The 222,022-nt window shown below is 45.3% G+C and overlaps 1 protein-coding gene across 4 annotated transcripts; it reads left to right on the forward strand.

The window, feature by feature from the left end:
* The first annotated feature begins 55,189 nt into the window (after positions 1-55,189).
* Positions 55,190-214,240, forward strand: PSPC1 (paraspeckle component 1). 4 transcript variants are annotated; one of them, XR_012233690.1, is made up of 9 exons: positions 55,190-55,656; positions 64,953-65,254; positions 68,835-68,930; positions 75,763-75,959; positions 109,286-109,370; positions 111,922-112,024; positions 198,018-198,127; positions 207,093-207,156; positions 213,979-214,240. XR_012233690.1 is itself a non-coding variant. In XM_073583067.1 (9 exons), the coding sequence occupies exons 1-9, from the start codon at positions 55,279-55,281 to the stop codon at positions 143,386-143,388; spliced, it is 1,587 nt and encodes a 528-aa protein (XP_073439168.1). In that variant the 5' UTR covers positions 55,192-55,278; the 3' UTR covers positions 143,389-143,698. The 4 variants fall into 4 exon arrangements, 2 of the variants coding, with proteins under 2 accessions (XP_073439169.1, XP_073439168.1); XM_073583067.1 differs by lacking the exons at positions 198,018-198,127; positions 207,093-207,156; positions 213,979-214,240 and adding exons at positions 133,389-133,446; positions 139,935-140,116; positions 143,203-143,698 and having other exon boundaries at positions 55,192-55,656; XR_012233691.1 differs by lacking the exon at positions 207,093-207,156.
* Positions 214,241-222,022: the final 7,782 nt, after the last annotated feature.

Here is a 222,022-nt window from a genome sequence, read left to right on the forward strand (position 1 = left end):
CAGTCAAGGAGATGCCAGCTTGGGACAGCACCAGATTTGTCAAGTCTCTCCATGTGGTCACTGGTCAGCTCTGCAAAATATGTTTTCTACAGATATCTGATATTATCACCCCTAGAATGATACATTGAATTATGACAACAGAGGGGCTGAGTCTCTATAGCTATCAATATATTAACAGCTCGTTCACTGACAAGTTCCTATAGAAGACCATTTTTTAATTCATATATTAGGTTGTTTTTCTATTAAATCTATTTCACGAATGCTCGGAGAACTTACTGTCAGAGGAGGTGACCTCATCCTCATCTGGGCTGTTATCGATTATTACATCAGGGGTTCCAGGCACTAAGATCTTGTTGCCTGTGAGAACGTCTCTCTGTTCATTCCCGGGTCCATGAAGCAAATCACTAATGGTAATTGGTATGTAGTCCTCACGTTTTCCTGTAACACAGAACATAGAAATCAACGTTTCTAAAATAAAAGCTTCCATCATGCTTCTCGTGAATGCCCTGAGAACTTACTGTCAGAGGAGGTGACCTCATCCTCATCTGGGCTCATATCGATTATTACATCAGGGGGTCCAGGCACTGAGATCTTGTTGCCTGTGAGGACGTCTCTCTGTTCATTCCCGGGTCCATGAAGCAAATCACTAATGGTAATTGGTTTGTAGTCCTCATGTTTTCCTGTAAAACAGAACATAGGAATCAACATTTCTAAAATAAAAGCTTCCATCATGTTTCTCGTGAATGCCCTGAGAACTTACTGTCAGAGGAGGTGACCTCATCTTCTTCTGCGCTCATATCGATTATTACATCAGGGGGTCCAGGCACTGAGATCTTGTTGCCTGTGAGGACGTCTCTCTGTTCATTCCCGGGTCCATGAGGCGAATCACCAATGGTAATTGTGATGTAGTCCTCATGTTTTCCTGTAACAGAACATAGAAATCAACATTTCTAAAATAAAAGCTTCCATCATGTTTCTACTCTATGTCTAGGACTATCACAATGTCTTTCTTATGTGTGGACTAGAAGTTGCTTTCTCATTATAAGTATATGGAACCTCACACTGAGTCCATAAAAAAACAACTACCACAACTACACATAAGACATTTTGTGAGCCGACAAATCTGAATTGCGGTCATATGGTTCAGAAGACGACTAGAATGGCGCTGGTGCTATTTTGAATATTGCGCTTAGATCCTGCATTGCGCTGTCCCCTTTATAGTCCCAATCCTCAGGGTATTACATGAAGATGTAAACTATCTAGTAATATCAGCCGTGTTCATCTATATATCGCTATAACAGTAAGGATTCTAACACCATCTTTTGGGATTATGACCCTTTAGTATTTTTATCTATTTGAGATAACTTGGTCCTCTTTTGTAACCGTGACCAAATGCAAATTTTTTGTGCTGATTCTCAAAAACCATCTTATTAATGGCCTCTTTTTTTGTGACGTGAAAATGACATTGTTACTGTTTTCATTATTACTGTCACCTCATCACACTTTTCTGGTGCATAATAGGGTCTGGGAGGGAGAGCCGACAAGGAGCGGGGGCGCCATATTGCAATATTAGGGTGTGAACCTCCGCAGAAAGGTAGGGGCATTTTTTTAGGCTGCTTTAGGGCCAGGCCCACTTCCCTCCTGTGACTCTATTATATCTACAAGTCCCCCCTTTTTATGATAATTTTGTATAAAAATGTTATATATAGTAAGAGGGTCTTTTTTAGTGTAAGTTGTTGTAATTTTTTTGGCCCTCTCTCCCTCGGATTCAGTTTTGCAGATTCATCCGGCTGTAGTTACCATTTAGATTGGTGTTGTTCTCTCTAAAGTCGTTGGCACAATTTTGACTTTCAACGTCTTTCACTGGTTTCTTCTTTTTCAGACAACTATAAAAATGGAAAAATAAAAATCACATTGTAAATTACAAAGTAAAACATGTCTGTATTCTGCAGAATGTAAGAATGAAATATGTTATCTAGTCCTATCTGTAGAGAGATCACCAGTCAGTCATTTTGGTGTCTAGTACAATCAACAAGTTATTTTAATAAAGTATATACAAGTTGTAGATGAGCCAGGTAGGCAGGGTTAAGTCCGAGCTTTGCAGGATTTGATTAGATGCACCCACTTAGCTTTTTTTTTTTTTACTACAGCCAGGACCTCTGTTCACTATTTGTGTCTGCTAGATGAAGCAGAGTCGAGTGTACTGGAGCTAGTGAGTGTTCAGCCAACATTTGAGCTATAGCTGAGAGGAAGATGTGCCGGGATCTCTCTGTGAATGGAGACAGCATGGGTCAGCTAGGAAAGCTGAGCAGTCTGTGTGCAGGAGCGGCAGAGAACCGTTCGTCAGCTGCAGCCTGTATAGTATGAACCGTGCCCAGGAGTTGAACACTTCTGTTTGGCACTGGAGGCTGCTGGAACTCGTACTGAAGGGGATACCAAGACTGGTGGGATCGTGCCTCTTCTATGTATGAAGTTTGCTTTTGGAGAAAGGACTGTAATCTGTTCAGGTGAGCTCACACTGACATATGGGCCCTGCTAAATGAATTATTTGCTGTGACACCTTTGTGGCTAGAAGAGGATGTTTTTGGTTTGGAATCCCTTGGAATTTTCTGAAAGCAATAAAACTGCACCGGTTTGACCCAAACAGCATTGACTATGTGAATGGTACCTAATGCCTATCTGAGAGCGTGAATCCCTACAAAGTATAATATATGCCCATCAGTTACCCGCAGGACACAGCTCCAGGGTGACATGTGTGTGAGCCACAAGAGGCCTACACTAAAGTATTCCCATTACTGGAGTAACCTGAAGATGTGACATTTCCTCTACAGACTCCTGTGTAGCCCATAAATCATGACTTCCCATACTTACCCATAGATGATAGCAATGGGACGCATGAATACTGCGAGGATGAAGAGAATGGCGGCAGGTATAACAATCCTATAGACTGTATCCTCAGATGGTTTTGGAGGCACGGTGACATTCTCTAAAAAGAGAAAGAACATAAGTGATCAGGTAACCAGAGCTGGAATGTGTTCAGAAGTGGAAATCAAATCCCTGGACCAGGCGGCCTGAGGAACCAAGTATGACTATTAACAGAGGGGAATTTAGTGTGGAAAATTATGGATTATTTTTATGTCATATCAATATATAATGGACAAAACAGAGATCTGCTCCTTTATATTTCTGGAATAGGGAACAAACACATGATGGGAGATGACACCTGTAATTAGAAGTAACACATGAAGAATCCTCCATTCCATGTATGATGTGACGTCATCTAAATCTCCAGTCACAGAAGAGAAGTGACAGAACCCTAATGACCCGGAGCCTGACGCTCATACACCGGGCCCTAATCATGGATCCTAATAGTTTCTGGGGCCGGAGGTGAAATGTTCCATGTGAGGGACAGATCTGATTTCTGAGCTGCTGATCGCCTGTCTCTTGTGGCCGCCTTCTGCTACATGTAGTAGTCGGTGCCTCCAGCCCGGAGAGAACAGTATTAATGCTCGGCGCCTCCTCTATGTGTTATTAGACTGGACCCTGGAAGCCAAACGGCATCTTTCCCCAATTTCACATTACATGGTAAAATGAATAATGTAATTAACAACTACAACTCGTTCAGCAAAAAGATAAACAAGTCCTCATACGGCCATATGAAGGGAAAAAAGTTATGGCTCTTGGAAGAAGGAGAGGAGAAAAAAAAGCCCAAAAACGAAAATTGGCTGCAGAAGGGAAGGGGTTAACCCCGTAGTCAGAGTATATCTGGTAATGCACTTACCTTCGTTAATCCTGATCTGCTCTAGTGATCGAGGGTTGCGGATAAAGATGGGAGCACCTTCCGCGGGTGCTAATAGCACGCTGAGAACTAGAAGTAGTCTAAACAGCATTGGAGCCTGGAGGAATATCGCTTACTGTGTACGGCACAATCAGCTTCTCCAGACAAAGGGTCTCACTGCAAAATCGCTGGTTAGAACCAAGCATTCCGTGACATCACAGCTGGAACCCAATAGTGACATCATGGTGGGCGGGGCTACACATGAGTGACATCATGGGGCAGGGCTACACATGAGTGATGTCACAATTGGGGCTCATCCACTAAACGTTCCCAATGTATATAATAAGAATATACAAAAGAAAGAAAAGGAAAGAACACTTTTTTTTCACATACTCACATTTATTATCTTTTATGTACTTTTATACAACAGAAATGTGTTCCCATTTGGGAGAATAATCATTCTCACTTTCAGTCATTGACTTTTTTCAATATTCTTTACACATTTTTTCTTTTCACTATTTTGTTTTCCACTTTAATTGCATTTTTATTCATTTGCACATACGGTTCATATTCACATAGAACCTTTTCTCCTTTCTACCTTTTTACTAGGTTTTTTCACTATCATTATCACTTACAGTCACATTTTTCTTTTTTCCACAATATCTTTCTCCCAATTCCCCTTCCCATTAAATATCACTATGCCCCTTTGTTCATAGTCATCAACAGCCATATTATCACAAAATATCTTCACCAACTCTTTTTCCAATGGCAAAGATGGCGGCCATGATTGTTGTGCACTGTCCTGACTGGCTAGCTGGTCCCACATCATGAACCGTGATATTGTTGCACTTCATTGATGCGCTTCTTGCTGCCGGCCGGCAGCAGATGTCATGCCCATGCGCACGCGGCAGCGCTCAATAAGGTGACGTTTTCCCTGATGACCCATTTGCAGCAGCTGTATTCGCACTTTATTAGCCAGCCGATACCCCTCCACCACACTTCCTGTCAAAGCGGAAGCGAAACACGTGCTGGATTTGTGGCATACTCACTTGGTCTGGATTATGCATATACTCTATCACGTCATTAATTATCAATACAGGATAAGTGAGGGCCCTGCTCGCAAGCTTACAATCTACAAGGAATTGGGAGGGGCACAATAGGTGAGAAGCACTTGTTATTTCAGGTCCAGCCATTATAATAAATAGGGGTTTTCATATAAAGCTGCACGATCCGGTCATCAACCAGTATGTTTAAATGCAGATACCAAGTGCGGTTTTCATGTGCATGGAGCCTGTGGAGTCAGATGAATAGGAGGGAGCATTTATTATCCTGGGTTGCTTTATGCATGGCATCATATAATAATGTAGGTTAATATTAAGATGAGCAGGACTCATGGGAGTTCGGGTTTGTCGGGTTCGGACAAACTTTAGTCCAAAGTTTGGTTGGAGTACCAGAACCTGACCAAAGCTTGACCCCGGACCTGAACCTCATATTAGTCAATGGGGACCTGAACTTTGATGCTGTAAAATGGTTTTAGCAAGGGCTATGGGTTCACTTAAGTAGGCAAAATGGGGGTAAGAGCACGACAATTGCCCTGCAAACAAATGTAGATGGAGAAATTACTTAAAATAACAAAATAGTTTTTAAAAAAATCTTAAACCAAAAGGCGGAAGTCCAAGTTGAGAAGTAGAGCAGTTCCTTGTGAGTGTATTTTACTGTATTTGTTAATAAATAAATGAAAAAAAACAATGTGGATTCCCCTATTTTTAATAACCAGCAAATGGAAAGCAGACAGTTGTGAGCTGTTCTTATTATTTAGAGTCCCACCTTATTTGTAATAAGTAGAAAAGGCAAAGCAGACAACTGTGAGCTGAAATTAATAGGATGTGAAGCACCATAGTTATTGGGCCCTTCCCAGCATAATAAGACCAGCTCACTTGCAGTATAAGCCAGTGTAGGCCTGAACTTTTTTGCTGTAAAATGATGGTTGAAAGTGGTTGGGAGTTGCAAAAGGAAGTAAAATTGGGTTAGGAGCAGGACAGCTGCTCTGCAAACAAATGTGGATAGCAATTTCACTTAAAATTACATAGAATAAAAAAAATATAATAATTATCTTGAACCAGGAGGCAGATGCCAAAGTGAAGAGGTGTAGATGGATGTGGCAGTGTAAGTGGAAGATGCACGGGAGGAGGTATCCAACACTGCTTTTGTGGAGTTTTTGTTTTTTAGGGAAATTGCTTTAAAGTTTTGTTACGGTAATTGATGGGTTCTGTAGGTGTACTATATAGTGGGTACGGAAATTATTCAGACCACTTTATATTTTTCACGCTTTGTTTCTTTGCAGCCATTTGGCAAATTCAAAAAAGTTCATTTTTTTTCTCATTAATGTACACTCTGCACTAGAGTTGAGCGAAACGGGACGAAAAAATTGAAAAATCGCCGACTTTCGCCAAAGTCGGGTTTCATGAAACAAAACCCGACTTTAGCGTGAGGTCGGCCACGAGGTCAGCGACTTTAGCACCAAAGTCGCGTTTCAAAAGATGCTTGAGCGCCCTTTTTGCAGCCAATCAGGAAAAACGGACACTGTGGGCAACGTGATGACATAGGCAGCGGACACCACCATCTTGGAGAAGGGCATGCAAGTGATTGGCTTGCTTTGTGGGGCGTCACAGGGGGTATAAAAGGGTGGGGACGCCGACCGCCATGTTACTCATGCTGATCTCAGAATAGGGAGAGCTGCTGCTGCTGGTGATTCTGTAGGGAGAGCGTTAGGCAGGGAAGAAGATACCAAAAACTGATTCTGCTGCTAGCGATTTTGCCTGTCCAGACACCAGTCACAGTGCAGTGCAAGGGGAGGCTATATTTTGGTGCATCAGCTCTGTTGGTTATTAGGCTGCCTTTTAAGGCTACCTGGTAGCTGCATTGCTGTGTGCACACTGCTGAGCAAACTGCTTTTTCAAAGCAATCGAGATTTTATTGTTTTGTCCTTGTGAGTTACTGAGCGTTCATTTTTCACACACAGTACAGCAGTGTACGCTCCTCACACAATACCGTGTAACGGCTGTTATCACGGCCACAGTGAAGCTATCTGTGTGTGACTCTGTAAGGATAAGTCAAGGAGTTGTTCCGTTCTTACAGACCTCCACCTTATAGTTTTGTCTGGTTTTCAAACAGTTCAGTATATTTGCTGTCTGATTACATTCAAAACTATAGAGAGACAGCGTGTGTCAGTCCGTATCCAAAAAAATGGAGCTTGACAATTTTACATACACCGGACAGCGGTATACGTGCACGCTCTTCTCTCAGTAACGTGTAACGGCTGTTATCATGGCCAAATTGAAGCTAAGTGTGTGACTCTGTAAGGAAAAGTCGAGGAGTTGTTCCGTTCTTACAGACCTACTGTAACAACCCTGCTGGCATCACTACATGGCCTCCCATCCCCCGCACACCAACTTACTTTCTGCTTCAAGCCATGCTGTGAATTCTGTCTGTTGCCAGCTCTGTGCCTCTGCTCTCCATGTTTCCAGACTGTGTGTATAGGGGGGCGGCACCTGAACTCTCTGGTTCTTATGCAGTCAGGGTGCACCTGGGTAATCTGTCCCTGACCAATCACCTGGAGCCCTTGACTATTTAGTTTCACCACTCCCACTGAAACATTGCCTGTGCAATGTCTATACTCAGTTAGTGTCTTGCAGCTGAGGAAGCCAGGCCCTGTTCTGTGTATCTCCTTCTCTGGAGGAATACTTCTTGTCTTGCCTTGTACCTTGTCCGCCTGCCAGGAGGCAGAATATCCTGGTCCTTGTGTCTTTGTCCCTGTGTCTCTGTCTGAACTCAGTCTTACCTCTGTCTGTCAGTATCCTTGTTTGTGGTTCCTTCTCTGCCGTGTCTTTCCTTGTGTCCTCCGTGTCTGTGCATCTGCACCCTAGCCGCTTTATCTGTGCATCTGCACCCTCGCAGCTTTATCTGTGCATCTGCACCCTCGCAGCTTTATCTGTGCATCTGCACCCTTGCAGCTTTATCTGTGCATCTGCACCCTTGCAGCTTTATCTGTGCATCTGCACCCTTGCAGCTTTATCTGTGCATCTGCACCCTCGCAGCTTTATCTGTGCATCTGCACCCTCACAGCTCTGCCTGCTCTGCACTCCTGCGGCTCTGCCTGCTCCGCACTCCTGCGGCCCTGCCTATATCCATACCTGCACCTCCTGTGTGAACAGGTCCAAACCTGTTCTCTCATATACCACTCCTTCCTGCCTATATCCATACCTGCACATCCTGTGTGAACAGGTCCAAACCTGTTCTCTCATATACCACTCCTGCTTGCCCTGTGTCTCAAGCCGTCACCTACCTGTCCAGTGTCTCCAAGCCGTGCCCGCTTGCCCAGTGTCTCCAAGCCGTGCCCGCTTGCCCAGTGTCTCCAAGCCTTGCCCGGTTGCCCAGAGTCTCCAAGCCGTGTCTCCAAGCCGTGCCTGCCAGTGTACCAAGCCGTGCCTGCTTGCCCAGTGTCTCAGCCTGCTTGTCACTCGCACCTGTCCAGGTGTCCTGTTCCCGAGTGGGATCAGCAGCCACAGCCAGACACCACCCTGGAGTGGCACCCGGCAGCTACCTGCTGCACAAGCCTGACCTCACTGTTATGATTGAGTCACCGTAGGAGGCAAAAACAGAAATGCTAGCTAAGTCCAGAAAACCAGAGAAGTTGGCAGCTATCGGATTGCAGACCCCTGAACCTATCAACACAACTAGCAGTAGCCGTGGGGGTTCCTAGGATGCCCTAGACCCCTCGATCACAGCCGGAGAATTAAATAGGCCTAAAGAAAGAAAGGGGAAATCTAAACTGCCCCAGAGCAGACCCCAAAGCAATAGGCAGCCCCCAACATATAATGACGGTGAAGCAAGATGAAAATACTAACACAGACAGAAAGATAGACTGAGCAAAGACGGGGCCCAAGCTAACTAGATAGAAAAGGACAGGAAGGCTGCTGTCTGCAATCCGTGATAAACCCTATGAAAATAAGAGCCAACAGACTGACAGTGAAAAAGGCCCTGAAGACGCTAGGCTTCAAAAAAGCTATGTCAGTACTCAGGAATATTCTGAAGACAGAGCTACAGGCAAAAGGAGATTCAGCTCACCCCAGCAGGGAATGGCAGAATACAGAAAAGCAAGGAAAGCAAAAAACAAAACAAAAATGCTAACAGGCAAAACAGAAAACTTAGCTTTAGAGGAGCAGGAATCAGACTGGTGTCCTAGAAGTCCACAGAGAAATCACCCGCAGGGCAGAAGGGCGTCGGCAGCCTTATATCCAGTCCGTGACTCCACTCAGCCAGTCATCCTCAATAGGCTCAGGTGCCTGATAATCAGGCTCATTACCTTCCTTTACCAGAATAGGGAGTTCACCAGACCTCAGTGACGAAGGGGAAAATGAACTCACAACAGTACCTCCCCCTTGAGGAGGGGTCACCGAACCCTCAACCACACCACCAGGGCGATCAGGGTGAGCTCGATGAAATGCACGCACCAATCTTTTGGCATGAATATCAGAGGCAGAGACCCAGGAATTATCCTCCTGACCATAACCCTTCCACTTAACCAAATACTGGAGTCTCCGTCTAGCCAGACGGGAATCCAGTATTTTCTCTACCTCATATTCCATGTTACCTTCAACCAATACAGGGTCTGGAGGTGCCACCCCAGGAACAACTGGTTCAACAAACCTCTTCAACAAGGACTTATGGAACACATTATGGATTTTAAATGTGACAGGAAGAGCCAAACGAAAAGAGACCGGATTAATAATCTCCAAAATCTTGTAAGGTCCAATAAATCTAGGCTTAAACTTAGGAGAAGCCATCTTCATAGCAATATTTTTTGATGATAACCACACCATATCACCAATCTTAAACTGGGGACCAATGGTCCTATGTCGATTGGAAAACCACTGGGCCTTTTCCTGGGAGAGAGATAACTTATCCACCACTTGGTCCCAGATCTGGTGCATTCTCTCCACCACAGTGTCAACACCTGGGCAGGCAGAAGGCTCCACCTGCCCTGAAGAAAATCGAGGATGAAACCCAAAGTTACAAAAAAAAGGTGACATCAAAGTGGCAGAACTAGCTCTATTATTTAAAGCAAATTCGTCCAAGGGCAAAAATGAAACCCAATCATCCTGATCAGCGGAAATAAAACATCTCAAATACGACTCCAAGGTCTGGTTTGTTCTCTCTGTCTGCCCATTGGTCTGAGGGTGAAAAGCAGAGGAGAAGGACAACTGAATTCCCAGCTTGGAACAGAAAGTCCTCCAAAATCTAGACACAAACTGAACTCCTCTGTCAGATACAATGTTCTCAGGAATCCCGTGTAAGCGAACCACCTGTTGCAAAAACAGGGGCACCAACTCAGAGGAAGATGGCAACTTAGGGAGTGGTACAAGATGAACCATCTTAGAGAACCTATCACAAATCACCCAAATAACAGTCATTCTTTGAGAGACCGGCATATCAGAGATGAAATCCATTGAAATATGGGTCCATGGCCTCCTGGGGACCGGCAAAGGCATCAACAACCCACTAGAGCGAGAACAAGATTTAGACCGGGAGCAAGTCCCACAGGACTGCACAAAATTCCTGACATCATGAGACAAGGTGGGCCACCAAAAAGAGCGACTCACCAGATCTCTAGTACCAAAAATACCTGGATGACCAGCCAATGCAGAGCAATGAACTTCAGACATCACTCTCTTCTTCCACTGGTCAGGAACATACAACTTTCCACTGGGACAACGCTCAGGCTTGTCCTCCTGGAACTCTTGCAGAGCAAGTCTCAAATCGGGCGAGATGGCAGAAAGAACTACCCCTTCGCCTAAGATGGTAGCAGGCTTGGTCACCACAGGAGAATCAGCAAAGAAACTCCTAGAGAGGGCATCTGCCTTGACATTCTTAGTTCCAGGAAGAAAAGAGACCACAAAATCAAAACGTGTAAAAAACAAGGCCCACCTAGCCTGTCTAGGGTTCAAGCGTTTAGCCGACTCTAGGTAAATCAAATTCTTGTGGTCAGTGAGGACCACAACTTGATGTTTAGCTCCCTCCAACCAATGTCTCCACTCCTCAAATGCCCATTTCATGGCCAACAGTTCCCGATTCCCCACATCATAGTTACGTTCAGATGGAGAGAACTTTCGGGAAATGAAAGCACAGGGATTCATTTTAGATGTTACAGGATCCTTTTGGGACAAAACAGCTTCTGCACCAATCTCGGAAGCATCCACCTCTACCTGGAACGGGAGTGAGACATCTGGTTGCTGCAAAACCGGGGCGGAGGTAAATCTTCGCTTCAGCTCCTGAAAGGAAGCAACAGCCTCAGGAGACCAATTCAACACATCAGCACCCTTCTTAGTCAGATCAGTCAATGGCTTGGCAATACTAGAAAATTTTGCTATAAATTTCCGATAAAAATTAGCAAACCCCAAAAACTTCTGGAGGGCCTTCAAAGAAGTGGGCTGAACCCAATCATAAATGGCCTGTACCTTTGCCGGGTCCATTTCAATAGTTGACGGAGACAAAATAAATCCCAAAAATGAAATCCTCTGTACTCCAAAAAGGCATTTCGATCCTTTGACATACAGGGAATTCTCCCTCAAGATCCGGAACACAGTCCGAATATGTTCCACATGAGAATCCCAATCCTTGGAGAAGATCAAAATATCATCCAGATAGATAATCAAAAATTTATCGACAAAGTCTCGGAAAATATCGTTCATGAAGCACTGGAAGACAGAAGGGGCATTAGTGAGCCAAAAAGGCATCACCAGGTACTCAAAATGTCCCTCCGGAGTATTAAACGCCGTCTTCCATTCATCCCCCTGCTTAATGCGGATAAGATTATACGCCCCCTGAGGTCAAGCTTGGTAAACCAGCAAGCACCTCTAACTCTAGAGAATAGATCCGAAATCAGGGGTAATGGATACTGATATTTAATAGTAATTTTATTGAGGGCACGATAATCAATACAAGGCCTTAAAGAACCACAAAAAAAAAACCGGCACCTAAGGGTGAAGAGGATGGTCTAATATGACCCTTCTCCAACGCCTCCTTAATAAAGGACCGCATAGCCTCGTGCTCGGGTACAGATAAATTGAAGAGCCGACCCTTGGGAAACTTACATCCCGGGTTTAGTTCAATTGCACAGTCATAACTCCTATGAGGAGGCAAGGACGCAGACTCATTCTCACTAAATACATCATAAAAGTCCGCCAAATAGTCAGGAACATCATGCGACTGAGGAGAGGTGGAAAAAACCGGAGCCTCACTAAAGGCACACCGACAACCCCAACTCACCACAGACACAGATTTCCAATCCAAAACTGGATTATGAATTTGCAACCAGGGAAACCCCAGAACAATGGCATCATGCAGACCATGCAATACCAAAAATCTGCAATTTTCTTGATGGTCTGGGGCGACCCGCATGACCACCTGGGTCCAAAACTGAAGTTTATTTTTAGCCAAAGGAGTAGCATCAATCCCCCTCAAAGGGATAGGCGTCTGCAGAGGTGTCATCGGAAATCCACAACGTTTAGCAAAATCCAAGTCCATTAGGTTTAGCGCTGCTCCCGAATCCACAAAAGCCTTGGCGGAAAATGTGGACAGGGAGCAGATCAGAGTAATTGCCAGAAGAAACTTAGGTTGAACACCACCAACAGAAAACGTGTGTGCAAAGCGTTTCTCTCGTTTAGGACAAACAGAAATAATATGCGAGGCATCTCCACAGAAAAAACACAGCTTATTACGCCTTCTGAACTCCTGACGTTGCGCCTTAGACAAAACTCTATCACATTGCATAGGTTCAGACGTCTGTTCAACTGGTGGCAACACCTCTCGTGCAATCCTGCGTTCACGTAAACGCCGATCAACCTGAATGGCTAATGACATAGAATCGTCCAGACCAGAGGGAACAGGAAATCCCACCATAGTATCTTTTACGGCTTCTGACAAACCCTTCCGAAAGAGAGCAGCCAAGGCATTATCATTCCAGGTAGTAAAGACCTCCCACTTTCGGAACTTGCAGAATCTCGACCCTGGTTCAATGTCAACAGGGTCTTTTCAGCCTGATCAATAGCATTAGGTTCGTCATACAACAACCCCAAAGCTTGAAAGAATGCGTTCACATTAGTCAGAATAGGATCATCTGGTTTCAAAGAAAATGCCCAATCCTGGGGATCGCCACGCAGCAAAGAGATGACAATTTTAACCTGCTGCGCGGAGCTCCCTGACGAGTTAGGCTTCAAGGCAAAAAATAATTTACAATTATTTTTGAAACTCAAAAATTTAGATCGATCCCCAAAAAATACATCAGGTGTAGGGATCTTTGGTTCAACCGCATGCGAACGAGCAAGGTAGGTGGAAATTCCCCGCACTTCCGCAGCGAGCTGCTCCACACGATCAGACAATTGCTTTATCTCCATTGAGAGAGAAAAAAAAAATTCCCCCTACGGCCTCAGAGATATAGAGGAAAGAATATACACACACCTTTTTTTTTTTTTTTTTTTTTAAACACAATTCTTTCCTGCTATTGAGTACCCTAGGATCTGCGGTATGGCGGGTGATTCTGTTATGATTGAGTCACCGTAGGAGGCAAAAACAGAAATGCTAGCTAAGTCCAGAAAACCAGAGAAGTTGGCAGCTATCGGATTGCAGACCCCTGAACCTATCAACACAACTAGCAGTAGCCGTGGGGGGTTCCTAGGATGCCCTAGACCCCTCGATCACAGCCGGAGAATTAAATAGGCCTAAAGAAAGAAAGGGGAACTCTAAACTGCCCCAGAGAAGACCCCAAAGCAATAGGCAGCCCCCAACATATTATGACGGTGAAGCAAGATGAAAATACTAACACAGACAGAAAGATAGACTGAGCAAAGACGGGGCCCAAGCTAACTAGATAGAAAAGGACAGGAAGGCTGCTGTCTGCAATCCGTGAAAAACCCTATGAAAATAAGAGCCAACAGACTGACAGTGAAAAAGGCCCTGAAGACGCTAGGCTTCAAAAAAGCTATGTCAGTACTCAGGAATATTCTGAAGACAGAGCTACAGGCAAAAGGAGATTCAGCTCACCCCAGCAGGGAATGGCAGAATACAGAAAAGCAAGGAAAACAAAAAACAAAACAAAAATGCTAACAGGCAAAACAGAAAACTTAGCTTTAGAGGAGCAGGAATCAGACTGGTGTCCTAGAAGTCCACAGAGAAATCACCCGCAGGGCAGAAGGGCGTCGGCAGCCTTATATCCAGTCCGTGACTCCACTCAGCCAGTCATCCTCAATAGGCTCAGGTGCCTGATAATCAGGCTCATTACCTTCCTTTACCAGAATAGGGCGTTCACAAGACCTCAGTGATGAAGGGGAAAATGAACTCACAACACCTCACCATCAGAGGCTCCAGTGAAGACCAAGGTAGCTGCAGTAGTTATGCCCCTTCCAGGGTAGTCTGGTTTGTGGCACAGTGGGGCCACAACCCCCTGGCTCGCGCCATTCAGCCAAGGCGCGAGCGTGACAGTTTGCACAGGCCATGGTCCCCGCTGAGTCCCATGTCTTTCCGCTTGCTGAGCATGATGAACTTTCTCCCTGCCAGTATGAGCAACCAGAGGAATTTGTTCCGTCCTGCGTGGTACCGATTGTGGAGACCTCTGAACCAATCATCATCTCCAATGCTCTCTACAATCAGCTCCTGGCCTATGAAGAGCACAACCCAGCAGACCCGCCTAGGTTCTATGGGGACCCTAAAGAGTGCCAAGGGTTCCTGAAGAAATGCCTGCACTACATCCTGCAGAATGCAGCTTGTTTCCCCTCTGATCGGGTCAAGGTGGGATACATCATGTCCTACCTAGCTGGTGATGCCTTGATGTGGATCTGTCCCCTTTGGGAAGCAGGGGACCCTGTCGTCATGAGCCTGGGGGCCTTCCTGGTGGCCTTCCGAAAAGTGTTCGACATGCCTCGTCCAGCTGCTTTTGAAAAGTCTTCCCCTCCAAGCTTCCAGAGACAAGAGGAACCTATGGGTGAATCGTCTCAACCACCTATGACTGTCCAGCCATCACCCGTTCCACAGTCTGCCGATGCGGCCTCCCATGCAAGATCCAAGAGGTCTAAGAAGAAGAAGCGGGCCAAGTTGCAGCCGGAATCTGGCCTCTGCCCTGTGAAGCTCGTACTCCAGAACCCTGGGCCAGTAGGAGAGGCAGCCCCTGGTGAGAGTCCTCCCTCTCCATTAAAGCCTATGACTGTTTTGTTGCCTTCTGGGAGCTTTGGGGTGTTCGAGCCACCAGCCACACAGAGTCGGTGTGTGGTCTCCATTCTTCAGCTCCAGAACCCGGCGTGGGCATCGTCTAAAGGTGGCCGAGCCCTCTTTGAGAACAGTCTAGTCCTGCAAGGACAACTACAGCTCCAGGTCGGAGCTTTATACATGAAGAAGTTCATCTTCCACCTGCTGACTGGTATGCCCATGGGTCATTCTGATCCAGAGATTCTAGCACCCATTTATGTCTGGAAACCTAGCAGGGCACCGCGCTTGAAACAATCAAGTGACAAGAGGTGTCTGGTTCCCTTGCGTCGCATTCAGTCAAGGTCGTCTTCTTCGCCTGGTTTGCTGGTCGCCGAGTCAAGGTGTGAGGGTGCCTCTGAAGAGGGGGAGGCGGTCTCAGTCTCCTCACACATCCCCAGCGACTATACCAGTGTTCTGCTCCCAAGAGCACCCCTGCCTCTTGATTGTCTTCCCCAGGATAAAGGGCTGAAGATGGATCCAGAGTGTATGCCTTCAGCTCCCCTGTGGCCTAGGGGTGAAGGTCCCAAGACAGAGCTTCACTCATCCTCTAACCAGGAGGATGTGGTCCAGTTTTTTCAGGGTAACAGGCTGAAGTGGCTCCCTGTATGTATGCCTTCAGCTTCCATTTGGCAGGTGGGTGAAGAGGATGGAACAGTGACCTACGTATCTCTGTTTCTCACCAATCGGGAGGAGGAGGTCCAATTTTTCTGGCATGTTGGGCTGAAGTTGGACTCAGTGAAGGTGTCTGCTGTTTCTAGTTGGCCGGCTGATGTAGGGGTCAAGTCTGAAGCTTCCAGGTCCCTGCCTTCTGCCAATCAGGAGGAAGAAGTCCTTGTACCCTCTGTGTTGGAGGCTGTTGGGCACCAAGAAACTTGGCACTCGGTGATTCCGGATGGCACACCTACTTCGTCTCACCAGAAGGTTGCCCTGTCAGCCTGGACTGTGTGTGGTTCCATACTCCTTCTTCAGGTCATTCTGGCAGGCTTGAGGAAGAGGGGCCGTAAAGGGGGGGGTACTGTAACAACCCTGCTGGCATCACTACATGGCCTCCCATCCCCCGCACACCAACTTACTTTCTGCTTCAAGCCATGCTGTGAATTCTGTCTGTTGCCAGCTCTGTGCCTCTGCTCTCCATGTTTCCAGACTGTGTGTATAGGGGGGCGGCACCTGAACTCTCTGGTTCTTATGCAGTCAGGGTGCACCTGGGTAATCTGTCCCTGACCAATCACCTGGAGCCCTTGACTATTTAGTTTCACCACTCCCACTGAAACATTGCCTGTGCAATGTCTATACTCAGTTAGTGTCTTGCAGCTGAGGAAGCCAGGCCCTGTTCTGTGTATCTCCTTCTCTGGAGGAATACTTCTTGTCTTGCCTTGTACCTTGTCCGCCTGCCAGGAGGCAGAATATCCTGGTCCTTGTGTCTTTGTCCCTGTGTCTCTGTCTGAACTCAGTCTTACCTCTGTCTGTCAGTCTCCTTGTTTGTGGTTCCTTCTCTGCCGTGTCTTTCCTTGTGTCCTCCCTGTCTGTGCATCTGCACCCTAGCCGCTTTATCTGTGCATCTGCACCCTAGCCGCTTTATCTGTGCATCTGCACCCTCGCAGCTTTATCTGTGCATCTGCACCCTCGCAGCTTTATCTGTGCATCTGCACCCTCGCAGCTTTATCTGTGCATCTGCACCCTTGCAGCTTTATCTGTGCATCTGCACCCTTGCAGCTTTATCTGTGCATCTGCACCCTTGCAGCTTTATCTGTGCATCTGCACCCTTGCAGCTTTATCTGTGCATCTGCACCCTTGCAGCTTTATCTGTGCATCTGCACCCTCGCAGCTTTATCTGTGCATCTGCACCCTCACAGCTCTGCCTGCTCTGCACTCCTGCTGCTCTGCCTGCTCCGCACTCCTGCGGCTCTGCCTGCTCCGCACTCCTGCGGCTCTGCCTGCTCCGCACTCCTGCGGCTCTGCCTGCTCTGCACTCCTGCGGCCCTGCCTATATCCATACCTGCACCTCCTGTGTGAACAGGTCCAAACCTGTTCTCTCATATACCACTCCTTCCTGCCTATATCCATACCTGCACCTCCTGTGTGAACAGGTCCAAACCTGTTCTCTCATATACCACTCCTTCCTGCCTATATCCATAGCTGCATCTCTGGTGTGAACAGGTCCAAACGTGTTCTCTCATATACCACTCCTGCTTGCCCTGTGTCTCAAGCCGTCACCTACCTGTCCAGTGTCTCCAAGCCGTGCCCGCTTGCCCAGTGTCTCCAAGCCGTGCCCGCTTGCCCAGTGTCTCCAAGCCGTGCCCGCTTGCCCAGTGTCTCCAAGCCGTGCCCGCTTGCCCAGTGTCTCCAAGCCGTGTCTCCAAGCCGTGCCTGCCTGCCAGTGTACCAAGCCGTGCATGCTTGCCCAGTGTCTCAGCCTGCTTGTCACTCGCACCTGTCCAGGTGTCCTGTTCCCGAGTGGGATCAGCAGCCACAGCCAGACACCACCCTGGAGTGGCACCCGGAAGCTACCTGCCGCACAAGCCTGACCTCACCATCAGAGGCTCCAGTGAAGACCAAGGTAGCTGCCGTAGTTACGCCCCTTCCAGGGTAGTCTGGTTTGTGGCACAGTGGGGCCACAACCCCCTGACTCGCGCCATTCAGCCAAGGCGCGAGCGTGACACCTACACTCTAGGGAGATTCCAGTTCTGCCCAATTCTATATACACCTTGTAGTTTGTCATACACTAGGCAATTTCTGCCGGTCACATTGCGGTGGTAAATAAACAGGGCCTGACTGAATCCAACAGTGTCCTGAAGTGTAGAGACATTCCAATTCTCCACAGTCCTCTATACACCTTTCTAACAGCATAGAGAATCTGCCTGTCATATTGCGGTGTTAAATAAACAGGGCCTGACTGAATCCAACAGTGTCCTGAAGTGTAGAGACATTCCAATTCTCCACAGTCCTCTATACACCTTGTACCTTGTTTTAAAGTACCAGAGAGTTGGTGGAAATTTGGGTACATTTTTCCAAAAAATGAGGAAGTGTGGTGGAAGAGTCCATGGAAGTGGGCGGGGGTTGGCAGCTGGTAATGATGGTGTTGGTGGTGGATCTGCTGGTAGTGGCAAAAGCAAAATAGCACCTAATGCAGGAGGTGTTGAGGCTGCGTCATCGTCTGGCTCCACAAGGCCTCGAAGGCTCCCTTTTCTTGGAGTAGGTAAGCCGCTTCTAAAGCGGGAGCTTCAAGAACAAGTTTTGGCTTACATTGCTGACTCAGCCTCCAGCTCTATCGCCTCCTCTTCTGAAGTTTTAAAAAATATAAGCACTGAGTCGTCATTGGAGGCTTATGGTCATGAAGCACATCTTTCCTTGTGTCCTTCACCCCTACCAAAATTGAAGGATGCGGCAGGCCACACTACAGATTATTCCATTGAGCTGTTTTCACATACCATGCCTGGGTTATCAAGCCAAATCGTGAATTACCCAGGCAAAGATGAATCTGACATGGAGTGCACTGATGCACAGCCACTGATAGATGATTCTGCTGGTACATTCACTCAGAACACTACATTGTCCTCGCTGTGTACTGAGCCAGAATCTGATCCAGAAGAAACTCAGGTGCCCCTTCCCGCATACTATACCACCATACACGGTGACACAGAGGAAGGTGAACATGACATTGAAGAGGAGGTGATGGATGACCCAGTTGTTGAACCAGATTGGCATCCATTGGGGCTAGAATGTTCCACTGCCAATAGCTCAGAAGAGGAGGAGGAGCATCCGCAGCGGGCATCGACATCGCAACAGTTGTTATCTGGCAGGCCCGGAGCAGTCCAAAAACGGGTTACAAAAACCCAAAAAATTGCAGGACAACTTGGCCAGACGGTCAAAATAGCACAGCATGCAAGGCCTCAAACTGTTTTCCCTAGTAGGAAGAGTGCAGTGTGGCACTTTTTTGAACAAAATCCTAATGATCAGGCAAAGGTAAGGCCTCTTTCACACTTCAGTTTTTTGTGTCAGTTAAAATCCGCCAAAAAGGCGGAATAGTGGATCCGTTCCTAACTGATGTGAACGGATGCCACAGGATCCGTTTTTTGACCGATCCGCAGAATGAAGAATTTTAAAGGAACCGCTGCTGGCTGGGAAGGAGAGAGAGAGAGAGAGAGAGAGAGAGAGAATTTTTTTTCGTCCGCATGCGCACTGGAAAATGCGGATCCCAGAACAAAAAAAAGTTGCAGGGTCCGTCCAGGCATGCTGGCGGACGCAAAACAATTTGGCAGATCCGCAAAAAAACGGATCCATTGGATGGCCATCCGTCATGATCCGCCAGTAATGCAACTCAATGGGGAAAAAAACGGATTCGCCAAAAAAAATGACGGATCCGTTTTTTTCAAAAACTGGCGGATTTTGACTGATGGTCAAAAATGGAAGTGTGAAAGAGGCCTTTTCTGTAAGAAGTGCGCAAAGACCTTTAGCCGAGGGAAAAATCTGAGAAATTTGAATACCAGTTGCATGCTGAGACATTTAACCACCATGCACTTGCAAGCGTGGACGGACTACCAAAACTCACGTACCACATGTGCTACTGCTCCCAAAGAAGGTAGTCAGCAACGCAACATTGTTTCCCCCACTGATAGTCCACCGGTTAGCGCATCACCAGCAGCAAATATTGAGTTGTCATCACAAGGGCAAATCAGTCAGGGAATCACACTGTTATTGCAATGAAAGACTGAATCTAGGCCATCAGAAAGAACACCAACTCCATCACCATCATCAACCCTCTCTCAGTCCGCCATGACCACCGCTAGTTCCACCATATGCAGCTCTCAAGTACAGCTCACCCTACCAGAGACTATGAGTAGGACAAAAAAGTACTCATCCTCTCATCCATGTACACTGTGTTTGAACACCCACATTGCCAAACTAATCTCGTTAGAGATGATGCCCTATCGGTTGGTTGAAAGCGCAGCTTTCCGCGAACTAATGGCCTACTTAGTACCACGCTATGAACTACCCAGTCGCCACTTCTTTTCTCGCAAAGAAATCCCAGCCCTCCACCTTCATGTGAAAGACCGCATTGTCCATGCAATCAAGCTGTCAGTGAGTGGAAAGGTGCACCTCACAACTGATGCATGGTCCAGTAGGCATGGCCAGGGCCGTTGCGTGCCCATCACTGCGCACTGGGTTATTCTGGTGGATGCAGTGTCCACAGAGGACAGCGGTGGTGGCACAGTGATGCCTAGCCCACGGTATACGAAACAGTTGGCTGTAGGCGTTCGGCCCTCCTCCTCCTCCTCCAGAAGTGAAAGCTGGTCCACAGAGCGCAGTCGCACGAGCACTGCATCCGCAGCTGACAGTGTTGCAAACGAGGTGTCCCCCTATCGATCAGCTAGTGGGAAGCGTCAGCAGGCTGTGTTGCAGATGATGTGTTTGGGCGACAGACACACCGCATAGGTACTGGCCGACTACTTTCAGCGACAAACTGAGTCATGGCTGGGCAGTCTACATCTTGAGACAGGCAAGGTAGTTAGTGATAACAGCCGGAATTTTGTGGCAGCCATAGCCCTTTCAAAACTCAGACACATACCTTGCTTGGCTCACACCTTGAAACTGGTGGTGCAGTGCTTCCTCACTAATTATTCGGCGTTAACAGGTCTGCTCCAGAAGGTTCGAAGACTGTGCTCGCACATCTGCCGGTCGCTGGTACACTCCAGTCGTATGCAGAAGCTGCAGCGATTGCTCCACCTTCCCAAGCACCGCCTAATTATCGACGTTGCAACAAGTTGGAACTCCACCCTGCACATGGTTGAGCGGCTGTGCAAACAAAGGCAGGCCGTAATGCATTTGTGGGAGGATACACGGGAAGGCACTTTGAGGGCAGACATGGAGTTGACAGGTGTGCAGTGGTCGAAGCTGAAAGACCTCTGTAAAGTCCTTCAGTGTTTTGAGGAATGCACACGGTTGGTAAGCGCAGACAACGCCATCATGAGTATGAGCATCCCACTTATGCGTCTGCTCATGCAAACTTTGACGCACATTAAGGAGCAGGCGTCTGCAGCCGAGGTTGAGGAGGAGGGAAGCCTTGATGACAGTCAGCCATTGTCTGGTCAGGGAACTGTCGTGGATGAGGTGGAGGAAGAAGAGGAAGAGGAGGAGGATGATGATGAGGATGATTATTTAGGGGAGGAGGATGCTTCTCGTGGGGCAAGAGAAAATATTGGCTTTGCAAGGTCTGGTACTGGGTTTGAGCGTGACTGGAGGGATGTGGATTTGCCTGAAAGTGCTCCTTCACCCAGCACTCGCAGTGCATCATTGACACCGGGAACATTGGCCCACATGTCACATTATGCCTTGCAGATCCTAAAAAGGGACCCCCGCATTGCCAAAATGATGAACGATGATGACTACTGGTTGGCCAGCATCCTGGATCCACGCTACAAAGGCAAATTCCAAAACATCATGCCACAGGAGAACCTTGACCTAATATTGGCTAACAAACAAGCTACTCTCGTAAACCGGTTGGTTGAGGCATTCCCAGCACACAGCAGCAGTGATGGTTCTCACACGAGCCATAGGGGCTGGGGGCAGCTTGGAAGAGGTGTTTGTGGTGCACACATCAGAAGTGGTGTTGGAGACAGGGGTTTCATGACCATGTTGTGGACTGATTTTTCAAGTCCCGCTCACGCGACTGGTAATACTGCATCGATGGAAAGTGACAGGAGACATCACTTGTCAACTATGGTTACAAACTACTTTTCCTCCCATGTCGATGTTCACCCTCACAGGTCATTCCCCTTTGACTATTGGGCCGCTAAACTGGACACCTGGCCTGAATTGGCACAATATGCCTTACAGGAGCTCGCTTGTCCAGCTGCAAGTGTGCTATCGGAAAGAGTATTCAGTGCAGCTGGATCAATCCTGACAGAAATAAGGACCTGTCTGTCGACCCAAAATGTGGATGATCTAACCTTCATTAAAATGAACCATGCATGGGTTTCCAAGGATTTTGTCCCACCTTCCCCTGATGACACATAGGTTGACAGAAAAATGGCTTGCTTTGGTCCTCCTCTTCCTGGGACTTGACCAATTTCGCCATTTGCATCAGCTGAATGTCCAACATCAACATATGCCACTTTGTAAACCTCCATAACTGGGCTGCCTCCCCTCCCCCATGGCCGGGGTCACCACCTAGCGCACGCAACCGTGCGAGTGCTGTTGCCCTAGACAGGTGGGTAGGCCGACTCTTGGGCACGGGCATTGGCACAGGGTCCCTCATAGCGCAATCAAGTGTCTCTGACGGTGGTGGTGCACACCTGCCGTCAGACACACCGCCATACTATGAGGGGCCCAGTGCCAGTACCGACGCCCACGAGTGGGCCCCCCTTGCTCAGGCAGGGCCCCAGCATTTGCAATCTTTACCTCTCCCTGCTCCTCCGCTGTGTAGCCAGGGCTGTCAAATCCATACTGAGCCTGACAGCATCTGAGCCTGCCTCCTGATCTATAGACATATATTTTGAATGTGTAAACTATGCTATCCATACATGTTATCCGGTGCTCCGGTACCCTTTCTCACCTTTGTGCAATCACGTGTAATCCATACTGGGCCTGACACCGTCTGAGCCTGCCTCCTGATCTATAGACATATATTTTTAATGTGTAAACTATGCTATCCATACATGTTATCTGGTGATACGGTACCCTTTCTCACCTTTGTGCAATCACGTGTAATCCATACTGGGCCTGAGAACGGTTGGTGAGCTGTTAAGCAAGCTATAGCACCTGTGGTTTGCACACGTAAGTTTTTCATTTTTTCAGGAATGACAGTTAGGCCTAATTCCGGAACTGCGGTTGACCTGCACTTAGTGGGAAATCATCGTTTGCGGGTAATAATTGTAATCCCAGATCCCCATCACAAACGGTGTTCAGCGGGTTATCTGCACCTGTAAGCGACACACGCTGGCCCTTTCAGTGTAGCGCGCATGCAGCCACGGACATGTAACGGCATGACACACCAGTTATTGGCCAATCTCGCGTGCCAGAGCCTCGCGTGTCCCTCTAGTAAGCTGGACGCGGACCACGGGGGCATGACGGAGTCTCGTTCGTTAACGGAATTAAGCTTGCAATGTGTGCATCTTTTCGGTCGCTGGATGGTTGAGGTTGCCCGTGTTGAGTCAAATTACGCTGCAGGCTCCACTGCTGGTGGTGCCCTTCTGTAGATTCCTTTAAGGTTCAGCTTTGCAACCATACTGCCCACGTAAAACAAACACTTTGCCTGTTTGGAGGGTCGTGACTCGTGGGAATAACGCCGCCCAATCAGTTAACCTGCTAGAGAGATCCTTCGTTGCTCCCAAGCGTGACATCACACTCCCTAGGAGGAAGGTAATGCCACTGTGGCGACCGTACTCTTGGGGGCGCCACAAGTGCACTGATGCCCAGCCGCTGCTCGATGATTCTGCTGGTACATTGACCCAGACCACTACATTCCCCTCGCACTCTACACAGCCTGAATCTGACCCTGATGAAACTCAGGTTACCCTTCCCATATACTGTTCCACCTTACACGGTGAAAAAGAGGAAGCTGCAGATGAAAGTACAGGTTCGGTCCACCCGCCGTCAGACACACCGCCGTACTATCAGGGGCCCTGTGCCAGTGCCGTCGCCAACGAGTGGGCCCCCCCTGCTTGCTCAGGATCGCAGCACTTGCAAGGTTGAAATACTTACCTCTCCCTGCTCCACCGCCATGAAGTCTTCCGCGTTTCCTGACAGTGATACTCTGATCAGAGAGCGCAATGACATCACGTCTGTACGCCCTCTGCCTAAACAGCCAAGTGCAGTGATATGGAAGATGGGGATGACGAGGAGTCCAAACTAGTACAGGGATTCCATAGCGAGGAGACTTATTTCATTGTTTTCAATGTTGGGACAGCAATTTTTGGGGAGCACTATACTCTGGAGAATGATAGATGGGGCCCACCATACACTGGAACATTCCAAGGTGGACATCAGACACTGGAGCAGCATTTACAGGGCCCATTATACACTAGAGCATTAGAAATGGGGCCCATTATGTATGGAGCATTATTTGGGCCCATAAGACAGTGGAGCTTCATCCATGGGGACCAACATATACTGTAGCATTATGTGGAGCTCATCATATACTGTATCATACAATATATGGGACCAATGATTCTGTATGGAGAAATAGATGGGCCTCATTACTCTGTATAGCGCACTATGTGGTGGCCATAATATTGTATGGCGTAATATATGGTCCGTTTTTGGAGCTATTGGAGAATTTAAAATGGATATCAGTCATGACATGTAAAAAGTGAAGTATTTTTAATTGTAGTATACCACTATTTCTCTGCCATATCGGAGCATCATGAGTTGTGCTATGTGTTAAAGGGGCACTCTTTGGCCCAGGGCACATAAAAACCTGGAGCCAGCCCTACCCCCCACAACTTTAGCCAAATAACCCCCATTTTTCAGTGCATAACTAGTATTATGAAGTAAATAAAGGGTGACAAGCTTCAGTAATAAGAATTTATGCTTTTGGCATTCAAATGGGCACTGTAAGTGTGTTTCCTGTCCTCTCACTGCCAACTTTTCTTCCCCATTGACTTATATTGGGTTTCGTGTTTCAGTCGGACCCCCGACTTTTCCCTATAGTCGGCCGATTTCATTCAACCCGACTTTTGCGAAAGTCGGGTTTCGCGAAACCCAACTCGACCCGAAAAAAGGCAAAGTCGCTCATCTCTACTCTGCACCCCATATTGACTAAAAAAACCAGCAATGTAGAAATTTCTGAAAATTTTTAAAACAGAAAAACTTAAATATCACATGGTCATAAGTAGAAATGAGCGAAACAGGTCGGCCAGATTCATAAGTCGCCGACTTATGCCAAAGACGGGTTTCGCCAACCGAACCCGACCATAGCGTGAAGTCGGTCATGCGGTAGGCAAAACGATCGCCAAAGTTGGATTTCCCAGAATGCATGCAGGTGCCTTTTTTTCAGCCAATGAGCAAGGACGTACACTGTGGGCAATGAGATGACATGTGCAGCGTCCGCTACCATCGTAGAGAAGGGCATTGCAGTGATTGGCTTGCTTTTGGGGGCGTCATAGTGTCTATAAAAGCCCTGACTGACGACCTTCATTTTACTTCTGCCGATCTAAACAGTAGGGAGAGGTTGCTGTTTATCAGTAGGGAGAGAGATAGTGCTGTAAAGATATAAGAAGTTCTTACGTGGTTGTGCTGATAGCAATTGTGCTGTACAGTTAGTCTGCAGTGACAGGGGAGGATTTTCTTGTGTGCAGCAGTCCTGGTTATTAGGCTGCCTGATAGCTGTATTGCTGTGTGTACACTGCTGTGCAGACTGCTTTTTACACAGCACTAATACTTTTATTCTTTTTTTCTGCACAGTTACCGACCGTTCATTTTTCCCACACCGTATAGAGCTGTACGCTCCTCACACACTACCGTGTATCGGCTGGTATCACGGACAAATACATGCTGACTATCTGTGTGTGTGACTCCGGAAATAAATACGGAGATTTAAATTTTCCCCTACACCATACCCAGCTGTACGCTCCTCATACAGTACCGTATATCTGCTGTTTGTATGACGGTCAAATACATACTGAGCGAGTGTCTGTGTGTGACTCCGGAAATATATACGGAGATTTAAATTTTTCACTACACCATATACAGCTGTACGCTTCTGATACAGTACCGTATATCTACTGTTTGTATTACGGTGAAATCCATACTGAGAAAGCATCTGTGTGTGACTCTGGAAATAAATATGGAGATTTAAATTTTCCCCTACATCGTATACAGCTGCACGCTTTTGATACAGTACCGTATATCTGCTGTTTGTATTACGGTGAAATCCATACTGAGAAAACGTCTGTGTGTGACTCCGGAAATATATATGGAGATTTAAAATTTCCCCTACACCGTATACAGCTGTACGCTCCTCGTACAGTACCGTATATCTGCTGTTTGCATTATGATCAAATTCATACTGAGTGAGCATCTGTGTGTGACTCTGGAAATAAATACGGAGTGTGGTACAGTAAAGGGTGTTTAACTGGATGGGAGATACACTTCTCCCAGCAGATTAATGTTTGGCCGGGTTTTTCCCTAAAGACAGGACCTGCGATGATATCATGCTCACGTGATCAGCCCATGTGATGTCTACCTCACCGGTGGGAGGGATTATGGGCTATGTAATGGAGGTTGGTATTTGGCACATGGTGAGTGTGTGTCTGGAAGTTACAGGAACTTGGCTGGACATAGCCTGAACTTGTATACAGGATCCCCGTGCTGCAGGACTATAGCAGCAAGACTCTCAACAACCCTGGGAATGACACCTGGCAGATGCCGCAGGACCTGACAGCCGCTTAGTTAAGCCCGTCCCGTGCAAGGGGTGAGTCTGGGATCAGTGGTTCTCCAAGCTGGAGTATATTTATGTTTTTCCTTATTTTCTGTTAACCTGCTGTTTGCAAAGTGACATTAAACCTCTGAAATTAGACTTTAAGCCTGTGTGTTGCCTCGTTACTGCAGCCCTGCCATTACCTACCAAAGCGGATCGCTACAATTGGTGGAGAACGCAGTGAGGCCAGGCTGTTTTTGTTTATTTTTGATCTGTACCCCAGCCTATGTCCTGAGTGAAACAAGTGGCACAGACCCAGGCGGGGAACTTTCCAGAAATGGAGACCACGGTCAAAACGCTCATAGAGGCCATGCGACAGCAGACTATGCAGCAGCAGGAAACCAATCAGCTGTCAATACAGCATATCACAACAGCAGAGACAAAAGGAACTAACCGGGGAATCCATGATGTCCAGAAAGCGGTTCATACAGCGGTTCCAAAAATGGAAGGCAGACGATGTGGAGGAATACCTGGAGATGTTCGAAGGAGTCACTGACAGAGAGAAGCTACCCTGGGACCAGTGGGCAGAAATCATCGTTCCATTTCTGGCCCCAGGACCTTTGAAAGTGTATCAGGACCTATCCACTGAGCAAAGGGCGGACTACATGGTCGCCAAGGGTGAGATACTGGCACGTCTTGGGGTAAATGTGTTAGTTCGGGCCCAGCGGGTACACCAGTGGGAGTTTACCCCCTCCAAGTCGGCTCGGTCCCAGTATTACGACCTGATGCACCTGTTACGAAAATGGTTGCAGCCTGAGGTGTTGTCCCCCAGGGCCATGCTGGACCGCATAGTGACTGATAAGTTTTGGAGGGCTTTGCCCCCTCCCTCCAGACATGAGTCGGACAGGCATCCCCTACTAATGCCATGCAGATGATAGACCTCATAGAAAGGTATGGTGCCACCAAAGAGCTACAGGGAGGGACTCCTCGGAAGGTAACAGGAAGGTTCCCTAAGTCTCCACCCCTGGTTCGGCGAGCAGAGCCCTGGAAGGCCGCTCAGGACTTATCTGGGGAAGTAAGGAGCCCCATAATCTGCTGGCAGTGCCAGGAACCAGGGCGTATGAAAGCTGATTGCCCCCACCTGGCTGAGCCCATGGACACCAACTTTGGGTACCACCAGTCTCACTATGCCGAACCGATGTGTGCAATGGGCACCCTGAAAGGTCCCAATATGGAACATTTGTGTCAGGTTGAAGTGGTGGGCACCCCGGCTGTGGCCCTATTGGACTCAGGGAGTCTTGTAACCCTGGTACGAGCCAGCTGGATACAAACCAGCAAGTATACGGGTCGGAAAATTGGGGTGTTGTGTATACATGGGGACTTAAAAGACTATCCCACCGCGCTTGTGGTGATCAGCGCGCCAGCGGGGAGGCAGTGCCACGAGGTGGGTGTTTTGACTAATTTGCATTATGAGGTAATAATTGGAAGAGACTTTCCTTTATTTTCTATGCTGTGGCCATTTGTTTTCTCACCCACGGAGCAACTGCCGGCACCAGAGGCAACCAGGTTACATTATCCAGAAGTAGGGCATGAACGTGGTGGCCCATAGGAAGAAGTGCTGGCGGTAGAGGTAACCTTCCCTTCGGTGGACGAGGGGAAGAATTCTCCCATGGAAATATTGGCTGGAGAGTTGGAAGACTTGCCGCCGGGATCCGAGTTGTCAGACTTGAATGTGTCAGGTGACAATTTTGGTACGGCGCAACTCCGAGACCCTACTTTGGCCCGGCCAGAGAAAATGTATTGTTTGTCAATGGGAACCCCAACAACCTGGGGCATCTACAGTGCTGCCACGCTTTGAGCTCCATCAAGATTTGTTGTACCGAGTGGAGAAAATATGTGGGGAACTGGTAGAACAGATACTCGTACCTCAGATATATCGTAGGCTAGTAATGGACTTAGCGCATGTGCATGTACTTGGTGGGCATTTGGGCCAAAAGAAAACCCTAGACCGAATTCTGCAGCAGTTCTACTGGCTAGGAGTCCATGAAGAAGTTAAACGGTACTGTAATTCCTGTCCAGTGTGCCAGGTAACCATTCCCCAGCCTCACTTTCGGAGTCCTTTGGTGCCTTTGCCAATTATAGAGGTACCCTTCGAGAGAGTGGCAATGGATCTGGTGGGGCCTCTCAATAAGTCAGCAAGGGGACACCAACACATCCTGGTAGTTCTAGATTATTCTACCCAATATCCTGAGGCCATTCCTCTGCACCACACATCAGCTAAGCTTATAGCAAAGGAACTCATGGGTATGTTTTCGCAGGTGGGAATTCCTCAAGAGATTTTAATAGACCAGTGAACACCCTTTATGTAAAAAATTATGAAGGAACTCTGCCGTTTGCTAAATGTTAAGCAGTTGCGCACATCGGTCTATCATCCCCAAACAGACGGTCTGGTAGAAAGGTTCAATAAGACGCTGAAAAGCATGTTTAAAAAGACAGTTTCCAAAGATGGGAAGGACTGGTATCTCTTATTGCCATATTTGTTGCTTGCAGTGCGGGAGGTGCCTCAGGCATCTACGGGGTTCTCGCCCTTTGAACTATTGTACGGCAAACATCCACGGGGCTTACTCGATATAACCAAAGAGGCCTGGGAGAACCAACCTACCCCCACAAAAGTGTGATAGAACATGTTGCAAAAATGCAAGAAAGAATGGAGACAGTCTTATCCTTAGGGTCCCGTCACACACAGTGATCTCGCTAGCGAGATCGCTGATTTTGTGACACATCAGCGATCTCGCCAGTGAAATCGCTGTGTGTGACGGGGATCAGCGACTGGCCACCCTGCCGGTTATCGCTGATCGTGCTCGAGCGGCCTGGGCCGTTTTTCGATCGCTCGTCTCCCACTGCCAAGCACGCATCGCTGCATGTGGCAGCGAGAGACCAGCGATCAGCGACTCTGGACGTTGGTTTCCAAAGTAAACAGCGGGTATCCAGGAGTCGCGCTGCTCCTGGATGCCCGACGTTTACATAGAAACCAGCATTCAGCGTCACTGTTCCTGATCGCTGGGGCTGTCTAACGATGTCCCAGCGATCCCATCATGTCGAATCGCTGGTGGGATCGCTGGGACATCGTTTAGTGTAACGGGGGCTTTAGTCCGGGAACATATGGAGGCAGCACAACAGTCAGAGACGGGTCTATAACCGGGGGGCTCGGGTAAGAACCTTTAGCCCTGGGGATCGGGAGTTGGTACTTGTGCCTACCGTAGATAGCAAATTACTTGCAAGGTGGCAGGGACCCTGCGAGATCATGGAAAAGGTGGGGCCAGTAGACTACAAGGTACATCAGCCAGGATGGAGAAAGCCAGAACAGGTTCACCATGTTAATTTGCTTAAACCATGGAAAGATAGAGAAAACCTTGATGGGGATAGTCCGCTGCCTGCATTTCAGATGGAGAAGGCTCCATTACCTTGGGGCAAGGCAGGAGAAGCCCAACCACCAGTCAAAATTGCAGATACTTTGTCTCCTAGACAGGTTCAGGAGGTACGGGAGTTCATTAGCCAAAATACAGATTTTTTTGGAGCTGCCCGGATGTACCTCCCTAATCCAACATGACATTGTCACGGAGCCACAGGCCAAAGTCCGACTAAAGCCATATCGTGTGCCTGAGGCCCGGCGACAAGCCATCTCGGAAGAGGTGAAAATTATGCTAGAGTTAGGGGTCATGGAAGAGTCCCAAAGTGAGTGGGTCAGGCCAATAGTCCTAATACCCAAGCCTGATGGGTCTCTAAGATTCTGTAATAATTTTAGAAAGCTTAATGACATTTCAAAGTTTGACGCCTACCACATGCCCCGGGTTGATGAGTTGATAGAGCAATTTGGGCAGGCACGGTATTTTACAACTCTGGACCTCACAAAAGGTTATTGGCAGGTACCCCTAACAGAGGCGACGAAGGAAAAAATGGCTTTTGGCACTGTGTGGGGCTTGTCTTTGGCACTGTGTGGGGCTTGTCTTTGGTGCTTTGTGGGGCTTGTCTTTGGTGCTATGTGGGGCTTGTCTTTGGTGCTGTGTGGGGCTTGTGTTATGAATGAGTCACCGAGGAGGAAAAACAAAAAGCAAGCTAAGCCCAGAAAACCGGAGAGGTTGGTAACTAGCAGATTGCAGACCCCTGATCTTATCCACAACAACTAGCAGTAGCCGTGGAGCATGCCTACAGTGGTCCTAGATGCCTTGTCACGGCCGGAGAACTAAATGAGCCTAAAGAAAGAAAGGGAAAATCTAAACTGTCCCAGAGCAGACCCCAAAGCAATAGACAGCCCCCAACATGTATTGTCGGTGAAACAATTTGAAAACACAAACACAGATAGAAAGATAGGCTGAGCAAACGGTGGGGCCCACACTAACTAGAAAGGATAGGAACGGAAAGCTGCTGTCTGCAATCCGAAAAAACCCTGCCAAAAAGATGTCCAACACGTCTGCTAGGAAAAAGCCCTGAAGTCGCTAGACTTCAAATCCCTATATCAGCACTCAGGTATATTCTGAAGACAGAGCAAAAGAGATCAAGTGATCAGGGACAAAAACAAACTGAAATAATCAGAGACAAAAATGGGAATTCAGCACAGCCCCAGCCGGGACTGACTGAACACAAAAAACTAAGTAACCAGACTAAAACTCATATGAACAATAGCAGAGCAAACTTAGCTTTGAGAAGGCAGGAACCGAACTGGAAACCAGAAGCCACAGGCAGGAGAAATCACCAGCAAGAAAATAGGGAGTCGGCTGCCTTAAATCCAATCAGAGACTCCTGATGTCCAATCGCAGTCCTCCTCCACAGGTGGCAGGTCTCTGCCATTTAGATCAGCTTCATTACCTCCTTTCACCAACAGAGGGAGTCCAGATAGAGAACTCACTACTCCTCTGTCAGCACAGCCAGCTCCATCACCCTCACCAGAAGCCAGAGGTGAACCAGAAAATGCATTCACAACAGTACTCCCCCCTTGAGGAGGGGTCACCGAACCCTCATCCACGCCGCCAGGCCGATCAGGATGGACCCAGTGAAAAGCACGAACCAATCTATCGGCATGAATGTCAGAGGCAGAGACCCAAGAATTGTCCTCCTGGCCATAACCCTTCCACTTGACCAAATACTGGAGTCTCCGTCTAGCCAGACGAGAATCCAGTATTTTCTCTACCTCAAATTCCACATTACCTTTAACCAATACAGGGTCAGGAGGTGCCGCCATAGGAACTACTGGCTCAACAAACCTCTTCCACAGCGACTTATGAAACATGTTATGGATCTTAAACGTAACAGGAAGAGCCAATCGAAAAGAAACCGGATTAAGAATCTCCAAAATCTTGTAAGGTCCAATAAATCTTGGCTTGAACTTTGGAGAAGCCACCTTCATAGAGATATTCTTTGATGATAACTAGAGTTGAGCGAAACGGGTCGAAAAAATTGAAAAGTCGCCTACTTTCGCCAATGTCGGGTTTCTTGAAACGAAACCCGACCTTAGCGTGAGGTCGGCCACGAGGTCGGCGACTTTAGCGCCAAAGTCGCGTTTCAAAAGATGCTTTAGCACCCTTTTTGCAGCGAATCAGGAAGAACGGACACTGTGAGCAACGTGATGACATAGGCAGCGGTCACCACCATCTTGGAGAAGGGCATGCAAGTGATTGGCTTGCTTTGTGGGGCGTCACAGGGGGTATAAAAGGGCAGGGACGCCGACCGCCATGTTACTCATGCTGATCTCAGAATAGGGAGAGCTGCTGCTGCTGGTGATTCTGTAGGGAGAGTGTTAGGCAGGGAAGAAGATACCAAAAACTGATTCTGCTACCAGCGATTTTGCCTGTACAACACACCAGTCACTGTGCAGTGCAAGGGGAGGCTATATTTTGGTGCATCAGCTCTGTTGGTTATTAGGCTGCCTTTTAAGGCTACCTGGTAGCTGTATTGCTGTGTGCACACTGCTGAGCAAACTGCTTTTTTCAAAGCAATCCAGATTTTATTGTTTTGTCCTTGTGAGTTACTGAGCGTTCATTTTTCACACACCGTACAGTGGTGTACGCTCCTCACACAGTACCGTGTAACGGCTGTTATCACGGCCTCAGTGAAGCTATCTGTGTGTGACTCTGTAAGGATAAGTCGAGGAGTTGTTCCGTTCTTACAGACCTCCACCTTATAGTTTTGTCTGGTTTTCAAGCAGTTTAGTATATTTGCTGTTTGATTACATTCAAAACTATAGAGAGACAGCGTGTGTCAGTCCGTATCCAAAAACACGGAGCTTGCCAATTTTACATACACTGGACAGCAGTGTACGTGCACGCTCCTCTCTCAGTACCGTGTAACGGCTATTATCACGGCCAAATTGAAGCTAAGTGTGTGACTCTGTAAGGAAAAGTCGAGGAGTTGTTCCGTTCTTACAGACCTACACTCTAGGGAGATTCCAGTTCTGCCCAATTCTATATACACCTTGTAGTTTGTCATACACTACGCAATTTCTGCCGGTCACATTGAGGTGTTAAATAAACAGGGCCTGACTGAATACCACAGTGTCCTGAAGTGTAGAGACATTCCAATTCTACACAGTCCTCTATACACCCTTCTAACAGCATAGAGAATCTGTCTGTCATATTGCGGTGTTAAATAAATAGGGCCTGACTGAATCCCACAGTGTCCTGAAGTGTAGAGACATTCCAATTCTCCACAGTCCTCTATACACCTTTCTAACAGCATAGAGAATCTGCCTGTCATATTGCGGTGTTAAATAAACAGGGCCTGACTGAATCCCACAGTGTCCTGAGGTGTAGAAACATTCCAATTCTCCACAGTCCTCTATACACCTTTCTAACAGCATAGAGAATCTGCCTGTCATACTGTGGTGTTAAATAAACAGGGCATGACTGAATCCCACAGTGTCCTGAAGTGTAGAGACATTCCAATTCTCCCCAGTACTACATACACCTTGTACCATGTTTTACAGTACCAGAGAGTTGGTGGAAATTTGGGTACATATTTCCAAAAAATGAGGAAGTGTGGTGGAAGAGTCCGTGGAAGTGGGCGGGGGTTGGCAGCTGGTAGTGATGGTGTTGGTGGTGGATCTGCTGGTAGTGGCAAAAGCAAAATAGCACCTAATATAGGAGGTGTTGAGGGTGCGTCATCGTCTGGCTCCACAAGTCCTCGAAGGCTCCCTTTTCTGGGAGTAGGTAAACCGCTTCTAAAGCCGGAGCTTCAAGAACAAGTTTTGGCTTACATTGCTGACTCAGCCTCCAGCTCTATCGACTCCTCTTCTGAAGTTTTAAAAAATAAAAGCAATGAGTCGTCATTGGAGGCTCATGGTCATGAACCATACCTTTCCTTGTGTCCTTCATCCCTACCAAAATTGAAGGATGCGGTAGGCCACACTACAGATTACTCCATGGAGCTGTTTTCACATACCATGCCTGGGTTATCAAGTCAAATTGTGAATTACCCAGGCAAAGATGAATCTGACATGGAGTGCACTGATGCACAGCCACAGATAGATGATTCTGCTGGTACATTCACTCAGAGCACTACATTGTCCTCGCTGTGTACTGAGCCAGAATCTGATCCAGATGAAACTCAGTTGCCCCTTCCCGCATACTATACCACCATACACGGTGACACAGAGGAAGGTGCACATGACATTGAAGAGAAGGTGATGGATGACCCAGTTGTTGACCCAGATTGGCATCCATTGGGGGTAGAGTGTGCCGCTGCCAATAGCTCAGAAGAGGAGGAGGAGAATCTGCAGCGGGCATCGACATCGCAACAGTTGTTATCTGGCAGGCCCGGAGCAGTCCAAAAACGGGTTACAAAAAACAAAAAAATTGCAGGACAGCTTGGCCAGACGGTCAAAATAGCACAGCGTGCAAGGCCTCAAACTGTCTTCCCTAGTAGGAAGAGTGCAGTGTGGCACTTTTTTGAACAAAATCCTAATGGTCAGGCAAAGGTAATCTGTAAGAAGTGCGCAAAGACCTTTAGCCGAGGGAAAAATGTGAGAAATTTGAATACCAGTAGCATGCTAAGTATTGTTGAGCATTCTGATACCGCAAGTATCGGGTATCGGACGATATTCGCTGTATCGGAATTCCGATACTTAGTTCCGATACTTTTTTCATATCGAATACCGGAATCGGAAGTTCCCATAATGCTAGGAGCCCGCTCGATTTGATTCAGCCAATGGGGATCCTCAGAAGTGTGGGCACATCTTGTTAGGCATGTAGGCATGTTAACTACTGGCATGGCTGTGATTGGCTGCTGAAATGATGTCATGATGCACTATAAAAACCGCTGCAGCCGCCATTTCTGGTCACTCTGCTGTGAATTCAGTTAGGGACAGGCTGCTGTTGAAGACTGTGAGGGACAGTTAGAAATAGCGATCATCAAAAATATCTATTGCTCTACCCAGGCTACATAATCCACCACTGTAGCATTTTTGTAGCCCAGCAGCGCTGTTTTAATAGCTGTCTGCAAGGGCTGTGTGAGTGCAGACCCACGCTGTGTAGTGTGTCCTGCAGGCACGTCTGCTTGTAGGCCGCCCAGCGTGTGTCTCTGCCTCATACACATTTTTCTTTTATTGCTGCTTTTTTTTTCTCCTCTATAGTGTGCTTCCATACGTATCCATATACGTTGGTTGCAAACACTAAAGGAGTGGACAGCGGAGCCTTTCAGCAGCCTTTCAGTGCTATAGCCCATTTCTCTGCACTGTTTTTGGCTGTCTGATAGGTCTCTCAGTGTGTGAGTGCAGCTCACGTTGCAGTGTGTTCTACAGCCACCGCTAGCTGTAGTCCGCTCAGCGTGCGTCACTGCCTCATACATAGTCCTTTTTTTGCAGCTCATTTAGCCAGATTTTTGCTCCTATATTAGTGTGCTTCCAACCGCATCCATTGTCATTGGTTGGTTGCAAACACTATATAGGATTAGATAGAGGAGCCTTTTTGCTGGCTTGTGCCCTTCAGGGCCAGCCAGACTAGTATTACCCTATTTTTTGGAGCCTCATCAATTGCATTGTAGGTTAGCTTCCTGCATTGTAATCGCTCCAAAAAGTTTGTGATACTATAGCTTTCAAACTTTGGTCACATCCTTTTCTTTCCCCCCCCAAAAAAAAAGGAAATAAAGTTCACCAAACACTCCACTTTACAGTTGTGTAGGCCACATTAGATCATATTAAAGTGTAGTACACACACTCTTAGCCAAATTAGTGTTTCTTATACTGGTTAGCAGGTGTTCAGGAATAAGAACACTAAGCCACCCCTTTTTTACTTTTCTGCCTATCTTTATCAGTCTACCAAGATGAAGAAGGCAGGGAGTAAGGCACGTGGTCGTGGCCATGGAGTTTCAGCAGGGAGAGGACGGGGGGATTCAGCAGGGAGAGGACGTGGGGATTCGGTGTCTGCTGCGGCCACCAGTGACCCGGCATCCCCCACTTTTACCAGGCAACAGTCCTTCATGCGCAGCTTTGTAGGACCTCGCCGTACCCCACTGCTGCGTGACGAACAAATTGAAGCCGTTGTCGGATGGATGGCAGCTAACGCATCCACTTCAATGACTTCCCAAGGCCAGAGCACTGAAGAGCAACCATCTGTCTCTTCACCACCTGCCAAATTGCCCAGGCAGTCTGAGAGCCCTGGACAGGAGCCATCTCAATCTTTACTTCTGTTCTCAGAATCTGTTGGCTTGGAAAGAGGTGGCCAGCCAAGCAGCATTCTAGAGCGTGAAGAAGAGGGAGTATGCAGTGATGCGCAACTGCTTTGTCCCTCTGAATCTGAAGAGGCGGGTGGGCCAGTGCCTATTGTCAGCACACCTCAGTGCTCATCTGATGATGATGAGACTCAGTTGCCAATTTCTGGTGCATACGGTGCTGGCGAGACAACCCAGGACCAGCCGATGCTTGAAGAGGGGAGTGGAGATGATGAGGTCCTTGACCCATCATGGCGTCAGCCACAGGAAGGTGGTGGGAGCAGCTCTGAGGAAGAGATTCCCCGAACGGCCAAAAGAGGAGGGAGAGGGCGGGGGCAGACTTGGTTGCCTGTAGCCTCCACTTCGGCACCCGTGAGCAGCAATCCTCTTCCAAAACACAAAACGGGCGCTCCCAGGACTTGCAGTGCGTGGTCTTTTTTTGACACAGTTGCAGATGACATTTGCTTTGTCAAATGCAAGCTGTGTCATCAGAAAGTGAAAAGAGGGAAAAATGTGAGCAACCTCAATACCACAAATATGTGGAAACATGTGCGTACCAAGCACGAGGTGGAGTTACACAGACACACTGAAGATGTAGGCCAACCTTCAGCAGCACCTATCACCTCTTCAGCTCGTGTTGGGGCCTCTTCCTCCAGCTCACACACAGCTGGTTCGGCTTCCTCACTGGAACGCCATGGAAGAACCACTGCCACTGTTGTCCAGAGACCCAGTGAAATTCCACCCACTGAATCACGTTCGCAGTCATCAGCACACTCCCAGGCCACTCACCAGCAATCGGTAGCACAGGCATGGGAGAAAAAGCGGCCATCCCCGAGCACTGGCTCTGAATGCCGGCATTGCCAAACTACTGGCCCTTGAGATGCTGTCATTCAGGCTGGTGGAGACTGACACCTTCCGGAACTTTATGTCATTGGCAGTTCCACAATACAATGTGCCCAGCCACTTTTATTTCAGCAGGCAAGCCGTCCCTGCCCTGCAAAAGCATGTGGAGGGAAAAATTAAAAATGCGCTACTAAACGCCGTCAGTAGCAAGGTCCACCTGACCACCGATGCGTGGACCAGTAGCCATGGACAGGGACGATACCTTTCCCTCACTGCCCATTGGGTCAATGTTGTGGAGCCGGGTACAGATCTGGAGAGTGGCTCTGTACATATTCTGCCAACTCCAAGGATTGCAGGAATGCAGTCTGTGCATATTGAGTCCTCCTCCTACTCTAGTTCCTCGGAATCAGCACTGCATGTGCCTGTTAGGCCAGATATGAGCACAGGTGTGGCCAAACGTCAACAGGCCGTCCTTAAATTAATTTCTTAGGGGAATCGGAGCCACACAGCACAGGAGCTCTGGAATGCCATCAAGCAGGAGAGCGATGTGTGGTTTGTGCCAGCGAATCTCCAGCCAGGTTTGGTAGTGAGTGACAATGGCTGAAATCTAGTGGCAACTCTGGGCCTAGGCAACCTCACTCACATACCATGTCTGGCACACGTGCTCAATTTGGTCGTGCAGAGCTTTCTGAGGGACTATCTGGATCTTGATGCACTGCTGCACAAGGTTCGCCTAGAGTGTGCTCACTTGCGGCGTTCCAGCATGGCAAGATCGCGCATTGCATCTCTGCAACGCCGATTCCGCCTGCCAGAACATCGCATCATATGTGACCTCCCCACCAGGTGGAATTCAGCGTTACATATGTTGGAGCGGTTGTGTGAGCAGCAGGCAGCAGTAATGGAGTACCAGCTGCATCAGGCGCAAACAAGTTGCACTGTGCGCCGGACACACTTCACCACCACTGAGTGGGCCACTATGAGGGACATCTGCCAAGTTTTGCGTGCCTTCGATGACTCCACGCGGATGGCCAGTGCAGATGATGCACTAATCAGCATGACTGTCCCCCTCATCTGTCTGCTTCAAAAAACCTTACAAGCACTAAGTGAGGAGGTTTTTGAAGAGGTCGAGGATGAGCAGTCAGAAATGCCATCTGCTTCTGGCAAGTCTGCGCAACGAGCTTCCACACAAAGGCCCAGGCAGGGGACACTTAGTGAGGAGGATGACGAGGAGTCAGTGGAGGAGGAGGAACACATCTCTCCAGAGGAGGGAGGTACACAAGGCTCTAGTAGTCAGTGTGCACAGCGAGGGTGGGCTGATGCTGAGCAGGCAGAGATGCTGCCTCAAGCTGGGGACAGCGTTTCCGGTCCAGTTGGCAGTCTGCAGCACATGGTTGATTTCATGCTGCAGTGCTTGTTAAATGACCGCCGCATCGCCAACATTCTCCACACGGCTGATTATTGGGTGTACACCCTCCTAGATCCTCGCTACCGGGACAACTTACAAAGCCTCATACCACAGTTGAACCGGGAGCGAAAAATGCGGGAATACCAAGAAACACTTGTGCAGGTCATCATGTTCTCCATTCCCCCCCGCAAGTGTTGCTGGTAGTGCTTTTCAAAGCAGCCATGTGGGTAGAGGCAGTGGAGGAAGCTCTGAACAAAGAGGTAGCAGAGGCAGTGCTGCAGGACAAGGCAAGGCCAGTATGGCCCAAATGTGGAAAAGTTTTGTGGGACCGCCACAAACGGCTACACCATCACAGACGGCTCCAGTCAGCAGGAGGCAACGTTTCCGTCAGATGGTGACAGACTACTTGTCTTGCCCTGTTAGTGTACTCCCAGACGGCTCTTCCCCGTTCAAGTATTGGGTCTCTAAGCTGGATACATGGCCAGAGCTTAGCCAGTATGCATTGGAGGTGCTGGCTTGCCCTGCTGCCAGTGTATTATCGGAACGTGTCTTTAGTGCTGCAGGTGGTGTGGTAACAGACCGTCACACGCGACTATCAGCCGATAATGTTGACCGACTTACTTTTCTGAAAATGAACAAGGCCTGGATCTCACCTGAATTTGCCAGTCCTCTTCCAGAATAAATAATTGGCTGGCAACAGGATCCAGGTCTCCTGTCGTGTTCATGTTTCTATGACCTGAACTTTATTTCCTGGGCTACAGCAACGCCCGTTGTTGCTCAGAAGTGCTGTCCACACAAACAAAACACTCGCTCATGTGTAAGTGGGGTTCGGTAACGTCAGCTGATCCCCTGCTGTGTGTATGGCAAAGTGTCCTGCTCCCTCCACAGTCAAACAACCTCAGATTTACACCTGGCTCCAAGTAGGCCTCGGCCTACTACCCGGTTTTCGCTGGGCTCCGACACCGCCAGTTGTTGCTCAAAAGTGCTGTCCGCACAGACAAAACACTCGCTCATGTGTAAGTGGGGTTCGGTAACGTCAGCGGATCCCCTGCTGTGCGTATGGCAAAGTGACCTGCTCCCTCCAAAGTCAAAATACCTCAGCTTTACAACTGGCTCCCAGTAGGCCTCGGCCTGCACCCTGATTGTCCCTGGGCTCCAACAACGCTAGTTGGTGCTCGGAAGTGCTGTCCACACAGAAAAAAAGACTTGTTCATGTGAAAGTGGGGGTCAGTAACGTCAGCTGATCCCCTGCTGTGTGGAGGGCAAAGTGCTGCTGCCTCCAAATTGTAACTACTTCAGATTTAAACATTCTCTGATTTGGCCTCTGTCTCCACTCTGTCTCTAGTATTTCCCCTGACCTCCAGCACCGCCAGTTCCTGCTCACAGTTGCCGTCCACGCATTAAACACGTGTTCCTGTGTTACTGGGGTTTTGTAACGTCAGCAGATCCCCCAATGTGTGTCCGGCACTGTCTCCTGCGCTGTCCACCTTCCCACTGCAAGCGGTGGGAATGTGGACAGAGCAGGAGACAGTGGCAGACACACATCAGGGGATCTGCTGACATTACAGAACCCCAGTAACCCAGGAACACGTGTGGATTGGGCAGACGGCTGCTGTACGCATAAACTGGCGGTGTTGGTGGTCACGTGAAATCCTGGAAACAGAGTGGAGACAGATGCCTAATTGGAGCACGTTGACAGTCTGTTGTAGCCTACAAACAATCTAAAACTGCCACCAAGTAGGCCTCGGCCTGCACCATGATTGTCTCTGGGCTCCAACAACGTCAGTTGGTGCTCGGAAGTGCTGTCCACACAGAAAAACACACTCGTTCATGCGAAAGTGGGGTTCGGTAACGTCGGCTGATCCCCTGCTGTGTGTACGGCAAACTCTCCTGCTGCCTCCAAAGTCAAAATAACTCCGATTTACACCTGGCTCCTAGTAGGCCTCAGCCTGCACCATGATTGTCCTGGGCTCCAACAACGCCAGTTGGTGCTCGGAAGTGCTGTCAACACAGAAAAACACACTCGTTCATGTGAAAGTGGGGTTCGGTAACGTCGGCTGATCCCCTGTTGTGTGTACGGCAAACTCTCCTGCTGCCTCCAAAGTCAAAATAACTCCGATTTACACCTGGCTCCTAGTAGGCCTCGGCCTGCACCATGATTGTCCCTGGGCTCCAACAACGCCAGTTGGTGCTCGGAAGTGCTGTCCACACAGAAAAACACACTCGTTCATGTGAAAGTGGGGTTCGGTAACGTCGGCTGATCCCCTGCTGTGTGTACGTTAAACTCTCCTGCTGCCTCCAAAGTCAAAATAACTCCGATTTACACCTGGCTCCTAGTAGGCCTCGGCCTGCACCATGATTGTCCCTGGGCTCCAACAGCGCCAGTTGGTGCTCGGAAGTGCTGTCCACACAGAAAAACACACTCGTTCATGTGAAAGTGGGGTTCGGTAACGTCGGATGATCCCCTGCTGTGTGTACGGCAAACTCTCCTGCTTCCTCCAAAGTCAAAATAACTCCGATTTACACCTGGCTCCTAGAAGGCCTCGGCCTGCACCATGATTGTCCCTGGGCTCCAACAACGCCAGTTGGTGCTCGGAAGTGCTGTCCACACAGAAAAACACACTCATTCATGTGAAAGTGGAGTTCGGTAACGTCAGCTGATCCCTTGCTGTGTGGAGGGCAAAGTGCTGCTGCCTCCAAATTGTAACTACTTCAGATTTAAACATTCTCTGATTTGGCCTCTGTCTCCACTCTGTCTCTAGTATTTCCCCTGACCTCCAACACCGCCAGTTCCTGCTCACAGTTGCCGTCCACGCATTCCACATGTGTTCCTGTGTTCCTGGTGTTCTGTTACGTGAGCAGATCCCCCAATGTGTGTCCGGCACTGTCTCCTGCGCTGTCCACCTTCCCACTGCAAGCGGTGGGAATGTGGACAGAGCAGGAGACAGTGGCAGACACACATCAGGGGATCTGCTGACATTACAGAACCCCAGTAACACAGGAACACGTGTGGATTGGGGAGATGGCTGCTGTACGCATAAACTGGCGGTGTTGGTGGTCACGTGAAATCCGGGAAACAGAGTGGAGACAGATGCCTAATTAGAGCACGTTGACAGTCTGTTGTAGCCTACAAACAATCTAAAACTACCACGAAGTAGGCCTCGGCCTGCACCATGATTGTCCCTGGGCTCCAACAACGCTAGTTGGTGCTCGGCAGTGTCTTTGGCACGGGTACTCCCTGTTGCCCAGCCTGGTTCCAGCACGCCAGCTGTTTCCGGGTAGTGTCAAGGTCACTATGCCACCAATCCGTTGTCCTGTCGTCTTGCGGCCGGGTTAGCCGACTCTGCGGTGCCTGCAGTTTAGGTGACTCCTATGTGGGCTGCGGGAACTGGCACTGAAGGCTGGATCCGTAGTGCCAATGGGACATGGACCCCCTGTAGGACTGTGGGTTTCGGTAACTGCGGCCGGCTTGCGGCCTGGCTACTTTGCTTTGAATGGGTACCTTCTGCTACCCACCCGGGTTCCAGCATTGTCAGCTGGTTCTCGCCAGAGCCTTTGGCCTAGGTGCCTCCATCTTGGTATCCGAAGGTCCAGCACCGTCAGCTGGTCCTTGGTAGTGCTTTCTAGCACAGGTACCTCCTGCCTAGTAACCGTGGTCCAGCACCGTCAGCTGTTCCTCGGTAGTGCCATTGGCTCTTGTAGCTTTTGCTACCCATCTGGGTTCCAGCACCGTCAGCTGGTTCTCGGCAGTGTCTTTGGCACGGGTACTCCCTGTTGCCCAGCCTGTTTTCAGCACGCCTGCTGTTTCCGGGTAGTGTCAGGGTCACTATGCCACCAATCCGTTGTCCTGTCGTCTTGCGGCCGGGTTAGCCGACTCTACGGTGCCTGCAGTTTAGGTGACTCCTATGTGGGCTGCGGGAACTGGCACTGAAGGCTGGATCCGTAGTGCCAATGGGACATGGACCCCCTGTAGGACTGTGGGTTTCGGTAACTGCGGCCGGCTTGCGGCCTGGCTACTTCGCTTTGAATGGGTACCTTCTGCTACCCACCCGGGTTCCAGCACTGTCAGCTGGTTCTCGCCAGAGCCTTTGGCCTAGGTGCCTCCATCTCGGTATCCGAAGTCCAGCACCGTCAGCTGGTCCTTGGTAGTGCTTTTTAGCACAGGTACCTTCTGCTTAGTAACCGTGGTCCAGCACCATCAGTTGGTCCTTGGTAGTGCCATTGGCTCTTGTTCCTTCTGCTACCCATTCGGGTTCCAGCACTGTCTGCTGGTTCTCGCCAGAGCCTTTGGCCTAGGTGCCTCCATCTCGGTATCCGAAGTCCAGCACCGTCAGCTGGTCCTTGGTAGTGCTTTTTAGCACAGGTACCTTCTGCTTAGTAACCGTGGTCCAGCACCATCAGTTGGTCCTCGGTAGTGCCATTGGCTCTTGTTCCTTCTGCTACCCATCCGGGTTCCAGCACTGTCTGCTGGTTCTTGCCAGAGCCTTTGGCCTAGGTGCCTCCATCTCGGTATCCGAAGTCCAGCACTGTCAGCTGGTCCTTGGTAGTGCTTTTTAGCAAAGGTACCTTCTGCTTAGTAACCGTGGTCCAGCACCATCAGTTGGTCCTCGGTAGTGCCATTGGCTCTTGTTCCTTCTGCTACCCATCCGGGTTCCAGCACTGTCTGCTGGTTCTCGCCAGAGCCTTTGGCCTAGGTGCCTCCATCTCGGTATCCAAAGTCCAGCACTGTCAGCTGGTCCTTGGTAGTGCTTTTTAGCACAGGTACCTTCTGCTTAGTAACCGTGGTCCAGCACCATCAGTTGGTCCTCGGTAGTGCCATTGGCTCTTGTTCCTTCTGCTACCCATCCGGGTTCCAGCACTGTCTGCAGGTTCTCGCCAGAGCCTTTGGCCTAGGTGCCTCTATCTCGGTATCCGAAGTCCAGCACCGTCAGCTGGTCCTTGGTAGTGCTTTTTAGCACAGGTACCTTCTGCTTAGTAACCGTGGTCCAGCACCGTCAGTTGGTCCTCGGTAGTGCCATTGGCTCTTGTTCCTTCTGCTACCCATCCGGGTGCCAGCACTGTCTGCTGGTTCTCGCCAGAGCCTTTGGCCTAGGTGCCTCCATCTCGGTATCCGAGGTCCAGCACCGTCAGCTGGTCCTTGGTAGTGCTTGTTAGCACAGGTACCTTCTGCTTAGTAACCGTGGTCCAGCACCGTCAGTTGGTCCTCGGTGTGCCATTGGCTCTTGTTCATTCTGCTACCCATCCGGGTGCCAGCACTGTCTGCTAGTTCTCGCCAGTTTCTAAGCCTTCTTGTACCTTCTGCTACATTTCCAAGATCAAGCTTTTTGAAATTGTCTTTGGTAATCCTTATTGATCTCCATGACGATGACCCTGATGACGACGACCCTGAAGACCACACCAAAGAAGACCAGAAATATGACCCTAAATAATAAGACCAAGAGGACAAAGAACATGAAGACAACCATCAAGATACAGAACAAAAGACAGAAGAACAAGAAGCAGAAGAAGCAAAAGCAGAAGAACAGAAAGCAGAAGAACATTAAGCATAAGACTTAAAATCAGCATAGAAGAAATCAAAATTATAAGCAGAAGACTAAGCAGTAAATGGGGGTGAGTCCGTTCCTCCTCGTGGTGCCCCTGGAAAATGTCTGCTGCTGCAGGCCAAACTGAACGCAGACAAATCCTGTTGTAAATCTTTAGTGACAGGCAGAACGTAAGGTGTAATCTTATAACTTTTATAGATAAGTACTACAGGAATGCCTGTCACCATAAGAAAATGAAGACAAAGAAGAATAGGAAGAAGATGAAGAAATAGCATATTAAAATTAATAATAGCTGAATAAGAACATGAAGAATGGAAAAAAAAAAATTAATGGGAAGAAGATGGAAGATGAAGAAGAAGAAGATGAATAAGGTGAAGAAAAAGTTGATGAAAAAAATGCTACTGCTGCGGATCATGAAAGTGTGGGAGAAGTACAAAAGAAGGTGAAGAGCATGGAAGTTGTGAAACATACATATCTGGCAAAATATAAAAAAGGTTAACATAGTCAATATCTTTTTAACTCCGAACGTCTTGAAAAAAAAAATTGGAATTAATGCTATGCCATGTGATTTGAATAAACCACTATGCCTTTAATGTCTCCTCCACCTCCCACAATACATTCTACATGATTCTTATTTGTTTTCAAGTATGTAGAATTAGCCAACAAGGAAATAAAGGGCTTTTTTAAATTCCGATACCGGAAGTCCCATTGACTTGAATGGGACTTCCGGTATCGGAATCGGCGACACCCGATATTTTTTTCGTATAGGGCGATACCATCCGATACGATATTTTTGGGTATCGAACGGTATCGCTCAACACTAATGCTAAGACATTTAACCACCATGCACTTGCAAGCGTGGATGGACTACCAAAACTCACATACCACATGTGCTACAGCTCCCAAAGAAGGTAGTCAGCAACGCAACATTGTTTCCCCCACTGATAGTCCACCGGTTAGCACACCACCAGCAGCAACGTTTGAGTTTTAGTCGCAAGGGCAAATCAGTCAGGGAAACACACTGTTATTGCAACGAATGACTGAATCTAGGCCATCAGAAAGAACACCAACTCCATCACCATTATCAACCCTCTCTCAGTCCGCCATGTCCACCGCTAGTTCCATCATATCCAGCTCTCAAGTCCAGCTCACCCTACCAGAGATTATGAGTAGGACAAAAAAGTACTCATCCTCTCATCCGCGTACACTGGGTTTGAACGCCCACATTGCCAAACTAATCTCGTTAGAGATGATGCCCTATCGGTTGGTTGAAAGCGCAGCTTTCCGCGAACAAATGGCCTACGCAGTACCACGCTATGACCCAGTCACCACTTCTTTTCTCGCAAAGCCATCCCAGCCCTCCACCTTCATGTGAAAGACCGCATTGTCCATGCAATCAAGCTGTCAGTGAGTGGAAAGGTGCACCTCACAACTGATGCATGGTCCAGTAGGCATGGCCAGGGCCGTTACATGTCCATCACTGCGCACTGGGTTAATGTGGTGGATGCAGTGTCCACAGGGGACAGCGGTGGTGGCACAGTGCTGCCTAGCCCACGGTATAGGAAACAGTTGGCTGTAGGCATTCAACCCTCCTCCTTCAGAAGTGAAAGCTGGTCCACAGAACGCAGTCGCACGAGCACTGCATCCGCAGTTGACAGTGTTGCAAACGAGGTGTCCCCCTATCGATCAGCTAGTGGAAAGCGTCAGCAGGCTGTGCTGCAGATGATGTGTTTGGGCGACAGACACACCGCAGAGGTACTGGCCGACTACTTTCAGCGACAAACTGAGTCATGGCTGGGCAGTCTACATCTTGAGGCAGGCAAGGTAGTTAGTGATAACGGCCGGAATTGAATTTTGTGGCAGCAATAGCCCTTTCAAAACTCAGACACATACCTTGCTTGGCTCACACCTTGAACCTGGTGGTGCAGTGCTTCCTCACTAATTATACGGATTTAACAGGCCTGCTCCTGAAGGTTCGAAGACTGTGCTCGTACATCCGCCGGTCGTCGGTACACTCCAGTCGTATGCAGAAGCTGCAGCGATTGCTCCACCTTCCCAAGCACCGCCTAATTATCGACGTTGCAACAAGGTGGAACTCCACCCTGCACATGGTTGAGCGGCTGTGCGAACAAAGGCAGGCCGTAATGCATTTGTGGGAGGATACACGGGCAGGCACTTTGAGGGCAGACATGGAGTTGACAGGTGTGCAGTGGTCGAAGCAGTGTTTTGAGGAATGCACACGGCTGGTAAGCGCAGACGACGCCATCATAAGCATGAGCATCCCACTTATGCGTCTGCTCATGCAAACTTTGATGCACAATAAGGAGCAGGCGTCTGCAGCCGAGGTTGATGAGGAGGAAGAGGAGGAGGGAAGCCTTGATGACAGTCAGCCATTGTCTGGTCAGGGAACTGTCGTGGACGAGGTGGAGGAAGAAGATGAAGAGGAGGAGGATGATGATGGGGATGATTATTTAGGGGAGAAGGATGCTTCTTGTGGGGAAAGAAAAAATGTTGGCTATGCAAGGTCTGGTACTGGGTTTGTGAGTGACTGGGGGGATGTGGATTTGCCTGAAAGTGCTCCTCCACCCAGCACTCGCAGTGCATCATTGACACCGGGAACATTGGCCCACATGTCAGATTATGCCTTGCAGATCCTAAAAAGGGACCCCCGCATTGCCAAAATGATGAACGATGATGACTAGTGTTGAGCGACTTTTGGTTTTTTAGGGTTGAGTTTCGTTTCATGAAACCCGACTTTCCCAAAAGTCGGGTCGAGCAAAATCGGCCGACTATAGGGAAAAGTCGGGGTCGTCCCGAAACACGAAACCCAATGTAAGTCAATGGAGAATTAAAGTCGGCAGTGAGAGGAGGACAGGAAACACACCAACAGTGCCCATTTGAATGCCAAAAGCATAAATTCTTGTTACTGAAGCTTGTCAACCTTAATTAACTTCATAATACTAGTTATGCAATGAAAAATGGGGGTTATTTGGCTACAGTTGGTGGGGGGGGAGGGCTGGCTCCAGGTTTTCGTGGGCCCAGGGCCAAAGAGCGCCCCTTTAACACATACCACAACTCATGATGCTCCGATACGGCAGAGAAATAGCAGTATAGTACAATGAAAAATACTTCACTTCTTACATCTCATGACTGATATCCATTTTAAATTCTCCAATACCTCCAAAAACGGACAGTATATAACTCCATACAGTATTATGGCCAGCGCTTAGTGCGCTATACAGAGTAATGAGGCCCATATATTTCTCCATACGGAATCATTATTCCCATATAATGTTTCAAACCGTATATGATGAGCTCCACATAATGCTACAGTATATGTTGGTCCCAATGGATGAAGCTCCACTGTCTTATGGGCCCAAATAATGCTCCATATATAATGGGCCCCATTTCTACTGCTCTAGTGTATAATGGGCCCTGTAAATGCTGCTCCAGTTTCTGATGTCCACCTTTGGTATATCATTCACCAGAGTATAGTGCTCCCCAAAAATTGCTGTCCCAACATTGAAAACAATTACATAAGTCTCCTTGCTAGGGAATCCCTGCACTACTCTGAACTCCTTGTCGTCCCCATCTTCCATCTCACTGCACTTGGCTGTTTAGGCCCTCCCACCAGCAGAGACACTTTTGCGTACTATGCGGTGCCCTGTGCCAGTGCCATCGCCCATGAGTATGCCCCCCCACCTGCTCAAGGAACCTGCACTTTCATCTGCCCCTTCCTCTTTGTCACCGTGTAAGGTGGTATAGTATGCGGGAAGGGGAACCTGAGTTTCCTCCTGGTCAGATTCTGGCTGTGTAGAGTGCGAGGGGAATGTAGTGGTCTGGGTCAATGTACCAGCAGCATCATCCAGCAGTGGCTGGGCCTCAGTGCACTTGTGGCGTCCCCAAGAGTACGGTCGCCACTGTGGCATTGCCTTTCTCCTAGGGAGTGTGTTGTGAAGCTTGGGAGCAACGAAGGATCTCTCTAGCAGTGGACAGATTGCAAGCTTTGTCGATTCTGTGTGTGGTGTGGTATGTCCGTTTGTAGTTGTGCTAGCGATTTCTCAGCTTTATTTCGTTAACGACCAAGACTCCTGCATGGCACCGCGGTACGCGTCAAGCTTACTAGAGGGATACGCGAGGCTGTGGCATGTGAGATCGAGCAATAACAGGTCTAGCATTCCAGTACATGTCCGGGGCTGCATGCACGCTAAACTGAAAGGACCAGTTTTTGTCGCTTACAGGTGTAGATAACCTGCTGAACTCCGTTAGTGATGGCGATCTGGGATTCAGATTATTCCCCGCGAACGATGATTTCCCAGTAAGTTCAGGTCAACCGCAATTCCGGAGTTAGGCCTAACCGTCATTCCTGAAAAAATTACGTGTCCAAACCACAGGTGCTGTAGCTTGCTTAACAGCTCGGCAGCCGTTCTCAGGCCCAGTATGGATTCAACAACATTGTAGAAAGTTGATAAAGGGTACAGTTTCACCGGATAACACGTATATATGTAGCCTAGTTTACACATTAAAAATATATGTCTATAGATCAGGAGGCAGACTCAGATGTTCTCAGGCCCAGTATGGATTTGACCAGATTGTACAAAGTTGAGAAAGGGTACTTTATCACTGGATAGCAGGTATACAGTATATAGCATAGTTTAAACATGTAAAATCTCCATGTTCTCAGTATGGATTACACACCAATCTAAAAAGTGGAAAAAAGGAAATGCATTTGAGGCGTACACAACTATATACTTTTGGTGTTATTTTTAAATCTTCATATATATTTCTGTCTCAGTAATACAGTCCAGCCTCTCCGCAATAGGAAATGAGATGCATACAATTAGTGACATAAAGGCTATTGATTGCAGAAATCTAGGAATTATTATTCACGGGAAATACTTCCGTCACAATTCTCATAGGCGATGCTGACCCTCAATTAATTTGTGTGTTGAGACAGTGAAAACATTTTTTTGTGAATAAAGTCTTGCTGTATCGCACTTCCGTGGATTCCATCACTGTTAGAAATAGCGATTCTACTAAACATATTGTGCTTTAACCAGGCTACATAAACCACCACTGTAGCTTTCTTTTCCCTAGCAGCAGTGTTCATAGCTGTCTGCAAGGGCTGTGTGAGTGCAGCTCACGCTGTGGAGTGGGTCCTGCAGCCACGTCTGGTTGTAGGCCGCCCAGCATGCATCACTGCTGCCTCATACATATTTTTCTTTTTGAGCTGCTTATTTTTCAAAAATTCTATCTAGTGTGCTTCCATCCGTATCCATATACGTTGGTTGCAAACACTAGTAGTAGACAGCGGAGCCTTTCTGCAGCCTTTCAGTGCTAGTGCCCACTTAGCTGCACTGTTCACGGCTGTCTGAGAGGTCTCTGACTGTGTGTGAGTGCAGCTCACGCTGAGTAGTGTGTCCTGCAGCTACGTCTGGTTGTAGGCCGATCAGCGTGCGTCACTGCCTCACATATATTTTTCTTTAATTGCAGCTCATTTTTTCTTCTCCTATTAGTGTGCATCCATCCGTATCCATCTACATTGGTTGGTTGCAAACACTATATAGGAGTAGATAGAGGAGCCTTTTTCTGGCTTGTGCCCTTCATCTGCAGCCAGATTAGTATTACCCAATTTTTTTGGAGCCTCATCTTTTGCATTGTAGGTTACCTGCCTGCATTGTAATAGCTCCAGAAAGTTGGTGATACTTTCAAATCTTTGGTCACATCCTTTTAGTTTTTTTTCACAAAAAAAACAATAAAGTTCACCAAACACTACATTTGAAAGTTGTGTAGGCCACATTAGCTCCTATTAAAGTGTAGTCGACACACACACTTCATAAAATTAGTGTTTCTTCTACCTGTAACCAGCTGTTCAGAAATAAGCACACTAAGGACCCCCTTTGTACTTTTCTGCCTATCTTTCTCAGTCTAGCAAGATGAAGAAGGCAGGGAGTAAGGCACGTGGGTGTGAGCATGGAGTTTCAGCAGGGAGAGGACGTGGGGATTCTGCAGGGAGAGGACGTGGGGATTCTGTGCCTGCTGTGGGCACCAGTGAGTCAGCATCCCCCAGTTTTAGCAGGCAACAGTCCTTTATGTGCAGCTTTGTAGGACCTCACCGTACCCCACTGCTGCGGGAGGAACAAATTAAAGCCATTGTCGGATGGATGGCAGCTAACGCATCGACTTCAATTACTTCCACATCCTCTCAGGGCCAGAGCACCGAAGAGCAGCCATCTGTCTCTTCACCACCTGCCAAAGTGCCCAGGCAGTCAGAGAGCCCTGGACAGGAGCCATCACAGTCTATACTTCTGTTCTCTGAATCTGTTGGTTTGGAAAGAGGGGGCCAGCCAAGCAGCATTCCAGAATGTGAAGAAGAGGGAGTATGCAATGATGCGCAACTTCTTTGTCCCTCTGAATCTGAAGAGGCGTGTGGGCCAGTGCCTATGGTCAGCACACCTCAGTACGCATCAGATGATGAAGAGACTCAGTTACCACTTTCTGGTGCGTACGGTGCTGGCGAGACAACCCAGGAGAAGCAGGTGTTTGAGGAGGGGAGTGTAGATGATGAGGTCCTTGACCCATCATGGCGTGAGGAACAGGAAGGTGGTGGGAGCAGCTCTGAGGAAGAGATTCCCCGAATGGACAAAACAGGAGGGAGAGGGAGGGGGCAGACTTGGTTGCCTGTAGCCTCCACTTCGGCACCCGGTAGGAGCATTCCTCTTTCAGAAGGCAAAACGGGCGCTCCCAAGACTTGCAGTGCGTGGTCCTTTTTTTGACACAGTTGCAGATGACATTTGCTTTGTCAAATGCAAGCTGTGTCATCAGAAAGTTAAAAGAGGCAAAAATGTCAGCAACCTCAATACCACAAATATGTGGAAACATGTGCGTACCAAGCACGAGGTGGAGTTACACAGACACACTGAAGATGTACGCCAACGTACAGCACCAGCTACCACCTCTTCAGCTCGTATTGGGGCCTCTTCCTCCAGCTCACACACAGCTGGTTCGGCTTCCTCACAGGATCGCCAAGGAAGAACCTCTGGCACTGTTGTCCGGAGACCCAGTGAACTTCCACCCACAGCACCACGTTCCCAGTCCTCCTCACACTCCCAGGCCACTCTACAGCCATCGGTAGCACAGGCATGGGATAAAAGGCGGCCATACTCGGCAAACCATCACCGAGAACAGGCTCTGAATGCTGGCATTGCCAAGCTACTGGCACTTGAAATGCTCTCATTCAGGCTGGTGGAGACTGACACCTTCCGGGACTTGATGGCATTGGCAGTCCCACAATACACCGTGCCGAGCCGCTTTTATTTCAGCAGGCGAGCCGTCCCTGCCCTGCAAAAACATGTGGAGGGAAAAATACAACATGCGCTACTAAATGCCATCAGTAGCAAGGTCCACCTGACCACCGATGCGTGGACCAGTAACGTGGACAGAGACGAAACCTTTCCCTCACTGCCCATTGGGTCAATGTTGTGGAGCCGGGTACAGATCTGGAGAGTGGCGCTGTAGAGCACCATGTAAATGCAGCTGTGGTCAGTAGTGTTGAGCGATATCATCCGATATCGTGAAGTATCGGATCGGATTGGATCGGACCGATACCCAAAAAGTATCGGGTATCGCAGATTCCGATACCGGAAACCCATGCAAGTCAATGGGGCACAAATATCGGAATTAAAAAAACCCCTTTCTTTACTTGCACATCCAGTTCGGGAGGGGGGAAGAGTGTGGGTGGTGCGTGGGCGGACACTGTGCGTGTCTGTGTGAGCGGGCGGGGTCTTTTGGCCTCTCGGGGGTCTGTGCGGGCCAGCCGGGGGTCTGTGCGGGCCTGCCAGGGGTTGTGTGTGTGTGCAGGCATCGTCCGATGGGACTACAAGTCCCATCGGGCTATGCCTGCTACAATGACAGTGATTGACACATTAGCCAATGATGGGACAGTAGTAGTCCCATCATCCGGCTAATGTGTTGAATGTAAAAAAAAATAAACCATACATACTACATATATACTACATTCATACAACATACATACTTCATATATACTACATATATACTACATTCAAACAACATACATACTACATACAGTGGGGAAAAAAAGTATTTAGTCTGTCAGCAATAGTGCAAGTTCCACCACTTAAAAAGATGAGAGGCGTCTGTAATTTACATCATAGGTAGACCTCAACTATGGGAGACAAACTGAGAAAAAAAAAAATCCAGAAAATCACATTGTCTGTTTTTTTTTTCATTTTATTTGCATATTATGGTGGAAAATAAGTATTTGGTCAGAAACAAGCAATCAAGATTTCTGGCTCTCACAGACCTGTAACTTCTTCTTTAAGAGTCTCCTCTTTCCTCCACTCATTACCTGTAGTGATGGCACCTGTTTAAACTTGTTATCAGTATAAAAAGACACCTGTGCACACCCTCAAACAGTCTGACTCCAAACTCCACTATGGTGAAGACCAAAGAGCTGTCAAAGGACACCAGAAACAAAATTGTAGCCCTGCACCAGGCTGGGAAGACTGAATCTGCAATAGCCAACCAGCTTGGAGTGAAGAAATCAACTGTGGGAGCAATAATTAGAAAATGAAAGACATACAAGACCACTGATAATCTCCCTCGATCTGGTGCTCCACGCAAAATCCCACCCCGTGGGGTCAGAATGATCACAAGAACGGTGAGCAAAAATCCCAGAACCACGCGGGGGGACCTAGTGAATGAACTACAGAGAGCTGGGACCAATGTAACAAGGCCTACCATAAGTAACACACTACGCCACCATGGACTTAGATCCTTCAGTGCCAGACGTGTCCCACTGCTTAAGCCTGTACATGTCCGGGCCTGTCTGAAGTTTGCTAGAGAGCATTTGGATGATCCAGAGGAGTTTTGGGAGAATGTCCTATGGTCTGATGAAACCAAACTGGAACTGTTTGGTAGAAACACAACTTGTCGTGTTTGGAGGAAAAAGAATACTGAGTTGCATCCATCAAACACCATACCTACTGTAAAGCATGGTGGTGGAAACATCATGCTTTGGGGCTGTTTCTCTGCAAAGGGGCCAGGACGACTGATCCGGGTACATGAAAGAATGAATGGGGCCATGTATCGTGAGATTTTGAGTGCAAACCTCCTTCCATCAGCAAGGGCATTGAAGATGAAACGTGGCTGGGTCTTTCAACATGACAATGATCCAAAGCACACCGCCAGGGCAACGAAGGAGTGGCTTCGTAAGAAGCATTTCAAGGTCCTGGAGTGGCCTAGCCAGTCTCCAGATCTCAACCCTATAGAAAACCTTTGGAGGGAGTTGAAAGTCCGTGTTGCCAAGCGAAAAGCCAAAAACATCACTGCTCTAGAGGAGATCTGCATGGAGGAATGGGCCAACATACCAACAACAGTGTGTGGCAACCTTGTGAAGACTTACAGAAAACGTTTGACCTCTGTCATTGCCAACAAAGGATATATCACAAAGTATTGAGATGAAATTTTGTTTCTGACCAAATACTTATTTTCCACCATAATATGCAAATAAAATGAAAAAAAAAACAGACAATGTGATTTTCTGGATTTTCTTTTCTCAGTTTGTCTCCCATAGTTGAGGTCTACCTATGATGTAAATTACAGACGCCTCTCATCTTTTTAAGTGGTGGAACTTGCACTATTGCTGACTGACTAAATACTTTTTTTCCCCCACTGTATATACTACATTCATACAACATACATACATATAGATATACAGTACATACAACATAGAGTACATACTCACCATCACTTGTCACTTTGATCCCGGAAGCCAGTGTCATCTGTAAAAAATATTAAAATAACAAACAAGCAATATACTCCCTGATCCGCAGAAATCCACGAGTGTCCCACGACGATCTCCCGTGGAGAACAGCAGCATCAGCTGATGCGACCGCTCTCTAGGGGCCCCAGGAATACAATGACGAAAGGTAGGTATCCTTCCGCACTGTATTCCTCCGCCACTGTAAAGAAATAGTCCCTAGTCTCACTTTTGACATTGCTGTGTGAGAAAGTTCCCACGCGGCTTTTGCCATAAAGTGAGACCAGTGAACTATAGTAACCTCTCAGTGATGCACTGCAGGAGATAGTCGTGGGACACTCGTGGATTTGTGCGGATCAGGGAGTATATCACTTGTTTGTTATTTTAATATTTTTTACAGTGAGATGACACTGGCTTCGGGGATCAAAGTGACAAGTGATGGTGAATATGTACTCTATGTCTATATGTATGTGTTGTATGAATGTATTGTATGTAGTTTGTATGTATGTAGCATGTTGTATGTATGTAGTATGAATGTAGTATGTATGTTTTGGTTTTTTTTACATTCAACACATTAGCCGGATGATGGGACTACTACTGTCCCATCATTGGCTAATGTGTCAATCACTGTCATTGTAGCAGGCATAGCCCGATGGGACACAACCCCCGGCAGGCCAGCACAGACCGCGCATCATAATGACATCATTTCAGCAGCCAATCACAGCCACAACACTGGCTCATTGCATTATGGGAACTTCCGATTCCGGTATTCGATATTGTAAAAATATTGGTACTCGGTATCGGAATTCCGATACAGCGAATATCAGCTGATACCCGATACTTGCAGTATCGGAATGCTCAACACTAGTGGTCAGTCATAGGCACTGTGGCGGCATTCACATGTGGCTCTTCAAATAATTCCTTTTAAAAGAGTGAGGGGCATGACAGAGTACAGCAAAAATTCACTGATCGGGGTCAGGCGTGCTATAGTTTGTGGGCTGGTGGGGTTTGTGTGGCAGGGCTGCTTTTTTGTCCGTCCGGCCCTGATTTCCTCCCATCGTTCAGAACATTGAATGGCAAAATTAATTCAAAACTACAACTCCTACTGCAAAATGGTGTCATCTAGGAACATGGAGGGAAAATAAGAGCGTTAGGGGCTAGGGCTTCGGACAATAACAATGGCTGTGGTGGCTTCTCTCGGTGCAATGTGAGGAGCCTGCAGTGCACTCCACGTGCCCCAGCAACACACAGCCACTGCACAGGCAGCCGCCGCAGTACGGCTCTGAGGTCACAAGCGAGCACACTGGTCACTGCTTTACATGTCCTCCTCGCCCCGACCCATTTTACTGGAGACCGTTACATGGTATCAGAATAAGTTGTGCTCTACAGAAAAATGGCCGCCCCTATGATGTGAGCGGAGACGACAACGTGCGCACGAACGCGCGACCTCTAGCAATCGTAACGCCGGCTGAGGTGGTCTGGAGGCGTGACGTCACCGGCCTTTGGAAAAATTTTCACGTCGCCATTTTGAAGCTGCCTCTCCTCTGTCCGGCGCCTCTGTTGCTGTGATTGGCAATGGCGAACAGGAACCTGAAGCAAGTGCGCATCGAGAGGAATAACAATGGGAGAAACAGCAGCGACATGGTCTCCCCCCCACAGCAGCAGATGGTGCTGCCGGGGAGGGGGAACAAGCGCGGCGCCGAGCTAGCGGAGGGAGACCCAGCTCTGATGCCGCCCAGGATGGACGAAGGGGAGGAAGAGCGGGGGGTGACCATCGATATCAAGAGCTTCCTGAAGCCCGGGGAGAAGAGCTACACCCAGCGCTGCCGCCTGTTCGTGGGCAACCTGCCGACCGACATCACGGAGGAGGACTTCAAGAAGCTGTTCCAGAAGTTCGGGGAGCCCAGCGAAGTGTTCATCAACCGGGACCGGGGCTTCGGCTTCATCCGCCTGGTACGTGACGTCTGCGCCGTCCCCTCCCGGCCCCTAACCCCTCGCCGTCTGCGCCGTCCCCTCCCGGCCCCTAACCCCTCGCCGTCTGCGCCGTCCCCTCCCGGCCCCTAACCCCTCGCCGTCTGCGCCGTCCCCTCCCGGCCCCTAACCCCTCGCCGTCTGCGCCGTCCCCTCCCGGCCCCTAACCCCTCGCCGTCTGCGCCGTCCCCTCCCGGCCCCTAACCCCTCGCCGTCTGCGCCGTCCCCTCCCGGCCCCTAACCCCTCGCCGTCTGCGCCGTCCCCTCCCGGCCCCTAACCCCTCGCCGTCTGCGCCGTCCCCTCCCGGCCCCTAACCCCTCGCCGTCCCCTCCCGGCCCCTAACCCCTCGCCGTCCCCTCCCGGCCCCTAACCCCTCGCCGTCCCCTCCCGGCCCCTAACCCCTCGCCGTCCCCTCCCGGACCCTAACCCCTCGCCGTCCCCTCCCGGACCCTAACCCCTCGCCGTCCCCTCACCCCTCGCCGTCCCCTCCCGGCCCCTAACCCCTCGCCGTCTGCGCCGTCCCCTCCCGGCCCCTAACCCCTCGCCGTCCCCTCACCCCTCGCCGTCCCCTCCCGGCCCCTAACCCCTCGCCGTCCCCTCCCGGCCCCTAACCCCTCGCCGGCCCCTCACCCCTCGCCGTCCCCTCCCGGCCCCTAACCCCTCGCCGTCCCCTCCCGGCCCCTAACCCCTCGCCGTCCCCTCCCGGACCCTAACCCCTCGCCGTCCCCTCACCCCTCGCCGTCCCCTCCCGGCCCCTAACCCCTCGCCGTCCCCTCCCGGCCCCTAACCCCTCGCCGTCCCCTCCCGGCCCCTAACCCCTCGCCGTCCCCTCCCGGACCCTAACCCCTCGCCGTCCCCTCCCGGACCCTAACCCCTCGCCGTCCCCTCGCCGTCCCCTAACCCCTCGCCGTCCCCTAACCCCTCGCCGTCCCCTCCCGGCCCCTAACCCCTCGCCGTCTGCGCCGGCCCCTAACCCTTCGCCGTCTGCGCCGTCCCCTCCCGCCCACTAACCCTTCGCCGTCTGCGCCGTCCCCTCCCGCCCACTAACCCTTCGCCGTCTGCGCCGTCCCCTCCCGCCCACTAACCCTTCGCCGTCCCCTCCCGCCCACTAACCCGTCTGCGCCGTCCCCTCCCGCCCACTAACCCGTCTGCGCCGTCCCCTCCCGCCCACTAACCCGTCTGCGCCGTCCCCTCCCGCCCACTAACCCGTCTGCGCCGTCCCCTCCCGCCCACTAACCCGTCTGCGCCGTCCCCTCCCGCCCACTAACCCGTCTGCGCCGTCCCCTCCCGCCCACTAACCCGTCTGCGCCGTCCCCTCCCGCCCACTAACCCGTCTGCGCCGTCCCCTCCCGCCCACTAACCCGTCTGCGCCGTCCCCTCCCGCCCACTAACCCGTCTGCGCCGTCCCCTCCCGCCCACTAACCCGTCTGCGCCGTCCCCTCCCGGCCATTAACCCCTCACCGTCTGCGCCGTCCCCTCCCGGCCATTAACCCCTCACCGTCTGCGCCGTCCCCTCCCGGCCATTAACCCCTCACCGTCTGCGCCGTCCCCTCCCGGCCATTAACCCCTCACCGTCTGCGCCGTCCCCTCCCGGCCATTAACCCCTCACCGTCTGCGCCGTCCCCTCCCGGCCATTAACCCCTCACCGTCTGCGCCGTCCCCTCCCGGCCATTAACCCCTCACCGTCTGCGCCGTCCCCTCCCGGCCATTAACCCCTCACCGTCTGCGCCGTCCCCTCCCGGCCATTAACCCCTCACCGTCTGCGCCGTCCCCTCCCGGCCATTAACCCCTCACCGTCTGCGCCGTCCCCTCCCGGCCATTAACCCCTCACCGTCTGCGCCGTCCCCTCCCGGCCATTAACCCCTCACCGTCTGCGCCGTCCCCTCCCGGCCATTAACCCCTCACCGTCTGCGCCGTCCCCTCCCGGCCATTAACCCCTCACCGTCTGCGCCGTCCCCTCCCGGCCATTAACCCCTCACCGTCTGCGCCGTCCCCTCCCGGCCATTAACCCCTCACCGTCTGCGCCGTCCCCTCCCGGCCATTAACCCCTCACCGTCTGCGCCGTCCCCTCCCGGCCATTAACCCCTCACCGTCTGCGCCGTCCCCTCCCGGCCATTAACCCCTCACCGTCTGCGCCGTCCCCTCCCGGCCATTAACCCCTCACCGTCTGCGCCGTCCCCTCCCGGCCATTAACCCCTCACCGTCCGCGCCGTCCCCTCCTGGCCATTAACCCCGCACCGTCCCCTCCTGGCCATTAACCCCTCACCGTCCGCACCGTCCCCTCCTGGCCACTAACCCCTCACCGTCCCCTCCTGGCCACTAACCCCTCATCGTCCGCACCGTCCCCTCCTGGCCACTAACCCCTCACCGTCCGCACCGTCCCCTCCTGGCCACTAACCCCTCACCGTCCGCACCGTCCCCTCCTGGCCATTAACCCCGCACCGTCCCCTCCTGGCCATTAACCCCTCACCGTCCGCACCGTCCCCTCCTGGCCACTAACCCCTCACCGTCCCCTCCTGGCCACTAACCCCTCATCGTCCGCACCGTCCCCTCCTGGCCACTAACCCCTCACCGTCCGCACCGTCCCCTCCTGGCCACTAACCCCTCACCGTCCGCACCGTCCCCTCCTGGCCACTAACCCTTCACCGTCCGCACCGTCCCCTCCTGGCCATTAACCCCTCTGCGCCGTCCCCTCCTGGCCACTAACCCCTCATCGTCTGCACCATCCCCTCGTCCGCACCATCCCCTCCTGGCCACTAACCCCTCACCGTCCGCACCATCCCCTCCTGGCCACTAACCCTTCACCGTCCGCACCATCCCCTCCTGGCCATTAACCCCTCTGCGCCGTCCCCTCCTGGCCACTAACCCCTCACAGTCTGCACCATCCCCTCCTGGCCACTAACCCCTCACAGTCTGCACCATCCCCTCCTGGCCACTAACCCCTCACCGTCTGCACCATCCCCTCCTGGCCACTAACCCCTCACTGTCTGCACCATCCCCTCCTGGCCACTAACCCCTCACTGTCTGCACCATCCCCTCCTGGCCACTAACCCCTCACCGTCTGCACCATCCCCTCCTGGCCATTAACCCCTCTGCACCATCCCCTCCTGGCCATTAACCCCTCTGCACCATCCCCTCCCGGCCATTAACCCTTCGCTGTCTGCACCATCCCCTCCGGCCATTAACCCTTCGCCGTCTGCGCCATCCCTTCCCGGCCATTAACCCTTCATTATCACTGCAATGTTATTAACCCTTCACAGTCTGCATCATCAGCCATGTCATTAAAAGGTACCTGTCGTCACAATTGAGTATGTTTAAGTAAAGTTGTGGCCATAATGGCGCTAATATACTGATATAATAGATCCCTGCAGGGAAGAAATCCACAGCCTGGCTCTTGTTTCACATTAGATGTTTTGGTGCGATATCCACTTTGTGCATCGAAGGTAGGACGGCGGGCAGGGTCTTGGCTCTGCTGCAGCCCCTGTGCGTTGCTTTTGTACACGCCTCCTTTTTTAGTTTGCGCTAGCACCGCCGGCCGTGCTTCATCTCCCAGTGGTGTTCAGCAAAATGGTGGCAGTGCATGCGCAAACTGAGATCTCGACCGATCATTGTGAAGATGCAAAGTGACCGGGGGACCGTTCAGCAGGCAGCTGCTCACTATTTCATAACTTGGGGAAAAAAAATCACAGTAGTGAAGACTATGCAAAACGACTGAAAAGATACTAAAGGAAAACAGAGTACAGGCATTTCCAGAAGCGTCTTCTGCTTGGAAAAACTTCGAGAGCCGTCCTGTGCGCACACCTCTAGTGTTTGCAGTAGAAAATTCTTATGCAAATCCTGGAGTGTTGATGGTAAAATGCGGCGTAAAATGCCTGCTTTGTTTTTTTAATATGTTTTTGCAACTCATTTGAATGGGTGAAAAAGGCTGAAAGAATAGACATGCTGCAGATCTGCTAGGAATTAAGAAGCAACATCCACATGAGACTCCAGAGACCTCCTTCACTTTGCAGCTACTGTACAACACAGGAGATGGAGGAGGACAGAATAAATCTGCTCGTAACCATGTGTGAATACACGTATTGTGCCCTATGGGCCTGCGTGCTGGCCGGTAAAGCCAGGCGGCACATGGACATTTCACAAGGGATGTGGGAGTGCAGCCTTATGGCATAAAACTACAGTGATATGGAAATTGTGATATTCGAGACGCCAGGGTTTTATGCAGTGATGTATAAAGCCTGTTGGTCTGCGCAAAAGCATGGAGACATGTCCAATATTGATGTATCAGATCAACCTCATCATTGCTAGTCTATGGATCTGTAGAAAAGATCAGACCTCACTCATACCACGTGTCTGTTTCTCAGGGACTGTTTGATAGGAGAAACTTCCATCAGGTTTTTTTTTCCATCTGAGGGAAAACTGATGAATCTCTGACTGGGACTGCTTCTGTGCCAAGAGAAGAAAAACTGACTTGTGAAGGAACCACATCTTGTAATCCCTGGTCTTCTCTATTGTTTACTTTAGGCTATGTTCACACATTGATGTTTTTTTTCCCTCTTGGCAATTAAGAAGCGACATCAAAAAAGCAGGTTTTGCAGAGTGTTTGTCGTGTTTTTTGTGGTGGGTTTGCTGCATTTTTTTTTTTTGTGTTTGTCGGGGTACATTTGTCTCTTGTGCATGCTGATAGTTTAGTGCTTCAAAAAAAACAATTTGATTAAACGTCATCAGGTTTTTGCACCAAAAAAGAACACAGCAAAATCTTATACCTTCATTTTTTTTGCAGTTTTTTTTTGCAGTGCACATTGCTTTCAATGGGTGAAAAACGGTGATAGGGACATGCTGCATTTTGCAAAAACCCGCAGCTCTTTACTAAACAGCCAGGAAAAAAAGCTAGGTGTGCTTATGAGATTTCGGAAATGTCATAGACTTTGCTGCTACTGTGAAACGCTGCTGAAAATTTGCATTAAAAAAGGCTGCAAAAAACGCGATGTGTGAACACAGCCTTACAAATTATTTTTTGCCACTGATGCTATCATTGTACATGTTGGCCCTGTGCAGTAATTGAATCTCTGGGGGCAGCTACTTTGACCCCCACCCATCTCAAGAGCCAATGCTCTGAAGATTCCCATGTGAATGGAGCTGTGGTGGATTCTTTCTGTCACCAGGTTTTTGCTAGCCCCTTCTAAGAGCAGCTTAACGTAGGGAAAGAGACACTGATTGCAGTGATGTCATTTTACTATGTGCTGCTTTTTTGATTACAGACTTTTGTCTTCATGTTTGCTGGGTTTCCTCCCACACTCCAAAGACCATACTGATAGAGAATCTAGATTGTGAGCCCCAATCGGGGACAGTGATGATGAGGTCTGTAAAGCGTTGAGGAATATGATACTCCTGTAAGCAAAAGCATAATTATTAGTGATGAGCGAGTGTACTCGTTACTCGGGTGTTCTCTGAGTATTTGGATGTGCTCAGAGGTTTAGTTTCTGTTGCAGTAGCTGCATGATTTGTGGCTGCTAGACAGCCTGAATACATGTGAGGAATGCCTGTTTGTTAGACAATTTCCCACATGTATTCAGGCTGCCTAGCAGCCACAAATCATGCAGATGCTTTGACAAAAACTAAATCTCCGAGCTCGCCAAAATACTCGGAGACCACCCGAGCAACGAGTATACTTGCTCATCACTAATAGTTATCTGATCTAGCAGTTTTGTGTAACCCCGTACACACCACTGATTGGCAGATTTCTACCTATGCACAGTGTATACAGAAAGCTGCCAATCAGTGGTGGGAGGTGGTTGGACTACATGGAAGCAGGCCAACTAGTCCTCTAGTGATAATCCCATTGATAAAAGCAATATCAAGCAGACCAGTAAGTGACACAAACCTGGTGACAGATTCTTTTTAATGTTCCTTATTGGTTGGTTATGCAAATTGCCAAAGAGTATTGGTGTAACCATTTTGATGTGGGTTTTCGGGCGGAAAACAAAGGTGGCATTTTAAAGTAACAGCAAAATTAATGAGATTTCTAAAATCTCATTCACACTGTGCATTATTTTTTTCCTTGCAGTTTTTTATCTGTTGTGTTTAAGTCAATTATTTCAGCATTTTTTGCTGCTATTTTTCCCCACTGAGATCATAATGGCATGGCACTGAAAACGCATCAAAACTGCACATAATCTTAATTTTGATTTGCTGGCCACAGTCGGATCCAGGAAGAGCATTAAAAATGTTTGAACTGTCTTACGATCACCAAATGAGCGTTATCCACCAGGGTGAACATGCCGGCGGTCACCTGTCAAAGAAGCAAATCGATTGTTTCTGCGAGCAAGAAAATCGGTGTAAAGATAAACCAGACGTCTGCTGCCAATGGGACAGGAGGATCGTATACGTCACTGTTGTCCCATCATTGTTCCTTGGTTGTCATTGATTGTCCGATCTGCGCTCGTTATTGGCGCATTGATAGGAGGAAATCGGCACTTATAAGGCTGTGTGCCCAAGTTGTGTTTTTGTAAGCGTTTCCGCAGCGTTTGAGCCGGATCATACACTGCAGAAACGCTTAAAAGAAGCATCCCGTTCATTTTAATGCATTTTGGCCTTTTTGTGCATAGGAAACGCTTAGCGGCTAAAAACGTAGCATGTTCTTTAATTTCCGCATTAGTCCGCGTTTTTAGCTGTTTCCTATGGCTACTTTCACACATCAGTTTTTTGCCGTCAGGCAGGATCCGGCTTTTTTTTAGAAAAAATGGATCCGGCATAAATTTTGGAGAACTGTAGAAACGGATCCGTTTTTTTGCTGGATCCGTCTCTGTTCCTGGGGGCTGGCCAATTGGATCTGATCATGCGCAGACTTAAAAAAACCGGATCCGGTGGCTGGATCCGTCTTTTTCTGGATTCGGCGCATTCCGGCGCCCATAGACTTTCATTGTAGCAAAAAGCTGGAAGCGCCGGATCCGGCGCTTCCGGCTTTTTCGCCGGAGACAAAAAACGTTACAGTAGCCGTTTTTTCCAGACGCCGGAATGAGACAAGTTGCCGGATCCGGCAAAAAACGGATGAAACGCAATGCCATCCGGCACGATCCGGCGCTAATGCAAGTCAATGGGGAAAAACCGGCAAAATGCAATGCCGGATCCGGTTTTACAAAAAAAGCCGGATCGCGCCTGAAGGCAAAAAACTGATGTGTGAAAGAGGCCTATGAGTCCAGAAGATGTGCGGAAAAAAACGCGCGTTTTCTGGGAAGAAGCGTTTTGTATCGGGTTTAAAACGCTAACATGGGCACATAGCCTAAATGTTCAATAAGGATGGTTAAAAAACTGTTAGATATTTTCCAATTGCGGACATTTTTTAGCATTTCCACGGGGACCAGCATCTTGTACAACGGGATAACGTTTATCTCCACTGTGAATTGAGGGGCAGATGCCTATGCGCGGTTCTCCTCCATAGGGTTATGTTCAGACGTAGCGTTTCTTCTGCATTTTTTCATACAACTGCCTAGCAGCAGCAGCAAAATGAATATTTCCATAATCTCATACACATTTTGCATTTTCATTCATGTTGCGTTTCTTTCAACGTTTTTACTGCATTTTTTTTTTACCCGTTATGGTCAATGATCGATGTGGAAAAAAAATGCATAATGTGAACTGTGTATTAGCTGCCCACACTGCTTATTTCAGGAAAGGAAAAAAAAATTGTGCCTGTCAACATACCTCAGGAGTTCAGAACATAGCTTGGCTCGGTGACCCGCATTCATCACACAACGGCCCCGCCGTCGTCCCTCTGGCGGCCCCGCCGTCGTCCCTTCTTGCTTTATACTGTTAAGCATAGTGAGCTGGTGGCTTCCCCACATGTCACTTCTTTTATCCATTTCATGGTTTCTAAAACCTACAGCAGTTAAAAGCCGGGCCATAAGACGCAACGTGCACAGCAAGATCGTGTTGATATTGCTGTGCATTGTTAATTTTATAGGGCGCTTTTTCAAGCAGGTTCTGCCTGAAAAAGAGGTTGTGTGCACATACCCTTAGGGGAAGCTCATAAATGTGAAAAGGCAATACTGATGGGGTTTGTCATCAGGTTGCGTTTAATAAAGCTGTAGGATTTATTTTTGAGCAATCCATTTAGTTTGGTTTCCTTTGTGAGCAAGGCTGATTGGTCACTTCCTGCTCCTTTTTTCATAATATTGTTAAATGGGGTCTTCAAGCTACAAAAACGTAAATTGAATATGTTTTGAATTAGTAAGTTATATAACGCGCTAACATGCTTCCAGTCTGAAAGTCGCCCCAATCTTCAGCTACAACTTGCAGTCCTTACATGTTGTCTTCCAGTTTGTGTATGGGACAGGACAATGTTTCTTATGATGACACGTGATCAAAGCTGAGTATGAAGGTGGCTGGTCTGCTGTCTGTATCAATAGGTAAATACCAATTATTGTGCATGGCTACGGTCTCATATTGGTCATCAGTATCCAATCCATGAAGGTCAGTCACACAGAGTGGTGTGAGAACGGGGCCAGCTGACTTCTCTTTTTTGTACGCTATATTCTAGCCTAGTTTTTTGTCTATAAATGTGTGACAGATAGGGGCTGGCTTTAAAGGGTTGCCGGCAGTATCTAAGATATTGATGACCTATCAAAATTATGAGTCCTATATCCAGCACCCACCAATTGGCTTTTATGTAGGCCTGTGGCAACGGAAGTAGACACCAAAGTCAAGTGGTAGTATCCCCCTCTTACTCATTTAACCGGTTGTATGGGTATAAGAATACTTTGGGGGACAGCATATGTAAAATAACAAACCCAGTCATGTGCCTACCAAGACCCACCTGGATCCAGCATACGCTACTCCTAATGTCACATTTACACCAGCCGCCAGACCAATGCGGCCTGTGGGTGCAGTGCGTCGTTGAATGTTTTATGAGGATGCACTGCTCCGTTGCCTGACCGCTACAGCCAATTGACAGCTGGTGGAACGGAGACGACATCTTGTTTCTCCGTAGACCATGAAGCCACCTGCACTTGATCCAGATGGGTGCCGGTAGGGGAGTATGTATGTATTTGTTACATAAAACTTCACCTGGGGAACGGTATGTTTAACCTCAACTGAATCCCAGGCTACCCATGGTGCTGTTAGTCGATTGATTGAGTTCAGATTTCCATAGACTTATTTTATGAGAGTCAACACAAAAAAAAAATAGGAAGGTGTTCGTGGACCCAATGTTTTTGATCAGCAGTTGTCGCATCTATTCCGGTACGTTACTTACAATTTTCATAATTGTATTTTATTTCAGGAATCTAGAACACTTGCTGAAGTAGCGAAAGGTGAGCTTGATGGCTTGGTACTCAAAAACAGACCACTCCGGATCCGTTTCGCCACCCATGGAGCAGCGTTGACTGTTAAAAATCTGTCTACGGTGGTTTCCAATGAGCTCCTTGAAGAAGCTTTCTCCATGTTCGGCCCAGTGGAGAGAGCAATTGTCATAGTGGATGATCGTGGCAGAGCTACGGGCAAGGGGTTTGTGGAGTTTGCAGCAAAGCCCCCAGCACGGAAAGCTCTGGATAGATGCTCAGATGGGGCGTTTATACTGACAACGTAAGTGGTGTTAATGCATCTCTGCACTTGTTACACTCCTATACAGAGAACTAGATTGTGTGCAAATAAATATTAATGATTGAAGCACGTCCATGGCTTATGAAATGTGGATAGCAGATACTTCTGTGTGTTGTTAGTAGTTCTTTTGTTTTCTGCTGATTAAAATAATAAGGAAAACTAAGACTTTGTTAGCTCCCAAATAAAACAAGTTTAAAGGGGTTGTCCGGGCTTTTCACATAATCTCAGTACATATCTGGGCTGCAGAATGCTGACAATAAGTAATTTACCTTCTGTGGCCAGTTTGCAGGGTTTGCTAGATATCATCTCTTGCTTCTAAGAAAAACGTCCAGGGGGTGTGTGTTCTGGCATTGAAATGAGAACTGGTCGTTTCCTCCTACTCTACTAAAAACATGCCCTCTATAGCAACAACCCCACCCTCCATAGTAACAGGCCCTCCCCGACCACATGAACAAGCGTATCCCTCCTCACACAGTAACAAATCCTCCCCCTCTAGCAGCCTCACTGCAGAGAGCAGGACCACCCAGCTGCTCCTCCCCCAGACACACACTGAACAGTGATCTATGGAAAGTGAAACTTAGTGAGGAGGAAACGACCAGTCCTCATTTCAATGCCAGAACACCCCCCCCCCCCCCGGACGTTTTTCTTACAAGCAAGAGATCATATCTTGGAAACCGTGCAGACTAGCCACAGAAGGTAAATTACTTATTGTCAGCATTCTGCAGCCCAGATATGCTCTGAGATTATGTGAAAAGCCCGGACAACCCCTTTAAAGGGATTGTCTCACGAGAGACCCTTATGACGTGTCCAAAGAATGTGCCCTAAATGTCTGATAGATGCGAGTCCCGCAGTGGTTTTCCCATTTCGACCGGCGTTCGACCACCATTCAATAGTGAGTAGGTGCCGCGTATGTCGGCTATCTCCTTTTATAGGACTTTCAGAATCAGCCTATCAAATGCTCCCGACTGTTTTTGGAACTCTGGTTGCAATGAATGGAGAGTGGCAATGCATGCTCAGTCTTATTTCCTATCACTGGTGGTCAGACACCCGCCAAAATGGGTTCTCTATATATATACTATTAAGAGGGGTGCTGTGTTTTTTTTTTTTTTCGTTTTTTTTTTGGGGGGGGGGGGGAGAGGGGAGAAACTCATTAATCACGTACAACCACTTTAATGATTGTACAAGTTGTGTAATTTACTGATTTATTTATTCAGTGCATGTAAACGTTTTGTCTGGCGTTATTGCTTTAGTGTGGAATGTCCTATGTAAAGTGGCTTGCAAAAGTATTCCCACCCCTAATTTTTTTTCCCGGGTTTTGCTACTTCACAACCTGTAATTATACTTTTTTTTTTTTTTTTTTTTTTCTTTTGAGGGCTTGCATCTGTCCACATAGAGCTTGCCTATAACTGAACATTTGGTTTTCATTTTTTTTTTTTTTTTTGGGTGGAAGCAAACCACAAATCTAACATTATGAAAACTTCAGTGTGCATAACTATTCACCCCCCCCCCCCACACACACACACACCCAAAGTCAGTACTCTGTACAGCCCCTTTTGTCACATTTACAGCTGCAAGTCTCTTTGGATAATTCTCTGAGCTTTCCAGATCTTGCCATTGCGAATTTTTCTCATTCCTCAAGACAAAACTTTTCCAGCTCCTCCAAGTTAGATGGTTTCCTCTGGTGAACACCAATCTTCCAAGTCTGACCACAGATTCTCAATTGACTAAAGGTCTGGACTTGGACCTAGGCCACTCCAAAACATTTACACGTTTCCCCTTAAACCAGTTATGTTGCTTTAGCAGTATGGTTTGAGTCATTGTCTTGTTTGAAGGTGAACCTCCGTCCCAGTCTCAAATCAGTGACAAGCAGGTTTTGCTCAAGAATATCCCTTTAATTTCGCACCGTCAATCTCCCCCCCCCCCCCCCCCTTAACTCGGACTATTTTCCCTGTCCCTGCTGCAGAAAAACATCTCCACAGCATAATACTGCCACCACCATGTTTCTCTGTGGGGATGGTGTTCTTGGTGTGATGAGCATTGTTTGGCGCCAAACATAGGGTTTACCTTGGTGGCTAAAAAGTTCTATTTTCGTCTCATCTGAACACAGCATCTTCCTCCATACATTTGGGGAATCTCCCACATGTCTTTTGGCAAACTCAAAATGAATCTTGGGGTATGTGAACACGTAAACTTTTTTTTGCGTTTTTTTAAGTGTTTTTACCGGCAAAAGCGCTTACAAGAGGCATCCCATTCATTTTAATGAATTCTGCACTTTTTGTGCATATTGATGCGTTTTGTTCCGCAAAAACGCATTGCGGTAAAAAACGCAGCATGCTCATTAATTTCGCTGAAAAATCCGCATTTCTAACTAAATTCTATGAGACTGGGGATGCTCCAGAAAAAAACGCGCAAAAATCACGTGGAAAAAAAACGCGTGTTTCCTGGGAGGGAGTCCTGTTTTTAGTCAGGAATTTTCTGCATACGTGTGTACATAGCCTTACTGTTTCTGTGTGTAAGTAAAGGCTTTTTTTAAGCCCACTCTTCCTAAAGGCCTCCACTATGGAGTATACGTCTTATTGTGGACGTATGGACAGATACTGCAGTCTCTGCGTGGGAATTCTGCTGCTTCTTCAGGGTTACCTTTGGTCTCTGTGCTGCCTCTCTGATTAATGCCCACCTTGCTGGGGCTGAGAGTTTTGGTGGGCGGTCCTCTCTTGGCACATTTGTTGAGGCACCATGTTCTTTCCATTTGATGATAATGGATTTGTTGCTGCTGCGGAGGATCATCAGAGATTGGGATATATTTTATAACCAGCCCCTCGCTTGTTCTTCTTAACAACTTTGTCCCTGACTTGTTTGGAGATCTCCTTGGTCTTCATGGTGTTTTGTTAGTGGTGCCTCTTGCTTAAGTGTTGCAGCCTCTGTGACCTTTCTGAAAAGGTAAAGTGTATATACTGACAGACAGGTGACTTAGATTGCACACAGGTGGACTATCTTTCATTAAGCATGTGACTTATGAAGGTAATTTTTAGTGGCTTCATAACAAAAGGGGTGAATACATATGCACTTGCCAATTCTTACTTATTTGATCCCATAAATTTAATTTGTCTATTTTTCTCACTTTACCAACTTAGACCATTTACTGCTAACGCATCACACACAAGTTGGATTACAAAAATATTTAAACACAGGTTGTATAGTGTTCAAAAACAAGTGTAAATCCAAGGGTGTGAATACTCTTAAAAGCCACTGTACGTAGCCAGTGGGAATAATGATTGACATTGCTAGGTACAACATGGTGTATTCCACAGCTGCTGTGTGCAATGATTGGTCCAAGCGAAGGAACCACCAGTTATTTCACCTGGCATAGAGCTGTAATAGGTGATATTGGGATGTATTGTAGCCAGAAAACTGAATACATGTTGCCCATCTGTATTATTTCACAGCTGTACTGTCTATCGCTGTGATCAGCTTTTTATTTGACCAATTACATCGAATGGAAAAGTAACTTGGGTGAATTCTTACATTGGGTTTCACAACTTTTTGTTTCAAATATTTTTAGGACACCTCGACCTGTTATTGTGGAACCAATGGAGCAATTTGATGATGAAGACGGTTTACCAGAAAAATTTATGCAAAAGACTCAACAGTATCTAAAGTAAGTTAATGTGTATTGTCAGCATTGGTTTAACCCTAGAAAGCGCTTAATAAACTTGTGTTGCTGGCTGTAGTTTTGCTAATCTCCTGCTGATAAAACAATGATTTTATCACTAGAGGGCTTGTGAAGCTGCTGCCATATAGTTCTCCATGTTCATGAGCTCTGTTTAACTCCACCCCACCACTGATTGGCTTCTTTCTGTGTACACTGTACATAGGCAGAAAGTTGCCAATTAGTGGTGGGGGAGGGCTTATGCAGAGCGCAGCATTTCAAGAACTGCTAGGTCTATAAAACAGTGACTTTATCAAAACTGCAGCAAGCAGTCCAGTAATTGATACCTCCCTGGAATCAATCATGCTGCTCTTAGATGAGGTAGCAAAATGTTTTCACATTGAAGGTGTGGCCTATAAACAAATCAAGGGTTGTGCAATGGGGACGCGTTTCGCGCCCAGTTATGCCAACCTGTTTATGGGTCGATTTGAATCACTGTTAATAGACAAATGTCCCCTTACCGCAGGACATATTATTTTTTACAGGCGCTTTATTGACTATCTGTTTTTAATCTGGTCTGGGACTACTGAAGAGTTATCACTTTTCATTGATAGTTTGAACCTGAACCCGTGGGGTCTTAGTTTTACCTCTACTATATCAGAGGTGGGTGTACAATTCTTAGATCTATATATTCAAAGAGGTGAGGGTGGAATTGTGCACACCTCGACCTATTTCAAGACGGTTGAAGTGAACAGTTACTTCACCTTCAATAGCGGTCACTTGCCCAGTTGGATCCTAAATGTGCCATACGGACAGTACTGGCGCATCAGGAGAAATTGCAGTCTGGAATCCGATTTTCTTAAGGAATCTAAAATTCTTAGAGAGAGGTTTAAGAATAAAGGATACCCTAAGAAGCTTTTGGAGGATGCCTTTAATAGGGTTAAAAAGGAAACCCAGGAGTCCTGCCTGGAAAAAATGGATGCCAATAAATATGGAAGAATTGCCAACAACAGCAGAGCTGAGGTGAGTCTGATTACAACTTATAACCAATCAACCAGAACACTAACAAAACTATTGAATAAATATTGGTTCATCCTTAAAAATGATCCAGTCCTAGCAAAACACCTCCCAGGGAAACCAAACATTATCTATAGAAAAAAATCGCTCCCTTAAAAACTTGGTTGCACCTAGCCTAACTTCCCTACAAACCGGACAAAGCACATCTACAGGCATGAGTACCATTGGGTGCTTCAAATGTGAAGCACTTAAGTGCCTATGTTGCGGTGCACTAGTCAACGGGGCTACAACTTTTTCCTCTAGGACAACAGGAGAAACATTCCAGATGAAATTTAGGCTGAATTGTCAATCCTCTTACGTTGTTTGTTTTGGAATGCACATGCGGCCTGCAATATGTGGGCCGTACGATACAAGCCATGCATTCACGCCTCAATAAACACAGGCAAAATATCAAAATTGGGTTTATACAACACAGCGTTTAAAAACACTTTTTAACTGAACACCAGAAAGATCATAAACAACTAAAGGTGACAATCATTCACCACATATCTGACACTGTAAAAGACAGGTACAGACAACTCATTAATAGGGAGGATTATTGGATTTTCAAGTTGGGGTGTTTACATCCTGAGGGCGTCAACCTTAATCTTGAAAATGTGGTTTTCTGAAATTTGATTTTTCCATTGCTCCACACTTTATATTCTATGTGTAAGGGAAAAGAGAATTTTTTCACTTAGGCTTCCTGAGATTTCTGAGGGAAAGAGGGGAAAAAAAAATATATGAAAAATAACTCTTAGCTTATTAATATGTAATTTCGACTCTCAGCTTTTTGTTGCTACATCAGCAGAAATGTTTTTAAAAATATTTTTATAAAGGAGAAAAAAAAAGAAACCCTTAAAATTTTTTTTTTTTGTCTTTTAGAATTCTTAACGTTCATTTGCTCTTCATTTGTATTGTTTTTTTTATTGTGTCTTAGATGTAATAAATACACTTCTACCCATTTAATACCCCATTATCCTGAATTGAAACATTCTCTTTTCTCAGCCAGCTATTGTATGCAGTTATCAGCCCATTTGATTTCAAGCTGGGAAGGGGTTAAATGTCCAAATGAGATCATTGATTAGCTCCCTTTAAATACCCCTTGTTTGTTTAACTGGTCATACCTGATGAAGGCGCATCCACCGCTGAAAAGCTTTGTGAGGACATAATGACCAAGTAAACAAGTTTCTTTTCCATCCAAAACAAGTGTCTGTCTTGGTCTGAGCACCCTAATCAGCCGTACTTCTCTTTCCTTGTATTTATAGAGGACCGTGTCAAGTGTACCTTTTTTTTTGCGCTTTCTTTATTCCAGTCATACTCCCATAGGATTTTGTAAACCACACCCCTTTGGAAAGACTGACAATGAATATAAAGACCCATATCTCTGAAACTGATGGATTTAAAAGCAAAATAAAAAAAATCTAAATACTCAGGAGCATCAAGAATGAAATGGGCCGCCATCTTACATCTGTAATACATATGCAACACTGAAGACCTTAAAGGGAATCTGTCACCCCAATTTTGCTCTGAGCTGCAGCCACCGCCATCAGGGGCTTATCTACAGCATTCTGTAATGCTGTAGATAAGCCCCCGATGTAACCGGAAATATAGAAAAACGAGTTAGATTATACTCACCCGGGTGTCTGGTCTGGTCCGATGGGTGTCGCGGTCCGGTGCCTCCCATCTTCTAACGATGACGTCCTCCTTCTTACTTCTGCCGCGGCTCCTGCGCAGGCGTACTTTATCTACCCTGTTGAGGGCAGAGTAAAGTACTGCAGTGCGCAGGCGCCGGACCTCCCTGACCTTTCCCGCAGTACTCTGCTCTGCCCTCAACAGGGCAGATATAGTACGCCTGCGCAGGAGCCGCGGCAGAATTAAGAAGGAGGACGTCTTCGCTAGAAGATGGGAGGCACCGGACCGTGACACCCACCGCCCCCGGTGAGTATAATCTAACTTTTTTCTCATCTTCCAGGTTACATCGGGGGCTTAACTACAGCATTACAGAATGCTGTAGATAAGCCCCTGATGGCTGTGCCAGCAGCTCATAGAGCAAAAAAGGGGGTGACATATTCCCTTTAAAGGGATTGACAGCCTTGAGCTAAATGTTTGACCCCAATAAAATAATAAAGCCTATACTCTTCTCCCGTGCCGGCGCCGTTCCCGCGGTGTCGTCATTCGCTCTCCCCAGGCCTGTGATGCGGTGGAATGACACGGGATGCCTAGCCCTCAATCAGCGCTGGCGTCACTGACTCCGCCTTTGGACAAACTGAACATGAAGAGGAAGGCAGGCATCAGCTGCAGCTCCAAAGGCAGAGAAAGTGACGCCAGCGCTGATTGGGGGCTAGGCATCACGTGTCACAAAACCACATCACAGCCCCCTGATCGCGAGTGCAGACTTTCCCAAATTCTTATGCAAAAATATTCAGCACATACTGCATTTAAATACTGTACCCAATTTATTTTATATTTTTGGAGTCGGTCCGTTTTATAATGACTCCACAGCACTGCCATTGATTTTACCATGTAGTATTTGGGGGAAAAAATTCCAAGTGCTTTGAAATTGCAAAAAAACAAGTGCAATTCCACAATTGTTTTTTTTTTTTTTTTTAAATTCGTTTATTGAACCAAAGGCAGGATATACAATATGCAAACTGACAGCAATGAAAATATCATGTAACACACATACATATCACAGAGCATCAATGTCAAACAGCGTGTATATACCAACTGTGCACTGAATAAAACATACTGTCAATTGCCTTACATTAGTCTGTGTATTATTATTCAAATAATAAAGCCTGCCTACTTCTAAAACATTACTACTACTACAAAACAACTATTTGCAGCCTATGTCTATATATTTAGCTCTCTATCATGCGATATCTCCGTCCTACAACGTAAGGTGAGAGGAATTCCACCTCTCCCATACCTTCTCAAATTTACCCGGGCACCCTCTGTTTTGGTAAAGCGTACACTCATATGGGATAATCGAGTTCACCAATTCTATCCAAGCCCTAAGGGTGGGATCCGAACCCCCTATCCACCGCAGTTCCAACACCTTCCGTGCCATGAACAATGTCTCCCGTAAGAAAATCCCCGTATAATGTCCCCATGTCTCATCATCCCACACCCCAAACAGACAAACCAATGGCTCAATGGGAACAGGAATCTGTGCCAGGGAGGTTAATAATGACGTTACCTCTTTCCAATAATGTATTATAATTGGACATTGCCAAATCATATGAACAAAATCCGCATCGGATGCATGGCATCTCAGACACTCCGAAGATTGGGATGCATTAAAAGAGGCATAGATGCTCATGAGGAGAACATAATTTTACCTCTATATAAGTCACTAGTGCGACCACACTTAGAATACTGTGTACAGTTCTGGTCTCCGGTGTATAAGAAAGACATAGCTGAACTGGAGCGGGTGCAGAGAAGAGCGACCAAGGTTATTAGGGAACAAGGGGGTCTGCAATACCAAGACAGGTTATTACACTTGGGGTTATTTAGTTTGGAGAATCGAAGGCTTCGGGTTGATCTTATTACAATGTATAAATATATGCGGGGACAATACAAAGACCTTTCTAATGATCTTTTTACTCTTAGACCTGTGACTGGGACAAGGGGGCATCCTCTACGTCTGGAGGAAAGAAGGTTTAAGCATACTCACAGACGCGGATTCTTTACTGTAAGAGCAGTGAGACTATGGAACTCTCTGCCATATGATGTTGTAATGAGTGATTCACTACTAAAATTTAAGAAGGGACTGGATGCCTTTCTTGAAAAGTATAATATTACAGGGTATATACACTAGTTTCCTTAACATTGCGTTGATCCAGGGAGCTAGTCTGATTGCCGTATGTGGAGTCGGGAAGGAATTTTTTTTCCCCAATGTGAAGCTTACTGTTGCCACATGGGTTTTTTTTGCCTTCCTCTGGATCAACATGTTAGGGCAAGTTAGGATAGGATATGGGTTGAACTAGATGGACTTAGTCTCCCTTCAACCTTAATAACTATGTTACTATGATTGGAAACGGCCCATCTTAAAAAGTCGAGTCGGAGTCAAATATGATTGGTTTATGATATAAAGTTGTATCATTCTATTGTTAATTGACGGAGACACCTTAGTTGGTGACTCCAAAATTTCCTCCCACTCCTCTCCCTGTGTATCATGGATGAGCCTTTCCCATTAACCAAGCATACGGCAGATTCCGTCCCCACCGATAGCATGTGTGTGTACAGAGAGGAGATGAGACCCTGGGGACCCTGTGATTTAAGAATGCCTATCAAGGGTAGAGACGAAATAGCATTATTCATACTGACATGTCTCATGTGCGACTGAAAGGCTGATCTTAATTGCAATTATCGGAAGAATTGTGACCTCGGGACATTGCACTTAGCTTGTAATTGTTCAAACGATAATAGTGTACTGCATTCATATATATCCCCTATCGTAGAGACATTGTACTGAGGCCAGAATTCAGCGGATGGGTGGGCAAGCAGTGTCGAAAAATAACTGTTATTCCATAAGGGCATTTCAGCTATGATATCACTAAATCCAACCACCCTCTTAATCTGTCTCCAAACTAGTAGCAGACGTGGGACTTTTACTTTCCATCTCCAAGAACCCCAGCGGGCAATCAGCATGTGCAGCATGAAGCAAATGGCTCTCAGAATTAGGAAGATGATTACCAGGCATCCACTTATTTATAGCCCTTGCCTGTCCCGCCAGATAATATAGAAAAAAATCCGGTAGTGCCCCCCCCTTTTTTTTTGGCCTTTGTAGGGTGGATAGCTTAAATTTTGGCCTAGTTTTCCCCCATGTGAAAGACGTAATTTGGGAATTTAAGTTAGTGAAAAAAGACTTAGGCACCACCACAGCACTATGTTGGAGAAAATAGCTGATCTTAGGGAGTAGTATCATTTTAATTAGGTTAATGTGTACAGCTACAGAAAGCGGGAGTTAACTCCAAATCTCAAATTTGACTTTAACCATCTTTTTTTTTTTTTTTACTTTTTATCAAATAGATTTTTATTAATAAGAATTCAAAATACTGAATATACAGTAAATCTTCCACAAACAATAGATTTACAAATTGAACAACCCTATTCCCCCCCATGTAGACAGCATATATAACTCTTTTCTCCATTAGATTCCTCTTACACCGTAATTTACCATTAGTCATCCTCTTTACCCATATTGTCAATCAAACCATACAAAACAGAAATGTTCCTGTGTTCGGGTATTAATGGTCTATCCACAACACCAGCATTGTAAAATATAGCACATTTCCATCAGTTAACTGTACCGTATTGTAACCAGGGATTCCACAGAAAGCAGAGAAATGCAAAAGATTTCAGCAAACAACTTATCTGAACGATGCAGGACCAAGCAGGGGACCAGCGGACTTCAAGATGCATAGGATGAAAACCAAATCACCAGCAGCAACTGAGGGAAGCTTGCCCACTTAAATCTTCCCAGTCTGTAACACCTGACTTGCACTCATCTTCTTCAGGTGATGGACTTCTGTCAACCCAACCAGCTCCACTACCCGCAGCAAACACCAGAGGGAGCCCAAACTCAGGTCAAGAGTGTTCACAACAGTAATGGCAGATAGTATCCATTCTGTAAAGGGCTGGATGATTCCTCAGTACATATTGAAGGTTATAGATAATTTAGTGACAAAATGTGTAACTGGTGGAGAAAGGTTGAACTTGAAGGACAGAGGTCGTCTTTAAATTTATGTAACCATGCTAAAAATGTTTGCTTTGTTTTTAGGGAACGAGAGGAGCCTCCTAGGTTTGCGCAACCAGGAACCTTTGAATTTGAATACTCCTCTAGATGGAAAGCTCTGTTTGAAATGGAGAAACAGCAGAAAGAGCAGGTTGACAGGAACATCAGAGAAGCCAAGGAAAAATTAGAGGCCGAGATGGAAGCAGCTCGCCATGAGCATCAACTGATGCTTATGAGACAAGGTAAGAGCTGTCCCAGTTCTTAAAGTCCATTTTCACAAATGATATTTTACTATTCTCGCAATGTATCTAATATGAAAAATGAAACCACTTTGCAATCGACGTTGATTGAAAATCTCCTGTGGTTCGTTTGTACAGCTCCCCTGCAGATTCCGCATCTCCATGGTAACATACAACAAATCTAATAAGTCGGCTGTACTCTCATCTGTCCAACCTGACCGCATATATTGTCATAGATAGATGTGGAAAGGGGAGAAAGTGAGAGACTGCAGGGTTACACCACACAATTTACCGTAGTTGTCATCTCTTCCTGTGCAGATGTATCGTTTGCAGTACATTGCTAGAATAAATTATTAGGCCGGGCCTTAGTCATCACAAAATAAGCAACGGTAGACATTTATTGATTGAGACTGGACTGACTTGGTTGAGACAGCAATTACTGAATAACGTAGTTTGTGGTCTTCATACCTCCAACTTCTTTTTATTGGAGCTATGAAAACTTCTTTATTCTGAGCTCTCACCTCCTGGGTCGGTGCCTGGACTGGAATTATTCCTTCTTGAGCCATAAAAGGTTCAGATCCAGTTGGGAAATAATGGACAGGTTTTTATTTACTTCCATGGGCATTCTCTATAATCATTGCAGATGTCATTGTGCAGAGAGGGTGAGGATCCTGTGATATCAATGTGTATGTGTCGCTTTCACTGTAATTCTGCCTGTGATAATATGATCTCTGAAAACGCGATCTTCACAGAGCAGAGATTATCAAATAATTTTTTAGATCATAGTGAAAACTGAAAGATTTCCCTTCTTGTTGTTCGTTTTTTTTTTTTTTTTTTTTTTTAAGTGTAGATTGTCATGTTTATATATTTAAAAAAAAAATCAAAGCGGTTTCTAATTTCAGAAAACCTCTGTTCACCCATCTGCAGTTTGTATAAAAGAAAACAAACCCAAGCTGTCCCTTTCCTGGTCTAGTGCTGACTTGTTGTCTGCAATTCTAATGTCATATCGACACCGCTGCAGCCAGTCGGTGAACTCAATGACTGTGAGCAGCTCATGCCGTCTGCTCAAGATGACCAGCTGAGCTTCTTTATTGGCTGTAGTGAGCTTTCGACATGACGTCAGAGCGGGCGACAATTCCAGACATTCGGAAGTAGCTGCAGAGACTTTTTTTGTTTGTTTTTTGACTGCAGCAGAAGAACAAAGATTTTCCAAAACTTCAAGCCAAAATATAAGGGGCATTTATTTTTGAAGCTTTTTCTGATGTCAAAATCTCTAATTTTTTGTGCAAAAAAATTTTGCTCATTTCTTGACATTTTTCTGAAGTGGAGTTGATAAGCTAAGCAGACCTCTTTTGAGCCAGATTTATTGAACATCGTGCGTCACTTTGATGCATTAGATGCAAGTAACGGCAACGTGATCTCATGGGAAAATGACTTTGAAATTGCCCCTGGTGTTACCTGACTCTCAGAATGTATTAGCAGAAAAAAAATATTGGTTTTTGAAGGTTGCGAAATTATTATGCTGTCCTGTTAGGCATTGCATTGCGTTTTTTGCTTTTGTCTACTCAATTATTGATTCTGCTTATGGCCCGTGAGTGTTTTAAAGGGCAAAAAGATCCATGTCATGAAATGTTCCTACCAGCAGGACTAGTATTGATTCCATTTGTGTTGCTGTATATATGCTGGTTATAGTATTCGGTCTTCTGATTTGGCTTCTTTATGAATTGCATAGCTCAATAATATTTTACCATTCATTGCTCTTGGTGACAAAGCAACTCTAATTGCAAAGCAGGGCTGTGGAGCCTGAGTGTTGGAGTCAGCGTCCATTTGGTGGAGTTGGAATAAAATGGACGAATTCCTAAAATATATAATAAATTGGGTACAGCAGTTCAATGCAGGATGTGCTGTAAATGTTTTCGTAATCTTGGAAATGTATGAAATGTCCTATAAGTGTCTGTTCTTTTCCTGATTTGTGATAAGCGACCGTCCTCGGTGATGTTCTGTTATTACTCAAGCAATATTCCCGCCTCGAGTATCAGCTGCCGGCACCGCCATCAGGGGCTTATTTACAGCATTCGGTAATGCTGTAGATTAGCCCCCGATGTAACCTGAATGATAAGAAAAATGAGTTATGTTATACTCACCCAGGGGGCGGTTTCGGTCCGGTTTTGGTCCGATGGGTGTCGCGGTCCGGTCCGGCGCCTACCATCTTCTAACGGTGACGTCCTCTTCTTTGCTTCCGGCTCCTGCGCAGGCACACTGGTCTGCCCTGTTGAGGGCAGAGCAGAGTACTGCAGTGCGCAGGCATCGGGAGAGGTCTAGCGCCTGCACACTGCAGTATTCTCTGCCCTCAGCAGGGCAGAGCAGTGCGCCTGCGCAGGAGTCATGACAGGCAGCAAAGAAGAGGACGTCACCGTTAGATGGGAGGCACCGGACCGCAGCACCCATTGAACCAAGATCGGACCGCATCGCAACCCCCCCCCCAGTGAGTATAATATAACTCAGATTTCTTATCTTTCAGGTTACATGGGGGGCTTATCTACAGCATTACAGAATGCTGTAGATAAGCCCCTGATGGTGGTGCCGGCAGCTGATACTCGAAAAATGGGGTCACAGATTCCCTTTAACCTAGGAAGGGAGAGAGAATCGCAGGAGCAGGGAAAGTGACAGCATCCAGTATGTAGACAGGAATTAGGCCTGAGCACTCCGTTGGTAAACATATAGCTGCAGCTTTTTTTTGTGGGGCTGAAAAAAATGAAATATATTTGGATTCATCAAGTATTACATGCTTTGAGTTTCTTTTTTGTGTTATACAACACACCCAAAAAAATCATTGGCAGCACCACCCAGTCTTCCACACTATCCAGTCTTGCCAGCCTAAAGTCTATAGTCTCTGGCTGGATCACTTAATTCTCACCCTGATCCTCATTCCTCCCACCATGTTGAGTCCCAGGAGACTAGTGATCCCACACTAGGACACTCTGAGGAACTCTTTAGCACAGCATTTTTTGATTGTGGCCTCTCAATCTGCATATTTGAAGAGGGACAGGAGGACATGCTGTTTAGTGATGCACAAAACTTAGAGCGGCCACAAGAACATGATGGCGGGGGAACGGCGAGTTTGGGATAAGGAGGAAGGTGTGACACAGTTGCCGCTAAGTCTTCTTGTTAAGTTACGAAGTCAGGAGGACTAGGGTGTGGTGGTAGAGAACAAGGGGCAGAGCGAGGCCAGCTGCACTGAGGAGGAGAGATCGGTAGCACCGAAACAGACAGGAAGAGGCAATGAGGTGACAAGAGGGAGAAGGCGGACACTCCTGAATTTTTCCGTCAGAGTTAATTGTTCCCCAGTCTGGGACTTTTTTTTTTTTTTAAAGAGTTCGATGACAAACAAAATGGCCATTTGCATCCGGTGCCATGACAAGATCAGCAGGGGCCTGACTACTAAAGAACCTAACCACCACCAGCATAATCAGGTACATGCCTTGGTCCACCATTGTTGCCATCTGGTGACACCACTGCCTGTTCCCCTGTGTTAGGTGTTTCCCAATCCCCTGGACAAAACACTGGCGCAGATGCCTCCTTCCCTGCACCTATCCTTGCACATTCTGACTTGCCATCATCAGGCACTTCAAAATCCGTGTCCCAGCACTGCGTTCAGCTGTTCTACCCCAGACCTTGGAACGAAAAAGAAAGTGCCAGCCACCCACAGTCCCAAATGCTAAACTGGCACATTTCCGCTGAGTCACGGCGGCAGCTGTCCCTCGGTACTGTCCCCAGCCGCCACTTTTTCTCTTGGTGTGGCGTCCTCACCTTGTACCAGCATGTGTCCAGGAACATCACCCGTGCCCTTACCAAAGCACTTAATGGCATTGTCCACTTAACGACCGACAATTGGACAAGCGCTTCTGGCCAGGGAGTTTACATTTTCCTGACAGCACGCTGGGTGAACATTGTGGAGGCTGAGGCAGAAATCGCACCCTGGCACGGTGCACGGGCTCCAGAGGCCGAGGTTTGCTGGCCCTACTTCTATCAGGGTTTCCTCCACCTTCTACTACAGTTCCTGGACCTCCTCCTTATTCTCCATCTCAGATATGGTATTTTAGAGTGGAAACAGGCTCTGCTGAAGCTAATTTGTCTAGGAGACAAACCCCGCCGCACACCGTGGCAGTTACTTAAAGGAATAACAGACCCAAACAGACGTGTTATTTGCATCTGAACCTCCAACTAGGCATGATCGTGTGTGATAATGGGAATAACCTGGTAACGGTTACCTGTCTCCTGGTAAAGCCTCCAGCCTCTGGACACTACACTGACAGACACAGCAAAACTTCTTGCCACAGCTCGGATTGATGTGCCATCCTGGATGAGCTGCACTACCTGAGCCACTTGTGTGGGTTGTAGAGTCCATCTCATGCTACCACAAGTGTGAAAGCACAACCAACATTCAAAAGTGACCAAAGCATCAGCCAGAAAGCATTGGTACTGAGATGTGGTCTGTGGTCCCCACCTGCAGAACCACTCCTTTATTGAGGGTGTCTTGATAATTGCCAATAATTTCCATCTGTTGTCTATTCCATTTGCACAGCAGCATGTGAAATTGACTATCAATCCGTGTTGCTTCCTAAGTGGACAGTTTGATTTCACAGAAGTTTGATTCACTTGGAGTTATATTCTGTTGTTTAAGTGTTCCCTTTATTTTTTTGAGCAGTGTATATACCTATTCTATTAGTATTTACTGTATGTAATCCATCCCTTCGATCGGCTCCTGCAGTGATTTTACAGAACACGGCAGATGAATTACCAGCTTTTCTTCTATCCTATCTACACTGTGTTCCAAATTAATATGCAAAAAATATTTCCTCGTATTTTCTCTAAATTACCTATATGAATTGCAGTCATTGTTATTTTCCAGTCATCTAATATTCTAGTATAATTGCAATGTTTTTGAACAAACTGCGTATGAAAACAGTATATTTTTAAAAATAAGAAACACTGAAAATGTATGTTCCAAATTATTATGCACAGCAGAGTTTTCAACCTTTTTAATTTTGAACAAAAAAATGGTCAATTGTGAAATTATAAGCATTATCAGCTTATTACAAAATGAAATCAAACCGTTTTCAAGTCAAAACTTTATTCTAGGTGATGTTACATTTGCACATAGGACCCCTTGTTCGAAAGAAGCTTCTGAACTCTCTCGTCCATTGAATTTGTCAGTTTTTGGATGGTTTGTGCTTCAGTTGTTTTGCATGTGGACAGAATGCCCTCCCAGAGCTGTTGCTTAGATGTGACCTGCCTCCCGCCATCACAGACACTCCTTTTGATGATGCTCCAGAGGTTCTCAATGGGGTTGAGGTCAGGGGAAGATGGTGGCCACACCATAAGTTTGTCATCCCATAGCAGCCAGAGATGCAGATGTGTTATTTGCAGCATGAGACGGTGCATGAAAATGATCTTGCTGCGGAAAGCACGGTTCTTCCTCTTGAACCATGGCAGGAAGTGCTGTTTTAGAAACTCCACATAGATTATGGAGTTCATCTTTACCCCTTCAGGGATCCTGAAGGGGCCGACAATCTCTCTCCCCATGATTCCAGCCCAAAACATTACTCCACCTCCTCCTTGTTGGCGCCTTAGCCGTGTTTTCATGGGGTGTCCATCAACCAGCCATCCTCCACTCCATCCATCTGGACCATCGAGCGTTGCACGGCACTCATCGGTGAACAAAACAGTCTTCATGTATCGCTTGGCCCACTGGAGCCATTTCTGCTTGTGTGCAGTGGATAGAGGTGGTCGACAGGATGGCTTACGCACAGCTGCAAACCTCTGAAGGACCCTGCATCTTGTTGTTCGGGGGACGTTGGAGGCACCAGCAGCTTCGAAAACTTGTCTGCTGCTATGACAAGGCATTTTTGCAGCTGCTCTTTTAACCTGATGCAATAGCCTGTTGGATAGAATCCTCAATTTCTCCTTATCAGCACGCACACGTGTGTGCTGGGAATCCGCTACATACTTCTTGATTGTGCGATGATCACGATGAAGTGTCTTGGCAATGTTGATTGTAGTCATGCCTTGACCTAAATACTCCGCAATCTGTTGCTTCTCAGCAGCCGACACATCCTTTTTCTTTCCCATTTTGGCAAAAAATGTAGGCTGCTTAATAATGTGGAAAAGCCTTCTTAAGTAGTCTTGCCTTTATTTGGACACACCTGCCAAACTAATTTGCACAGGTATCTGCAATTGCTTTCAGTGATATAAAGAGCCCTGACACACATCACCATCAATGAATTTAAATGACAAACAAAAAAATTCTAACCTTATCACTCCTAAACTCTTTTTGCATAATAATTTTTAACACAGTTTATCTATCTATCTATCTATCTATCTATCTATCTATCTATCTATCTATCGTGTGTCTCACTGACATCTATATGTATATATCTATTCTAACCTGTCAGTGTGATTTTACTTTATGCGGCATATGAATTGCCAGCTTTTTATTTATTATTATTATTATACAGTTATATAGCGCCATTTATTCCATGGAGCTTTACAGGGAAAAAGGGAAGTATAGACAAGTACAATAAACATGTGCAAGACAAGGGACACACAAGTACAGAAGGAGAGAGGACCCTGGCCGCGAGGGATCACAGTCTACAGGGATGGGGAGGATACACTAGGAGAGGGTAGAGCTGGTTGTGCGGTGGTTCAGTAGACAGAGGATCATTGCAGGCTGTAGGCTTGTCGAAGCACTGGTGCATAAAAATCGGACAGCACTCGCATGGTCCAAGTGCTGTGATTTTTTTTTTTTTTTTTCTTTCTCCCATGGGCTTGCATTGGCGAGTCTCGGCCGAGTCTCTGTGACAGTCGCAGTATGCTACGATTTTTACATGCACGCTTAATGTGCCCGAGAAAATAAACAGTGATGTGAGCTGCCCCATAGATTAACACTGGTCCGGGTGTTTTGCGATGTTTTCTCGCATAGTACTCGTCCGTATTCTACGGTACTGTGACACCAGCCTTAGCCATATACTATTCCAAGTTCTGTGGTACACTTTTGTGATATGTAAGACTAATTAAATTCCTCAGCCATAGTTTTAAGTGTTCTTTGTTAGATTTTGTTAGTATGTACTGTATTTTTTGTACTATATGGTGCCCTTTTTTTCCACCAAAATTTTTTGGGGAAATGGGGGTGCGTCTTATAGTCAGAATATACTTACAAGTAGTGTGGCGGCAGCAGGAGTCGGGCAACTTTGCGACTGTCCGAAGCTGCAGGGCGATGATCACACTCCCTTCCCAGCCTGGTGCGGCAGTATTCGGCGGTGTGCGGTTGTGCGGGTGTCTTCCAACATTTTTTGAAAGCCTGGAGCTCCTGCACTTCAATTGCGGTGGCCTCCGGGAAAATGGCCCCCGGGTCAGCACATGTGCAGATTGAGATCTCAGCATCAATATCGGGAGATGAGATCTCAATCTGCGCGTGCGCTTACCCGGTGGCCATTTTCCCGGAGGTCACCCATCACCGCAGTGGAAGTGCGGGGGCTCCAGGCTTTCAGAAAATGTCTGCAGAGGCCCGCACCAGTCTGGGATGGGAGTCATATCATCGCCCGGACCACAGAATACCCCGCTGTGACCACACTTCACCAGCGCTACTGATTTACCCCGGTAAGCTGAATTCGTACTGTAAGACGGACGCCATCTGACGCATTCATTTTTTTTCCCCTATTTTCCTTCTGAAAATTTAGGGTTCGTATTATGGCCCGGTGCATCTTACAGTCCGAAAAATACAGTAACCCTCAAAACACTTGTTAAAAAATGTATCTATTATATTGTTCACCCAGAGACTATTCCGTGCTCTGGCGTACATTTCGTTGGTATATAACCCTGAAAAAAAACCTTCACAAATTCAGGCTTTGTGCACACGTTCCAGATTTTGTGCATTTTTGCCGTGTTTTTTCTGCACGGATTTGTGACAAAACCTGACATATTATGCACACATTATGTATTTTTGACTTGCAGATTTGGTGCAGAGAATAATTTGCAGCATGTCAATTCTCTATGCGTTTTTGTCCTTCGTTTTTCACCATTGACTTCTCAAGTCAGTCAAAATCTGACAAAAACGCGTGTTTTGCAGCTGTGGTTTTCATGTCATGAGATGCACAAATGGTGCAGAAATTTTACTCAATGTGTGCACACACCCTTATCAGTTTTATATTTCTCACCCTTACTGTTCCGTGTTCTGGAGTACATTTCCTTGGTATATAACCCTCTAGGAGTACCAATACATGACAATCTGAACAGTGTGTATGAGGCCCTCCATTAATGTCTAATGTATCTGAGTCACTTATTTTTGGCAGTTCTTGCTTCCTTTCTAAATTACTCTTAAAATTCCTATCTTTTAATTTAAAAAAAACAAAAACAATTTTGGTTTACTTAAATTATTTGTTACATACTTTTTAAATTTTGCATTATATACAAGTCGTTATACAGGAAAAAACGTTTAACATTTTTTTTCTCCTTCGTCTCATTGGGGGACACAGATACTGTGGGTGTATGCTTCTGCCGCTAGGAGGCTGACACTAAGTGAAAAAAAGAGGTTAGCTCCTCCTCCGCAGTATACACCCTCGCCCCTATTGCGGGCTGAAATCAGTTTTTGCTTAGTGTCCTATGGAGGCACACACAGTCTGGATCTCTCCAGACTATTTTTTTCTAGTTTACTATGAAGATGAGACAGGGGCGACGGATCCTATTGAAAGGGTCCGATCTCCCCAAACCATCAACGGGTGAGCACGCGTTGAGTATCGTCTCCGCGTATCCTTTCCCGCACCGAGGGACATCTCTGGGACTTTTCCCCAGACATCTATTTTTTTCTTTGTTTTTTATTTTATGAAGATAAGACAGGGGCAACGCATCCTATTGAAAGGATCCGATTTCCCCAAACCGTCAACGGGCTACCAACTGTGAGTATCCCTCCACGTATCCTCTCCCGCGACGTGGGACATTATGCCAGACTTATCCCTGTCCACCCCTAGGTATTGAAACCATGGGCTTGCACAGAGGCACAAGACTTGTCTGTGCGGCCCCCACTGCTCCACCAACGCTAGACGGCGGTGCTGCAAGGTGGTGGACGGTCCCTCTCCTCACCCCCTGAAGGGGTTAGATGGAGCTAGGGTGCCTGCACCGTCCTATTTTTTATCAAAGACCCCCTCACATACCTGCGCTCAGGCTGAGAAGATCATCGGTGAGGAGAGGGTCGGGGAGGGCTCCTGCGAAGATTTCGGGCTGGAGCCCACAGCCGCAGCAAGCCTTGCGGTGTCCACTAGCCATGCAAGAGAAGGGCTGGATCCGTCAGGACAGGAACACTGCGCCGGTCAGTAGCGCCACTTTTGGTACCGTGCATTCCCCCCCCGGTCGGGTAGGGGAAAAATTGAGGCCGCGGCTTCGGCCGGAGCTAGGCCGCGGCCGGAAGTTCCGCCCTCGGGGCCGCGTGTCACTTCCGGCAGCCCGCCCCGCACTCGGCGGCGGTAAAAATCGAGGCCCCGGCTTCGGAGCATGGGCTAGGCCGCAAGGTGGGAGTACCGCCCCTAGAGCGATTTTACAGGCTGGTGCGCGCCACAGATGTCGGTGCGCGATTTAAAGGAAGCATCCAGGACGGGGGGGGGCGCAGGACTGGGTTAAGTGCTGCCCGAGAGGCTACCTCCTCCCCATATCCCCAGCAGCGGACAGATACAGCATGACCGAACAAAAGCAATGACGCACACGTTCTTTTACGCGGCATGCATCTCTTGTCGGGCTGCGTTTCCGCGGGCGCAGAGCAGCATTTATGCGAAGCCTGCGAATCCAAACGCGCCCAGGAGCCCTCCCCTGCGACCGCGACCAATGTGTCAAATGCCCCGGAGTGGGCCCGATCACTGTCACAGTACATGGCGTCGCTTACGAGAGCAATAGAATCCCTTCAAGCCCCAGATAGGGGCAGGGACAGTGTCTCGCCGCCTTCAGAGGGAACCTCCACCTCACAGGAGCCTCCGGCCTGCAGGGGCCACCCTCACTCCAGGCAGACCCGGGGGGAAACGAATCCACACCGTGTTGCCCAGTCTATCCGGTGCCTTCGGCATCCGTAAGATCTGCTTCTCGCTCCCCGTCACCAGTGGTTGATAGCGAGCAGACCTCAGATTGCGACTCAGACGAGCCCATGGACCTGGACACTCCAGGGTCACGTGAAACAGTGGACAGCCTCATAGAAGCCATCAATCAGACCCTGGGGATTGAGGATGATACCGCAGCGGCTACGGGGTGTAAAGTGGCATGTAAACGGGTGAAGCGGCTGCACAGAATTTTTTCCTCTCACCCTGAGTTTGAGGACATAGTGCAGCGGCACAGAGAACGTCCAAAATTGCATTTTTCTCGGGTTAAAAGGCACTCGAAACGTTATCCGTTTGCTCCGGACCTCCGTAAACAATGGATGGAATCCCCGATAGTGGATCCTCCGGTTTCACGCCTGGCCACTAAGACCCTGTTATCTGTCCCTAGGGTTTCCTCGATTAAAGATCCCACGGACTGCCTTATTGAGAGCCTAGGTCGTTCAGTATATGAGGCGTCAGGGTCTGCACTCGCTCCCTCTTTCGCAGCAACTTGGGTAGCCAAGGCTATGATATCATAGTCAGAAACATTAAACAAGGTCGCGCAGGAGCAGGATCTACCTGCAGAGATCTCGGAGGTCACATGTCAGATGACGATAGCCGGAGATTGATTATTGAATGCGTCTTTGGATGCGGCCAATTGTTCAGCACTTGCCGCTAATGCAATCTCTATCTGAAGAGCCCTGTGGTTGAGGACATGGCGGGCCGATTCTACTTCCAGGAAGTCCTTGACTTCCCTGCCTTATCAGTGCGGCCGCCAATTTTTGTATCAATTTATCTCTGACTCCACAGGAGGAAAGAGCGGGTTTCTCCCTCAACAGAAGGTTAAATCGTTTTTTCGTCACCCGGTTCAGGCACGTTTTCGGGCCTTTCGCAGTGCCACCGGCCATTCTAGGCCGGGCGTGACAGCATTGGTCAGGTGGTGGCCGCTAAGCAGCCTGAACCTGGTCCGGGACCCGAATAGGAGACCGGTCCGGGGTCATGCGTTAAGAGACTCCGGGTGGACTACGGGGCCCAATTCCGCCACCTCAGGCCGCCCCAATCAGGATAGGGAGCGGCAGGTCATATAGAGCCAACCCATTGGGGAGAATGCGTGCTCAACAAGCCAGATCAAGGGGACCCAGATCCTAAGGATCATCGGCCAAATGACTCGAGGTCTTTACCAGACGACACCAGCAAAGTGGGCGGCCGCCTACTCTATTTTCACCACGTCTGGGCCAACATCGCTCACGACGCATGGGTAAAAGAATTGGGTGTCCTCCGGTTACAAAATAGAATTTGTCAGATACACTCCAAGATGGTTTTTTTCTTTCCCGGCTTCCCAGGGTGGATACCCAGGTAAGGGCTCTATTGGGAGCCATCAAGTCGCTCCTGCACAACGGAGTCATTGTTCCAGTGCCGGAACACAGAAGAGCTCAGGGATTTCATTCCAACCTTTTTGCGGTTCCCAAAAAGGACGGGTCTGTCAGGCCTGTTTTTTGGACATGAAGCTTCTGAACAAATTCATCAGGATCAGACATTTCCGGATGGAGTCTCCGTTCAGTCATAGCGGTCATGGAGCAGTGAGAATACTTGGCCTCAATTGACAGCCAGGACGCATTTCTGCATATTCCCATTTTTTCCTCTTCATCAGAGGCGACTATGCTTCGCCATCAGCGTTCAGCATTTGCAGTTCGTAGCGCTACCCTTCGGGCTAGCCACGGCTCCCAGAGTGTTCACAAAGATTATGGCAATTGTCAGGGCCACACTACATTCTCGAGGCATAGTCGTCTTGCCTTATCTGGACGACCTCTTGGTCAAGGGCCCGTCAATACGGGCATGTGAGGAAGGTGTCAACATCACGCTAGATACTCTTGCCGCTTAGATGGTTGGTCAATGCAAAGAAATCATCCCTTGTGCCAGCTCAGAGGATCTCCTTCCTAGGAATGATCTTCGACGCTTGCTGAAGGTTGATAATTCTCCCTCAGGAAAGGGCGCTAGTCTCCGGCAGGGAGTCCGGACACTACGCCAACCAGTCCCTCATACCATCTGATCCGCGATAAGGATCCTAGGGAAAATGGTGGCAGCAATCGAAGCGATAACTTTCGTCCAGTTCCATCCTTCACCCCCTGCAGCACGCCTCGTGTCAGCCTGGGACAAGAATCCTTTCACGCTTGATCGGCGGTGCAAACTGTCCTCTCAAGTCAAGCAGTTGTTCGGATGGTGGATAACCAGTTCTTCTCTGGCCTAGGGGAAACCTTTCCTCCCCATGTCATGGGCTGATAATGACAATGTCAGTCTCCTCGGTTGGGGAGCGGGTTTCGCCGCCACAGGAGGCACGCCGCCTCCCGATCAACTTATTGGGGATACGAGCAATTCGGTTGGCTCTGCAGAAGTTTCATCACTTTCTAGCAGGCCGCCCCGTCCGGATTCCATCGGGCATCGCCACGGCGGTGGTTTACATAATTTGTCAGGGGGGCACCCGCAGCAGAACAACCATGCGCGAGGTGGAGCACATTCTTCAGTAGGCCGAAGCAAACCACTCGGTGATTTCGGCTGTCCACATCCCGGGCGTGGAAAATTGGGCGGCAGACTTCCTCAGCCGGCAGGGTCTTGCATCCGGAGAGAGGTCTCTACATCCCGAAGTTCTTCAACAGATTTGTCAACTGTGGGGAGCTCTGGATGTGGACCTGATGGTTTCCAGAGTGAATGCCAAGGTGCCCACATATGTCGCTCGGGCCAGGGACCCGCAGGCATTTGCGGTGGACGCGTTGGTTCTACCATGGAACCTGTATCGCCTCCCATATATATTTTCCCCACTGCCACTACTCTCGAGAGTCAGCAAAGGGATCAAGACGGAAGGGGGGCCGGCGATTCCTCTGGCCCTAGACTGGCCCCGTCGAGCGTGGTACGCAGATCTAAGGCAGCTGCTCGCCGATGTTCCTGGGCGCCTGCTAGAGCGCCCAGATCTACCGTCTCAAGGGCTAATTTGCCACCCGAACTCAGGGACCCTGTGTTTAACGGCATGGCCGTTGAAGCTTGGATTCTAACCCAGGCAGGGTTCGGGAGCAAGGTGGTCGCTACAAAGATTAGCGCCCGGAGGCCTGCTTCAGCATGAATTTACCACCACACCTGGAAGGTGTTCTTTGCTTGATGTCGAGGCCGCGGTGTTTCTCCGCTAAGATTCTCGATCTCCAACATCTTGGTTTTTCTCCAGTCGGGCTCAGAGAGCCCAGATAGCTCAGTCGGTAGAGCATTAGACTCGGGCTTTGCCCCAGATTTCTGCAGGAGACAAATGTCGGCCTTATCCGTCCTGTTCCAGTTCAGGGTTGCTACCAATTTGCAGGTGAAAAATTTTCATCCGGGGAATGTCCCACTTGATACCTCCCTATATGGCGCCGATGGACGCCTGGGTTCCTAACATGGTCCTAAGTGTTCTGCAGGAAGCTCCATTGGAACCGCTTCAGGATATCGCTTTGAGGTACCTTTCCTGGAAAGTTGTTCCCCTAGTGGCCATCACTTCCATGAGGCGGGTTTCAGAGCTGGCGTCTCTATCCTGCCGAGCTCCGTTCCTCACTTTCCATAGGTATAGGGTGGTCCTCAGACCAGCCCCTCTTTTTCTGCCGAAGGTCGTGTCCTCTTTGTCACATCAATGAAGATGTTGCTTTGCCTTCATTTTGTCCAGCACCGGTGCACCGTGTGGAAGAAGGCTCTTCACACGTTAGACCTGGTAAGAGCCCTCCGGAGGTACGTGTCACGGATGGCACCCTTTCTTCAGACGGACACGCTGTTCGTGCTCCCTGAAGAACGCAGGAAGGGACTCGCTGCCACAAAGTCGACCATAGCCAGATGGATTCGTTTGACTATTCAGGAGTCTTACTGCATTAGAGGCACGCCGATTCCAGCAGGGATCACAGCGCACTCTACCCGGTCGGTGGGCGCCTCTTGGGCGCTTCGGCACCAGGCTTCGACAGAACAGGTTTGCAAGGCAGCAACCTGGTCCAGCCTGCACACATTTGCCAAACATAATATCCATACTCAGGCCTCGGCGGATGCAAGCCTGGGTAGGAGTCTCCAAGCAACGGTGGCGCACCTTTAAACAGGAGGTGCATGTAGCTTGGATCGGTGAGTCAATCTCCCACCCAGGGACTGCTTTAGGACGTCCCACAGTATCTGTGTCTCCCAATGAGATGAAGGAGAAACATGGATTTTTGTGAGTACTCACCGTAAAATCCTTTTCTCCGAGACGCTCATTGGGGGACACAGCACCCACCCTATTAGCCAGATGGCTCTTGTTTAAATGAATGTGTTTACTTATTTGATATAAGGGTGGTGTTTTCCTTTGGACATGTTGTACCTGTATTAAGGCTGATTTTTTTGTCCTCCTACTGCTTTGGCACCAAACTGATTTCAGCCCGCAATAGGGGCGAGGGTGTATACTGCGGAGGAGGAGCTAACCTCTTTTTTTTCACTTAGTGTCAGCCTCCTAGCGGCAGAAGCATACACCCACAGTATCTCTGTCCCCCAATGAGCGTCTCGGAGAAAAGGATTTTACGGTGAGTACTCACAAAAATCCATGTTTCTCTAAAATGCAATTTCTCGTCTGTTTGGAATATCTTATTGTCACTCCTTAAAGTGGTTTAAAAGTGTGATACCATTGTTTTCAGCAGTGATCTGTGAGTCAGAGATGCTTCCAGGGGTCTTCCCCATGCTGTTCTCCTTTCATTAGCCACTTTTCCCATCTATTTGAACATTTTTCACTGCCCCCCCCCCCCCCCCCCAGACTTCTTTGTAGGGTCTGACGGGAAAAAAGCTTGACTTTCCCATTGACTCTCATTGTACTAATTACTTGAAACGAGCATGCAAGTATTAAGAATTGCTTGGTTTGAGCAACAAGCAGCCGAACATTTTGGTGCTCGCTCATCTCTATTCCTGATCTTAGGGTACTGTCACACTTAGCGATGTACCAGCGATCCCGACCAGCGATATGACGCGGTCAGGATCGCTGGTACATCGCTAAGTGGTCGCTAGTGAGCTGCCACACAGGCAGATCTCACCAGCGACATCGCAGGGGTCGGGGGTCGCTATTTACCTGTCACACTAGGCGATCCTGACATCCGCCCGCCCGCCCGCGTCCACGCGTCGCTCGTCGTCACAGCAGGAAGCCCCAGCAGGAAGCTGATGGCGAGAAACGGTCCTGGACGTTCTCACGCGATCAGCGATAACCAGCGGGGGAGCGGTCGGAGGTAAGTATCAGACATAGCAATATCGCTAGCAATATCGCTATAACGTCACAAAAACCAGTGACGTTATAGCGATATTGCTAGCGATATCGCTTAGTGTGACCGGCTTACCGACTCCACAGCCCTGTTGCGAAGTTCAAAAGACATGCAATGTTTTATACTGCACTTTGTTTTTTATTTTTAAATTTTCCTAATAACATTTTGACAAATCTGCGTTTTATATAACATTTATAGAATATTTTTTAACCCACAACATGAAAGTAAGGTTAATAATATAACTTTAATTACAAAATCTTCAGATTTACTCAAATTAGTTGATGCAAAAATGAGTATACGTCAGATCAAAAACTGCTACATCTAGTATTTTGGTTGACCTCCGTGATTTTTTTTTTTAAGGGCATCACCTATTTTTCTATGCATGTAATGAATGTTGGTGACATATTGCAACATCAGACTTGTTCCATTCTTTGTGAGCGCAGCTGTCTTAGAGACTGGATGGAGAGTGATGACAGAAGATGGAGATCTCTTCAGAATCCCCCATAGATGTGCTGTTGGGGTCACATCAGGACAGTCTTGGCCACAGAATCACTTTCACCTTATTCGTGTTCACAGATACAACACGTTTTTTTGGATCATTGTCATGTGGAAAATGTGCACGTCTACCAATGACTCAGGGTGATGGGAGCATCTTCTCTTTGAATATAGAGCATATGAACTTGTGGTACCATCAATGAAATGTAGCTCCCAACACCAATAGCTCTCATTCAGCCCCACAGAAGGACACGGCCACCACCGTGTTTCACTTGAAAGCACCGTGCATTTTTATAAATTCATTTTTCCAATTCAAAATTTTTATTGAAAGATTTTCACACATCAAGGCAATTCAACCAACAGAAACATGACAAGCAGTAGAGTCTAAGAACAGTCACTATGACATCAACGTAGCATAAATGTAGAGACACACCAGGAAAAAACACAGACAAACAGGAGGAATAGGTCAGAAGAAAATCAGAAAGTGTACACTGAACCTAGAAGAGGATAACTAGAATGGCACACCGCAGATGACCCAACCTAAGGATGTTTTACCCTCGAATGAACTTACAAAGCGGGGAGGCCGGGGAGGCCGGGAAGACATACCAATGAAACCATTTATTAACGATTTTGAAGGGAGTGGGTAGTCAGCAATTCCATACGCTGGGTCGAAATTATTTCCGAAAACCATTCCTCCATGGATGGAGTGGACCATGATTTCCAGTGAAGTGGAAAGATCGTTTTGCTGCTTCAAGCAGGTGTCTTTAGAGCGATCTTTTAAAGCTAGGACACGACATACGGAACATGAGTAATAGAACTGCCTCTGGTCTTTTGGGAACTGTCACTCATAAATTCATTTTTGTAAATGAGTGGTGCCTACAGTGAAATGTCTCCTGGTGCGTTCCCAACTGAATACCTATGGAGATTTCTGAAAAGACGGAGCATCTCTCATCAAGGCTTCCTTGAAGAATGGAAAAAGAGAGATGTTGCCATATGTCGCTGACTCGTTCATTCCATACCTAGAAGACTTGGTGCTGTCCTTAAGTCATGGAAGTCATGCAAAATATTAGATATAGTAGTCTTTTGATCTGGGGTGTATTCGTTTTTGAATTAATGAGTTGTAATGAAAGTTATATTAATCTCAATTTTATGTTATGAGTAGAGTTGAGCGATACCAGCCGATACTTGAAAATATCGGATCGGAATGGATCGGCCGATCTTTAAAAAAAGTATCGGTATCGCCGATTCCGATACCGGGAACCAATGCAAGTCAATGGGGCCAAAATATCGGAATTAAAAAAAACCCTTTCTTTCCTTGTAGGTTAATTCTACATGAAGAAAAACAACTAAGAATAATGTAGAATGTATTGTGGGAGGTGGAGGAGACATTAAAGCCATAGAGGTTTAGCCCAATCAAATGGAATAGCAGGAATTAAACTTTTTTTTTTAAAGATGTTAGGAGTTACAAAGATATTGACTATGTTAGCCTCATTTATATTTTGCCAGACATGTATGTCTTCTTCTTCTACTTCCTTTTTTTACATTCTTCTTCTTCTTCTTCTACTTCCTTTTTTTACATTCTTCTTCTTCTTCTTCTACTACTTCCTTTTTTTACATTCTTCTTCTTCTTCTACTTCCTTTTTTTACATTCTTCTTCTTATTCCTTTTTTTACATTCTTCTTCTTCTTCTACTTCCTTTTTTTACATTCTTCTTCTTCTTCTTCTACTTCCTTTTTTTACATTCTTCTTCTTCTTCTACTTCCTTTTTTTACATTCTTCTTCTTATTCCTTTTTTTACATTCTTCTTCTTCTTCTTCCTTTTTTTACATTCTTCTTCTTCTTCTTCTTCTTCTTCTTCTTCTTCTTCTTCTTCTTCTTCTTCTTCTTCTTCTTCTTCTTCTTCTTCTTCTTCTTCTTCTTCTTCTTCTTCTTCTTCTTCTTCTTCTTCTTCTTCCTTTTCTTACATTCTTCATATTCTTCTTATTCAACAATTATTATTCTACATATTCAGCTTCTTCATCTTCTTCCTATTCTTCTTCATCATATTCTTGTTTGTGTCAGGCATTCCTGTAGTTGTTATCTAGAAAAGTTAGAAGTTTACACCTTCCGTTCTGCCTGTCACAAAAGATTTACAACAGGATTTGTCCGCGTTCAGTTTGGCCTGCAGAAGCAGGCCTTTTCCAGGGGCACCACGAGGAGGAACGGACTCACCCCCATACACTGCTTAGTCTTCTTCTGCTTATAAATAAGATAATATCATTTGCTCAGAGTATTAGTCTTATGCTTAATGTTCTTCTGCTTTGTTTTTTTTATGCTTCTTTGTCTTCTCTCTCTTGTTGTTCTGCATCTTGGTGGTTGTCTTCCTGTTCTTTGTCCTCTTGTTCTTTGTCCTCTTGAACCAGCTGACGGTACTGGCACCCGGAGGGGCAGCAGAAGGAACAAGAGCCAATGGCACTACCGAGGACCAGCTAACGGTGCTGGAACCCGGTTACTAAGCAGGAGGTACCTGTGCTACAAAGCACTACCAAGGACCAGCAGACGTTGCCGGAACTCGGATACCGAGATGGAGGCACCTAGGCCAAAGGCTCTGACGAGAACCAGCTGACGGTGCTGGAACCCGGAGGGGTAGCATAAGCTGCAAGAGCAAATGGAAATAGCGAGGACCAGCTGACAGTGCTGGCACCCGGAGGGGCAGCAGAAGGAATAAGAGCCAATGGCACAACCGAGGACCAGCTGACGGTGCTGGAACCCGGTTACTAAGCAGGAGGTACCTGTGCTACAAAGCACTACCAAGGACCAGCAGACGTTGCCGGAACTCGGATACCGAGATGGAGGCACCTAGGCCAAAGGCTCTGACGAGAACCAGCTGACGGTGCTGGAACCCGGAGGGGTAGCATAAGCTGCAAGAGCAAATGGAAATAGCGAGGACCAGCTGACAGTGCTGGCACCCGGAGGGGCAGCAGAAGGAATAAGAGCCAATGGCACAACCGAGGACCAGCTGACGGTGCTGGAACCCGGTTACTAAGCAGGAGGTACCTGTGCTACAAAGCACTACCAAGGACCAGCAGACGTTGCCGGAACTCGGATACCGAGATGGAGGCACCTAGGCCAAAGGCTCTGATGAGAACCAGCTGACGGTGCTGGAACCCGGAGGGGTATCAGAAGTTACCCCTGAAAAGCAAAGTTGGCATGCCGCAAGCTGGCCGCAGTTACCGAATCACACAGTCCTACAGGGGGTGCTTGTCCTACTGGCACTATGGAACAAACCTTTCTTACCAGAACCCGCAGTCCACATAGGAAGCACCTAAACTGCTGGCACCCTAGCCTCGGCTAACCCAACCGCAACACGACATGGCAACTTGGGGTGGCAAACTGACATTGACACTTCCCGGAAACAGCAGGCAGGGCTGGAACCAAGCTGGGCAGGAGGGAGTACCCGTGCCAAAGTCAGTTATGAGCAGCAACTGGCGATGTTGGAGCCCAGGACAAGCACTTAGCAGGCTGAGGCCTGATGTGCTGTCAATTGGGAGGCAGCAGGACAGATTGCCATCAAAACAGCAGGGGAACAGCTGACGTTACTGAACCCCACAAACACAGGAGCTAGTGTTTTACTCTGTGAAGACGGCACTTCCGAGCAACAACTGGCTGTGTTGAAGCCCAGGGACAAGCACGGAGCAGGCTTAGGCTGCATTGAAGAAATTTTAAGATCGGTTGTAGACTACTAATTTGAACCAAGCTCCACTTAGGCCTGTGGCTTCACTGATTTTCGTATTTCCCCTGTCCTCCAACCCCGCCAGTTACAGCTCCGAAGTGGCGTCTGCACAATCCACACTTGTTCCTGTGTTACAGGTGTTCAGTCCGGTCAGTTAATCCCCTGATGTGTGTCCGGCAATGTCGCCTGCTCTGTCCACATTCCGATAATGGGAATGTGGACAGAGCAGGCGACATTGCCGGACACACATCAGGGGATTAACTGACCGGACTGAACACCTGTAACACAGGAACAAGTGTGGATTGTGCAGACGCCACTTCGGAGCTGTAACTGGCGGGGTTGGAGGACAGGGGAAATACGAGAGACAGTGGAGCCACAGGCCTAATTGGAGCACGGTTAAAAATCAGTAGTGGTACGACTGTGTAGGCAGCAGGAGACTTTGCCATCCACACAGCAGGGGATCAGCTGACATTACTGAACCCCACTGAGACACGGGAGCAAGTGTCTCTTTCCGTGTGGACGGCACTTCCGAACTACAACTGGCTGTGTTGAAGCCCAGGAAATAGGAGGGTGTAGGCAGAGGCCTACTGTATTTTGAAAGAGGTGACAGCAGGAGAGACTGCCATCCACAAAGCAGGGGATCAGCTGACGTTACTGAACCCCACTGAGACACGGGAGCAAGTGTCTCTTTCCGTGTGGACGGCACTTCCGAACTACAACTGGCTGTGTTGAAGCCCAGGAAATAGGAGGGTGTAGGCAGAGGCCTACTGTATTTTGAATGAGGTGACAGCAGGAGAGACTGCCATCCACACAGCAGGGGATCAGCTGACGTTACTGAACCCCACTGAGACACGGGAGCAAGTATCTCTTTCCGTGTGGACGGCACTTCCGAACTACAACTGGCTGTGTTGAAGCCCAGGAAATAGGAGGGTGTAGGCAGAGGCCTACTGTATTTTGAATGAGGTGACAGCAGGAGAGACTGCCATCCACACAGCAGGGGATCAGCTGACGTTACTGAACCCCACTGAGACACGGGAGCAAGTATCTCTTTCCGTGTGGACGGCACTTCCGAACTACAACTGGCTGTGTTGAAGCCCAGGAAATAGGAGGGTGTAGGCAGAGGCCTACTGAATTTTGAATGAGGTGACAGCAGGAGAGACTGCCATCCACACAGCAGGGGATCAGCTGACATTACTGAACCCCACTGAGACACGGGAGCAAGTATCTCTTTCCGTGTGGACGGCACTTCCGAACTACAACTGGCTGTGTTGAAGCCCAGGAAATAGGAGGGTGTAGGCAGAGGCCTACTGTATTTTGAATGAGTTTACAGCAGGAGAGACTGCCATCCACACAGCAGGGGATCAGCTGACGTTACTGAACCCCACTGAGACACGGGAGCAAGTGTCTCTTTCCGTGTGGACGGCACTTCCGAACTACAACTGGCTGTGTTGAAGCCCAGGAAATAGGAGGGTGTAGGCAGAGGCCTACTGTATTTTGAATGAGTTTACAGCAGGAGAGACTGCCATCCACACAGCAGGGGATCAGCTGACGTTACTGAACCCCACTGAGACACGGGAGCAAGTATCTCTTTCCGTGTGGACGGCACTTCCGAACTACAACTGGCTGTGTTGAAGCCCAGGAAATAGGAGGGTGTAGGCAGAGGCCTACTGTATTTTGAAAGAGGTGACAGCAGGAGAGACTGCCATCCACAAAGCAGGGGATCAGCTGACGTTACTGAACCCCACTGAGACACGGGAGCAAGTGTCTCTTTCCGTGTGGACGGCACTTCCGAACTACAACTGGCTGTGTTGAAGCCCAGGAAATAGGAGGGTGTAGGCAGAGGCCTACTGTATTTTGAATGAGGTGACAGCAGGAGAGACTGCCATCCACACAGCAGGGGATCAGCTGACGTTACTGAACCCCACTGAGACACGGGAGCAAGTATCTCTTTCCGTGTGGACGGCACTTCCGAACTACAACTGGCTGTGTTGAAGCCCAGGAAATAGGAGGGTGTAGGCAGAGGCCTACTGAATTTTGAATGAGGTGACAGCAGGAGAGACTGCCATCCACACAGCAGGGGATCAGCTGACATTACTGAACCCCACTGAGACACGGGAGCAAGTATCTCTTTCCGTGTGGACGGCACTTCCGAACTACAACTGGCTGTGTTGAAGCCCAGGAAATAGGAGGGTGTAGGCAGAGGCCTACTGTATTTTGAATGAGTTTACAGCAGGAGAGACTGCCATCCACACAGCAGGGGATCAGCTGACGTTACTGAACCCCACTGAGACACGGGAGCAAGTGTCTCTTTCCGTGTGGACGGCACTTCCGAACTACAACTGGCTGTGTTGAAGCCCAGGAAATAGGAGGGTGTAGGCAGAGGCCTACTGTATTTTGAATGAGTTTACAGCAGGAGAGACTGCCATCCACACAGCAGGGGATCAGCTGACGTTACTGAACCCCACTGAGACACGGGAGCAAGTATCTCTTTCCGTGTGGACGGCACTTCCGAACTACAACTGGCTGTGTTGAAGCCCAGGAAATAGGAGGGTGTAGGCAGAGGCCTACTGTATTTTGAATGAGGTGACAGCAGGAGAGACTGCCATCCACACAGCAGGGGATCAGCTGACGTTACTGAACCCCACTGAGACACGGGAGCAAGTATCTCTTTCCGTGTGGACGGCACTTCCGAACTACAACTGGCTGTGTTGAAGCCCAGGAAATAGGAGGGTGTAGGCAGAGGCCTACTGTATTTTGAATGAGGTGACAGCAGGAGAGACTGCCATCCACACAGCAGGGGATCAGCTGACGTTACTGAACCCCACTGAGACACGGGAGCAAGTATCTCTTTCCGTGTGGACGGCACTTCCGAACTACAACTGGCTGTGTTGAAGCCCAGGAAATAGGAGGGTGTAGGCAGAGGCCTACTGTATTTTGAATGAGGTGACAGCAGGAGAGACTGCCATCCACACAGCAGGGGATCAGCTGACGTTACTGAACCCCACTGAGACACGGGAGCAAGTATCTCTTTCCGTGTGGACGGCACTTCCGAACTACAACTGGCTGTGTTGAAGCCCAGGAAATAGGAGGGTGTAGGCAGAGGCCTACTGTCTTTGTAATGCGGAGACAGCAGGAGAGACTGCCATCTCCACAGCAGGGGAACAGCTGGCAGTGCTGAACCCCACTAACACTTGAACGAATGTGTTTGGCTCTGTGGAGACGACACTTCTGAACACCAACTGACGTTGTTGGAGCCCAGGATTAGGCGAGGAGCAGGCTGGGGCCTACTGGATTTTGGCAGGTGAATGCAGCAGGAGACTTGCCATCTCCACAGCAGGGGAACAGCTGACAGTGCTGAACCCCACTAACACTTGAACGAATGTGTTTGGCTCTGTGGAGACGACACTTCTGAACACCAACTGACGTTGTTGGAGCCCAGGATTAGGCGAGGAGCAGGCTGGGGCCTACTGGATTTTGGCAGGTGAATGCAGCAGGAGACTTGCCATCTCCACAGCAGGGGAACAGCTGGCAGTGCTGAACCCCACTAACACTTGAACGAATGTGTTTGGCTCTGTGGAGACGACACTTCTGAACACCAACTGACGTTGTTGGAGCCCAGGATTAGGCGAGGAGCAGGCTGGGGCCTACTGGATTTTGGCAGGTGAATGCAGCAGGAGACTTGCCATCTCCACAGCAGGGGAACAGCTGGCAGTGCTGAACCCCACTAACACTTGAACGAATGTGTTTGGCTCTGTGGAGACGACACTTCTGAACACCAACTGACGGTTGTTGGAGCCCAGGATTAGGCGAGGAGCAGGCTGGGGCCTACTGGATTTTGGCAGGTGAATGCAGCAGGAGACTTGCCATCTCCACAGCAGGGGAACAGCTGGCAGTGCTGAACCCCACTAACACTTGAACAAATGTGTTTGGCTCTGTGGAGACGACACTTCTGAACACCAACTGACGTTGTTGGAGCTCAGGATTAGGCGAGGAGCAGGCTGGGGCCTACTGGATTTTGGCAGGTGAATGCAGCAGGAGACTTGCCATCTCCACAGCAGGGGAACAGCTGACAGTGCTGAACCCCACTAACACTTGAACGAATGTGTTTGGCTCTGTGGAGACGACACTTCTGAACACCAACTGACGTTGTTGGAGCCCAGGATTAGGCGAGGAGCAGGCTGGGGCCTACTGGATTTTGGCAGGTGAATGCAGCAGGAGACTTGCCATCTCCACAGCAGGGGAACAGCTGGCAGTGCTGAACCCCACTAACACTTGAACGAATGTGTTTGGCTCTGTGGAGACGACACTTCTGAACACCAACTGACGTTGTTGGAGCCCAGGATTAGGCGAGGAGCAGGCTGGGGCCTACTGGATTTTGGCAGGTGAATGCAGCAGGAGACTTGCCATCTCCACAGCAGGGGAACAGCTGGCAGTGCTGAACCCCACTAACACTTGAACGAATGTGTTTGGCTCTGTGGAGACGACACTTCTGAACACCAACTGACGTTGTTGGAGCTCAGGATTAGGCGAGGAGCAGGCTGGGGCCTACTGGATTTTGGCAGGTGAATGCAGCAGGAGACTTGCCATCTCCACAGCAGGGGAACAGCTGACAGTGCTGAACCCCACTAACACTTGAACGAATGTGTTTGGCTCTGTGGAGACGACACTTCTGAACACCAACTGACGTTGTTGGAGCTCAGGATTAGGCGAGGAGCAGGCTGGGGCCTACTGGATTTTGGCAGGTGAATGCAGCAGGAGACTTGCCATCTCCACAGCAGGGGAACAGCTGACAGTGCTGAACCCCACTAACACTTGAACGAATGTGTTTGGCTCTGTGGAGACGACACTTCTGAACACCAACTGACGTTGTTGGAGCCCAGGATTAGGCGAGGAGCAGGCTGGGGCCTACTGGATTTTGGCAGGTGAATGCAGCAGGAGACTTGCCATCTCCACAGCAGGGGAACAGCTGGCAGTGCTGAACCCCACTAACACTTGAACGAATGTGTTTGGCTCTGTGGAGACGACACTTCTGAACACCAACTGACGTTGTTGGAGCCCAGGATTAGGCGAGGAGCAGGCTGGGGCCTACTGGATTTTGGCAGGTGAATGCAGCAGGAGACTTGCCATCTCCACAGCAGGGGAACAGCTGGCAGTGCTGAACCCCACTAACACTTGAACGAATGTGTTTGGCTCTGTGGAGACGACACTTCTGAACACCAACTGACGCTGTTGGAGCCCAGGATTACGCATGCCGCATGCAGAGGCCAATGGGCATCGGTTTTTATGGAGGTTGTGGACTACTACTGATTCTAACCATGCTCCACTTAGGCCTCTGGCTCCACTGTCTCTACTATTTACCCTGGCCTCCAACCCCGCCAGCTACATCTCTGAAGTGGCGTCAGCACAATCTACACTTGTTCCTGTGTTACTGGTGCTCAGTCCCATCAGTTGATCCCCTGATGTTTGTCCGGCAAGTTCGCCAGCTCTGTCCTCATTCCCACTACTGGTTATGGGAATGTGGACAGAGCAGGAGACCTTGCCGGACACACATCAGGGGATAAACTGATGGGACTGAGCCACAGGAACACAGGAACAAGTGTAGATTGTGCTGACGCCACTTCAGAGATGTAGATGGCGGGGTTGGAGGTCAGGGGAAATAGTAGAGACAGTGGAGCCAGAGACCTAAGTTGGGCACGGTTAAAAATCAGTAGTGGTTTGAATGTTGATGGAGCTGGTGACTCTGCCGTCCACACAGCAGGGGATCAGCTGGCATTACTGAACCCCAGTAACACAGGAGCTAGTGTGTTTCTCTGTGCAGACGACACATCTGAGCGACAACTGGCTGTGTTGAAGCACAGGGATTATAGTTCAGGTGGTAGAAAAATGAACACACCAGCAGACCTGGATACAGTTGCCAACCACTAATTTAGTCTGTAAGAGGAATGGCAAAGTCTTTGGAGATCCAGGCCTTGGTCATTTTCAGAAAAGTCAGCCGGTCAACATTATCGGAAGATAGTCGCGTGCGACGGTCTGTTAGTACACCACCTGCGGCACTAAAGACACGTTCCGATAATACACTGGCAGCAGGGCAAGCCAGCACCTCCAATGCATACTGGCTAAGCTCTGGCCATGTATCCAGCTTAGAGACCCAAAACTTGAAGGGGGAAGAGCCATCTGGGAGTACAGCGACAGGGCAAGACATGTAGTCTGACACCATCTGACGGAAGCGTTGCCTCCTGCTGACTCGAGGCGTCGCTGATGGTGTAGACAATTGTGGTGGACACACAAAACTTTGCCACATTTGGGCCATAGTGGTCTTGCCTTGTGCTGCGGCACTGCCTCTGCTCCCTCTTTGTGCAGAGTTTCCTCCACTGCCTCGACGCACAGAGCTGCTTTGTAAAGCACTAGCAACAATGCTGTCGGGTGGAATGGAAAACATTATGGACTGCACCAGTGACTCTTCGTACTCCCGCATTTTACGCTCCCGGTTCAACGTTGGTATGAGCCTTTGTACGCTGTCCCGGTAGCGAGGATCTAGGAGGGTGTACACCCAATAATCAGCCGAGACGAGAATGTGGGCGATGCGGCGGTCGTTTCTCAGGCACTGCAGCATGAAATCAACCATGTGCTGCAGACTCCCAACTGCCAAAGAACCGCTGTCCCCTGTTTGAGGCGTGACCTCGACCTGCTCTGCATCACCCCACCCTCGCTGTACATACTGAGTAGAGGTTTGTGTACCTCCCTCCTCTGGAGAGATGTCTTCCTCCTCCATCGACTCCTCCTCATCCTCCTCACAAAGTGTCCCCTGCCTAGGCCTTTGTGAGGAAACACGTAGCGCAGACTGTCCAGAAGCAGATGGCATTTGGGACTCCTCATCCTCCACCTCTTCTGAAACCTCATCCCTTAGTGCTTGCAGTGTTTGTTGAAGCAGGCAGATAAGGGGGACAGTCATGCTGACTAGTGCATCGTCTGCACTCGCCATCCGCGTGGATTCATCGAAGGCACGCAAAACGAGGCAGATGTCCTTCATAGAGGCCCACTCAATGGTGCTGAAGTGTGAACGGCGCACAGTGCGACTTGTTTGCGCCTGATGCAGCTGGTACTCCTTGACTGCTGCCTGCTGCTCACACAACCGCTCCAACATATGTAACGTTGAATTCCACCGGGTGGGTAGGTCACATATGATGCGATGTTCCGGAAGGCCAAATCGTCGCTGCAGAGCAGCGAGGCGCGATCTTGCCGTGCTGGAACGTCGCAAGTGAGCGCACTCTATGCTGACCTTGTGCAACAGTGCATCAAGATCCGGATAGTCCCTCAGAAAGCTCTGCACGACCAAGTTAAGAACATGTGCCAGACATGGGATGTGTGTGAGGTTGCCTAGGCCAAGAGCTGCCACCAGATTTCGGCCATTGTCACACACTACCAAGCCCGGCTGGAGATTCGCTGGCCCAAACCACACATCGCTCTCCAGCTTGATAGCATTCCAGAGCTCCTGCGCTGTGTGGCTTCGATTCCCCAAAGAAATTAATTTGAGTACAGCCTGTTGACGTTTGGCCACGGCTGTGCTCATATCGGTCGTAACAGGCTCCTGCTCTGCTGTTTCTGAGGAACTTGAGTAGGAGGAGGAGTCTATGTGTACAGACTGGAGTCCTGCAATCCGTGGCGTTGGAAGAACACGTACAGCGCCACTCTCCAGATCCGTACCCGGCTCCACAACATTGACCCAGTGGGCAGTGAGGGAAAGGTATCGTCCCTGTCCATGGTTACTGGTCCACGCATCGGTGGTCAGGTGGACCTTGCTACTAACGGCGTTTAGTAGCGCATGTTTTATTTTGCCCTCAACATGTTTCTGCAGGGCAGGGACGGCTCGCCTGCTGAAATAAAAGCGGCTGGGCACGTTGTATTGGGGGACTGCCAATGCCATTAAGTCCCGGAAGGTGTCAGTGTCCACCAGCCTGAATGACAGCATTTCAACTGCCAGAAGTTTGGCAATGCCAGCATTCAGAGACTGTGCTCGGGGATGGTTTGCCGAGTAAGGGCGCCTTTTATCCCATGCCTGTGCTACCGATGGCTGTGATGGATGGGAACGTGCTGTTATGGGTGGAATCTGACAGGGTCTCCGGACAACAGTGGCAGAGGTTCTTCCTTGGCGATCCTGTGAGGAAGCCGAACCAGCAGTGTGTGAGCTGGAGGAAGAGGGCCCAACACGAACTGAAGAGGTGGTAGGTGGTGCTGTACGTTGGCCTACGTCTTCAGGGTGTCTCTGCAACTCCAACTCGTGCTTGGTGCGCACATGTTTCCACATATTTGTGGTATTGAGGTTGCTGACATTTCTCCCTCTTTTGACTCTCTGATGACACAGCTTGCATTTGACAAAGCAAATGTCATCTGCAACTGTGTCAAAAAAGGACCACGCACTGCAACTCTTGTGAGCGCCCGGTTTGCCTTTGGAAGGAGGAATGCTCCTAACGGGTGCCGAAGTGGAGGGTACAGGCAACCAAGTCTTCCCCCTCCCTCTGCCTCCTGTTTTGGCCGGTAGGGGAATCTCTTCCTCCGAGCTGCTCCCACCACCTTCCTGTTGCTCACGCCATGATGGGTCAAGGACCTCATCATCTTCCCTCCCCTCTTCAAACAGCTGCTTCTCCGGGGTTGTCTCGCCAGCACCGTACGCACCAGAAAGTGGCAACTGAGTCTCGTCATCATCTGATGCGTACTGAGGTGTGCTGACCATAGGCACTGGCCCACTCGCCTCTTCAGATTCAGAGGGACAAAGAAGTTGCGCATCACTGCATACTCCCTCTTCTTCACATTCAGGAATGCGGCTTGGCTGGCCCCCTCTTTCCAAGCCAACAGATTCCGAGAACAGAAGTAGAGACTGTGATGGCTCCTGTCCATGTCTCTCTGACTGCCTGGGCACTTTGGCAGGTGGTGAAGAGACAGATGGTTGCTCTTCGGTGCTCTGACCCTGAGAGGATGCGGAAGTAATTGAAGTCGATGCGTTAGCTGCCATCCATCCGACAACGGCTTCAATTTGTTCCTCCCGCAGCAGTGGGGTACGTTGAGGTCCTACAAAGCTGCGCATAAAGGACTGTTGCCTGCTAAAACTGGGGGATGCTGATCCACTGGTGCCCGCAGCAGGCCCAGAATCCCCACGTCCTCTACCTGTAGAATCCCCACGTCCTCTCCCTGCAGAATCCCCACGTCCTCTCCCTGCTGAAACTCCACGCCCACGCCCCCGCGCCTTACTCCCTGCCTTCTTCATCTTGCAAGACTGCTTAAGATAGGCAAAAAAGTACAAAGGGGGGCCTTAGTGTGCTTATTCCTGAACAGCTGGTTACAGGTACAAGAAACACTAATTTTATGAAGTGTGTGTGTGTGGACTAGACTTTAATAGGAGCTGATGTGGCCTACACAAGTTCAAAATGTAGTGTTTGGTGAACTTTTTATGTGGTTTCTTTGTTTGAAACAAACTCAAAGTATGAGAACAAAGAATTGAAACTGATAGTATCACCAACTTTTTGGAGCTATTACAATGCAGGCAGGTAACCTACAATGCAAAAGATGAGGCTCCAAAAAAATTGGGTAATACTAATCTGGCTGCGCCGGCAGGGCACAAGCCAGAAAAAAAGGCTCCTCTATCTACTCCTATATAGTGTTTGCAACCAACCAATGTTGATGGATACGGATGGATGCACACTAATAGGAGAAGAAAAAATGAGCTGCACTCAGAGACAAATATGTGTGAGGCAGTGACGCACGTTGAGCGTCCTACAACCAGACGTAGCTGCAGGACACTCTACTCAGCGTGAGCTGCACTCACACACAGTCAGAGACCTCTCAGACAGCCGTCAACAGTGCAGCTAAGTGGGCACTGGCACTGACAGGCTGCAGAAAGGCTCCGCTGTGTACTCCTATATAGTGTTTGCAACCACCGTAGATGGAGACGGATGGATGCACACTAATAGAAGAAAAAATGAGCTGCACTCAAATAAAAATGTGTGAGGCAGTGACGCACGCTGAGCGTCCTACAGCCAGACGTAGCTGCAGGACACACTACTCAGCGTGAGCTGCACTCACACACAGTCAGAGACCTCTCAGACAGCCGTGAACAGTGCAGCAAAGTGGACACTAGCACTGAAAGGCTGCAGAAAGGCTCCGCTGTCTACTACTAGTGTTTGCAACCAACGTATATGGATACGGATGGAAGCACACTAGATTGAAATTATTTAAAAAATGCAGCTCAAAAAATAAAAGATGTATGAGGCAGCAGTGATCACACTGGGTGGCCTACAGCCTGACGTGGCTGTAGGACCCACTCCACAGCGTGAGCTGCACTCACACAGCCCTTGCAGACAGCTGTGAACACTGCTGCTAGGGCAAAGAAGGCTACAGTGGTGGTTTATGTAGCCTGGGTAAAGCACTAGATGTTTGGTGGAATCGCTATTTCTAACTGTCCCTCACAGTCTTCTACAGCAGCCTGTCCCTAACTGAATTCACAGCAGAGTGACCAGAAATGGCGGCTGCGGTGGCTTTTATAGTGCATCATGACATCATTTCGGCAGCCAATCACAGCCATGCCAATAGTTAACATGCCTACATGCCTAACAGGATGTGCCCACACTTCGGAGGATTCCCATTGGCTTAATCAAAGCAAGCAGGCTCATAGCATGATGGGAACTTCCTATTCCGATTCCGATCCCGGAATCCGATATGAAAAAAGTATCGGAATTAAGTATCGGAATTCCGATACCGCTAATATCGGCCGATACCCGATACTTGCGGTATCGGAATGCTCAACACTAGTTATGAGTTAAAAAATGGTGTATGAAATGGTCTTGTCAATTTTGGAAATTGTTCTTGTATACAAATACAAGAGTAACCATCACTACCGTCAGGAATCAGGTGTGAACAGGTGCTTACTAAGAGTAGCCATCTCTACATAAAACCAACAAATAAAGTAGGACTCTGTAGTGCTATAGCATGCAAACATGAAATATATGAAATTTGATTTGCATTACTGCACTAGAAATTATGAAAAATTGAGAATACTTAGTGCATAAATTGGCCAAATCATGTGTACCCAGCAGTCATGATAAGGCGATTCTTTTTGCTGGGAACCCTCATAATGTGAATCCTCTCTTAGGCTGGGTTCACATAGCGTTATTGCGGTCCGTTCAACGCATGTGTTAAAAGGACTGCGCTAACGCTACTCTTCTTTCTGATCGCGTCAGCGCAGCTCCTCCATCTGCTCTGCGCTAGCCGTGACGGACACTCGAACGTTGCAAACCGCGTACGAGGGTCCATCACAGCATGACGGCACATCGCTAACGCCTGCCGATTGTGACAGGCGTTAGCGATGCACTACGTTATGGCAGTCTATGGCTGCGTTACGGATGCGTTACATCGTGTTAATGCTGCTTTGTAACGCAACCCGTTAAACGGACTGCCATAACGCTATGTGAACCCAGTCTTAGGCTTGTATACATAGGCTCTCTGACTGAGCACTCCACCCTTCAGCCTCAGGCGTTTTTAATAACAGCATGATCCTACCTTACCATATAAATTTAAGCTTTAGCCTAAGAGAGGATTCACATTAGGTAGTTTCCCAACAATGAGAATCGCCTTATCGCAGCTTCAGAGTACACATGAATTGGCCAATTTATGCAACAAGTATGCTCAATTTTTCATATTTTCTAGTGCAGTAATGCAATTCAAATTTTATATATTTCATGTTTGCATGCTATAGCGCTACGGAGTGCTTTGTTCTTGTAGTCAGTTATTGATTAAAATCATACTTTTCAAATGGGGTGTACTTATTTATGCTGAGTATTGTACATATATAGAAGTATAGACTAGAGACAAGGGTGGTTTATGACGGTTTTATTTGTAATAAATATTGTCATACTACTAACATTTTATTGGACTAAATAGGTAAAAACACCAATAAACAATAATACACACTAAAACGGCATAAGTATGTCTAGAAAGATAATAGTTTGCCAGTTTTGAGCTACTGTGGGGAGGGGTTTGGGATTGGAGCAGTATCATTCCAAAAATAACATTGTAATAAGAATAAATGTATTGCATATATCTCTAGATACCTGTAATTAAAGCACTAGATTTATATCTAGAAACCCATATTGTAAATCGGGGCGGAGAAAGCACAATTTTAGTTGGCTATAGTTCAGCTATACAGCGGGTGAAATGGCTATATTGAACACGTCACCAATTTCTGAAGGTGTTATTGACACACCAGATGTTGGTAACAACATATCCAATCCACATAGGCAAAGAAATCAAACCATAGATGTCCATAAATTATGCGTAATAATGACAAATGACACAGGGAAGAAAGCATTAAACACGTTTACTGTTTACTGAAATTTGATACTTCGTACAAAAGCCTTTGTTGGTGATGGCCGCTTCAGGATGCCTCCTCCATGGAGAAACTAGTTGCATGCATTGCTCAGATGTAATTTTGGCCCATTCTGCCACACAAACACTTTTTACATCTTGAAGCTTCAGTGGGCTCCATCTCTGAATAATGAGATTTAGTTCCTTTCATACATTTTCTGTTGGATTCAGGACTTGTGATTGGCTGGGCCACTCTAGCAGCTTTATTTTCTTTCTCGGGAACCAATTGAGCATTTTCTTGCCTGTGTGTTTGGAGGCATTATCTTGCTAAAATGTCCACCCTCGTTTCATCCTTATCATCCTGGTGGATGGCAACAGATTTTTGTCAAGAATGTGTCGGTACATTAGTCCATTCATTTTATTTCAATGATTTGAAGTTTTCTAGTGCTGTATGCTGAAGAACAGCCCCAAACTATGTTTCCACCTCTAAACTTCACTGTGTCATTTCTCATTACTACACCCAACTCAATTTATGGACATCTATCGACTTTCTATGACTGTGTGGATTGAATGAGTTGTTCCTGACATCTGGTGAGAATTTAATTTTAATAGCACCTTTAGAAATATAATCTGGTAAATATATAATTTTTTCTAAAAAAAAAAAAAAAAATAATTCAGGGGGAGGGGGAATGGGGATGCTTATTATAATTTGAATGTAGTTATCGTGGGGACGGATGCGTTGGAGCTAGGTCACAGGAAGTATGGTCTCTGCTGCAGGAAGCTGACAGCAGGAATGGGGCAGTGTTGCTGGCCCTGGGGTGGGGGTGTTTTGTTGGTGCAAGGCTGCGCCAGGCCCCGGGCTTTCATAAAATGTTGGGTGTGCCCACAGTTTCCCCTTCTTTTCACTGCAGTGGACTTCGGTTGCCAGACGCGGCCATTTTTCCGAAGTCCACCGCACTGCATAGAACAGGAAGTGCTGGGACTCCCAACATTATGTGAAAGCTCCGGGCCCGACACAGCCTTGCACTGCTGAACACCCCACTCCTCCCAGCCTGGGGCCTGCATCATCGCCCCTCTCCTGCCGCCACCAGCTTCCTGCAGCAGCGACCCTTGCCTTATCACGACGCTCAGCGTGCTGAAAAAAGAAATGGCACATACTCACCCATGGATCTCCTTCCATTTTCCTCTTCATGATCTAGCCTGGTCGACATCTGATATGTTATCTTCAGCCATGTTCTGACCAGGCTGGAAGAACAGGAAAGGAGAGTAATAGGGGATCCATATGTGAGTATTTGCTATTTCTTTTATGTGAGGTTAGTCATTTTTTTTCACAATTTCAAGGAGAATGTTAGAAAAATGTGCTTTTTTTTTGTGCAGATCTAATGCGACGCCAGGAAGAGCTGCGAAGATTGGAGGAGCTCAGGAACCAGGAGCTTCAAAAGCGGAAGCAGTTTCATATGAGGTAACGTTTCAGAGAGGTAGTTGTATTAAAGAAACATATTTCCCAGTTTTCATTTATATTTGTGGTTTACAGTGGGACAAGATGAGTCCGCTCAATAACTTTAGGTTGCAGGTGACTTAAAGTGGTTCTCCTGGGAAATCTAGTTAGCATCTCACCAGGATAAGTGAGAACTTAGTGATCGGTGATTGACCCGCACTGATTGGCAAACTGATTTGCTTTCCTGTGTCCTTAGGAGGCTTGTGCGCATGCGCTCTGTTGCTCCGGGCCTGGCATCGGTGACTGCGTCCCACATGGGGATGAGCGGCACACGGTCTTTTGCTTCCGTCCACGTGTACTGTGGCTTGGGCCTCCGCGTCCATCTCTGCCCACCGTGACGCACTCAGTGATGTCATAGGTGTGGATGTGTCGGCGCACTATGCGCCTATCCACGGCCACCCTATTGAGTGATGTACGGCAATTGGATGGTGCATCATCTCCATGTATAATTTGTACTTGATGTTAGAACCTGTATGATTGGTGGATGGATGTTTATAAGGAGTGTGATGTTGCCGTGATGCCACTACCCCTGACGAAGGCACGCTGCCAAAACGCACTTAGGGGAATTGGCACCATTGCATGGCTGGATAAGAAATGTTAGCATTCCTCTGTTAGCTATGCATTATTGAACAGCCCCATGTTTTGTGACCTCAGTGCTTGGTTTGACACCATATGTATGTACACCATTGGTTATTTGCCTGAGAGAGTTTATATACTATTTGGATAGATTTTTGTAATCCTGAACTTGACTAGACACTTTATTGGGACTGTTAGCTGTTTAATGACGGTGAGGTCAACTTTGTAGCTTTGCCTGCCTGTTGGTGGTGCCACTTTGTGTATTTTTTTTTTTTTTTTTGGCTTTTCACCATGCATCCTATTGGCACTATGTTAAGCATTGTCTGCATTTTAGTTTATATTCCAATAAAGATTATTTTTTAATGCGTTCTATTTACGTCTTCTCTCATATGTTCATGTCATTTTGACGTATGAGGCTGTGTGCACACGCTGCGGATTTTGCTGCGGTTCCGCAGCGGTTTTCCCTATGGGAATGAAAAACCGCAATGCAGACGGTGCGGAATTTTCCGCGCGGATTATCTGCGGTTTTCAATCCGCAGAAAGAATTGACATGTCAATTCTTTCTGCGGATTCTGCTGCGGTTTGCCATCTCCTCCATTGAGGAGATGAAAAACCGCAGGGAAAAACCGCAGAGCAATCCGCAGGTAAAACTGCAGGTCTTTTGACCTGCGGTTTCACCTGCGGATTTTACAAAATCCGCGCGGATGAATCCGCACCAAATCCGCAGCGTGTGCACACAGCCTGAACGGTCCAATGAGTAGTCCGCATTCCTATGCTAGTATAAGTAGTTGATGTAAATATTACAAATTCTCTTTGATTATTCATGTTAGTTTTTGCCTAGTTTGATTGGCAAACTGGAAAATTTTTTTTTCCTCAAAGTACTTTTGTCCTCTCTAGAATTGGGCAACAGTGCACATGTCCGACTGCTGCTCCATTCATTCTCTATGGAGCAGGCGGTGAAAACTGAGCACAGTGCTGAGTAGCCCCATAGAGAGTGAAAGGAGCGGCGGGCGACCATGTGCATTGCTGCTGCTCCATTGTAAGGGTACCGTTACACTTAGCGATGCACCAGCGATCCCGATATGGATCGCTGGTGCATCGCTAAGTGGTCGCTAGTGAGCTGCCACATAGGCAGATCTCACCAGCGACATCGCTGGGGTCGGGGGTCACTACTTACCTGTCAGACGTGGCGATCCTGGCGTCCTCCCGCCCACGTCCATGCCTCGCTCGTCGGCGCCACAGGAAGCGGCCGACGAGAAACGGCCCAGGACGTTCTCGCGCGACCAACGATGAGCAGTGGGGGAGCCGGTCGGAGGTAAGTATCAGACATGGCGATATCGCTGCTGCGTCACAAAATCGGTGACTTTACAGCAGTGTGTAACGGGGGCTTAACTGGGATAAAAAGTGCAGACCACTAGAAGTCAATAAGTCTCCTCCCCCCTCCTGTCCTGCCCCAGGTTTGGCCACTTCTTTGGAGCTGGTCGAAAATGGCGTGAGGACGCTGAAAGCCGCCAGTTGTGCTAAATTGTTTTTTTTCACCCCTACACCAAAGCTGTTTAATCCAGAATACTGGCGTAAAAGCGTTGAAGAATCACACTGATAAAATGTTTTCTGAGATATTTCGAGTCTCGCTGACTTTGTCATAGTTTTTTTTGAAGATGTTTGCCACCAAAGTAGCAAGTAACGTAAGCAGAAAATATGTTCGTAACTGAAAAATATATGAATAAATTAAAGTTCCTGCTTTGCTTCCTTTCCGGGAGGTGTAAATACCACTTAGTAAGTTTCTAGATTCTGGTTGCAGATCACTGGGTTGACATCAGATATTCCGGAGATGACCCCTGACACTGATCCAGCAAGTGCAGTTGCTCAGCAGCGTAGATTTGGGCATCACACTGACGTGTGCCCCACTTGATGTTCTCCGTATTCACATCTATTGTAGACACGAAGAAGAGCACAGACGTCGTGAAGAAGAGATGATTCGTCAGAGGGATCAGGATGAACTTAGACGTCAGGAAGCTTTCAAGCCCGCCTACATGGACACTGTAAGTACCGTTTCCACATTCAATCCCCTTTTTGTAGCTCGACCATCCTCACCCTGCTGAGTGTTGTGGATGTTCTTGGGCTTCTTTGCATCCTTCTCACATTTCTGTGTGATACATTCACAGCCTACTTTTGTAATTGTGTGATTCTGTGTTGCTTTTCTACCATGAAAACAGGTACCAAAACCAAGAAAAAAAGCATTGTGTTCATTGACAAAAGCTTATTGTAAATATTTTCTTCCTATTTATGAGGGAAATCGTCCTGGAATGTGATAGTGTGATCTTAGTGTTGGCTTGTCTGCTGACATGCTCAGCTTTGTATCGGATGTCTTCTTCACCTTCTTGTACTTTTGCCTTTTACATGACCAAATTACTAATTTACCAGCGATTGTATGTTTGGCCTTTTTTATATGGAGTGTATCGAAATGTAATATTTTTATTGTATAGGCTGTGTTCACATTACCCCTGAGAATCTTGGTGATAATTCTCAGTGTCTGTATTGAATAATTCTGTATATACATAGTGTCACATATTTTCTTTTTCTTTTAGAATACAAGTCTGTTTGTTGTTGTTTTTTTTAATCGCTTCGCTCTGGTGAAAAAAAGTATATATTTTACCATTTCATAAAAAAAAAGCTTATGAAATAAAATGTATGTATGTGACCAATTATATTTTTTATTAGTCTATATATTCAGCAAAAATTGTGGCAGGGAATACAGGTCTCATTAGGGAAAAGCAGTCTGCGTTACTTACCCGTTCTGCAAAAGAGGAATAGAAATGCGTAGTCATTTTTCAGATACTGGTTTGTGTTCTTAATCATTTCTTTTCATTGCTTTATATTCCCTTTTTATTTTTTTTATTTTCAAAAGAAGCCATGATTTATAAGGAAAGACCATTGTGCTCCTATTCTATATATGAATACATTCTTCTCAGCCTCACTACCAGACGTAACAATATCTGCATCTAAACTGATGTAAAAACGACCAGAGCTGTTTGGAAATAACCACTTTTCTGTATATCTTTCCTATTTTATTTCCCTTGGTACAGGTTTCACTTTGTGTAATGTAATGTGAACAGCCATGTTCGACTCTAAAAGTGTACTTTTGCGTACTAGAGTAACATATTACTTTAAAAAAAAAAAAATATATATATATAATTTCTCATCTTCGCGAAAACTGCATTTATTATTGTTTATGGAAATGCATTGCTTGTATGACTTTGCACAAGTATAAAAATCTGTAATCATTTTATACAATACAATAAGTTTAATTTATTACTTAATTTTAGGACCTGGCTTCTTACCAGCCACGTCTCATACTTTGCAGGCTGTAGGGTTCAAGACTAAAGTAACAAAATGAGCGGTTACTTACCCTCCCCAGGTATAGTGCTGCCTCTCCACTCCTCTGGTCTTGATTGAACCAATGCTGCCAGTCACAGGGCTTAGCAACCCATGCTGTCCATATCGGCTGAGCCCAGTGATTGGCTGCAGCAGTTACAAGCGCTGTAGGTGCGAGGTCATTGCTGCAGTTGATTAACAAAGACCATAAGCAGAACTGGAGGGTGAGTAACCAGCTCAGTTTAAGAGAAATGTAACCCAATGGTATGATACAAGTTTACATGGGACAGCTCCTTTAAAGGAATGTGAGACCAGCATGATGTAGGGGCTGAGACCCTGATTACAGAGATGTCACTTAATGGGCAGTGTTGCAGTTTCAATAAAATCAGTATTTTATCAGCAGAAGATTATCACTACAGGACTAGCTGTCTTCTGTCTCCTAGTCAACTCTTTGTGTAACCCTGCCACGACTGCTTGTTACCAGCTATCATTCAATATACAGTGTGCAAAGAAAGCTGTCAGTCAGTGTTGTGGGCAGGGTTATACAGGCCTCTGCACAGATATGCTTCATCTGCAGCAGAGAAAACAGCGATTGTATGTAAGTAATCGCTGCAATCAGGGTCTCAGCCCCTACATCATTCTGCGATCTCTGATTGCATGGAAAAAACCCTGATGACCAATCTCTTTAATATTAACGTGTATCTAACATTTATTAAACAAGCTTGTAATATATCCCAATTTCAGTTTCTCCGGGATGCCGAGAAAGACCAATGGCAGACGAGTCGACATGGTGCTCAGCAAGGTGCTTGGTCCTCTTTGTTCAAGTAAATAGTGGATGCTCTCATTTCATGGTACCCCACCAGTCACAGATTCACAAAAAAGGAGATATGCAGATAAAGTGGAAGAAAAGTTTATTCGTGCAATCCAAAAATATGCCAAGCAAGATTGATGTTTCAGTCCAAGATCCAGGACCTTCATCAGAATGGTGTGGATTGCTATAAGAGAGGTGGGTATAAGTGTGGTGCTCTAAGGCCACCAGTTACTGCAGTTGCATGCCTTGGAGTGCCGCACGTATCCTCACCTGTCCTTTATCAATCTGCACCATTCTGATGAAGGTCCCTGATGTTGGACCGAAACATCAATATTGCTTTGCATATTTTTGGATTGTATGAATAAACTTTTTTTACTCTGTCGCCTAATTGGGGGACACTGAACCTTGGGTGTTATGCTGCTGTCCACTAGGAGGCGACACTATGCATAATCTGAAAAAGATTAACTTTGGCTCCTCCTCTGCAGTATACACCCCTGGACGGCGTCAGCCTTCTCCAGTTTTTGCTTAGTGTCGCAAGGAGGCACACCTTTTTTCTTCCGTTTTTTTTCCTTTTTTTCACCGGAAATACAGATGAAGAAAAGTGGGTCTCCAGCGAGACTCCCGGCATGGCTCCCTCCTCGGTCCCCTATTAGGGGTACCCGGCTGAGGTCGAGGTGGTTTTTCCCCATGTCGCTCCCTCCCCAGTCCCTCGGGTCCTGGTTCGAGGTCGAGACCCACTTCCTTCCCCAACCCCTTTAAAGGGGTCTGGGTTGAGGTTGAGGCGAGGATGAAGACCCCCTGACGGTGACAGACGCACCCTCCCTAATCCCCTGCAGGGGGTATTAGGTTGAGACGCCTCAGGTAGGGTCGGAGATCAGGCAGCATTTCGCAGCTTCCAGGGACCCCAGGCTGGCTGAGGGATCCTGTTGGGGCCGGGGGAGGGTGCGGACTGGATGGCACAGCAGAGACAGGGCTTTTCTGCGTCCCTGTCTCTGCACAGCAGCGGCTCCATAGCGCTTCAGGGGCCCCCCATACAAAAACCGCTACCCCTGCTACCCCCACCGCTATCCAGTCGACCATTCTGGGGGGGTCTGGTACAAATCCGCCCCCCCCCCCCCCCCCGGACTACCGCGCCGCTCTGGAGTCCTCCTGGGCATCAGGCTTCTAATTTAGGCCGCGGCTTCGGCCTAGCTGAAGCCGCCGCCTTTTCCCCGGCCCGCCCCCCGGATGACCAAAATGACACACTGGAGTGTCAGAAGGGGCGGATTGAGACAGAAAGGGGGCGTTTTTACACAGCCCAGCGTGCCCTTTTCAGCTCTCCGCCCCCTCCTCCCTCTCCTCAGAGCCCCGGTGGCCATTTTTTCTGGATGAGATCCAGGAGAGGAGCATCACAGCGGTCTCCGGGGGGCACAGAACTGGGATCTGTCGGCGCTGGACCTAGGGGCACACCGGTGGGGTAAGCTCACAGCTGGGTTCTCATTACTCAGCTGTGAATCTATACTTCCTATAAGGCTTTCTGTGGGTTCCCTCTGCGTAGCCACCCCTGTACGATCCCTTATAGCCAGCCTCTGTGCACTATGCCGGGCTCAAGGAAGAGAACCAGGCAGGAATGTTTCTATGCATTCTGTACAGCCTGCAAAGCCACGCTCCCTAGTGGCAGCACGTATCCGCACTGCCGGGACTGCATCCAGAACTCTGGGTCAGAACCCCAGGGAGTCCCTACTGACGCTTCAGTGTCACAGGCCACGCCGGAATGGGCAACTCAGATGTCTCAGTCTATGTCACAGTCCATAGACAACCTAACTGCTACATTACTGCAAGCTCTGCAGAGTCGGGCCCCGGCTATGGACGGTACACAGCAAACGGACAGCTTGTCTCAGGAACATGCTGCTTCCGACTCTCACAGACGTAAGCGGACCCACAGGTCTCGATCACCTGAGTCGCACTATAGCACAAGGTCGTCCCCCTCTAGGGAGAGACAGCGTCATTCCAGGTCTCCTGGGCAGTCCCCTGCCACAGACAGACAGTGCAATTTACCACAGGGATCCCCCACCACAGAAGACCCCCGCCCCAGGTCGCCCTCCAGGGATCACCTTAGCGAGGCACAGGATTCGGAGGGTATCTGTGACTCCGACTCAGATAATGAAACGGTCAGGTCCGTGGTACCTTCTCCCCCTAGCAATACAGCGCTAGTTGAGGACATCATTTCTGCCATTCATCGGGTGCTAAAATTCCAGAGTCGCCCCCGGAAGTCCCAGAACAGAGGATTTGCTTCGAAAGTGTTCAAAAACCACCTAAGGTCTTCCCTAATCACGATGAGTTTGAGAAAATACTTAACAAACAGTTTGCGCAGCCTGACAAAAAATTCGCTAATCGCAAATATTTGGAAGCGAAGTACCCCTTCCCACAGAAAGACACCAAACAATGGACAGATCCACCTGAAGTGGACCCTCCGGTTTCTAGGCTAGCAGCGCAGACTTTACTCTCTCTGCCGGATAGCTCAACCCTCAGGGACGCAGCAGACCGGCAAGTAGAACGCATGGCTCGTTCTATTTTCGAAGCGGCAGGCGCCTCTCTGGGCCCTGCGTTTGCTTCAGTTTGGGCAGCCAAGGCCATCCTGGCTTGGGCCAAAAAACTACAGGAGGGTCTTCAGGCTTCAAATCCTGAACTCTCGGACCAAGCGGTCCAGATGGCAGTGGTAGCAGACTACATAATTCATGCAGCCCTGGATTCTGCCAGAGGTGTAGCGGGAATAGCATCAAACGCCATCACGATCCGACGCATCCTCTGGCTGCGAGAATGGAAAGCGGATGCGGCCTCAAAGAAGTCCCTCACGAGACTTCCGTATTTTACTGGAAGACTTTTCGGCGAAAAGTTGGACACCATGATAGCCAATGCCACTGGGGGTAAGAGTACCTCTCTCCCTCAACTAAAACCGAAACGCACGTTTAAACGAAGAAACCAGACGCGATTCCGATCCTTTCGGAATTCCTCGGGCTGGTCCGTTTCGCGCCCAGTGCAAAACCGCAACCGTTCTCCACGCAGAGACAACCCACGGACGCAGCAGCGACCGGACAGGGCTTGGCAGTCGAAAGCAGGCCATGCGAAACCCAAGGGAGGAAAACCTCAGAACTTCACTTATCATGACTCGAGACCTCCGGAAGACACCCCACCAGTAGGCGGCCGACTTTTACTCTTTCAGCAAGTCTGGCTGCCTATTACAGAAGACAGGTGGGTCAGGGAAATAGTGTCTTCCGGATACAAGATAGAGTTCACTTCCGTTCCACCGAACCGGTTCTTCCTTTCTGTTCCTCCAACACCACCAGAAAAGGCTCGTGTTTTCCACCAAGCGGTTTCCTCTCTCCTTCAATCAGGAGTTGTGGTTCCGGTTCCCGCGAACGAGAGATTCCGAGGATTCTACTCAAATTTGTTCGTAGTCCCCAAGAAAGGAGGCGGCGTCCGACCCATACTGGACCTAAAACAGCTCAACAATTACGTACGGGTCCGTCATTTCTGCATGGAGTCCCTCCGGTCCATCATTGCATCCATGGAGCAGGGAGAATACCTCGCCTGCATAGACATACAGGATGCGTATCTCCACATATCAATTGCTCCCGCCCACCAAAGGTTTCTCAGGTTCGCGGTCAACCAAAACCACTACCAGTTTGTCGCCCTTCCGTTCGGACTCGCCACGGCTCCAAGAACGTTCACCAAAGTCATGGCGGCCACCATGGACGTCCTGCACTCAAGAGGCATCCTAGTCGTCCCGTACCTGGACGACCTCCTCGTCAAGTCTCCCACTTTCAAAGACTGCGAGGTCAGTGTCTCAATCACTCTAGACACTCTGAGTCGCCTGGGATGGCTAGTCAACCTACAGAAATCGTTGACCATCCCAACTCGGACTCTAACATTCCTGGGAATGGTATTCGACACCGCCAGGGGCCTGGTGCTCCTTCCCAAGGACAAGACACTGGCCATCCGTCTGGGAGTTCGCACACTACTTCGCAGTCCTCCTCGATCTCTCCGGTTTGCCATGAGAATCCTCGGCAGGATGGCAGCAGCAATAGAGGCAGTGCCATTTGCCCAGTTTCACCTCAGGGTCCTTCAACTAGCCATACTCAGATCTTGGGACAGGAACCCTCTCTCCCTCGACAGGGAGTTCAGGTTGACGTCATCAACCAGGAGGTCCCTGCATTGGTGACTCAAACCAAACTCGCTTACACGAGGGAAGCCATTCCTCTCAGGACAATGGAAGATCCTGACTACCGATGCAAGCCTGACAGGCTGGGGGGCTGTGCACCTACATCACAGGGCACAGGGCAAGTGGTCACCGAGAGAAGTGACATTGCCTATCAATGTTCTGGAAATCAGGGCCATTCTCTTGGCACTGAGAGCATTTCATCACTTGCTTGCAGCCTCGCACATACGGATACAGTCGGACAATGCCACGGCTGTGGCATACGTGAACCACCAAGGCGGGACCCGCAGCGCCCAGGCGATGAGAGAAGTGGCTCATATCCTCCACTGGGCGGAAGACACAAGGTCGGTACTTTCTGCAGTACACATTCCAGGTGTAGAAAACTGGGAAGCAGACTTCCTCAGCAGGCAAGGAATGGAGTCGGGGGAGTGGTCTCTCCATCCCGAGATTTTTTACCAGATCTGTCAACGCTGGGGAACCCCGGATGTGGACCTAATGGCATCCCATCTCAATACCAAGGTTCCCAATTTCAAGGCCAGGACACATGACCCGCGGTCGCTCGGAGCGGATGCCCTGGTCCAGGACTGGTCCCAGTTCCGACTCCTGTACATTTTTCCACCCCTCCCCCTAATCGCCAGGGTCGTGAGGAAGATCAAGCAAGACGGAGTTCCGACCATCCTCATCACGCCAGACTGGCCCAGACGTACTTGGTACGCCGACATCGTCCAACTTACGGCAGACGCCCCCTGGCGTCTACCCGACCGTCACGACCTTCTGTCTCAAGGTCCGTTCTTCCACCAGAATTCAGGGGCTCTCAATTTGACGGCATGGCCCTTGAAACCTGGATTCTAACCCAGGCAGGTTTTTCACCGGCAGTCATTGCAACTATGATCAGGGCAAGGAAGCCTGCCTCCGCCAAGCTCTATTATCGTACCTGGAGAGCTTTCTTTTCTTGGTGCGAATCTCATGGACAAGTCCCACTCCTTTATTCCCTCCCGAAGGTACTAGGTTTTCTTCAATCGGGCCTAGATGCCAAGCTATCCTTAAGTTCGCTTAAGAGTCAGGTGTCGGCGCTTTCAGTCCTTTTTCAAAAGCGCATTGCTATTAAACCGCAAGTAAGGACTTTCATCCAGGGAGTTTCCCGATTGGTTCCTCCCTACAAACGTCCGCTGGATACGTGGGACCTCAATCTGGTCCTGACAGCATTGCAAGCTCCACCCTTCGAACCTCTTAGAGGAGTTCCACTCTCCATTCTGTCTCAGAAAGTGGTTTTTCTAGTGGCGATCACCTCGTTACGCAGAGTGTCGGAATTGTCAGCACTTTCCTGCAGACGGCCTTTCCTAGCCTTTCACCAGGACAAGGTGGTTCTCCGCACGGTACCATCCTTCCTTCCGAAGGTTGTGTCCAACTTTCACCTTAATGAAGAGATTTCACTGCCTTCCCTTTGCCCGGTATCGGTTCATAGAGTGGAGAAGGCTCTGCATACGCTTGACCTCGTCAGAGCATTGCGGATTTACGTGTCCAGGACTGCACCTTTCCGGAAATCTGATTCCCTCTTCATTCTTCCGGAAGGTAGTCGCAAGGGGTTGCCGGCTTCCAAGGCTACCCTTGCCAGGTGGATCAAGTCCACCATACATGAGGCCTACCGACTTAACAGTTCCCCTCTTCCGGCCGGTATCACGGCACACTCTACACGGGCAGTAGGGGCCTCCTGGGCCATTCGGCATCAGGCTTCGGCGCAACAAGTGTGCAAGACGGCCTCTTGGACTAGCCTACACACGTTTACGAAACACTACAGTGTTCATACCCAGTCCTCAGCGGATGCGAGCCTGGGTAGACTGGTTCTGCAGGCGGCAGTACCCCAAGTCTAGGGGACTGTCAGCACAATATTCGTCCACTGCTTCCCACCCAGGGACTGCTTTGGGACGTCCCAAGGTTCTGTGTCCCCCAATTAGGCGACAGAGTAAAGGAGATTTTTGTGTACTCACCGTAAAATCTCTTTCTCTTAGCCTTTACTTGGGGGACACAGCTCCCACCCTGTTGCCCTTACGGGCCGTTGTTTCCTGTTGAGTTCTCATATTGTTCTTTGAGCTCGTACATAGTAGCCTTCTCACAGGCATGGTTATGTTATTTGGTTACGTTCCTCCTTATGCTTTGGCACAAAACTGGAGAAGGCTGACGCCGTCCAGGGGTGTATACTGCAGAGGAGGAGCCAAAGTTAATCTTTTTCAGATTATGCATAGTGTCGCCTCCTAGTGGACAGCAGCATAACACCCAAGGTTCTGTGTCCCCCAATTAAAGGCTAAGAGAAAGAGATTTTACGGTGAGTACACAAAAATCTCCTTTTTTTGTACATTTTATCTGAATATTTCCGAGTGCCAAGTTTTCCCATATTTGTATGGATATCAATTACTCTAAAATTAACCAACCTGGTGGTTATTTGTGCCAAAAGTTCAGCTGGAAAACATTCTTTATCATTAGTCTTAGGCCTGTTTCACACTTCGGTTTTTTGATGTCAGTCAAAATCTGCCGTTTTTATAAAAAAACGGATCCACCCCTTTTTTGGCAGATCTGTTGTTTTTTTTCCCCATAGACTTGCATTAGCGGCGGATTTTGACTGATGGTCGTCCGTTGCATCCGGTTCTTGACGGATCCGTTTAATTTTAGCGTCCGCCAGCTGGAGTAAACGGACAATGTAATGTTTTTTTCCAGTGGTGGACCGCTATTTTAAACTGCGCATGCCCGGCAGATTTGCTCTGCGATGCATTTGAACCCTAAACAGCGTTTTGAAAGCGGTGAAAACTAACTCTCTCAGTTGCAAAATGGATCCGTTTTTTCACCCTTTGGCGGTTTGCAGCTGACGGCAAACATCTGAAGTGTGAAAACAGGCCTTAGAGTAGAATTGGCTATATCCCCAACAGAACCTTCTCAAACCTAAAAAAAAAAAAAAAAAAAAAACTTCAACAGGACAGGCTGTGACTTCACATATCTGGACATGTCTGGATTACGAGGGACATTTGATATTCTTTTCTCCCTCTTGGAATGTCACCAACCTCGTGGCACCACATTGTCCTTTGGTATCGGTACAAATCCTGTTCTGTATCGTTTATAAACGAGACCAATCGTGAAACAAGTCAATGATGTAATTACTGCACTGCTCTGTTTTCAAGGCCCTGCAGACCTAGCAGGGTGGCTCGGTGAGGAAGAGGTTCAGCTCTTGATGTCGTGCCAAGCTTGCACAATATTTTGTCACCATCATATGTATTAATAGAGGAGATAAACCATTCTGTAAACTCTTCTGTATGAAGTCATTAAGTCATTCACCTCCAGGGGGCAAATACCTTCTGCACAGAGATCTCTTCCTTTTCAAGGTTTATTGCCATAGTAACTTATGATGCACCCTATTGTATGCAGTGCATTTCCCGCTATACGAAAAAGGACCTAGTTATGTATTTTGTATTATTTTTTTACTTCCTTCAGGTGGGATAACCAATGCAGAAATACCATAATGTGTAATTTAGATGTAAAAAAAACAAACAACATATCATCCCTTAAATCGTGTTACTACTGTGATTATGATCTAATATTAAGTAAAGAAACTGGAAACGTTTTGCTTGTTTTTTTAATCAGTGTATTGAATTGCCGTATTTTTTTTGACTAAAACGCTTTTTTTATTTTAAAATATGGCATCCTACTAAAAATATCTGTGCATCTTCTAGTGCAGTTAGAGAAAGCTATCCGTGCCAAGCCTCCATAACTGTATTCTTTAAAATCTGGGGCTACACAGCGACTTTGGCCATGACCCTGGATGCTCCACAAACGTTTCTACATTACAGCGCAATGCAAGTGGATGAGTCCACATTGTTGCCCTTAGGGTACTGCGATTGTGACATGCAAGTTGCAAGAAGTCTATCATGGTTATATTTTTTGCGGTACTGTACCCTCTGGGTCGCAGTGAGACCCCGTTCACTTGTATTGAGTTGCAATGAAGCAGCAGCACCTAGCAAACTTTGGCCACACGACAGGTGTTGTTGCCAAAGTCACCATGTAACCCTAGCCTAAATCATCTGGCAGAGCATTTATAAAGTGCTGTGATCACTCAGAAAACTATGCGGCTGTGTAGTTCTCTCAGCAACCAGTCTATGTGATCAGTGTTGAGCAGAATAGATGGAGATGCACTGGTATGCTGGAAGGTTGGGGAAAGCTTCTACCCACACAAGAGACAATAGATAGAATCTTCAGAGAGCAGGATGAAGAAAGATAAAATTGTCTCACATGTAGCTAACAATTTTGATTAAGGGTACCGTTACACTTAGCAACTCACCAGCGATCCCGACAACGATACGACCTGGTAAGGATCGTTGGTGCGTCGCTAATCGGTCGCTAGTAAGCTGTCAAACAGGCAGATCTACTCACCGATGCAGCAACGATCCAGCGATCCATACAACGACCTCTGCGGTCGTTAGTATCTTGTCACACAGTGGCTATTCAGACAACTCCCACCTGCGTCCATGTGTTCTGCGTCGCCAACGAGGTCGCTCGATGGCGTCAAACACTGCGATGCGCGCTGGCCAGCGGGACACCAGCGATCAGAAAATGGCATTTGAGCACGATCAGCAAGATCACAGCGGGGGCCCGGTCGCCGCTGCGTGTCACGTAGTGAGATCGCTGTTGCGTCACAAAATCGGTGACTCCTCAGCGGTCTCGCTAGCGATCTCGCTGTGTGAGAAAGGGCCTTTACACTTGGCAGAAGAGGAGACTCCCAACCCCCCCGCCCCCCAATCCTGACACTGGAGACTCCCCCTGAGACGTGAACAACCACCCCCACCCCCCGACACTGGAGACTCCCCCGTGAGACGGAAGGTCCCATGCATTTTTTGGTCCTTCTCCTATGTTGCAGCCCTTTTTTGTCCAGGTCTATGTGTAAATCCATGCCGCGCTTTGCTACTTGATACAAAATGTGCAGTAGCCATACTTTATCATGAGCTGCAGCAGCTTCAACTATAGTGTACAACTGGATAAATTAGTGTAATGGTATAAATGAAGGGCATTACACATGTAGCACCAAGCACAAAGCTGATTCCGTAATTAATGTACTTTTGTGCTAAGTGAGATTTAGTACAAGACGACTAATGTAAACTGTATTGGGACTCTTATTTATTATTGGTGACAGTCTACAACGCCCTTTTATTTTTTGTTTCAACCACCCCTTCCCCCAATATACTATGTACTGGACCAACAGGCTTGGTTCCCTAATTCTATTCTCACTTTGGAATAAAACATTACCCTAGGGGCACAACCCTAGACCACCAACCTTAGTGACATGAATCCCTGCACATCTTTAAGTCACCAGGGACCTATTAAAGTATGTATGCAAATGTATGAGATGTTTCTTTTCCCTATTTTCCATTGTCTAAACCTGTTGGCGTCTCATGGTCCAAATAAAGTAATTGCTGTGTATATCGTCAAGTTGTTTTGTAAAACCTATTTGTTTGATGTATGTCCAGCAGGCTGATCGAAATGTCCTAAAACTGGTTCTTTCCTCTTATACATTCTTTATTCTAGATTGTTACAGACTGTGAAGCTAAACGGCTTTGTATGTACAACTTGCTTATAAAGGGTAAAAGTAGCTGTGATTAAAGGGATTGTCTGCTACTGGGAGAACCCTCTTCTAAATATTATGGCAGTCTCCTGCATAAAATAAGTCCCCTATTCCTCTCCTGCACCGGATCTCCGGGCGCTCTCATGACATTGCAGCACTCATGTGACACAGTCAGCGGCTCCAGATGGACACGGGCTGCTCACACTGATGTCCGAGGGAAGTGTGAGCTCTGTAACCTTATTAGTGGCTGCTGATTCGCTGCAGCACTCACTCAACAGAACAGTGCAACCCGGCGCTAACATCACTAGAGTGGCGCCTTAGTAGCGGATGAGTATAATGTTTTCTTCTACAACATTTAACAAAGGGTTATCAAAGTCCCTTTAATTTTGAACGAAACAATTCTGAATTGTATCAGACGTGGTGGTAATGCATCATGAGTATCATAACGAACCATACAGCCATAATATTAATACCACTGACAGGTAAAGTAAATAACATTTTCTTGACACACTGTTAGGGGTATGATATTTTTGGAACCAAATGAACAGGCATTTCTTGCAATTTATCTGTTGGAATAGGATCCTAGGCAAGCCTAAGCATCTGCGCCTGATGAGGCCAGCCTGTGATGACAGCTAGCTGAGAGCAGCTCTGCAACGGCAGATCATGTGTGGGGCTCCCAGTGTGCAATGGTCAGCTCCTACCCAAAGTCGTTCAAGGAGTCACAACCAGTAAAGCCAGGAACAGTGTCATGGTCATCGAAATCCCATTTGTAAAAGTGTGGAGCGAAGGCCAGACTGTTTGGTCTGACTCGCAGAAGAGCACAGTTTGCTGCAAAAGTTAATGCTAGCTATGATGGACGTCAGAGCAAGCTGGTTTTGTATGGCGCTTCGTAGTCTCAAACTAAACCGTTGTTTAGCTGTCATAGTGATGAGCGAACGTCCTCAGATAACTTGCTATCCGAGAATGCTCGGGTGTTATCCAAGTATCTTGGGCATGCTCAAATAATATGTTCATCAACATATGCAGGGATTACCTAACGCCCGCAAGGAGTCGAACTTATTATTCGAGCACGTCCAAGATATTTTCAAATCCCACCAAGGACCACATCTGCAAGGAGTTTGTATGTTCTCCCCGTGTTTGTGTGGGTTTCATCCCACATTCCAAAGACCTACTGATAGGAAATCTAGATTGTGAGCCCCATGGGGGACAGTGCCAATAATGTCTGTAAAGCGCTGTGGAATTAATGGCGCTATATAATTGAGTAAAATTAATAAATAGAATACTCGGATAACACCCGAGCATGCTCAGATAATACGTTATCAGAGCTCGTTCACTCATCTCTAGCTGTCCCCTGTCCACTAACAGGAGTGCCTACAAGGGACTTGTCAGTATCAGAAAGTCCCATTGGAACATTGTGACATTCTAATCAGTTACTGTCTGGGTGTGTGTTTGTGTTGTTCAGAAGTTTTGGGCATGTGTGGGGAAAAAATTCTACAAAGAATACTTTTCAAAAATTCCAAGTGTTCATATTTATTTTTAACATTTAACAAAATGCAAAATGAACAAAAAAGATAATCTAAATCAAATCAATATTTGTTGTGACCGTTATTTGCATTCAAAATGACACCAAAGTATTAAGTACACTTTAAACAGAGTTTTTGAAGCAAGTCACCAGGAAGTTTGTTCCAAACATCTTGGAGACCTGACCACAGAAATTCTGTGGATGTAGGCTTGTGTAAATCCTTCCGTGCCTTCATGATGATATTACGATCAGGACTCTGTGGAGCCATAGCATCACTTCCTGGACTCCTTGTTCTTCACGCTGAAGATGGTTCTTAATGACGTTTGCTGTCTGTCTGGGGATGTTGTATTGCTGCAGATTTAATTTGTAGCTGATTAGATGCCTCCCTGATGGCACTTCATGATGGATAAAGTATCTACCAAGATTTCTCGACGTTGAGGACACCAAAAAATGGACGCCTTTGAGGACCGTATATGTAGCGGCCGGCCAAAGAAACAGCAGATGAAAGACGCATGATTCTTTCTTCGCTCTGAAATTGGAAGATGTACCACACCGTCACCAGCTCAGGACTAGCAGCAACCAGTAGGGCCCAGTTATACTCCCATCCACTGTTCGAAAAGATTGGTCTTCGTCGAAAGATTGCAGCAAAAAAAATCATAACTTTCGACATGGAAATAAGTCCAAGCAACTCAACTATGCACACAAATGCTGCAGAGCAGGCTGTCAGTCATAGTGCCAGGGGAGTGCTTGAAGCTGCTCTCTGCAGCATAGTGAGCTGTGACTGTAATTCCTTCCTGCACCGCTCATATGACTGATGGCAAAGCAGCTGCAGGGAGGACCAGTTCATTTTCTTCTTGTAGCCGCTCTTCTAGTAAGGCAGCCAGACATGATTTAATGCGATTTACCTGGAGATGAACTGTCCATTTATCTCCATTTCTTGGCAGGTTCCCTGTAAAGTTTTTATCCTCCACTTGTGGTGAAAGAAATTTTGTTTCAATGAGAAACCATTGTATGCCCTCTATATGCAGTGCCCTTACTTGTGAGGCAGTGTGTAATTTGCTTTAGGGCAGCCCTTTACTATTTTGGCAAACATCTTAACAACTGGTGAAAGTGACTATTACTCTTATGTCTATTTTGCATGTACGGTACATGATTCCACTAGCTCATTTTACAGATAATTTTATTAACTGCGTACTTAGGTTCCAGTGTGTTTAAAGTACATAGGTTTAAAGGGATCGTGTCAATTCATGCTGCTCAAACCACGGGCTGCATGAATGAGAGCCTGGCTGCACATTTGGAGCCAGGTATATTATTACTCTGAAATGCCCTGATGCTTGAACCGCCAGCCGTGGACTATAGTTAGGGGCATGACTAGTCCAATACTACCCCTGACTTTCTCCCTCAATGTTCTTGTTGGTTGACAGGTTTCTTCCATGTGTGTACAATGCTGCCACAGTTCAGAGACAACAGATACCTGGCTACAATTGTGCAACCAGGCTGTAATGCTGCCCAAAGTTTAGGCAGCATTAATTGAATTACAGATAGTGTCAAAAATATCACTTCTTCGTTTTCTTTAAATCAGGAGAGGGATCCAATATCTCATGTATGTTAGTGACAAAAGTTTGTGAGCCCTTTGCTTTCAGTATCTGGTGTGATGCTCTTGAGCAGCAATAACTTCATTTAAAAGTTTCTGGTAGTTGATTAGTCCTAAACATTGGATTGGAAGAATTTTAGCCCATTCCTCCCTACAAAACAGCTTCAGTTCTAATATGTTGGTGGGTTTTCTCCCATTATCTGCATTCTTTAGGCCCTTCCACAACATTAATGTCAAGACTTTGACTTGTCCATTCCAAAACTTTAACTTTTATTCTTAACCATTCTTGTGTAGAACGACTTGTGTGTTCTTGTTGCTACATGATCCACGTTCTCTTCAGATTCAGCTCATGGACAGATGTCCTGTCATTTTCTTTTCCAAATTGCTGATGGATTTCAGAATTGTTTCATTCATTAAAGGAGTGTCCACTACTTGGGCAATCGCTTCTAAATATGAGTGTTTGCCCCCATTTAAAACAAAAACACTTTATTTTTACTCCCCTCCCGTGCTGGCGCTGTTCAAGTAGTGTTGGCACTCACGCCTCCCGGTGCTCACTTTGCCCAGTCAGCGTCAGCTCACTTTTGCCACCTCCAGACAAAGTATTTAAGAGGAAGTCAGAGCTGCGGCTGTCTGCTCCTAGTAGTGAACAACTTTTTTAATGATGTCAAACCATCCTATTTCAGATGTAGCTAAATAGGCCCATACTATGATTCTACCACCACCATGTTTCACAGATGACATGAGGTTTTTACGCTGTAATACAGTTTAGTTTGTTTCTTTTATTAACTCCAGGCATAACTGTTCTCAGTTAAAACAAACAACTTTGGTCTTAAACTTCCACAAAACATTGTTTTAATAACCTTCTGGCTTATCCGAGGGATCTTTAGCAAACTTCAGACAGGCAACAATGTTCCTTTTGGAGAGCAGTTCATTTTTCTCTGCAATCCTGCCATGCTCACCAATGTTGTTCAGTGTTCTCCTGATGGTGCACTCATGGACATTAATAGCTAATATGAGAGGAGTCTTTAATAATTGCTTAGGTCACCTTTTAGGTTCCTGTTCCTTTTTTTTTTAATGACTAGGCTTGCTATAGGTGGACATAAACTCAGCTACTATTTGCCTCCTCCCTGATCTAGCAACACATCTCTGTTGTTGCTTCCATCTTTGATAGTCTATAGTGGTGACATCACGACTGCAGCTCATGATCTTGTTCCCTCTACCGCTGTACATTGTAGGCTTGACATCACTTCTGCAGCCTGGAGCAGGAGAGGATGAGTAAGGGTGCATTCATATGAACATACTTTATGTTCCATGTTTGGGCCCACAATGCTCAGCTCGACAATGAGTCTCTTGACCCAAACTAATAGCCTGTTGGCTATGAGGCTATTAGTTTACGTTGGTTCAGCAATTGGAAAAGCGGTCGGGTGAATTCAGCCTTAGGCGCAAATGTATCATTTTCATCTAGAGCAGGCCCATAACCATTAAAAAAAATTTACACCTGGAAAACCTCTTTAGGAGGGAACATACATTAGGATATTTAGACCCCACTGCTTGGACAACCTTTTTTCACTCTGAAGTTTTGTCCCCATTAAAATAAAAACCTGGAATGGCGCTAGCAAGGGAGGCGAGTATGAGGCCATGTGCACACGTTGCGGATTCTGCTGCGGATCTGCAGCAGAATGCTGCGGTGTACAGCACCACTATAGTCAATGGAAAATGAAAAACGCAGTGCACACGCTGCAGATTTTTCCGTGGTTTTAAATCCGCAGCTGTTTTCTACCTACTCCATTGTCCAGGTGTCAAACCGCGGGGGATAACAACAGGCTAATCCGCAGGTAAAACGCAGGTCTTTTGACCTGTGGATTTACCTGCGGATTTTTCCAAATCCGCGCGGAAAAATATGCAGCACAATCCGCAACGTGTGCACATGGCCTGAGTGTTTTTATGTTAAATATTGAGTGAGAAGGGGTTGTCCTAGTCGTGGACATCATAACGGCGTGTGTGTAAAGGCCCTTTAATGCTTATGAAATCCACACCTTGTTTGTAGTATTTTGTTGTGTAATTGTGTAGATTTCCAGCCTTTAAAGTTTTATTCACAAATGAGGTGGATGGATCCTTCACTTTCAGCTCTCTTCTCCCTATTTCCCCTCTTGCCAACAATCTCTGGAGGACAGATCACACTTCCCTCCGTGACCTGGTTCATCTGCCTGAGTTTTAGCGAATGCGCTATCATTGCCCTAGGTAATCTCTTCATTCTGCAGTACATCTCTCCATGTAATGGTGCTGAACGACAAATTTGGGCTGTATGAGGGCAAAAATCATTAACTATCGGTCTGTTCTCATTCTGTTTGGTATCAGTTTTTGTTAGGTACAAAAAATGTTGTGTAAACAAACCTTAAATTTTTTTTTTTTTTACCTTTTGATCCTACCATCCAAATAAGTTACTTTTTAAACAAAGCAGTGATGATAATAGTTACCAATGCATGTAATAGTTTGTAAAATCTGTAGATTTAAAAATAATTCTAAATAATGGCAAAAAGTGTATGAGTTGCTAAATGTCTCTCTATCTGAAATGTAGTGATTTTGTGTGTGGTAAAACAAATTTAATTATAATTTTTTAAGATTCACACAACAATGAGAATCAGGAAGAGGACGCGGACAAGACGAGGGGGAAGAAAACATGGAAAAAAAGACAAACAAAAGGAAAGCCACAACCTAACAGCTTTAATGGCTCAATAACTTTGATATCCCAAATCTTATCTGGACTTTAGTTGCTAGTGCTATCTTAAGAACTGTAAAGTGTATTTTGTTTTCTCTTTTTAAATGTGTTAATATTGTGACTAAGTGTTTTCACATGTACTTGTAAATTGATAATAAAAACATGGGAAGCGTATTTTTTTTTTACTATCTCAAGTCTTAGGTTGCATCCAAACACCTGTTTTTCGCAGTCCCAGTGTGGATCGCATTGCCTACACCATGTGCAGGTGTCCTGACTTTAACCAACAGCCTCATAAGCATAAAACACACTTATTAGGCCTTAAGACAAGTACAGAAGGAACTGTTGGTGGGTTTGGTGAGTCGAGAGTGTGTGGGGCCTTTAGTTTGAAATATGACACCATTTTAAAGGGGTTCTCCAATAATATATTGAAATGGCCCAAGTACGTGTCATGTCTGGCTGCTGTCTAAATAAGCAGCTCCCGAGAACTGTCTCAACTGACAGAGGAGCGGTAATATCACGCATACTGGAGCTGCTGGAAAAGTGTGTAACAGGAGAAATAATGCATCTTTTTGACCGAGTTATTGCCGGACAAAAAATTCTTTGCTTAGTCGGTCAAGAAGAGATATGTGTTCTGATGTCACGGCTCTTCTCCTTTTTGTGTTTAGCTGGATGACGTTTTTAGAAATCATACTTACCTCAATATAGTCTGGTGCTCTGGGTGCCTTTTGTTAGGGAGGATAAATTACCATACATGCTTTTTATGGATATACAGATACATGGACATCGCTCTGGAATGCCAAAGTGTCCGTTTCACACAGTTCATCAAAAGAAAGGGTGAAAAAAAAATGGTGTGTCGTGTGCTGTAGTTCTGAAAGATTTCAGCCATTTTTCAGATCCTCTTGATTTGTGCTCACATTCAACAGATTTGTGAAAACAGATCCATCATAGAGACATGGCTACATGAGCCTTGATGATACAGCTTGCACCAGAAATACTAATCAATAGAGAAATGGCAGTACACCCAACAAGTGCTGGAGCCAGGTAGCACCCACTCGTTGCATAAATGGCTAAGGTGACCCTGCACTCTGGATGCAAAGTGATGAATATCAATTTGTTCCATCAGTGGACCTTCTCCTACAGTTGGATTTTAGGATGAAAAGCAGTCGGTCACTGTTCGATAACAACAATAGTGCTAGATAAAGAAATGTATGGTAATTGCCCGCAGAAAGGCACTTGAGTGGACTGGAAGACCGAAACGTAACGGTGGCAGCACGTGGGTTGTAAATGAATTGCATTCACCTGACATTTTAATACTACAGGCATGCTCCTTTTTGATATTTTTTTCTTGAAATTTGCACCTAGTTATGGAATATTCTTAGGATCGTTGGTGATTTATCTTATTCACTGTATGTATCTTGTAAAACCTATACGCCTAAGCAACCGCTGTGGACAAAACCCTAATTCCGTCTTGTATTTTTTTTTTTTTCTGGTTCCAATCTCGAGTTGTCTCCTCAAGGGCGTTCAGCCGTTGCTGTCCAATAACAGCCGTGGCACTGATATTTCCAGGGTACTTGTAGCGAAGTTTTATTCTACAGCGCTGCGGTTAAACAGCTGCTCTGCAGAAGACGGCCCATTAAAAGCGTATCGACAGTTATTTAGCGTTCAGAATTAAGGAAAGTTTGTCAGCAAGACAAGTCACACTTTTTACCTGTTTGGTGTTCACATGAATCCATGAGAAAGGTGTCTAAATGGCTTTTCTCACTAACAAAGGTTAATTTTAATCACTAGGTCTTGGAATAATAAGTTGCACAATTGGATGTGATTAAAAAAAATGTCCCTGTGCTGAGATAATCTTATAAATGTGCCCCTGCTGTGTTCTGTGTAATGGCTGTGTCTGATCATACCACAGCTCTTGGGCAGGGCAGGAAGAAAGAGTATACAGACAGGACAGCATGGGATCGCAAATGATTACAACAGGCAGGGATATGTTTCATTTCGCAGAAAGAATAATTTGTGATCCTATGCTGTCCTGTCTGTATACTCTCTTGTGTCCTCCTCTGCCCAGGAGCTGTAGTATGATCAGACCATGTTCCTGTACGGTCAGACACAGACATTACACGGTACACAGCAGGGTCACATTTATAAGATCTCAGCACAGGAACATTTTCTTTAAACACATCCAATTGTGGAAGTTATGATTAATGCAAGATTTATTGATTGTGGGAAAACCCCTTCAACTTCTTGCAAATTACCAAACATTCTAAAATGTCTTTCTAGTCTGTAAAACTCTGCAGCCGTGCGGAAGTCATGATGTTGGGTATCTGTAGAAACTGTTGTGTAAAAATTGACCTTTTTTTTTTTACTTTATAAAGGTAAACTATTTCTAAATGGCAAAAATGAACAAAGGGCACAATAATAGACATGACTTCATCAGAAGTTTTTTTTTTTTTTTTTTCCTTTAAGGAAGTACAAAAATACTTGAGAGGGATATACCGTGTGTGTATGTGTGTATATATATATATATATATATATATATATATATATATATATATATATATATATATATATATATTATGATATTCCATGTTTGACGCTAAAGAATGTGTTTGCGTTTTCCTCTGGTCTTCCATTGTTACCGAGAAGCAATGACTGACGCTAAATAAATCTAATGGGTCGTGAGGTTCTCATTTTAATTACAGGAGAGAATAATGGAATCAAAGAGAAATGTAACGTCCATTCACTAAATATTTGAAAAGACTTAGTTCACATTGTAGTACATACGGTATATGCTATGTATTTCTGCATTTGATTTTCTCACAGTTTTTGTTGCGTTTGGTTATAATTGTTGTCCTATTACATTTTAATGTGCATTTCTTTGACCGTTATTTAGTAGTAGCGAAGGCCAGAAAATCTGTTTTACTTTATCAGCACAGTGAGACAGTTGTGTTAGTTTTACAACTATTCTAGCCAATTTCTAAAAATGTTAAATGCTATGTCTATAATCTGCAAATTAAACCTAAAATCACGTGTATTTCATAATAAATATTTTTGTTCTTCGTCTATAACCTTTGAAGCCCTGTGTCTGCAGTCAGAATGTAGATTTGTGCCTAGTAGTGATGAGCGAGCATGCTGGGATAAAGTGTTATCCTGCATGCTTGGGTGTTAACTGATTGTCTTCGGCGTGCTCAAATTATATGTTCGAATCCCCGCTGCTGCATGTCTCGCGGCTGTCTGACAGCCGCAGCACATGCAGCGATGGCCTAACAAATAGGCTATCCATACATGTGTTGCGGCTGTTGAACAGCCGTGAGACATGCAGCCGCGGGGATTCGAACATATTATTCGAGCACGCTTAAGACACTGTTTTTATATAATTTTTGTATTGTTACTATTATAATTTTATCTTTATTCCCAGCAAGGATTACTTTTAGCATACGTGACTTGAGATTTTGACTTTTTCTTTTTCCCTGCATGATGGAGCTAAAATCCCATACTTAACAAGTAATGTTACATAATCTTCCCCTACACATTTTTTTTTAATTTAATTTTGATTAGGTTGACTACAAAAACTATGTTTATTTTCAGAGAGAACAGGATTTGAGAATGGGTGATATGGGCGTTCGTGGAGCAATAAACATGGGAGGTAGGGATTTTTCCTAAAAATCCATTCTTATTTTTTTTTTGTCCACACAACCTATTATTTAACATTTTAGATTACACTGGTAATTTTTTTTAGTACTTGTAAAATTCTACTGTATTCCAGTTTGTAGTTTAATTATTTTTGTGTAAAAATGGCACTTTAAAATTAAATTATTTGACTTTTATGTTGATGTTAGGCTGTGTTTCATTGTGATACAAATATATTTTTTCTTATTTTCATGATTCTTTCATGAGATATACTATTGACTATGCGTTTGTCCACAAATATGAATAAACCAGAAAGTATTGCTGCCAAGCATATTTCCGTACATTTACCATGTGTGTATCATTCATCATAAATATTAAATCTTCCAGTTACTTGGTCATTTAAAATCTTTATCTTGTTAAGGAAGTTCTTCAGCAATAATCCTCAAACACAGATTAAATTGTGACTTTCATTTCAACAAACTTTGCATAAACCAATAGTGCAAGCAAATGTAATAAACTTTGTAATATATTTTATCAGAGAAATCTACTTCTTTCTGCACTTATGAGCCATTTCTTCCCTTACCCTGCATCTGAAAAACAGCTCAAACGAATTATGCTAGACACTGCCAGCACAATGAGGTGTGTCAGACTTACATAGCCTATTATCCTGCTAAAGCATTCACAAAATGTTTCATGTCAGTTCTGGATTCACAGCTACACAGCTCAGAACTGCTGTATGATGTCATCCTTGCTGATGCTGCTTCTCTCTGTGTGCTATGGAGCGAGAAGCAGAGATGTGTGTGTGTGGGTGTCTCTCTCTCTCTGTATGGTGTATGAGAGACATCATAGCAGCTAGACTTTACCCACCAGTCCTGTAATAGTTTAGTTTGTGATAGCTGAAAATTAGAGAGATCTTGCAAAAGAGGAATGGTGAAAAATGTAGGGTAAAAGTCATATAATGGATAGAAAATGTGCTATTGTTTGTATACAGACATGACTTCTTGTTCTGAAATTTTAATTTGAAACAACAGGTACACTTTCAAGTTCGAATCACCCTCCTTTTGCCCCATTCAAAATAAAACCATAAAAAAATCATTTGGTATGACTGCGTTCAGAAACGTCTGATCTGCCAAAAAATAAAACCGTAAATGGAGTAATGAGAGAAATACATTCTAAGCACCAAAATAACTGGGTTTTTTTGGTCTTCGGAACATTGCAATAAAATTATACACCAGGCAATCAAAACATCGTATCTACCCCTTAATAGTATCAATAAAAAAATCAGATCGGCACGCAAAAAAAAGGGCTTACCCAGTCCCAGATCATCAAAAATAAACACGCCAAGGGCCTTGGAAAATGGCGTAATTGTTTTTTGTTTTTTTTTGTTATACAAATTTTGGATTTTTTTCTACAACTAGAAAACAAAAAATCTATGTTTGGTATCTGTGAACTCGAAATGACCTGGAGATCCATAATGGCAGGTCAGTTTTAGCATTTCATGAAAATGGTAAAAAAAAATAAAAAAAATATTTATATTTTATATACAGTACAGACCAAAAGTTTGGACACACCTTGTCATTCAAAGAGTTTTCTTTATTTTCATGACTATGAAAATTGTAGATTCACTCTGAAGGCATTAAAACTATGAATTAACACATGTGGAATTATATAATTAACAAAAAAGTGTGAAACAACTGAAAATACTGTGTGTCTTATATTCTAGGTTCTTCAAAGTAGCCACCTTTTGCTTTGATTACTGCTTTGCACACTCTTGGCATTCTCTTGATGAGCTTCAAGAGGTAGTCACCGGAAATGGTTTTCACTTCACAGGTGTGCCCTGTCAGGTTTAATAAGTGGGATTTCTTGCCTTATAAATGGGGTTGGGACCATCAGTTGTGTTGTGCAGAAGTCTGGTGGATACACAGCTGATAGTCCTACTGAACAGACTGTTAGAATTTGTATTATGGCAAGAAAAAAGCAGCTAAGTAAAGAAAAACGAGTGGCCATCATTACTTTAAGAAATGAAGGTCAGTCAGTCCGAAAAATTGGGAAAACTTTGAAAGTGTCCCCAAGTGCAGTGGCAAAAACTATCAAGCGCTGCAAAGAAACTGGCTCACATGAGGACCGCCCCAGGAAAGGAAGACCAAGAGTCGCCTCTGCTGCGGAGGATAAGTTCATCTGAGTCACCAGCCTTAGAAATCGCAGGTTAACAGCAGCTCAGATTAGAGACCAGGTCAATGACACACAGAGTTCTAGCAGCAGACACATCTCTACAACTGTTAAGAGGAGACTTTGTGCAGCAGGCCTTCATGGTAAAATAGCTGCTAGGAAACCACTGCTAAGGACAGGCAACAAGCAGAAGAAACTTGTTTGGGCTAAAGAACACAAGGAATGGACATTAGACCAGTGGAAATCTGTGCTTTGGTCTGATGAGTCCAAATTTGAGATCTTTGGTTCCAACCACCATGTCTTTGTGCGACGCAAAAAAGGTGAACGAATGGACTCTACATGCCTGGTTCCCACCGTGAAGCATGGAGGAGGAGGTGTGATGGTGTGGGGGTGCTTTGCTGGTGACACTGTTGGGGATTTATTAAAAATTGCAGGCATACTGAACCAGCATGGCTACCACAGCATCTTGCAGCGGCATGCTATTCCATCCGGTTTGTGTTTAGTTGGACCATCATTTATTTTTCAACAGAACAATGACCCCAAACACACCTCCAGGCTGTCTAAGGGCTATTTGACCAAGAAGGAGAGTGATGGGGTGCTACGACAGATGACCTGGCCTTCACAGTCTCCAGACCTGAACCCAATCGAGATGGTTTTGGGTGAGCTGGACCGCAGAGTGAAGGCAAAAGGGCCAACAAGTGCTAAGCATCTCTGGGAACTCCTTCAAGACTGTTGGAAGACCATTTCCGGTGACTACCTCTTGAAGCTCATCAAGAGAATGCCAAGAGTGTGCAAAGCAGTAATCAAAGCAAAAAGTGGCTACTTTGAAGAATCTAGAATATAAGACATACAGTATTTTCAGTTGTTTCACACTTTTTTGTTAATTATATAATTCCACATGTGATAAAGGGAACCTGTCACCCCTCGCAGGCGTTTTTAAGTAAAAGAGCCACCTTGTGCAGCACTAATGCTGCATTCTGTCAAGGTGGCTCTTTTATTTAGGGTACCTTGCACCGCAGAAATAATCGTTTTTAAAATTGGTCAGACATACCTGATATTTGTCGGGGGGGGGGGGGCAAGTCTTTCCCCATCTGACAGACGCCTCACATATGTCAGTCATGTATTCCTGCATTGTGTCTCCGCCTCCAAATCCTTATTTTCAAGTCCCTGCGCTGGCTGTACTATGTCTTCTTGGTTACTGTCGCCCGTCCTCTGTCATGACGTCGGTGGCCAGAAATCCGGCCCCGCAGTCGCTTATGGTTTATTTACATTGCGGGGCTTGGACTCTTGGGCGCAGATAACTACTGCACATGCCAGAGATTCCTGCCCCGCAGTGTGAATAAACCATAAGCGACTGCGGGACCGGATCTCTGGCCACCGACGTCATGACAGAGGACGGGCGACGGTAACCAAGAAGACATAGCACAGCAGGCGCCAGGACTTGAAAATAAAGATTTGGAGGTGGAAACACAATGCAGGAATACATGACTGACGTATGTGAGGCGTCTGTCAGATTGGGAAAGACCTGCCCCCCCTGACAAATATCAGGTATGTCTGACCAATTTTAAAAACGATTATCTCTGCGGTGCAAGGTACCCTAAATAAAAGAGCCACCTTGACAGAATGTAGCATTGGTGCTGCACAAGGTGGCTCTTTTACTTTAAAATGCCTGTGGGGGGGGGGTGACAGGTTCCCTTTAATTCATAGTTTTGATGCCTCCAGAGTGAATCTACAATTTTCATAGTCATGAAAATAAAGAAAACTCTCTGAATGAGAAGGTGTGTCCAAACTTTTGGCCTGTACTGTTTATATTTTCTTTTGCACTGTTTTTGCAACTTCACTTCGAATTTTATTTTGCACTACATCATATCACAAAATCAATGGTAGTGTTCGAAAGTACATCTCATCCCTCAAAACATAAGGCAATCACACGGCCATATGGTTGAAAAAATAAAAAAAAAAGTTATACCTCTGGGATAAAAAAAAAAAGCATGGAAAATGGCGTTGGGTGAAGGGTTTGAACATTTAAAGAACTAAGTATTTTCATGTCCATAACATACTTAAAGCATACATACTGAAGAATCATTTACTCCTACTCCAATACGTACAACCTCATACACTACACCCAATCATTCCGGCCCCCATGGCCGTCCACTCCCTTTCCCTTTATGCTGACATGATAGAGATGAATATATGGTAGACTCTGCAGGGTATTGCTGACCACCTTCCACAGATCTTATCAAATTTCTAAGCACATCTCCTATTGGTATAGTGGACTTTATATAGTAATAGATTTTCAGCCAGAGGCGTCGATTCTAATCCATTTAATCCACTGCATACTGAATTCTATTGTTTCTGATTGTGGAATAAGACACATCTACTTTGCAGTAAGGTTAAAATGGAAATTGTTTCCAAAAACTTTAGGAATGGCCCAACAGATAAGGGGCCTGATGTAGTGACCTCTGATCAATTTGCCTTAACTGTTCTGCATTAGCACATCGTGTGTCACGGTCCACCATGCACAGACTGGCTGTTGGTCTACCTAGCCAAACTTCACAGCCTCACAGGTTTATACAAGGCCGTCAGTTTCCGGTCCAGAGACCTTCGGCCAGTTCTGGATCGTGACATACTGATGTGTGAATCCGGCCTTAGGTGGAGAAGAGCTTAACTTAGGGCTGCTCTTCTCCAAAATGAAGACTCCCTTTATAGACTTGAATATCAGAGGAGAGCAGCCTCAGCTAAGCGCTTCTGATCAAAACTACTGACATCGAAAGTTTTTTGAAATTACAACTTTTAATCCTTGTACAAACTTCGGGTTGTTCCCTTTTAAGTAATGCATAGAAAAAAATAACAAACTGCACTGTACTAATATTCTTGGGTCCACTGACCAGTCTGTACCGCTACTCACGGTGTCTGGCATTGGCTGTATCACAACAGTCAATGGATGAGCTCAGTGGCTCTGAAGAGGAAATTCCCTCTACACTGGCAGAGCGACGGAGCTCACTGATTGGCTGTCGATGTGATGCCAACGCCTCCGCAATACATCGGGAGCAGTGGTGGACACTTGCTGATGGACCCGGTGAAGGCGAGTACAGGGTGAATTGTTGACATTTAAAAACTGAAATTGGGGCCTAATAAATGAACGGGAATAACCCTTTTGAATATGCTTTTTATAATTCAAAGTGAAGTTTTGAAACCTTAGAGTAGCTATTATTTTTAATATATATATATATATATATATATATATATATATATATATATATATATATATATATATATATATATTTATTGGTACCACTTAACCTGTCTCAAGGTATTTCTATGGGTTTGTTCACACGTAGCATTTTTGCAGTGTTTATTTCTGCAATAACTATTGGCTAGAAAAACTTGCGTTTATTTCCTATTTATTAGAATAGGTGAGAAAACGCTGCAAAAACTGAAAGAATTGACATGAAACAGGGTTATAAAAAAAAAAAAAAAGCCTGTGAATGAGGTTGTTGAAATCTCATTTACTTTGCTGGTACTGTAAAATGCAGCAGGAGAAAAAAAAACACAGCAGAAAGAGCGCCGCTTGTGACCATACCCTATAACATGCACCTATTCAGGAAGAAGCGCTCAGCTCCTGGCTAACCATGTGCAAACGGAACAGTTAATTTTGGGTTGAGCCCCCTTTTCTGCTCTGTGATGGGGTCAGGCAGAAGCTGAGCCCTTTGCCTGATGAGCTATGCGTTTCAGAGCTGCTGTTGTGCACAATCTATGGATGGAGCCCCTATCATTTATGGAAACATAAAATAAAAGGTGCTGTTTAAAGGGAAACTCATCATGTTTTTGTAACCCCATCTGAGTGCAGTATGATATAGGAGCCGAGACTAATTCCAATGATGTATAAAATTCTTTAATCTGCTGCAGATCATCCAGATCTCTGAATTCTGAGCTCTGTATAACCCCGCCCACACCGCTGATAGGCAGATTTCTACCTATGCACAGAAATCTGCCAATTAGTGAGGTTGGAGGGTCGTTGGACGATCCGACAACTGGCTGAGTAGTCCTGTAGTGATCTCCTGCTGCTAAAATAGGGATTTAATAAAAACTACAGCAAGCAGCCCAGTAAGTGACACATCTTTGGAAACAGGGTCTCTGTCTCTACATTATGCTGCTCTCGGATTGGTTAGCAAAAATTTGACAAATTCCCTTTACAGTAAAAATATATGCTGCTTCTAGTGTTCTATATTTTCTGTACTATTTCTAGTTTCACCGAAACCCTTGAAATATTTTAATGATCAATGGGCGCAGCAGGTAAAGAGAACATTTCTAAGTATAGATTGTTTTATGTAGATACCTATAGCCCAGCACCTGCTGGTAACCAAGGTCCTCCACCACCACCACCACCAATGATGGGGATGAACATCAACAACCGAGCAACAGTCTCAAGCCCTTCAATGGGTCCTGGTCCTGCATTGGGCTCTGAGGGCGCTGCAAGCATTGGAGCAGCAATGATGCCAGATAATGGAGCAGTGGTAATGTATTAGTAGTTTTTCTTAAAATGTGATGGTCATTGAACTATAGATTATGGTTGGCTTATTTTTATTGCATTTTTGTAGCCAGTTGCACGCTGGTGTAAACCAACCTTCACCACTATTCACAGTGATGAATAGCCATAATGTATCACATAATATTTATCACATAGATTGCCAATATATCTGGATAATGGTGTGCACGTTCTTCACTGGTGTTTTATTTTCATTTATAAAATGTGTTAATATGTAATTCAGCCTTTTTTCCTGCGATCATAGTCTTTGCTCATGTTCTGTTTCAAACTTTTAATTTACTACCCCCCCAAAAATATATTCGCCGCCAACATGACATAATCAGTCATCTAAACCCGATCTATGCAATGTATCTTCACACGTTTTAGACATGGAAATTTGAAAATTTATAATACTATGAAAAATCTGTTCTACATTTTATTTGATTTGAGTTAACTTTTTGTTAATTGAGAAATTTCACATGTAGTATATATACATATACAGCTCTGGCAAAAATTAAGAGACATATACAGCTATGGCAAAAATTAAGAGCCCACTGCAAAATGTTCAGTTTGTCTGATTTTTCTCTTTATAGGTATATTTTTGAGTAAAATGTAAATTGCTCTTTTATTCTATAAACTACTGACCACATATCTCCGAATTCCCAAGCAATAAATTTTGTATTTTTTTTTCTGACAAAGAAAAATGGTCAAAATTTTTTAAAAAACCCAGTGCTTACAGACCTCAAATAATGCAAAGAAAACAAGTTCACAATCATTTAGAAACAACAATACTAATGTTTTAACTCGGGAAGAGTTCAGAAATCAATATTTTGTGGAATAACCATGATTTTTAATCACAGCTTTCATGCGTCTTGGCATGCTTTCCACCAGTCTTTCACTGCTTTTGGGTGACCTTACACCACTCCTGGTACAAAAATGTAAGCAGTTCTTCTTTGTTTGATGGCTTGTGACTAGCCATCTTCCTCTTGATTATATTCCAGAGGTTTTCAATGGGGTTTAGGTCTGGAGATTGGGCTGCCCATGACAGGGATTTCATGTGGTGGTCCTTCATCCACACATTGATTGACCTAGCTGTGTGGCATGGTGCATTGTCCTGCTGGAAAAGCCAGTCCTCAGAGTTGGGAAACATTGCCTGAGCAGAAGGAATCAACTGTTTTTCCAGGATAACCTTGTATGCGGCTTGATTCATACGTCCTTCGCAAAGATTAACCTGCCCAATTCCAGCCTTGCTGAAGCATCCCCAGATCATCACTGATCCTCCACCAAATTTCACAGTGGGTGCAAGACCCTGTGGCTTGTACGCCTCTCCAGGTCTCCATCTAACCATTAGACAACCAGGTGTTGGGCAAAGCTGAAAATTAGACTCATCAGAGAAGATTACCTTACTCCAGTCCTCTATGGTCCAATCCTTATGGTCTTTGGCAAACTTCAGTCTGGCTCTCCTTTGCTTCTCATTGATGAAAGGCTTATTTCTACATTTACATGACTTGAGCCCTGCCTCTAGGAGCCTATTATGAACTGTTCTTGCCGTGAACTTCACCCCGCTGCCATTTGCCATTCCTTTTGTAGGTCAGTTGATGTCATCCTGCGGTTGCTGAGTGCCATTGGAATAAGATAACGGTCAGTGGAGAGTCGTTTTCGCCCTCTGCTGGTCTGTAGCTTTGTTGTCCCCAATATTTGCTGCTTGACCTTGTTGTAATGGACTGCCGTCTTAGAAATTTTAAGGATGGAGGCAAGATGACGCTCACTGTATCCCTCTGCTAGTAAAGCCAGACTTGAGCCCTTCTTTTCCTCACTCAAGACTTTTCTTTTCCTTTTGGCATGGTTAAAAGTTATTTTTTCATTCCTATTACTTTTGGGATATTATTAGCACTTGTTTTGCCATCCAGCTTGTCCTATTGCAAGAGGATTGTGAACACCACAGCAGGGTTTTTTTAATACTTTTCTTCATTAAATAAGATTTGGTTCAGGTGATCACCTAATCAGAAGCACATTAAGTAGAATGAGGTGTCCTCTGATTGGAATTCAACTGACACTGGAATGGAATGGCTGTCAGACATGTAGAGAAGCTGATTTTTATACAACTGTGCAGTGGTCTCTTAATTTTTGCCAGAGCTGTATGTATATTAGTATATGTAAATCCTTAAACACTTGATAAAGTACCTTTTCAGCCTCTTTTTCAAATATATTTCTAACGGCATAATATATTTTCAGTATTAGTACGTAAAGGGGTTGTGCCAAATTTGGAAGTTATCCCCTATCCAGGTCCAGCTGCTGGGACCTCCACCGATCTAGAGAATGAGCTCGACTTCCACCTCATTCACAGTGGAATCTTCAGAGGCCCGTTCCCTCAATTTGCGGGGATCCTAGAGATCGGACGGTTATCCGTTATGGATAGGTCATAATTTCCAAGCTTGGCATAACACCATTTTAAGATGTTTTCATTTGAACTACATTTTCAAATTTATATTCCATATACAAGAAGAATAATTAATATATATATATTTTTTTTCTTTAGTAAAATATTTTTGTGTGCATTGTCTACGCTCTATTTTTCAGCTCTGAAATTTGTTAAATATTTGTTAGTACTTGAACAAAATATATATAGTATTCCTTAACAAAATCGTATGGACATAAATTATTTTTCTTGGGTGGGAGTGAAGGGGCATTACTTTATTTTTTAAGTACCTTATTTTTACCCATTTATTTACATTGTTGCTTACAAGGTTCTTAACATGATAGGTCTTAATGTCCAAGGTCATTTTTGTTTTATGGCTATTCAGTTTGTACCATTATTTCTTTGACTTGCCTGAGCAAAGAATATAATCTAATTTTTTTATTTTTTAAAGTAATATCTTTTTTTTTTTTTCTTTAAAATATATATATATTTTTACTTGTAATATAGTTACTAATGTAGTTGCTCCTTTTTTCCCCCTCTATGTTCGACTCTCCTGGACTGTCTTCTGAACGTCATCACTGCACTTTGTGAATATATCCAATAATAATGACACGTTAACCCTTTGGGACTGCATATTGACCGCGAATGTACTGTAGCGCGCTGATAGATTCTCACAACCTTCGCCATCCCAAATGGGGTCTCCCATGGTTAACAGATCAGGAACTGAAGCTGCTCAGCCAGCAGTGAGTGGTGTAAATGCAGTTGGTGGTGGACCTGGTGGCTATAATAGAGGAAACCAAGGGGGAAACTTTGATGGATCTAACAAGCGTCGCCGTTACTAGTGTAGCATTACATACAGATGAGATTGTTTAGTAGATAAATTCCAGTGGAATGCCTTTCCTTTTTTATTTTTTAATTTCAACCTATTGTTTTGTCTTAACTCTAGCATTTGTAGAAAGTTCTTTTTGTTATGTAACTCATACCTATTGTGTTTTTTGCTCTCATGAAATTTAACTTACCTCTTTGTGAAGGTTGAATGTTACCGTGATTTATTCTATTTGTAATAGTATTGTAAAACTTGCAGCTTATACGAAAACAATAAAGGCAACACTTCCTTTGAATTGTTTAATAAAGCAATTTAAAAGGTAGAAATTTGGTGTCTAGATTAATACTCTCCTTATGAATGCTCTATGAATCCACTTCCCCCATCCCCCCATGTTTTAGTGGTTCTTTATAAATGATGGCTTGTGAGTGATGCATGATAAAACTGTGAAAAGTTTTGTCTTTTTTTTTTTTTTACTTGATTTTTCATCTTTATTTATTACCGCATTCGTATGTGCAGCCTTCTTGACCAATACTAAACCGTTGCTTTTGTTCTTACAGGGTGGGCCATTTATATGGATACACCTGGTTGGCCATTTATAAAGTTGGATGCAAAATGACCGACTTCAAAATGGCCGCCATGGTCAATACCCATCTTCAAAAGTTTTCCCACTCCCATATACTAATGTGACACAAACAGGAAGATGATATCACAAACTATTCCCATTTTATTTAGGTGTATCCATATACATAGCCCACCCTGTACATAGCCTGATTGCTTTCACACGGTCTTCAGGTACCCGTTCAGTTGCTCCATCTGGGCTCACGTCCAGACCTCCCGCATTGCTGCGTATACGCTCAAATCCCATTTTGCGGTGGGTTCGGACGTGAGCCTTGAACAGGTGTCTTCCTAGTGCCACTGCAAATGATTGAGAGGTCTCTCCCATTTATGTTTATATGGAGATAAGTGTCAATCATCCGCAGCAGCTTTGTAAAGAGCCTGCCAGGGGTAGCACCAGACTAGTCTTCAGCTATGTCCCCAGCTTTTTAAGCATGTTCTTTGATACACTTTGGCGCTTAATAATATAAATATATGATTAACAAAGTACGGGACAGGAAAAAAAATCTAAATAACTTTTATTGCAAAGAAACAATTAAAAGACCAAGAAGTTCATATTGGTACTTGTCCCAACGCAGAGGACATCATTGACACATGTTGATGGATGAACCAAACAGGGAAAAAAAAACACTGGCAGTAATAATCCAAGTAGAAAAGATAAAACCTGATCACTTCATAGTGACATGCGCAATGGAAATAGGAATGTCATGCCAGCGGAAAACTGTATGGATGTAAAAAGTCAATCCGTGTAAGGATATAAAAGTCTACGTTCGTCCTGGCAGCCAAAATGGAATGGGCTCACCCAACAAATATGTATTGTAATATAATTACCGTATTTTTTGGACTATAAGACCCACTGGACCATAAGACGCACCCTAAGTTTTCAGAAAGAAAATAGTGCCTACAAATGGGTGGCCTCCGGGAAATCCCATCCCAGGCTGGTGTGGCAGGGTCCGCAGTGGTGCTCTGTGTTGCAGGGGGCTCCGCCGGCATCTTGTGAAAGCCCAGAGTCCTGGCATCTCCATTGGTGCGATTCGGTGGCCTCCGGGAATATGGCCGCCGGGGTCGGTGCATGCTCAGATTGAGATCTCGGGACAAGATCTCGTTGCCGAGATCTCAATCTGAGCATTTGCTGCCCCCGGCGGCCATTTTTCCGGAGGCCACCGCATGGCAGCAATGGATATGCGGGGCCTCCGGGCTTTCACAACATGCTGGCGGAGACCGCCCCGCTCCACAGAGCACCACTGTTGCATCAGCCTGGGAAAAGGGAGTTTGATCATTGACCTGGACTGTCGCAGAATCACCCGACTCCTGCTGCCGCCACAGTATTTGTAATTACATTCCGACTAGAAGACCCATCTCTATTTCCCCCAAAATCTTTGGGGGGGGAAAGTGCGTCTTATCGTTAAAAAAAACAAAAAAACCGGTAACCATAAAACCTGATTAAACAATTTAGAAAATTATCTGTTTCTTCAAATGGAATCTGTCACCACATTTGACATATCTAGACTATTGATATGGGCATACAGGTTTTAGACTGCTGAAAAAGTCTTACCTGTATGACTTATGATTTATCCACAAGGCATCTGATGTCTTTTATCACTTTATATAAATTACCTCTTTCAGGCTCTTGGGTGGTCACTGCCTGGAAGATAACCCTGCCCCCAAAGCTTATTTTACATGAAGGGGGAGTTACCAGTGTGAGACAAGTAACTAACACAGAACAGGAGAAATTTACTTTTGTCTTCTTGCAAACACAATTTTTGCTCCTCTTTTAGCTCAGCTGTAATGTAACAATATTGCATCCCTGTCTCTGTGAGATGGCTGCCGAGAGGAACCTGCAGGTATAATCACACACAGCTCTGCAGTGAGATCAGAAGAGCAAAGAGCTGCCATCACACTGGTAACTCTTCCTTCATGTAAAATAGGTTCTGTGGGCAGAGTTATCTTTTGGGCAGCGGCCGCCCCAGAGCGTGGAAGAGGTAATTTATATAAAGGGATAAAAGATGATTTTTCAACAATACATCTGATATGAGACACACAGGACTTTTTTTCCAGCATTCTATATAACGTGTATAGCCATATTAATAGTTTAGACAGGTCAAATGTGGTGAAAGGATTCCCTTTAAAGCCGTAAAGGTGATTAAATTTGGTTTGTGTCATTTTTCAGATTTTATTGGCTTAATATTTGGTATTCGAATCCTCTTCTACGTGTTGCCTTATCATACATCCAGATAATCAATGGAAGCATATTACCAACTCCTATTTATATTTCATATTACCAAAAATTGCGACATCATTTCTACAGGACAAGACACCCTGTTATCTTCCTTTTTTTAAAGACTATATTAAAAATTCCAAAGTAACTTTTATTCTCGCTACATAGTGAATAAAATTGTTGGTCTATTGATATACTGCAATGTATTCACTCAAATGAATGTGACCAGTAAATAACAGCTAAAAATGTATGATCTTTAATATCTGGGTATAGCAGGTTGGAGTTATATTGCCGATGCATTGTGAAATTTTAGTTAGGTTTCATGCCAGACCAAGAACCGTATCACTAGCACTCACTCCTGTTTCTGTTACGTCATTACTTCCGCAGTTTCCATGTTAAGACAAAAATAAAACCTTCCTCGAAAATAAGCCCTAGCCTGATTTTCCTGGATTTTTGGAGTATGCTTGAATTATAAGCCCTGCTCCAAAAATAAGCCCTAGTTGGTCAGGAACCCCACGTAACCCCCCTTCCCCCATATAAGGGTCCCCCTGCATTTCTATGCCAAGGTTAAGGACTTTTGGTCACATCACAATCATGTGACCATGATGTCCCAAAAGTCCTTTAACTGGGTTTCTAGAGGAACTGAAGGTGTGTGTATACACGTGTATGTATGTGCAGGGTGTGTGATGGTATTATTATATTTGAATAAATGTTGATATTTGTTTTCTTTTAGAATAAATGTGGATTGCTGTTCATGCAAAAACAAAACCCAAAACCTCCCCTAAAAATAAGCCCTGGCTCATCTTTCAGATCGAAAAATTATTTACGACCCTGTGTTATTTTCTGGGAAACACTGTGGTACACAAAGGAATCTTCCACAAGTAAAAGGGGAAAGAACCACAGTTGGCCTCCAAGTCACCAGTACAAACTTCAAATAATGTCCTGAATTAAATCTGTGTTAACTTGTTGAAATCTGTTTTCACACCAGTGGCTTTTTTGTATCATGTAATCTTGTGAAAAAGCGGTACTCTTGTCCAGCACAGTCTTTTGACCTGCAGATTTACCTTCGGATTTTACAAAATCTGCGCAGCCAAATCCGCACGCCAATCCGCAGCGTGTGCACGTAGCCTTGGAACTGTACATATTTCTAGGTTCGAAACTAGTAGGATTTTTCAAATGTGTGCTTCATATCTGTTTAATGGCCCAGTATATCTTTTTTTTTCACTTGGAAGTTTGAAGATTGAGTGCTGTACAAAAAAAGTTTTTTCACATCTATTATCCTAACAACTGGGATTCAGTATCCGTGTACATCTTAAGCGTTCAAAGCTTTTTTCATCAGGTGAGCTGAACATTTCTTTTTTTTGTGAAAGATCATATGTAATATACACTACTCTACATTGAAATTGCAACACCAAGAAGTTTGAAAAAGTAGTGGAGATATGGAAACCACAGGATCAATAGATGTGTTAATGATAAGCAAATTGTAGAAAAAACTTTTACAAAATTTTCAAAATATTTTGATTTATTAAATATTGAGTATAAGCACTACGCAGAAAATCACACTTAAATTCATTGGCTGCTGTCAGTGAGGTTATTAATGGTTGTCAATGTTCTGCCACACTGACTACTCTTGAGCGTGCAGATCATCAATATCGACATGCTGGCAACTCCCTGTGCAATTGCCGATTAATGACATCCCACATGTGTTCAATGGGAACAAGTCTGGAGACTCTGCAGACCATGGTAGCGCATGTTAAGGCCACACAGGCTGCGAGCTGTAGCAGCCTATTGTTGTGTTGAAAAATGACTCTTAAGAAACATTTACATTACTTTTTTTTTTTTTTTTTTAAACATAATTTTTATTGATTTTGTAATGAAGTTGCATATTACAAGTTATAAACGTTGCATTGAATTGTTACAAAGAACATATTTAAACATGCTTATCACCTAAGCCTGAATAGAAGCAAAAATAAACTCAACAAATGTAAAATTATCAAACCCCCCTTACGTCCACATTTTCATAGATTACATTGACTGAAATCAGACACCTTATCTCCAGCTCCACCTAAAGGGCCTGTCACACTAGGCGATATCTCTAGCAATATCGCTATAACTTGTGACGTTATAGCGATATTGCTAGCGACATCGCTATGTCTGATACTTACCTACGACCCGCTCCCCCGCTGCTTAGGCCTCTTTCACACTTCCGTTTTTGACAATCAGTCAAGATCCGCCAATTTTGAAAAAAAAGGATCCGCCATTTTTCTTTGCGGATCTGTTTTTTTCCCCATTGACTTTCATTATTGGCGGATCCTGACTGCCGTCCGTTGCATCCGTTTTTGTGAGGATCCGCCACAATGTTAGTGTCCGTCAACATCCTCAAAGACTTCCAAACGGAGCTTGCAACGTTTTTTGGCCTGCGGATCCTCCAGACACTGAATTAACCCCAAATTCTGTCTGGGTGCCGGACAAAAAAAAAATTCTCTCTCTCTCTCTCTCCCCCTCTCCCTCTCCCTCTCCCTCTCCCTCTCCCTCTCTCCCTCTCCCTCTCCCTCTCCCTCCCCCTCTCCCTCTCTCCCTCTCCCTCTCCCTCTCCCTCTCCCTCTCCCTCTCCCTCTCTCCCCCTCTCTCCCTCTCTCCCCCTCTCCCCCTCTCCCCCTCTCCCCCTCTCCCCCTCTCCCCCTCTCCCCCTCTCCCCCTCTCCCCCTCCCTGCGGTTCCTTTAAATTTCCTCATTTTCAGGATCCGTCTAAAAACGGATCCTGTGCCATCCGTTCACATCAGTTGAGAACGGATCCGCTTGTCTGCCTTTTTGGCAGATTCTAACTGATGCAAATAACTGAAGTGTGAAAGAGGCCTTATCGCTGATCGCGCAAGAACAGGCTGGACTGTTTCTCGTCGTCAGCTTCCTGCGGCGCTTCCTGTGGAGCCGGGCGGGAGGACACAGGATTGCCTAGTGTGACAGGTAAGTAGCGACCCCTGTCCCCAGTGATGTCGCTGGTGAGATCTGCCTGTGTGGCAGCTCACTAGCGACCACTTAGCGATGCACCAGCGATCCTGACCGCGTCATACCGCTGGTCGGGATCGCTGGTGCATCGCTAAGTGTGACAGTACCTTTATCCTCCATATAGCTCGTATAACACATTTCAGTTTACCCAGATTACCACTCAAATCCTCTAATAGATACCACTCCGAAACCACAAAGGCGCTCATTAAGTCTTGAATTTCTCTGGTGGTCAGTGACGTTTCTATAAACATTCTCCATTTTTAAAAAAAAAAAAAATTTCGTCATTTTATCTTTATTTCTTTCTGTTTCTCTTTTTTCCAAAAATAAGACCGATGTTAAACCTTCCTTGATCTCTTTTACCCCTGGGAGTGTTTACGTTACTTTTAAAAGGCCTCATCTTAGAGTTGCCCCAGTAGTCTCCAAACCAATCTCTATCATTGCGTTCAAGACAAAAGCCGGCCTTTGAGATCATTGGAGTGAACACCTGTGGCTGGATGTCTAGCTCGTAGCCCATTGTCCTGCAAACACTACTTTTGATGGTTTGTGTAGACATTGACACCTTAGGCTTAGTATGTGACATCTAACTTCACTTTCAATACCGAATGGATAGCCATGTGTCAATCTTCGAATCTCATGAGACTTAATGGGCAACATGATTGACAGACCATCACGATGTAATGTGACACCGGTCCTTTTCATGGGATTTCGGTGTGGGGTGTTATAATATACGGTTGCTGGACCCTCTAGTCTCTATTTCAGGTACACTAATAGTTCAGTGTTACATTGATTTTGTGGTAACACCAGTAATATGACACTGTATGCAAAGTGCTACAGGAGCTGTTTATAGTACGACAAAGCCAAGCCACTTATAGCTTGCGCTACTGTGAGTGGCCTAAACGTGCTACCATGGCCTGGAGCATCTCTGGACAGGTCTTCTATGGAGCATATCTGGATATCATTGATTGGCAAGTGCAAAAGGAAGCTGCTAGCAGGGGATCTTGATGATTTGCATGTGCAAGCGCATTTAGGGCCCCGTCACACACAGCGAGATCGCTAGCGAGATCGCTGATTTCGTGACGTATCCGCGATCTCTCCAGCGATATCGCTCTGTGTGACGGGTATCGCTGATCGTGCACGATCATCCTGGGCCATTTTTTGATCGTTGGTCTCCTGCTGGCCAGTACGCATCGCTGCGTGTGGCAGCGAGAGATCAGCGCCGCTGGTTTCCAACGTAAACATCGGGTAACTAAGAGCCGCGTGGCTCTTAGATACCCGCTGTTTACATTGGAAACCAGCTTGCTCGCTGGTCCTGATCGCTGGAGGGGCTGTCTATGTGACAGCTCACCAGCGATCAGCCTAATGATGTCCCAGCGATCCCATCCATGTCGGATCGTTGGTGGGATTGCTGGGACATCGTTATGTGTAACGGGGCCTTTAGTGTGGCAGAAAATTTCACAGACAACCATTAATAACCTCATTGATGTCAGCCAAGTTGTACAAGCTCAGGGATTTCTGAGCATGGCGCTCATACGCTATGCTGAATAATTTGAGATGTTTTGAAACTTTGTTTGCATTTTTTTTCACTATTTGCATATCAAGTAACAGATCTGTCCATTCTGTTTTTGCCATCACTCCATTACCTTTTCTTCTTGGTATTGCAATTTCAATGTTGAGAAGTGCACTTACCATCCACGTAAGGTATAGATCAGGGTTCCCCAATTCCAGTCCTCAAGGCCCACCAACAGGTCATGTTTTCAGGATTTCCTTAGTATTGCACAGGTGATGCAATTATCACTTGAGCAATACAAAGGATATCCTGAAAACATGACCTGTTGGTGGGCCCTGAGGACTGGAGTTGGGAAACCCTGGTATAGATAGATAAGGCAAAAATATTTTCATTAGTTAAAACTTGGATCGCTAGAAACAGCATCCTGTCGATATACATTTTATTCTTATATTGGGGGTGAAGGGTGTTCTTTGATCAATGTATATCTGCACAAGGTAATGCGTAGGTAGAATAATTAACTCTGTGCTGTAGATAGAACATACCTCTCTTTGCCTCCCTTATTAGTCTAGCGGTATACAGAGGCATCCTATAGATCTGAACACCTTTATATTGAGCTTTACTATGGTTGTATGCATGACTTCTAGTCGCAGAAAAGAGTATATGTACGTAATCTGACTGTCCCGTTTAAAGTTTATATTGTTTTCTAAATTGTATATTTGAACTTGTTGTTTAATGGTATGTTAAAGCATATGATTACTTCTGATGTCATTGCATAAGGAATGTATGTAACTTTGTAAAGACCTGTCCGGAAGCCTGACCTACATGGATTAGCGTTACACTCATTGTCACTTGGACTAAAAAAGGATTCCCACTGACAAAAGTATTTTTTTACATATGAGAAAAAAAATTGATTGAATTCCACTTCAGAAAAACTGATAATCCTGCATCTAGGGAGTTCTTGATGAAGCGCTTTATTCAGACCAGATTGTAATCCACATATGGATATACCTTTGTGTCTAGTCTAGCTGACATTTACTTTAAAAAAAAAAAAAAAAAAGCCAAAGTTGTTTTTTATATAGATATAACTCATCCTATCACGAGTCTCCATCTATATTCTTCCATGTGTGTGTAAAAAAAAATAAAAAAAAAAAATATATGTTTTATTCAGTTAGGTCGTGACATCTCATGACCTATATTTTATTGAGGGTTGCCATTTCCATCAACAGAAATTCCTATATGATGATGATGAATTTGCATGGACTAAAGTTCTCCATAAAGTGAAGGCGGAAAAAAACAACTATCGCAAGTAATGATTATGATTGCATGGCTCCTGTCAACAATTATAATATTGAAGATGACAATTCAGCCTCCCTGATGGCATACTTAACGTTTATTAGGGAAGATAATTGAGGTTACCATTACGAGCAGATGGTATGGGCTCCAGGTAAAAGAGCATAGAGAGATACTTTGCCACATGAGACCTAGGAATGTAAATGATGTCTGAAGGGAAGAAAACAGGTGTCTGAAGTACTTGAAAGTACACCATATATGACGAGTGCAGAGAATGAAAGACCACTATGAGGGGAGTGCATTTATAGAAAAATGAGAGAATTCTTCAAATGTTTCTGTAAATGGAAAACTATATCATACAGCCATATAATTTCAATGTGTGTTAAAGCAGTTCTCTATGTAAATATTAAAATGATTTTATCTGCATTTTGTACCCTACCAAATTGCTGACAATGCTCGATAGGAGAGATGTTGTGGTGTTCAAACAATTTTGTACTGCGATAATGAATCTTTTTTTCCTCTTCATTCGTGTATGTGCTCTGAATATGATCTGTAAGACTAAAGCACTCTTGGCTCTGTATATGAAGGGTTCAATAACCCTATCTTTCTGCTCAAATGTAATGGGATCCTTATTTGTTATAATGTGAAAGGAATCTGACTAATCATCTGGTATTTATAAGTTTAGATTTATCCAAATTTAGTAATGGAGAACAAAATGTGCAATTTTAAATTTTTTTCTGAAGAAAAAGAACTGGTATGAGAAGGGCTCATTCCTCAAAGAGTTATCTTTGTACAGATATTGATTGCTACGAAACATTGGTAACGTAGTAAGCTTCCAAGTATAGGGTATTTGGGTAAATCATAACGGCATGTCCAGTGAATATATACTATAATGACCTTGTAATTCATCTATTGATTGCTATATCCAGTTCTGTTGCACTGCTTAGTGATTCTGTTGATCATGTGTCTTCTCAATTTTTTTTTTTTTATTTATTTTTTGTTGTGCCATATCGAACCCTTTTTTTTTTTTTTTTTTTTTTTAAATCAGTCGATGACCAACTTGTTTTCTATAGGAAAACAAGTATGCTGCCTTCATGTAGCTGTTATCCCTGATTTATCTAGAAGCTAGTGGTACTCTATATTGACCTACTTTTAAAGGGAACCGGTCACCTCTTTTTGCCGTCACCCGGGGGAGGTCTGGTCCGATGAGTGTCCCAGGTCCGCGTCCGGCGCCTCCCATCTTCACGCGATGCTGTGCTCCTGCTTGCTTCGTGTCACGCTCCTGCGCAGACGTACTGATCTGCCCTGTTGCGTGCGGAGCAAAGCACTGCAGTGCGCAGGGGCTGGGCCTCTCTGACCTTTCCCGGCGCCTGCGCAATGCAGTACTTTGCAGGGCAGATCAGTACACCTGCGCAAGAGTGCGACACGGAGCAAGCAGGATGACGACATTGCATGAAGATGGGAGGCACCGGACCTGTGACGCCCATCGGACAGGACCGCATCGGGCCGCCCCCCCCACACACACACACCTGGGAGAGTATAATAAAACTTTTATTTTTCTTATCTTTCAGGTCAGACTGGGGTCTTATCTACAGCATTATAGAATGCTGTAGATAAACCCTGAAAGGCAGTGGCCACATTTTATAGCGACAAAAAGAGGTGACAGGTTCCCTTTTTAAGTGTTTCAATTTGGTTAAACTTAGTTTCAGTAAGTATTTTAGATGTGTCTACCAGTACTTGATCTCATGGTGGTTTTTTTTTTTTTTAGACTAAGATGAATATTACTCATTATTAGAAATTTTAGATATTAAAGGAAAATTTGAACCATAAATGGTTTTTTTATTTTTTTTCACCTTTACAAAGAGAATCCACTCAATGTATCTTTCAAAAGACCATTTGTCTGTAGAACATTTGGAACCTGTTTAAATTGTGAGGGTTTTTTTTATACTTGTACATTTCATCAAGTTGTAATACACAAGTTAAACCTATTTATCATGTTTAATGGTGTGATCATTTTTGCAAGTACTGTTGGGGGGAACCTATGCTCCCAGAAAGAAAATTCAGTAATTCAGTAGCTTAAAGATTTTGTCCACCACTCTGACAACCCCTTCCTAGTCACTGGGTTCCCCAAGTAAAATAGCCACACCTATACTCTCCTCCTGTGCCAATGCCATTCCAGCAGTGTCGGCACTGGCTCTCCTGGGGTATAAAAATGTTACGTTGTTCCTGCTGCCTTTTCACTGTCCCCTCCTGCCGACAAATCTGTCGTCCAGAGGAAGTGAGTGAGATGCTGCAGCGCTCTTTCTCAAGATGTCAATTGCATGAAGGCCCGAGAGAGCCTCTGCCGCTACCGGAGAAGAGTATAAGTTTTATTATTTTACTTGGAGAGAACAGTGATTGAGGAGGGGTTGATATAGTAGTGGACAACCTCTTTAAAATGGATTTCTGGTTTCAGAATGCCTCTGTAGCCTCAGTTTGTTTAAAAAAAAAAAAAACAAACCCCTTGCTTTAGTCACCCTTTCCAGGTATAGCATCATGTCTTTGCTGCTGCTCCCGGTGTCTGTTTATTATCTGTGGTGCTGTCGTCACATCGACATCATGCTGCCAATCGAGCTGAGCAGTTTGTGCCGTCAATTTGAGCAGAAGTGCAGAGCTCCTTTATTGGAGGCAGGCTAACAGAGAGCAACACATGGAGTAGTGGCTGAGATTCAGCAATGGACTCGGGGAGGGCCGTTAAAGCACAGTTTTTCTAAAACAAACTGCAGCCAGGGGAGAGGGGTTTTCTGAAACCAGAAAACCCTTTTAAGTATGGTTTCACCATGATGCTTGGAGCAGCCCCAGGTCTTCTGACCCAAACTCAAGAGCCTCATGTATATTCGTGAACCTGTCAGGTTCAAGTCACGAGACCAATGGCTACTGCACAGACCATGAAATACAGATGTGTGAATCCAGACTGAGGCTCTTAAATTATCAAGTTTACTTTTCACCTTTCTCCTGTTCATTGTTATAATTTGCTTGTTATTACAGTTATGATTGAGTATAATAACTTGTATTACTATAAATATAACAATTCTAAAATAATATATTATAATAAGCTTGCCAGCCCTATTGGGATAACCTGATTCAAAGGGAAAGTTTTTAGGAAGAATTCATTAGTGATCAAGAGTGTTTTCCTGAGGAGAGCACTCCCAGCTTTGCGCCTCTCTTTAAGGAATTTCAGAAGTTTCTTTATTCAATTTTTAGATATTGGTGTCATTGATTATGAAACAAAGAATCATTGAGTAAAAGTATGGTTTTTAAAGTGTATGTTTGAAAAGAACCTGTCATGTCCCCAAATTCTATTAACCTGCAGATATGGGGTTAACCTGCTGTTTAATGGCGTCCTAATGTCTTGCGGCCACCACCCTGAAAGCTTGCCTACCAAGAGGAAATTAACTTTATGCCTCCCGGCAGCCTCAGGCTTTCAGTTATGGAGGCGCAGCTTCAGTCACCGCCTAGTACATAGTTATCTGTTAACTATGACCTGGCACTCTTGCACCACTGAGCTGGCTGTCGGTCAGTGCCAGGGTGTGGTTATGTCCGCCACTCACTTTTTTATTTAGCGTTGAGTGAAGCCACACCTGCACTCCCCTGAGGAATTACTACCTCCCTTGGTAACTATTTGTCTCTTTATTTTCCTCTTAGTTCCGTTTTTAATCATTTTTTTGTACTATGAAAAGACATAAGTGTTCCTTGCATTGACTCATGTTTTTGTTTTTTTTCTCTTGTATTTTGCAAATTCATTTTTTATTTTTATATACCGTATAGTCTCGTGTATTAGCTGAGTTTTTCAGCACATTTTTCTTGTGCTGAAAATGCCCCTCTCTACTTATACACGAGTCATTGTCCCAGAAGACGGCAGGAGAGGGGGAACAGTGGGTCACAGGAGGCAGGAGCTGGCAGCTGTAACTGTGCCCGCAGCTAAAGAGAAATTAATATTCAGTGCACTGGCAATTAATATTCATTCCTCTTATAGCACGCACAGTTGCAGCCGCTGGCTTCCAGCAGCTGCTGGGCTTTCACGGGTGTCGCTGATAAAAGGGAATCTGTCACCTATTTTTTCAACTATCAGCTGCCGGCACCGCCATCAGGGGCTTATCTACAGCATTCTGTAATGCTATATATAAGCCCCCGATGTCACCTGAAAGAGAAGAAAATCGAGTTATATTATACTCACCCAGGGGCGGTCTGGGTCCAGTTTTGGTCTGATGGGTGTCGTGGTCCAGCGACTCCCATCTTCTAACGATGACGTCCTCGTCTTTGCTTCTTGTCACGGCTCCTATGATTACTTCTGATGTCATTGCATATGACCTTTCCCAGCACCTGCGCACTGCAGTACTCTACTCTGCCCTCAACAGGGCAGAGCAGTGTGCCTGCGCAGGAGCCGCGACTGGAAGCAAAGAAGAGGATGTCATCGTTAAAGATGGGAGCCGCCGGACCACGACACCCATCGGACCCAAACCGGACCCGGACTGCCCCTGGTGGAGTATAATATAACTCGTTTTTCTTCTCTTTAGGGTCACATCTGAGGCTTATCTACAGCATTACAAAATGCTGTAGATAAGCCCCTGATGGCGGTGCCGCATCTGATAGTCGAAAAAATAGGTGACAGATTCCCTTTAAGGTAATGAATATTCACCTCTCTCCACTCCCATAAGCATGGACAGAGGTGACTATTCATTCACTTAATGAGCGGAGATGTGATTGCTCGGCTGCAGATTCTGCTGGCACCGGAACAAGATGCTGCAAGGGTGCAAAGGGAAGATTAGTAGGATGTTTTTTTATGCTTTTCTCATGGAGGCCACGCATGCAAGGATAGTGATGAAGGAACCATGCATACAAGGATGGGGATGATGGGACAATGCATACCATGATGGGACAATGCATACCCGGCTTATACACGAGTATATATGGTATATTTTAGACTAATGACCCCTTTACATTTAGCGATGCACCAGCGATCCCGACAACGATACGACCCGGTCAGGATCGCTGGTGCATCGCTAAATGGTCGCTTGTGAACTGCCAAACAGGCAGATCTCACAGCGAAGCAGTGATCTAGCGGTCGATACTTACCTTTCAGACGCGGCGATCCTGACGTCCTCCCGTCCGCGTCTACGCGTCGCTCGGCGGCGCCAGCAGGAAGCGCCTGATGAGAAATGGAGCTGCGCAATCAGCGATGGACAGCGGGGGAACTGGTCGGAGGTAAGTATCACACATAGCGATATCGCTGCTGCGTCACCAAATCGGTGATGCTTTAGCGATATTGTTAGCGATATCGCTATGTGTAAAACCCCCTTAAGGTTGAGTCCAGACTGGCGTATTTCAGTCTGTGTACGAAGCATGAGATACGCCCGTCTGAACCTGATCTAAGGCCACTCACAGAAATCTTCACACTTCTGTTTTTTTTCCAATATGTTCAATTCTATATTGTTTAACGCTCTGTTCTCTCATAGAAGTTTTCAGTGTTTCTACCATGCAATACAGTACATTATTCTGCCCTCTATGTAACAGTACTGACTTCAGTGTAGTGTACAAAGTGACAATGTTATTTATTTCTGTGTGTTATTTCGAGCTAAAATGTGACATTTTTGTGACTCCCTGTATCTCTATGAATTTCAAGTGACGGCCAAAATCTCAGTTGCACACTATAATGTTCAGTTTACAACAATTAAAAAAAATAAAAATTCTTTTAGTAAAAAGTTATTTTTAATTCCATTATTACAGGACACCATTTTGTAACCACATATGTATGGTACAGTAAGTGTGTGCTGACAAGTCCTGCAATGTTTGATAATTTAACTACATATTGCATGGAAAAAAAGTCAATTTAGTCGCTTTTGGTTTCTTTACTTTTTTCCCCCCTCATTTTCCATGAAAAATATTTTTCTATTATGTGCAAAGTAGACGTTATTAGATTCCCCTACATTCCCTTTATTCTTCCAGAAGGGGTGTACTTTTAAGTGTACAGATAATGTGTATATCAGTAGTCAATGTGATAGTGAAATTTTTGTAATATGTATTGTGTGGGGAAAGCGACATCAAGTTTAAATTCATCAAGTTTAAATCATTAAATACCAGATTGTCCAAGGAGGGAAATAAAGCAGCAAGTGTCTTTCTGTGATTCATGCTGTGAGGTTATCATCCATAAGGGAAAGACCTGATTGACTCACAGTAAAGCTCTGACATCACATCATGAAGAGCGCAAATCTACGCTTATAAAAATTTGAAGGTAGGGAAAAAGACACAAAAAATGAGTTTGACTTTGGCTGCTGTACATCCAAGTAGAATCATAAATTGGTAGAGTTGGAATGGACCTTCAGGGTCATCGCGTCCAGCCCCCTGTGTTCAATGCAGGACTCTCTAAACCATCTCAGACAGATGTGGCTCTGTTTGAAGACTTTCATTGAAGGAGAACTCACCACCTTTTGTGGAAGCCTGTTCCACTCACTGATCACCCTCACTGTCAACAAGAATATCCAATATACATTGACTCGTGTAAGGATTGACAATTTTGTCGTCTTGTGAGCTATTATCTCTGCACTGATCATTCATCGATCATAAGTGCTCAAATCTGTCTACAGATCTGTCTTCAGTAAATGATCAAAATACATCTGCTGCCCATAAATGTTTATAGAGCGGGGATTGGAGGGAAACTGAAGCAGAGAGACACACAACCTGCTGAGGATTGAAGTGACACTAGAGCATGATGCAGAGGATAAACTAAAAAATAATACATATTGGCCAGAAATAGTGTTATTTATCATGCAAGTGAACAGCTTATTGTGCACCTGGAATTTTCTGATGGTCCTATTCATGATCTATGAGATAAAAGTATTTTTAACTCGGTAATAAGTCAAAGCAATTTTCAGCAATGTACATTTGGAGAAGATTAATAATTGCCTATTGTAAGGTTCTAAATATTTTGTAACTCTGCAGATACTTGTTGCCTGAGCAGTGGAATTTCTTCCCTATTTTAAATAAGTTCTGAAACTATATGATTTTTGAATTTGCTAAAATGTGCAAAGTTATGTTAATTTTGTGCAAAGATCAAAATGTGAATAGGAGTTACATGCTTTTGCTCTCTTAGGGTGTGTGCATCCGCTGCGGATTAATCCGCACGTTTTTTGCAAAAACCGCAGGTCAAAAGACCTGCGGATTATCTGCGGTTTTGCCTGCGGATTCACCATCTCCACAATGGTGGAGATAGGAACCCGCTGCGGATTCCGCAGAAAGAATTGACATGTCACTTCTTTCTGCGGTTTCAAAACCGTAGATAATCCGCGCGGATTTTTCCGCAACGTCTACACAGCGTTTTTTTGTTACCATTCATTTGAATGGTACTGTACACCGCAGCTAAAACTGCTGCGGGTCCGAAGCGGCCAAAAACGCTGCGGAAACGCAGTGGAATCCGCAGCGTGTGCACATACCCTTAATGTGTTTTTAGTCAAATCTCTTTCAGCAGAATCCAGAAGTTGCAACGCGTAGCTCCACAAAGAATATGGTGTCCGTAATTGCACAGCATCATGATTTTGGAGTGTAAAATCCAGGTGTCGTTTTGATAAGTAATTGTATGTCCAGTTGGAAGCGTTACTCTGCAACCTGGTAACGTAGATGCATCCGTACAATGCAAAGAACCTCTCTCTGTTAATCACCATTTCATTTAACGCCACGTGAGCAAAAGATATCAATAGCACAAAAAGAAATGTACAGCATTTAACCCCTTCACCCCCTGGGTCATTGTTTTTTTTTTGTGTGTTTTTTGCGAGATGTGTTGTATTTTGAATGAACTCATTGATTTTACCAAATAGTGCACTGGAAATAGGGGAAAAAATTCCAAGTGCTATGACATTGCAAAAAAAAGTGCAGTTCCACTATTGTTTTTTTTTTTTTTTTTTTCTTTACCATGTTCACTAAATGCTAAAAGTGACCTGCCATTATGATTCTCCAGGTCATTGAGTTTATTTAGATACCAAACATGTATACCGTATATACTCGCATATAAATCGAGATTTTCAGCCTTTTTTTTTTGGCTGAATGTCACCCTCTCGGCTTATATGCGAGTCACATATACCGCGGGAGCAGGGGTGTCAGATCACACTGACCCCCCCGCACGTTTCTACGGCCCCCCGCTTCTCCCATGGTCTCCCTTCAGCGGTCACGTGGTACAGCTCATTAAAGTCATGAATATGCACATATTCATGACTTTAATGAGCGGTACCACGTGACCGCTGAAGGGAGACCGTGGGAGAAGCGGGGGGGGGCTGCAGAGACTGCACTAGGAGGGGGTAAGTGTATGCAATATTCACCTGTCCCCGTTCCAACCCTGTTACCACTGTCTGCCGCGCCCTCTGTCAGTGACGTTCAGGCAGCAGAGGGAGCGGCACGCACTAACCATGTCATCACGCCCTCTGCTGCCTGAACAGTCACTGACAGAGGACTCGGCAGACAGCGGCGAGCAGCGCTGGACCTGGGACAGGTGAATATCTCAGGTGCCAGGATCTTGAGCCAGCGGTGACAGTCACCTGGCTCCCAGCGACGAGAGGTGTCATATTTTTTTTTTATTTGCAGCGGTGGCAGCAGCAGCATATGGGGGCATAATCTATGGAGCATCTTATGGGGGCATAATCTATGGAATATCTTATGGGGCCATAACCTTTATGGAGCAGCATATGGGGCATATTATTCTATGGAGCATCTTATTGGGGCCATTATTAACCTTTGTGCAGCATTATATTGGCTGTATTTTGTATGGAGCATCTTATGGAGCCCATCATGAACTGTATGGAGCATTATATGGGGCTCCTGATTCAATATGGATTTTCAAAAACCTATAACCTACTGATATCTCAGTTAATTTTACTTTAATTGGTATCTATTTTTATTTTTGAAATTTACCAGTAGCTGCTGCATATTCCACCCTAGGCTTATACGCGAGGCAATAAGTTTTCCCAGTTTTTTGTGGCAAAATTAGGGGGTTGGCTTATACTCGGGTCGGCTTATACAAGAGTATATACGGTAGGTTCTTTTTTTTATTTAAGTGGTGAAAAAAAATCCAAAGTTTGCTTAAAATTTTTTTATTTTTTGAGACTTGTAGCATCTCCATTTTTTTGGGATCTGGGGCTCGATGAGGGCTTATTTTTTTGCTTGCCAACCTACCATTTTGGGGTATATACTATCTTTTGATCTCCTGTAATTGCATTTTATTGCATTTTTTTCTTTTTAGGCCTTTTAACAATCGGATTAATTCTTTAGATTTTGATAGATCGGGCGTTTCTGAATGCAGTGATACAAAATGTGTATTTTTGATATTTTAGTTTTGAATGAGGCCAAAGGGGGCGATTAGAACTTGTTTTATTTGCTTCAATAGTCTCCTTAGGAAACTTGAAGCTGCAGTCTTATGATCGCATATATAGTGAAGGGGATATCGGCATCTGCTTAAATGGAAGAGTTTAAATTATCTCTTCTTTCCTCTGCTGAAAAAGGGAAGGAGCAAATGTTGCTAAGTGAGTAGTAGTATGTATCTGAGCACAACAGTTCTTCTCCGTCCCACAGCAATCTTGAGACATTGGGAGAGATTCAGAGCATGATGGCACTAACTGCTGTGTAATAAAAAGCCCCATAATGCCTTTCATGTGCCTCTCCTTCATTGGCCCAGCTGCTTCATTGCGTCCTTCAAGCGCCTTCCCATCTGCTATGTACATAATACACCCTGCACATAGAAGTACCAAGATGAGAACTGTAGTTAGATCAATGTGCTGCTGTTATATAGATCATACAGACCACAACAGAGTGGGATTCCTTCTCCTCAGTGCTTAGTATAAAGATAGAAGCAGCTGTATGGAGGACATTATAGAACAGTACTCAGCAGTGTAGATGTAAATCCACTTCTGGGGTGACTTAAAATGTGTTCAAAACCTCAGCATAATTTTACAGAAGACTTTACAGAAGTGTCAGGAAACACCATCATATACAGTAGGTAACACCAGATCTATCATTTGTTACAGGCGATGTCACACTTCACCTGTTCCCCCTAACTACCCAATGACCATTGCCTTAATTGGAGCATGCTCATTGCATTCGTAAATACAAATTAGTATATGAGTCAGTCTTTTGCTGCCAATGTGTATGTAGCTTTCCTGAAAAAAAATAGGATATAGGGGGTCTAAAATTAGGCATTGCTGATATAATCCCAGCTTAATTTAGATCCCTTTAACATATAAACTAGATGGTGGCCCGATTCTAACGCATCGGGTATTCTAGAATATATATGCAGTTTATTTTTGAAGATTTACGCTGTGTTCCAAATTATTATGCAAAAAATATTTCCTCATATTTTCTCTAAATTACCTATATGAATTGCAGTCATTGTTATTTTCCAGTCATCTAATATAATTGCAATGTTTTTGAACAAACTGCCTATGAAAACAGAATTTTTTTAAAAATAAGAAACACTCAAAATGCATGTTCCAAATTCTTATGCACAGCAGAGTTTTCAACCTTTTTATTTTTATTTTGAACAAGAAAATGGTAAATTGTGAAATTATAAGCATTATCAGTTTATTACAGAATGAAATCAAACAGTTTTCAAGTCAAAACTTTATTCTAGGTGATGTTACATTTGCACATAGGACCCCTTGTTGGAAAGAAGCTTCTGAACTCTCGTCCATTGAATTTGTCAGTTTTTGGATGGTTTGTGCTTCAATTGTTTTGCATGTGGACAGAATAACCTCCCAGAGCTGTTGCTTAGATGTGACCTGCCTCCCGCCATCATAGACACTCCTTTTGATGATGCTCCAGAGGTTCTCAATGGGGTTGAGGTCAGGGGAAGATGGTGGCCACACCATAAGTTTGTCCTCTTTTATGCCCATAGCAGCCAGAGATGCAGATGTGTTATTTGCAGCATGAGGCTGTGCATTATCATGCATGAAAATGATCTTGCTGTGGAAAGCACGGTTCTTCCTCTTGAACCATGGCAGGAAGTGCTGTTTTAGAAACTCCACATAGATTATGGAGTTCATCTTTACCCCTTCAGGGATCCTAAAGGGGCAGACAATCTCTCTCCCCATGATTCCAGCCCAAAACATTACTCCACCTCCTCGTTGGCGCCTTAGCCGTGTTTTCATGGGGTGTCCATCATCCAGCCATCCTCCACTCCATCCATCTGGACCATCAAGCGTTGCACGGCACTCATCGGTGAACAAAACAGTTTGGAAGTCAGTCTTCATGTATCGTTTGGCCCACTGGAGCCGTTTCTGCTTGTGTGCAGTGGATAGAGGTGGTCGACAGGATGGCTTACGCACAGCTGCTAACCTCTGAAGGACCCTGCATCTTGTTCGGGGGACGTTGGAGGCACCAGCAGCTTCAAAAACTTGTCTGCTGCTATGACAAGGCGTTTTTGCAGCTGCTCTTTTGACCTGACGCAATTGCCTGTTGACAAGAGTCCTCAATTTTTCATTATCTGCACACACAGATGTGCTGAATATCAGCTACATACTTCTTGTTTGTGCGATGATCACGATTAAGTGTCTTGGCAATGTTGATTGTAGTCATGCCTTGACCTAAATACTCCACAATTTGTTGCTTCTCAGCAGCCGACACATCCTTTTTCTTTCCCATTTTGGCAAAAATTGTAGGCTGCTTAATAATGTGGAAAAGCCTTCTTAAGTAGTCTTGCCTTTATTTGGACACACCTGCCAAACTAATTTGCACAGGTATCTGCAATTGCTTTCAGTGATATAAAGAGCCCTGACACACATCACCATCAATGAGCTTAAATGACAAACAAAATTCTAACCTTATCACTCCTAAACGCTTTTTGCATAATAATTTGGAACACATTGTAATAATAATGCAATAATGCACCCCTCAATCCTGATATGTATGGTTCTCTCACCCCCAATCCTGATATGCATGCTACCCCTCAACCCCCTATCCTGGTATGCATGGTCCCCTGACCCCCCAATCCTGGAATGCAAGGTCCTCTCATCCCCCAATCCTGGTATACATGGTCCTCTCACCTCTCTTTCCTGGTACGCATGGTCCTCTTACCCCCCTTTCGGGGTATGCAGGGTCCCCTCACCCCCCAATCCTGGTAAGCATGGTCCTCTCACCCCCCTTTCTTGGTATGCATGGTCCCCTCACCCCCCTTTGCTGGTATGCATGGTCCTCTCACACCCTAATCCTGGTATGTATGCTCACCGTCACCCCCCTTTCCTGGTATGTATGGTCCCCTCACCCCCCAATCCTGGTATGCATGGTACCCTCACCCCCCTTTCCTGGTATGCATAGTCCCCTCATCCCCCCTATCTTGGTATGCATGGTCCCCTCACCCCCCTTTCTTGATATGCATGGTCCCCTCACCCCCCAATCCTGGTATGCATGGTCCTCTCACCCCCCAATCCTGGTATGCATGGTCCCCTCACCCCCCTATCCTGGTATGCATGGTCCTCTCACCCCCCAATCCTGGTATGCATGGTCCCCTCACCCCCCTATCCTGGTATGCATGGCCCCCTCACCCCCCAATCCTGGTATGCATGGTATCCTCACCCCCCTTTCCTGGTATGCATGGTCCCCTCACCCCCCTTTCCTGATATGCATGGTCCCCTCACCCCCCAATCCTGGTATGCATGGTCCCCTCACCCCCCCAATCCTGGTATGCATGGTCCCCTCACCTCCAATCCTGGTATGCATGGTCCCCTCACCTCCAATCCTGATATGCATGGTCCCCTCACCCCCCAGTCCTGATATGCATGGTCCTCTCACCCCCCAGTCCTGATATGCATGGTCCTCTCACCCCCCAATCCTGGTATGCATGGTCCCCTCACCCCCCCAATCCTAGTATGCATGGTCCCCTCACCCCCAATCCTGATATGCATGGTCCCCTCACTCACCAATCCTGGTATGCATGGTTCCCTCACCCCCCAATCCTGGTATGCATGGTCCCCTCAACCCCCTATCCTGGTATGCATGGTTCCCTCACCCCCCTTTCCGTGTAGCCGCGATCAATCAGCGTCGCGGCCCTCTGTCCACGACCAATCACTGCCGCGGCCCTGTACAAAAATATTAAAAAATAAAAAAAAGTTATTTTCACCTTCCGACGGCCTCCTGTCTTTCCACGCGCCCGGCCTCGCGTTCCCAGTAATGCTTTGCGGCTTAGACCGCTGATGACGTCGGTCTTCTTTCTCGCTCTTGCGAGAAGGTGAGAATAACTTTTTTTTTATTTTAATTCTCTTTTTTACAGATTAAGGCCTGCCGCTGATTGGCGGCCGCGACCAATCAGCGGCTGGCGCAGCTTACCGTTACAAACAGCTGCGCCTGTCGCTGATTAGTTGCGGCCTGGCGGGGGCAGGCAGACACGATAAGGCGTGTGTGTGTGTGTGTGTATATATATATATATATATATATATATATATATATATATATATATATATATATATATATATATATATATATATATATATATATAGATGATATATACTCAACTCCCGCAGGAGTGCCTCCCCAGAGATGTCAACGCCCCTGTGTCTCTACAGTGACATGACATTGTTGTGTCATGTGCCTAATGCAGTCAATCAGTGGCTTCTGCTAGTCTGAAGCTCCTCAATATTCCGTCAGGGCGAATATCCACTCTGACAAAATGGTAAACAGCTGTCGCTCATTGGCTGCAGGTTCATGCCACCAGTTTTCATTGGGTTCCTGAGTTGATTATCAAAGTTTGTCCAGTCGTCGAAAATCTCTACAAACAAAAATATTTTACATGAAATTCTGACTTAAACAATTGGTCTTTTTCTAATGACATTCCTCTGAAAGGATTTTTGGGTAGATGTGCACAGGGTAGTTCAGAAAAATCAGTGTGTTGGATGGGGGGAAGGTAATACGGCTATTAAAGGTAATCTGACACCCCTTTTTTCGAATATGAAAGGTCCGGCGCCTGCGCACTGCAGTATTCTGCTCTGCCCTCAACAGGACAGAGCAGTGCGCCTGCGCCACGACAGGAAGGAAAGACGAGGACGGCATTGTAGCGCCGGAGCCACGACCGGAAGGAAAAAGAGGACGGCATCGTATGAAGATGGGAGACATCCATTGGACCAGACAGAGTCTCTCAGAAGCAAACATGGTCAGAGGTTCTCTATTCTATTAACAGCTTAGTCTTAAAAAATTGTGGAACAATTTCAGAGAAATGTTCATTAACATAAAATTACAAAGGCTTTGAATATCCCACTGTCTGCAGCACATAATATAAAGAGATTCAGAGACTCTGAAGCTGTCTATGTGCACTAGGCCAATGGTCAGTATTAAATGCTTGACATCCGTGGGCCCTGAGGCAACACTTAATTAAAAACAGGCATGATTCGATCTTACAAATCACTGCATGAGCTCAGGAATACTTTCTGAAATCATTGTCCGTGAACACAGTTCGCTGTGACATTGGAGAATGCAAGAGAAAGCTCTAACATGGAAAGAAGCTATATATCAACACAATCCAGAAACGCTGCTGTCTTCTCCTTTCTAAAGCTCATTTAGCATGGACTGAGGCAATGTAAAACTGTTCTATGGTCAGATGAATTAAAGTGTGAAATTCTTTATGGAAACGAGACTTATATCCTGCAGACTTGAGATGAGAAGGACCATCCAGCTTGTCATCAATGTACAGTTTTTCTGATGTTATGGGGCTCCACCTGTGCCTATGGCACTGGCAGCTTACATATCTTGTAAGGCACTACCAGTGTTGAGCCTTACATAGAGGTTTTAGAACAACACCTAACAACACCTAATAACTATGTCTTATGGTCTGCAAACTATGTCTTATGAAGAAAGGTTGCAGGATTTGGGAATGTTTAGTTTGCAAAAGAGAAGACTGAGAGGAGACTTAATAGCTGTCTACAAATATCTAAAGGGCTGTCACATTGTAGAAGGATCAACTTTATTCTCATTTGCGCAAGGAAAGACTAGAAGCAATGGGATGAAACTGAATGGGAGGAGACACAGATTAGATATTAGAAAAAACTTTTTGACAGAGTGATCAATGAGTGGAACAGGCTGCCATGAGAAGTGGTGAGTTCTCCTTCAATGGAAGTCTTCAAACAGAGGCTGGACAGACATCTGACTGGGATGATATAGTGAATCCTGCTTTGAGCAGGGGGTTGGACCAGATGGCCCAGGAGGTCCCTTCCAACTCTACGATTCTATGATTCTAACACATGTTCCATCCAGACAACGTCTCTTTCAGGGAAGTCTTTGCATATTTCAGCAAGTCAATGCTAAACCACATACTGCATCCAGCACAACAGCATGGCTTCTCAGAAGATGAGTTCGGGTGATGATCCGGCCGCTTGCAGTCCGGACCTTTCACTAATAGAAAACATTTGGCGCATTTGGAAAATAAAAATCCAGCAAAGACCCCGGACTGTGGAGCAGCGAGAATCCTCCATCAGGCAAGAATGGGCCAACATTCCTCTCCAAAACGTAAACTACCGTCAATTTCTTAAATGAGTTTTTTTTTCAAATGAGATGGAAAAATGTCTAATGTTCAACTTCTGATCTGTGTCCTATGTTCTGCTGTGAATAAAATGTCACTAAGAGATTTACAATCGTTACATGCTTGTTTTCTTTAGTTTACTCAACGTCTCAACTTTTTTTTTGGAATTGGTGTGGTATAAAAGTTCTCTGTTCTTGACTATTTTCATATTTGCTCTTGACTAGAGAAGATAAACACTTGAGACTTGTTTATTCTATGAAGAGTTCCCCCATAGTTTCTATTCTTGTTTTTTACATTAATTCATCTTGTTTCCTTCTTACCATCTCATCCTCCATCTCTTATTCCTCTTAATTTTTCTTTTTTTCCGTCCTATCTGTCAAAATGTTAAAAAGCCAAGAACGTTACTATGAATATTTAATTTTATTTATTTTTTTTCACACAAATGACTGCTCTTGTTAGCATTGATATACTGACTACGATAATTTCATAATTTATCACTTGACATATTTTGATCACTTGATAGTGATAGAATGTAAGTCCGCAAGGACAGGGTCCTCTCCCCTCTGTACCAGTCTGTCATTGTAAATTTGTTTACTGTTAATGATATCTATAACTTTGTATGTAACCCCCCTTCTCTTGTACAGCACCATGGAATTAATGGCGCTATATAAATAAAAATAATAGCTGTTTTTTTGAACAGAAAAGGCATCCCTTCGATTGACATCGTCATGGAAAGAATAGCAACCCAAAATTTATATGAACACACCCATGCATTGAGAAGTTGAAAAATACTCAATATTGAAAGAAGTTGTTTGTATTGGAATAAGAAATTCTCATCTTGATCCTAAATCCCGAAATAATTATGTGCTTTGGTATCTCTCAGGCGGCTGGCATGATAATATCCTTATGTCTTATAATATCCTTTATGAAATTGCAATTAAGCTAATCATGTCATGGTGAACCGTTATGCTCCATCTTTCTTGTGTTTTTGCTCTTTAATCCTAAATGACTGTTGCCCCCCCCCCCCCCCCCATACCTCTCTTTCCACTGTGTTCCTTCCCGACACCCTCCTGCCTTTTCCCTACCCTTTTGTTTTAAGTAAATTGTTTTGGTTACTTTGTTATAACCTAATTTTTTTTATGGAAAAACCTATTAAAATCTACTTAACTTTGCTTATTAGGAAAAAAAAAACATATATTCCAAGGATACTTTTCAGTTTTATTGACATGTTTGCTGACAAAATAATTTGTCTGGACCAGCAGAATATGATCACTTCTTTGAAAACTGACTCCACAGTTGCGCCTCACCTCCAAATTAGGGGACCCTCTGAGAAGCACTACTTTACTTGCCAGTTTTGGACCTAAGCTTTTGTGAAAATTTACAGCACTGTTTAGGCAACTTGTTTTTTTTATTTTTTGTTTATTTTTCTAAAAGGCTTGAGTGACTGGAGGAACAAATTGTGTGATCAGATGTATTTTTTACTGACCATTTTCTCTTCAAAGCTAGTTGGCAACTTAAATGTCTACTGAGTAGACTCCCCGCATCTCCAGCCAAACAGAACATGCATAATAGTGGTATGGCAGATTAATGTGCTGCTCCAGTATAGGATCCTTTCCTTTATATATCCTATAAAATGAAGTTCAATTGATTTATGTTTGTGTACTGGAAATTGTGAGATACAGCGCACATCCCACTTTTTCATATGCCAATACATAGAAGAATAGTGATGAGCGAGCGTGCTTGAGTGAACGTCGGGGTGCTCGGGTACACATCGAGTATTTATTGCCAGTGTTCGATCGCCATGCTAGAGTCCCTGCCCTGCTTGTTTTGTGGCTTAGACAGCCAAAAAATATGCGGAGATTGCCTGTGTATGGCAAGCCGTTCATGCTTAGTTTTTTGGCTGTTTTAACAGTCGCGAAACATAGGGCAGGGGGACTCGAGCGCTGCTCGATGCGTACCCGAGTATCCTGATGCTCACTCAAGTGGAGAGCACGCTCGCTCATCACTGAAAGAATCTAGATCTGTTGAAAAAAATTAAATAAGCTAAAGGAAATTGTACAAAATAAAGTAAATATTAACCAGATCTTAAAAAAAAAAACAAAAAAAAAAACCTTTTTATACCACCACCAATTGTCCGATGAGACCCAGCAGTCTCTATGTATTTTTCATGAAGCGATAATGTGCTGTACATGTTGGCGTCCCCCCTAAGGTCAGTGCTTGACTGCAGCTTTTACTTGTGTTTAATGTATGTCATCACTTCAGGAAAATTAAAGGGATTTAAAAAGGCTTACAATATTGATTTTTTTTTTTTAATAATATATATAGGTCATATGAGATCTGAAAACTCAACTGTTCATCTGTTTTCAGTTCTGTCTGTTGCCACATATAAACTGTGAATTGGGTTGGAACATCACAATTCCACTCGCTCTGTAAGGCCTTTCCTAGGTAATCCAACTCTGCTCCACTTCAGTTAAAGCTCAGCTTCAGTACCCGAGGACAACCACTGCTTGAGTGCTAACTGTTAACTTTTTTGTGTATTGCGACTATCTGGTTTCAGGGTATAAACATTCAGTGTTTGAAAAATTGCAAATTTTTCTAAATTTCCTTTGTTTTTATCATTGAACGCAAAGCATATCGACCTCAATTTACAAGATGTAATGTTTTTCTGAAAGTCACTGCATTATGTAGAATCGTTCCAGATGTATTACCTCATAAAGTGACACTAGTCAGATTTTAATAGGCTAGATTGTGTTACTTTTTGCAAACAACTATAATTACAATGTTGTACATTTTTCATATCTTACTTTGCAATTTTGAAATAAACTTGTAAAAGTTTATTTATTTTAGTTCCTCCCATAAGATTTGCATCAGGGCCTAAAAGGCCCAGGTTATGTGATGATGTATATTTCAGTAGGCTTTTGCTGTGCAATCTGAAGACCGCATGAGGTAGGGGTTAAAACACTTAATGATGTGTCACATGTCCGGCTGTGTGCTATTTACTTACACTGAAGGATTAATCACCCGGTATTTAACATTGCTGTGACTGTCAGGCACTTGTCTGACTCTGCCCACTTCTGTGATAAGCAGCTCACTGTCTACAGACTTTGTACATGGAGAGCTCTGCTGCATTGCTAAATCTAAAAGCTTTGATTGTGTGAGAACAGCTGCACCCAGTAATCTAAGTGATACATCGTTGGATTCAGCTTCTCTTTGCCTACATCAGGCTGCTCTCAGAAGGGGTAGCAAAACCAGCTGGGTGTATGGGAACTTACTGATAAATTTGGCAACCTTTACCAAATCAGACACTGAACATGACGGAAAAAGAAGTGGATACAGACCCATATAAGTGCTTAAAAAGTTGGTTCGTACTAATTAATGGCCTTATTTCATTACAAATGTTCGTGTATATTGTCTTTTGTATGTTAATATTTTAAGCTCATTGTAACGAGAATGAGTGGGGATATTTTTTTTTTTTCTACAGAATTGCTTTTACCTCCCTGTGAAAATGTTATAAATACTTCGAACTTTTAAAACCAATGTTATAATAGTAATGCGCTACCGTGACAAATGATTTTAGCTCTCATTGTAGTAAACCTTCACCACTACTTCTGTAAACTTCGCTACAACTCTATAGTAACTAATGTAAATAACATTTACCAAGTGTTCTGTCCAGATCATGAATGTATGACCTTACATGCACTGCATAACCACGCCGCTGGTTTCCTCCTTCGCAGCATTTGTCATTCAGGTAAGAATAATAACATTTGCTCTTTTAAAAATGAACTATTCTAAATATACTTCATAGTCTTGCAGAATTTTGTATGGAATTTAATATTTGCACTTTAAAAACGCTTTGGGTTTACTGGATCTTGTAAAATAATGAACACCCTCCTCCCTCCAAAGTCATGCCTCATGCAAAAAAAATAAAATAAAATCATTGCAAAATGTATACAAAAAAATCGCCCCTCAGTAGGATTTGTAATTTGCTGCATGACAATTCATGTGTCAGATTTTTCCATGAATCCTGGTGCTTTTGTTCATGGATTTCCACTGCCGAGTAGGTAATTTGAAAGTCTTATCTACGTGTTCTCTTGCTTTGTCGAGGGCATGTCGTCCATTGTGACCACTGCAGCCAATCACAAGAAGCCTGGTGTTTATTATTGGCTGCTATTTATACGATTTTAACATGAATTAAAATGATCCGTTTGTAGTTTCAGGTATAGAATGACATGTAATAAAACTTTTACAGTAAATCCAAGGCCAAGTGGAGGTTAACTGGCAAAAGTACAAACAGCAGAGATCTTAGGGAGACAGGTTCTGTACACTGAAATATAGCAGGAGAGAAAAGATGGGACGAACAGATAATTGTAAGCTTATTTTGTGGAATTAACGAAGACTTCATACAGACGACTATTTTTTTGACGTACGAGAAAAACATACCGATTTTCATCAGTGTCGCCAGAGTTCCGGCAGTTTTTTTTTCCGCCGATGAGAAAAATAGTTTCTCCACCTTCCTCAGTGAAAAATGAACAGCATGTGGGTGTCAGGTTTTTTTTCCGCTGACCTACAGACTTACGTTGCCAGTTGAGCCAATACTTGAATCAATAGCAGAAACTTCATCGCTGTTTTGCACGACGATATGTTTTGCATGCTCTTGTTTTATTGAAAAGTTGCAGACGTGAATTAGAATGGATTCATTTTCTAATCTTCCCTAAGCCAGTGCGCCATATTCCCTTGGATTCACTTGTACTGTAATAAATAAGGAAGCTGCCTGCAGAAAATCCACATGCCAAGAAGTGGTAAAAAAAAAAAAAAGTCTTGCAATTTTGTGAGTTACCATTGTACACAATTTGCAGTGGCTGCGCATATATGTATATAGTAAACCCGTTTGTAACATTTTACTATGCCTCATTCTAGATCTTATGTACACAGGAAGAATCGTATGCGTATTTTAGATATTAAAAATGCAATGGCTCAAGTTGGGTACCTGACATCAGACTCTGCCTTTCAACATATTGTTGCGTACAGGAATCTTCTAACTCTTCTAGATCACTGTAATGATTTCTCCATCTCTTATTGAAGACCTTGTTTCTACGATTATATTGTATAGGACACCATTATAGTGCAGCCTATGAAGACTCTCCAACAATTGTTAAACAATTTAGATACAACTTCAAAAAGATTTTGGGGTGACAGACCTGCTACTCTTCTCAGCGTGTAGTGCAGGAACTTTACCCTGCAGTGACTGTGCAGGGACTCTCTATAGTCAAAGCTCTTTCAGCTTGGTATGTGCAAATACAATGTCCAGGGGATGTACTTTGTGAGTAAGCCATGTCCTATTCTTCATGGCCAAAAAGTATACAGATGTTTCTTCTAAACAGTTGGTTTAACCTTTTCGGTAACACTTCAATACTTTGTCCATTGAAATAAAATGGATCTTACTATGTGCTGGCTGTAAATTTTTAATTGAGTGTCCAGAAGTAACAAATAACTATCCACCCAAGTTTTCAGAACGTGACTGTCTAGTGTCAAAACCAAAAACCCTCAAGTACATAGTTAATATATAGTAAAGCAAAGTCTGCATGTGAACTGTTCTTCCAGAGTTTTATAAGTTAGATTTTTGTGTAAGCTCACAAGTCTGTGTAAAGAGACGCACTCAGGCCCGATTCAGCAAGACCTGAATTTTTAAGTTGGTTTTGATGAGGGGTCAACTTGCAGTTAGACACTCTTGATTCATTAAGGGGCACATGCCTTTGTGCACTTATCCAAAAATCTTACTCCACAGATCTTAAATGAGCTGTGGTGTCATGCCTGATTCCTTCCCCACCTTATGCTATTTTGCAAGCGGTGGGGTGCAAAGAATGTATGACTTTTCAAGGCAATTTAAGACTAAATTCTCGTTCAATCACTTAGACAAATCAGAGCCTTTGTTTCCAAATGCACGGTCCTTGTAGAAGTCATAAGGGAGGAATAATCGTCTGTCTTTTTTACATTTGGGAACGGAGGTTTTTTTTGTATATTTTCCTTCTATTGACCTAGGACTTTTTGTTTCTGATATTTTTTTTTTTCCTGTTGAGTGATCAAAGTTCTGTGCACAAAGCAAAGTCTTTAAAAAAAAACAAAAAACTTGACTGTCCCTGAAAGCAACCTCCTCAAGCTAGATCTTCTCACCCATCATCATGGGCACTTGCGCTCACTGCTAATTATGTAACTTCCAAACATATTCCAGAATGTATTGATTAAATGACTTTCCAAGAAATAGATATTTGGTATACATTACCATACATGGTCCAGTCTTCAGTTGCGATGTTACCTTTAGTGTGTTAGATATTCAATTGTTTTTATTGATATACATTTTACTTTCCAGGGTTCTCGTTAATCAGAATGATAATGCACATATCTGTGAACGCGCCATACATTCTTTATGCATCATTGCTTGTCTTATGGAACCAAAATAAGTGTTTTATTAACATGTTTCCTACAGGTAAGTACTGGTAATATACTTTTCTATTGCAGAACGTGGATCAAGGACTAATTTAGTGAAGATAAAAAATATACAGGTGCTTCTCACAAAATTAGAATATCATTAAAAAGTCAATGTATTTCAGTTCTAAAATACAAAAAGTGAAACTCGTATATTATATAGTCATTACACAGAGTGATCTTTTCAAGTGTTTATTTCTGTTAATGTTGATGATTATGGCTTACAGCCAATGACAACCCAAAAGTCATTATCTCTGTATATTAGAATAATAAAAATCACCTGCAAAGGCTTCCTAAGCATTTAAAAAGGTCCCTAGTCTGTTTCAGTAGGCTCCACAATCATGGGGAAGACTGCTGACTTGACAGATGTCCAGAAGGCAATCATTGACACAGTCCACAAGGAGGGTAAGTCACAAAATGTCATGGCTAAAGAAGCTGGCTGTTCACAGAGTGCTGTATCCAAGTATATTAATGGAAAGTTGAGTGGAAGGAAAAAGTGTGGTAGAAAAAGGTGCACAAGCAACCGGCATAACCGCTGCCTTGAGAGGATTGTTAAGAAAAGGCCATTCAAAAATTTGGGGGAGATTCACAAGGAGTGGACTGCTGCTGGAGTCATTGCTTCAAGAGCCACCACACACAGACATATCCAGGACATGGGCTACAAGTGTCGCATTCCTTGTGTCAAGCCACTTATGACCTATACACAATGCCAGAAGCGTCTTACCAGGTCAAGGAGAAAAAGAGCTGGACTGTTGCTCAGTGGTCCAAGGTGTTTTCAGATGAAAGTAAATTTTTCATTTCATTTGGAAATCAAGGTCCCAGAGTCAGGAGGAAGAGTGGAGAGGCCACAGTCCAAGCTGCATGATGTCTACTGTGAAGTTTCCATAATCAGTGATTGCTTGGGGAACCATGTTATCTGCTGGTGTAGGTCCACTGTGTTTTATCAAGACCAAAGTCAGCGCAGCCGTCTACCAGGAAATTTTAGGGCACTTCATGCTTCTCTCTGTCAACAAGCTTTTTGGAGATGGAAATGTCATTCTCCAGCAGGACTTGGCACCTGTCCACACTGCCAAAAGTACCAATACCTGGTTTACAAACAACAGTATCACTGTGCTTGATTGGCCAGCAAACTCGCCTCACCTTAACCCCATAGAGAATCTATGGAGTATTGTTAAGAGGAAGATGAGACACCAGACTCAACAATGCAGACGAGCTGAAGGTTGCTATCAAAGCAACCTGGGCTTCCATAACCCCTCAGCAGCGCCACAGGCTGATAGCTTCCATGCCACGCCGCATTGAAGCAGTAATTGATGCAAAAGGAGCCCCGACCAAGTATTGAGTGCATTTACTGAACATACATTTCAGTAAGCCAACATTTCATATTTTAAAATCATTTTTCAATCTGGTGTTATAAAGTATTCTAATTTACTGAGATAATGACTTTTGGGTTTTCATTGGCTGTACGCCATAATCATCAACATTAACAGAAATAAACACGTGAAATAGATCACTCTGTGTAATGACTCTATATAAGAGTTTCACTTTTTGTATCGAAGAACCGAAATAAATTAAATTTTTGATATTCTTATTTTGTGAGAAGCACTTTGTGTGTGTGTGTGTATATTTATAAAAATAACACATTTACAGGACCCTGTTCGGCATCCATACCAGTGCTCCATGTCTGCTGGAACAGGGTCGTGCTAGCTTCCTCGACTGCTCTGCTCGCACTTGAATGCCACCCGCTATAATGTTCCGTCAGCCTAATCAATAACAGGCGCCCATGATCCCGCCATACGAACGCCAGCAAGGAATTACACTGACTGACACAGAATAGTAACGTAGGCACTAGACCGCAGTTGTGTGAATCTTTTTGCTCAGCTGTGTTCTATACAGTCAGAAGAAAAAACTCTGCTGTCGGGATTCTCTGGCACCGGAAGCGGGCAGTCGTGTAACCGGTCATGTAATACTTCCAGCCACATTCTAACTAGAGTTGTCCAGCATCACTCAATTCAGCTACATTTAGTGAGGCCGCACATGTCTAGTCAGCACCTGACTAGATATGTATCACATGCTTGCAGTCTTGCCTGCCTGCTTCCAGCACCGGAGAATCCTGACAGCGCGCAGTGCACGTGCTGTGAGGATTCACAAGTCTGCAGTCACATAGTGATCCCGAAGCCTAGACATCCCTTTTAATTTGATATTTTAATGCTGTAATGTCAACAATTTAACGAAAAACATGACTTGTAGTTTTCATACACGTCCATAGTGCCCTTATACTTTAATTTGGAAGATGCAAGCCAAGTTTCTTTTTCATATACTTTTCTCCAATATACCTTTGCCTCAACTGTCTTGAAAAGCATAGTCTACTACTACTACTTTCAGCTGTAATAAAATAAGCATATCCCTTGGACAAATTATTTATTCTTAGCAGACTTGTTATAAACCTATCAGTATAATTTAGACATTCAAGCTTTGATCTATTTCTCCTTAAATGTAGAATATTCCGCACTTAGAAATTTGAAATATTTAATTTAATCTTTATTATGTAACCAGTATAGGTTAGTATTGTGTATATAGTGCTAACACGTTTGAATAAAGAACAAGTGCAACATATCGAACAAAAAGTTTGTTGGTGCGTAAACCCTATGCCCATACAAGATGGCTGCTCTCGTTATTACAGGTCTCTTACTGAGTTTTGGATATTTTTATATATATATATATATATATATATATATATATATATATATATAAAACTTGCATGTACGGTCTATGAAACATTTAGCTAAAGAAATAAATTGATAAATGCACTTTTTCGGTTTCTCGCCTGTAAACTTTCTGGAGGTTCAGGTTTGAGACCTTTGTTTTCACACTGCATGTTTTTTGTTTTTTTTATTAATGCAACAAGAAAACCAAAAATGCAAAATATGCTTTCAGTCCAATCTTCTTTTCGTCTTTGTAGGGAAAAAATTGCAAAAGCTGACATGATCCTAGAACAAAGTTATATAGTTTTGCACATTTTTTTTTAAATTGTGGTTGACAAGTTACAGCCTAATATGACTCAAGCTTTATTTAGCACTCACCTTGATGGAGTTTGTGATGTTTTTTCTTGATACTGTGCTCTCCTGGGCCTCTCAAATAATGTTATTTGAAAATAGATTCACATTTAAAGAGAATCCCTCACTAGGTTTTGATACCCCATCTAAGAGAAGCATGATGTAGGGCCACTGACCCCGATTCCAGCGATGTATCACTTACTGGCCTGTGTGCTATAATTTCGATAAAAATCCGTTTTCTCTGCTGCAGAGATAGAAGTTCTCTGAATGCTGAGCTCTGTATAATCCCGCCCACATCACCTATTGGCAGATTTTTATTTACACTGTGCATAAACAGCTGCCAATCAGTGCTGGGGGGCGGAGTCATAGAGGCTTATGAATATGGAGGACTAAATGGCAGCAGGTTTATTAGTCCTCTAGTGATGATCTGCTGATTAAAACAGTAATGTTATCAAAACTAATGAAAGCAACCCAGTAAGTGACACATCGTTGAATCAGTATGTCTCTCTCTTCATTATAGTGATCTCAGGCTATGTGCCCACGCTAGCGTTTTTAAACGCTCAGGAAACGGATCCCCTTTCCCAGAAAACGCACATCTTTATCCGCACGGTTTTTGCCAAAAAGCCGCACGTTTTTGACGCGTTTTTTGACACTCGTTTTCTGGGAACATTGGGGGATGGCTAAAAACGCTCAGCAATGCGGGAATTAATGAGCATGCTGCGTTTTTAGCCGCTAAGCGATTCCTGAGCGGTGAAAAACGCATGCATTGGCACAAAAAGCCAAAAACGCATGCTAATTAATTGGAAGCATCTTTTAAGCATTCCTGCAGCGTCTGATCCAGCACAAACGCTGCGGAAACGCTTAAAAAAACGCAACGTGGGCACACAGCCTCAAATTAGGTGAAAAAAACCTGGTGACAGATTCCTTTTTAAGTGACAAGAATTTCAGCAGAGACATTTAATGCCTTACGGTGACGAATCAAATTTGTTCAATATTGAAGGAGCAAAAATTGGGGTAACAGCCCACATTGTTTCTCTAGTAAGTGAGCCTGTGAGCAGTATGTGACCAAGTGCCACCTCTGTATACTTTTTTCACATTTTTGTTTGAAATACAATCACATGAAATAAAATGTTTTCCGTGCAGACAGTTTTGATCAACGCAGTTTATCATTGAATTATTCTGTCGAAAGCCATCCTCCTGTTTCGGACTGAGCTGTCATGGCTGACTGTAGCACTTGTTTTCTACTTACTCTTGAATGCAGACAAAGCCATTATATATTGACCTCACATTTTACTCTACTTCACAACTTCTGAAAGCAGAACTCTTTATTAGCTATATGTAAAGCATACAGTTAGTTCCATATATATTTGGACAGAGACAACATTTTTCTAATTTTGGTTCTAGACATTACCACTATGAATTTTAAACAAAACAATTCAGATGCAGTTAAAGTTCAGACTTTCAGCTTTCATTTGAGGGTATCCACATTAAAATTGGATGAAGGGTTTAGGAGTTTCAGCTCCTTAACATGTGCCACCCTGTTTTTAAAGGGACCAAAAGTAATTGGTCAGATTAAATAATTGTACTTGGTTGAAAACCCTTTTACTCTGTCGCCTCATTGGGGGACACAGAACCATGGGTGTTATGCTGCTGTCCACTAGGAGGCGACACTATGCATAATCTGAAAAAGATTAACTATGGCTCCTCCTCTGCAGTATACACCCCTGGACGGCGTCGGCCTTCTCCAGTTTTTGCTTAGTGTCGCAAGGAGGCACACCTAAAGAATTTTTTTTCACTCTGTTTTTTTCCCGGATGACAGATGAAGAAAAGCGGGTCTCCTGTGAGACTCACGGCATGGCTCCTTCCTCGGCCCCCTATTATGGGGTGCCCAGTTGAAGTAGAGATGGCCGTTCCCCATGTCGCTCCTTCCCCAGTCCTGCGGGTGCTGGCTCGACGTTGACCCCCCTCCTTCCCCAATTCCTTTTGGTCTTGGGTTGATGTCGAGGAGAGGAAGAAGCCCCTTGACGGCGACAGCAGCACCCTCCCTAATCCCCCTCTGGGGGTATTAGGTTGAGACGCCTCAGGTAGGGCCTGTACTTCGGTAATCTGCAGCTCACTTATCCAGGGACCCCAGCCCAGCTGGGGACTCCTGTCGGGGGGGGGGGGTTGAGTGCGGGCAGGCATGGCACATACAGAGACAGGGCTTCCTGCGCCCCTGTCTCTGCGGTAGCACCAGCTCCATAGCACCTCAGGGCGACCCATCACAGGGCCCCGCTTCCGATTGTGGCCGCACCGCTAGCCTGCTTTCCAATCCGGGGAGGGTCCGGTTAAGATCCGACCCCCTCCCAGACTACCGCGTCGGCCTGGAGCCCTTTCTGGGCATCGATATCTAATTTAGGCCGCGGCTTCGGCCTAGCTTTGGTCGCCGCCTCCTCTCCGCCCCGGATGACAAATATGACACTCTACAGTGTCATAGAAGGTGCGGATCGAGGCAGAAAGGGCGCGTTTTTACACATCTCTGCGCGCTCTTTCTCAGCTCCGCCCCCTTCTCCCTCCTCATCCTCTCGGCGGCCATTTCTGATGCAGGCATCAGCAGAGCACCACGCCAGCCAGTCTCCGGGGGGCACAGGACTGTGGATCTTCGGCGCTGGACCTAGGGGCACACTGGTGGGGTAAGATCACAGCTCGGGTTTTTTTTGCTCGGCTGTGAATCCGGATTCCCTGTAAGGCTCTCCCATAAGTTTCCCCTGCATATCCACCCCTGTAAGGCTCTCCCATAGCCTTCCCTTCTGTGCTCTGCGCACTATCCCGGGCTCAAGGTACAAGAGAACCAGGCAGGACTGATTTTATGCATTCTGCACAGCCTGCAAAACCACTCTCCCAGTGGCAGGACGTACCCCCACTGTCGGGACTGTATCCAGAATACTGGGTCAGAATCCCAAGAGGCTACTACCAATGCTTCAGCGGATGCTACCACGCCGGAATGGGCTACCCAGATGTTGCAGTCTGACGCAGTCCATAGATAACCTAACCTCCACATTACTCCAGGCTCTGCAGGGTCATGTCTTGGCTATGAGCGTTACCCAGCAAAGGGACAGCTCCACTCAGGGACAGGCCGTTTCTGGCTCTCCCAGACGTAAGCGGACCCACACGTCGAGTTCCTCTGCGTCATCCCATAGCACACGGTCATCCCCCTCTAGGGAGAGACACCGTAGTTCCAGGTCACCTAGACCGTCCCCTACCAGAGACAGACAACGCACATCTCTACAGCGACCCCCGACTACAGGAGACCTCCGCCCCAGCTCACCCACCAGGGAACGCCTCAGCGATACGCAGGATTCGGAAGGCATAGAATCATAGAATCATAGAATCGTAGAGTTGGAAGGGACCTCCTGGGCCATCTGGTCCAACCCCCTGCTCAAAGCAGGATTTGCTAAATCATCCCAGTCAGATGTCTGTCCAGCCTCTGTTTGAAGACTTCCATTGAAGGAGAACTCACCACTTCTCGTGGCAGCCTGTTCCACTCATTGATCACTCTAACTGTCAAAAAGTTTTTTCTAATATCTAATCTGTGTCTCCTCCCATTCAGTTTCATCCCATTGCTTCTAGTCTTTCCTTGTGCAAATGAGAATAAAGTTGATCCTTCTACAATGTGACAGCCCTTTAGATATTTGTAGACAGCAATTAAGTCTCCTCTCAGTCTTCTCTTTTGCAAACTAAACATTCCCAAATCCTGCAACCTTTCCTCATAAGACAGGGTTTGCAGACCGGTCACCATTCTGGTCGCTCTTTTCTGAACTTGCTCCAGTTTGTTGATGTCTTTTTTAAAATGTGGTGCCCAAAACTGGACACAATATTCCAGATGAGGTCTGACCAAAGAGGAGTAGAGGGAAATAATGACTTCACGTGATCTAGACTGTATGCTTCTGTTAATACATCCTAGAACTGCATTTGCCTTTTTTGCTGCTGCATCACACTGTTGACTCATATTCAGTCTGTGATCTATTAGTATACCCAAGTCTTTTTCACATGTGCTGTCACTTAGCCCTATTCCTCCCATTCTATATATGCTTTTTTCATTTTTATTGCCCAGATGTAGTACTTTGCATTTCTCCCTGTTAAAAACCATTCTGTTAGTTACTGCCCACTTCTCCAGTTTATTTAAATCTTTTTGAATCCTCTCTCTCTCTTCTCTAGTATTAGCTATCCCTCCTAGCTTTGTGTCATCAGCAAATTTAATCAGTTTACCCTCAATTCCTTCATCTAAATCGTTGATAAAGATGTTGAACAATACAGGGCCCAGGACAGAGCCCTGTGATACCCCACTTGAGACATTCTTCCAACTGGATGTGCAGCCATTTACGACCACTCTTTGGGTCCGATCACTAAGCCAGCTATGAATCCACCTAACAGTTGCCTTGTCCATTCCATACTTAGTCATTTTTTCAATAAAGATTGTATGAGAGACTTTGTCAAATGCTTTGCTGAAGTCAAGATATACTATATCTACAGCATTTCCTTGATCCACCCAATCAGTGATACCGTCATAGAAGGAAATTAAGTTAGTCTGACATGACTTATTAGTTACAAACCCATGCTGACTCTGTTTGATCACTTCATTCTTATCCAGGTATTGACTTACATGTTGTTTAATAATTTGTTCAAAGATCTTTGCTGGTATAGAAGTCAGACTCACCGGCCTATAGTTGCCTGGGTCCACCTTCTTCCCCTTTTTGAAGATAGGAACAACATTTGCTCTTCTCCAGTCTTCTGGCACTTCTCCTGTTCTCCAAGAATTTTCAAAGATTATGGAGAGTGGTTCAGAAATTTCTTCTGCTATCTCCTTCAGTACTCTGGGGTGTAATTCATCTGGACCTGGAGACTTGAATTCATTTAGGTTAGCTAAGTGTTTCCTCACTATCTTTCTGTTTATAGATATCCTGGATTCTTCTATTCCCTTAATAGGACAGTGAATAACAGTTGGTGTTACATTTCCTTTCTGAGAGAAAACAGATGCAAAATAGGAATTTAAAAGTTCAGCCTTCTCAACATCCTGTCTTACCATTTCATCATTTTCATCCTGAAAAAATCCTATAGCATCTTTGACTTTTCTTTTACTTTTGACATATCCCCAAAATCCTTTATTATTGCTTTTGACATCTCTTGCAAGCCTCAATTCATTTTCAGCTTTAGATAATCTGATTTGTGCCCTGCAGATTCTGCAGACAGCATTATATTCTTCTTTAGATATGCCTCCCTCTTTCCATTTTATAAACATTTTTTTCTTCCTTTTCAGCATGTGCTTAAGTTCTGTGTTCACCCATCCTGGTTTCCTTAAATGCTTCCTATTCTTCCCTCTTTTCGGAATTGTTAACAACTGTGCTTTGAGAATTTCATTTTTCAAGATTTCCCATCCTTCCTGGACATTTTTGTCTTTAAGGATATCCAGCCATTGGATCCCTCCAATTATCTTTCTGAATCCCTTAAAATCTGCCTTTCTGAAATCTAACCTTGACGTCTGAGTCTTCACAGGTCTTCCGCCTCTAGTTATCCAAAATTCTAAAATAGCATGGTCGCTACCTCCTAGGGTTCCAGCCACTTTTACCTCCTCAACCATTTCCTCCCTGTTTATAAGGATTAGATCCAAGGTAGCAGTTCCCCTTGTTTTCTCCCCTACCTTTTGGAAGATAAAGTTGTCAGCAAGAGAGGATAAGAATTTCCTTGACCTGTTAGTTTTGCCTGAGAGAGATTCCCAACAAATGTCTGGATAGTTGAAATCTCCCATGACAACTATGTCATATTTTTTGGAGAACTTGGCCATTTGATGCATAAAGAGTTCATCCATATCTTCAGCTTGCACAGGCGGCCTGTAGTAAATGCCTACAATGGTGTCCTTTCCATTGTTCTGTCCTTGTATTCTTACCCAAACAGTTTCCACAGAACTCCCAGTGTCTGAAGCTTCAATCTCTGTGCAGATATACGCGTTTCTAACATACAATGCAACACCTCCTCCTCGTTTATCAAGTCTGTTTCTTGCAAATAAGTTGTATCCTTCTAGTCTTGTATTCCAATCATGTGTATCGTCCCACCAAGTTTCAGTGATTCCAATGACATCATATTTCTTTTCCTGTGTTAGTAGTTCCAATTCTCCTTGTTTGTTGCCCATGCTTTGTGCATTAGTATAGAAACATTTTAGTTTGTGATTGGTTTCTCTTTCTCCAATATTTTTATTAATTAGATTCTTTCGTCTTTGTTCTTCCTTTCCACTTCTATTAGCAGAGTTCTCAATAGCATTTGTCAGGTGTATGGCTTTTTCTGGTCTTTTGCTTCCCTTCCCATGTTGTTCTAGTTTAAAGCTCTCCTTACAAGTATAGCAAGGCGACTTCCAAATACATGCTTTCCAGTCTTCGTAAGGTGCACCCCATCTCTAGCAAGTAGTCCATCGTATAAGTAGTTCACTCCGTGATCCAGAAATCCAAATCGTTGCTGACGGCACCATCGACGTAGCCAGTTGTTCACCTGCAGAATCTTATTCCACCTCCTTGTTCCATGGCCATCCACTGGGAGGATGGAAGAGAAGACCACCTGCGCTCCCAGTTCTTTCACTTTCTTGCCTAAGTCTTCAAAGTCTCTGCAGATGGTTTCCAGGTCGTTTCTTGCGGTGTCATTTGTCCCCACATGTAGTAGCAGGAATGGGTAGTCATCTGTAGGTCTGAAGAGTCCTGATATCCTGTCAGACACATCTTTAATTTTTGCACCTGGAAGACAGCACATTTCTCTTGAAGTTATATCCGGTCTGCAGATAGCGGCCTCTGTTCCTCTCAACAGGGAATCCCCCATGACCACCACTCTCCGTTTCTTCTTCACAACATTTTTCTTTCTCCATCCAGGAGGACTCTGAAGGCGTACAAGGTTGCTGTTTGTTGGCAAAGTCTTATCCTGATGTATTTCTTCATCGTTTTCCTGCGTGGGAGCCTGGTACTGGTTTCTGAGCAGTATGGGTGCTGACTGCCTCCTGATCCTCCTGCTTCTCTGGGTCACATGTCTCCATTCCTCTGTTTCTTCAGGTGCACTTCGAATTTCTTCTCTTTCTGTAACATGAAGAGATAATTCTGCTCTGTCCAAGAACTCTTCACCTTCCTTAATGATCTTCAACGTAGCCAACCTCTCTTCGAGATTTTGCAACTTTTCCTCCAACAGGGACACAAGCTTGCATTTGTGGCATGTGAAATTTGGCTTTTCCACTGGTAAGTCTGTGAACATGTAGCAAGAAATGCAGCTCACCAAATGGCTCCTGGCCTCTTCCATCTTGAGATTTCTTAAAAAGATGAGCCAAAATTCGCGCGCCGATCGACTCTTCCCCTGGTTTTCCGATTTCCTCTTTTCAGCTGCAACGGCCAAAACCCAGTGATCGTAGAGCTCGCGGAGACTCTTCACTTATCCCAGAAGGCACTGGGAATATGCAAATGATCTCCTCAAGACTCTTCCCCTGGTTTCCCGATTTCCTCTTTTCAGCTGCAACGGCCAAAACCCAGTGATCGTAGAGCTCGCGGAGACTCTTCACTTATCCCAGAAGGCACTGGGAATATGCAAATGATCTCCTCAAGACTCTTCCCCTGGTTTCCCGATTTCCTCTTTTCAGCTGCAACGGCCAAAACCAGTGATCGTGGAGCTCGCGGAGACTCTTCACTTATCCCAGAAGGCACTGGGAATATGCAAATGATCTCCTCAAGACTCTTCCCCTGGTTTTCCGATTTCCTCTTTTCAGCTGCAACGGCCAAAACCCAGTGATCGTGGAGCTCACGGAGACTCTTCACTTATCCCAGAAGGCACTGGGAATATGCAAATGATCTCCTCAAGACTCTTCCCCTGGTTTTCCGATTTCCTCTTTTCAGCTGCAACGGCCAAAACCCAGTGATCGTAGAGCTCGCGGAGACTCTTCACTTATCCCAGAAGGCACTGGGAATATGCAAATGATCTCCTCAAGACTCTTCCCCTGGTTTTCCGATTTCCTCTTTTCAGCTGCAACGGCCAAAACCCAGTGATCGTAGAGCTCGCGGAGACTCTTCACTTATCCCAGAAGGCACTGGGAATATGCAAATGATCTCCTCAAGACTCTTCCCCTGGTTTTCCGATTTCCTCTTTTCAGCTGCAACGGCCAAAACCCAGTGATCGTAGAGCTCGCGGAGACTCTTCACTTATCCCAGAAGGCACTGGGAATATGCAAATGATCTCAAGACTCTTCCCCTGGTTTTCCGATTTCCTCTTTTCAGCTGCAACGGCCAAAACCCAGTGATCGTAGAGCTCGCGGAGACTCTTCACTTATCCCAGAAGGCACTGGGAATATGCAAATGATCTCCTCAAGACTCTTCTCCTGGTTTTCCGATTTCCTCTTTTCAGCTGCAACGGCCAAAACCCAGTGATCGTAGAGCTCGCGGAGACTCTTCACTTATCCCAGAAGGCACTGGGAATATGCAAATGATCTCCTCAAGACTCTTCCCCTGGTTTTCCGATTTCCTCTTTTCAGCTGCAACGGCCAAAACCCAGTGATCGTAGAGCTCGCGGAGACTCTTCACTTATCCCAGAAGGCACTGGGAATATGCAAATGATCTCCTCAAGACTCTTCCCCTGGTTTTCCGATTTCCTCTTTTCAGCTGCAACGGCCAAAACCCAGTGATCGTAGAGCTCGCGGAGACTCTTCACTTATCCCAGAAGGCACTGGGAATATGCAAATGATCTCCTCAAGACTCTTCCCCTGGTTTTGTGACTCCGACTCAGACAACGAAACGGAGAGGTCTCTGGTCCCTTGTCCCTCTAGCAATACAGCGCTAGTTGAGAACATAATCTCTTCCATCCATCGGGTGGTGGACATTTCCAATCCAACCGCAGAAGCCCTAGAACATAAGATTTGCTTTGAAGGTGTTCTGAAACCACCTAAGGTCTTCTCTAACCACCCGGAATTTCAGGCGATCCTTACCAAGCAGTTTTCGCAGCCTGAGAAGAAATTCACCAATCGCAAATATTTGGAGGCTAGGTACCCCTTCCCACAAAAGGACACCAAACAGTGGACAGACCCACCCGAAGTGGACCCCCCAGTCTCTAGGCTAGAAGCACAGACCCTCCTCTCACTGCCAGATAGCTCAACCGTCAGGGACGCAGCAGACTGGCAGGTAGAACGCATGGATCGTTCAGTTTTCGAAGCGGCAGGGGCCTCCCTGGCCCCCGCGTTCGCTTCAGTTTGGGCGGCCAAGGCCATTCTGGCTTGGGCCAAAAAATTGCAAGCTGGCCTCCAAGCGTCAAATCCTGAGCTGTCGGACCAAGCGGTTCAAATAGCAGTGGTAGCAGATTACATGCTTCATGCAGCCCTGGATTCCGCAAGAGGTGTAGCGGGGATAGCAGCAAACGCCATAACAATTCGGCGTATCCTCTGGCTGCGGGAATGGAAAGCGGATGCGGCCTCGAAGAAGTCCCTTACGCATCTCCCGTACCTCAGTGGACGGCTTTTCGGTGAAACGTTGGGACACAATGATATCCAACGCCACTGGGGGTAAGAGTACCTCTCTCCCTCAACTAAAACCTAAGCGCATGTTTAAACGGCGTAATCAAAAACGATTCCGATCCTTTCGGAATTCTTCGGGCTGGTCCATCTCGCGCCCAGCACTAAATCGTAACCACTCTCCACGCAGGGACAACCCACGGGCGGCGCAGAGGCCGGACAGGACCTGGCAGTCGAAAGCAGGTCAGGCGAAGCCCAAAGGAGGAAAACCTCAGAATTTTGCCTCTTCATGACTCACGAACTCCGGAAGACACCCCACCAGTAGGCGGACGATTTATACTCTTTCAGCAAGTCTGGCTGCCTATTACAGAAGACAGGTGGGTCAGGGAAATAGTGTCTTCCGGATACAAGATAGAGTTCACTTCCAGTCCACCGAACCGGTTCTTCCTCTGTTCCACCAAAACCGCCAGACAAGGCTCGTGCCTTCCACCAAGCGCTCTCCTTCAAGCAGGAGTCGTAGTACCGCTTCCCGCGACCAAATGCTTCTGAGGGTTCTACTCCAATATATTCGTAGTCCCCAAGAAAGGAGGCAGCGTCCGGCCCATACTAGACCTAAAACAACTCAACAAATATGTACGGGTTCGTCATTTTTGCATGGAGTCCCTTCGGTCCATCATTGCGTCCATGGAGCAGGGAGAATATCTTGCCTCCATAGACATACAAGACGCATACCTGCATATACCAATTGCTCCCGCCCATCAAAGATTTCTCAGGTTTGCGATAAACCAGGACCACTACCAGTTCGTGACTCTCCCGTTCGGACTCGCCACGGCTCCCAGAACGTTTACCAAGATCATGGCAGCCACCATGGACGTTCTACACTCCAGAGGCATTGTAGTCGTTCCATACCTGGACGACCTTCTCATCAAGGCCTCCACCTTCAACGACTGCGAGGTCAGCGTCTCAATCACAATCGACACTCTGAGTTGCCTGGGCTGGTTAGTCAAACTACAAAAGTCAGTGACTACCCCGAGTCAGTCCCTGACCTTCCTGGGGATGCTATTCGACACCTCCAGGGGGCTGGTGCTCCTTCCCAGGGACAAGGCACTGGCTCTCCGTCTGGGAGGTCGCATACTCCTCCGCAATCCCCCCGATCTCTCCGGTTTGCCATGAGAGTCCTCGGCAGCATGGCTGCAGCAATGGAGGTGGTACCATTTGCCCAGTTTCACCTCAGGCCTCTTCAACTAGCCATCCTCAGGTTCTGGGGCAGGAATCCTTTCTCCCTCGACAAGGAGTTCCGGCTAACATTGTCAACGAGGAGGTCCCTACACTGGTGGCTCAAGCCAACTTCGCTTGCAAGGGGAAAATCCTTTCTGGTCAATGGAAGGTCCTGACCACCGATGCAAGCCTGACAGGTTGGAGTGCGGTACACCTACATCACAGGTCACAAGGCAAGTGGTCACCAGTGGAAGCGACCTTGCCCATCAACATCTTGGAAATTCGGGCCATCCTCCTGGCATTGAGAGCCTTTCATCACTTGCTGGCAGCCTCTCATATCACGATACAGTCGGACAATGCCACAGCGGTGGCATATGTGAATCACCAAGGCGGGACCCGCAGTACCCAGGCGATGAGAGAAGTGGCTCATATCCTCCACTGGGCAGAAGACACGTGGTCGGTACTCTCTGCGGTTCACATTCCGGGTGTGGACAACTGGGAAGCCAACTTTCTCAGCAGACAAGGAATTGACTCGGGGGAGTGGTCTCTCCATCCTGAAATTTTTCACCAGATCTGCCATCGCTGGGGGACCCCGGACGTGGACCCTAATGGCATCCCACCTCAATGCCAAGGTCTCCAATTTCATGGCCAGGACGCGCGATTCGCGGTCGCTCAGAGCGGATGCCCTGGTTCAGGACTGGACCCAGTTCCAGCTCCTGTACATTTTTCCACCCCTCTCCCTGATCTCCAGAGTCGTAAGGAAGATCAAGCAAGAGGGCGTTCCAACCATCCTGATCGCGCCGGACTGGCCCAGACGTACATGGTACGCCGACATCGTACAACTTACAGCAGACGCCCCCTGGCATCTCCCCGACCGTCACGACTTTGTCACAAGGTCCGTTCTACCATAAGAACTCAGGGGCTCTCAATTTGACGGCGTGGCCCTTGAGACCTGGGTTCTAACCCAGGCCGGGCTCTCACCGGACGTCATTACGACCATGATGAGGGCAATGAAGCCAGCCTCCGCCAAGATCTATTACCGTACCTGGAGAGCTTTCTTTACCTGGTGTGAATCTCGCGGACTGGTCCCACTCCCTTATTCCTTCCCAAAGGTACTTGGTTTTCTTCAATCGGGCCTGGACGCCAGGCTATCCCTAGGCTCGCTTAAGAGCCAGGTGTCGGCGCTTTCAGTGCTTTTCCAAAGGCGTATTGCTAACAAGCCGCAAGTAAGGACTTTTCCGATTAGCTCCCCCCTACAGACGTCCACTGGAAACGTGGGACCTCAACCTGGTCCTGACAGCATTGCAGGCACCACCTTTCGAACCCCTTAAGGAAGTCCCACTCCGCATTCTGTCACAGAAGGTGGTTTTTCTGGTGGCAATCACCTCGCTACGCAGGGTGTCTGAATTGTCAGCACTCTCCTGCAGACGGCCCTTCCTAGCTTTTCACCAGGACAAGGTGGTTCTCCGTACAGTACCATCCTTCCTTCCGAAGGTTGTGTCCAACTTCCACCTCAATGAGGAAATTTCACTGCCGTCCCTTTGCCCGCTTCCGGTTCATAGATTGGAGAAGGCTCTGCATACGCTTGATGTCGTCAGGGCATTGCGTATATACGTGTCTAAGACTGCACCCTTCCGGAAGTCTGATTCCCTTTTCCTTCTTCTGGAAGGCGTTCGCAAGGGTCTGCCGGCTTCCGCTATCCTTGCCAGGTGGATCAAGTCCACCATACAAGAGGCTTACCGCCTTAACAACTCTCCTCTTCTGGCCGGTATGACGGCACACTCTACGCGGGCAGTAGGGGCCTACTGGGCCATTCGGCACAACAAGTGTGTAAGGCTGCCACTTGGGCTAGCCTACACACGTTTACGAAACACTACAGTGTTCATGCCCAGTCCTCAGCAGATGCGAGCCTGGGTAGACTGGTTCTGCAGGCGGCAGTGCCCCTGGTTTAGGGACCTGCTAGCACAATATTCATCCATTGCTTCCCACCCAGGGACTGCTTTGGGATGTCCTATGGTTCTGTGTCCCTCAATGAGGCGACAGAGTAAAGGAGATTTTTGTGTACTCACCGTAAAATCTCTTCCTCTTAGCCTCTAATTGGGGGACACAGCTCCCACCCTGTTGCCCTTACGGGCCATTGTTAGGTTCAGTTCTCATATTGTTCTTTGAGCTCGTACAGAGTGGCCTTACAGGCATGGTTATGTTGTTTCTGTTATGTTCCTCCTAATGCTTTTGCACAAAACTGGAGGAGGCGGACGCCGTCCAGCGGTGTATACTGCAGAGGAGGAGCCATAGTTAATCTTTTTCAGATTATGCATAGTGTCGCCTCCTAGTGGACAGCAGCATAACACCCATGGTTCTGTGTCCCCCAATTAGAGGCAAAGAGAAAGAGATTTTACGGTGAGTACACAAAAATCTCCTTGTTGGCAATGACTGCCTGAAGTCTTGAACTCATGGACATCACCAGATGCTGTGTTTCCTCCTTTTTGGTGCTCTGCCAGGCCTTCACTGCGATGGTTTTTATTTGCTGTTTGTGGGCCTTTCTGTCTGAAGAGTAATCTTTAACAAGTGAAATGCATGCTCAATTGGGTTGAGATCAGGTGACTGACTTGGCCATTCAGGAATATTCCACTTCTTTGCTTTAATAAACTCCTGGGTTGCTTTGGCTTTGTTTTGGGTCATTGTCCATCTGTAGTATGAAACGATGACCAATCAGTTTGGCTGCATTTGGCTGGATCTGAGCACACAGGATGGTTCTGAATACCTCAGATTTCATTCGACTGTTTCTGTCCTGTGTCACATCATCAATAAACACTAGTGATCCAGTGCCACTGGCAGCCATGCATGCCCAAGCCATCACATTGCCTCTGTCGTGTTTTACAGGTGATGTGGTATGCTTTGGATCATGAGCTGTACCCCGCCTTCGCCATACTTTTCTCTTTCCATCATTCTGGTAGAGGTTGATCTTGGTTTCGTCTGTCCAAAGAATGTTCTTCCAGAACTGTGCTCGCTTTTTTAGATGTTTTTTAGCAAAGTCCGGTCTAGCCTTTTTATTCTTGATGCTTATGAGTGGCTTGCACCGTGCAGTGAACCCTCTGTATTTACTTTCATGCAGTCTTCTCTTTGTGGTAGATTTGGATATTGATATGCCTACCTCCTGGAGAGTGTTGTTCACTTGGTTGGCTGTTGTGAAGGGGTTTCTCTTCACCATGGAGATTATTCTGCGATCATCCACCACTGTTGTCTTCCGTGGGCGCCCAGGTCTTTTTGCATTGATGAGTTCAACAGTGCTTGCTTTCTTTCTCAGGATGTAACAAACTGTAGATTTTGCCACTCCTAATGTTGTAGCAATTTCTCGGATGGTTTTTTTCTGTTTTTGCAGCTTAAGGATGGCTTGTTTCACCTGCATGAAGAGCTCCTTTGACCGCTTGTTTCCTTCACAGCAAAATCTTCCAAATGCAAGCACCACACCTCAAATCAACTCCAGGCCTTTTATCTGCTTAATTGAGAATGACATAACAAAGGGATTGCCCACACCTGTCCATGAGATAGCCTTGGAGTCAATTGTCCAATTACTTTTGGTCCCTTTAAAAACAGGGTGGCACATGTTAAGGAACTGAAACTCCTAAACCCTTCATCCAATTTTAATGTGGATACTCTCAAATGAAAGCTGAAAGTCTGAACTTCAACTGCATCTGAATTGTTTTGTTTAAAATTCATTGTGGTAATGTCTAGAACCAAAATTAGAAAAATATTGTCTCTGTCCAAATATATATGGACCTAACTGTATGATCACTACTATAGCTTTCCTTGTTGTAGATTGTCTTTGTATTTTACTCTTCACTAATAATCTTTGAGCTGTTCAACTCCTATGGTGCAACAAAAAAAATTGTCAAAAGCTGTTTGTTGTAAAACCACACAAAGACAAGGGGGTGCTCTGTCCGTCTGGAGAGAGAACGGTTCAATCTCCAGAGGATACAGGCCTTCTTTACCATTAGAACTATTAATCTGTGGAATAGTCTACCTCACGAGCTGGTCACAGCAGGAACCATTGAAGCGGCGCTTAGAAACCCGATGTTTACCTTGGTTACCAGCTCCAACTCTCTGATTGCTGGTCTCCCGCCTGCCACACGCAGCGATGCGTGCTGGCCAGCGGGAGACCAACTATCAAAAAAAATGTCCAGGGCTTTCGAGCACGATCAGCGATACCCGGTGGGGGGCGGTCGCTGATAGGTGTCACACACAGCGATCTCGCTGGTGAGATCGCTGTTGCATCACGAAACTTGTGACTCAGCAGCGATCTTGCTAGTGAAATCGCTGTGTGTGACGGGGGCTTAAGAGCTGATCACAGCAGGAACCATTGAAGGTTCCATAAAGGCTTAGAAACTTTATTATATTTTCTTTTTCTAAAAGAAAAAAAAAGGAGTTATGTAAATGTGTAAAATTGTTTTCTGAATGTTTAGTCTGGTGGATCGATAATTTGGATCATGAGGGAAAGAATAGCTCTTCTGGGGCGTATATTTCCCATTCCTCGGGTGAACTTGATGGACGTTTGTCTGTTTTTTAAAGGTATAAACTATGTAACAATTGTATTAAAGTGATCTGTGGAAATGTTGAGGCTGCAATCACTATTGATTTTCGAAATTAGTCATTGGGGACCACGACTGATTAATTCGCCTTCGTACAAGACCTTTGCATAAATTGTCTTTTTGATATTTATTTGTACAAATATTTGATAATGTGGAATTCTGAAATACACGTACTACGATAAGGTTTTCTATAACATGTCTGTGGCGTGACTAATATACAAAAATACATTTAAGAAAGCTCATTCTGATTCTGAAATATTCTAATGAATTATTTGTTTTAGCTTATCCCATGTGAAACACTTAAATGTTGAAGTTCATAGGAATTTGCTGTACTTCAGCTATAATGCCATGAAACATGGCAGCCTTGAGTACCAGAAATCAACTTAGGAGGGATATTGGAAGGTAATGCCATTTTCTTATGTCATGTTTTAACTCTATTTGTGTGTGTTGTTTTATTACGCGTTTCACTCTCAGTTGAGCTAGTATGCTTTGGTGTAAACCCCCCAAATAATACTCATACCTGTATAAAAGTGCCCAATACTTATTTTTCAGTCTTTGAGTTTGGATCCTTCTGATTATATCTTGCATCCTTTGTGTACGTCTGGTCTTAGCATCCAAAATCGATCACATACATTCGTATCAAACGTAACTAATATTTCCATCTCCTAGTTTGTGTACTTAGTGCCATGTATTGGGGGTGGATATCTTTAAAGAATTAATAAAATCTGTTCCTCCTTTGTCAATTTCCATCCATAATAATTTAAGATCTATAATGACAAAGTTCAAAACCTAGTTCACAGTGCTTAGTGTAAATGTTCTGAGCAGCTTTGCACCAACAATTGTAAGCAAAATCGATAAAAATCATGGGTCACCATAGTAGAAAACAAGTAATGTGGCTTAAATTGACCAGTGTGAAAAGGCAGGACGTTTGGACCCAACTGCAGTGAATATCCGGTCATTTACATAATGTTTCTACATTTTTTTTTTATATATATTTATAGTTAAAACAAACAACGTTTTCCTGGGAAGATACATTCTCTATAAAGAGGGTATCCCCAATATTGTATCACCAACATTTTTAATTACCTAAAACTATGGAAAAGTTAAGATGTGATCATCACCTACAATCACTTATGTGAGCCGCCAGCCCTTTACTGAACAGGAAGTTTCAGCCTGTTGACACTCATTGGTTTCACAATTTATTTATTTTTTTTTATGTGGATGATGAAATGGAAAATTAGATAAAACTCAATGTTTTGAAATTTATTTCCCCTAATGCTTTGTATTAGTATAAGTTTGGTTGAAGAGCTGCAATATCAGGGACTGAAACAATATACGGTAGATATGTATGTTCTTGTATGTAAATAGGTGACCCTATAAGGATGATCTGTGGCATGTATATCACTGTCCAGACACCCAACTTCGTTGTGTTTTTGTTTTTTTTTAAATTGCACATTATCAGCACTTCCCTAGCAAAATAAAAATGCATTTTGTAAAGGAGTCTGTCAGCTCCAAAATTATCAAAGTAAACAGAGGTCCTTGCTCTGGGTTGTCTCACACCTTTTAGTTTAGAAATCCACTTGATAGTTTTAGAAAAAAATTCTGTATGTTCATGTGCAAATGTGGTGGGGCTTACTTCCACTCATAGTTTTGCAGGCCGGCTCAGAGCTGTCAGTCAGTGCAGCAGAGGGAAAGATGCAGGCAGGAAAAGCTGTCAAAGGAAAGGTCCTCCAGACTGCTCGGCTGTGCTTACAGAGCTCTGAGCCCTGCTGTTGCTTTGCTTGCTCTGAACCTTACCAAAGTATACAGGTATTAAATGCCATGGAGACAACAACATTAGTGTTTTTTTTCTTGCACAATTTGAATTTCTATATGACCTGAGTTTTATATCCCCATACACATTGCAATACTGCAACCAACAATGAATTCCTGCCCTAAAACGTCAACAAATTCAATAACATTATTTGACTTGAGGTTTAATCTCTTGGGTGGTCAAGATTAGAGATGAGCGAATTTGCTCGGGTTCCCTCTTATTCGGCAAGCTATTTTACTTGCCAAATATGCTGCAGAGGGAACCCGGCTTCCTGGATCGTGTCGTCTGATTGGCGCCGCAGCTGCATGTGTCGCGGCTGTGTCACAGCACATGCGTGGAGAACCTGTTTGCTGACACAGCCACGGCTCCGATCAGCTGATTGACCGTTGCAATCCAGGAAGATGGATTCCCTCTGCAGCTTATTCGGCAAGCGCTATAATAGCTTACTGAATAAGCGGGAACCCTAGAAAATTCGCTCATCTCTAGTCAAGATCATAATCAAGTTAGTAAGAACATATGATCTTGATAATCTTGCGGTAACAATTACTTCCATATTACAGTAAGTTAATAGTTATCAAAATACGACAACAATCTGTACTTTGTGGGATCTCACTGTACATCAGGTCCCGTGTGACATTTTTATTTTATTAGAGTAAATACTTTTTTTTTTTTTTTTTTATAGAATTTATTTCTTTATTGTTGGTCCTGCAATGGAGAATATTCTAAATACCTTGTCTTTCTTGGCGTTTCTTTCCGTATTTGCAGTTGATGTCGATGTATGATTAAGTCGAAGTTTTATCTAAATCCAAGTTTGCCAATTGGCTATAGTCTGAAGTAAGTCAATTACAAAAAAATTGCTAGACTGGTCCCTCGAGAATGAACTGATCACAGGGTGCTCTGTTCAGGGACCCTCAGCAATCAATTGTGATCTGTGGGGGAAACCACAGCAGCAAGTATTTAATTTCCTTGTAGCACCACAGCAGGTGAAAAAAAGCATTGCATAGAATAGCGTGTGTGGTGCATGGACATATTGGGCACTTAACCAACATTTGCTCCTTTAAGCCACCCACCGCCACCCACCACACATCTTATAGATGCGCCAATTCTGGCACTTAGCCTCGCTCTTCCCACTTGCCCTGTAACGGTGGCAAGTGGAGTTGATATTTGTGGGGTTGATGTCACCTTTGTATTTGCAATCCTTTGCGGATCTGGTGCAATTCAGCTCAGAAAAAAGGCTGCGGATCTGCAACGTGTGCACGTAGCCTTATTATGTATTTTAGGAGTTGGTCCATTTTATTCCAACGCCACCAAAATGGACACCAACTCAGACTCCGGCTCCACAGTCCTGATTTCTAGTTTGAAGCCTCAGTCACACATCAGTATTTTCCCCATACGAGGAAAACAGACCTTTTTGGTGTTTTTTTTTTAATAAGAGTTTTCTCGTACATGGACAAAATGAACAAAAGCAAGTTTCTCCACCTTCTCCTTCAGCCTGTGAAAATCAGACCACACTTGGATTGCATCAGCCAGCGGTCTGTTTTGTTTCACGGACCCATAGATTTGCTCTGTAATTTTCCGCAGAGCACTCAGTCCATGGAAAATTATGGACATTTTAATGGCTATATAAACTCCTTGGTTCTAGTGCTGTCTGTAAAAACCATAGCTATCACTTGTACGTGAACATAGAACGTGTGAATGAGGCCTTAGTTGTAAGGATTACCAAGTAAGGTGATTATGAAGGCTTCCTGTCAAGCATGTCGACTCAAACAATAAGTGTTTCCATTTTTCATACAGTTAATTTCTACTTAATTATGTATAACATGTAGATGGATCTAATGCTATATTAACATGACAAATGCTTGCATATGAGCAATTCACAAGTCATTCTAACATCACGTCCGATACAATGCCTTTTACGTTTTATCATTTTCAATTTCATTATGTCTGAAGATGAAGAATTTTTGATTAATTTTTGGATATTTATAAAGCTGACCATAGACTTCTGATAACTGTTCATTACATTTTTTGGTAAACTTAATTAAAATAGTCTTGATTTACCAACAAAACTGTGTGTCCAATTTAAGGTACAGCTTATCATTAAAAAGTAATTTAAAGAATGAAGGGAAATAAAAGGGCGAGTTGTACGAGAGTGGATCATAATCTGCTCATAATATTAAACTTTGCACAAGTTGTAGAACTCCTTGCTCTCTGCTGTGGTGGTAACTTGACCTGTCCGCTACCTAAAAGCCAATGGACCCAAGTAATTCATCTTGGGGATATGGTTTTCTGTTGAATATTAGCGATTACATTTGTTCAGCATGTTTTCTGCTATGCATAATGGTAACAAGTAAAAGATGGTGTTGGAGGCTTAAAGGGATTGTCCACTACTAGGACAACCCCCTTCTTGATTTAAATGTGTGGTCCCGATAAAATAAAACAACCTATACTCCCCTCCCGTGCAGGCGCCGTTCCAGCTGTCAGCCTTCGCGGTCCCAGTGTTCTCGTGTGGTTATGACATAACCCCAGTGCCCAATCAGTGTCGCTATCCACAATTTGGACAAATCGAACATGACGAGGAAGTCCGGGCTGCAGCCGCTCTCACTTCATGTTCCGGTCGACAGGAGTCGGGGACAGTAATTCCAGCACTGATTGGCCACCGGGGTCACGTGTCACAACAACAGCATGGGAGCCCCAGACAAAGTGAGTGCCAACACCGTGGAAACAACAGCGCCAACACGGGTGGGGAGTATAAGTTTATTTTTTCTTGTGATTTTTTTTTTTATCGGGCCAAGCGTGGGGAGTTATCTAAGTAGTGGGCATCTTTAATATTAAAGAGGATACAGGCTTGGAGTTCAGGTCTGCAGTCACTCTGTGACTGCAAACTTATGAATCCTGACAGTGCGCAGTGTGTGGGCTGTCAGGATTATCCGGAAGCAAAATATACATGCTGTCATGTGCCGACTAGACATGCCCGGCCTTTCTCAATACAAGTGAATTCTGACATCTAGCCAGAATGTTGCCAGAAGTATGCAAATTATACATGTGCAGTCAAATGACCGCCAGCTCCCAACATAGTCACCGCAGAGTCCTGACATTGCGCACTGTGAGGACTCTCGGACTTTTAGCCCCCCAGACTGGGCAACCCCTTTACCTCTAAAGAACAAGAAGTAACGTGCATCGATGCTGCACAGAATCTACGATTGCTACGCAGTGGGTGACAGCTTCCATTTAGATTTCTTTCCATGCTATTGGAACAAGAGAAGGTTAGTTTCTCTGAGCAGTACTGTATGTACCATTAGTGAAGGTTGATTGTCCTTACATAAAAACATCTTTTATTAACTGTGATCATCCTCTGTCCTCTCAATGGGAAAGTGAAAACAAAATTCTTTGTAGTTGTAGTAGAAATCTTCATCTTTTTGGTTGAACCAATTGTGAAGACCTAACAGCTGTTCATAGCCATTCATCTGTTAATCCTAATGTGTGTGAATCTCGTCTACTACCTCATTGCCATAAGCTTATCCTCGTCAATAAAGCATTTTACATAAAAGCTCCTGTACTTCCCAGTATACTTGGACCAAGCATAAAGAGAAATGAGTAGTGAACTTCTTCTACAATACACATTTATAGGTGTATAGACAGAAGCATAGGAAGACTGAAAAATAACAAGCCCCTATGGAAAAATGAAAAGGGTTTGGTGATAGAATTCTACATGCTTAAATTTAATTGTAAAAAATCAATGTATCCCTTGTAAAGACTACAATTGTTTCCTGTATCATTCTTGTTGACGCTGTATTGCTGTATTGTACTTACTTTTTTTTTTTTTTTACTTGTTTTTAGGACCGGTTCCTAGTCGATGCTGGATGATAAAGAGCTTGAAGATTGGAAACTTTGAGAAAAATGACCTGAAGTGTTAAAAATGAAGTTATCAAGACAGCTGATTATTTCAGGTATTCTGACAAAATTCTAATAACAGGTAACTCTTCTAGATAAATGATACTCACATGTCCTGATTCTATAGACTTAACTTGGTAAAAACATGTGCCTTTTGGTGTATGCCTGATAGGCTTACATATGGATAAATCTTTAGTTCCCCTCTCATAAACGCTTAAAGAAACCACTGTCCAGCAGTTTTTACTTATTTTAGGCTAAGTTCATACCGTGCACAGAATCTGCAGCCAATGTGCAAGTAGTAACATGCTGATTTCATTGTGGATTTGGCTGCAGCTTTCATCCGTCTACAAATACTGAGAATTGAATAGGGTGAAAAGCCACATAATAAGGAGCATGTAGCAGGTTTGAAATCCACACCACACCTTCACTTTCATGGGGATTTTTTACTGCAATGTGTCACTGCAATTTTTGAAACCTATTTACTTGTATTGTAAAGCAAATTGCAGCGGAATCCGCAACATATGAACTTTGCCTTATTGTTTGTGGGGTTTTTTTGTTTTTTTTCTATGACTGTTGTATTTTTCCTGGAACTATTTGCCTGTAAATATAACTTATTTCTTAATTTTTTTTTGTGCAGTTTACTGTGCAACATAAATAACATGTTGCCCTCTTTTTCTGCATTAAGGCTATGTGCGGATTCACCAGCGGTTTTTTTCTGTGTGGATCGGCAGGTAAACTGCAGGTAAAGTGACCTGCGATTTATCTGCGGATTAGCCTGCGGTTTTACACCTGGACAATGGAATAGGTGTCAAACCGCAGCAGAATCCGCAGAAAGAATTGACATGTCAATTCTTTCTGCGGATTCAAAACCGCAGCTTTTCCGCAGTGGAAAAACCACAGCATGTGCACAGTGGATTGTAAATCCCATAGACTTACATGGTACTGTACACTGTCTGCAGAACTGCTGCAGATCCGCAGAGGCCAAATCCACAGCGTGTGCACATACCCTCAAACTTTTCATTAAGAAAAAAAAATATTGTTTTTAACCCCTTCCCGAAATTGTCATGGTGATCGCAAGCGCAAAGGGGGGCTGTGCGCCGGTAGTAGCTGTCAGCTGATTCTGGCAGCTGACAACCGGCTCTCAGTGCCAAGAGCGTTGCCCGCACTGCTCCCGGCACTTTAACCCCCTCATTGCCGCAATCACAGCATTTAGAGAGCAGGCAGAGGGAAGAAAGCCCCCTCTGCCTTTGGGATCGGAGACCCCGCTGTTCATCGCAGGGTCCCAATCGTTGCCATGGTGACCAGATGTTGTCATGACGACATCCGGGTGACCAGGCACTAGCAAGTTAGTTAGATCATGCGCAATGCATGATCTAACTAACTTGTGTCTGCAGCACTGGCAGGCTGTAAGGTATAGCAATGCTCCTGCATTGCTATAACTTATAACTGCAATCAGACTGCAGAAAGTGAAAGTCCCATAGTGGGACTAATTTACAAAAGGAATATAAGTGTGTGTGTATATATATGTGTGTGTGTGTGTGTGTGTGTGTGTGTGTGTGTGTGTGTGTGTATGTATATATATATATATATTGTACCCATAAATAAAAATTATGACAAACGCTAAAAACACACATTTAATATCGCCGCGTCCGTAACTACCTATAAAACTGTCCCACTAATTAACCCTTGTAGAGAACACGGAAAAAAAGCAAGCTGCCATTCAGCTCCATGAGCTGAAAAATAAGTTATAGCTCTGTTTTTGTTGTGTAAAAGCAACAAAACACAAAAAACATAAAAATGTGGTATTGCTGTAATCGTACTGACCCAAAGAATAAATTTGCCTTATCAATTTTACCACACGTGGAACGGCATTAAAAAAAAAAAAAAAAGCCCAAAAAACAGTTACTGAATTGTTGGTTTTTATTTATTCTGCTTTCCAAAAATAGGAATAGAGAGCAATCAAAAATGTCATGTGCCAAAAAATGGTACCAATAAAAACATCAACTTGACCTGCAAAAAAACAAGTCCTCACATAACTATCAGCAGAAATATGGAAAAATTATAGTTCTTAAAATATGGTAGTTAAAAAAATTAGTTTTTGAAAACAAAATAGCGTCTCTTACTGTGTGACAGCAGCCAAATATGAAAACCCCATATAAATCTGGTATCGTTGTAATCGAACCGCCACGAAGAATAAAGTAGTCTAATCACTTATAACGCACGAGGAACGGCGTAAAATCTAAATAAAACCAATTCTGCTGTTTATTCTGCCTCCCAAAGATCACAGTATAAGGCTCGGCACACATTTATCCTGCGTTCTGCGCTGAGCGCTTACACTGGGATTTCCATGTAAATCGCTGAAATACATGATTCAGACGGAACCTCTGGCAAAAGATTCCCTATAATGAGGCAAATGGAGGCATTGTGAGGGTTTCATCTGAATTACGTCACTCGAAAATTTAAAGGGAAACCCTGATGTAAGTTCTCAGCATAGAGCGCCGGATAAATGTGATCCAAATCGTTATGTAAAATGTTCCCAATAAAAGGTTTAACTCAATCCACAAGAAAAGCAAGTCCCTACTCAGGTCTGTCATCTGTTACTGGTAGTGCAAAGGCTCTGGAAAAGTGAAATGGCTCCTGGTTCTTCGCTCCCCCCAAACCCCCCCATAAGAAATTCAGCAAATTCTGTGCTCCCAAATCCAAATGCCACCCTCCCTTATGTGCCCCAGTGTGCCTAAACCACATATAGCGTCCACATGTTTGGCATTTTGGTTGCGATGAGAACCTGCCCAATTTACAGGTGCATGAGTTGGGTACCACGTACTGGTCACTGCAATGGCAGTTTGCGATTTTCACTCAGCAACATCCACTGCTGTTTCAGGAAAACCTCCATTAGTCAAAATCGTCATAACACCTGTTGATAAATTGGGTATAATTTCCAAAATGGGGTCACTTGAGGGGGGATTCTGCTCTTCTGGCACTTGGGGGCTTTGTACATGAAATCCACAAACTATTACAGAAAATTCTGCGCTCCGGGATGCCCCCTGTATAACAGTACTGCATCGCCATATGGCGAGATTCGGGAGGGATGGAACTCTATGGGCAAATAGTGCTCCATCTCTCCTGAGTCTCTGTATGGCTAGATAAGTTCCCTCAGGGGTCTAGTTTTCTAAATGGTGTCACTTGTGGGAGGTTTCCACTGTTTAGGCTCATCGGGGGCTCTCCAAACGTGACCTGGTGTCCCCTAATTATTTCAGCAATTTTTGCATTCAAATAGTCAAATGGCGGGGCACTAGGCAGGGGTGCCCCTTGTTGCCGTTGTTGTTTGCTCTGGCAATTGAGCTGTTAGCATGCCTGATTAGAGAATCGCAAGAACTTAAGGGGCTCAAATGTGGAAAGATAGAGGAAGGGATAAGTCTATATGCAGATGATATGTTACTTTTCCTAGATGATACCATAAACTCTGTGGGCCCAATCATGAATATACTAAAGGAGTTTGGGCATTGGTCGGGCCTATTGATCAACTGGGATAAATCGGTCCTTATGCCAGTAGATCCACTGACTATATCCCAAGAGCTAGAACAGTCACAAATACAGATTAGAGATACATTTAAATATTTGGGAATAATAGTAAGCAATAGACCCAAGGACTACATACCACTTAATATAGACCGCTTATTGGATCGGTTTAGGATGAAAGTAAATGCCTGGTTGAAATTACCTTTATCGGTGATTGGCAGAGGAAATCTTATAAAAATTGTGTTAATGCCCCAATTATTGTACATATTACACAATGCCCCTTGCCGGATTCCTCCCCCTGTGTTCCGTAAGATATAAACCATTTTTAGAGCGTTAATATGGCGAAAACAGAGCGTTCAAATTAAACGGTTGACTCTTCAACGTGATAAAGATGATGGCGGATGAGCGATCCCTGACCCATGGTTGTACTTTATTTCATCTCAGTTACAACACTTCCAAGGGTGGGGTAGTAAAGAGAATATGGGGAAAGTGGGTGATATTTTGGTGCAATGTTCGAGATGGATGCTGCCAATGTGCTTTTTAGAGGCGGGAACGTTGCATGGCTCGGGACCCCTTGCCCCCCACTTTGGCATTGATGTACAAGGTATGGGATAGGGATGTACAAAATATACACCGATCTGGAGTAATCCCAAATATAGTGAGTTGTTTAAACTGGGGGATTCTCCAACTGGGAGCGAAAGGGTATCTGTATGATTGACCAGTTATATAACATTTCTACTTTTAAAAGTTTCCAACAACTTCAAGAAGATTTTGGCTTACCTCATACCTGTTTCTATCATTATTTACAAATCAGACATGCCCTGGCTACACAGGGAGAAACAGATCTGAAGATACAGCATCATCCCCTAATAGATATAACTTCTGCAACCCATAAAAAGGGTATGATATCCAGTATATATAAACATATGTTAATAAACCAGTTGGAAAAGCCCTGTATAAAAGTGTACTCTAGGCGGGTGTCGGAGGTGGGCCCTATAACGAGGGAGCAATGGGAGGAGATTCTGGCAAATGTTCCTAGGTTGTCACCGTGTGAAGCCCAGAGACTTTCCCAGATCTACCTGATTCACAGAGTCTACAGGACCCCCAGCTTCCTGCATAAGATTGGAGTGCGGACAGATGCAAAATGCCCTAGATGTGAGTGTGGGGAAGTTCATCTATTGCATATGTTTTGGGAATGTCCAAAGGTAAGCCTGTATTGGAGGGGGGTTCTTTATCTGGTGAATAAAGTATTTGGGATACAACTCGCAGTAGATCCTCGTGTATGTGTGCTGGGGCTACTGGAGGATGGCACTGACCCGGAGTCTCACCTGGCTATAGGCATTGGCAGGGTTTTATTCCAAGCGAGAAAACTTATAGCATTCCATTGGCTGGACTCCCGACCCCCGAATATCAGGGAATTGAAGGGGAGGATAAATAATATCTGGTTGGAGAAAGGAGTGTATATGAAACGCAATGCAATGCGCAAATATGAAGGGATGTGGGGACCATGGCTAGATTCTCCAGGATTACCATCTGATTACCATCTGATCAGCTGATTAAAGATAGAATTTTTCTACGGTAGCAACTTTTAGTGGTAACATCATATTAATGCTCAAACGTGATGGAGTATGGGAGTGTATGGACATAGAGATGAGATTCTCTGGTAAGGTGTTGGGAGTTGGGAAGGGGGGATGGGAGGGAGGGTAAATTGGTTACATGGAAAAGGTATAACCTAATAATTCTGTATGGATTTGATATATATGTTGTATCTGATATGTGCTGTCAGCATTGGAAAGTGTATGTAACCATGGTTTGTTTTTCAATAAAAAAAAATCTGATTTAAAGAAAAAAAAAAAAGTCAAATGGCGCTTCTGCCCTTCCAAGCCCTGCCGTGTGTCCAAACAATGGCTTTCCCCCACATATGGGGTATCGGCATGCTCAGCAGAAATTGCACAACAAATTTTGGGGTCCATTTTTTCCTGTTATCCTCGCTAAAATAAAAAAAATTGTGTCTAAAAGAGTCCTCAGTGGTTGATATCTTTTAATGGCTAACTGAAAAGATGGTAACACATTTCAAGCTTTCGAGACTACTCAGGTCTCTTCATCAGGCATAGACTAATACAACATCTGAAGAATCACATATTTATGCACAAGACAGCACAGAAATAACGCAATAGATAAGACAAGTGACGTGAAGCAGAATTGTCATTATGGGAGAGGGATAAACATAAATATTGGAACAGTTCATAGATAAGGAGTGTGAAAGTTTTTTGTCCTCTGATTGGGGTCTGGTTCTGTGTTGTGTGATGCCCCCAGAAGGTCTGAAGGGCAAATTCCTTAATTGATGTAAAAAGGCATAAATCCATGCGACACATTCATTCCTGCACAGAGTGTGTCAAAGGTTGTCATAAATTTATACTCACAGACCCTCCTGTCTCTCTAAGACTTGACGTTACCTTTTAATACAAGTAATTTAATGTCCATCATGCTATGACCGGGGAAGCAAAAATGTTTTGCCACTGGTAGATACATTCTTTATCTCTTATTGTGTGGCGATGAGAATTCGGCCTTGTTCTCCGTTTTTGCCAGGTCTCCCCCCACATACAGACCCCCAGTTGGACATTTAGTACGAATGATTAGTAAAAATAGTTTTAGCCCCAAATTTTTTAGTTACATAAGGGGTAACAGAAGAAAATGGACCCTAAAATTTGTGCAAATTCTCTTGAGTATGCAGGTACCCCATTTGTGGGGGAAAACTACCTTTGAGGCACAGTGCAAAGCTCAGAAGGGAAGGAGCGACATATTGAATGCCAGATTTTGCTGCTGGACTGGTTTCAGGGTGCTATGTCGCATTTGCCGTGGTCATTTAGGTGTCAGAACAGCAAAAACCCCTTACGTGACTCCATTTTACAAACTACACCTCTCAATGAAGTCATCTAGGGTTGCAGTGATCATACTGACACATGACATATTGACGCTGCGGGTTCCATCTGAATCATGTATTTTACAGATTTATGCCATTCCTCATGTGCTATAAGTGCTAGAAGTTGACTTTATTAGTTGAGTCGGTGCGATTAGTGATACCATATTTATAGCGGGTTTTTATGTTTGGCTTCTGTCACACACACTAAAATATGGAAAAATTCTGACTCATGTGAGGGCTTGTTTTTTGCAGGGCAAATTGTTTTTATTAGTACAATTTTCAGGCACATGACATTTATTGATCGCCTCCTATTGCGAATATTGGGAGGCAGAATAAACAAAAACCAGCAATTCAGGAATTGTTGTTTTTTTGGGAGGGGGGTGGGAGTTTATGCCGTTCTGCGTGAGGTAAAATTGGTAAGGCAGCTTTATTCTTCGGGTCAATACAATTACATCGATACATTTGTGGGTTTTTTTGTTTTGTTTTGGTGCTTTTACACAATAAAAGCTATTTTATAGAAAAAATAATCTTTGCATCGCTTTATTCTGAGAGCTACCATATAACTTTTTTATTTTTCCGCTGATGGAGCTCTATGGTGGTTTATTTTTTGCGGAACAAGATGAGGTTTTCAGTGATACCGTTTTTATTTACATTTGTCTTTTTGATCACGTCTACTTATTAGGCGGTATGATGATAAAAACATAATTTTTGGCTCGTTTTTGTATTTTTTTTTTTTACTGTATTCACTGAAGGGGTAAATGGTGGGACATATTTATAGGTCTGGTCATTCCTGACGTGGCAATACCAAATGTGTCCTTTTTTTTTTCTCTCTCCCATAAAAATGTTTATTTATGGGTACAATATATTTTATTTTGTGACTTTATTTTTTTTAAATTTCTACAATTTTGTTTTGTTTTTTTGTTTTTTTTATGGCTCCCCCCCCCCTCTATGGGAATTTCACTTTGACAGCTCTGATCACTTATAAAGCATAGCAATGCAAGAGCTTTGCTGTGGTTTACAAACTGTCAGTGCTTCACTGATAGAGCATGGTATATCAAGCTTATATGAGTATGGTGTAAAAAGTTTGCTAGCTCTTGTGACTCAGATGTTGTCATGACGACATCGGGTCACCATGGTGACGATTGGCCCCTCGCGATGTCGTCTCTGGGGCACCGATTGGAGAGAAAAGGGGGCTCCAGAGATGCATCACTACTAGGCTACTTTTTGCAATTTTAATAGAATCCCTGTTTTCTTTAATGTAGATTTAGCAGTGGTCAGAATACTGAGCTCTTTATAACCTGGCCCACACACCTTTTTGGCAACTTCCTGTGTTCACTGTATGTTGTCAGCAAGCTGCCAATCAGTAATGGAGGGCAGGTTACACAGATTAGCTGGGCTGATTGGCACTCGAAACATAGTTCTACAGTGATGAACTGCTGATAAAACACTGTATTGAAACTACAGCACACAGCCTATCCAGTGACGCATCCCTGTAATCAGGCTCTCTCTCCCTACAAGGCTGCTCTCAGATTACATAGCAAAACTGATTCCTTTGAATCTGTGTTTTTTTTAACGAATGACTGCTGCAATGAAAGGGGTTTTCTCAAGTTTGGAAGATATCCTCATGGAATACAGGATAACTTCCCCAAAACTGGGGGGTCCAACCGCTGAGACCCTTTTTGATCGCAAGAATTGGGGAGCCCCGTGTGAACAGAGCAGTGGTTGACCATGCACTAGTCTGATTCATTCTTAACGGGACTCTCGTAGCAAGGAGAGTGATGTACTGCGCTGGTCTTTGGCACTCATATGAGAAAAAAATGGAGCAGCATTTTGCACGATCGACCTTCACTCCATTGAATCGGGGCCTGTTTCTTGTGATCAGTGGGAGTCCCTATGGTTGGACACCCAGAGATCGCAAGGGGATAGTTCCTGTTGTATACCTGCTCTCTTTAGCAGGGGTGGGGAACATTTTTTCTGCCAAAGGCCATTTGAATACCATCATGCCAGCCGTACAAAATTATCAATTTAAAAATTATCCTACTGTATTTGTTCAGACATTTAATTAACTCACCGCTAATGTGATGATTGGAGCTGCTGCTTTTTGGTGAGATTTGGTGAGGCATGTACTATTAGGCGTTATTAATGTTGTTGCCACTCTCAACTACTTTCAATGTTTGTGTCGGTGTAAAGTGTTTAGATTCTTTGCAATCATATTGCCAGCGATCTTGTCACACAGTAACGCTGCTTCTCCTCTGATCTCCTGTCAGTGCGAGATCAGAGGAGAAGTCGCGTTACTATGAGTCAAATCGCCGGGAAACAAGCAGCTTTCCCAGCAAGCTTTCTCATTGGCTGCTGTGACGCTGACGTCATCAGGACCTGAACCAAACAGGTCTCGGTGAGGTCGGGGGTCGCAGCAAGCATTGTGCGTCGGGATCCCTGCATTATAAGGTATGTGGGGGTCCCGGGGGGCACAAAACCACCGCGTCGGCGCTGCACAAAGCCCAGCAAGCGCCGACGTTTATCTACTGTTGGCGGTCGGGAAGCGGTTAAAGGTTTTTTCTTTATCTTTTTGGTTTTAGATTTTTCTGGGATTGGTCTTGAACTTATTTGATGATGACTTATTTTTGGCGATGTTCTACAACTGTAAGTAGCCATTTTTTTCTTCATTTGTGCAGTAAAATGTCAATAAAAAGCGGAAAAAAAGCCATTTTGATATTGTTTTAATTTGACTATGCTCATTGTGTGGTAAAATTGACTTGATATCCTGATTCACTACATCAGAACAATTACAAAGTCACAAGCTCTTTTGGGGTCATAATCACTTCCAGCACTTTTTGTTCTTTACGCTGAGGATAGTACTTGTCGAATTTGGAGTCAATGTCAGTGACTTCAAACATACAGCCAATCAGACCCCAAAAATTAATCCAATAATTCTCAGCATTGAGTGCACCATTAATTCAGTATTTCTCAGCACTGAGGACTCTAAATTCTCATTCATGTACACTCTGCACCTCATCTTGACTGAAAAAAAAAAACAATGTAGAAATTTTTGCAAAATTATTAAAAAAACAAAAAATGAAATTATCACGTGGTCATAAGTTTTCAGATCCTTTGCTCAGTATTGAGTAGAAGCATCCTTCTGAGCTAGTACAGCCATGAGTCTTCTTGGGAATGATGCAACAGGTTTTTCACACCTGGATTTGGGGATCCTCTGCCATTCTTCCTTGCAGATCCTCTCCAGTTCCGTCAGGTTGGATGGTGAATGTTGGTGGACAATTTCCGGTCTTTCCAGAAATGCTCAATTGGGTTTAGGTCAGGGCTCTGGCTGGACCAGTCAAGAATGGTCACGTTGTTCTGAAGCCACTCCTTTGTTATTTTAGCTGTGTGCTTACGGTAATTGCCAAGTCTGACGTCCAGAGCACTCTGGAAGAAGTATTCATCCAGGGTATCTCTGTACTTGGCTGCATTCATATTTCCTTCAATTTCAACCAGTTGTCCTGTCCCTGCAGCTGAAAAACACCCCCATAGCATGATGCTGCCACCACCTTGTTTCACTGTTGGGATTGTATTGGGCAGGTGATGAGCAGTGCTTGATTTTCTCCACACATACCGCTTAGAATTATCATCAAATAGTTCCATCTTCGTCTCATCAGACCAGAGAATCTTATGTCTCATAGTCTCGGAGTTCTCATGTGTTTTTTTAGCAAATTCTATGTGGGCTTTCATATGACTTGCACTGAGGAGAGGCTTCCGCCAGGCCACTCTGCCATAAAGCCCTGTCTGCTGGAGGGCTGCAGTGATGATTGACTTTGTGGAACTTTCTCCCATCTCCCTACTGCATCTGTGGAGCTCAGCCACAGTGATCTTGTGGTTCTTCTTTACCTCTCTCCCCAAGGCTATTCTCCCACGATTGCTCAGTTTGGCTGGATGGCCAGGTCTAGTAAGACTTCTGGTGGTCCCAAACTTCTTCCATTTAAGGATTATGGAGGCCACTGTGCTCTTAGGAACCTTGAGTACTGCAGAAATTCTTTTGTAACCTTGGCCAGATCTGTGCCTTGCCACAATTTTGTCTCTGAGCTCCTTGGCCAGTTCCTTTGACCTCATGATTCTCATTTGGTCTGACATGCACTGTGAGCTGTGAGGTCTTATATAGACAGGTGTGTGCCTTTACAAATCAAGTCCTATCAGTTTCATTAAGCACAGCTGGAGTCCAATGAAGGAGTAGAACCATTTCAGGGAGGATCACAAGGAAATGGACAGCATGTGACTTAAATATGAGTGTCTGAGCAAAGTGTCTGAATACTTATGACCATGTGATATTTCAGTTCTTTTTTAATTTGCAAAAATTTCTACATTTCTATTTTGTTTTGTTATTTTCAGTCAAGCTGGGGTGCAGAGTGTACCCCTTCATGACCAAGCCTATTTTGACCTTAATGACCAGGCCATTTTTTGCAATTCTGACCAGTGTCCCTTTATGAGGTAATAACTCTAGAACGCTTCAACGCATCTTAGCGATTCTGAGAGTGTTTTTTCGTGACATATTGGGCTTCATGTTAGTGGTAAATTTAGGTCGATAATTTTTGCTTTTATTTGTGAAAAAAATCAGAAATTTGGCGAAAATTTTGAAAATTTCGCAATTTATAATTTTGAATTTTTATTCTGTTAAACCAGAGAGTTATGTGACGCAAAATAGTTAATAAATAACATTTCCCACATGTCTACTTTACATCAGCACAATTTTGGAAACAAATTTTTTTTTTTAGGAAGTTATAAGGGTTAAAAGTTGACCAGCGATTTCTCATTTTTACAACAAAATTTACAAAACCATTTTTTTTTAGGGACCACCTCACATTTGAAGTCACTTTAAGGGGTCTATATGGCAGAAAATACCCAAAAGTGACACCATTCTAAAAACTGCACACCTCAAGCTACTCAAAACTACATTCTAGAAGATTATTAACCCTTCAGGTGCTTCACTGGAACTAAAGCAACGTGGAAGGAAAAAATGGACGTTTTAATTTTTCCAACAAAAAATTTCTTTTAGCATCAATTTTTTCATTTTCACATGGCTAACAGGATAAAATGGATCCTAAAATTTGTTGGGCAATTTCTCCTGAGTACACCGATACCTCATATGTGGTCATAAACCACTGTTTGGGTGCACGGCAGGGCTCAGAAGGGAAGGAGCGCCATTTGACTTTTTGAATGGAAAATATGCTGGAATATTTAGCGGTTGCCATGTCGTGTTTGGAGAGTCCCTGTGTGCCTAAACATTGGAGCTCCCCCACAAGTGACCCCATTTTGGAAACAAGACCACCCAAGGAACTTATCTAGGTGCATAGGGAGCACTTTGAACCCCCAGGTGCTTCACAAATTGATTTGTAAAAAAAAAAAAGTACTTTTTTATTCACAAAAAATTTCTTTTAGCCTCAGTTTTTTCATTTTCACATGGGCAACAGGATAAAATGGATCCTAAATTTGTTGGGCAATTTCTCCTGAGTACACCGATACTTCATATGTGGTCATAAACCACTGTTTGGGCGCACGGTAGGGCTCGGAAGGGAAGGCGCGCCATTTGACTTTTTGAATGGAAAATTAGCTCCAATTGTTAGCGGACACCATGTCGCGTTTGGAGAGCCCCTGTGTGCCTAAACATTGGAGCTCCCCCACAAGTGACCCCATTTTGGAAACTAGACCACCCAAGGAACTTATCTAGATTTGTAGTGAGCACTTTGAACCCCCAAGTGCTTCACAGAAATTTATAGCGCAGAGCAGTGAAAAATTTTTTAGCCCGCTATTTTTATTTTCACAAGGCTAACAGAAGAAATTGGACCACAAAAGTTGTTGTGCAATTTGTCCTCCGTACACTGATACCCCACATGTGGGGGGGAACCACTGTTTGGGTGCATGGGAGAGCTCAGAAGGGAAGGAGTGCCATTTTGGAATGCCGACTTGATGGAATGGTCTGTGGGCGTCATGTTACGTTTGCAGAGTCCCTGATGTTCCTAAACAGTGGAAACCCCCCACAAGTGACCCCATTTTGGAAACTAGACCCCTCAAGGAGCTTATCTAGATGTGTAGTGAGCACTTTGAACCCCCAAGTGCTTCACAGAAGTTTATAAACACAGAGCAATGAAAATAAAAAATCATTTTTTTTCCTCAAAAATAATTTTTTAGCCTGCTATTTTTTATTTTGCCAAGGGTAACAGGATAAATTGGACCCCAAAAGTTGTCCAGTTTGTCCTGAGTACGTTGGTACCCCATATGTGGTCATAAATCACTGTTTGGGCACACGGCAGGGCTGAGAAGGGAAGGATTGCCATTTGACTTTTTGAATGGAAAATTAGCTCCAATCGTTAGCGGTCACCATGTCGTGTTTAAAGAGCCCCTGTGTGCCTAAACTTTGGAGCTCCCCCACAAATGACCCCATTTTGGAAACTAGACCCCCTAAGGAACTTATCTAGATGCATTGTGAGCACTTTGAACCCCCAGGTACTTCACAGAAGTTTATAACGCAGAGCCGTGTCAATAAAAAAAAAAAATTTTCCTCAAAAAATGTTTTAGCCCTCTATTTTTTATTTTCACAATGGTAACAGGAAAAATTGGACCCCAAAAGTTGTCCAGTTTTTCTTGACTATGCTGGTACCCCATATGTGGGGGGTACCACATATGTGGGGGGTACCACTGTTTGGGCACACGTCGGGGCTCGGAAGGGAAGTAGTGACGTTTTGAAATGCCGACTTGATGGAATGGTCTGCAGGCGTCATGTTACGTTTGCAGAGCCCCTGATGTTCCTAAACAGTGGAAACCCCCACAAGTGACCCCATTTTGGAAACTAGACCCCCTCAAGGAACTTATCTAGATGTGTGGTGAGCACTTTGAACCTCCAAGTGCTTCACAGAAGTTTATAACGCAGAGCCGTGAAAATTAAAAAATCATTTTTTTTCCACAAAAATAATTTTTTAGCCCCCAATTTTTTATTTTTCCAAGGAAAACAGGAGAAATTAGACCCCCAAACTTGTTGTGCAATTTTTACTGAGTACGCTGATACCCCATATGTGGGGGTAAACCAGTTTCGGCACACGTCGGGGCTTGGAATGGAAGGAGCACTGCTTGACTTTTTGAACGCAAAATTGGCTGGAATAAATGGTGGCGCCATGTCGCGTTTGGAGACCCCGTGATGTGCCTAACCAGTGGAAACCTCTCAATTCTAACTCCAAACCTAACCCCAACCCTAGTCATAACCCCCAACACACCCCTAACCCTAATCCCAACTCTAACTCAAGCCACAAGCCTAACCGTAATCCCAACCCTAGTTACAACCCTAATTCTAACCCTAACTCCATCCCTAACCCTAATTCTAATCCTAATTCCAACCCTAACCCTAATGGAAAAATAAAAAATAATTTCTTTATTTTGTTATATGTGCCTGCCTATGGGGGTGATAAACGGGGGGGATAATTTACTATTTTTTTCATTTTGATCACTGTGAAAGAATAGCATACTGATCAAAATGAATGAATGAGAATCTGCAACGTTTGCAGATTCAGGCGGGCGCATTGCGCATGCGCCCACCATTTTCCAAGATGGCGGCGACCATGAAGCAGGACGGCGGGACACCGGGAGCCAGAGCGGGACATCGGAGGTACCGGGGGGTGAGGGGGGGGTTGGAAGGTGGGGGAATGGAGAGAAGGGGGAGGGGAGCTGATGACTGCGGCAGCACATTGCCCCGTGAGTCGGCAGGGGTGGGGGTGTCGGATCTGGGTCTTCAGCCATGTCCGATGCTACTGCAGCATCGGCCATGGCTGGATTGTAATATTTCATCAATTTTCATTGATGAAATATTACTATCGCTCTGATTGGCTGTTAAAAGTGAAACAGCCAATCAGAGTGATCGTAGCCACGGGAGGGGCGAAGCCATCTCCCCTGGGGTGAAGTACAAAGCCCCCTGTATCTGCGGGTCGGGTGACCTTTCATTGACCCCGGTCACCCGACCCGCAGGGGGGCTTTGAAGTCATGACACAGCATATGCATCATTAGAATGGCACTGACTTTCATGACCCATACGCTGTGTCACTGGTTGTGAAGGGGTTAATGAAAAAAAACTAACTTTTTTGAATTTACCAAATGGCTGCAATGAAAATTTAAAGAGGTCTGCATATTTTCCATACCCACTGTATATGTTTTGGTTTCATGAAAAAACAGAAGGATTTGCACAAGCGACACATAGAGAAGATCGTGGTTAGTTCTATAAGATATTAGGAACAACCTCTCTGCAGAGTATTTTCAAAAACTGTGTGCAAGTGTACCGAGAAGACCTGATGCTTTCATGTTATTTAAAATGCACATTCAGGTCACACCAAATATGGATTTTATTTATTTTTTGTTCATTCACTTTGCATTTTGTTAACCCCTTAATGACCGCCGATACGCCTTTTAACGGAGGCAGTTAAGGGTACTTATTGCTCAGCGCCGTTAAAAAGCAGCGCTGAGGAACAAGTGTATAGCGCTCCCCAGCAACGGAAATTTTCTGGGGTCTCGGAGTGTTGCCATCACAGCTATTCACAGAATAACGGTGACTGCAAAAAAAAAAAAAAAGTCCAATTTACTTTATTTTTCCTCTGATGTGATATCTAGCACATCAGAGGAGAGAGAAATGGGGTCCCCACAAACAATCTCCAGACACGCCAAAATACTCGGAGGACACACGAGCATGCTCGGGGAAACCCGAGTAACGAGTATACTCACTCATCACTAGTCTTACCAAAAAAAAAAAAAATTGTTCCCAAAATTGTGCTGATGTGAAGTTGACATGTGGGAAATGTTATTTATTAACTGTTTTGTGGTACACCACTCTGATTTACGGGCACAGAAATTAGAAAATTTTGCAATTTTCAAACTTTTAATTTTTTGCCAAACTTCCGTTTTTTTCATTAATAAACACAAGTTATATCAAAGAAATTTTACCACTAACATGAAGTACAAGATGTCCTAAAAAAAATTCTCAAAATGAGTGGGATACGTTGAAGCGTTCCAGAGCTATAACCTCATAAAATGACTGGTCAGAATTTTAAAAATTGGCTTGGTCATTAAGTACCAAATTGGCTCTGTCACTAAAGGGTTAGTTGATAAACATTCACACCTTTTTTTTTTTTATTTTAAATTTTTAATGAAAAACTCCAAATATAAATTTTCTATCTTTCAAATAACATAAATGACATAATTCCATAGTATAAAACACAAAGTAACTCCGCTTCAATTCCCTAAACCCAAATCTCAATGTCCCCGAGAGGACCATTTACAGAGCAAACTACTCACACTTCTATTTTTGAAAGCATTCTTACTGTACATTTTTCCACACCTGAGAAACTCTTGCTCCATACTCTACACGTGCATATGAAGATTTGCAGTTCTCCTATATCGCGAGGATAAATATTTTGACACTCTACCTTTCTGTTTTTACAGTCTGCTGCTGTTACCTGGATGGAATATGAAAAGGTTTATGGATGACGATCACAAGTCTGATCTCGAATATATTTTTCTTATGATTTACTGAAAAGGAAACATTCTGAAATCCACCAGATATCATCTTATACAAAAGTTAATATATAAATGCAATTTGAAAAACTGCTATAAACTTGCTGAAACAAAGAAACAAAAAAATGACACTCTTGATCTTTCTGTAGTTTGACTTTTTAAAATCTAAATAAATACAATATTTCTGTGACACTTGTAATGGAAAAGATTTACTACCAGTCAGATGAGTTATCTGAATTCTCGTTTTCATAATACAAGATTTTCATTTAGAAAACCGTGTTAATTATAGTGAAATCAAGTGGGATTTTTATTTTAAATATTTCCATTGCCCAACACTGGAAACGCTTAATTAAAAAGGTGCAACATAAAATATTGTGTTAAATAAACACCAGGGTTACTTACCGGTAGCCGATTTTTCTAGAATCCATGACGGCATACCTGAAAGAGGGATTCGCCCAGCCAGGACAGGAACCTACTGAAATAAAAGGGCGGTACCTCTCCTCCGCTTCAGTTGGTTACAGAGCATGAGAGAACCTCCCGGTTAATTACACATATAACCAACACCACATCAGAAAAAACATCTAAACTACTAAACTATAGTGCACACTTATATGGTGAGAAAGGGGGAAAAATATATACGGGTGCCCTCATGGGTTCAGGGAAAACTCTCTACCGTTACTAACTTTTTTAAAATTTGTTTATTAAACCGCAACAAGCAAACAGATTTGGTACATAACCAATGTAATGTATACAGGTTCATTATGATAAAACAACAAGCTTGCATAATGAGCTATTTGTACAGACTTAAATCCCACAGATCCTCACTCCCTTCGAGGCCTATGGACAATTAAGGGGTAATTAAAAAAAAAAAAGGGGTTCATTGTTCGTTATTCGATATGTTGAATGTAATGTATTACTTTGAGCTATGCATAGCCAAACATATAGATCATAAAACTACTACTGTCTTGCCGCCATAAACAACCTCCACAATGCTAATGACATTCTGAAACTATAAAGTGTGAATCAATGTATTCTTCACTACAGCTATTATGACGGCATCAAACTATTGTCTACATGTTGATATAGTAAGGCGGGAAGTAGAGTTGAGCGACTTTGGTCGGATCGGGTTTCATGAAACAAAATTTAAGTCAGATGAAACTGGTCCGACTAGGGCAAAAAAAGTCGTAGTTTCGTCCGAAACCCGACCCCAATGCAAGTCAATGGAAAATAAAAGTCGGCATTGAGCGGATGACATTCATCCACTCAATGCCGACTTTTATTCCCCATTGACTTACATTGGGGTCGGGTTTCGGACGAAACTCCCGACTTTTTTTTGCCCTAGTCGGATCAGTTTCATCCGACGCAAATTTTGTTTCATGAAACCCGATCCGACCAAAGTCGCTTAACTCTAGTGAGAAGTATTCCACACGTCCCAAATCTTATTACATTTTCCCAGGCAACCCCTATTCTGATACATTGTCCACTCGTAAGGTATAACAGAATTCACCAACTCAATCCAAGCTATAAGAGATGGATGTGTATTACCCGTCCAATGCAAGGCCAATATTTTTGTGGCTAAGAAAAGTGTCTCACGTAGGAGAATTTTAACATGGTGCCCCCAAATCTCTTCCTCTAGCACACCAAACAGACACACCAACGGGTTAAGAGGAACAGGAGTGCATATAAGGGAGGTGAACAACGAAGTTGCCACTTTCCAGAAGGATTGGATAATTGGGCACCCTTGCACCATATGTATAAAATCCGCTACAATTGTATGACATCTTGGGCATTCTGAAGATTGAGACCACCCCATTCCAAATAATCGCAACGGAGTCAGATAAGACTGGTGTACTATACATAGTTCAGTCATCCTGTTTTTAGCCGACGGAGACACCTTGGTTACAGATTCAAGAACCTCTTCCCAATCTTCATCTTGAATGTCAAAGATAAGAGATTTCCATTTCCCTCTTATTGTCAGTGAAACTGAATTGGTACCCACGAACAACATAGGTGTATATAAAGCAGAACTAAGACCCTGGGGGCCCTGTGACTTAAAAATCCCTGTTAAAGGGAAGGACGATAGTACTTGGGTCGAATTTATATTGGGAAGTTTGATTGAATTGCTGATCTAAGCTGTAGATAGCAAAAAAATTGGGACCTAGGGAAACTATATTCGGTTTGTATTTGTTCAAAGGACATTAGGACATTGTATTCGTATAGATCACTGACCAAGGAGACGTTATGTGAGACCCAGAATTGAGTAGATGGGTGATTTAATAACATTGGTAAATAAGTATTATTCCATAATGGCATTTCAGCTATGATGCCATCAAAACGAACCACTTGTTTAACGTATCTCCAGACCGACCTAGCCAAATGAAGCAGGTGTAACAATCCAGAGACATTAGGTGTTTATTTCTAAAAAGCCCAACAAGCAGTTGGTCCCTGCAGAATGGGCCAAATGGCACCCCCCGAGTTAGGTAGTTAATTATTGGGCATCATTTACTCAAGGCTCTGATCTGCCCAGCCAAATAATGTAAAAAGAAATGCATCAGCGCCGCTCCCCCCTCTGTCTAGACCTATGCAAGGTGGACAGTTTGGGTCTGGTCTTTCCCCATATAATGGATGAGGTCAATGAATTTAGACCTGAGAAAAAGGACTTCGGGATCAATACTGCACTATGTTGGAGGGAATAATTAACCTTTGGGAGTAGGATCATTTTTATTAAGTTAATACATCCAGACAGATAATGGTAATTTGCTCTAAATAGCGAATTTGAGCTTGACAAGTTTCAACAGAGGGAGAATATTGAGATGTAAATCAAGTTTACTGTTTTTTGGGATATTTATTCCCAGGTATTTAAAATTAGTTACAACAGGCAGTGGAGATAGCGTTTGAAGGTGATTTATTGGACCGTGGAAGAGAGGCATTAAAGCGGATTTATACCAGTTTATGTATAATCCCGAATAATTACTAAATTTGTCTATTGTGGCAATCACATGTGATAATGGTTCTTCTGTGTTATCAATGAATATCACCATGTTGGCAGCATATAAGCCAAAGGTGTCCAAACAGCCCGCGATATCTATACCCTTAATGACCGGAGTGGATCTTATACGTATCGCCAGTGCTGCGAGAGCAAAGAGGGCTGGGGAGAGGGGACACCCTTGACGTGTTCCCTTTGCCAAAGAGAATGATTTGGATATAGAGTTATTTATTATTATTGGGGCTTTTGGTTTCATATACATTGTGCCAATCCTCTTCTGAAATTTAGAACCCAAACCATATTAGGACCATATTCCGTGGCAAAGAATTAACATTCATCTCTCTTCACACAGGTACAACTCCCCACCTCTGCTTGCTGTCTCATGTGCTGCAATATATTCTAATGGTACAACGCCACACCTCTGCTTGCTGTCTGTCATCTGCTTTACCATGTAGGAACATATTTTAATGTGCCTGCTGAATCTTAAGTATAATTTATTTGTTGCATTGTATATAATACTTACTGCTTTATATACATGACTGGGATCACTCTAGATTGTTATCTGGTGGAAGGTACTATAGCATATAGATGCAGCCAAGTCTAATGTCTTTGATCATCTAACCACCCCCTGGTGTGCTGGCTCCAGCTGCCAAATTATCCCAAACCAGCTCCCACAATCCCTTTCTCCTGACCCTGTAGTGTGGCCTATATATTTAGTTGTATTCTAAAGGGGGTTTCACACAGCGATATTGCTAGCAATATCGCTAAAGCGTCAGCGATTTTGTGACGCAGCAGCAATATTGCTAGCGGTATCGCTGTGTGTGATACCTCCGACCGGCTCCCCCGCTGTCTGTCGCTGATCGCACGAGATCGGCCAGGTCCATTTCTCGTTGGGCGCTTCCTGCTGGCGCCGACGAGTGACGCGTGGACGCGGGCGGGAGGACGTCAGCATCACTGCGTGTGAAAGGTAAGTAATGACCGCTGCTGCGTCGCTACATCGCTGTGAGATCTGCCTGTTTGGCAGCTCACTAGCGACCATTTAGCAATGCACCAGCGATCCTGTCGTGGTCGGTTCACTGGTGCATCGCTAAATGTAAAGGGGCCTTAAGGGGTTCACACAGTGTAGGGTGCTTGCACGCGCATCCCCTCAGTAAAGCATCCCATTAGCTATGCATCCAGAAGAAGCAGTCAGGGCTGGAGTCAGGTAAATCAAACTTTGTACTCCCTTCTATCCATATGTTTTAATTCTATCCTCCTGTATTCCTTTGCCATCCACATTCACCACCCCATCCCCCCCTCCATCCACTCATACACATCAGCCCCTCTACACTGTGTTCCAAATTATTATGCAAAAAATATTTCCTCATATTTTCTCTAAATTACCTATATGAATTGCAGTCATTGTTATTTTCCAGTCATCTAATATTCTAGTATAATTGCAATGTTTTTGAACAAACTGCCTATGAAAACAGTATATTTTTAAAAATAAGAAACACTCAATATGCATGCTCCAAATTATTATGCACAGCAGAGTTTTCAACCTTTTTATTTTTATTTTGAACAAAAAAATCGTCAATTGTGAAATTATAAGCATTATCAGCTTATTACAAAATGAAATCAAACAGTTTTCAAGTCAAAACTTTATTCTAGGTGATGTTACATTTGCACATAGGACCCCTTGTTGGAAAGAAGCTTCTGAACTCTCGTCCATTGAATTTGTCAGTTTTTGGATGGCTTGTGCTTCAATTGTTTTGCATGTGGACAGAATACCCTCCCAGAGCTGTTGCTTAGATGTGAACTGCCTCCCGCCATCATAGACACTCCTTTTGATGATGCTCCAGAGGTTCTCAATGGGGTTGAGGTCGGGGGAAGATGGTGGCCACTTTGTCCTCCCATAGCAGCCAGAGATGCAGATGTGTTATTTGCAGGATGAGACTGTGCATTATCATGCATGAAAATCATCTTGCTGTGGAAAGCACGGTTCTTCCTCTTGAAACATGGCAGGAAGTGCTATTTTAGAAACTCCACATAGATTATAGAGTTCATCTTTACCCCTTTAGGGATCCTAAATGGGCAGACAATCTCTCTCCCCATGATTCCAGCCCAAAACATTACTCCACCTCCTTGTTGGCGCCTTAGCCGTGTTTTCATGGGGTGTCCATCAACCAGCCATCCTCCACTCCATCCATCTGGACCTTCGAGCGTTGCACGGCACTCATCGGTGAACAAAACAGTTTTGAAGTCAGTCTTCATGTATCGTTTGGCCCACTGGAGCCGTTTCTGCTTGTGTGCAGTGGATAGAGGTGGTCGACAGGATGGCTTACGCACGGCTGCAAACCTCTGAAGGACCATGCATCTTGTTGTTCGGCGGACGTTGGAGGCACCAGCAGCTTCAAAAACTTGTCCGCTGCTATGACAAGGCATTTTTGCAGCTGCTCTTTTAACCTGATGCAATTGCCTGTTGGAAAGAGTCCTCAATTTTTCCTTATCGGCACGCACACGTGTGTGCTGGGAATCAGCTACATACTTCTTGATTGTGCGATGATTACGATTAAGTGTCTTGGCAATGTTGATTGTAGTCATGCCTTGACCTAAATACTCCACAATTTGTTGCTTCTCAGCAGCCAACACATCCTTTTTCTTTCCCATTTTGGCAAAAAATGTAGGCTGCTTAATAATGTGGAACAGCCTTAAGTAATCTTGCCTTTATTTGGACACACCTGCCAAACTAATTTGCACAGGTATCTGCAATTGCTTTCAGTGATATAAAGAGCCCTGACACATCACCATCAATGAGTTTAAATGACAAAAAAAATTCTAACCTTATCACTCCTAAACTTTTTGCATAATAATTTGGAACACAGTTTATACTTCCCTCTCCCATGTGCAGCTCCCATGCACTTCTCACCTTCCTGACAATTCCAAAAACTACTTTCTCTTTGTCTTCCTACTGATTTCAGGGGACATCGCCTCCAACCCTGGTCCACCATCCCTAACCCCCTACCCTACCTCATATCAAAACCATTTTAATATTACTTGCACTCTCTCATCTCCTTTTAATTGTGCACTCTGGAATCCACGGTCTGTATGTAACAAGCTTCCTTTCCAGCACAACTACTTTCTGAACAACTCTCTTAATCTGTTGGCCCTCACTGAAACCTGGATTCAGGATTCTGACACTGTCTCCCCTGCTGCCATTTCCCATAGTGGTTACAATTCTCCCATTCCCCGAGACCCACAAACAGACTTGGTGGTGGAGTTGGCATACTCCTGTCCCCACAATGCACTTTCCAGGTCATCCCCCCCAGTTCCTTCACTCTTCTGCTTTTTTGAGGTCTACACCATCAGGCTCTTCTGTCCCTTCTCCCTCAGAGTAGCGGTCATATACTGGCCCCCAGTGATGACATACAACTAAACACATCATCCCCTGAGCTTACCGCCACTGTACTAGAGAACGCCAGTGACTGCAGTCTCCAACATCATGTCAGCTCTCTATCTGAAACTCACCCTTTCCAAAACTGAACGACTTCTACTCCCGCCATCTACCAAAAATCTGACATTTCCCTCTCTGTGGGTGGCACCATAATAACATCCCGGCAGCAGGCACGCTGTCTTGGTGTTATGTTAGGCACCAATCTCTCCTTCACCTCCCACATACAATCTCTTGCCCGCTCTTGCCGCTTACACCTAAAGAACATCTCTAGAATCCTCCCTTTTCTCACCGTGAAAGCAACAAAAACCCTCACTGTCGCCTTGATCCACTCCCGCCTGGACTACGGTAATGCTCTATTAATTGGCCTCCCCATCACTCGACTTTCCCCTCTCCAGTCCATCCTTAATGCTGCAGCCAGGGTCATTCATCTGGCTAATCGGTACTCGGACGCGTCCACTCTTTGCCACTCGTTACACTGGCTGCCCATTAATTATAGGATCCAATTCAAAGTACTTGTTCTCACCCACAAAGCTCTCCACCGTGCGGCACCCCGTCACATCTCCCTCATTTCTATCCGCCTCACTGACCGCTGTGCTCTGCAAACGACTTTCGACTAACCGCTGCACTAATCCATACCTCCCGACTCCAAGACTTCTGCACTGCGCCAATCCTCTGAAATGCTCTACTAGCCACAACTTGCACAGCTTTAGGTGCTCCCTCAAAACACATTTGTTCAGAGCAGCCTATCACATTCCCTAATCAGTCAATTTATGTGTAAGTGTGCATGTGTAGCCCATTCACTTTCCCCCACTCCCGCAAGATGGCTGGACCATCATTGTAAATATAACACTGTAAATAAACACCTGTACTTTGTATCGCCTCCACCTCCTTGTAGATTGTAAGCTCTCATGAGCAGGGTTGTCTTATTTTGCTTTAATCATTGCTAAAGTTGTTACTTTTGACTGTTGTTTGAAACTTGAATTTTAAAGCGCTGTGGAATATGTTGGCGCTATATAAATAAAGATTATTTTTGTAAGCATGCAGATAAGAACGACCACTCAAGGGAGTCAAAGGCCTTAGCTGCGTCTAACGAGGCCAGGGCCCACTTATTATCTGGCACCAGGGAGCTGTACTGAACCTTCCTAATATTAATAGACGTATTCTTCCCGGGCATAAAACCAGTCTGGTCTGGATTTATTATTTCAAGTATCACCGAATTCAGTCTAGTGGCCAGGATCTTAGTGAAGATCTCATCCACATTTACCAGAGATGATCCACAGTGAAGGGGGGGGTCTTTCCCCTCTTTCTTAAGAATTAATATATTTGCCTTATCAAAAGGAGTCTGGTAGAGAGCCTCTTTCCTAAGTTTTCCGAAACACATTTAGGAGTGGTGCCAAAACATCACAATGCTTCCTGTACATTTCTATGGGAAACCCATCTGGCCCAGGTGCTTTCGCAGAGGCTAGATCTGCAATATCTCCTGTCAAGGGGACCTTCTCCGATACCACACAATCAACAGAGCAAGGGAAGTGGGAACAATCCTAATGCCTATG

Source organism: Dendrobates tinctorius, unplaced genomic scaffold (genome assembly GCF_039654945.1).
Source record: "Dendrobates tinctorius isolate UK_male_01 unplaced genomic scaffold, ASM3965494v1 ptg000075l, whole genome shotgun sequence".
NCBI lineage: Eukaryota > Metazoa > Chordata > Amphibia > Anura > Dendrobatidae > Dendrobates > Dendrobates tinctorius.

Bases quoted from the DNA above. Each gene is read 5' to 3' on its own strand.
- PSPC1 (XM_073583067.1), top strand. From the start codon at position 55,279: ATGGCGAACAGGAACCTGAAGCAAGTGCGCATCGAGAGGAATAACAAT. The intron at 109,371-111,921 runs GTAACGTTTCAG...CATCTATTGTAG, and splicing joins CGGAAGCAGTTTCATATGAG to ACACGAAGAAGAGCACAGAC. The intron at 140,117-143,202 runs GTAATGTATTAG...AATGTACTGTAG, and splicing joins TGCCAGATAATGGAGCAGTG to CGCGCTGATAGATTCTCACA.